General features: G+C 38.8%; 1 protein-coding gene and 2 pseudogenes across 2 annotated transcripts; all 3 read left to right on the top strand.

The window, feature by feature from the left end:
* The first annotated feature begins 43,544 nt into the window (after nucleotides 1-43,544).
* Nucleotides 43,545-232,039, top strand: GLRA2 (glycine receptor alpha 2). 2 transcript variants are annotated; one of them, XM_065915649.1, is made up of 9 exons: nucleotides 43,545-43,612; nucleotides 45,763-45,896; nucleotides 85,058-85,125; nucleotides 93,420-93,643; nucleotides 112,856-112,938; nucleotides 115,775-115,912; nucleotides 117,723-117,937; nucleotides 197,774-197,923; nucleotides 231,761-232,039. In XM_065915649.1, the coding sequence occupies exons 1-9, from the start codon at nucleotides 43,545-43,547 to the stop codon at nucleotides 232,037-232,039; spliced, it is 1,359 nt and encodes a 452-aa protein (XP_065771721.1). The 2 variants fall into 2 exon arrangements, with proteins under 2 accessions (XP_065771721.1, XP_065771722.1); XM_065915650.1 differs by lacking the exon at nucleotides 85,058-85,125 and adding an exon at nucleotides 85,221-85,288.
* Nucleotides 232,040-248,028: 15,989 nt separating this feature from the next.
* LOC136153960 (developmental pluripotency-associated protein 4-like) lies at nucleotides 248,029-255,400 on the top strand (annotated as a pseudogene).
* A 306-nt stretch (nucleotides 255,401-255,706) lies between these two features.
* On the top strand, nucleotides 255,707-257,114 carry LOC136153961 (poly(A) polymerase alpha pseudogene; annotated as a pseudogene).
* The last annotated feature ends 31,244 nt before the right edge of the window (nucleotides 257,115-288,358 follow it).

Raw genomic sequence — 288,358 nt, forward strand, 5'->3', positions numbered from 1 at the left:
AGTCGTGAGCCTGCTCTTAGCTGTCACACTGCTCTGTGAGGGGCCGCCAGTCCTCTTTAAGTAGGTGTCTCTCTCAGCTCATAGGTAATCGTCATTCCATCAACACTAGAGGCAGTACAGTAGGAGGCATCAAGTTACCTTCTATCCTTGATCAGGATACTTGGAACATTCCTATACATCCTGGAAGTTACATCTCAAAGCCATGACTGTTTGCATGCTCTGTACTCCTGAATCTCTGAAGATAAAACCATTTTAAAAACCATTTTAATAGCTAAAATCTACTTCTAAAGAAGACTTATTTTTATCTGATTTCTCTACTAATATAGTTTGATTACCTCAAAGCAACAAGTACCCCTAAATTCATCACAGATGCTCAGGGTAGTAACAAGAATTATCACAAAATAATATCCCATTTACCAATCGAAGTAATTCTAATTTCAGAATCAATAGAAATCTGCTCCTTTCTGTTTTATAAGTCCAGGTTTGTTTTCCCCCCATCATTTTTTTGTATTTATTCATTCATTTGTTTGTTTAATAGTATTTGTTGTCTAAGTCATTGCTTTCAAATCTGTGCACTGTGGACACTCAGGAATGTGAAAGGACCTTTAATCCCTCTTCTCACCAAGTATTGACTGCATAATGAATAAAAATAAATGTTCCGATATATTGACTACTACTTTCAAAGGTTTTCAGACCTTGTTACTGATCAAATAAGAAGCATTTAAGATTGTTTTTGAAATGATAGCCACTTCTTTTCCTAGTACAAGCATTTGCTCAATAAACTAATACTAGAAACAGGTAAAATTATATGATGACTTGGAAATTTTCCTGATGGTATAAAGGGTTCCTCAAATTCATAAGAATTAGCAAACTCTGATCAAAGACATGCAAATCTGGCTCCTCCCCCATCTTGAATTAACTGTCTGCAAATGGGCTTTCCCAATCCTTGATCAACAGAAGCCATTTCTGATCCCTGACGAAGTTACAATATTGTTGGAGCAGAATCTGAGACAAATGTCTGTAATGTTAAAGGAAAATGAGCAAAAGCCTCTTACAAGCAAAGAAAAAACCCCTTTGCTGATATAAAGTGATTGTTTCCGTCCTCTTTCTGAAAAATCCTTTAACACCACAACTTCTTTCCAAATAGAAGGGAAGAATAGCACCTAGAGGGAACACGATGAGAAATAAAGGGACCCCAGAACCTGACCATTGAGTCTGTCCCCCAAGCATGACCTTGTCCTGTTTTGGACTTCCCTAGGTATCCCTGGATGGAGGCAGTGCCCAGCTAATGTGTTAGCCAGCACCCTCACTTTTCAGATAATCTGCCTCTTTCTCAGGCTACTCATCTGCCTGAGATTCAAGGTGTAGGAAGATGAGTAGTCAGTTATGATTCCTTCAGAGGCAGCAATGTGCCAAACAGCTCTGCGGTTCTGGTTAAACAGTCACTATCTTCAGTAAGCTGCAGTTGAAGTCCAGGGGGGCAGAGTAAGCACTAAAACCGCTGCTGAACCTGAGCTCCAGTCCCAAGCTCAAGCGAGAAGATGCCATGATTAATTCACCTCTATTGGATTTTTTCATAGGGACATTAATTGGAAAAATAGCTACAAGAATTATATGATATGTATCTTTTGCTTGAAGTTCAAATAGCAGTAACAGATAATTCTCCAAAAAATAAATCCCTTCTGGATAATAACTTAGCTTGTGTCCATCCTTTACCCCTGGGATTTCACTTCATCAGCTTGAAAATGGCTGTTTTTTGTGTTAACTGGAAGGGGGAGGGTGAATCTTCATGGCTGGATGAAACAGAAACAATGAAAGTGTCCCTGATGCTGACTCAGTACTAACAGCTTCCTGTGGAAGAAAACATAACTTGATAAGGGGTGGGGAGATTGCAGAGGAGTCGAGGAAGAATACAGAGGGAAAGAAGAAAACTTCTCTGCCTTCTATTGCCTACATGGGTTTGGTGGACATTTTATAAGGCTAGCTTATCATACTTCCAAATTGGTAGCATACTTCCAAACTGGTATAACGATGGCTGGCTTCAGCATGAAGCACACATTTCACACATAATAAGCACCCAATAAATATTTATTAACAGCATCTGACCAATTCGAGACCAATTTAGAAGACTGCTTCTGTCTCTTTTTTTTTTTTTTTTGCCAGCTTCCCATGCCATCTCTACTTGATTTCAGCTCTCAGAATTCTTTTAACAAGGCTCAAGATTGAGAAGATAGTTTGAATTACTCTAAAACTTGCTCACTTTGCCCTGGTCTTATGCTCAGAAAATAATTTCTTTCCTGAGGGAAGTACACCACCAATAGCTTTGCTTGTTTTTCCTGCTTTCTGAATATTATTTTTTAAAATATGAATTATAAGGAAAATAAGAAACTGTCTCTCTTTTAAAATTACTTTATGGTGGGCATTTACTCTAAAACAGCTCAAAAATAAGTGTGTTTTTTTTACCTACATTGCACAATAATATTTTGCCACCTATAATTGTAAAAGGAGTGCCACACACTCTCCTGTCAACTGACAGTTTTGCTAACTGCTATTACTGAAATCATTTTAGTTCCTTTTTTTTTAGGTTTAGGGAAGTTTGGTCTTAAAAGAGTAATAAACCAACACTCAGAAATTTGAAAATGTTGGGAGAGGCATCTCATTTCCTCTTACCAATTTTTAAACTCAGCTTTGTGATAAGTATAAGCGAATAAGCAGTGATTCTTGAACTTTAGAATGCATAAAAGTACCATGGAAAGCTTGTTCAAATCCAGAATCCTGTGCCCACCATCAGAGATCTTATTCAGCAGCGGTTGCCTGGACACTGGGGTTTCTAACAGGCTCCCAGATGATGCTGACACTGCTGGTCTGCAGACCACACTTTGAGTAGCATTATCCTCATGGCCTGGATGAGTACATACAGCCGTTTGAAACACTCGACATCCTGCTAGAGGATTATGTGTGGGTTCAAGTAATCCTGCCTAATAAACTAGAATGGATATCAATATTTGGACATCTTAAGTCTTAAACTTTGGCTATACCAGAGACAGTATGTTTTGAGACCAGCCCCAGGTTGACAAATGTGTTGTCACCATCATGACCCGTGCCTACCAATTCTGTTGTTAAGGCAGCCTAACTAAGAAGCAGGGGAAAGTCTGCTTCCCCACCTTGAGAACTACTGAGTCAAACCAAACATGAGATCATTACAATAGAACTGTGGAAAAGGAAGAAAGCACCGAAGCAGATCCAGTTACTTTCTATGATAGCAGTTTAAAACACCATAAGCCAAGAGGAATGGGTGAACTTGCTTCTCTGGGAAGCAAAATGGGGGTGACAATCAGAAAAGTGTGGGGTACATTTAAAATTAACTCACACCAGTTCTTTTGTCCACTTGAATTTTATAGGAATTTATCATATAGAACGGCAGGCTCTCAACAAACTGGCAGACATGATTCAAAGGATAATAGGTGTCCTTGAGTGTCGTTGAGATGTATTTATATCATCTGGAGTCCTCGTGCTGTTAATGGTCCATTTATTTGCTGTGCTGGCTGTGAGACCAACAAAAGCACATTCTCCGAGGCATATAATAAATTAAATTCAAAAGATATTGAGGACTTCTGATCTGGTTGAAGTGAAGGAAGCACAATTCACCCTATCCTCCCATGAATTACAACTAAAAATACATAAAGTAACTCTCTGAGAATTGCAAGTAAACACACAGAAGTATGGTCAACAACATTAATCATTAAGGAAATGTAACCGAAAACCACAATAAGCAATCATTACACAAGTATCAGAATGGCTTATAAAATAACCTGACAATACCAAGTGCCAATGAGGATGCAGAGCAACACGAACTCGAATATATTCCTTATGGGAATTCAAAATGGGGCAGTCATTCCAGAAAACAAATTTGCTGTTTCTTATAAAGGCCAACAAAATACCAAATAAACCATTCCTAAGTGATTATCTTAGAGAAATGAAAGTTACATTCACACACAAACCTGTATGTGAATGTTTATAGAAGCCTTAAAAAGAAAAAAAATGTCTTTCAACAGATGGATGAACTAACAAATTGTGATCCAAATAATGGAATGCTACACTGTAATAATCCTAAAGGAAATCAGTCCTGAATATTCATTGGAAGGACTGATGCTGAAGCTGAAGCTCCAACACTTTGGCCACCTGATGCGAAGAACTGACTCATTGGAAAAGACCCTGATGCTGGGAAAGATTGAAGGCAGGAGAAGGGGACGAGAGAGGATAAGATGGTTGGATGGCATCACCGACTTGATGGACGTGAGTTTGAGCAAGCTCTGGGAGTTGGTGATGGACAGGGAAGCCTGGCGTGCTACAGTCTATGGGGTCACAAGGAGTCAGACATGACTGAGCAACTGAATTGAACTGACTCAGTAATAAAAAGGACTGAATTCAGACTTTACAGCGAAGGACAAGGAAGCCTGGCATGCCTCAGTTCATGGGGTCACAAACAGTCAGACATGACTGAGTGACTGAACAACGATATAAACAACACAAATGAATCTCAAATACATTGCACTGAATAAGCCAGTCTAAAAGGGGTTACATACTGCATATTTCCATTTATTAAAAAAAACCCCCAAAAAACAAAACTTTTTTAGAGTGATCAGTGCTTTGTCAGGGGAAAGTGTAGGTTAAGGGTTGACTATAAAGGAGCAGCATGATGGAATCTGGGGAGATTTTTTGCTGTTTAATCCTGATTTTAGTGGTTATAAGACTCTATTCATTTGTCAAGACTCACAGAACTTCATGCCAAAACAAAAGTGAATTTCACTGTATGTAAATTTAAAAATAAAAAACAATTGTACTAACGTTGAACATATGCATATTCCAGGACCCAGCCGTTCTACTTTTTGGTTTATAGCCAACATTTGTTCACCCAAAGACATGCATGAAAGTGTTGTAATACTATTCACAATAGTTCAAATCTTAAAAAATGATACAAACAAATTTATTTACAAAAGAGAAATAGACTCACAAACATAGCAAACTTATGGTTAACAGAGGGAAAAGAGAGGGGAGGAGAGATAAACTAGGAGTTTGGGATTAACATATACCCACTGATAATATACAAAATAGATAAACAATAAGGACCTACTCTATAGCACAGGGAACTATACTCAAAATCTTGTAATAACCTATGATGGAAAAGAATCTGAAAAAGTATAGATTTCTATGTATATATAAGTGAATCACTTTGTTGTATACCTGAAACTAACACAACATTGTAAACCAACTATATTTCAAATTAATTAATTAAAAATAGCCAACAATGTAATGAATAAATAAAATGTGGTATGTTAATCTAATGGGAATTAATGAATTGCAACTACACATAATAATGTGGTCTACTCTCACAAAAATAACACTGAATTTTAAGAAGGCAAATATTAAAGTGTGCATACTAGATGATTTCATTTATATGAAATTGAAAAGCAGGCAAACACTAAGGTGTCAGAAGTTGTGGTAACGTTTACCCTTGGAGGCTCATTACTGAAAGGGGAAATGAGTCCTAATGGGGTGATGGTAATGCCCTACTTTCTTTCTTTTTGTTTTTGGTAATGCTTTATTCTTTATCTGGGTGCTGTTGATATGGGTCTGTTCAGTTTGTAAAAATTCATCAAGCTGTGACCTTTTGATTAGTATACTTTATGTATGTTATACTTCAATATAATGGGAATATACATAGGGTGGGATGTATGGAGACAATAACATGTAAACATATACATTACCATATGTAAAGTAGAGAGCCAATGGGAATTTGCCATATGACTCAAGGGGCTCCAACCTGGGCTTAGTTACAACCTAGAGAGCTGGGATGGGGAGGGAGATGGGAGGGATGTTCAAGTGGGAGGGGACATAGGTAAACCTGTGGCTGATTCAATGCTGATATTTGGTAGAAACCAACACAATACTATAAAGCAATTATCCTTCAATTAAAATAAATTAAAAAAAAAGAATATCCTCTGTGGCACCTGGCCTTTAATCAGTCCTCTGTATGATTTCTCTTTTCATCTCCCACACTAGGTGCAGGGACTTGGTTTCCTGTGTCACTTCAGCTGGCTGCAATTTTAGCGGTGATTTCAGGACAAGTGATTAAATGAATGCCTTTCAGAGTCCTTGCTGGTGGATCAGATGTAGTCAAGGCAATCATGTGTCGCTGTACAATGCGTTCCCTAATGCCCAGAGAGAAGGCACAAATGGCCCAGGGGGAGGGCTTTCAGTGTGATGGTTTTTCTCCAGAACTGTGAGTTTTGAAGTTTTTCTCTTGTAACAGGTAAACATCACTTAAAAATATTCTCTATAAGACAATCAAAACTTGTCCCCTTAAGAAAGGATCAAGACATGCTTCCTTTTTAAAAAATAGATGGTTTCTTTGCCTTATTTCATAACCATGCTTTTTGCACTTGTGATTAACAAATGATCTCAGCATGGAGCGGAGGAACAGACACAGTGGTCGGAGTCTCTAAAATTGTAGAAAATTATAATGCAGACTGGTGGATATTACAGGCTAGTGGACATGTTTTATTTTTTAACGTGGTTTTAAACCTCCTCCAAAGGAATACATCTACAAGCGGATTTTGTTAGGTGATGTAGGGTCCAACTCTAGCCTCTGGAAAAGCTGCCATGATTGGTACAAGAGCTAGAAAAAAGGCAGAGAGAGAATTAATAACAAGCTTATTGAGCATTGAATACTTACAAAATTCCTGACATGTGTGTTGTGTACCTATATAGATATCTGATCATATATGTCTGTTTCCAAGTCTGTATCTGTTATCCTTACACACATATACACATATAATGATATATATGTACACATTTATTACATATATCCTTATTTAATCTTGTCAACAACCTTTGAGTACATTATGATCTGTTTTAAACATGATAATCTGAGAGTGAGATGAAGTAATTTGCCTTAGGTATGCACAGAAAACAACAGAGAGAAGATTTGAAGCCAGTTCGTCTTGGTGCCTGGTGATACGTCAGGGGCTTTATGACCCATGTGGGCCTGGGAAATGAAACAATCCATTTTACAAAGGAGCACTTGAGCTGGGGTTTTCAGGATAATTTTGTTTCAGATCATTTAAGAGGACTATGAAAAAAGTTAAAAGGCTGAAGATTGTGAGCCTTGATGTTTGCAACTGTGAAGACGTCAGTATGTTTGGGGGGAGAAGAAATACATCAATATGAGCAAAATGCAAGGTCTGCCTGTGGTAATGGTGACGGGAAAAAGGAGATGCCCAGATTGCAGGGGGAGGAGAGCAGACTTGAACCCCAGCTAAGGCATATTGGCTCAGATGACCCCAAATTCCACCCTGGCATTGAGAGAGGTGACTGAAACCCAAATGAAGCCATTTTATATTCTATTTGTGGTGCTATATACCTTTATCCTGAGTTTCTACTCTTTGAAGTGACAGACTGCTCTAAAATTAGCCAAATTAAATGTGAGTAAATCCCATATATGTGTATTGACCACAGACATCATAACTCAGGTAGTTTTTGAATACTTGGATTCATTTTCCCCTCAATAGTCAATGTATTTTTCACTACTCTCCATCCTTGAGATGTGTCCAGACAGTCATCTCACCTAGAAGGCAAGCATAGAGGCTGATAATACTGTATTTGTCTTAGAATCTTGGAAATCAGTGATTGAACTGATTCTGCTTCCCAACATTATCTGCGTGTCAGCACCAAATTATTATAAATCCAACATATTTCCCAAGTGCATTTAGTTTGAAGGATTCAAACTGTTTTCTGGATTCTTTATTAATCCTTACAATATGTATAGGAGGTACCTGCTCTCAAATGTCAGGCCCATTTTACAGATGGAGGATTTGAGCAGCTTAACCAAAGATGTGTCAGCTGCATCCTCAAAGGAGTGTGGATCTAGCCTGGCCATAACCCTGGACCCATTCATTCCTGGCTGTTGCTCTCTTTATTATTGAACATGGCTTCTCTGGGTTTCACTCTGGTGCTGGTCTTTGGATGGTTACTAGGCAACTTGAGCTGTCACAGCCTGGCTGGTTCGAAATACCAGAGCATCAAAGTCCTATAAAAATGAGGCAAAATCTTCTCATTGTACACACATTAAATTTAGTTTAGTACAATGTCATTCCAGTGAGGATAGGCCGGGAAAAACGAAAAGCTTTGAGGGGCAACCAAACAGTGTGCATCTGATGGATTGGATTAATTTTAGGCTGATAATTATTACAGGTGTCAGCACACAGAAGAGATGAAAAGAAAGTATAGCTGCTTGCTGTAGAGAACATCGAGCGTAAGGCACTCAAATAAATACTTATACCACGTGGAAAGATGATGGAAAGGGGATGGTAAGGGGTCAAGATGGAAGACAGAAATCATCCAATAACCCAGGTGACTTGATCTTGCCTGCTCTGAGCTTGCCTGGTGATTTCAAAACAGGGTAGCAAAAAGACGAGTGAGAGAAGGAAAACAAGCTCTGTGCAGTCGTGTAGATCCACATAGGCCTGGTTATGGGAAGTGGGTTTTGTCTTTGGGGAGAGAGGAGGGTGTGAGATGTGGTCCTGGGCCTTGGAAACAACAGCAGAGCCACAGGCCGGCAGCACAGTCCTTACACATAGGCAGGGAGGGGCCGACTGAAACTCCAGCTTCCCATCGGCTCTACAGAGGTTGCTGGCAGTGTTTTCACTCCATTCTGTTTAAAGAGGGGGCATTTTTACGAGATCTCACAAGTAAAAAGTTCAAATTTTCTAAATTTTTAAAAGTGTGTCTACTCAAGTCTTATTATAAAACTTTACTAATCAAGACAATGTGGTAAGAGTGGAAACAATGAAAAAAAAACTATCAACAAAAAAACATATAGATTCAAGAAATATACTGACATGTATAGATGACTGATTTGCAACAGGGGTGCACAGAAAAAGGATAATCTTTTTCAACAAAAGTTGCTGAAATAATTGGAAATCTGTACGCAAATACGTGAACTTTGAACCAGGCTTCACACCATCCCCCTAAATTCACACAAAATACAGCATAGAGCTAAATGAAAAGTCTAAAACTATGAAAGTGCTAGAGGAAAATATACAAGAAAAGTCCATGTGAGCATTGGTTCAACAAAGATTTCAGAGATATGACACCAAAAAAATTACAAAATAAAAATTAGATACATTTGATTTCACCAAAATTAAAAACTTCTGCTCTTATTGTATGTTAACTATACTTCAATAAAGCTGTTTAAAATAATTTTAAAAATTTTGTGGGACAATCAATCCCTGAGATGTAATTCACGCCTGCCCCTTGTGCTCCTTTCCCCGGCCCTACTCAAGCTCACAGATAGGCAGAAGAACTCTGTCAAAATGTGTCCCTTAAAACCCCTCTGATTCCATGTGATTCTGCCCAAGGAGGCACTCTGACTATGCAATATCATCCTGGTATCCTGATGACAGACTGCAGAAGGGATTACAGACAAAGTAACTGCTGTCACAATTACAACTCATAAACAATAGCCAGTAGCTTATGCTCACTCAAGAAAGAGATGCTGGTATTTTTCATTTCTTCAGAGTTCTAGCTAATGCAATAAGCCTTAAAAAGTAAAGAAGCTATGTAAATATTGGAAGAGTCATATTACCCTGATTTGCAAATGATATGATCATTTCCTAGAAAAACATCAGGCACAATTAAAAGTTAATTATTGGATAGCAGGTAAAATAATTTAGTAAGGTACTGGTTACCAGGACAAATATTTTAAAAATCAATTCATTTACTAGTAGAAACCAGATAGGAATGAAAATGGGAAAAAAATCCCATATACATCCCATTAACAATAGAGACAAAAGCTACAAAATATACAGGGAAAAATTTAAAAAAGAAATGCAAGATTTATTTGAGAGAGAGTTATAAATTTCATTGAGCAACATAAAACAAGACTTGAATATAGAGATATACCATGCTCCTGGATAGAAAGTCATAATATAAAAAAAAATGTTAATCCTTTTCAAATAAATATATCAATTTCATATAATTTCAATCAGAAACAAAACAGGCTTTCTTTTTAAATCTAAAATAATTTAAGAATGTATGGGGCTTCCCAGGTGGCACTAGTGGTAAAGAACCTGCTTGCCAATGCAGGATTCAATATCCACAAGAAACAAGGGTTCGATCCCTGGGTTGAGAAGATCCCCTGGAGGAGGACATGGCAACCCACTGCAGTATTCTTGCCTGGAGGATCCCATGGGTGGAGGAGCCTGGCGTACTGCAGACTGTGGGGTCACAAAGAGTCGAACATGCAACAAGAATGTATTTAAATAAAATAAAGTATGCAATTTGCCAAGAATGTTTTTGAGAAGGTAGTAAATAAGGAGAGATGTATCCTCCATACTATTAAAAATTACTGTAACCCAGAATCTTCTTCTCAGGGTTTGCTTCTGGGGAACCCAACACGACACAGTTATGAACAGCCTGTCCCTCAACCATATTTTAATGGGGATGCCAGAATTCACTTTCAACACTGGCTTGTATACAGGTAAGAGAGCATGAAAGGAAAGTGAGTTTAAGCTTTTTAAAGCTCTATGTCATTGGCCAACTGGGTCTCAGATGGGCTATGGACCTAGGAAGCAGTCCTTATGATCCCTTTCCCATTGTCTCTTACCTGGGCTCTGCTTTTTAAACATTTGCCTTTGTGACCTGGTCCTCTTTCTTGGCTGGATCACTTGGCTTGCTTCTCATCCAGCACAGCTCCTCCCCATTTTGTTTGTAATTCTGAGTTGGCACCCCTCCTGGTGCTTTCTTCTAGCTTGGCCACCTTTATGTCCCACTTGGTTCTGGCCCAAGATCCAGCACTTTTTCTCCATTGCCCCATTTCTACAGGCAGTTCCAAAATTCTAGATTTAGTCATGGACTCATTCGCAATCTTACTCCTCCTTCTCTGGACAAAACTGCCCTCATTGGATTCTGACAAATGGCTAGACTCTGAGTGATTTGGAGTCTGGGGCCATGTCTTATTTAGCTGTCAGGCACTGATACTGCTAGTATCACTACATTTGTATTACCTTGTTAGTACCACGGTCTAAGAGGCTTCAACAACAGAAATTTATTTCCTCATGTTTCTGAAATGTAGAGGTCCAAGATCAGGCTCTCAGCAGGTATGGTTTCTTCTGAGGGCTTCCCTCCTGGGTTATAGATGGCCATCTTCTCCCTGTGTCTTCAATAGTCTTTTCTCTGTACATGTCAGTGTCCCCATCTTCTCTTCTTATAGGGACACCAGTCATATCGGACTATGGCTAACCCAAATGATCTCATTTAACCTTAATTTCCTCTTTAAAGATGCTATCTTCAAGTAGTTCCATTCATAGTTTCTTCAGTGATGCTTACTGTCTAGCCAGTAGAGAGTGATAGGGTGGTAAAAGAGGAGTTCAGTGAATGACTTGCTGACTTAAGCAGTTGACAAGAATGTTCTGAAAAGATGGTTACTTCTTGGAAGGAAAGTTATGACCAACCTAGACAGCATATTAAAAAGCAGAGACATTACTTTGCCAACAAAGGTCCTAGGTCTAGTCAAGGCTATGGTTTTTCCAGTGGTCATGTATAGATGTGAGAGATGGACTGTGAAGAAAGTTGAGCACTGAAGAATTGATGCTTTTGAACTGTGCTGTTGGAGAAGACTCTTGAGAGCCCCTTGGACTGCAAGGAGATCCAACCAGTCCATCCTAAAGGAAATCAGTCCTGGGTGTTCATTGGAAGGACTGATGTTGAAGCTGAAACTCCAATACTTTGGCCACCTGATGCAAAGAGCTGACTCACTTGAAAAGACCCTGATGATGGGAATGATTGAGGGCAGGAGGAGAAGGGGACAACAGAGGATGAGATGGTTGGATGGCATCACCGACTCGATGGACATGGGTTTGGGTGGACTCCGGGAGTTAATGATGGACAGGGAGGCCTGGCGTGCTGCGGTTCATGGGGTCGCAAAGAGTCGGACACGACTGAGCAACTGAACTGATGCTGATGACGCTGGAAAGGAAAGGATTCCAAGCATGTGCCTCCTGAAGGAGCTTCTCCATCACTCCATTTGCTGAATGATTAGCATCTCTTTCCAGAGGATACCACAATCAGGGTACGACACTACTGAAGTCCAAGCTATCTAGCATGTCAGCGTGTCCTTGTGTATCACGTGCCTCCCAGGAAATACTTGCAACTGACTTACCTGGAACTAGCATTCTCCCTCTTACTCAATTCCTGGATGCAACCCTCTCCTTCTCTTGTGTGGCTGTGACTCACCTACTTTCAGTATTATCTGCAGTGCCAACAGCCAGCATTCTGCAAGGTGGCAGCATGGGGGCAATGGACCCATCTCTGATCTGGGCTTTGTTCTACTCCATTCTGCCACTGGACTTTAAAACAGGGATTCTGGACACTGGCTGTGTGTGAAAACCACCTGGGAGGAGGCTTTTTAAAAAACCATCAGTGTGATTCAATATCCACAAATCAATCAACACCCTACACCACATTAACAAAATGAAGAAAAAAATCACTGGATCATCTCAATAGATGCAGAAAAGGCATTTGACAAAATTCAACATCAATTTATGATTAAAACTGACCAAAAAGTGAGTATAAAGGGAACATACTTCAACGTAATATAGGCCATATATGACAAACCCACAGGTAACTTAATACTCGATTGTGAAAAGCTGAAAGCTTTTCCTCTAAGATCAGAAACAAGACAAAAATATCCACTACCGCCACTTTTATTCAACATAGTACTGGAGGACCTAGCCATAGCAATTAGACCAAGCAGAAAGAGAGAAAAGAAAAGGCATCCAAATAAGAAAGGAAGAAGTAAAATTGCCACTATTTGCAGATGACATTATACTATATACCAAAACTCCTAAAGACTCCACCAAAAAGCTATTAGAACTAATAAATGAATTCAGTAAATTTGCAGGATACAAAATCAATATATAGAAACCTGTTGCATATCTATACACTAATAGCAAACCATCAGAAATTAAGAAAGCAATATCATTTATGACTGTATCAAAAATAATAAAATAATTAATAACTAGGAATACGATATTTGCAAATGATATGTCTGATAAGGAGTCAATATCCAAAATATATAGAGAACTCATACAATTCAAAGTCAAAACCCCAAAAAACTCAATTAAACATGGGCAGAGGACCTGAATAAACATTTATCCAAGGAAGACATACAGAGAGCTAACAGACATATGAAAAGATTCTCAACATCACTAACTCATCAAGGAAATACAAATCAAAACCACAAAGAGATATCACCTCACACCTGTCAGAATGGCTATTATCAAAAGATAAGAAATAACAAGAGATGGAGAGGGTGTGAAGAAAAGGGAACCCTCATGTACTGTTTCTGGGAGCATAAACTGGTACAGCTATTAATACTAGGGAATCATAATGCTATAGAAAACAGTATGATAGTTCCTCAAAAAAATTAAAAATAGAACTACCACACAATCTGGCAGTTCCACTTCTGGGTATTTATCTGAAGAAAATGAAAACTAACTATAATTCAAAAAGATACATGCACCCCTATATTCATAGCAGCACTGTTCACAATAGCCTAGACATGGCAACAACCGAAATATCCATCGACAGATGAATAGATAAAGGAGATGTGGTCCATATATACAATGGACTACTACTTGACTATAAATGATAATGAAATAATGTCATTTGCAGCAACATGGATGGACCTAGAGGGTATTATACTAAGTGAAATAACTCGGATATACAAAGACAGATACTATATGATTTCACTTACGTGTGGAATCTAAAAAACAAATAAAATAGGAACAGACTCATAGATACAGAGAATAAACTGGTGGTTGTCAGAGGTGAAGGGGTCAAGGGCTGGGCAAATTAGGTGAAGAGGATTTATTTTTTTTCCCATTTATTTTTATTAGTTGGAGGCTAATTACTTTACAATATTGTAGTGGTTTTTGCCATACGTTGACATGAGTCAGCCATGGATTTATATGTGTTCCCCTTCCTGATCCCCCCTCCCGCCTCCCTCGGTGAAGAGGATTTAGAGGTTTAAACTTTCAGTTACAAAATAAGTCACAAGGATGCAATTTATAGCAAAAGTAATACAATCAATAATACTATAATAACTTTGTATGGTGACAGATGATTACTAGACTTATTCTGATAAATTCATACTGTATTTAAATGTTAAGAAACGTTGTACACCTGAAACTAATATAATATCATGTGTCGACTATACTTGAACCAAATTTTAAAAAATAACAATAAAAAGTCATCAATGTCAGGCTACATCCCTGATCAATCAGGTTGGCTTTAGCGGTGGGGCACAGACACCCCTATTTTCTAAATCTCTCAGCGAGATTTTATGTGCAGCAGAGTGGAGAATCATCACTTTTATCTGAGTCTCACTTTCCTCATCTGTAGAAAAAGATGTTGGAATCTGATGACTCCCAACACAGTGTGCTATGAACTACAACCGTAAATTCTATTTCAAAATTACCAGGGCACATCCCCCTCCAATATTTCTTCCACTGATATAGCTACTAAGACTTTCTTCCCTATGGCATGATTACAACATCGCTGATAGCTCTCTCATTATTTAAGGTTTGGTAGAAAGTAAACTGATTTTCCCCTCCAAAGAAACTAAATGTGAAGGGGCAAAAATATAACTCAGTGTTTACTGAATGGGAAGAAAACTGCTATGATCTCTCACATGCTAGCTGAACTTGAACACTCTGTGGTGTGAAGTTCAATGCCATTTCATGTCTCTAATCACATCCCTTGAGCACAGAGGTCTGAGTAGCATCACTGCAGCTGGAGAGAGCAGGAAATACACAGAATTGAGCCAAATCAGTTTTTTTGTTTTGGAAAAAGAACATGTCTGGGACTCAAAAAAATAGTTCAGATCAGAATCTACCAAGTAAGCCTAGAATAGATACGAGTAGGCAGATGAGCAGAGCAGAGGCCACAAGTTCTCCCCGCAGGCCAAACGCTGAGTGAAGTAACAGGAGCACTTTGGTGGAGTTATCAAATAAGATGCTAAACTTCCATGCTCGAGTTACTTAACAAAATCCTCCTTGGATGATATGTAGCAGGTCTTCTTAAGGTAAAACTAAGTGGTGAGAATAATTTAGATATACTGATCAACAATGGTCTGAAGAGACTCTCTAGCTATTTGATAAACGGATTTAAAAAAAAATTATCCCCTGCTAATCTGATAGGTCCAAGCACTCAGGTCATGGACTGCATGGGGGATAAAATCTGTAGTTGACCTCTACCAGCCAAGATACAGTGTTTTCCAAAATTGTCAGTAGTGAGGAGAAAAGCTGATGGAATGAAGCTCTGACAAAAGTCTGAATGTGGGTCTAAGATCTTCCAGAATGTATGAGAAGCTTAACAGACTGATTAGGAAAAGAGCCAGCAGTTATTGCAATTGTCATGGACAGCAAATGGCACTCAGTGACATCTCCAATGATTCCATGTGATCAGACCCCAGGGGGGGAAACAATCAAGGCTAGATAGAGGGTTTTGTCCACGATAGACAGAAGCAAGCAGACAGAATGCATCTACCTGAGTAAGAATCAGAAAGTCTGGTGTCAGAAGACAGAATTGAGAAAGCTAGGCTCAAAGACTGGGCTCCAGAGGTTGGAGGACTCTGTGAGACTCTAAAGTGAGACAGAAACTTACTCAGGATTCTAGCAACAAAAACAGAGTGATGGTAAAGAAACATCTGGGCATCAGGGGCTTTCTGATAGAGTGACCAACTGTCCTGGTTTGTCTTGGACCTTCTGTTTTAGCACCAAGTCCTACACCCAGGGCAATCTCTCAGCCTGAGGGAAATGGGGACAGTAGAGTGCCCTACTGCTGCATAATACTGAGCCAAGACCAGTGGTTTTCTGAATAAAAGGAGGCCTCTTCTTCAGAAGATGTAAAACAACACAGCTGATTTCAAGGCAAATGTCATAGAAGGGTCAGGGAATCAAGAATGGTCCTTATAGCTACCATCCAGACCATGGGACCTTTTAAATGTCCTTTCATCTCTTTGGATTTCAGTTTCTTTATCAGCAAAATGATTCCTTGGCTTTCAATCATTTTTATTTTTCTCTTTTAAGAGCAGCAGAATCCTTTCTTCAAATGAAATCTTAGCCAGAAAGGAATATAACCAGGAGCTAATGCAAAGCCACTGGGTTGAAGTCAGGTTGGGGACCTATAACCCTGACCACTTCTGCTCTACACTCAACCTTACCCCCTTCTGCACCAGACAGTCCCTGAGACATCTGTGTGGAACCTATACTGCTCTGAAGAACAGACCTTTAAAACCACCAACTGGATGAGCATCAAGTTCTCTCTGGGTCAGAAAAGCCATGATGCCTTGGTCATCTGAAACATTATCACTGTTTTTCAGAACTGGATTAGCTGCCCCTTTTTTTCAGAGTCCTGGCCCCAATATCTCTCTGTTTCTTCAACACACACACTAGTCAGAACACAGTCAAGGAACCAGTTCAATTGGGCTTTGCTTATTCTCCAAGTCAAATAATGTACAGAAAAGATCATGTCTGGATTGCAGGAATATGGGCAACTGATTTCTTGTGGTGTGTCTGTGCGTGTGCATGTGTGAGAGTGCCTTTCTGTATTTTCTATAATTTGAATGTAATACTTATCTCTGGGGCTTGAACATGCTTTTGCCTGGGCTATTACATTTGACCTACTATCTCCCTCTGCTCAGAGACTTTTTCCTTGGCTCCTCCCCTTTGTCTTATATCCCTACTTTGACAGTGCACTTTCCTACTTTAGCTTGCAATGTGAGTTTCTATTATTAGCTTTCAGGGGACTGATCCATCCCTAAGACACCACACTTAGTTTCCGGTGGGTATCTCCAGGTGCTAATAACCTGGTGAAGTCCTCTTGTTTACCTGAAAATAGCTTAGTAGTCACTCCCAGCCATAGGGGGTGATCTACTCCCAGTTCTGTTCTATTTTACTGTAAAGAGGATGTCCTAATGAAGAGGAGACAAGTTCTTCAATTTGTTGACTGTAAATAGTACACTATTTGGTCTCCCTGAGGATAAAGACCCTCCAATTGAACCTCTAATGGTGCCAAAGGATGTGGTCTTCCCTCTGCCATGTAAAGTGTTATGGATAGATGTTGATGACCTTATTGCCTTAAAAGAACCAGGACCACTAAGTTATAGTGAGATCCAGATAGTATGTTAGAAGGTGGTGGAATAATCAGGTGACAGCTGTTAATAAGTTGTTGTTTTTTTTTTTTCTTTTACTGGGGTAGCTGCTTATGAGGAACATTCCATACCCTGGCAGCCAACTCAGTTTCAACCATTCTTATCTTCAGTTACCTAGTACCTGACTCATGCCTGACCTGGTTCTCCTGGTCTTTTGCTTCCAGTATTATAAGTAACAATAATTTATTATAAGTAATAATAATTTATTATTATAAATTTGCTTCCAATTTATGACCTTGGCCTATTGGATCCAATCCTTCTTGGTGTCATTATCTGTCAATAACCCTTGCATATTACAAACTATCCAACCTTGCTCCATGCTGATCCTTAAGGAAAGATGGTGGTGGACAGATGTGACTCGGGAAGAAATATATCACCAATGATTGATTTTGAGACTTTCAGCCTATAACCTAAAGTCTCTAAACCTCATTTTTCCATATGCAAAACAGAAAAGAAGAACTGTCTCATAGGATTGTTGTGAAGACTAAATTTTGGTATTTATAAAATATTTGGCATAATACCTACCCATTAAAAGGTGCTGCCTACTATATAGAACAGGGCTAATCAAACTGCAATTTATAGACCAGGGCTAGTTTTTTCATTGCTTGTCTGTGATGGAAAAAGGAGTACAAAAATTGAGAGTTAGCATTCAGAAACTTTTAGACTACAAAATTCCTTTTTAAAAATGATTCAACTTCCAAGTATACTTAGAGAAGCCCTGATATAAACGAGACCTCAGTTGAAGAAGTATCTGATGTACAGTTTCACATATGTCAGCTGGAGAGACATTCTTAAGAAATAGTATATGAGAGGGTGTGGAGAAAAGGGAACCCTCTTACACTGTTGGTGGGAATGCAAACTAGTACAGCCACTATGGAGAACAGTGTGGAGATTTCTTAAAAAACTGGAAATAGAACTGCCATACAACCCAGCAATACCACTTCTGGGCATACACACTGAGGAAACCAGACCTGAAAGAGACACATGCACCCCAATGTTCATCGCAGCACTGTTTATAATAGCCAGGACATGGAAGCAACCTAGATGCCCATCAGCAGATGAATGGATAAGGAAGCTGTGGTACATATACACCATGGAATATTACTCAGCCATTAAAAAAGAATTCATTTGAATCAGTTCTAATGAGATGGATGAAACTGGAGCCCATTATACAGAGTGAAGTAAGCCAGAAAGATAAAGAACATTACAGCATACTAACACATATATATGGAATTTAGAAAGATGGTAACGATGGCCCTATATGCAAAACAGAAAAAGAGACACAGAAGTACAGAACAGACTTTTGAACTCTGTGGGAGAAGGTGAGGGTGGGATGTTTCGAAAGAACAGCATGTATATTATCTATAGTGAAACAGATCACCAGCCCAGGTGGGATGCATGAGACGAGTGCTCGGGCCTGGTGCACTGGGAGGACCCAGAGGAGTCGGGTGGAGAGGGAGGTGGGAGGGGGGATCGGGATGGGGAATACGTGTAACTCTATGGCTGATTCATGTCAATGTATGACAAAACCCACTGAAATGTTGTGAAGTAATTAGCCTCCAACTAATAAAAAAAAAAAAAAAGAAAAGAAATAGTTTATGACCTCTCCCCTTTCTGCTGGCCAATTACCTTCATGGCATTGTTGATCCTTGAAAGTCCTCCCGTAACACCATCACATTTGCGAAGAACTTTTTCCCCTTTTCTGCTCATTTGTTGGTGTCTGTTTAAAAAAAAAAAAACACAAATGAACATTAACATTTGTTCAAAACATAACTCAGAAAATCTGTTTCAAAGCATGCAGGATGCATTCCAAGGCCGATTGGCATTTCTGATTTGTGTTACCCATGCCATTTCCCAAAGCTGTCAGGGGATAATTAAAAGTCAGAGGGGAAATTTAATTCTCTTCATATTAAGGTATAGTGGCTGTAGTAAAGAGAAAGCATTAACATTTTTAGGGCAGGAGGAGAGGAAAGCTTGATTAAATTTAAAGAAAACAATCAATTCTAGGCGTATGCTGTGGTCACTTTATCCATTAGCTTTAGGACAAGAGCAGCATTTGGAGCACAGTCTTTTTCAAGGCATTGGCGCCAGGCCATTCCTGAAGCACACAGTCATTATGGAGACATTTAATTAGTGCATTTTGCATGATTGCCTATGGACACAGGCGAGGCAATGTGCCATCTAGCCCTTTTTAGGGTCAATTGATGGCTGGAGAGGGGGCCAGCCTCCAAAGTCATGGTAAATTTGGTGAGGTTAGGGACTCCATATTACTTCCATTTTTTACAATATATTCCATGTCCAGAATAGAGCCTGGAACATAGTAGGCACTCAATAAAATACTTGTTGGATGAATACGTAACTCCAAGGTTGCCAAAGCTAGAATCCCTCCAGAAATCTGGTTCCACCCACCATGTCTGGTTCCAGTAAATGACTGAACCAGGATTCAAACATAGAGTTCAAAGCTCATTCTACTATAGCATGCCACATAGATGACATCAGAAACAATTGCCATGCCCTCCATAAATGGGGTGGCCCCACAATGCCCCCCTCCCCAGACTCCATGGGACTGAGTTACCCCTTACTCCTCTCAGTTTTCCCTAAAGAGGGGTATATAGTGGTGCCTCTTAAGCTTATTACCATGAGAATAGAATTGGACCCTTCTCCTATGGGCAAATAAGTCCTCCCTCTATCATCCTCTACAGAATGTGTTCTAGCCATGTCTTGAAGAACATAAGCTGACCCTCGGGAGTACAAAAGGAGACATTACTGCAATAGATTGAAGTATAAAGCCAAAGTGGAATCTGTTACTAAAAATCCATTCCAATCTCATCTTTATCCTCCCTGTTTCAACAGCCTCGTGTACTATATGACCCTTGAGCATCTTTCACTTGAATTTTTTTAAAATACAGTAAGAGAACTAACAACAGTGTTTAGTTTAAGTAAACATGAAAGCACTTTCCAAGTAAGTTGACCTCCTTTCTTTGATCAGCCAAAAAGAATGTTTAAGATGAGCTCTATGCTGTACCCTGAAGGTTAAAAATATCAGACTTTGTTATACTGAGACAGCAAAGGACTTGCAGACTCATAAACTCTGAGTCCTTTTGTTTGTCATCAATAATCTAATTTAGTGGCTTCATAAAGGGATGCTCAGGGCTCAAAGGGTTGTAAGAATTGGGTTCAGGAGAAAAATAGGGGTGAAAGCATTGGTTAAGATTGGAAGAAAATAGGAAAGGTTAGAAAGGAAGAGAAGCAAATCAAGAAATAATGAGCTAAAATTTCAAATCTTGCTCCTAACTAGTGCCTCTTCCTGGACTAAAAGCTATGAAAAGTATAAAAAATGAATTTCTCTGTCATCTTTACATGCAATATGTCTTACACTTAAGTAAATAGTTATATATTAATTTAAAATCAAGTGCAAAGTCATAATACAGCATAGAAAACATGTACTAAAGCTGATAAGGAAGAAGAGCAAGTATCTTGCAAAACAGAGTTCCCAGGAACTCTGTGGGGTATGTGTGTGTACGTGTGTGTACGTGTATGTGTGTGTACGTGTGTGTACGTGTATGTGTGTGTACGTGTGTGTGTCCTTTCTGTTGATGTACTTTAACTGATATAAGTGATACGTTTTTCTTCATCTGCAATTTTTATGTTATGATTTTGTTTTTTAGTCTTTCCTCTTTTGTTTACCCATATTTTTTGTTTTGTGCTATAAAAGTGTGGTTTGCAACTTTTCTGTCCATTTCTTTTTTTTTTTTATTTATTTTATTAGTTGGAGGCTAATTACTTCACAACATTTCAGTGGGTTTTGTCATACATTGACATGAATCAGCCATGGATTTACATGTGTTCCCCATCCTGATCCCCCCTCCCACCTCCCTCCCCATCCCATCCCTTTGGGTCTTCCCAGTGCACCAGCCCTGAGCACTTGTCTCATGCATCCCACCTGGGCTGGTGATCTGTTTCACCCTAGATAACATACATGTTTAGATGCCGTTCTCTCGAAACATCCCAGCCTCACCTTCTCCCACAGAGTCCAAAACTCTGTTCTGTACATCTGTGTCTCTTTTTCTGTTTTGCTTATAGGGTTATCGTTACCATCTTTCTAAATTCCATATACACCATGGAATATTACTCAGCCATTAAAAAGAATTCATTTGAATCAGTTCTAATGAGCTGGATGAAACTGGAGCCCATTATACAGAGTGAAGTAAGCCAGAAAGATAAAGACCAATACAGTATACTAACACATATATATGTCCATTTCTTATTGAGGTGTATTTAACATACAACTATATTAACTTCATGTGTCCAACATAATAATTCAATATTTATATACATTGTTACATGATCACCACAATATGTCTAGGTAACATCTGTTACCATACATAGTTACAACATTTTTTTCTTATCATGGGAATTTTTAAGATCTACCCTCTTAGCAACTTGCAATACAGTATTATTACGATGATAGCAAACATGTAATATACTATTGTTAACTACAGTCACCATGCTGTATAGTATATCCCCATGACTTATTTATTTTATAACTGGAAGCTTGTAGCTTTGATCTCCTTCACCCATTGCCTCCTCCGTCCACCTCTGGCAACCACCAATCTATTCTCTGTATTCATGAACTCATTTTTTTTAAATTCCACATATAAGTGAGATCATATGGTATTTGTCTTTCTCTGTCTGACATTAGTTTCACGTAGCATAATGCCTTCAAGGTCCATCCCTATTGCTGCAAATGGTAAGATTTCATTCTTCTTTATGCCTGAATAATATTCCATTGCATATTTTCTATCCATTTTCAATTGAGATATAATTCACACATCATAAAATTCACTCGATATACACAATGAAATGGTCTTAGCATATTTGCAAAGTTTTGTAACTATCACCACTATCCAACTCAAGAATATTTTTAGCACTCACCAAAGCCTCATATGCATTAACAATCACTCCCCATTTTCCTCTCTCCTAAGTTGCTGGGAAACACTCATCTATTTTCTATCTCTTTGAATTTGGCTTTGATAAAAAAAAAAAAGCCACTAGCAAATTTCTCCTCAGCTTGGAGGGAGCTGATGGAATAAATATTCCAACTCTCTTTCCTTCCCAACTCTGATCTCCTGCTGATGCCTATTGGCTGAAATCACCTGGAAACCAGGTGTCAATAAAATCTAATTTGTGTAGCCCATTCTCAACAGTCTCCAGAAGCTGGAGGGACACACAAGGAAAAGAGAGTGCCCAATGGCCCTATAGATTCTTGATGAGGAGATACTGGAAAGAGAATGGATTGCCAGACAGAACTGGAAAGTAGGTGTATGAAATCCTGGTGCAAAAAGCTATGACTCCATGGTGAAAGGACATGCCCCTGAGGATGATAGGTCTATTCAACACAATGGAATGAAGGGGTCTTAAGTCCACATTAAGATTACTTTCAATGTCCTTATATATTAGATAACAAAAGATTAATCATGGCAGCCTTTCATTTCAATTTTTAAGTGGCTTCTGGAGACCAAAGAAAATGATTTATCATCCATTATTCACGTTTTATTTTCATTTTTATCTGTATCAATGTGACTTTGTATACATGACACTGACAATTGCACTTACCCTTTCTTTATGGTAACCTATAAATAAACAGAAAAGCTTATTTTCTAAATTAATGATGGGAGCTTGTGCAACTAGATTTATCTAGTATTTACTTAAAAACTGACTTAGTTTTACAATATAATTTGGCCTTATCTTGAAAGCATTGGATTCCAAAACAAAAATAGTTTTCCTTAAAAGGAGAAAAATGGTTACTCAATTGTTTCCATCTCTTTAGTTGATTACATTTCTTGGTGTGCTGGTCAGGAAGCAAACACAACTCAGTATTTTCCACAGAGTCACTCTTATGATTACATTAAATTATCTCTAGCTCTCTTCACAAATTTTTCCCTGACAAGAAAACCTTTTCTTTGTGTCAATTTAATTCTCCCCTCATTCATATTTAGCAATTGATCCAAGTCATTTGGCAAGATTATTCAACATACTTTTATTATTAAAGTTAGGAGCTTTAAAGTTGAATTAGGTTTTCTTTCCAAAATCTCATATGATAATCTCCCATCTGAAAAATAACAGGATCTTGCTTTCTTCACCAACAAATAGTTTGAATACACTATCCATCATCAATGAAAAGCATCTTTTTTCCCTGTTTTCCTAAACTAATGTACAACGTTGAATACAAATTATAATCCTCTCCTTGTACTCAGTTGCTCAGTTGTCCGACTCTTTGCGACCCCATGGACTGTAGCCAACCGGGCTCCTCTGTCCATGGGATTCTCCAGACAAGAATACTGGAGTGGGTTGCCATTTCCTTCTCCAGGGGATTTTCCCCTGACACAGGGGTTGAACCGACATCTCCTATATCTCCTGCATTGGCAGGCAGATTCTTCACCACTGAGCCACCTGGGAAGACCACTATCTTCTCCTCAGAATTAAGTAAATTATTAAGTAAACTATTATATAAATGGCCTCATTTAACTGTGATAGTGGAAGCATTTATTCAAGAATAACAATAGCTTACATTGCTGGAGTCCTCAACGTTTATATGGCCCACTAACCCAGACAGGGGTGGTAGACAAGGAAGGTGATACATCTCCTATTTTACTGAATGGAAAATGGAGCACAGAGTAACTTGTCTAATGTTTTAGAGCTAGTAAGCAGCAACTAGAATTTGGATATCCATCTTCTCAATTCTCAATATCATGTGCCATAAAGGTACAAGCCTGGAGGGAAATAAGAAGGTTTATGACTGACCCACATGTTTTTTTGAAGGTTCTCTTAATGGAGATTCCATTCATTTATTTTTTCCTTGCCTGGACCATTTACCAGGATTTTCCATCATTTAAGTATCCTAGATCCATCCATGGCTACTATATGACTGTCCTAAAACATAGAGATAAACCATAGAGATAAACATAGACAATGGAGTTTATATTCTTGAGGGCAAGAATTACATCATCCTTTAACATTCTTATATGAAGTGAACTAATTCCAGCATCTTGGTCTCTGAGAACCTGGAGTTAAGTTGTGGAGCAGGGTAAGAGGAAGAAGAGAGGGAAAAGTGAAGGATGAGGATGAGGAGGAGGAGAAGAGAAACTTTTGATGAATATATTGAATATGTTAATCCTATTTAACCCTTTTCCCCCCTAGCATTTAATAACTTGTCAGGATGCCCCTCTGACTTTCTACTTCCTTTATTAACTCTGCTCATCTTGATCTTAATTTTTCTTTCTGTTCTATTCCAGTGGGGTGTCACAGTATAGCTTTAATCCAGATGATAGGGATATTATTTCTGGCTCTCTGTAGTAAGATTTTTTTTCACCTTAAAACTTACTTTTGTCTCAAATTAATACTTGTTCAGTCACTAAGTCATGTCTGATTCTCTGTGACCCCATGGACTGCAGCATGTCAGGCTATCATGTCCTTCACTATCTCCTGAAGTTTGCAAAAATTCATGTTCCTTGAGTCAGTGATACTATCAAACCATCCCATCTTCTGTCACCCCCTTGTCCTCCTGTCTTCAATCTTTCCCAGCATCAGGGTCTTTTTTATTGAGTCAATTCTTCACATCAGATGGCCAAAGAATTAGCGTTTTAGCATCAGTCCTTCCAATGAATGTTCAGGGTTGATATCCTTTAGGATTGCCTGGTTTGTTCTTCTTGCTGTCTAAGGGACTCTCAAGAGTCTTCTCTAGCACCACAATTTGAAAGCATCAATTCTTCAGGGCTCTTCAGCCTTCTTTATGGTCCACTCTCACATCCATACTGGAACAACAATAGCTTTCACTATACAGACCTTTGTTGGCCAAGTGATGTATGGCCTAGGGGTTTTTCCTACTTTCTTCAAGTTAGGTCTGAATTTTGCAATAAGGAGTTCATGATCTAAGCCACGGTCAGCTCCTGGTCTTGTTTTTGCTGACTGCATAGAGCATCTCCATCTTCAGCTGCAAAGAATATAATCTGATTTCAGTATGACCATCTGGTGATGTCCATGAGTAGAGTCATTTCGATGTTTGTTATGACCAGTGTGTTCTCTTGACAAAACTCTGTTAGCCATTGCCCTGCTTCATTTTGTACTCCAAGGCCAAATTTGCCTGTTACTCCAGGTTCCTCTTGACTTCCTACTTTTGCATTCCAATCCCCTGTGATGAAAAGATAGTCACTCAGTCCTGTCTGACTCTGCGATACAACACACTGTAGCCTGCCCAGTTCCTCTGTCCATGGAATTCTCCAGACAAGAGTACTGGAGTGGGTTGCCATTTCCTTCTTCAGAGGATCTTCCCTACCCAGGGATCGAACCCAGGTCTCCTGAATTGCAGGCAGATTCTTTACCAACTGAGTCACTGGAGAATCCCCTCTATGATGAAAAAGGACATCTTTTTTTGGTGTTAGTTCTAGAATGTCATGTAGGTCTTGATAAAACTGGTATTGATATTATTTATTCATATTTATCAAATTACTATATAGTAATTTCTATGTTCACTACTTTACTTGCATCTTATACCTTCCTTCTGCAGTCATTTTCTTTTTTATTAAAATAGTATTTACCTCTAAATTTTACTTCTCTTTTATCTTTTTTTTAAACACACACACACACACACACACACACACACGTTTGGCTGACTGGGTCTTCAGTAAGTTCAGTTTGTTGCTCAGTTGTGTCTGACTCCCTGTGACCCCATGGACTGTAGCACGCCAGGCTTCCCTGTCCATCACCAACTCCCGAAGCTTGCTCAAACTCGTGTCCACTGAGTCAGTGAAGCCATCCAACCATCTCATCCTCTGTTGTCCCCTTCTCCTCCTGCCTTCAATCCTTCCCAGAATCAGAGTCTTACCCACCGAGTCAGTTCTTTGCATCAGGTAGCCAAAGTATCGGAGTTTCAGCTTCAACATCAGTCCTTCCAATGAATATTCAGGACTGATTTCCTTTAGGATGGACTGATTGGATCTCCTTGTTGTCCAAGGGACTCTCAAGAGTCTTCTCCAATACTACAGTTCAAGAGCATCAATTCTTCAGTGCTAGCTTTCTTTATGGTCCAACTCTCATATCCATACATGACTACTGGAAAAACCATAGATTTGACTAGAGGAATGTTTGTTGGCAAAGTAAAGTCTCTGCTTTTTAATATGATGTCTAGATTGGTCAGAGCTATTCTTCCAAGGACCAAGCATCTTTTAATTTCATGGCTGCAGTCACCATCTGCAGTGATTTTGGAGCCCCCCAAAATAAAGTCTCACACTGTTTCCATTGTTTCACCATTTATCTGTCGTGAAGTTATGGGACTGGATGCCATGATCTTAGCTTTTTGAATGTTGGATTTTAAGCCAGCTTTTTCACTCTCCTCTTTCACTTTCATCAAGAGGCTTTTTAGTTCTTCACTTTCTGCCATAAAGGTTGCTGTCATCTGCATATATGAGGTTATTGATATTTCTCCCAGCAATCTTGATTCAGCTTGTGCTTCATTCAGCCCAGCATTTCACATGATGTACTCTGCATATAAGTTAAATAAGCAGGGTGACAATATACTCCGTTCCCAATTCAGGAACCTGTCTGTTGTTCCATGTCTGGTTCTAACTGTTGCTTCTTGACATGCATACAGATTTCTCAGGAGGCAGGTAAGGTGATCTGGTATTTCCATCTCTTTAAGACTTTTCCACAGTTTGCTGTGATCCACACAGTCAAATGCTTTGCGTAGTCAATAAAGCAGAAGAAGTTTTTCTGGAACTCTCGTACTTTTCCTATAATCCAACAGATGTTGGCAATTTGATCTCTGGTTCTTCTCCCTTTTCTAAATCCAGCTTAAACATTTGGAGGTTCACGGTTCACATACTGTTGAAGCCTGGCTTGGAGAATTTTGAGCATTACTTTGCTAGCATGTGAAATGAGTACAATTGTGTGGTAGTTTGAACTTTGGCATTGCCTTTCTTTAGGACTGGAATGAAAACTGACTTTTTCTAGTCCTATGGTTATTGCTGAGTTTTCCAAATTTGCTGGCATATTGAGTGCAGCACTTTAACAGCATCATCTTTTAGGATTTGAAAGAGCTCAACTGGAATTCCTCCACCTCCACTAGCTTTGTCTGTAGATACTACCTAAGACCCACTTGACTTCGCATTCCAGGATGTCTGGCTCTAGGTGAGCGATTAAGCATCGTAGTTATCTGGGTCATGAAGATCTTTTTTGTTTAATTCTTCTGTGCATCCTTAATATCTTCTGCTTCTATTAGGTCCATACCATTTATGTCCTTTCCTGTGGCCATCTTTGCATGAAATAGTCTCTTGGTATCTCTAACTTTCTTGAAGAGATCTCTAGTTTTTCCCACTTTATTTTTTTCCCTTTATTTCTTTATACTGATCAATGAGGAAGTCTTTCTTATCTTTCCTTGCTGCTCTTTGGAACTCAGCATTCAAATGGGTATATCTTTCCTTTGTTCCTTTGCCTTTAGCTTCTCTTCTTTTCTCAGATATCTGTGAGGCCTCCTCAGACAATCATTTTGTCTTTTTGCATTTCTTTTTCTTGGGAATGGTCTTGATTATTGCCTCCTATAAAATGTCTTGAAGCTCCATGTATAGCTCTTCAGGCACTCTGTCTATCAGATCCAATCCCTGGAATCTAACTTCCACTGTAGAATCGTAAGGGATTTGATATAGGTCATACCTGAAAGTTTTCCCTACTTTCTTCAACTTAAGTCTGAATTTTGCAATAAGGAATTCATGATCTGAAGCAGAGTGAGCTCCTGGTCTTGTTTGTGCTAACTGTATAGAGCTTCTCCATCTTTGGCTGCAAAGAATACAATCAATCTGATTTTGGTATTAACCATCTGGTAATGTCCATGTGTAGAGATTTCTCTTGTGTTGTTGGAAGAGGGTGTTTGCTATGACCAGTGCGTTCTGTTGGCAAAACTCTGTTAGCCTTTGCCCCACTTCATTTTGTACTCCAAGGCCAAATTTGCCTGTTACTCCAGGTATCTCTTGATTTCCCACACTTGCATTCCAGTCCCCTATGATGAAAAGGACATCTGTTTTGGGTGTTAGTTCTAGATGTTCTTGTAGGTCATCATAGAACCATTCAACTTCAGCTTCTTCAGTATTACTGGTTGGGGCATAGACTAGGATTACTGTGATATTGAATGGTTTGCTTTGGAAATGAACAGAGATCATTCTGTCATTTTTGAGACTGCACCCAAGTACTGCATTTTGGACTCTTCCATTGACTATGATAGCTATTCCATTTCTTCTAAGGGATTCTTGCCAACAGTAGTAGATATAATGGTCATCTGAAATAAATTCACTCATTCGAGTCCATTTTAGTTCACTGATTCCTAAAATGTTGATGTTCACTCTTGCCATCTGTTTGACCACTTCCAATTTGCCTTGATTCATGGACCTAACATTCCAGGTTCCTATGCAATATTGCTCTTTACAGCATCGGACTTTACTTCCATCACCAGTCACATCCACAACTGCACACTGTTTTCACTTCGGCTCTGTCTCTTCATTCTTTCTGGAGTTATTTCTCCACTCTTCTCCAGTAGCATATTGGGCACCTACTGACCTGGGGAGTTCATCTTTCAGTGTCATCTTTTTGCCTTTTCATACTGTTCATGGGGTTCTCAAGGCAAGAATACTGAAGTGGTTTGCCATTCCCTTCTCCAGTGGACCACGTTTTGTCAGATCTCTCCACCATGACCATCTTGGGCCACCGTACAGGGCATGGCTCATAGTTTCATTGAGTTAGACAAGGCTGTGGTCCATGTGATAAGTTAGATTAGTTTTCTGTGACTGTAGTTTTCATTCTGTCTGCCCTCTGTTGGATAAGAATAAGAAGCTTATGGAAGTTTCCTAATGCTGGCTCTTGAGGCATTCAGGAGATTTAGTTGTGACATGTGGAATCTAGTTTCCTGACCAGGGACCTTACCCAGGCCCCCTGAATTGGGAGCCTGGAGTCTTCGCCACTGGACCACCAGGAAAGTTCCAATTTCTCTTTTATTCCTTTCTTGACATTTCCATTGTCAGTAAATAGTCTAGGTTTCATTTGGAAATATATTTCTTTCACTTTTGTTTTAAAAAGAACTTTTTAAAAGAACTTTGCAGATATATAATTCTAGATTGATAGCTATATTCCCTCAGTATAATGAATAATTAGTTTCATTATCTTCTTGTCCTCTTATTGCCGAGAATTCAGCTGTCCATCTAATTGTGATCACTTACTGATTTTTAAAAAATTGATTCATGACTGATCTCAAGGTCTTTTCTTTGCCTTGAGTGTCTTTAGTTTCACTTTCAGTACAATTTATTTAGGTGTCATCATTTTCTTGTTTATTCTGCTTGAATTTCATTAGAATTTCTAATTCGGATGATTCCAGTTTTTCATCAATTCTGAAAAAATTTAGTCATTGCTTCTTCACAAATCACCACTCCTGAAATCTATTATTTGTTTGAAACTCTTACTTGTCATGTGATAGATCTACTCACTCCACCCTCTATCTTTCTTAACCTTTCTTTCATGTTTTCAAATTCTTTGTCTCTTTGTGCTATCTCTCCAGATAATACCTTCAGTCTTTCTTGCAGTTCAATAGTAATCTCATATTCATAAATTATTACAGTTTCAATTTCTAGGTATTGTATATAGTTCTTCTTGAGACACTTATTTCTCACTCAATCTTTGGTTCTGTATTGTTAAACATGATTAATACATTTATTCTAAGTTTGATACTTTTAATATCTGAAGTGTGTGAGTGTATTATTCATTGCTTCTCTTGGCTCTTACTTTTGGAGGCCTTGTTTCATCATATGTACTGTGATTTTTGTTTGCAAATCGTATCTTATAACTTTAGCTGAAAGAAAACTTTTTGTCTCTCCCAAGTGGACTAGCATCATTTCCATCATAAGTATTTGAAGCCATCAACTTAGAATAACTTTAAATAAGTTCTTGGTTTGAGGTGTTTGAAGTATATATGTAGTATCACAAGCCCATATGATGTCTTCCTGTGGCTACAAATTCTCAGATATGCTTTAGTTTCATTTAGAGTCAAGTTTTAGGTAGGCAAATACTTCTGCATTCTCTCTCCTTTTCTGTGGTTTATACAGAGGGTCTCCAAATAGACCACCCACCTTGTCTAGGATCTAGACTTTCTCCCTCATTCTCCCTCTCCCACCCCACCAAGCTGCCATTAAAACTGAAGTCATAAATCTTGGGAAATAAAGAGATACTCCAGCACAACTCCTGTGTTGAGCATTTAAATTTTAGTCTGGATTCATGCTCTCTTGTTTTGGGCCTCTGAGAATTTTTCTCAGTTCACGGCCATTCAACTTTGCTTTTAAAACATATTTTATCCACGAATTTTAGGTGTTTTATCTTAAGAGGTTTTTCTAGTCTATCTACTCTTCTTTGTTGTTTGAATTGGAAGACGACACAACACTCTCTGCAAACAATACTGACAATCCTTTGACATTGTTCCTATAGTTAATTTTCAAAGACAACTGCCCAGTGAACCATACCCCCTAGTATTCATACCCTAGAGAAGTCTCCTTCCATACTGAAACTGAATTGGCCATGTGTAACCAGTAAATATGCAACAGAAGTGACACAGCATGACTCCCAAACCTGGGTCATAAGAATCCTTGCAGCAGTATCTTCCTTATTCTTTCAGAAGGCTAACTGTTGAGATTCACCTTCTCAGAACTTATGGCACCATGGTGTTTGCAGCCCAAATCCTAGGGAAAGGCCATATACAGATACTCTGGTTGACTGTCCCAGCTGAGTTCTCATCCAGTACGTAATATGAAATATCAATACCAGTCATGCAAAGAAGCCATGTGGAAGTCTGACCTAACTGAGCCCTCGGACGACTAAAGCCTCAGCTTCCACACTATAGCTTGAGAGATCCTCGACAAGAATGTCCAGATGAAGCCATTCCACATACAGAAACTTGAGAGACAGTAATTCTAATAGCTATTTTTGATGTTTGCTTTTAAATCAAAGTTTATCGAATTGTACGTAATAGCATTCTACTTGGATATCTTTGTTGTCATTAAGTCACTAAGTCGTGTTTGACTCTTCTGTGACCCATGGACTGCAGCCCGCTAGGCTCCTCTGTCCATGGGATTTCCAGGAGTCTTTAATTGTACTTGTAGTCTGGGAAGAAATATGAATTGGCAATTGTTATTTTATATATTTTTCACATGGGCAGAAAAGCATGAATTGTTATAAAGTAAATATGTTACTTTCTGAGTTTTCTAAAGTACTTTATCTTTTTCTAATCATAAAAGTTAAATATGTTCATAATAGACAAATCAGAACCTATATTTAAAACAGAAACACAAAAAAAGTCAGTAGTTCCACTATCAAAAACCAGAGCTAATATTTTTGCACATTTATTATGATCTTATATTGAAGTTTGTTTCTTGTTAAAAATTATATTATTTCCTTTCCTTATTATAAATCTAACATTTTTTAAAAAATTTTATTTATTTTTAATTGAAGGATAATTGCTTTATGGCATTTTGTTGTTATCTGTCAAACCTCAACATGAATCAGCCATAGGTATACATATGTCCCCTCCCTTTTGAGCCTCCCTCCCTTCTCCCTCCCCATCCCACCCCTCTAGGTTGATACAGAGCCCCTGTTTGAGTTTCCTGAGACATGCAGCAAATTCCTGTTGGTTATCTATTTTACATATGGTATTGTAAGTTTCCATGTTACTCTCTATATACATCTCACCCTCTCCTCCCCTCTCCCCGTGTCCATATGCCTGTTCTCTATGTCTGTTTCTCCATTGCTACCCCTGCAAATAAATTATTTCTAGATTCTGTATATATGCGTTAGTATACGATATTTATCTTTCTCTTTCTGACTCACTTCACTCTGTGTAATAGGCTCTAGACTCATCCACCTCATTAGAACTGACTCAAATGTGTTCCTTTTATGGCTGAGTAATATTCCACTGTGTATATGTACCACAACTTCTTTATCCATTACTAATAGCTATTTTAAACCATAAAAGTTTGGGGGTACTTTATTATACAATCACACATTATCAGAACAACATTTAAGTCTTTTGGGATTAGGAGCCATTTTAGCTTTTGAAGTGCCTTTGCAAAATTAGGCTATGATGCACTATGCTAATATCATAGGACATTGTAATTTCCAAATCCTTAGAAGGACAGCATCCAATTCCTGTTTTCATATATGATCTACACCCATCAATTAACAACGAAATGTGCATGACAGTCACATAGACAATTAAAATAGACAACATTTGCTCTAGGTATTAATCACTTTAAGTGTGAATGACATTAGAAACTTAGAAGATAATAGAAAAACACATCTTCATAATCACAATATTGATATTTGTAAGCCAAAAATAACACAAATCATAAGGGGAATATTAATAAATTTATATTAGTAATACAATAACCCCTTCGCAGATCACAGCCTTGTCATGGCAAAAGGACTTGCATAACTCAATGAAGCTATGAGCCACACTATGCAGGGCCACAAAGGCTAACAGAGTTTTGTCAAGAGAACACACTTTTTTCCAACAACCCAAGAAACAACTCTACACAAGGACATCATCAGATGGTAAATACCGAAATAAGATTGTTTATATTCTTTGTAGCCAAAGATGGAGAAGCTCTATACAGTCTGCAAAAACAAGACCTGGAGCTGACTGCAGCTCAGATCAGCTCCTTATTGCAAATTTCAAGCTTACACTGAAGAAAGTATGGAAAACCAGTAGGCCATTCAGGTATGATCTAAATCAAATCCCTTATGATTATACAGTGGAGGAGATGAATGAATTCAAGGGGTTAGATCTGGTGAAAGAAATAATTGCTCAGTCATGTAAAACTCTTTGCAGCCCCGTGGACTGTAGCCTTCCAGGCTCCAATATCCATGCTATTTTTCAAGCAAGAATATTGAAGTGGGTTGCCATTTCCTTCTCCAGGGGATCTTCCTGACCCAGGGTTCAAACCTGGATCTCCCACATTTCAGGCAGACTCTCTACCATCTGAGCCACCATGGAAGTCTTAGATCTGGTAGACAGAGTGCTTAGAGATCTATGGATGAAGTTTATAGCACTGTAAAGGAGGTGGTGACCAAAACCATCCCCAAGAAAAAGAAATGCAAGAAGGCAAAGTGGTTATCTGAGGAGGCTTTACCAACAGCTGAGAAAAGAAGAGACGTGAAAGGCAAGGGAGAAAGGGAAAGATATACCCAACTGAATGTAGTGATCCAGAGAATAGCAAGGAGAGATAAGAAAGATTCGTTAAGTGAACAATGCAAAGAAATAGATGAAAACAACAAAATGAGAAAGACTAGAGATGTCTTCAAGAAAATTGGAGATATCAGGGAACATTTAATGCAAGGATGGGCATGATAATGGACAGAAAGAGCAAGGACCTAATAGAAGCAGAAGAGGTTAAGAATAGGTGGCAAGAATACACAGAAGAACTATACACAAAAAAAGATTTAATGACCTGGATAACCATGATGGTGTGGTCACTCACCTAGAGCCAGATATCCTGGAGTGTGACGTCAAGTGGCCCTTAAGAAGCATTACTATGAACAAAACTAGTGGAAGTGATGAAATTCCAGCTGAGCTATTTAATTTCATAAAAGATGATGACTGTTTAAGTGCTACACATAATATGTCAGCAAATTTGGAAAACTCAGCAGTGAGCCACAGGACTGGAAAACGTCAGTTTTCATTCCAGTCCCAAAGAATGTTCAAACTACCATACAATTGTGCTCATTTAACATGCTAGTGTAGTTATGCTCAAAATTCTTCAAGTGAGGTTTCAGCAGTTTGTGAACCAAGAACTTCCAGATGTACAAGTTAGGTTTACAAAAGGCAGAGGAACAAGAGATCAAATTGCCAATATTTGTTGGATCATAGAGAAAGGGAGAAAATTCCAGAAATACTTCTGATTCATTGGCTACACTAAAGCCTTTGACTATGTGGATCACAACAAACTGTGGAACATTCTTAAAGAGATGGGAGTACCAGACCACCTTACATGTCTTCTGAGAAACCTATATTCAGGTCAAGAAGCGACAGTTGGAACCAAACATGGAACAATGAACTGGTTCCAAATTGGGAAAGGAGTATGTCAAGGCTGTATATTGTCACCCTGCTTGTTTAACTTATATACAGGGTACATCATGCAAAATGCCAGGCTGGATGAATCAAAAGCTGGAATAAAGATTGCCAGGAGAAATATTAACAACCTCAGATATGCAGATGATAACACTCTAATAGCAGAAAGTGAAAAGGAACTAAAGGGCGTGTTAAAAAGCAGAGACATCACTTTGCCGACAAAGGTTCATCTAGTCAAAGCTATGGTTTTTCCAGTAGTCATGCATGGATGTGCATTCACTTCAGTTCAGTCACTCAGTCATGTACAACTCTTTGCAACCTCATGGACTGCAGCATACCAGGCCTCCCTCTCCATCGCCAGTTCCCGGAGTTTATCCAAACTCATGTCCATTGAGTCGGTGATGCCATCCAACCATCTTATCTTCTGTCATCCCCTTCTCCTCCTGCCTTCAGTCTTTCCCAGCATCAGGGTCTTTTCAAATGAATCAGCTCTTTGCATCAGGTGGCCAAAGGATTGGAGTTTCAGCTTCAACATCAGTCCTTTCAATGAACACCCAGGACTGATCGTGAGAGTTGGAGTATAAAGAAAGCTGAGCACTGAAGAATTGATGCTTTTGAACTGTGGTCTTGGAGAAGACTCTTGAGAGTCCCTTGGACTGCAATGAGATCAAGCCAGTCAATCCTAAAGGAAATCAATCCTGGATATCCATTGGAAGGACTGATGCTTAAGCTGAAGCTCCAATAGTTTGGCCGCCTGATGTGAAGAACTGACTCATTTGGAAAAGACGCTGGTGCTGGGAAAGATTGAAGGCCGGAGAAGGGGATGACAGAGGATGAGATGGTTGGATGGCATCACCCACCTGACATGAGTTTGAGCAAGCTCTGGGAGTTGGTGATGGACAGGGAAGCCTGGCGTGCTTCAGTCCATGGGGTCACAAGGAGTTGGACACTACTGAGTGACTGAAATGAACTGAACTGACAAGGGTGAAAGATGAGAGTGAAAAAGTTGGCTTGAAACTCAACATTCAAAAAACTAAGATCATGGCATCAGGTCCCATCACTTCACGGCAAATAGAAGGGGTAAAAAGTGGAAACAGTGACAGATTCTATTTTCTTGGGCTCCAAAATCACTGTAGATGGTGACTGCAGCCATGAAATTAAAAGCCACTTGCTCCTTGGAAGGGAAGCTATGACAAACCTAGACATCATATTAAAAAGCAGAGACATCACTTTGCCAACCAAGGTCTGTATAGTCAAAGCTATGGTTTTTCCCGTAGTCATGTACGTATGTGAGAGTTGGACCATAAAGAATATTGACAGGTGAAGAACTGATGCTTTCTAATTATAGTGCTGGTGAAGACTCTTGATAGTCCCTTGGACAGCAACGAGATCAATCCAGTCAATCCTAAAGGAAATCAACCCTGAATATCCACTGGAAGGACTGTTGCTGAAGCAGAAACTTTAATACTTTAGCTATCTGATGCAAAGAGCTGACTCATTGGAAAAGTTTCTGATGATGGTAAAGATTGAGGGCAGGAGGACATGGGGATGGGAGAGGATAAGATGGTTGGATAGCATCACCAACTCAATGGACACGAATTTGTGCAAATTCCAGGAGATAGTGAAGAACACAACAGCCTGGCTTGTTGCAGTCCATGGGGTCACAAAGAGTCAGACACAACTTGATCACTGAACAACAACAGTACAATAAACGTGAAAAGCCAGAAACTGGAAAAAGATATCTGTAACATATATTACTAGCAAAAGATTGCTGTAAAATAGATTTTACACATAAATAAGGAAAAAGAAACAACCTAATTGAATAGTCTTCAAAAGAAATAAACAGATTTTTCATAGATATAACACAAATGGTCAGTAAACATATTGAAAAGGTATTCAGGCTCATTAGTAATTAGATAAAGAAACATATAGAGACTAAAAGCACAATGAGATGCTATTTAACATTGGCAAAAATTAAGAAGTCTGACAACATCACATGTTGGTGAGTATATAAAAAATCTAGAAACTTTCTCCACTATGGTGAGAGTGTAAATTATTAGAACACTATAAGAAACACCGTTGTATCATCTAATAAAATGAAGCTGTGCATACCTTAGGATTCAGTAATTCTTCCTCTAAATATGCACATGTACAGGAGAAGTGTATAAGAATATTATGAAGCATTATTTATCATAGCAAAAAACCTGGAAACAGCCCAAAAACCCATCCATCAGCAGTAGAATGGATGAATAAATTGTGAAATGCTCAGAGAACGGAGCAATACAGCGTGAAAATGAATGACTTCTTGCTACATGCAATAACATAATATGAACCAAACAAGATCAGTCACAGAAAAATGCAATCTCATTCAATTTATGTATGCATCAAAACATGAGAAACAGTATGTGTGTATGTGTGTGTTAGATAATAAAGCAAAGCAAGAAAATGATGAGATCATAGATTAGCATTCAGGGGGCTTCAGAAGTTCTGGTTTTCTACGTCTTACACCATATGTGGTTACATAGAAATTTGCTTCATCATTATTATGCATATTCTATAAATATTTCACATACATGTTTTAATAAAAATGTAATGTTTCATAATATGCCATTTTCAAAAAGCAATTTAAAATATTAATTAGCCTGACCTATGAGTGAGAGCTCAGTCATATCCAACTCTTTGTGACTCCATGGAGTGAAGCCTGCCAAGCTCCTCTGTTCATGAGATTTCCCAGGCAAGAATACTGGAATGAGTTGCCATTTCCTCCTCCAGGGGATCTTCGTGATCCAGGGATCAAAACTGCATCTCCTGCATTGGCAGGTGGATTCTTTACCACTGCACCAGCTGGAAAGCCCTATTAATTAGCAGTGGAGTTGATTAGAAATAGAGCATGAAAAAGAGAAGTCTGAGAGCTTGAGATATCTCTATCAGTCCACTTGAGATAGGATCTACTCAACTTTTTAATATTTCAACCATATGGTAGAGATCCTATACCTCTAATATCTCTAATTTCCTGTTTATCCCTGTTTATCATGAAACTTTCCAGGCAGTGTGCACACAAGAAGCTTACACAACACTCAGTCCACATGGGTTACTTGGCAGCCTGATAGCAACATTTTCATTCTATGTAGTTTATATGTCAGGTTTATATGCTATATAGTTAGTATGTCACATCCTAACATATTTGGCACAAGATAAGAGTAACTTTGTGAACCAGCCAAGCTAATAACCAAAATTTAAACTGAAGAATCCATAGGTGAATGCCACATTTTGAAGCTCTTAGGTGTCAGCAAGCTGATCTCCCCAGACGATACCCTGACCTAGAGACCTGATTCCATAGTATTTATTTTTCTTACCTTCACATATAGATAAGTCGTCTCTAGAGGGCCAAAATAATGTCGTATTACTTTGCCTCATCTTCCGAGAAATACACTGTATTTTGTATATAATAAATGCTTGATTAATATTTGTTGACTGGTTGATTGACAGAACTGTTGATTACCTATATTCTTTCCTGTCAGTATCTATACTAAACTTTACAACAATAATATAAATGCCATCACTGAATATAATGAATGGAACTCCATTTCAACTATTAAGTGCTAGATTACTTGCAAATGTAAAACTATTGCTATTGTCCAACTTAAAATAATTCACTTTCAAAATCAGCTTCTTTTCAGTCTTCTGTGAACTTAGATGAGGCATTTTATATGGGCAGGGGCAAACATCATCAAGTCAATAATAAAAAGTTTAAACCTGAGAACTCTCCAAAAGAAAATTTCACCAAGAGTATAATAATAACTAAGGTGATGTCGAGGTGGTTTTTGCATCAGTTGCAGAACCAAACCTAGGAGGCTAAGACAAGTGATACTGCGGCAGTCAATCTCATTGTTATTCATTATTTTCATTTTGAGAATTGTACCAAAGAAGGAACCTTTCTCACACATTCAAGAGGGGCTATATTTGATTTATCCCCCAAATTATTGTTTGCCTCTTTCATGTTTATGAAAAGAAATGCTGCATTTTTCACATTAGCCCACAGAGAAGCAATCATTTGTATGAATCATCACTGGAAATAGAAATTGTTTCAAGTGTTGGACACATTTGTGGTCTGTAAACATCGAGCACTAATAAGCAGAAGAATTCCAATCATAAAATGATTTTTCTGACTTCTAAGTCATTTAATCCAGAAATGCTCTGGACAGACATCCAATTGTCTGCGTGGAACCAAGGAGAGCAGTGATTTCACATTTACACTTCACGGCCTTGAAGCTTGCCTCTCTGTATGCGGAGCATCTTTATTCATACCACAAGATTAAGAAGAGAGAAGTTAGCTGGATTTCTAAAAATTAAAAAGAATAAATGTAGGGTGACATCAGCTCTTTAGGCATCCTTGCTCTGTAGACAATGTTGGACATTAAAAAACAGCTTTAAAGTCATGAATACTAGTAGCAGTGGGAACTATGCTTCATTTTTTTACCTCTCTGATAAAATTCCAGCCCTCCTATCAATTTATTTAACCCAATGAAATGGGTTCTATAGTGTGCCTTTTATTTCCAATATAACCACTGCAAGGAGGAAAGGACATAAAGGGCCAGTGAGGGGCCATGCAAGCTGAAAGCCAGTTGTTGACTCTGCAGTGGCAGCTTAGAGATCTAGGATTTAAGAGACAGACTCTCTACCTGATCCCTGAGATATTATATATAGCACCCCCCCAAAAAAAAAATGGCAGGAGCTTCCCTGGTGGCTCAGTAGTAAAGAATCTGCCTGCCAATGCAGGAGACACAGGTCCTTCCCTGGTCCGGGAAGATCCCACATGTCATGGGGCATCTAAGCCTGTGGGCCACAACCAGAGAAGCCACTGCAATGAGAAGTCCATGCACCACAACGAGAGAGTAGTCCCCGCTCCCCGCAACTAGAGAAACACCTGCATAGCAACTAAGACGCAGCACAGCCAAAATAAAGCAAGAACATTTTTTTAAAATGGCAATCACTAATCATTGATCTCACACGCTATACATTTTAACAAGTATCATAATAACCACGCAGGCTCATGTCAAAAGATTTTCTCACTCAGAAATCCATTCTAACCTAGGGCCCTCTAGTGAGAAGGTCTGTTGGAGGCAGAAGAATTTCTCCTAAAATTCTGAAGGTGCATTTTATCAAAGTGAAATTGGCTTTATCATTTTCCGTGAGGAATCATCCTTAAGCAACCAAAGATTTGGTAAAACAACTTCTTGCCCGCTCTAATTTACCTCTATTCCCTGCTTCTCAGTTGGTATCAGTTATAAATTAATAATTCCTTTCTTAATCACTGCTTCATCTTTTCAATGGAAGACAGGATGCTCATATTTGAGAAGGACCATGTCTCTTCACGAAGACCCGTAAGAGTTCATGAGACAACCTGATGCAGGATATTGATCTATTAGACATCTTTCAACTCTTTTCCTAAGGTAATAGACTTTGCGACTCTTAATAATGGGTTTTTCATTTAACATTTGTGTGTATGAATTTAAAGGAGACCAAAATTCCACCAAGAAAGGGGCATTACTGCAATGGAATTATAAACATAGTTTTAATATAGTTGAGTATATAGTAGTTTCTCAGTGACTTGAAAAATATCAGTCATACATATGATAAGAAATAAGTCTGTTCCCTGGATAGGGAATATAGAAAGGATGACTTTGTTACTTAATAGTCATGTGGACTTGGGAGGGAGAATTAATCAATTTACATGAGCTTTACAGGGAAGCCCGGCATGCTGCAGTCCATGGGGTCACAGAGTCAGAGTCAGACACAACTGAGAGACTGAACAACAACAAATTCCTCACTGGAAAAAATAGTGACAAATCATTGCTTTGCCTACCACATGGTATTGGTATTTTGAAAACTACAAAGCACTATGTATGTTAGAAATTTATCAATGTCTGTAAATAATACTTATGTTCAAATGATACTGATGTTCATAAGAAATGTCTCTTTGTTTACATCTATTTAGAATTTTTAAACATGTAGTATCATATAGACCAAATGCTGGGTATTGATCTTTACGATGTTATAGGATGGGTCAGAATCTTCTCATTTTTCTGATGAGTACAAAATGAGGGTGCCACTTGCCTTAACCAGCTGTGATTTAGTGAATTAGAACCATAGGTGGATTTGACTTCGGGATTCCATTGCATTGCAAATATGACCTTTTTCAAACTCCAGAGACTTACTCTCCTTGAAAGTGGAATTGTCCAAGGGACAGAGTGAAAACATGAATTTTACCAGTCAATAGATGCTGAGAACTGAGATTAAGAACCCAAAACACACAGTCAGCTATGATTTTATAAGACTTTCAAGAGTATTCTATATTTTATGCAGCAATATTATCATCCATATTTTATATATTATGACAATTAAGCTCAGTGGAGTTAAATGACTTGCCTAAGGTCATGTAACTGATCAGTGTTAGAGGTGCTACCTGAATTAAGGACATCCGATTCATAGTCTCCTACTTGTATTTTCATTTCATGCTGTAGACTCCCGAGCCACTGAGCTGGCTTTTCTTTCAAATAATTATAGTTCTTCTCTAAAGTTCCCTTCACCTCTAAAATAATATATACGTTGATTTCATGCTGCTAGCCAGAGTCTCCCTCTGTCACAGATTTCCCTACTCACCCTACTCTTGGTTATTAACACTGAAAGAAATGACTGGCAAAGACTTTATTACTTGAAGCATCATTACAACCTCAAAAAATTTTTGGACCAATAATTTTCCTACACTTTTACGTATATAGTTTTGCTTTTGGAAAGAATCTTGAGCACAAAAAAATCTTGTATGATTTCTTCCATAGCACCAACTGAAGAAATATATTTCCAGGAATTGATTTAATTTTTTGGGTCAGGACTGCAGGGATAAAATCAGGTCTAGAGTTTCCATGTGGATGAATTTGGAAGCAAACAGATTCAAATTGCAGTCCAGGGATGTCTCACTTTACACTAGACTGTTTTTCTTTTAAATTGAATCACTTTTTCTGGGTTTTGTGAGTTAAGAGAACACTTCCAAAGAACTGATTTTGTATGTAAACAGAATGCTTGCGCACTGCTGCTTTTCATCTAAAGAAAGGTCCTATATTCTCACTGTCTTGGTGAGACAGAAATCTGCTAAAAGGGCATACATAACATTGCCACTCAAAGTGTAATCAATGGGGCCAGCACCATCAACATCAGCTAGGAACTTGTTAGAAATGCAGAATCTCAGGCACCACCTCAGACCTACCAGATCAGACCATCAAGTGATTTATGTTAAGATTAAAAGGTAAAAAGAACTGCATTTTTTCTCAGAATTTCCTTTTTAAACTCACAGAATTCCTTGTTACTCTGCTATGATATTTAAACTTATCCATGCACATATTAGTCATTTATGGAATAAAAATTAATCGTTTTATTTTGTTTTAAAATTAAGACCTGCAATGGAGTGCCAAGGAGATGAACAAAGTATATTTTGCAGACAAACAGTAGGTTACTCACCCAGCTCATGGCAGAACATGAATTTTTCATCTCCCCTTGCCAGAAGTTGATAATTACTTACATTGAACTATTTATCCTTCCTCTTTTTTATTAGTAATATTTGTAAGTTTAATTTGAAATAGCAAGTTTACCTGTCATGCTTTTTGTACAGGATTTATAAACTTGCACCATTTTCTGTCTCTTTAGCCAATTTAGGAGAAGCACATTTACACTTTATTACATGACTCATCCCTGGTGATTAACATCTGTAATGGGCAGAAGAAACTCAACCTGCAGTCTCACCCTTCCTTGCTCCAGCTCTTACTGGGAGCCCTACTCTAACCTTTAACCAGGACAGGAAAAGATTGCTACTGCCCCCTGCCGGCCCATTTTATTTTTTCTCCATTACAAATCCGTGACTTGAAGAGGATGCCCAAGGATTTTGAGCCGCTAAAGAAAGCTCAGCGAAGGGGCTTTCCCTAGTAAAGAAGTAGAGAGATTCTTTGGGAACAGGCAGCTAAAATCAAATGAAAACACTCAAGGGGCGAGGAAGGTATAAAGGGCTTCTAAATTAAATTATCGATCCTCAAGAATCATTTTCTGCATATGGGCTTTTCTCTATGCCAAGGAAATGTCCCCTCCTTTTCAGCACAGGATTCCTCTTTTGCCTTTAGGTTCCAGTGATAAGGAGTAGACTGCCCACTCCCCTACTGTAATTTCAGTACTATCGATTCTGTTCTCTGCTTCGCCCAATTTTCTTTTCCCACGCCTAGATCGTATTCCCTTCTTTTTTCAGCTTCAAACTCCCGTCCCGCCCACCCACCTACAGACTCGCATTTCTAGGAGCTCAGACCCTAGCCTCCTTCACCCTCTCCATCTGTCCTGACCTCTGCTCCTCTCTGGTCATCACCGCACCCCTTCAGCACCCCTTCGCTGAACAGCCAGTCACTCTTTGCCTTCAAATAGCAGGCAAGTCCGCTCTGGAATGCCTCTCCCCGACCCCCGCCCCAAGCGACTGAGAAAGGAAACATGCGCACTTCAGAGCTAGGAGCTGTCCGAGTGCTGAAATTTATCGGCTGGGTAAGATCACGTCTCCGTCTCTTTCTGTAGCCCTCATTCCAGCACAGGATCTCAGCAATTTTGCCCTCTTCTTCCAACCCACTCTAGCACGCAGAGTCCTTTCTTATTCCTCATTTACAACTTCTTTTAAAAAGAGAACATTTTCTAGAGAAAAGAGATTCGCTAAATAGAAAGGACATAAAACAAAAGCCACTGCAACCGACTTCCAGCATGGCATTGTCACCAGCCCCCTTTGCATGGTGATGTGATTAAGGTAGCAGCATTTTTATTATTCAAGAAAAGCAGCTGGGGATCCATCAGTTCTAAGGCTTTGTCTCTCCTGGGTTAACTGATGGTCCTCAGCCCCCGTTTGACCTGACCATGATGCCTAGTACTGGCACTTTTTGTTTTTCCTCAGCAAACTGTACAAACCCAAATCTCTTTTTGATTTTCAAGGAAACTAGATTCCTGCCAAATTTTGAGTCTGGACAATAAATAGATACTTTGCCCTAGCTTCTTTCTGGAATCATTTCGGGAATATTTTCCACAAGCATCACAGATACAGGAATGAACCGGCAGCTAGTGAACATTTTGACAACCTTGTTTGCATTTTTCTTAGAGACAAACCACTTCAGGTAGGTGAAACGACTTTGCATGCTGATATTTTCCACATGAAAACTGTTTGAAAGAGAACGTGTCATGTAATTTTTATATATTTTTCTATGTCCTGGACCATATTATGCTAATTTTATAAAGGAGAGTTAGAGTTCTTTTGTTCTTTTAAAAAGCTTAATTATGGTGGGAAGGTGGCAAATTTTCACAAAGGCAAGTTTTACGATGCATAATCCTACTTTATGCACTTGAATGCTTTTTCACAGCCAATGTGATATTAAGATACTCTGATGAGTTGCATGCTCTTTATATTTCTGTATAATGGAGATTTTTTTTTTGTTTTCAAATTCTTCTGTAAGTCATTTAAAGGGATTATTGAATGCAATGCTTTTCATATGGTGCAACTGATTGAATTAATTTGCTAGGAGCATGCTCATTTTATATAAAATATAAAAGAACCCAAATTCTTAGCCAACTTGGGACTTCTATTGTATTTCAATAACTAGATGCATACTATGAGAACTACAATTCAGGAAATTTCTTGAAACATCAAAAACATTTAAAAACTCATGCTATCACTGTAGTCTACTGTTCAACAAATTTAGAAATATTATTGCCTATCAGAACTAAATTAATATGACATCTTTGTATTTATTCATGCATGAGAAATGGACTATGCATAATTAAAATAAGCAAGAAATCATTATTTGCATGCTTTCATTTTCTACTTAATTTATAAATCATTTAATCAATTGATACCTCAAAATATCAGATTATTAGCAGTAAGTGAAATAGCCATCCTAATGGCTAAGAGGTTCTAAGACAAGATAGAAATAAGAAATGTTCGTACAACAAAGTATAGGACTCTTCATTTAATTTTCACCAAATTTTATGGTATTTTTTCACAGAACCAAGAGAAATGGAACATATAGCAATAATGCTATGAGTACTGGGAAAACCCTCTATGTTCCTTTCAGGTTCACACCTCCTACTATGATTAAGAAAAATCGTAGGCTGGGTTTTATTAGAATCATCATCATCATCATCTTCATCACCACCACCATCACCATTATAATCAAATAATACTTGATTAATCAGATGAATCTGCTTATGGGAATGTGAGTATTTCTAGGTGATTGTATCAATTTTAACTTTTACCAAATGTTTGTATCATCTTTGCACTTATATTTAATATTACTTCTTTGAAAAACTGTCAAGAATGTGATATTTTCTTAGTAATAAGAATTAACAAGATTATTTGTTAAACTATTGAAAATAAAGCTTGAAAATACATACTTTGTGGAAGAAATCAACATTCAGTTAACAACTATGTATTGTGAAAGAATTCATTTCATTACAAACCAAATATGCTCTTTTTATAAGCCTTTTAAGGAAAATAAAAATCTGAGAAGTTGTCCAATTACCATTTAGTGTCTTAACAATGCAAAAGACAAACTGATTTAGAAGTTCTTTTTCATGAATACTTTACTAGAAAGTCAACAACTTAAATGCTAGTATATAAATAACAATGATAAAATAAAATAGAAGTACAGACATGCTCATTGTTGACCTATTTTAGAATGAAGTTAAATTTACAAGTGAAGATTTTCTTTTAAACAACACATTGAAAATAGCTGAAAGTTGGAACAGAATCTAGCAGGTGAGAAAATAAGCAATGGGATAATTAGTTCATGGTTTACTGTGTTCTGCCCATCTTATTTTATACACACACACACACACACACACACACACACACATATGTAGAGGACTTACAATAAGGGTTGAAATGCTGGAAGAATATTTTGAAAATCATGGGGAAATGAGACAATCACATAAATTTTAGAAATTATCCTCATTTCCCTGATGACACTAGAAAGAGCTTTACATATCCATAAAACCTATAATCTACAGCTATGCATGCTGTGTCATCTTAAACATCTTATGGCAAACTTTGGTAACTTAGGAAATATGACTCAGGATTTATACCCTTCACCACTTAAAGTTACCTCAAGACCATATACAAGTTAGGAAGTTGACCAAAAAGTTTATAATTTTTTTCTTCTTATTAACATATCAAATATATTTATAAAACATGATGTCAAACATTGTGTGAACATTAGTTCTCAGGTGATAAGAATGGAATTGTTGCTAAAAGAGTTAATGATGTGTTTAGGGCGGCTTTCTGCAAAGACCATGACTCCAGGTCTGGAAAACAACCTTCACAGACCCTATCTCCTTCAGATTTCTTGGACAAATTAATGGGAAGGACATCAGGATATGATGCAAGAATCAGACCAAATTTTAAAGGTAGGTTCCACTTAAACTTATGTTACTTAAGCCTATGGGAAGTTCAGATGTTTGAATACATCGAAAAAAAGTTTTCGGGACTTTTTATTACAAAATGAAAACAAAAAGCACAGTATTTCATTTCATTTTCCCATTCTTTTCAACTAGTTGATTTAATAGCTTAAATTTTATGTATTGTTTGCACACAAACACATAAACTTGCAAAAACTTTCCTTATTTGTGTTATGCTCCACAAGGAAAACTAAAATCTGAGATTATTGCCACATTCCCTATGTTATCTTGAGTGGGAGTGTGACCAGAAACGAATATAAGAGCAAATGATAGACTTGATTTATATGAATGATTACACCAAGGTCTTTGGTTTGGGTTTTAAATGCCTACCCCTAAATTGAAGTTTAAAATTCAATATATAACATGCCATTATATATACTTTCAAGCCCTTATTTTTAAACCTTATGAGAAAAGGCTCTAATTGAATATATTACAAACTATTGGTTCCTCTTGTTTAAGCAGTCTCATTGTTTATTTGAAATTATTTATCAGAAATTAACAAAGAAGATCATAGAATTGTAAAGTGCATATGTCAAAGATGGTGGATACTTTCTTTGTTTGATTAGAAACAAACCAAAAACTTTGGTGTTTTTGTATGTTTAGCATTAAAAAATGTAATTAATAGTCTGCAAAAATTACTTTTGATCTATTTGATTAATTTTTATTCTGAATCAGAAAAATACCAAAATAAGAACCAGTTATTTATTGAATTGTTTTGATGTTTTAATTTTAAAACATATTTTAAATAAGTGCATTTTATTTTGTAATTTAATTTAAAATAATGCTGTGTGAAATATTTATAATATTTTATAAAAGGATAAACCTATGATCATCTAGGTATTATGTCATAATTCATGCATTGCTTTGGTTTTGCTTATTAACTATTTAATTGGATTGCTTTCCTTGAGGGTTGATTAATTTTTATTATTGGCAAATATGAGCATGAAAACTAAATTCTAAATTCCTTTCTTTTTTAAATGTTGCACCTCTGAATATACCCAGCGAAGGGCACATTACTTAAAGAAACATATCAGATTTTTGACAAAATAAATATTTTGATTTATAGATTAAATATAAAAGAGAGACAACAGAACTTAGTTCAAAGATCGATTTTCCTGAAAATTTTCATGTTCACCCCATTTCATATTAATTTTATGGTCACTGGAAGTCAATATTTGAAATAAAATCCTATGAGTAACTAGTTGAGAATCAGCTTTGTCAATGAGACTGCTCACTCATACATTTATTCATTGAGCCATCTAATAACTTTTTAATCTGAACTACATGCAAAAAACTAACTACTGCATGCTTTGAAAACTTGAGAGATGTAACAGGTTTGGATGCTACCACCAAAAATTTCAGTGGAGAGAGCAGATGTTACATAAATATATGTATAATAATATAATGCATAATACTAGATAGAAAGAGATAACTAGTTAATAGTTAAGTAACATTAGGAAGTACAGATAAAATACTACAGGATTCCAACAAAAGGAAAGATGATTTTCTATTAAGCTATTCATGGAAAGTTTCATAGAGAAGGACCAGAGATGAATTGTTTCAAGTTTATGAGAATCTTGTTTAATAGCAGCTATTAACATTATTTTCCAGAAATAATTTTTTAAAAGGGAAGAAAAGTGCAAAGAGTAATAAAACAAACACCCATGTTGTTAGTGCTACTTTCAGTTCAGTTCAGTTCAGTCGCTTAGTTGTGTCTGACTCTGCGACCCCATGGACTGCAGCACGCCAGGCCTCCCTGTCCATCACCAACTCTCGGAGCTTACCCAAACTCATGTCCAACGAGTCAGTGATGCCATCCAACCATCTCATCCTCTGTCGTCCCCTTCTCCTCCCACCTTCAATCTTTCCCAGCATCAGGATCTTTTCTAGTGAGTCAGTTCTTCGCATCTACTTTAAGTGACCACACAGTTTTTTTCTGGCTCTTTTGGGGACGTCACTCTTTGGAAAGGACATTTCTCATGATTCTAAAAGAAAAAATAAATGAGGAGAATATCAAGTATAGCAAAGCTTGGCCATATTTTTGAAATCTCTCCTAAAGACCTGGGTACGGGATGTTTTAAAGACTTATCAAAGGGAAACAGGTGAATATCACTTAGGACTCTTAACATGAATGAACTTTACTGACTTTTCTCTCCCTTTCCCTTTAACTCTCACTTCAATGAACCATGATACTCTTTCATAAATGTTACTTACATGGACCGTTTATATCAGAACAATTACAGAACAGCTCCCACAATTCTCTTTACTATGAGGATTTTGGTTTTTCCTGGGTGTAAAACATTCCTTACTTGATTCCAGACGTGATCTCCCCTCATTAGTGTTCCCATGGAACTTTATATGTCTAATATAGTTCTATTGCATATTTATGATTTATCAACCCATCCCCATACCACACCTTATTATATATATATATATATGTATATATGTATATGAAAAGAAACCATCATTTTCTCCAGAATGAGGAAATAAGAACCAAGAAAGAAGTGAAAATGTAGATCAATTTTTGAAAATTAGTGCTTACAATAAATTGTAGTAGAAGTTGAGGGTGGAGGGAACATTTTTAAGAAATGAAGTATAATTAACTCAAAGTATTTGTTAGTTTAGGTGTACAGCATAGTGATTCAGGTTTTTTTGCAGATTATATTCCATTATAGGCTACTATCAGATATAGGTTACTATCAGATATTGGCAAGAGGTGGGAACTTCTGAGGAACCCACCAGTGGTTCTAGTGGCTAGCAAAGATGATTTTAGCTGAGTTTAGGAGAAAGAAATAAAAGAGATAATAAGGAACTTGTAACAATAAGAAGACTAGGAAAACTATAGTACTTACTATAGCTGATTAGCAATGTATCAATGAGAAATTTTATATAGTAGATAGATATGAAAGGTGATTAGGAAATGTGATTGTATCTGGAATAGTGATAGACTCCCTGTAACTGCCAAAACCAAACTGACTATGATAACAATAAACATGGTGACAATGAAGACAATGATATTGAAAATAACAATAATGATGATTAACAAGAAGAAAAAAGGGCAAAATCTGACCACAAGAATACAAGCAAAAGCCAAATATGGGCTGTTGAGAAAAAGGAAATGGCTTTTCTAGAAGCTGTAAGAAATAATAGCACATTTCTCTGTTTTCTTTGATGCTGTGTACTGGCATGGGAAAAAAAGTGTGTATGCACAATTTTTCTTATTGGAAGAAATTTTTCCTGCATACTTTCAAGTCAGTAAAATATTTCATGTCTATTCCATATCCCTAATGGGCTCTGAAAGATGTCGTAATGGGCATATACACAAGGAAGGAAGATGGATGTATGCTAGAAAAGGGAGCCAGAAATGATTCAGACAGACTCTGTAATTGAGAGCCATTCTTAGAAACTATCAGAAAAAAAAAGCTTTTCTGATGTGCTGAAGCATAGTGTATAAACAAAGTCATGAGTCAGAGCTGCCAATTGCATTCCATCTATGAGATCCACAGAGACTTGGGTCAGGTGTCGTCAAAACATAAATTTTGAAAATCCTCACTTCAGATAAAAACACAAGCTATATCTACTCACAATTACCTGTGTTGAAACCATGGTAAATGTTGATTCTATGTCAACAGAGAAGACTCTTTCCCCACTTAGGTGATTTGTCTCATTCTCAGTTGATTTATCATGGTGTTATTCCATCATCCTATCAGATATTCCTTTGTCAGTATTATTGTATCTTGAAAATGCCACTTTAAACATTAAGCTTTTCAAGAAGCCAAATGAAATGCTCAAACCTGGGCAAAACGCATTAGTTCTGATTTTCTCTCTTTGAAACAAAGCCTTTATCTATTTTAACAAAATTTTCTTTGAAAAGAAAATTAACTTAAGAGTTATATCCTAAGTTTCATCCCAATGTGAATAAATGCATTTCACCAGAGCATTCATTTTGGGATAGGATCTGGAATAGATCATGCCAGGAGATAATTATTCTCTCCACTTTTTTGTGCATGCCATGCACACTGATTTTTTCCCCATATCTGGAGACCTAAATTTGAAAGTGTGATGTGTGACATTAAAACCTACATTTGCATGCAATATGGTTTCCTTTATTTTCCAAGGAGTTATCAGCTCAAAAGGTGTTTCAGATGCAAGTAAGAAACAGATTTACTTTCAAAAACCTCGAGGTCTTCAGGTTTCTCCCCTTGAAAACTCTCTTGTCTGTAGCCAACAGGAACTCAAGACCATGTGTTGTGCTTATCGTTCCTGTAGAGCATGACCTGAACACAAATGTCCAGCAGGGACCCTTGGAAAGAGTGCTTCTCTCAGCGGGCGGTAATGAAGCCCTAGCATAATCATTTCTTTGATCACCCTGGTAGATGCAGGCATCAGATATTACCATGGATTCTGAGAAAAAGAATAGAATGCTTACAAGTATCAGAAAGATTTTTCGCAGAAGTATTTGACTTGAATGCAGAAAGCAGTCGAAACCTTCAGACACCTAAAAGGGTACAGCCATTTTAGAATCACACAATAGGAGATAAAGGGGGGGAAATGGTTACTGAAAGGAAAGTATGGATGTATCAAAGAGAAATTTATATATGATAGTTTTACTCAGGTATGATGTAGATGAAGATTTTTGAATATCCAAAATCCACTAGCTGTGTCACAGTTTATTTTTAGCTTCATTTGTATATACTAGGCTGCTCTGATGGGCCTGCAAGGTGCTTGTCAGGAATTTGAGGTAACACCAAGAAGGAGGCATCTACAGTATTCTAACACACTCTGGCAATGTCTACTCCAGAGTATAAGTTCATTTATTGAAGTATGTCTTCCATTCCATGGTGACAGAGTAGTAGAGTGGGAGGGGTCTTGGACTTGGATCCAGAAAACCCAGGTACATGTCCGAGTTCAACCACTTTGGAGATGAGATGTCTCCATCTCTCTATGACTCAGGTATTATTCTGACTTTGCTCACCTCATTTGGGTTGTTCTGAATATCCAATGAAATCATAAATCTGAATGATTTGCTTCTAACTATTAAAATTATTACAAGTAATTTGAATTATTATTACCAGTCTTCCATTTCTCTATTACAACTGACACTGACTATGTATTCTCAAAAGTTACCCTTCATGGTGATTGGGTCCTTAAAAGTTGTTTGAATTTATTTTTAATGGGGAAAAAAAAGAGTCAAAGAGGTTCTAGCATTTTAGAGTCCTACCACAGTAACCAGGATGTAGATGTCATATGTCTTAGCTGGTTCTTTTTTTATTAGTCCAGTGGGAAGATTTTCAACCTGAGAGGGCTATTTCCCATTCCTTAATATGAAACAAAGAGGGAGCCATTTGTGTGAAGGAAATATCTTTATGAAATCTTTATTCAAATCTCATCCTTGATTATTTTCTTAGATTCATTTTTTAAATGAACCAAGTAAAAGACATAGAACCAATTTTGCTTGGTCTAGAAAGGACTCTGAATTTGATGCAAGATATGTGACTGTCATTTCTGATGTATTTTCTTGTCCAGTTACTGCGGTTGCAAGGGTCACTGCACAAACGTGCTGAATTGATTTCTAATTTTAGAATAAGTATTTTAAAAAGAACATTCAGTCTCTGCAACATGGCAGGTTAAGAGCACTGGAAATGGAAGCCCATAATTTAGTTTTTGAGAATGTATTGCTCCTTGGTTGATTCTGGGTGACTTCATATCCTTAATTTTCATTATTGAGAGAGTCTAAACATTTTATCCTGAGTTCTATAGTACTTTCTGTTACTCCCCATGCTGAAGAACAATTCAGTCCATTTTGTTGATAATCTGAGACCTTGTTTTAAGAAATAATGGCATATATATCAGGGTGTCTCAGTACTTAAAGAGAGGACATTATAATGTGTCTAGTTGGTATAATCAGGTTTAGAGAAAAATAGTTATTAGCTTGTTCTTGGTGGTGTTGGATATTTTTCTTGGTGTGTTGGATCAGACATGTTCAGTCTTAAAAATGAAAATTTAGTTGATTAAGCCTCATTATAAGGTCTTTGGAAGCGTTCTCTTTTCTCCTCAAAGTTAACACCTAAGAGGCTGTCTTGACTTTAGGAGGCAACATTTTCTCATTGACTTCTTTCTTGAGAGGACTACTCTGAACACTTGTGACTGATTGCAGATACTTTAAGCTATGTGAAGCTCACTAAAGGAGGGACATGAGTGAAAAGAATAGGTCTCTAACTGGTATTCTTAACTGTGAAGGACCTGTAAGAATAAAGTAACTAGATCTCCATTTTGGAGTTCTAGTCTGGCTAGCCAACCAAATGTGGTCAGGGGGCAAGTACAGGAGGAAATCTGGACACTCTCTCTGACTCATGTCCTGGCTTATGCACCCTCCACTCCTTTATGAAGCACAAGAGTACGCCCAATGGTGGCTCTGTTTCATTAACATATCCATCCAAGAGGGAAAAACAAAATCCTGGGTCAAGTCAAAATGTGGAAACCGAATAGGCAGTTACCATGAATGTGACTGAGTAAGTCCTGTTTTCTATTTTTTTTTTTTCTGTTGGGAGGTGGCTCGTACTTTCTTGAGGAAAAATAAGCTACACCTGCCCATGCATTGTCAAAGCAACAGAATAAATTTGCAGCAAGGGAGCACATATGTGAGCACAAAAAAATTACATGTAAAGGTTTTCCATCTTTATATTTCAATCTAAACACGCAATTCTTTTGTTTATTCCTTTAATAAATAAGCAGTGAGCAATACCTATGTGCCAGGAACAATGTTCCTTGCTAAGTATACAGTGGTAAACAGAAAGTTAAGCTTCTAAATGTCAGTTCTCACTTCAGTAAAAGCTGGAATATAATTTGTAAGTTTAATGCTGTACCATCCAGGATCCTTGCAGGAAAGAGATGGCATATTCCAACAGGGTGTGGGAGAGTTTGGAAAAAACCAATCCCTAAAGGGAGAATGTAGTACTCTGGGACTGTCAATAGTAGACCTGAAGAGGCGAGAAGGGGAGTAGCTGCCAGAACCTAGAGAAAGTGGCTCTAGAGAGAAGCCACACAGTGAGATCTATGGAGCAATGGAGTCACTACGCGCTGGCTTAGCAAGGAGGAAGCTAGTGAATAAATGTTCTGACCCCACTCTCCTCCTGCATTCCATTTTCTTGTGGACATTCTCATTGGCCAAATCCAACTAGAAGTCTGAGGGCAAGGGAGCTCAATGATGTAAACCCAGAAGGTCAGCTTCCCAGAGTATAGAGAAGAACAAAAAAGACAGAATCTTGAGGTGGGTGGGGAGTGGAAGATAATCAGCACAAAGTCAGCTTCTGAGCAAAGCCACCCTTCAACTTCGGGTGATCAAACAGACAGTTCCCAAACTGACAATAGGTTTAATAAGCCTTCCTTTGTCACTCTCGGGAAAGGAGGGAAATGAGAACGGGATACCACCTGGATATATTTTCCCGATAGATACATGATACCTCCAAAGGCGGAGAAGAGAGAGGAAGATAATGGAAGGTGATAGTTCTGTTTCCTAAACAGACAAGTTAAAGAGGTGCAAAGGGGTAGGGGCGAAGAGGGAAAAAGGGGGGAGACAGAAGTCTTCCTGTGGAATATACAAAAATAATTAATATTGTTTCCTTTCTCTCTGATTTAACATGTTTATATGTTTGCTAACATTGCTGTGTTTGCCCCTCAGTAATCCACCCCCCCGCCCCCGCCCCAGGCTTCCCACGCTGGAATGTGTTGTGGGCTTCGATTTGAAGCACAAGATTAAATGCCAAGTCTCTTGGGGCAGCATTTCTGAGACACAGCCTTTCCTGCCTGCTCTTCTGTCTGTACAGAGCTGAAGAAGTGTTAGAAGCCTAGGGGCAGGGAAGTGTGTGTTCTGAGGAAACGGTGGGTCTGAGGGACAGCTGCTTGTTTTCCACTGCTTGGTTGGTTTGATTACTGCACCTGAAATATAGCTACTTATCACGGCAATTCTAACTACTTTAGGAAAACCTCAGAACCACTTTACCACCTAATTTTTCTTTCACTTTTAAAACCCAAGTGTACATAGAAGATAATATAATCTATCTTCTTCTGATTTATTTACATTTAAATACTTCAAGATGTGGGTTTCTAAGAACAAATTCATGCCCGACAAGGCAGCTGAGATTTCTTTTATCAGCCTTTCTCTTAGAAATAGCATTCTTTGCACCCTTCCCCCTTAAATGTATTCAGAAAACAAAGAGTCTGTTTATTTAGCTTCAAACCTCCAAGTCTGAAAAGTGAAGGATACACACATTAGGTAAACCACACTGTAACAACCCCAGTAAGATGATATAATTCAGGATAATTTATATATATACTGGAGTTCTCACAATGGATTTCTCATATTCTACTTTTTCTTTTGAATTAATTGTGGTTTTAATACGTGAATGTTGTATAGAGTATGCCAAGTCAAATGATTTAGGATTTAAGGCTAAACCAAACTGGCACCCAATCAGATGTGTTTCTCAAACCACGCTTTTCAGAACACCTGCTTTAGAGCCATGTGAGTAATGTTAAAAAGGCACATAGCTGGTCCCACCTTTCCAACTCTACCTCTCTGGAATCAATGAATGAAAGGATGTTTAAACACTCACTTTAACAAATTCACTACTCCCTATAATTTAAGAACTACAGGTCCAGAATGAGAAATTTTTGTTCCCGTATCTGAAGAATAACTTCCCTAATGGCTCAGATGGTAAAGCATCTGCCTACAATGCAGGAGACCCGGGTTCAATCCCTGGGTCGGGAAGATCTCCTGGAGAAGGAAATGGCAACCCACTCCAGTATTCTTGCCTGGAAAATCCCACGGACGGAGGAACCTGGTAGGCTACAGTCCATGGGGTTGCAAAGAGTCAGACACGACTGAGCGACTTCAATTTCACTGAAGAATAATATCTTCCTTATAGTATTTTCCCCCAAGATACTGTGCTCCAGTATTGCCTTACCAAATAAAGGTGGGGGACATCCTACAAGAAGAAAAAATCTAAACTGAGACTCCTGAGGCATTGTTTTAACTACAGTTTTGCCAGCTGTGACCTAGAGCATGCCACCCAACCTCTCTGGGATTAATTCTTGTCATCTCAAAAATAAAAGACTTGGACCAAGATGTCTATTTCACTTCTAATTTGGATAGTCCCTAGTCTTTACAGTCTAAGTTAATATTTTTGAGTATGTCCCTTTCTAAATTATTGATTCACCCACAGAAGAGCTTGGATGCAACCAACCTTCCCAGAGAACTGGTCTCTGAGAAATTATTCTGCTCAGAATTCTTTACAGTTGCTTATATCTTATTTCAACTCCCAATATTTCAAGGATGATCATTATTCTCTGGAAAACTCTGGAAACTTCTGAGATGATTAGTGAAGGAATCAGCCATTCACAATTTTTTTCTTGCCCTTAAAAGGTTTGCATGTAGCAAATTCATGTACAGAGGCTGCTTCTAGGAAAAGTAGCTATCATGTTTCTTTAGTTTAGCATCTGGTCAAAGACATTTCTCAAAACACTAGTTCCGTGAAATGTTCTCAGATATAAGGTTTAAAATGTAAAATAAAAATGGAAATTCTGCAAAACATCCTCTAAGAGACTCCCAATATTCATTAGCATGTTAAAATGTTTTGAAAAAAAGCTACAGTACAAATATACAAATAAATATTTTTAAAACTTTCTTTTTAACACAAGGGCTTATCCTCCACTTCTTTGATCATAGATTCCTTAAATGAGTAACATTCTCAGGAACTAGTGTTTTACAGACTATACTTTGGAAAATGTGGTCTTGCTAAAAACTATGGGACCAACTAAAAATTTTTTTACCATGAAAATAGCTGCTGCTGATGGGAAAGCTACATATATATATATATATATATATATATATATATATATATATATATATAAAATACGTTTATCTGCTAGAAAGATAATATTCATAAGAGTGGGAAGGCCCCAGAATTCAGTAAACATGGCTTTTGTTTTGATACATGGTCAACATTAGCATTCAGATGCCACAAGAGAATTACTCTACAAGTTAGATTATTATTGCAGACTATTTATCTCCTGCTTCATTTACATGAATAAATAAGCAAACAGTGGCATTTTGGAAAAACAAACATTGAGAACAAAAGAAAAGACATTAGTCAGTACAGCAAAATACTTTGATCTGATAATCACCTTCTGTTTTAGTCTGTTTGATTCTTGAATGCTGAGTGACAAATATACACTTAAACAAGTGACCTTTAACCTTGAACTAAAGACATTTTTTTCAGCAGAACATGACAAAATTTCATGGCTACATGGAAAATTTCCTTTTGAATAGCCATTCTCTTTCAGGCAGTTTTCCAAGATGAATAAATCTTGTATGATTTCCATTCAAATGTTTTTTAAGAATTTTTTTCCCCATCACTTCTTTGAAATTAAAAAAAAATGAATGCATACTAAAAAAACTTCATTTGACAATTGAAATTATGCAGTATTTATCTCAGTGTGTGCAGATTTTAGGGTTAAGGTATTCGTAGTATTAAAATACATTCTAAGTTGGTCTGCTCAAAATTGATGCTTCATGTAGTTAGATATAAATTCCCAGGAAGAACTATTGAAAATTGTTTTCAAAGAAGATAGATGCAGAAAGAGAAATGTCTTTGAAATATCACTAAATGTCTTGAGAAAAGAGTTACCAATATATAAAACTTTTTAATTACTAATTCTTCCCTTATACTTTCTCTGAATTTGTCAAAGAAGCAAGTATAGCTTTTTTCTTCCTGTTTCTTATTTCAAGGTCTTAGTAAAATGTAGAAAACAAAGTAGGGGGCGGGGAAATACTAAACCTGTGCACGTGTGCTCAGTCCTGTCCAACTCTGTGTGACCCCATGGACTGTAGCCTGCCAGGCTCCTCTGTCCATGGGATTTTCCAGGCAAGAATACTGGAGTGCATTGCCAATTCCTTCTCCAGGGGATCTTCCCAACCCAGGGATAGAACTCGCATTTCCTGCATTGGCAGATGGATTCTTTACCATTAAGCCACCAGGGAAGCCCAATACTAAAGCTACCTTAGCCTGAATGGCTCCTGATCCACATCATTTACAATTGACTCTTGAACAATGTGGGGTTGGGGTGCCAAATCCCAGCAGTTGAAAGTCCATGTGTAACTTTACAGTGTTATTCAAGTTCCTCTGTTATTCAAGTTCCGCATGGGTGGATTCAACCAAAGAGCGAGAATTGTTTACCACCAGTAGGTTTTTTATTGAAAAAATATTGCATATAAGTGGATCCATATAGTTCAAACTCATCTTGTTTAAGGGTCAACTGTATCTCACACAGTAGATGAAGACACATTGATGATGGAACTGCTACACATTCTATAGCAAACAAGCCCCTTATTTGAAACATTGCTTCAAGGTATCCATGTAATGGCATTGGTGCTGATATTCCACTGTACAACCCACAGATAATGGAATAGCAATTTTTCAGCTTTTCTGGTCATTGAGGACTTCCCTCATAGCTCAGTTGGTAAAGAATCCGCCTGCAATGCAGGAGACCTGGGTTCGATCCCTGGGTTGGGAAGATCTCCTGGAGAAGGGAAAGGCTACCCACTCCAGTATTCTGGCCTGGAGAATTCCATGGACTATACAGTCCATGGGGTCACAAAGAGTCAGACACGACTGAGCGACTAGCAATTTTTCAGCTTTACTGGTCATTGAAGGTTGGTATATATTGGACCTAGAAGAAGAACTGAGTGAAGATGAACTATAAAGAAGTGATTTAGCACACACACAGTTTGCTTGCTCTGTCTTCAGATTTTGTATCATATAGCCTGAGTGCCTGACTCAGATTCATTGCTATCATTTGCTTCCAGTATCACTGGAGCTTCTCCATTTCTAGGAGGCAGATAGTGGCATTACACTGGGGGATGAGGAGATGGCTTTGCTGAATCCTTAGTTGTAGAAGTAATGGGATATGAAGATAAGGATAACATTTTCCCTAGTATTTTCTGAAATTTGATAGTAAAATGATGTATGTAGTGTCTTCTCAAAGTATAAAAACTTAAGAAGAGATCATCTCTGTTTGAAAAGAAATGTCACAGAGGCCCAATGCCACACCTTGTGGATAGAAAACCCTGGCACCACAATTTCTATTTTTTTAGGAAGATTTTTTTTAATAGATAAAATGCCACTCTGCTCGTTCTCTCTAAAATCTGAGGTCATAGTTTCTTAACAATAAGGTTGCTATACTATTCAGCATTTATTTTCCCTGGAATATCCCTATTTTATTTTCTTGAGTTAGTGACCTCTCTATGATCAGTGGCATACTTGACCTGACCCTTGGTAGACTAATCCTATATTATCAGATGTGTTTCTCTAGTTTGAAATAGGAGGAATTACCCACAGTCTGGGATATATATTCCTTTTATTTCCCCCAAGCACCTACATTTCCAATATTCACATTTGTTTATTGTGCACATATGCCTCATTTAAGCTCATCCTTTATTCAAATCTTCAGAGCAAATATTCCCACTTAAAACTCAGCAGGCAGCTTCCTGTTCCACAGATCTGATGCCAACCAAGTTTGTAACACAGAGGGTTTTCAGCAAAATGTATAAATCTCTGACTTGGGGCAAATATCCCAAAGCCCATAAAAAAAGAATTTCCTCAGCAAGAGAATACACTTAACTCAAGGGGAAAAATTCCACATTTCTACTTGTCAATAAGACTTTGCAAATGGCATAATCACATACACACACATAGACACACACACATACACATTTTTTATTTCCTGCCTATGGCAACTGGGCGTGCATGAGTCCCTGGGTGAAAAGTCTTCTATAGCACCCATTCACCTCAACTGAATTCATTTAAGAGATGTCAGGGTACAATTAACAGCAATATAGCTTGTGTGAAGGAATCTTTGAAGAACTCAGTGGAAGTGGATGAACATGTGAAGTGTCCATGATTGAGTTATGTGTCCTTTACCATGGGACCTTCCTCACTCTGCCATACATTGAAAGAGCATAACTATTACATAAGAATCTGAAACCAGATGCTAATAACATCTGCCACAATAAACTGCATATGTAAGGTCTCAAGGAAGCAGGTATCACCTCAGTGTCTAACTATCCACATACATGTCAGAATAAATTATCTGCTTCAGTGATGAAGCAAAGCAGTTGAGGGTATTAACAAAAAGTATCCATTAGTGACATCATGCAAAATGCCATATAAATCACAGAATAATACCTCTGGAAAAAGTCACAGACTTTTGAGGGAGATGTGGCAGGTGCAAATAGAGCAAAGAAATATAGAGTGAATAATAAATAGATTCTTAAGGAAAGCTAAGATCAGAAATAAACTCTTATGCTTTTTTTAGAAAATCCATAGTGCAGCTGCTCTGGGGTGCCTGATTGGCTATGTCTCTATCTGAATGCATAGGAAAAGCAAGCTAAGCTGTCATCCGAGGGAGTGAAGAGCTCAAAATACTAGTATCCTTGAATTTCTAGACCCTTCCATGACTCTTAAAACTCTCCTGGGACTTCCCATCACTTCCAGATAAAGTCTATACACCTGTACATGGCTTACTGGGATCTTCACGGTTAGACTTTTGCCTACATCTGTTTGAGGTTGGGTTTCTGGGAAGCAGATGCTGTGTGGAAGTGATTTATTAAGGATAACTGAGCAAGGGAGACATATAAGAGAGTGATGAAATCAGACAACAATGGGTGGTAAGAACCCAGTTAAGAGCATGATCTCAAGCCAAGCCCAATAGTGGGTGAGTGTGACCTGATCCTTCAAGGGAACTCTGAAGTGTAAGATATACCCCAGAGTTGTTCTGACTAGAGATAAGAGAGCTGACTATTCATATCCCCTCTGTTATTTATTGGGTAAAGATGGCTCTCAGGATGTGTATGGGTGGGTGGGGAGAGTAAATTCCCAGATAGAAGGTGGGTAAAGTAAGCTCCAGTAGCTCTGGAACAGTCCTCTGTGAAAAACCACATGTTCTGGTTGCTGCTGCTGCTGCTGCTAAGTCGTGTCAGTCATGTCCAACTCTGTGCGACCCCATAGACGGCAGCCCACCAGGCTCCCCCGTCCCTGGGATTCTCCAGGCAAGAACACTGGAGTGGGTTGCCGTTTCCTTCTCCAATGCATGAAAGTGAAAAGTGAAAGTGAAGTCGCTCAGTCATGTCCGACTCTTCACGAACCCGTGGACTGCAGCCTACCAGGCTCCTCGGTCCATGGGATTCTCCAGGCAAGACTACATGTTCTGGCCACTGGAAGCAAAAGCGTGACATTTTGTCACATGCAGCAATATGGATGGACTTGGAGGGTATTGTGCTGAGATGATAAGTCAAACAGAGAAAGACAAATACTGAAATACGGTATGATACGACTTCCATGTGGAATCCAAAAAAATACAACAAACTAAGGAATATACCAAAAAAAGAAGCAGACTCGCAGATCTAGAGAACAAACTCTTGGTTGCCAGTGGGAAGAAGGAACGGTGAAGGGGTAATATAGGGGTAGTGGATTAAGAGAAACAAACTATTATGTATAAAATAAACTACAAGGATATACTATACAACATGAGGAATATAGCCAACATTTTCAATAACTATAAATGGAGTATAACCTTTACAAATTGTGGACTCCTATATTGCACACCTGTGCATGCATGCACGCTCAGTTGCTCAGTCATGTCCGACTCTTTGTGACCCTATGGGCAGTAGCCTGCCCGGCTCCTCTGTTCATGGGATTCTCTGTGGGTTGCCTTGCCTTCCTCCAGGGGATCTTCCTGACCTGGGGATCAAATCTAGGTCTCTTATGTCTCCTGCATTGGCTAGTGGGTTCTTTAGCACTGGCGCTACCTGGGAAGCCCCGTACACCTGTAACTAATATTTTACATCAACTCTACTTCAATTTTCTAAAAAAAACGCATACTGAGGTGAGAGGCACAAGATGGTAAATAGGATCCAAGGACCTTGGAGGTAGTATCAATATCATCATCTTCAACGTCATCATTCTGCATCCCAAGCCATGCCTTCCCACTCTGTTCCAACCTCAATATCCTGTTTCCTGTTCCTCACACCTTTCATTGTTGTGTTTGGCACTTTCATTTCCCTTTACCATGCCTGCCTTTTCACCAGCCTAATCTTACTCATCCTGCAGACCAGCATCAGTACCGTTTCCTCTAGAAAGTTTCCTTTAAACTGCTAAGTCCAACCTCTCTTACGTGCACAGTCTACAATCTCTCTTGTGACTGGCTGCTTCCTTGTCCCTTCCCCTCCTAGACCAGGTCAAGCAGGCCATAGACCGGGCTTATCTCATTCTTCATTGTTTACCTCCAATACATGACAGTAGACAAGGAGCCAATGAACTAGTATCAGATGAATATAAGAATTCATAACACCAATTATTAATCCCAGAATCTGAAAAGGTGGGTGGGTGTGAGCAACTGAACTAAAATAATAAATTATTATCTAATATTCGTGATTCTTTCAAAATGCATGAAGTCTTTTCCCAGATATTCTCTCATTTCACTCCTTAGGCATTTCGCATAATGGAAAGCAGCTGTAATTTTGCTCATCATTCTTGCTATTTAGGGGGGAGAAAAAGTTATCTTATTGCCAGATAGGATTTAGATCAACACTAGCTCTCCAGGTACATAAAGCTTAATATGGAGAGGAATATAAGTCATCATTTAGGTAATGATGACAATGACACTCATTCTTGACCTGCAATACATTATTGAATGTCTTTTTAACACAGATATCCCCCCTTTCCTATATTACAGAATGATTCTAATTTATCTTCAAAGTTGCAGGGTTTTGTGTATTTCCTGTCTTTGTAGGAGCTTAACAAATGTTTAATCCTGAATGAATGGATTCATTCACATATAGATACAGATCAAGCATTTACTATGCACATGGCATTGTACTAGGTATCAAGTAAAGGAGAATTAAGAATTGTTAATGTACCAGCATTCTTATCCCCAGCCTTTCTATCCAACTCCTTCTACTTTACCACTATTCCAGGACCGACATCCCATGTATAAAAAGCTTTATTTTCTATAACCAATATTAAATACGGATGTATGGTGGCATTAAGGTGACCCAAATAGAATTCACTGGCCTGAGGCAACTCTCCTCTTCAGTGCTTGAAATGTTTAGTAAGTAAAATCAATATAACTAATGGTTAATTTTTGGATATACCTGAATTACCAGTAATTTACAACTGCTAAAGTAATGCTTGATGAGGGTGAAAGAGGAGAGTGAAAAAGCTGGCTTAAAACTTAGCATTAAAAAAACTAACAGAGTGGCATCCAGTCCCATCACTTCATGGCAAATAGAAGGGGAAAAAGTGAAAACAGTGACAGACTTTAATTTCTTGGGCTCCAAAATCACTGTGGACAGTGACTGGAGCCACAAAATTAAAAGACACTTGCTCCTTGGAAGCAAAGCCGTGACAAACCTAGGTAGCACATTAAAAAGAAGAGACATCTCTTTGCCAACAAAGGTCTGTACAGTCAAAGCTATAGTTTTTCCAGTAGTCATGTAGGGATGTGAGAGTTGGACCATAAAGAAGGCTGAGCGCTGAAGAATTGATGCTTTGGAACTGTGGTGCTGAAGACTCTTGAGAGTCCCTTGGACTGCAAGGAGATCAAATCAGTGGATCCTAAAGAAAATCAACCCTGTGTATTCATTGTAAGGACCGATGCTGAAGCTGAAGCTCCAATACTCTGACCACCTGATGCGAAGAGCCAACTTATTGGAAAAGACCCTGATGCTGGGAGGGATTGAGGGCAAGAAGACATGGGGGCAGCAGAGGATGAGATGGTTAGATAATATCACTGATTCAATGGAAATGAGTTTGAGCAAAGTCCAGGAGACAGTGGAGGACAGAGGAGTTTGGCATGCTGCATTCCATGGGGTCGCTAAGATTCAGAAACAACTTAGCGACTTAACAACAACAACAAAGCAATGCCAGATTTGCTGGCATCATGGTTATAGCATTTAACTCCTTCCAAACAGTGAGCTTGTGATTGATTCTTCTAAAGAATTCTCCTTTTGGGCCTCATTTGCCATTCTCACCAAAAATTGAAAAGTGGTTCTCAAGCTATGGGGTTGTTCCAGATTATGTATCAATGGACCAAAAATCTTTATAAAATCTGGGAAGCCCAATTAAGGTAGCTTCCACTAATGATAGCATTTATATTTCTCTGGAGCCCTTTACATGTAAGAGCTCAAGCTACAGAGGAGAAAAAGAAGTAGCTCTAGGCTTCATATAAAAGGTGATGTTTTAATTGGGTCTTGAGAGATGAGTAGGCATTCAAGGAATGGACAAGGGAACTTAAGGTAGGGAATTCTCATGTCTGAAAAGAATTTGGTGAGTTTTGGGGATAACAAAACATGACTATACCCAAAGAAAGTAAAAGGAGGGAAGTCATAAAAAATGAGGCTAGAGAATAAAGCTAGTTAGAGCTAGAGGGTCAAATTGATTATTAAGGCATTCAGATCTAATTGTAGGTAACAGGAAGGCACATTAAGATTTTTAAGTAGAGAAGGGGTATGGTTAGATGTAGGTTAGATTCTAAGAAGATAATTCAAGATGCCTTTAGAAGGATATACTAGAAAGATGGTGGATCAGGGCATCATGACAATCATTCACAAGAGAGAAATGATGAAAGTTCAGGCTTCAGCTGTGGGACTGGAAAGGAGAGGCTAAATTAACAGGATAAAGTGAAAGAGTCATGTCTGCCTCTTTGCGACCCCATGGACTGTAGCCCTCCAGGCTTCTCTGTCCATGGGATTTTCCAGGCAAGAGTACTAGAGTGGGTTGCCATTTCCTTCTCCAGGGGATCGTCCCAACCCAGGGATGGAACCCAGGTCTCCCACATTGTAGGCAGACACTTTACCATCTGAGCCACCAGGGAAGCTAATTAATAAGATAAATGAAAGTCAAAATACATTAGAAAGGATATAGAGGGTACAAGAGGAAGAGTAATGTTTGACTCAAGGTTCCAAGTTAGGCAGCTGAGCAGATGATGCTCTCATTTGCTCAAAGAGGAGATGTTAAAGGAGGAAGATGCTGAGGAAGATAACGAGTTCAGTTTTGAGCATGTTTTTCAGATGACCGCCACTAATTCATGTGTCTAATCTGCTGTTGAAAATGTTAATCTGGAACTAAAAACAGATGTTGGGGCTATCAATGCAGGAATGGAGTCATCAGATCATGATAGTATTAATTCAGATCACTCAGTGCAAGTGTGTAGAATGAAGAGAGGAGTAAGGATGAGACTTCCATGAACATGAACATTGATGGCATGGGGGCAAAAGAAGGACTGGACAAGAAATATTAACACATGGTCAGAACATCTGGAAGAGAATCAGGAAAAGATGTAGTCATTGATATCAAGGGAAGAGAAAGCGTTTGGGTAAGGAAATCAAACCTGCCAAGTGCAGCAGGAATGCTGAACAGAAAGAGGTAAGGAAATGGGCAACTGGATTTGGTCAGTGGGACATTTTTAACCTTAGTGAGGGTGATATCTCTAGAGCAGTGAGACCAAAGCCCAGATTGTAGCTGGTTAGAGAGTGAATGAGATCAGAGAAAGTGGGAGGAAGTGTGTGTGTGTGCAGATTTCTCATTTAAAAGACCAATGCCAGACAGAAAAGGGGAGATTAGATATTAATTCACAAAGTTTGAGGGAAGGGAGGTTTTTTGTTTTTGCTTTTAATATTAAAATGGCCTCTTTTCTTGGTGAAGCAGTGCTCTGTCATCTGGCACAGATGGGCCACCACCACCAGCTGGGCTGGCTGGTCCTGAGTATAGTCAGCATGAAGCTGACAAAGAGCACTAGGCCCTTGGTGCTGTGTCTTGATAGACTTCCTTACCATCAGGACAGACCACCCAGACATTCAGGAAACACTTGTAAAATTTAAATATATCATAAAATAGAGTCTTCTACTAAAATGTACTTCTCAGTAAGCTTATTGAATAGAAAGAATTTTTTAATGTACTTTAAATGTAAGGCTCAGAAGATGAAGACAGAAGGTAACAGATACAGTACTTAAACAGAAGATGAGGGGAAGTAAAGGGGCTCAGGGTCCAAGTTATCCATCATCTTCCTTCTTGACCAACACTTTATTCTTCACTACTTCCATCCATATACTTTGCACCATTTTAATTGTAGCAGCTCAGAAAGCATTAATGATGATAACATCACTTATTTATATTATTTGAGTCCTTACCATGTGTTAAGCATTCTTCTAAGTACTTTGCATATTAATTCACTTAATCCTCCCAATAACTTTACAGAGAAGTACATGCATGTTATTATTATCTCTGCTTTAGAGACAAAGAAACTAGTAAAAGAGAGCTGATGTGCTTGCTTATGATTATAGGGGTAATAAGGGTGCAGAGCTAAATTTCAATTCCAGGCCATCTGGCAGGAGTCCATCCAGTTACCAATGGTAAAGGCCTAGAAGATTTGTCTATTGTACACCAAGTTCATGAGCTAGCCTTATATCTGTTTCTTAATTACAGAGCTATGCTAGGAGCTCCGAGTCTGGAGGCCTGCAAGAGTCTTTGAGCATTTTGCTTCAGAATCTGTTTATTATTCAAATTTGCATCCTCAGATTCAAGCACATTATTAATCCTCCATAAATGTTTGATGAATAATTAAATGAATGAGAAAAGCTGATTTCTCTCCAATCACCCAACAGCTTTCTGCTTGGAATGTATTGGAACTAGCTTATAGATCTTTTGAGGGGGGATGGGGGAGGCAGTTAGTGGCTGAGCAAAGGAGATGGGATACAGCAACTGCTACCTTGATGGGTTACACATTCTGTGATTCTGTCTCTGACTAATGGCATTTTGTAATCATTTACATCTCCTTTCAGTACAAATGTGTGAGGCATTTAAATATATTCCAGGAAAATGCTGACTATGACATACCAAAAGCATGTCCTTCCATCTGGCATTTTTCTCTAGTCCTATAGTCTGCTTCCTAGTGCAGTTTACTATCTGGGCTCTAGGAATGTTTTCATTTAATAATCTCAGTCATTTGGGCGTAGTGGGAGAAAATGCTAAGTCTGAGACCAGAAGCTTGCAAGTTGATTCTGTTTATGATTACTTTCCAACATATATGAGGAGTCCAAGCCTGCCAAGGAAGAGAGGAGGGAATGTTCTGAGTGCTGCTTCCTTGCCAGGGTAGCAGTGTTAAAGAATTGAGACTGTTACCTGAAACAATGTAAGTGGTTGTTTCTTAAACAGAGAAAGTACTTAGTGCTTATGTACAAGGTCAAGTTTACTTTGTAGCAAGCTACAAATGAACCACAAAGTTTTGTGCCTAATTTACAGGGGCTTTGGGAACTTCCTGAAAGCAGTATCAGACAACCCCAGTCTTCTAGCAATGTGATGTCTTGTGGAGCAAATGAAATTGCACAGAGAAAACAAGTCTGAGCAGCATAAGCCAATTCTTGTCTATATAAACACGCAGCTCCATAGGGAATGACATCATGGAAACTAGGAGTTCTGAGGAAGTAGAGTTCATGGCTCAAGTATAAGGAAGAGGTAGGAAACAAGTGAGGACATGAAGTGTAGGCAGGTTTACAGAGACAACGGCATGCATTGTGGTATGCCAAGTAAATGTTAAGTATGTTACATGCATGATCTCATTTATTCCCAACAAAATTGCTAAGTACCACCGTTATCAATTCCTTTCTTCTAAATCTACAAACTGATGCTCAGAATCATTACAGCTGGCACAGCTGTGAGAGGCAGAGGAGCCAGTCAAATCCAGGCTATTTGGGGCTGGAGCCTTCACACTTATCCACCACACTCTTCCTTGTGGTGGTCTAGGCAGGCTACCACTGTCTGTGCTTGCCAATGGACACACATCTGCCTGGAAGGGAACATTTATAAAGAGGTATGTGTTGACTCAGGTTAAATCTCAGAAAGACGACCTAGAAGGGTGAATGGAGGGAAAGGAGGGAGGATGAAGGATGGGATGAATATATAATTATGACTGATTCATGTTGTTGTATAGCAACAGAAAGCAACAGAACATTGTCATTTTCCTCCAATTGAAAGTAAATTTATAAAAAAGAAAGAAGATTCTCTTAGAAAGATTCTTGCCTTTTAACTTGAGGGACATGCTCTCTTCCTTCCCTGAGAGTTTGAAAATGGGGCCATTTCTCATCAAGTGATTTTCTTTGCTACAACACTGCTCTATTGTGTTTGGTATAACACACCAAATTAGAACCTTTTTAGAAGCCTCAACAAATCTTGTCTCTAATGTGAAAGGATTATGAGTACAAACCCCATTCTGTCTGTATCCCCATTCAGGTTCCCATGTCTTCAAATTGTGAGCCTCTTGAGGTCCCAAGGTGATGATGTGGCCCATTGTCATGAGCCCACAAGAAATGTTGGCATCTTGTAGGAGAAAGGCATTTTCCACTTTAAGTATAAACACAGCTGTGATAAATGCAAGGAGACCACGAAGGTTCTTGACTCTCGGAGGGACAGCTCTACTCGGCTCAGTATCAGAAATTCTGTCGCACTGAGATGGAGGTGGAAATATATGATATTAAAATCCAGACATAGGAAATTTTCCCCACTACTTAAAAAAATCTCTAACAGTAAAATTTGAGGGTCTTTGAATTTCAAGGAAGATATGCAATAAAAAGATCAATAACACAGGTAAAACTTTCAATGGCTGATTGCACTTTCCATGAGATATGTACTTTTTATAAAATAGAGCCATATCTCTGTCATCCTCTGTATAAAGAAATTCATCAACATCCCTACAAAGAATCTCTATTCTCCTTTCCTTTTCTCCTTTTCCCGTGCACAATTCATTGCCTCCTCTGCTACATTTTCTTAACATGTTAGACATTATCATGTTACATCATAATTAGTCTAATTCATGTCTTTCTGCCATGACAGATTGTGAGTTTATTGAATTCAAGGATCATGTACATGTTGGTATGCCCAACACCAAAGAGACACCACCGTTGGCACCCAACCTATATCCCCAACCCCTTACCATACCACTGCACCGTCTGACTTCCAAACTCTACCACTTCAATTTCTTTGCTTGAGGGTCTTCTCTCACCTAAGCCACTTTGCCCACCCTTGTGACCAACCAGAAGTGAAGATAAATTAATGCCCCCGAGAATATTCCTGTCTAATGATTGATGGGTGTTGATACAGAATAGCTCAGAAAAGTGTGTCTGCCAGAGCTACTTATGGGATAAAGCTTCATGTGCCTTTGGGAGATAATGGATTCACTAAAGCACCTTTCCTTGGCTTTCTTCCCAACTCTGAATCTCTTCCCCACATCCCAGCTGGTGCATTATTTACCTTCTTTATAAACTACTTTCACCCAAATCCCTGATTCCAGGGTAACCCAAACTAAGCAAGCACCCAACATACAGAAAAAGCCCAACAAATATCATTTTAATTAAACTGAGTTACAAAGCTGGCTAGTGTAGCATGAGGTAAGAGATGGAAGCCTCTGCTACATAAATGCAAAGGGCCCATCAGTCAAATAGGAACACACAGAAACACAAGAAGCATCACGATTTCAGGGCTTCCCTCTGCAGTAGGGAAGTGCTGTCCTAGTTGTTAATAGAGAAGAGTGCATGTCAGGAACTCTGGTTTCTATTTTTAGATATCTTGCTGACATAGAAAACTTCTGTTTCCTCTCAGAACAATGGTGACCTTCATACCTCCGAGAAATGGCGCAGAATGCCTAATAAGGAAACAAGTTCCCATTTGTGGAAGCCACAGATGAACAGAGAAGGGCCAGGAGAGCTTAGGTACTATTCGTTGGCAGACACGGTGTTCTAAGATCTCTTTTGACTGTGGAACAGGAAGTGCTGGGTTGCCCGGCACTGTCATGGCCTTGAACAGGATTTTGGTCTTTAAGTTTCTACAGCCTGGCTCTGAGTCTAACAATTCCAAAGGGTGATAATGTTTCTAAAAATTCACATAAAAAGATGATTTTCAGGAAAAAAAAACGATAAAATCACAACTCTCATGCAGATATAAAATGAATACGTGCTAAAGATTTTAACTCATTAATCAATGAGGGAACCAGGCAGATGGCATAACCAGCTCAAAATAAATACCTAAGAAACAGACACATTTATAGATGAAGAATATTGGCCTGAATGTGCAAACAGAGGCAAAACCAGACGCTTTCACAGTGGAGGAGGGCAGTCACTTGAACTTCTTTGGGACAGCACATGGCAGGATTTGCATGTCTCTAAGCAAGCAATATTTCCCATTGTTATCAGTTATACAATTTAAAGAGTCGTGAAATAGCTCCCAGAGAATGAGAATCAGATGACAGGAAGGGGTATACTACAGACAGTCCACAGATTTTTCTTAAAGCACAATTTTCCCTATACTCATGATTCTAAGATTCAGTAATATACTGCATCTCCAAAAAGAATACCTCTCTTTTTTTGCTAGAGATTATTTCAAATCCAGGTATTTTTCTTAACACAGTGAGTAGGGGTGAGCATAATAAAATGTAAAGCAGAGAGATGGTGCTTGAGAAAAGTACATCTGATTGTTAAATAAAGGGGAAAATATCAAGGTTTAAGAGGAAGGCCCTTCCTTGGTAGGGGAAGGAGATGGTAAGAGGAAAGAAAAGGGTGGCATTTCACACATAGTATCAGATTCAGTCCTCCCAACAAACCTGTGATTTAGGCAAAGATTTTTTCTTTTATAGATGAGGACATTAGAGCCCAGAATGATTAAATATCCTACAGAGAGTTACACAAGCAGTAAAAAGCAGAGCCAGGTTTTAAATCCAGTTCCAGCTCTGAAGTTTATGATTTTTTCCCCATTGTTCCATGCTGTACTGGTGAGGGATGTCAGGAGGGAGGGCAACAGTCAAGAAGTTTCCCTACCCCAGCCTCACACATGGCAGCTGAGTAGGAGTTTCAAAGGGCCATGTTGTAATGCTGCTTGTTGGTGACTGTGATGTTTTTGTCATGATTTTCTTATTTTGTTGAGTGCTTTGGAAAGAGAGTAAACAAAATTCACTTTTGATTTCACAGGTTGAGATGAAATTATTGGTCTAAATGAAACACTTTTTGAATGAACTCCCCTTTGAAGTTGAAAGGATGGAGGCCAACGGATGGGGTTAAAATGCCTTGTGCTGAAAGTAGCTCTGAAATGGAATGGGAATGCAGATTTCTTGGCATGCCACTGGCATATACTTACACAAAAAGGCTTATATTCTGCTCAACAGCATTCACTGAGAGTTTATTGAATGCCTACTATGTGCTGAGTACTATACAAACGCCTTGAGAAACATTACAGTGAATCAGATTTGAATCATACTCTGTCTAGAGCACACTAGAAAGAATTAGACAAGCATGAAAAAAATTGACTATATTACAATATGGTAAGGGTTATGGGGCTCTGGAAATTCCAAGAAATGTGATATTCTGGTGTGGAGAATCATGGGAAAATTCACTGAGTAGGTATTGATTGAAGAACAAGAAGATTTGAACATGTGAACATATATGTATATATGTGTAAATTACACCCACCAATTTCATTATCATAACCTCAAACACAGCATAGTTCCTTCTTCAAAAATTAACTAATGCAAAACAAATCTATTTTCAATTTGTCAGGCCCTAACAAGTTGATGAACTTGCTATTCATTTTGCAAAGTAGTAGAGGATTCAATTAACGGAGAAAGTCCTCTTTAATTCTATTTTTGTTACTTCCTAAAATGAAAGGAAAAATCATTTGGGTTCATGAGAAATTCTCAGATCTCCTCATTTCAAAACTAATTCCAAATGGCATTTAAAATTGTCTTCTTCTAAGGCTAAATGGGCCTTTATTTATTATCTACCCTAATCCCAAGATAGCAAGAACCTTGTGTTTTCCAGCAATTCTCCATCTGATGACATTTTATTTATAGCATAAATAGAAATATATGTAGATTACACTTAAAAATTATTCCCAACATGAAGGTTTCCACTTAGTATCTGAGATCTTTAAAATAGAAAATGAACCTTGTCACCACAAGCAAAGCACCCTAAATCTCCCAGAACATAAACTGCTCACTTTAAGGTCACTATGATCCTGCAAAGAACAAAAAAGCAGCAGTTCACTTGTATTAGAAAGAGGCTTAACAAAAATGCCCTCTCTGTGATGCTTGGTTGAGCACACACTTTTTGTTTCATCTGACATTTCTTGCAGAATGACTCAAGGGCTTTTCAGCAAATTGTTTCTGACTTGTCCTTAATGCCCAACTTTCTTATATTTTGTCCCACAATTCACCATCTAAATGTAAAGGATAATTAGTACAAGACCAGCATATAATGGATACTCAATAAATGTTTGCTGATTGAGTGAGTGAATGAAGAGGTATAAGATGGAAATGCACAGAATTTAGTAAATGCCTGCAGAGAGGCACCACATTTAATTTCTTGATGAACACACACAACAAAGGAGTACAAGTTCCATAATACTGCCATGTGTTCATCCAAAGTATGTTTAAATATTTTTTAAATCCACATTCTTTGTTGAAACACATGAGAGAGATGACTTTCTCATCAGAAAGTCATATGACCAAAAATATAATATGTCCCTAGCATTTGTTGGGCTATGCAGAAGAATACTCTGAAGCTCCTTTCATTGTTATATAATGTAATCCTTGTTAAGTAGCCTTTCCACTAATCCTGCATTTTTACCTGACTTTTATAACTTAGTAGTTTTCAATCAGGAGTGATTTTGTCCCCCCTCCCGGGGAGGGGAGCACTTGGCAATATCTGGACATGTTTTCGGTTGTCACGGCAGGGGCTGTGGGAGGTGGGGTGCTGCTGGTATCTCATGACTAGAGACCCAAGATGCTGCTCAACATCCTACAATGCACAGGACAGACTCCCACAAATGCCAGTAGTCCTTAGGTTGAAAAACCCTATCTTAAATAAGGAAGCTAGCAGGAATGATCCCAAGTCTATAGTACTGTGTAGTTGTCCAGACGCAAAGAATGCTTATGCATAATTCCTGGAGGCAAGCTACAATTTCTTTAACAACTATTATGGGCTTTCCTTAAATCACTCCTAATTCTCATAATTAACATCAAAGTAAGCACCATTACTCCCATTTTACAGAAATAACAAACCCAGAGAGTTTCTATACTCTGTTTAAAGTTCACAGGTGATAATAAGCAAAGCTAGTGGCAAAAACAAGACAGACTGGTAGTTACCATACTTCATATATTGGCTCCTGTCTTATTCCTCCTTTTTTAATTGTGGAGAAATCCACAGTATGCAAAGATAGAAACTTGTCAGCATTCTCAAAGCCCTCTGACGTGGATCTGAGCTTTGTGCACATATGTCCATTCACTCATCCTTGTGTGAGAGCAGTTGACAACTGGTAGCCATTAGTGGGAAGGACTCACAGAATCTGCCATTTGGTTCTCTATATTCAAGTTACCTTAGTTGCTAATCAATTGCTTTGTCTGGCAGTTCTAGCCTTTTATCAACAAGGCTGGTCCAAAGCGAATGGTTTGCTAGACTATCTCATCAGGCTGTGGGAATCAGCACAGACCTGGATGTCAGCAACTGAGCTGAATGTAGTGGAACTGATAAAATCATTTTGACCATGTGTTGGGCAGAAGAATCAATAGTATATAATTTATTAGTCATGAATTTTCAAGAAGATTTTTAAAATGCAATGAGTTAGTTTGGGTGACCATTTCTAATTAATATCATGACATTAAAAGAAAAAAAATCTTTCTCCATTCTTTGAATTAGATTACCCCTCACAAAGGGAGTGCCACCATGAAAAGCCATTCCGTCCCTTTCCAACTCTCTTATCCTCCAAGACTCTCTCTTTCATGGGCATCAAAGTGCCATACAACACAGGAAGCTGTCATAAGAAACATTGCTTCCCTATTTTCAAACAAGTCTCTGACCATTAACTATACATCTTCTTGATTTCTCTATGTGCTTTATTTCCTCCCTTTTTCACTTGAGCTAATGGCGAGACTCTTTCTGCTAAATAAAAATCTTCTTATTCCAAAAGAAATTTAATTTCTACAGATATCAAACACATAGAGTTACTACTGCATTCCCATCCAGGGACCCCACACTAAGTCAACTGTGATACTTGAGGACACATTAAATTATTTAAAAGGAATAAAATGCAAAATCAAAATGTTATTCTTGTCTATTTGTGACAAGAGAGAAAAAATAACATTTTCATCTCAGAACAGAAAGAATGCTGACTTTCAAGTCTTTTGCCCTAAAATGATGTTGGAAAATAACATAACTGAGGCAAAACTGATGAATAGTGGCTAGTTGTTTTGGTGTTACAGAGATCCTCTACTCTTTCCTAGTACTTATTTTTTACCTATGCAGTGACCCTCATTTAAACTTTTTCAAGCTTTATTGAGATAAAATTGACATATAATACTGTGTAAATTTAGGGTATAAAAGGTGTTGAGCTATACACTTATATATTGTAAAATCATTACCATGTAGTATTCGCTAACACCTCTATCATATCACATAACTACAATTTCTTTTTTATAGTGAGAACATTTAAGATTTACTCACTTAGCACTTTCAAGTATATAATACAGTATTGTTAACTATAGCCACCACCACTAATCCTGTACCTTAGATCCCCAGAACTTTCTCATCTTATAACTGTGTCTATCCTTTGACCAACACCTCCCCATTTCCCCATCTCCAGCCTCTGGTAACCAACACTCTAATTTCTGTTTCTATGAAATTGGTTTTTTTAGAGTTTACAAATAAGTGACATCATACAACATGTGTCTCTGGTGATTATTTTTAAATAGAATCCATCACAAAGCTTTAAAAACAGTATTTATTGTTAATTTAGAAAGCTTTGTTCAATATGAATATATATAATCTTATTTTAATATAGTCACTATGAATAATAGATAAACCTTTCATTACCATGGTAGAAGTTATAAAAATTAGTTCCAGGTTTTAAATATGCAAGATACAGAGGGCTCTTTTCATTGATTCATTTTTATGAGCAAGTCTGAGTCACATTAAATATAATTGCTGAGTCAAATATTTGTTATCCACATGATCTGTCCTGGCCTCACTTTTCTTCCATACTGCCTCCTAGCTCTTGTGACAATGAAGTGGTCTGACTGGAAATTGATGGTTTTCATCTGGGACCACTACAGTGCAGCTGACCCAAAGAATACCATTTCCCATACATCCTTTCTGCTAAAGTGGATTTTATTCATACCACAAAGCATGATATAAAACTATTTACTCACATAAATAGTTCTACAAACAGTCCCTATGATCCTCCATGTTCATGGCCAGTCCTCACTTACGGGTATGGAAAGATTATGGAATTCTGGGACAATTTCTGTTGCTCCTAATCTCTGACTCTAAAAGTTCAGAGGAAGGCCCAGCAAACTTATTGTTCAGTTGCTAAGTCATGTCTAACTGGAAGGCCCAGCAAACTTATTGTTCAGTTGCTAAGTCATGTCTGACTCTTTGTGACTCCATGGACTGCAGCACTCCAGGCTTTCCTGTCCTTCACTATCTCCCAGAGTTTGCTCACACTCATGTCCATCGACTCAGTGATGCCATCTAACCATCTCATGTTCTCCCACCTCCTTCTCCTCTTGCCCTCAATCTTTGTCAGTATCAGGGTCTTTTCCAATGAGTTGGCTCTTCATGTGAGGTGGCTCAAGTGGTGGAGCAAACTTAGCCAAATCTAGTCCATCACCTGTTTTGTGAATAAAGTTTTTACAGTAACACAGCCACATTCATTTATTTGCATACTCTTTATGGCTACTTTCACTACAAAGACAGAACTGAGTAATTGTAACAGAGACCTTGTGGCCCACAAAGCCTAAAATATTTACCATCTGGCCCTTGACCAAAAAAAAAAAAAAAAAATGCTGCTGACCTGTCATCTAGCTCACTGAGTTTTTAAGAGAACTCATCTAGGAATTAATACATTTATCAAATCTGCTTACAACAGACTTTGTGACTTGCATCCCTGAATTACATTCTTAGACTACAGGACCATTACATAAATTGAGAGTCTTAGGCAAATACCTGGAAAAGGTTAAGCTGATCTTTACTGATTCTTTTTTTTGTTTGTTTGTTTACTGATTCTTTGTTCCTCTCCCATTACCTCCTCATCCCAGGCACTGACCCTGCAGCCCCCAGTAAAACATTCCCTCCTTGAAGGATCACAGGGTTTGATAATACCTCTATAATTGTCTTTAGTCTTATTATCATCTAATATACTTACTGTTCAATAAGAATTTGTTAATTGAATTCATAAATAAATTACTATATGTCAACATTTTCAGAACTATGTTTTGAAGAATGCATGTTATCTTTGAAATGTGCTCCATGAATGGGGATGGCTTAGAGAACAGACTTGGGGTTGCCAGAGGAAGAGGGGTGGAGGAGGGTTGGATTAGAAGTTTGGGATAAGCAGATGCAAACCATCATATAGAGAAGGGATAAACAACAAGATGCTACTATATACAGCACAGGGAACTATATTAAATATCTTGTGACAAGTCATAATGGAAAAACATATGAAAAACAGTATATATGTATAACTGAATCACTTTGCTGTATACCAAAAAGTGAAACAACATTGTAAATCAACTATACTTCAATTTTTTTAAAAAAAGAGGATGATCTATTTCAAAAACAACATAGTCTCCTATGTTCAAATAAAGTTGGGAAACAACAACACATACTTTGTTCTCCTTTAGAAGCACCATGATTCACATGAATGCATTAAAGTTTTGGGGAGGAAAAAGTTGACATCAACAAAACAGCAGAGTAGGCAGCTCCAAGCTCTTGTTCCCACACAGAAGCGTCAAAAAGTAAGTAAAAACTGTCAGAACTAATTTTGTTAGAATTCTGGAAAATAGTCATAAGTCTATAGCAACCAAGAAACTATGGAATCAGGAAAAAGCTAACTTGAAAATGGCAGGAAAGTTTTGTGGTGTCTTTACTTGTCCTTGGCCCATCCTCTCCCCAGCAGTGATTTTGTTTTTGAATCAGTGGCAACCTACATTTCCAGTGTGGAAGCCTGATCCCTCATTCTGGAGAGGGCAAAGTAAACAAGCAAATATTATTCACAAATTATTCTGTCTATCTATTCTAACCTGTCTGTGTGCTACCAGAAGGACATATGCAAAGAGCTTGTGTTAGTTTGCTAGGACTGTCATAACAAAATAACACAGGCTAGGTAACCTAAACAATAGAAATGGACTTTCTCACAATTTTTTAGGCTAGAAGTCCAAGATCTATGCGATAGCGGTATTGGTTTCTCCCAAGGATTCTCTCCCTGGCTTGCAGATTGCTACATCCTCACTGTGTCCTCATATGGCTTTTCCTCTATGCACACACATCTCTGATATCTCTTTTCTGCTCTTCTTTTAAGGACCTCATTCATGTCAGATTAGGGACTACCTTCATGACCTCATTTACCCTTAATTACCTCTTTAAAGACCTTCTCTCCAAATACACATACATTCTGGGGTACTGGGGGTTAGCACTTCAACATATAAATTTTGAAGAAGCACAATTCAGCCTATGACAGTACTCATCTTTGTTCCACCTAACCCAGTAGAACTCAGGATAGAAAAGCAGTAGGTATTGATCAAACACAGTGCAAGAAACACTAGAAACATTTAGATGCCTGGAGTAAAAGATTATAGTTGAAACATACAATAGACCATTTAAAGGCCTAAGAGCAAAAGCTGACAAGAGTTTCTTAGGGAAGTCAGGAAATTCAAAATCAGCCATGCATGTAGGAGAATTTAAAAAGCCACAGGCATTCTCAGGGCAAGATGAATACTCAGAAAGGATCTGAGCAGATCCAAAGAGTTCACCTTGGGCTGATCGCTAGATTCAGTTCAAGACTATCTAAGTATCAAAGGAGTGCCCCAAGAATACAGATAATAAATAAAAACTGGGAGAGGTATTTTTTGTTTGTTTATTTGTTTGATTTTTTTTAGCCCTTGGTGTTCAAGAAAATTTCCGTCAAAACTCTAAGTAGAGTACAAGCTGAGAAACAGACTATAATGGCCACACAAAAGTTAAGAAACATAGTCTTTGCAAAAATAGTGTTAGAAAGTCACCAAATGGATGGCTTATAATAGCTTTCAACAACAACAACAACAAAAGGATCCAGCAAACTCTGGCAAAGGGGGAGAATCTACTTTCCCCTTCTCCCCATGAGTTATCAATTATAAAAGTCAAATGTCTAGTTATCAACAAAAATCACAAAGCATACAAAAAAACAGGAAAAAATATGTCCCATTTGAAGGTAAAAAATAAATGGACAATAAACATCCGTGAGGAAGTTCAGACACTGAACTTACTAGATAAATTATGTAAAACAACTGTCTTAAATATGCTTAAAGATCTAAAGGAAAACAAGGACAAATAATAAAAGGAAATCAGGAGATTGGTGTATGAGTAAAATGAAAATATCAATAAAGAGCTACAAATTATAAGAAGGAGCCTAAGAGAAGTTCTGGAGCTGAAATGTGAAAAAAGAGAAATGGAAAATTCACCAAAGGAATTTAACAATATATTTGAACAGGGAGAAGAAAAACTCTGTGAATGTGATGATGGTCTAAGTGAATTATTGAGTTTGAGGCACATAAAAGAAAAAGAAGGAAGAAAACTAAACAGAATCTAAAGGACCAATGGGACACCAACAGACCAACACACACATTCTGAGAATGAGAGAGGGGTAGGAAAGATCTTTGAATATTTGAATAGAATATTTGAAGAAATAATGGCATCTCAAATTTGATGAAAGATAGAAATCTACAAATCCACAATCTTCAATGCACGTCAAGTAGGAAAACCCAAAGAGATTCACACTGAGAAACTTTACAATCAAACTACTGAAAGCCAAAGACAATGAGAGAATTTTTAAAACAGCAAGAAAAAACCAAATCATTACTCACATGGGATGTACAATAAAATCATTAGCCAATCATTCAGAAGAAGCCTGGGAAGCCAGACTGCAAGGGATGATATATTTAAAGTGCTGAAATGAAAAAAAAACTGTAGCTAAAAATTTATATCCAGGAAAATTATCTTTCACCAATGAAAGATAAATTAAGACATTCAGAGATAAACAAAAGCTGAGAGAGTTCATTAGAACTAGACTTGCCCTACAGGAAATGATAAATGGAGTCTTTCAGGTTGAAATGCAAGGATGCTGGACAGTAACTCGAAGCCGAATAAAGAAATAAAGTTCTATGCTATTGGATATATAATAAATAAAGATATTATTTGTGACACGAAAAACCTAAAAGGAGGAGGATGTAACTGTATAACAGTAGAGTTTTGTATGTTATAGAAGTTAAGTTGGTATCAATTCAAACTAGATTGTTATAAATTTAGGATGTTAAATGTAATCCCCACAGTAACCACAAAGAAAATATCTAAAAAGTATATCTCTTTGAAATAAAAGAAAATCAAAATGGTTTACTAAAAGAAAAAATCAACTAAATACAAAAGAGGATGGCAATAGACAAAAAGAAAAACAAAAAATGCTGTAAAATAAAGAGATCAAATACCAAACGGCAAAAGTCATTCCTTATATACGTAATTACTGTACATGTAAATGCACTAAACTCTTTCACACAAAAGATATAGATAGGAAGACTGTATAAAACAAACTATGATCCAATTATATGCTGTCTATAAGAGACTCACTTTAGATCCAAAGACATGAGTAGATTGATTGTGAAAGGATGGAAAAAGATATTCTATGCAAATAGTAACCAAAAGAGAGTGGCGTTGGCTATGCTGACATAAGTCAAAATCTCTTAAAAGAGACAAAGAATGACAATATACATTGATAAAAGAGTCAAATAATCAAGATGATATTACAGTCCTAGAAATACACGCACCAAACAACAGAATCCCAAAATAATGAAGTAAACCTTGATAAACTTGATAGAAAAAATAATATTTTTACAGTAATAGTTGGAACCTTTAATATAGCATTTCAGTAATAGATAGAACATCAATACAGAGATTGGTATGGATATATAGAATATGAACTACACTATAAACAAACTAGACCTCACAAACATATAAAGAATACACCACTCAACAACAGGAGACAAAATATTAATAAAATTTAAAAGATTAAAATTATAAAAAGTATCTTTTCCAAATATAGTCAAATGAAGGTAAAAATCAATCATAAAAGGAAAACCAGGGACTTCCCTGGTGGTCCAGTGGTTAAGACTCCATACTTTCACTGTAGGGGGTATGGGTTCAATAATGGTCAGGGTACTCAGATTCTGCATGCTGCATGGCACAGCCACAAGAATTTAAAACAAGTTTTAAAAACAAGAAAATCAGAAAATTCACTAATATTTGGAAAATAACACACTCTTATACAACCAACAGGTTATAGAAAAAATCACAAGGGAAATTAAAGAAGAATGAAAACAAAAATGCAACATACCAAAACTTATGGGATACACTGACAGCAGTGTTCAGAGGGAAATTTTTAAGCTAAATGCCTGCACTAAAAAAGAAGAAAGATCCCAAATCAATAACATAATATTACATCTTGAGGAACTAGAAAAAGAAGAGCAAACTAAACCCAAAGCTAGCAGAGGAAATAAATAATAAAGAGCAAAGTAGAGAAAAAAAATAGAAAAGCAATTAGAGAATCAACACAACTAAAATCTGGCTCTTTTAAAAGATCAACAAAAATTACAAACCTTTACCTAGACTGACGAAGAAAAAAAAGAAGATTCAAATGACTAAAATCAGAAATGCAAGTGGGGGCATTACTACTGACCTCACAGAAGTAAAAAGAATTATAAAAGAAGATTGTAAACAAATTAGGTAACCTAAATAAAAACTCAACATTCTGAAAACTAAGATCATGGCTCCTGGTCCCATCACTCCATGGCAAATAGACGGGAAAGCAATGGAAACACTGAGATACTTTATTTTTTTAGGCTCCAAAATCACTGCAGATGGTGACTGCAGCCATGAAATTAAAAGACACTTGCTCCTTGGAAGAAAAGTTATGATCAATGTAGACAGCATATTAAAAAGCATAGACATTACTTTGCCAACAAAGGTCCGTCTACTCAAGGCTACGGTTTTCCCAGCAGTCGTGTATGGATGTGAGAGTTGAACTATAGAAAGCTGAGTGCCAAAGAATTGATGCTTTTGAACTGTGGTGTTGGAGAAGACTCTTGAGAGTCCCTTGGATCACAGGGAGATCAAACCCATCTATCCTAAAGGAAATCAGTCCTGAATATTCATTGGAAGGACTGATGCTGAAGCTGAAACTCCAATACTTTGGCCACCTGATGCAAAGAGCTGACTCATTGGAAAAGACCCTGATGCTGGGAAAGAGTGAAGGCAGGAGGAGAAGAGGACGACAGAGGATGAGATGGCTGGATGGCATCACCGACTCAATGGACATGAGTTTGAGCAAGCTCCAGGGGTTGGTTTTGGACAGGGAAGCCTGGTGTGCTGTAGTCCATGGGGTTGCAAAGAGTCGGACACGACTGAACGACTGAACTGAACTGACTGAGATAAAAGGGACAAATGCCTAGAAATACATAATTTACCTAAACTGACTCAAGATGAAATAGAAAATCTTTGACCTATAACAAGCAAATAAATCTACTTAAAAATCAAAAACCTTCCAACAGAGTTTAGGACCAGATGGCTTCACTGGTGAATTATTACAACACATAAGGAAGAAATAACACCAATCCTTCTCAAACTCTTCCAAGAAATAAAAGAGAAAAGAATACTTCCTAACTCATTCTATAAGGCCAAAATTACTTTGACACCAAAGACAGATAAATACACCACAGGACAATAAAATTAAGGACAAATAACCTTTGTGGATATAGATGCAAAAATCTACAACAAAATAGTATCAAAATAAATTCAACAGCATAGTAAAAGGATTATACATCATAGCCAACTGAGATTTTTCCCATTAGAAGAAGTTTGTAAAGTTTCTTGATCTTTTAAGAGAGGCAACTTTTGGTTCTGTTGAGGGCAGGAGGGAGGAAGGAAGGAGAGAAAAGTGATATGAGTGATCAGATGTTTATATAATACTTCCCAGTCAAATTCTCATCAAATTCACTTTGGAGTATCTTTGCTGATAAACCAATTAGATGAGCTTAAGTAGTGTTAACTCTTTCTGCAGTTTATAGAACACATTCATTTGCTGGTGATCACATCTAAGAATGTGTTACTGTTAATTAGAACACCTTAGTAAATTATTGGGCTAAAACACAGATGGGAGGTTGTGTTGGCACATGTCAGGATAACTCTTTTTATTTTTTAACAGTGAAAAACAATGCCATCATTCAACACAAAGAATTTGCAGACATTGTTCCATATTCAGGTAACTTCTATCCTCCAGGTGATTTTATTGGCCTCAGGCATTTTATCCCTCTAGTTAAAAAAGGTGTCCCTAAAGTTAGGCAGTTTCTGCTTCTTCCAAACTCTGTGACCTTGGGAAAATTAATGAATTTCCTTTGTGCCTCAGTTTCCTCATCCATAAAATGGGAGGCATTCAGTTCAGTGGCTCAGTCGTGTCCGACCCTTTGTGACCCCACGGACTGCAGCACACCAGGCTTCCCTGTCCATCACCAGCTCCCGGAGCTTGCTCAAACTCATGTTCATTGAGTCGGTGATACCATCCAACCATCTCATCCTCTGTCGTCCCCTTCTCTTCCTGCCTTCAGTCTTTCCCAGCATCAGGGTCTTTTCCAATGAGTCAGTTCTTTGCATCAGGTGGCCAAAGTATGGGAGTTTCAGCTTCAACATCAGTCCTTCCAATGAATATTCAGGACTGATTTCCTTTAGGATAGACTGGTTGGATCTCCTTGCAGTCCAAGGGGCTCTCAAGAGTCTTCTCCAATGCCACAGTTCAAAAGCATCAATTCTTTAGTGCTAGCTTTCTCTATAGTCCAACTCTCACATCCATATATGACTACTGGAAAATCCATAGCTTTGACTAAACAGACCTTTGTCAGCAAAGTAATGTCTCTGCTTTTTAACATGATGCCTAGGTTGGTCATAACTTTTCTTCCAAGGAGCAAGAGTCTTTTAATTTCATGGCTGCAATCACCATCTGTGGTGATTTAGCCCAAGAAAATAAAGTCTCTCACTGTTTCCATTGTTTTTCCATCTATTTGCCATGGAGTGATGGGATTGGATGCCATGATCTTAGTTTTCTGAATGTTGAGTTTTAAGCCAGCTTTTTCACTCTCCCCTTTCACTTTCATCAAGAGGCTCTTTAGTTCCTCTTTGCTTTCTGCCATCAGGGTGGTGTCATCTGCATATTTGAGGTTATTGATATTTCTCCCTGCAATCTTGATTCCAGCTTGTGCTTCATCCAGCCCGGCATTTTGCTAGGAATGGGAGACATGGTAACATGTAATTATTGAAGAATGAAATAAGGCACTTATTGGCATACAGCAAATTTTTAATATATGTGAGCTCCTTATTAATACATGCATGTGAAAGTTACTTCTTTTTTCATTTCCAAGGTTTTATATTCAAATACAAATGATTCTTAAGGCAGTGGCCAAGATTGAAATGATCAGATGCAAAGGGTCAAACTATCCCAGGTGTACAAACCAATGAAAAATACCCTGTTTTGCAGGTCAGAGGATATTAGGCAATGAATCTAGTGCAGCAAAATGGTTGAAAATTTAGGATTTTGGAATCAGAATGATAAGACTTTGAGTCTCAGCTTCTCTAATTACTGTGGCATGACTTTAAGCAAGTTACTTAATTTCTCTAACTCTCAGTTTCCTCATCTGAAAATATTTATTGGAGCACTAAAACAATTCCTCTTGTGTGAGGATTAAAACAGATAACTTTTTTAATGTGCTCAGTACAGTGTGTCAATATGTGGTAGCTTAAAAAATATTTTGAATTCTAGCAGTATACTCACACTGCCATGTACTGGGAAGGATAAAAACAGATGCATGATGGTATGACCCAGCCTTCTAATTGGTTCCAAGCCAGTTGGGGAGGCCAGATAATCAGATAGTCTACAGTACATGAGAACCTACATTTGGATTGTCAAATTCCTCCTGTTAAGATGATGTTTCTCTCTTTCCTGTTTCTTTTCCCACATTATTCATTTTCTATCTTGTATATAACAATTCACGAAAGTTTTCCACCCTGAATTGGAGCATCTAAAAGGAAATATCTTGTTGTGAAGAGAGGAAAAAAAGTAAAGACACACAATTTCTCGTGACTTGACTCTTACTTGTTTACTTTATCTCTTACCAGCATAAAAATATATTTGTTATACAATAAAATTCTATGGCCAAGAAAGAGACTCTTTTTTTTTTTTGCTGTTTTTTTTTCAAGTAACCTAAATAGAAAAACAAAATAAAGCAGAGTAGGAAGTGACCATGGAAAAGAAGTCATCTTAGCAAATGATGAATAACAAGCGGATAAACTAAAAAGATGTGGAATATTTCAAAGATGTAGGCTGAAAAATGTTTTGATAATATGGTGATGTTTATGATCTGATTCCAAAAACACTTTAAAAAACACTATTTTCTCATTAAAAGCAGAGAAGTTAGTTATGTTAAAAAGAAAAACAGTTTACTACATCTCTTTTATCCATATCCCTTGTTCATTCTTTTACCAAAAGTTTCCTTGCCTGGAGATTTATATTAGCTGTTGAGCCCTTTTCTTTTTTTCATTTTGAGAACTCAACATGGACTTGAGAAGTAAAAACATGGCACTCAAGTGTTGCTGCTGCTGTGTTTTACTATCAGCCTATGAAGGAGGCTTCAAGCCAAACTCCTCCTCGTTCAGATCCTACCTGCTTGTTGCAAACAGAGCCAACTGGGGTGTAGCTTGAGCCAGGATACTGAGCCTTTGTTAAGTGAAAAGAAATAAATTTCCATAAGGAGAAAGCAACGAGCGCATAGATGGTTCATGGCAATATGAACTGATTCATATCTTAGAAAGCATTATGTGGAAACTACATGAGGGCAATAAATATATTGCACAGCATAACATGAAACTGGAGGTCATCAGAAGGTGATTAACGTATTGTCAGAGGGCAAAGAGTTTGTGGCTGTACCCTTTGAACATGCCTGATTTTACCTGATCTCTGAAGCTAAACAGGGGCAGGCTGGTTAGTACTTGCTTGGAGGAGAAACAAAGGGCAAGAGGAAAAGAGAATTATTCCCTGTGTCTCTGGAGGAAAAAGCATGCACTTTGTTCAAAGCACATCTAGGATTAATAAACCTCCATGGAATTTTCCAGGCAAGAATACTGGAGTGGGTAGTCACTCCCTTCTCCAGGGATCTTCCCAACCCAGGGATCAAACCCACGTCTCTTGTGTCTCCTGCATTGCAGGCAGATTCTTTACCGTCTGAGTCACCAGGGAAACGAAACCTTGCTTTATACTATATTTATTCATGTAACAATCTGGACATTAAGCGACACTGCTGGGTTTATTTCTTTAAGTGAGCTAATCTTCTTTGGTTTTGTACTTCTGTGCATCATTTCAGGCAGTCACAGGGTATAAAGAAGGAATGGGGTAAATTCAGAGGTATCATGAGAATCAAACTAGACCCATTGATTTAAAGGGTATTCCACAAAAGGAGGTGGATATTCCTGACCCATCCACCGTTCAAAATGTAGCTCCATTTGAACTTATGAGCCAGGCTATTTCATCGTCATGTGCACCCACTGTTGACATCTACAAGGTTGATGAGCCTAAGGTCAAAGAAAGCCACTCATCCAAAAGGCAATTTTGATCACAACTATTGACAATGAATTCCATTTAATAGTCTTCAGCTTATATTTTCCAAGTCCAAAACTCTTCAGGGTAAGTTATCATTGCTTAACTGTCATTATTTGAAAGGCTAGTGGGAATGTTATTACTGTGAACTTCTCTGGGTGAAACTTTCTCTTTTTTTTTTTTTTTTTTTGCAATCTCACCATCGTTTTAATTTTTTTTACATCTCTAGTCATTTGCACAGATGTTGATGGGGCTGTATTTTTGCTTCAATGTCTATTGCAACATTCTTATTGCGTTCTGCAGGTCCTCCAGTAAACGTTACTTGCAATATTTTTATCAACAGTTTTGGATCAGTCACAGAAACCACCATGGTAAGTGCTACAATGCCACTGGCAAGAGAAAAACATGACTTGATTATGCCATGAACACAACCTGTCAAATTTTCTATTTATTGTTCAACTTGCAGGACCTCCTGTAAATGTTACCTGCAACATATTTATCAACAGCTTTGGGTCAATAGCAGAAACTACAATGGTGAGTGGGACTGAGCATTGAAGCCATCGTGTGAAGGAATGGGATGTGTGATCAAAGAGCACTGTTGTACATTTGTGAGACATTTACTGAGTGCTAATTTCCAAATTCATTCACCTCTAGAAAGCAATTAGTTATACTCTTTCACCTTAGGAATTCATTAGTCAGATATTCATTTGTTTAAAATTCAATAATCTTTCATCCATCATGCCAGAGAAATTTTGGAAACACTTGATGTTTGGTTATATTTAGGTAGAATTATCAGTAATGAGCTGGTGCATAATTAAGGATATTTAAATATTTGCATCTCCAAAGTTTCAGAAATACAAATTTCAAAGTTTAGGAGATATTTTCATATAATGGGACACTTTAACATAATCATGCTTCAGACATGCTACATTTAAGATATATGCCAAGAAGCTGACTTTAAAATACACACACACACACACACACACACACACACACACACACACACACACCAATTTGATGGCAATAGAAAGTTGTTCCAACTCCACAGGAATTACATAACATGCATGGCTCCCCCACCCAAAATAAACATAAAACTAACAAAACCCCATCATATTCTAAGTGTAGACATGTCTCAAGTACATGAAAAAGATTTCAGCTACTTTAAAATTCACCAAGACTCCTTATCGGTGTCAAAGTGGTGTTGTTGCCTGTGACACAGCCTATTAGATCAGTAACCTTATAGTGCTAGGCTATTGTGTGGAGATTACATATTGAGTGAAATATTTTCTTAGCCTCCATATAATTTAAGTCCACTGACTAGTTCTAGTTTTCATGACTATGTAAAGTATGTTGTTGTATTAAGTCCCTTTAGTCATGTCTGCCTCTTTGCAACCCCATGGACTATAGCCTGCCAGGCTTTTCTGTCCATGGAATTTTCCAGGCAAGAATACTGGAGTGGGTTGCCATTTCCTCCTCTAGGGGATCTTCCCAACCCAGGAACTGAACTAGCGTCTCTTAGTTCTCCTGCATTGGCAGGTGGGTTCTTTACCACTAGCGCTACCTGTATATGTAAAGTACACAGCTGTATTATTGGATGAGATCAAAATAAAATACAGTTAGTTGAGCTTGACTAAGTACTATGGTGGCTGATGTCCTAGAAACACTCAAGAAATGAAATAATAAGCATAGTGCCATTGAGAAGTAAAAAACCGTGTTCCAATGTCTTTATGAATTCTCTTTTAGACTATTAGGATTGTGCTTAACAAATTACTGTACTTCTTGATATCCTTGATGTTAGAAAAGAATAATTTACCTCAACATTCATTTCCACTGGCAAACCAGACATACTACAACTCCACCAACCATTTTAATACTATTCTGACACAGCATTGTCCAGAAATGAAACTTTTGGGACTTTGACCATATGTAGTGCATTAAGAATTTTACTCAACTAAGATAGTTTTGATAGGACTATTAATTAGCTCATAAGAAAAGCTCAACATGGAAAGAAGACTCCAGCTTTGGACTTGGCATTCAGCGTCTGTCTCTCCCCTCTTGGTTTTATCTTGATAACAGAGGGGTAGACATTCCAGCTGCCCAAATCACTATCACCAGCTTTACACGATGGCATTCAATGACAATACTTGCACGACCTAATGCTGATTGCATTAATTAGACCCCTAAGTTGCTTTGATTAAATTTCCTCATTGCATCTTACCCTCAATCAAAAATGTAAATATAAACCTCTTCAATGTTCATTAATGCAAGATAAAGCTAAACATTTAAGGAGATGAAAATGATAACTATGGATATCCTTGTTTTCCTGTGTCTTTAAGAGCTACTGAAGGTATTTAATAAATGTGCTGCCTAGGTGCTTCTTGGTCACTTACTAAAGTGTCCTTTGCCTTGTTTCCTATGAGAAAACTTGGAAATCATTGCCCAAGCGTAATACCAATGGCCTGTCTATTCTGCTCTATGAGATGTATTAAATCGCATGATCAGAAGAATGATGCCTATATGCTTCTTTTATTTTACTTCTTAGCTTCTGATGTAATAATAAACTGAATTTGGCTTTTAAAAAGTATCTTTATTTTCTTCAATTATGGCTCTTGTGTGAAACTAAAAAAAATTTTTGAAACTCTACCACGCTTAAGTCAAAGAATAAATTCTCATGTCATGTAGGGTAGAGACTAGCAAACATTCTCAAAAACACCAGACAGTAAATACTTAAGACTTTGAGGACCAGACAATTTTTGTCACTACTACTTAATCCCACCCTTTCAGCATAAAAGCAGCCATAAACAATAGTAAGGAAATGGGTATGGCTATACTCCAGAAAAAAAAAACTTTACTTATAAACACAGATTGTGGCCAAATTTGGCCCACAGGCCATAGATTGTCAATTTTGGGATGTAAGGCATCATTATTTAAACAGACATTATGCAGGTGATCATAAGAATATGAGAATTGCTTCACCTTGAAAAGATCTTATCTTTCCAGATCTTTTAGGCTCTGCCTAGGTATCTACCTGATGCACCCAGAGAGTGTCATCACAGCCCAAGTTTCCCTTCCCAAAACCCTGAGACTCTACCACTCATGAATATACTCACAAAATATGGCTCAAAAAATGGTCAAAAAATTAAACAGAACCCAATTCTTCCTTGAATCCTTTAGTTGACAAGACATCAGACTATTAGCTTTTATGCACAGTAATGTATGTAGTTACTGAGGATGTTGATTAGTGCTATGAATGGAGGGAGAATAATAGTTTTGCTTTCCCTATGTTTTCTGGAATGATTTTTTTCCCCAAGAATTTATCAGAATTTTGAGTTTCTAAACATGTTGATTTCTCTCATATCCCACTCTTATCCCACAACTCTTGGCAGTATTATTGAAGAATTTAGTTTGGATGTTTGTTTCTAAATAAGAGGCAATAAGTATTTGTTTTAAGAACTCAGCATGACTTTCTCTTGGTGCTGTCCAGTGTATCCTACTATGCTTGATGAAATCCCAGTAAATTACTGTTGTTACTTACTCCCTGCAAAGAACAGGCTCACATAGGGACTCATATTGCCTCTTACTCTTTAGTATATTAGTGTTGAAGATGTGCGCTCACAGGACAATATATTTGTGTTATTCTAAGGAATATTTTTATGGATCATTATGGTCATACACATTATTTCAAAATATATACTTCTGTTCATTAAAAGTCACAGGGATCTGTTGATGGTCATTACTAGCTGACCCTGTGTTAAGACTATTCAGTGGGACAAAATTTTTTTTTTATGATTCCAAAAGACTCATTAGACCAGAAAGGGGTGTATGATGAGACAGGTTATAATTTAGTTTCGGAATGTCAGTTTACCATTTCCTTTTCTTTCTTTCCCCTTTTTCTTTAGCTAGTGATGGCAAGTTAATTTACAGGATGAGGGGTGTATTTGCAAGCCCTTCCTTCCTAACACAAAGGCATAGTTCAGGAATACTGATAGAGCCAGTAAAGGTCAAGAATATTTGCATGCCATCTGCATCCAGCTGTCCCCAAGGTTGGGCCATCAGAAAATGGAGAAGAGACAGTCTCCCCAAACCTTCCAAATAACGGCCTGGAAGGATGTGGGTGAACAAAATGTGACTTGAACCTGTGAGTGCTAGAACATTCCCCATGCCAAAGCAGCAGGAAATAGATCGCAGCAGCAGGGAGGGGGTAGAAAGAGCTGAAAGTGTACAAAATGTGTCTACTTAGAGAGTATCTCTAGAATATGATTCCAGCTCCCCAGAAACTTCCCCAAATTCCACATCCTCTGCTGGTTACTGCCACAGGGTTTTAAGAGTTGTTTTACCTCTAAACTGAAATCATGTTCCCAAAGCACTGGATAAGATTTATGTAGATAGTCCCTTAGGAGAATGTGTGGTTGCTCTAACTGCTGGAATGACGTTACAGGGTCCTTTTCATTCTACAGTCGCATAAGCAACTCATAAAGATATGCTAACTTACCTGGAATAGCAGGTACCTACATTCTTTATTTCTAAATTCTTAAGGGAGAACCAAGAATCAACCTAACATTTTGTTAATCTAAGATACAAGGTGACTTTGGTCTCTAAATTAAAAATGCAATGTTAAAACCTGAATTCATCATAAAGCAACTGTTCCTCCCATAATTTCAAATTCAAAGCTAACTTTCCATATTCAAAGCTAGCACAAACTCAAGATGATGAAAACATTACTGCAGTGTAGCTAGAAGTTAAAACCAAACTGCCCTATAGGTCTGTGAAAAATCCACAAAGCATATCTTTGAAAATTTTATGACATAATTAGACTGAAAAATATATACATATAAAATAAAAAGAGAGAAGAAGTGAAGTTTAATATGAATGCAGATGAGATAGAGTGGCAATCCCCAAGTACAAATGCTAGACTAAATATAACAAAATAATTCAATTTAAGGAAACAATCTCTGTGGCATGGGCATAGAATTAGAAGGTACCAAAAAAGTAAAATTTTAGAAATTCTAAATTTGATGTGAAGTAATAGTATGGAATATAAGTACCCGTATTACCTGTGTTAAGAATATATAAAGATTCTATGATTTACACATGGCTTTGAAAAATAAAAGATATATGTATGCATTTACATACATACAGACATGCACACACAAAAATAAATATATATAGATATACATACACATACTTTTTTAATTTAAATGTTTCCATTATCTAATCTAGTACCCAGGGAGTCAATCATAGAAAAACAAATTTTAATACAAGGAGATATATCATTTATTTGAAGTAGAATCTATCTCTGGAGAGACAAGGCAGTATAAAAGAAAATTCAGTCTGCACTTAAGCATGTTTCTCAATATTTACTTCTCCTTTAATATTTCATTGAACCTAGAAGCAAAAATAAAGACAAAGAAAGGCTACAGAGCAATATAACCATCTCCGGTGGTTTGGAATATCTTGAGAGAATAAACCTATTTGTAAATAAACAGAGGCAATGCATGGATAAATCATATGTCAAATTTGTACCCTACATTGAAAATGATAGTGGACACAGCCCTGGAAGATCTTTTCTTTGGCTATCTACTTCTCTATATCCTTGGGTGTTCTTTTCTATTCTTTAAAGTTTTAAGGGTTGCCATTTATTCTGGAATAATGTATTACCATCACGAACAAAATTAAGGAAAATTTTAATTCCTATACATTATAAAGAAAAAATACTTCCAAAAGATCTAATAAAAGTCTTATTTCATATAATTCCTGTCACTATGGCATAAAATATATTTTCTCCTCTAACTCTTCCACTTATCCTTGCTTATGGACAGGTTAATTAATTTATTTTAAATTAACTCTTAGACAGTTAGTGGGTCTATTGTGATAAGATAGATTCAGTGCTCTTTTTTAAAGTTCTGATATTGGAAGAAAATTCAAAATAGCAAAGTAGGAAACACTGGAGAAGAAAACTTGTGGGAAAGACTTTTTTAAAAGATGTACATTAGCTGTGGAAATTTATAGCGAGTTTTTTTTAAAGTCAATGTTTCATATTTTATATCACTAATGTAATATTCTCTGGAATCTCTCAAAATGCATATTTAAATCATTCTCAGGTTCAAAGGAGGATTACAGTGATGTTCTCCTGGTGATTTTGTTGCTGAACGCTCACTCTCTGACTTTTCATGGCCTCTCTCTTTCTGTTTCCTTCCGGGGTAGGGGTCTCTCCATGGCCTAAGAAATTTAACTCATTCATCTCTGTTATTTCCAGTTATCATTACTTCCTATACTTAGAATTTTTCTACCTCCAGAATTGACTAAGAGATGACATCCTCTTCTCTCCTACCTCCTACTGAACCAATCTCATAAACCCTCACAAAAAAAATTTTATTAAGGATAATTGGTTCACACCCTAAGGCAAATAAAAGGGGTAGTTGTCACATAGTGGAGACACTGCATTTTTTTTCCTTCAGGAAATCTTTAGAAAATATCACCGTTGGTCTATCTAGTACCTATTTATATGCAAATTGGATTATTTTATTTTCAACAGCCCCTGTTTTGTTTTCCACAAATCACGCATTTCCATTCTTTACTCACACAAAACTCCAAAGCTTCCAGTAACTCCTGTTGCCAATGAAACACTAAGTGGTCATCTCCTTCCAGTTACTATCCTCTGATTCCTTTGGATAATTTCAAAAATGCAAAATATGTGATGGGGAGAACTTTTAAGATTTTGCCATTCTCTTGGTTCACTCTTGAAGGGAGGGGATAGCCAATGAGCAAATAGAATGGAATGGAAGCTTCCCTGGGCCCACAACAGCACCCTCTCAGGTCTGGGAATTTGCTTTGCAGGCCTGGTATCAAGTAAAATGAAGTTGCTCAGTCGTGTCCGACTCTTTGCGACCCTATGGACTGTAGCCTGCCAAGTCCCTCTGTCCAATAATCCCCAATAAAAATTAGCTGATAAAATTTTCCAAGTCAAAAAGTCCTTATGTTGTACAATAGAGAAACATACAGTCATTATTAAAAATATATTTCAGCTTTTCCTAAGGAGCTAGGCTTTGATGACTGATTTCCAGAAGTTAGTAACTATTTGATTATTAGCATTCTTTAAACCCACATGGGGCACTCTTTCTAAGAACTGCCATTTCCAAAATACTCTACCAGCCTGATTGTCAAATGGCTGTATTATGGGGAAAAGTCATGGAAATTTGGAGAGTTTAGTGATTAAGGAGAAGGAACTGGATTGATGCTCTTTTATCCACCCTGATCTTTACAATCTAGTTTCGATTTTTCTTTTGGCTCTAAAGGGATTAACCAAAACAGACCATCCTGAGGTGGTCTCCATTTTTCTGATAGAAAAACCGACCATCCAAGTTTTGCCTATGCCTGAGTGGGTTCCCTGAATGTCGGACTTCTGAGGCTAAATTGGAAAAGTCCTTAGGCAAACTAGGACATGTTGGTCGCCGTTACAGAAAAGTAAGCAATGACCCAAGATCCAGATGCCAAAACAAAGATGTAGAGACAAAGCAAATGAAGATGGAAAAGGCAGAGTAAGATGGGATGCGTATATATCACCCTAAAAGCCCACAGGTGGCAGATGTGGACAACTGTTCGCTCTGAACCGTAGTCCCGCTTGACTAGGGAATACTGTTGAAGCCTCTATTGGGTGTGCTTTGTCAAGCGAAGCAACGATTTCCTTGAACCTAAAGGCCTTTAAGTAAAACTCCTCTGAAGAGAAGTTACTGCTTCACGCTGATTCATTAGCACAGAAGAAAATTTCCAGGCCAAGTGGGAATGACAGGGTGTATCTGAGTTTCCACGGGGAGGGACACTTTTCTCAAAAGGTGCTCAGATTAGGAAAACATGAAAGAGATTTCTGTTTTGATGAAGCATCAAGTCGACTACCGTATATACAACCCACTCAGAGAAATGATAAAATATTTAAGAGTTTCAAAAGTAAGTAGCTGTAAGGGAATTATCTTGTCAACATGAAACATCTTAATATTTATGTTGATGAATTTAAAAAATACTGGCCCAACATATCAGAGTTTTATAATAAGGTTTCCACTTACAAAATTACAGAGTGACTTTTCTTCTGCCCAAAGCATCTGAGAAGATTGAAAACAGAGATCATGTCATTTCTGATTTGTAAAATAAATCAGTTTTATTTGACAATCTGCCATCACAGACTGACTGCTATACTTACCACTATCTTTTTCTGCAGCAAAATTGGATGGTGGTTATTTGTTGTTTAGTCGCTAAGTCGTGTCTGACTTTGCAACCCCATGGACTGTAGCCCACCAGGTTTCTCTGTCTGTGGGATTTCCCAGGCAAGAATACTGGAGTGGGTTGCCATTTCCTTCTCCAGGGGATATTCCTGACCCAGGGATCAAACTCATATCTCCTGCATTGCAGGCAAATTCTTTCCACCCAGAATGATTAAATAAAAAGTCAACCAACTCAGCTTGTTCCATTAGTGTTTTGATTTGGTTGAATCTTCTTTCTTTCTCCCGTCTGTCCCCACTCCTAATAGAACTGAGTGGTTTATTTTGACCAAGATATACACAGTCGGGTTTATTCAGATACCAACATGGCACACATCAAATCAGGGAGAAGAGTGAGGGGAAAATATGTCAGAGTGGTTGATAGATAACTCTTATGCATGGCGTTTCTGTAGGACTACCGAGTGAATATTTTTCTGAGACAACAGTGGAACGATTCACGGTTGGCATATAGCGAGTACCCTGATGATTCTCTGGACCTGGACCCATCGATGCTGGACTCCATTTGGAAACCAGATTTGTTCTTTGCCAATGAGAAGGGGGCCAACTTCCATGATGTTACCACTGACAACAAATTACTTCGCATTTCAAAAAATGGCAAAGTACTCTACAGTATCAGGTAAGCTCCCTTCAGCTACCCTCTGCTCCCTTCTCCATTTTCCTCCTGGCCTAGAGCCACCTGATTCTGCAGGGCAAGATGGATATGAATATTATCCTTCGTGGTCTCTTGTTTATTGTTTTAAATTAAAGTCATTGAGCATGCCAGTGGTTCTCATTGTCTCAGAAGTGTAATCTTCCACAACCAAAATATATTTGGTAGGATGTTGGTTAGGTGGTGGTATCCTATAAATGTCTGCACAAATATGTTTTTTGATTGATTCAATAAAGGAAGTGCAGGCCATTTAGTTCAATTACTACTGAGTAAAACATACAAGTTTTTGTATGTTTCATTCAACATACATTTCATTTCAAATAATTATGCCATCCTATGGCATTTAACCACACACACACACAAAGATTCAATGGTTCAGTATGGTCACTGACGGCATACTTAGAGCTCAGTGAATGGAAAACTAGTTCTAATCTCAGCTCTACTTCTAACTAAACATCTGACCTTCATCTGTTAACTTTTCTTGGGCTTGAGCTTGGGACAGAAAATTCCTCAGATGCATTTTGACTTCTGTATTCAAATATAATCTTTTCCAGAATCTTTATCACCCTATGATCAAAATAATCTCTCTTTTGTGAACCCTAATAATAGTTTCTCTGTGAATCTATAAGGCTCTGACTTCTTCCTACCCCATATTTTGGCCACTTCTATATACAAATATAGCATAAGAACATAGATTTTTGGAACCAGATAAATCTAGAATTAAATCCATGCTTTGCCACTTGCTAAGTTACATAAGTTATACCTTCAGTTACCTTAATTGGAAAATGGGAAACACTGTATCTCTGAGTATTCTTGTGAGAATGAATTATATACAGCAAAGGTCAGCAAATATTTTCTATAAGGGGCAGATAGAAACTATTTTAGTTTTGCAGGTCAGACTGTTTCAACACTCTCACAGCTACTCAACTCTGCCATTATAGTACAAAACAGTCACAGGAAATACTCAAATAAATAGAAGTGGCTGTGTTTCAGTAAAACTTTATTTACAAAAACAGATGATAGACTAGATTTAGCCCTTTGGTCACAGATTGCCAACCGCTGATATAGAGTATATAAAAATACTTGCCACAGTTCCTGACACGCATGGTATGTTCTCAATAAATGACATGATGGCTCTTTGTATTTTAAAATTAACATTCTTTCTAAATAATAAGTCCTTTAAAGTCAAGATATTTGGATTTTCCATCTTTTATATCCCCTCCCAAATGGCCAAGACTGTGTATTGTATATGAGAGATATCAAATATATTGAATAAATATTGGCATTTTAAAGATCATTTATAGAACCCCCTTTCTCTCTAATCTTACTACCAAAAAACAAAGTGGACAGCAAGTATCTTTGCAAATGGTTTTCACAAGTTTGCAGACTTACCACTCACCACCACCAAAACTGTATTTCACAACTCTATATACAATTTGGTTCTGGACTGTACATTCCATTCTTAACCTAGCAATTTCACAGCTTGCTGATAGTGGATAGCTGCAATGTCTTTTGGAAGGAAAGAGGCTGCTCATTTGTAAAAACTGGCAAAGTCACTGCTTTCACAAAGAATCAGGGAGACTTCCCCTACTTTATTTTTAAGGAATTTATCTTTACTTTCATAATTTTTTTAAGGAAACAGAATATTCCACACAGTGATGCATTTGGGATAAGATGCAGTATTGGGCACGACCTAAGTTGATGTGACCTGATGAAACGGGACATACATAGAGCATGGTGCTGGGAAGGAGAGTTATAAAAAGCAGCAGAGAGTATCAGCTGCTCCAGCTAACCCTCTGGGCCTTGGGTGGCATTTGCTCTAGTAAATACCTGGCATCATGCACTGCTGAAATAAAACTAGCTTTCTTTTCCTTCTGTTCTATAAAGCCCTTGCATTCTAGAACCATGAAGAATATAATGTTCATCAGACTAGATCCAGAGGCAATTCTTCCATCTCTGCTTCCCAATAGGCTCTGAAATACCCCCAACAATTGTTTGGGGTTGGGTGGAGTTTGTCCTGTGACAGACTAGTTTCAGCTTTTCCTTCATGGTGGGTAGTCTATGAAATGAGGGGAAAGACCCTTGGTGTAAGAGAACTGGGCATACAATTTGAAGGAAACATGGCTCTTGGCAGATCTGAACTGCAGGAATCTAATTATTTGCCAGGAAGGGTTTTCAGTGAGCCAGACACCGTGCCGGGCCTAGAGATCCAGAGCTGAGTAACACGTGGTCTCTGCACTGGAAGGGCTCCAGCCTAACAAGGCAGGCACACATAAGATAATTTAAGTAGCAGGAATAAATAGGACCAAGGGAAAGAAAAGTGGCTCTAATTCTGCAAACGAACTCTGTGACTCAAATATTGTTAGAATTTGGGGGTTGGCACCTACACTCCTGTTTATTTGAGTCACTTGGCCCATCTTAACTAGAGGGTAAGGAGGAATTAGTGCTAATACATGCTCAGCTACAGGTCCAACTCAAGTTTAAAGATCAGTCTCTGATGTCTAAAAGGTGCTGGAAAGTCCTCACTGACATTCCATTAGGAAAGACTTTCTCTCAATTCTCAGGTTTACAATGCAAATGCCCGCAGGAGAGGGAACATGTTGTCCTTGATTCACACTAAACTATAAAGAACTGACACGAGATTTTCTTTCAGATAGTAGGTTTAATGTCTGTGAAGAATAGTGAAACGAGCATGTTGGATGCCTGAGAGGAAAAATCAGATAGTACAAAGAGAGTTAAGAAAGATACAAGGAAGGGATACAACAGAAGCACCAAAGATAAACTCAAGAATTGCCTCCACCTGACACATTCTAATAATTACTTCAACATTGGTCCACATTAAAAAAAAAAATAATGTCCTATGGTTATGCTTCGTATTTGAATTTTCCTGAAACCTAAAGCATATGGATAGAAGCGCTGCATCCAGGAAAAATTCTACACTTTCTTAATTTTGTAGGAACAGAGGTAGAATTAACTCTGCATGGAGACCAAAGCCCAAGGCTTTGATGGTCAAACAAAACACAAAGAGAACTATGCAGCCACTGACTTTATAACAAGCAAGATCACACTTCCCACAATGTAATATATCTATTAGTCAGAAGACAAAAGTTTAAAAAAGGGAGTGACAGTAGACCAGAAATCCATGTGTCCTGCAGATTCAAATACCTGGAGTACCTGAGTAAAATTTAAGCAATATATACAGTGATGCAGGACATAGTTTCTGTTGGCGAACAAGTGTCAAATTTGTTTCTGTCTACTTAACCTCTGATTTCTATTTTTTAATTATTCACTTCCCTGACATGTTTGATCTTACCCCGTTTTGAAGCTTTTCTGTTGACTTACCCCATTAAGTACTGACCATTCTTGACCAAAATGTAAACAAGGACACACATCTTCCTTTGTACAGTCCCTTCAGAGACACTCAAATTCTAAATTTATATTACTTAAAAAGGCCAAAATCCATAGTGAAATAAAGAAGTGAGCCTCGAGTATCATACATATTATTGCTCAAATAATATTTACTGAATCAAGTATAGTAAATTGTAGTAGAAGTTAGGATATCATAGCATATGGTGTGCAATATGAAAGAAAAAAGGAGAGGGTGAGCATTTTTAAAGAGAAGCGGCTGGTCTCAAATGTCCACAATGTCTTTGCTAATATCTGTTTTCTTCCCTTCCTTCTCATTGCTTCTAAGAATTTTCTGCTAGAATGCTGACTTTTATAGATGCATAGGATTTTTTTTATTTGAAGATATTACCTTGCAAAATATTCTTGTTTTACTGATAAGGAAGTGACTTCTTTCAAAAGTTAAATGAGTTAAAATGATGGAGCCCATAAATAGGAAAGCTCAGACAACAGTCAAAGCTCTGACATCTGTTTCAGAGCTATCATCTCCTACCTCACATTAATTCTTCATTTACTCCAATTCCAATTTAAAGACACAAACAAATATGATTCAAAAGACATGGTTTTGGAACAAATCTTTGGGGGACTCACTTTTCAAAGGACTATTAGAGGAAAGAGGCAAGATTTAAGATGTGAATGTAAAGTATCTTCCAATTTCACAAATGACCAAAAAGACTGTTTAAATTCAAGATGCCACAGTTTTGATTTTGTGTTTGTGCTCAGTCATGTCTGACTCTTTGCGACCCCATGGACTGTAGCCCGCCAGGCTCCTCTGTCCATGGGATCTTACAGGCACGAATACTAGAGTGGGCTGCCATTTTCCACTCCAGGGGATCTTCCCCACCCAGGATTGAGCCTGAGACTCTTGTGTATCCTGGATTGGCAGGTGGATTCTTTATCACTGAGCCACCTGGGAAGCCTTTCAAATAGGAAGCTCATTTGATAGTTTTATGTAGCATGTATAGTTTATATAGCATATCTACTTTCTGAAAAAATTTACTATCCCGGGATCCTGGAGAAGGAAATAGCAACCCACTCCAGTATTCTTACCTGGAGAATTCCACGGACAGAGGAGCCTGGCGGGCTACAGTCCATGGGGTTGCAAAGAGTCAGACACGACTTAGTAACTAAATGACAACACAAAACAGTTATTAAGTAAACTCCTTACCTTCAGGGAACTTGTGGAGTGCTCAGTCGTGTCCGACTCTTTGTGACCCCATGGACTGTAGCCCACCAGGCTCCTCCATCCATGGGATTCTCCAGGCAAGAGTACTGGAGTGGGGTGCCGTTTCCTTCTCCAGGGGATCTTCCGAACCCAGGGATTGAACTCGGGTCTCCCACATTGCAGGCAGACGCTTTACCCTCTGAGCCACCAGGGAAGCCCTATTCGATTTTTAAGGACCATCAAAGAAGCAGATTTTATATGTTACTCTAATATTGTGCATAAATTATTATTTTTTAATTTATTTATTATTTTTGTCTGTGCTGGGTCTTTCTTGCAGTGTATAGGCTTTTTCGAGCTGCTTACCATGGGCTCTAGAGCACATGGGCTCAGTAGTTTGGACGGTGGGCTTCTCTAGTTGTGGTGCGTGGACTTAAGTTGTCCTGTGGCATGTGGGATCTTAGTTCCCCAACCAGGGATCGAACTCATGCATCCTGTATCGGAAGGCAGATTCTTAACCACTGGATCACCAGGGAAACCTCCAGAAATTCTTCCTTATATAACTTAAATCATATTTGCTACAACTTAAATCAGTCTCTTTTTCCTATATTTGTTAACATGATAAACAAATGGCTACCATTTTTATAAGGATGGAGGGATTACATCACTGATTTTGCTTTCATAAATTTTCACCACACCAGAGTTAGTGGACATGTTTGGTCACCAATATTATGTTGCTGGTTTAATTTTACAGTGTGTAAAATCAGCACCAAGAGGTTCTTCATGTTGCAGTTTTCAGTTTGCTGCACAGTTTGAGGCCCCTACTCTGAACTTTATGATATTGAATGCTATCTTGGTACCTTCTGATACTATAGTCAACAAGGCTTTTAGAGTCAAATAGCCTTGAGCTAGGGTCTCTGGCCTCAGAACTAACTGTGTGACCTAGGGAAAATTTGTTCTCCCTCTGAACCTCTATTTCCTCAGCTTTGAAAAAGAGATGATTTGCTTAAGAGCTTTGGTAGAATACACTATATGCTATATGCATAGATAGTCAAAAATGGCATTGCCCTCCACTCTGGGGCCCTTGGTATTTTCTTGTAATTTCACGATTGTGCTTTCTGTCCCAGTCTGTAAGTCAAAGAGTAAACTGACCAGGATAGATCCCCACGATTTCTGGACATTACTGTTTGCCTTCACTGTCTTCTTCCTTGACTGATCAAGTAGCTGGGGGTCTTATGCTATCTGCCAACTGCAAGGAGTTCTCCAAACAATAAATAGTTCTGCGAGTGTTCCTCCACAACAGTACCCATGTCACCCTCCTCATCAACTTAATCTGACCTGAAACTTACTCCTTTATGGTGTTAGAGGTGATTTCCTTGTTAATTCCTTTTGATTCAAGTCATAAATCCAGGTGTTGAGGATTCAGTGTCCCACCATCCCAGTAGTATCTGAGTTGTCATGGAGAACTCTTGGGGACTGGCATGCCTTCTCTCTCTCTCTCTCTGATGACAGATTACAGGCAGCAATGAGAGTAGGTGAAGTGTAGATTTCTAGACAAGTATCCAACCGTGCTCCTCAAATAATCCTGTCTAATGACCTGTCTTTATCCACACACAAGAAAGGTCAGCTTTTCTAACATCGCCTCATATTCTTGACTCATCCTATGGCCTGATGCAAGAACTTCAAAGATTCTAACTTCAGTTATAGAATGATTGTTATCGCACAGGAAAAAAAGAACATCTTTATTTAGATGTCAGAGCTGAAAATGGAATGCACAGCGAACTAAGACCTGCCTAAATGTTGCCAATGGTGATACTTTGATTATCTTACTCTCAATTTTGATGAGACACATAAGCCCATATTTTCTATTAGAAGGCAGCTATGCAAAGCTGTGATTTCTTCTCTCTGTGCATATTTGGACCATGTTTATCTTTATATCCTATGATCCAGGCAAAATTACATTCTCATTTTCCAACTCTGTGTCCAAATCCTCATTAGTTTTGTGACTTGACTTAATGCAGTAATTAATGACTGTAACATAAGCGCCCACATTGGAATTAAGCAGTGAGGCTTCAGAGAAATGCTGGAAAATACCATGGAAACCACGATTCCCTTCTTCCTAGAGGCAAGCAAGGTTAGGAGGCTGGGAGGCACTGGTATGCATATACACTGGTGGCTTCAGCAGGAAACTGAGCTAAGTGGTGCAGAGGGTGCACTTTTGGAGAGAGGGCCTCAAAAAAGGTGCAGCTGAGGGTAGAAGCATTAAAGTCTAGAAAGTATGTTCTGTACCTGACAGATTCTCTTACAACACGAGAAATTTCACTCCTGATTGGGTTCAGAAATACACATACACTTAAGGGTGTAATACTGGTTCAAACACAACAGAGTGAGGATCTTACCTTTGTTTGAAGGAAAAGAGGAATTATGCAATGAAATACAAGGCAGGTGGCATGACCACGTGTCCTTGACTGTTTACCTGATTGGACTAGCAATAGCAACCGGTAGGTTATTCTTCTTTTGGAGGTAACTTTCCACTGCATTAATATTCATTAGAGTTTGCTCTGAAAGTGATGCTGCAAAGAACAGAATACCAAGAAGGTAGCTTAGGGCACAGGAGCACCACACTTCCTTCCATCATTTACTGTATCCTCTAGGCTCAAAGACTAGCCTCTCTAAGCCCATCAGTTTATCATTCTGAGTCTCACTTTCCTTACTATAAAATGAGATTGAACCAGGAGATTAGAGGAAGTCTGAGGCTCTGTCTTAAGTATATACTAATTTTCAAAATGATCTCTTCCTTCCCTAACTACAAGGTTCCTTTGGGATGAGGAAAAATGAGTGGGTTCTTCATATTCCTTAGGGCTTGGGAGACAGCAATAGGAGATTCTGAATTGTGAGGCCTATCTCAAACTACTTTTGGATCTTTGAACCTTCTTCTCCCAAACTGAATATCTAACTTCTGAGGAGAGGAACCTGACTTTGGAGTGGGGTAGGGAAGGTTAGACTACTTGCAGTTTAAGAGGCAGCCTTATATTCAACATATAGTTTGCACAGAGACTAATACTTAATACTAAACTCCCTACTGAGAAATTTCCCAATCGCAAATTAGATCATGCATACTCTCTGATTCAACCAGCAGGAGTATCCAAGAGATATTATTTTAGAATGTGTTCATGAATTATGGGTTTATATACTTTCAGACAATTATACAAAGATGGTTGACTGAGATAAATATCATCTGGATATGTAGACTGAAGGAAATCACCTAGTAGATTTGAACCAGTAGAGTTCAAGGGTTAGTATGCCATTATTCATCACCTGCATTTTCTTATGACAGGAAATCAAAGGAAATTCAGAGGTCCTGGTGAGCCTGCTCAACTTATGTTGATGTGGGCTTCTGCCTGGTCCATAGTGCTGCTTTTCAAAGGCTTCCTGGATGGCATTAATCCCAAAATAAACACACACAATATTACCACGATGCTCACGAGACACACAGATTGCTTTAGTGCATTCTCATAGTACATAACCCAAAGGAAGGACATTCCCATTTTAAAATGGGAAAATATTGTCCAGCCTCAGAAGTCAGCAGGCTCCTATGTTAGCTGCTTAAGAGTCAACTAAGGAACTGTACTCGGTTTCAAAGTGTTGTCTAATCAAGAATGGACTATCTTTCCATCTGACCAATACGTCAGTCTCTCTTCAACCTTAGCCGTGGAGAAACAGTGGCCAACAACTTTGCATCAGTTACTACAACTGAAGTTGTAACGCAGGAAAATGCTAGCCAAGTAACACAATTTTGCTCTCCGCTGTCAGCAGATAAAAGTTACTTTGGTTTTCTTAAAATCACATTGGCAGTTCTTCTTATTTTTTCCCAAAAGTAAAATAATGTCAAATAAAACAGTAAGAGAATTGCTATATAATGCTATTCCCTCTTTTTTCAACTCAGCATCACCATTAAATAGCTGTGAACTCAGACAATACAGTAACCATGGACAAGTTAGTTCTCATTATTTTAATGTGCAGATTAGTAACATTTTATTTTCATGAATATTTGGTGTATAAATAAATATTAGCTGTTAAATGACTGAAATTTAAAATGCAACTAAAATGTGGACAGAATTGGTGATTTGAATCTTTGATCATCTGAGCTCTTCTTTCTGATGGTGTTCATTGTAGCCCTCTCCTATTCAACACCTTGAAAACATTTTCGTTTAGCAAGCATCAGAGCATTTGGAAAAGTTTTAGCTGCAGATTTATCTGCTGCTCTCCAAGTTGAATCCAATCCATATTTGGACTTAATTAACATGGGCCCACCATATGTGTGCACATTTTCCGAAGGGACAAGGCACAGATGGGAGCAGATATTGTATTTTTGTCCTTCCCAGCTAGCATTGCTGAATGCATATGGGTATTTTCTGTGATGCCTTTATGTTTGGTAAACATAGACCTTACTAGTCAGCTACTGGTATTTTAGTCAGGGGAGAGGAGCAGAATAGCTGATGAACCAGCACTGTTGCCATTCACTCCCTGCAAAACCCAAGGTCAACATGGAGAAACAGGTCTTACACTTATTTGGAATTAACTAAAAGGATAGACTAATAGCAAAGCTTACTACCAACCTTGGGTTTAGTTTCAATCTTAGATAAAATTGAAGAAATTATTTCTCACCAGTGTCCTAGCCACATGGTTTTGAGCCCTGTTATCCATCTAGCTTCATCCCTCCATTTGATACTCTTAATATCAAAGTCTGCTCTTGGGGATATTGGTAAGGAACCTGAGAACCTCTCAACTCATATACACAAAGGAGGAAATGACTAACAGTACTTGAAACAATACTCTCGCCCTAGATTTTCATCTTAATAGTCAAGGAAGCCTTTAGCTAAATGTCTATTATTCCATTATGAAAGTGTTAGTAGCTCAGTCATGTCTGACTCTTTGGGACCCCATGGACTGTAGCCCACCAGGCTCCTCAGTCCATGGGATTCTCCAGGCAAGAATACTTGAGTGGGTTGCCATTCCCTTCTCCAGCAGAACTTCCCATCCCAGGGATAAGAGTTGGGAGGAGTTTGATCAGGACCATGCCCTGGAATCTTTCCAGAATCCTAATAATTTCCACACCATGACTTTTCAACCTCTACTTATATAAACAGTCTTACCAGGCAATGCCACATCTGCGCCTGCCTGGGGACCAGGGGAACGGCTTAGGGCTGGAATGAGCAAGACCGTCTCTACGCTTCACATGATGAGCAAGGTCAAAGTGGCCATTGCATTACAGAGCTTTCAGAAGATGATTAAAAACTTCATGCCTTGCCTGCCTAGCCAAACTTGGACCGATTTATTTTTGTTCTCTGTGGACAAGGATCCTTTTGTGGGTACCTTGAGTTTTAATTCAGAATCAAATAATTATTGTAAGTCATACTTCCCTGACAGACCCAAAGGACCCTCTCAGGGTTTATATCTGTAAGGTAGGTTATCCACTCTACCCAGTCAGTGTAATGAAAGGGAGTAATGAAAAGCCTTTTAGTTGACTGAGTTCAGCTATGTCTGATTTACATAACCTGGAACATTCTTTAAATGAGAATTTGAAAACAACTTTAAAAAGATGAGCAATATTGGAATAGACTATTGGAATAGACTCCATAAAAAGAATACATATATACACACATATATATTAATACATTAGTAATATAAACTATTATCCCTTCAAAGAAACTGTTATTTTAAGTGTCTGATAAGCATGATGCCCAATAAATGCTTGCCAAAAATTGCTGAATGGATATACTAGATTATACCGCAGATGGAGTTCTGTTTAACATGAATCCCTCCTGACTAAAGACATGGAGCTGGTCTCCCTCCATGCTCTGTCCTCATCCCTGACCAGTACCAGGGGTTTTTATAAATCTTTAGTTGGGGATCATCCAGTGAATGTTGCAGTCACCACCCCAACTTTCTTTAAAATTTCTCAGTGACTCTTGGGGATATTAGATTTTCTAGTCAGAGACCAGAGATAGCACTCTGATACACTGCTACTGCCCTGAGTAGAGTCCCACTACCTACTTTTGCACACTTGTGTGTGTTAACAAGCATCTGGTTTGGGTTCTTCTCTGCTGCACCTTCCACTCTTCTCAGCAGCTACCCCAGTTTTTTTCTAGCCATACCTACCATATTCTTGGTTGCCAATGAATTGACCTTGTGTATTCTGCCTTGCCCTTAGCAGCATGCCTCTCCCTGGTGACTGAGGTTCATGACTAATCTCTCTTACTGTCTCACTACCCCTGATCCAGTCACTTAGAAGTCTTCTTGAGCCCAATTGTCCAGACAAGGTTTCGAGTAGAAAGTCTTATTTTCCAAAGAGAGTGCTGATGCCACTGAAAAAACCACAGACCTCTTTCTAAATCCCTGCCTATTTCTCTTTCAAAATGTTCTCCTCTTAGTCCATCATATGGACAGTAACTGAAGTCCTCCTTGGGACATACTGAAGTAGAGCTTCTTAAAATGTGCTCCACAAGATCAGCCCAGCATTAACTGAGCTATTTCTCAGGAGGGCCTGGGAATCTGCATTCCTACCAAGCCCCTCAGATGATAACTACATCGACCAGAGTTTGAAACCCACTGTTCTAAAGAAGACTCTGATCAGACAACTAGCCTAATGGTATCTTTTAATCCAATGACCACTCTAACTCCTTCCCTCCATCTCCCCATATTTGTGGGTTATATAAATGATGCATGTCTAACTTGACTTCTAACTTGCTCCAGGCTAATTTCACTTAAGAAGGACACTCTTGTTTAATACATGATGCATCATGTCAAATCTCCCTGGCATTAGAATGTCACATGGTTCAGAAGTTTCCAAGTACCTGAGAGGAAAGAGTCAAGAGACCTACACGACCTATACTGTACAGTAAGGCTGTCCTTAACATTTTAGGAGCAAGAGTGAATAGTGTCCTAGGATGTGGTATGACAAAACCCTACGGGGGCAACAAATATATACCCAGACTGCCAGAAAGTTCTAATTTTAAGAAGCATTATTATTTAAACTTAAGGCTTTCATCTCATTCAAGAGTGGAAATTCACCTATAAGAGGAAATTTTTATGCTGGTCACCTTCACTTGCAGTTTAGAATCATAGAAATTTTGAGCAGGATGGAGTTGTGGGTAAGGAATGAGGCTCAGGAATCAGGTCAAACTGCTCTTTCTCTATAAGCCTGGTCCACCGCCCAGGCCCCTGGATCCACAGTCAATGATGTTTCTACTCTAGGAGGTGACCAGGGGAGGCTAGAGGAGTTTTTAAAAGGAAAAGTCATGGGAAGCCTGAATAACTGCAGAAAATATGAAGACAACCAAGGTGTCTACAACCTATTCTGCTAGCTTCACAGACAAAAGAGGATGATAAACTAGCAACAGATTCTTTTTCTAAGAAGGAACATTGTAGAGCAGAAAATAATAAACAAACTTTGACATCAATTAAAGTTGGGTTCAAATCTAACTTTGGTTGCTTACTGTTTTTGTGACTTTGGGGAAATGGCTTAACCTCTCTGAGCTCCAATGTGCTTATCTCAAAAACAGAGAGAATTCTCTCTGCCTCCTGGGATAGTACTCCATGACTGCAAAATAATGAGAGCACTTGACCTGAAGCAGGTGCTCACAGAATGATTATCAATACTATCGAAATCACTTGAAGTTTTATTTTTCCTTATTAAGCATCTTAATCCTAAAAGAACATAGGTTCTATCCCCTCTGCTATTTCCATGTACACTGAAGGTTTGCATATGCTACACAGAGTGTGCTAAGCATGGTCCCTGAGAGAGGAATGGCCGGAATATGCCTGAGACTCTTGCTTTTCCTAAAACACAAAAGCCTCCCTTTACCCTTTCTTTCCAAACAAGACAGACTACTATATCAGAATTAACTCTCTTTGAATGTTGGAAATCTTTTCTTTAGGCAAGAAGATCTCTCATGACAATTTGCAATTCCATCTGAAAATTCGTTTTCTCTTCAAATGGCTTTTTCTTCCCTCAAGAATCTTTTACTGGGAAGGCTCTTCCACTTACATGGAATTCTTTATGAATGAGCAGTTGCTTTACAAGTCAAGGAACCTTCTGTCCACCATGAAATTATAAACTGATTAACATGCATGCTTCTAGCAAAATGAGAACAGTCCTGGCCATGGACCCAGCTACCTGATCAAGGCTACAGGACAGGTGGACATGGCTTTCTGGCTTTCTTTCCATTTGGTTTGCCTTATTTCTAGTTCCCACTAGAAATGCTAGCAACTTACAGAGAGGGCCCAGGCAAGCTTTCTGGCTTCCTTTGCCAGTCTTGGAATTTGGCAACACCCCATGGGCTCTGGAGTGTTCTTATACATATAATTACAATTACACATATGTACAATTATAACAATTATGTATAATTATGATTTTACACTGTATAATTACGATTATACAGTGGAAGTGACAAATAGATTCAAGGGATTAGATCTGATAGATAGAGTGCCTGAAGAACTATGAACAGAGGTTTGTGACATTATACAGGAGGCAGTGATCAAAACCATAACCAAGAAAAAGAAATGCAAACAGGCTAAAGGGCTGTCTGAGGAGGCCTTACAAATAGCTGAGAAAAAAAGAGAAGTGAAAGGCAAAGGAGAAAAGGAAACATATACCCATCTGAATGCTGAGTTCCAAAGAATAGCAGGAGAGATAAGAAAGCCTTCCTCAGCAATCAATGCAAAGAAATAGAGGAAAACAATAGAATGGGAAAGACTAGAGAGCTCTTCAAGGAAATTAGAGACACCAAGGGAATATTTCATGTGAAGATGGGCATAATAAAGGACAGAAATGGTATGGACCTAACAGAAGCAGAAGATATTAAGAAGAAGTGGCAAGAATACACAGAAGAACTATACAAAAAAGATCTTAAAGACCCAGATAACCATGATGGTGTGATCACTCACCTGGAGCCAGACATCATGGAGTGTGAAGTCAAGTGGGCCTTAGGAAGCATCACAATGAACAAAGCTAGTGGAGGTGATGGGATTCCAGCTGAGCTATTTCAAATCCTAAAAGATGATACTGCTAAAGTGCTGCACTCAATATGCCAGCAAATTTGGAAAACTCAGCAGTGGCCACAGGACTGGAACAGGTCAGTTTTCATTCTAGTCCCAAAGAAAGGCATGCCAAAGAATGTTCAAACCACCATACAATTGCACTCATCTCACACACCAGCAAAGTAATGATCAAAATTCTGCAAGCTAGGCTTCAACAGTAAGTGAACCAAAAACTCCCAGATGTTCAAGCTGGATTTAGAAAAGGCAGAGGAATCAGAGATCAAATTGCCAACATCTGTTGGATCATACAAAAAGCAAGAGAATTCCAGGGAAAAAAATCTACTTCTGCTTCATTGACTATGCTAAAGCCTTTGACTTTACAAAGTCAAAGTTTGTTGACTTCACAACAAACTGTGGAAAGTTCTTCAACAGATAGGAATACCAGACCACCTTACCTGCCTCCTGAGAGGCAGAAGGGGATAATAGAGGACGAGATGGTTGGATGGCATCACCAACTCAATGGATGAGTTCAGCAAACTCCAAGAGATGATGAAGGACAGGGAAGTCTGACTTGCTGCAGTCCATGGGGTGGCAAAGAGTCAGACATGACTGAGCACCTGAACGACATGGGCTCTGATGACCCTCCTTCTCATCTAAATCCTTTGTGTTTTCCCTTTTCTGCTGAATAAAAGCCTTACATTCTCCCACAGACCTTGAGGATGCTGATTCATTCATTTGTTCAACAAATGTTTACTGAATACCTACTATGTTAAAGGCATTATTTTAGATTATAAAAAGGGAAACTTGTAGCCTTTGTGGTTCTTGCATAAGGGAAGAACCTTGCGTAGGAGAGAAATAAGTAAATTTAAAAAATGCATTTGATTTAAAAAACTGTAATATTAACATGGTTTACAATGTCTGCATCTACCAGTCATTTAAACTTTAAGTAAGATATAAACCTAAGCTGGTATGATGAGCAAGGTGAACTAAATAGGAAAGTAGTAAGGAATGGAATGGGGGAAGCTGATTTCCTATGCTTTGTCTTATCCTTTTGCTTTCAAAACAGAAATGTTCACTCAGCCTTCTCACTCTGTATAAACAAGCAGGGTCTCTATAAGGGAACTTTATTCTTTCTCTTGGGCAAACAGGAGCAGGGGTGCTCTGAATGCTTGCATGTCTTCACAATAACAGAGGGGGATGTGTGATAATGCTTCAGTAAATGAGTTCTTTAAGAAAAATCAAATGGGTCGGGAAGATCCGCTGGAGAAGGGATAGGCTATCCACTCCAGTATTCTTGGGTTTCCCTGATGGCTCAGCTGGTAAAGAATCCGCCTGCAATGTGGGAGACCTGGGTTCGATTCCTGGGTTGGGAAGATCCCCTGGAGAAGGGAAAGGCTACCCATTACAGTAATCTAGCCTGGAGAATTCCATGGACTGTATACTCCATGAGGTCGCAAAGAGTCAGACATGACTGAGTGACTTTCACTTTCATGGAAAAAAAGATGGAGAGCCAGAGTAAAGGAGATAAAAGATTGGCCACATTTTGGTATATGTCATATGTGCCAGTCTTATTTGGTGCAATTTCTACATCTCTTGGGCTTCCCTTATAGCTCAGTTGGTAAATAATCTGCCTGCAATGCAGGAGACCCCAGTTCAATCCCTGGGTTGGGAAGACCCACTGGAGAAGGGATAGGCTACCCACTCCAGTATTCTTGGGCTTCCCTGTGGTTCAGCTGGTAAAGAATCTGCCTGCAATGCGGGAGACCTCGGTTCGATCCCTAAGTTGGGAAGATCCGCTGGAGAAGGGAAAGGTTACCTACTCCAGTATTCTGGCCTGGAGAATTCCATGGATGGTATAGTCCATGGTGTCGCAAATAGTTGGACATGACTGAGTGACTTTCACTTCACTCTGTATCTCTGTACAAAATAATATCAAGCTCACTTTTCTCCCAAACCCATGTTTTTAAATTTAAAGATAGCTTTTAAAAATCAATAGTGGTTACTTTGGAAGGTTCTTGACTGAGAAGAGAGCACAAGGGAGTGTTCTGGGGTGATGGGAATATTCTAAGTCTGGATCTTGGTGCTTGTTAAACAGTTGGGTATAGATGTAAAAAAGGTATCATGCTGTAACTTACGATTTGTATATTTTTACTGTGTTTAACATATACTTCAGTGAAAAAGAAAAAAAACTAAGTAAAATGCAAGTCTGTGTTTTAGGCCTGCAGATGTGTGGTAAACTAGACATCATAAATTATAGGCTCTGTGGTCCATGAAAGAACTTATTAGATCTTTCCAATCACTTCCCATTTGCTCAGATGGTGACATGATTTAGTAAAGTGGGGAGCTGTTAACTCGCCTCCTTGTTATTGACACCCATTGAGTTCCCATATAAAACCTATCTAGAAAGGGAAATAGAAAAACAAATAAGGAAGGAAGGAAATACACACACAGTTCTCAGCTGAGACTGAGACTCAGAAAATTTCATGCTCTTTGGGAATTTCTCTCAGTGCGGCTTTTCCATGGTGTTAATAGTTTTGACCCCAAGAACTCTGTAGGATTGTTATATCTGCCACAAAGCCAGAAATATCATGTCTGAAGCTTTTTTCCTTAAATAAATGTGAAAAGTTCATAAAAGAATCCAATTAAGCAAACCTATGATTAAGAATATTAAAATTGGGTTGCTTCCAACAGCAAACAAAATACCACTGATTTCCTTGTTGCATGTTTTAAAACTATTTATTTCTGCTATCAGTTTCTAATTTCTCAAAAGTAAACTTTTCAAAATCACAATGAAATTTCCAGGTTTTCTGGTTTTGATTCAATTAAACTATGCACATGCCCTCTGGTTATTTTTATATGATAGACATATTTTTGTTTGATGAAAATATTTCCTCTGTAAAAAATTTTAAGAAATAGATTCTTACTGTGTTAATGACAATTTTAAACCCACAGATCCTTTTGAAATTCCCCTCCCTTAATAAAGTGTCAATTTTTTAAAAATTTCTGATTACTAGAGATTTTCATTTTGATTCTTTTACTCTTCATTTACGTTGAAGAGTTCATAGCATTGATCTCAATAAAATAAAACCTCAAAAAAACAAAGTCTTTATGCTAGGAAGAAATTTAAATATATTTAACTATATTTATATTGATATATGTAAATGAACTCCACAACTGACAAAAATCATTTTTCCTGTCTAAAATGTTATTTTAACTTGGATATTTAGAACTCAAAACTATTGCTTTTCCTTTAGATATCTGGTATTTGTGTTCTGAGAATAGCTCACAGAAGGTAGGTAATTTATTTAGCAATGAAGGTGAAATACTGTATGTTTGTGGCAAAATTTTAACAATAATAATATATTACTATATATAATAATATATTACTATATATAATATACTAATGTATACTATATATATTATACTATATAGTATATAGTATAGTATATAGTATACTATATATATTATATGGTATATAATATATACTATAATATAATAATATATTACTATCATTACAGTAATAGCAAAACATTACTGAGTAAAATATAATTTAATAATTTTACCTTTCAGCTATTGTTTGAAGAAAGGCATGCTTAACACATAAAGTTGATCATCTTCAAATAGCCTATACTTGTCAATATAGATAACACAGAATGAATAAAGAGTTAAAAAAAATAGCATGAATCATCCCGCCAACCAAAAATAACTACTCTTAATATAGTGCTGTGTTCACTTCTAATATTGAAAACATTTTTACATGATTGGGAGTACACTGTACTGTTTTTGTTTCTTGCTTTTCCCTGTCATTGTTATATTTTAATGATTTTGAAGATTGTCAGCATGGATTCTTTGTCTAATCTCACTTCAAATCCCAAATCTTTTCTTTCTTTAAAATAACTGGGCCACTCTTTTTTATTATTATTATTTTGTTTTGCATTGAATAGGTATAATATAAAGCTGAGAAAGGAAAGAAAAGGGAACCAGGAAGGGAGAGCATGACAGAAAGGAAGAGTTTAGGTAACAGTGCAAGAATCAAAGGGGTCTATGGATAGAAGAGATATTTGAGAGAAAACGAACAGAAACTTGGAACAGTGAACTTCAGAATAACATGGATTCTAGCATTATAGCTAAGTGGCAATAAGCATCATTTGATTCTACCTCATCATTTGATAGTGAAGTGAAAGTCACTCAGCTGTGTCCAATTCTTTGTGACCTCGTGGCCTATACAATCCATGGAATTTTCTAGGCCAGAATATTGGAGTGGGTAGCCTTTCCCTTCTCCAGGGGATCTTCCCAACCCAGGGATCGAAGCCAGGCCTCCCGCATTGTAGGTGGATTCTTAAGGATGCATGTTTATCGAGTTTAATGTCTTGCTTTGGGGACAGAGACAGCTGGAGGCAGTTCTTGAAAGGGAACACAGATCTGCTGATTCTCAACCTTAATTTCCTTCTTTTAATCTCTGAGGTATAAAAAAACTGAAGAGCAAGAGGCGTGCAGCATTTCCTTGAGGGCTGAGAAAGGAAATAGTAGAAAAGAGATGGTGAATTAATCGATATCCTGATAAAAAGATTTGATCAGAGGTGGCTGGAGCTTAGAAAGTTAAGGAAAGGGAAACACAGTAGTCCCTCAAGGATGCAGAGAAGTGAAGACTATGTACAAGTTACGATCCTCAAATGGCTTTTTAGATCCAGAATTACTTGCTCCAGATTTGTGAAAACTCTAGAATGAATGCTACAATATACAATTGACCTGTCCATGTAGTTAACAAATGAAAAGATAGTGAAGCATTTGCCCATTTGATGCAAGGAGAGCCAATACTTGCCACAACCAATTATGCTTATTACATCATTTTTTGTCCTTGAAGCAAAGCCCACCTGTCCAACTTCAAAGCACGATAAATTTTACATCTTTTGGACATCAGTGTGCATAAGAGCCCACTTTCCTATTACAGTATTTCTCAATGCTCTTCTTTATTTATTTAATCACTTAAATTATGTATTTATTTATTTTTGTAACTTTAAATTTTAGTATTGTAATTGGGGTATAGCTGATTAACAATGTTGCGGTAGTTTCAGGTGAAGAGCAAAGGGACTCAGCCATACATATACATTTAGCCATTCTCTCCCAAACCCCCCGTCCTATCCAGGCTGGCACATAATATTGAGCAGAGTTCTGTGTGCTATATAATAGGTCTTTGTTGCTTATCCATTTTTAACACAGCAGTGTGTACATGACCTTCACAAAATCCCTAACTATCCCTTCCCCCCAGAAACCTCTTCTTGATTCTAGAATAAACTTCAGACCAGTGCTACTGGGGAGGTGACAGTCAGAGACTGGAAGATGGGAAATGGAGAGTAAGGGGTTACCGCAAAATTCTATAGCATTTAAAAAATTTACCAAAGGCTACTGCTCATTTGAAAATTAGAAAACATTGTCCTGAGTGAGAACTGAGAGTTCATCCTCTGTATCAGTGTCACTCTGCTTAATACCAAATATATTTTTGGTTTGCTTCTCAAGAATCAGATCTCACAAATTAAAAACTTGTTTTCAATTTTCTTTTCTTTGGTAAGGCTCACCTTGACCTTATCCTGTCCCATGGACTTGAAGAATTTTCCAATGGATGTCCAGACTTGTACAATGCAGCTGGAGAGTTGTAAGTCACTACGACTGAGATAACCACCTGCCTGTTTTAAGCAATGCCCTGGTTCTTTTCAGTATGTCGTTAAGGAGAAAAAAAAAAAAACCCATAAGAGTCCATCTATACCTATTTAACAATTCCCAAGGTCCTAAGGGAAGGACAAGTAAAAGTGTGTGTGCGTGTCTTATACCCAAGAGCACAAAGACCATTTTTCAAAGTAAAAAGCCAAATAACTTGCCCTTCATCAAAAAACAAGCCTGATTCAGTAAGCTTTTCTTTGAAATGAAAATGTCTCCTGGGAAAATTAAGATTATTAGTCATTTAACCTCTATAATGAATCACTCTCTAGTCAGAAAATTGTATTTCCTTCCATCTTGTGCTTGTATAGACCTTCACTCCAAAGGAATTTTAGCAGGAAGGGATCATTGATTTGAGGACAAGATACAGGGGCCTTAGTCAGAAGAGGATGTAAAAATGAGGGGCATTGAGATGACATGGAATAAAAGGATCTCCCTTAGATGGGCCACGGACATACAAAGACAAGGTGAAGGAGCTAGAGAAATGCCACTACTGTGTGCTCTTTATGTCCTGGCTCTGATGCCACTGAAATCTTTAACATGTGCCATAAGTTGCTGATGCCTCCAAGGTAATGGAATTTTCAGTCAGCAGACATGAGATTTTTCTCTGGTTTGCTCTGTCAGTTGCTCTGTTTGTAAAATGCAGAGAATAATAAGTGCTACTGACCTACAGGGATGTTAGGAGATTTAATGAGGCAGGGGCAAGAAAATACTTTTAACTTCTTGGTTTAGAAAAATAATAAATGCAAAAAGACACATCAACTATTATTTAAAAATAGGCGGTGACAGGGATTTCTTCTGATCATTTAAAATCATTGTAGATTTCCCTTGAAACTTCCTACAAAAATAAACAAAATAATGAAACATCTTTGTTTGAAGAGGTTGTCAGAGATAAAATGAGAATTTCTGATTTACAATAGGCTTTATGTATTCATTTTTTTCCCCATTGCCCCTTCTCTTCAGAAGATGGTTAAGAAAAACTTTTTCTTACGTAATGATTCCTTCTTTGTGTCTTCTCTACTGCTCCAAACTCTCCCCTGCCTCAACCTATTATTTAGTTTTTCTATAAAGCAGCAACCACAGCTATCATCCGAGGTTCCTCCAAGGCTTAGTCGTGTCCGACTCTTTGCAACCCCACGGACTATACAGTCCATGGAATTCTCCAGGGCAGAATACTGGAGTGGGTAGCCATTCCTTTCTCCAGGGGATCTTACCAACCCAGGGATCGTACTCAGGTCTCCCACATTGCAGGCAGATTCTTTACCAGCTGAGCTACTAAGGAAGCCCCCTTCAAGGCTTAAAAACTCCAATTAGTAAATATGCTTGGTGCTTTCAGGATCTAGAAGTAATGAAATCAAAGAAGCAGTGATGTGTTTACCACTAAGTTTGACTGTGAAGGGTGGGAAGTGTCCTTTACTTTTCTACCCTCATATTCTACCCTCCTTCCCCACATTTTTTCCTCTTCAATTTGACGGACCCCAAGCTGCAGCTTCCAAGTGACTGACAAGGACTATTGTAGCGGTCAGCAAGAAAAGGGTGCTTGGCAAGCCTCTAGTATTTGATGGAGATATCCAAGAAGTCCTCATACAGCACTGATGTAGAAGAGACAGGGTTGACCACTCTCTTTGTGGACCATCAATGCTTGTACAAAGCCCTCTTTGTGACTCCTTGCTTGTTTTTAATTTCTGGCTTTGAATGGAAAAGGTAGTCCAAAGAAAGAGGAAAGTAGATTCCAATTAATTTTGCAATTGATTTCTGGGTAGCTTTGGTGAGTCATTACCTTTCAGTAAACAAGAATAAGAATCTATAACCTTAATAAACATGCTGAGGTTACTGGCTAGCCAAAACCTCACATAATAACCCTTGTCTGCCTCACTCTCCTTTTAGAGTTCATATCACAAATAAAGGAAGAGGTGAGAGAACTCTTCATTTCCAGGGTGCAAAAAGATCCAGAAGTACTTGATATAACAACCTAGTTAGCAGGAGCTTGGAGACTAAGAGCTGACTTTGGTTTACTAAACTGATAATAATCTTACTTCGAATGGTTCAAAAGTCATGTAACAATATGACTATATAACAGAGAATCTGTTTTACTTCATATTCAGCATTATAATTAGTAGGCCCCTTTAGCAAGAAACTAGCACAAATGAATATGCTTAATTTGCATATTCTACAACTTTCTCTCAGGTTACCTACCTACAGCCCTTCCCACTTGCTAAAGTAATTGAGGATTGACCATAAGGACTTGAACATAAACTTTCTGAAAACAAAGGTAATAGACCCAAAGAGAGGAGCCAAGTTTGTAATGGAAATATTTTAAGCAGGGCTGTGATGAATCCATCCTCATTAAAAAAAAAAAATGCTTTTCATTTGAAATACTAAGCCTGGTGCCATGAATTACATTGTTTTATTGGATATCCACAGACATAGCTCTTTCAAGTAAAGACAATATTCAAAGCATTTGTTTATTTACTTGTTTGTTCTTCAGAAGATTTAGTGGATAAAGAAGGCAGAGGCAAAATGGACTTTATAGATTCTATTCTCTCATTATACAGAAAAAAATCATTCAGAAATAGCTTGTTGTCTTCAATTTCTTTGGCTCCAATGACATGTAGTTGTCATGATGATCACAGCTCTTTTATTTAAAAATGCTCTTGAATTGGCCAACCATGTCTGCTTTAGATGACCCCCTTGATTGTTTCTTTACCTGGCTAGACTTTCAAGCTTTCTTGGAAAGATGCATTCAATTTTTCACTATGATTCATTTGTTCCAGTTGGATACACAATGAATGACCTGATATTTGAGTGGTTAAGTGATGGTCCAGTTCAAGTTGCTGAAGGATTGACCCTGCCTCAGTTTATTTTGAAAGAAGAGAAGGAACTCGGCTACTGCACAAAGCACTACAACACTGGTAAGTTTCCTTTCAGCTGCTAAACTCAAATGGGCTCCATCTGCAGCTTGGCGTATATATCTTATCACCTTATTTTCTGCATATTGATCAAGAAAGTGGAGTTACAAAGAACTGTCCTGGGCTTAACTCAAAATTCCTTCAACACATAAGATGCCTATACCCCTTGGAATGGGTCAGAGAGCACGACAGTTAATTTTTCCAAAAGAGAGAGAGAAGGAAAGAGATTTGGGAATCTTGCGCTATTCTCTCGCTGACCATCTACTATCAAATGACTTTGAGGAAAGATGTATGAGACCTTGTAAGTGGTACAAGAAATGAATAAATTTTGGCCCACTCCCAGCATCCACTCTTGACATTGGCTCCTCAGATCAATTTGCACTTTTAGGACTTCCATGGGCCGGTGGTTAAGAATTCACTTGCAATGCAGGGGTCAAGGGTTCGGTCCCTGGTCAGGGAACTAAGATCCCACATGCTGTGGAGCAGCTAAGCCCGTGCGCCACAACTACTGAGCCTGTGTGCTCCGGAACCTGTCTGCCACAACAAGAGACCATGCACCACAACAAAAGATCCCACAACGAAGATCCTGCATGCCACAATGAAGACCTGAGGCGGCCAAATAAATCAATAAATCGATTTTAAATTTGTACTCTGCCTTAGTGGAAGAGAGAAATAAAAGGTCTTTGCAAACCCAGAAATACAGCTGTTGCACTCTCCAGTCCTAAACAGCATGCATGAAAATCAGTTGGTGGGATGTCAGCTCGCTCTAGAGTCATGCGCTATCACTAGTGCTGACAGACACACGGTGCAAGGCGAGAATCTGAGGTCATAGCAACAAGTGGGCATTGTTACCAGGAAGATTATGCCTGCCCGGTAAAGTCGCTGGCTTTTCCTGTGAATGTCCTGGTCTTTCATATCACACAAGCTGACCAAGGAGAAGCAATTGAGACATGATAATTTGTTCAGTGACTGCTCAAGGAGTCACTGCTGAGTAAATGGTCCATGAACATTTGTCTTAGAAGTCAACAATGCTTTCTATTAAATAACTAAAATCTGATTGTAAGGTCTTCTTCCTGAGCAAGAAGAAGTGGTAAGGGGCAGGAACATCTGTCTCTTAATAGTATGTTAAAAGTTGTAATGTCTTTACATGTACTCTATTTTAGAGGCAATGCAACACTGTAAACAGATTCTAGGTATATTCTAAATGTCCTCAAGTAATTACCCAGGAGATTATGAAAATTTTACAATGATCAGATTATATTCACAGCTTCTAAAAATGTCTATTTTTCTCTTGCTACTGCTAACATGAAGAGAGATATACAATTAACCAAATCCTTTAGGAGCCTCACATGAACTTCACTGCTTAGGAAGGCTAGGTTTCAACTATTTCATATTATATGTTATGTATTAAATGCTATATAGTGTGTGCTACACATATAGACTGTAGGTTACATGTTGTATGCTATATATTACATACTATAACTCCCACAAAACTGAATAGTTTCTTTCCACTGAACAGTCTAGAAAATTCTGAAGCTCTGTCTAAATAATCACACTGCAACAAGCTCAGATTTTAAAATTAAATATGCCACATGGTTTTGGGCCAGAAGACTCTTTAGATCGCTCATTCTCACACTGTCATTTTCATTACTGGTTGAGTTGGAAAACAGTTGAATTGGTTATGTAGGGTCAGTGTTTTGTGCAATCTTTCAAATCTATCTTTAATGTTCTTTTTTAATAAAAATAAAGTGGGGGGCTGGAACAGGAAAGATAATTTCAAATTGGCTTTTAAATCATCATTTCCTGTTTCCAGGAAAATTTACCTGCATCGAGGTTAAGTTTCACCTGGAACGCCAGATGGGATATTATTTGATCCAGATGTACATCCCCAGTTTGTTGATAGTCATTCTGTCCTGGGTCTCTTTTTGGATAAACATGGATGCGGCCCCTGCCAGAGTTGCACTGGGCATAACGACAGTCTTAACAATGACCACCCAGAGTTCAGGCTCCAGGGCATCTCTGCCAAAGGTAAGAGATCTCCTCACTTGACAACAAGTGACCTGAGAGGTTTGTCAAAGGTCTTACGGGCTGGAGAATTCTGTGAAGACAGAAATGTTTGCTTCTGTGCGGCACTGCTGGAGATGCAAATGCAGTAAGAGAATTGGAAAGCTGGGTTTGAGAGCGTTAGAGCTCTTAGAACAAGGGGGAATCTTTGTAATCAGATTAATTAGGGGAAAGGGGATTCAGGGTTGAGAGAGAAGTGGGATGAGTGGAGGCAGAAACATGGCTTCGGAATTCTCAGAAGCCCTTGAGTACTTTTGACCTCATGTTGTTTATGAGGCATGAAGCTCGCAGGAATTGGAGTAAGACTGATACAACTTATGTTGTATTGTCAAGTATTTATTGGGGAGGCTATTGTGATTCATATGCTCAGTGAAGTCATTTACTGTAATAAAAGATTGAATTTGTTCTTGTTTAGTCGCTGAATTGTGTCCGACTCTTCTGTGAACCCATGGACTGTAATTAAGCTACTGCAAATTTACACAGAAAAGCCATATGCAATGAGTGTACACAGGAAATGAACGTGCAGTATTAGGGTGTAGCAAATCAGATATCTGTTTGTTCGCTATGACTTAATTTACCTTAATGGCTAATAAAATTACTATTTTGAGTGACATAGTTACCTAGAGAATAACAGTGGAGTCACTGAGGATGGTAAAAATTCTGGCAACTGTGGCAGGTTCACAAAGAAGTATGGAGTGGATATTGGGGGCAAAAAGACATTTTGAAGTACCTTGAATAATAAATCATAATGGTTGCATAATCTATTTTTATGTAACAGTGGCTGTCTGCATTTGTCAATATTGCTCAGGAAAATAATGATAAACATCCTGCTTGTGAAATGCCTCAGCACCTCAGAATGTTCCTGTGTATATTTCCCCCTTTCACTGAGTACATTGAGTCATTAGCCTCAATTTTCCAGGACTGTGAGTTCAATTTAATATAACTCATACTGGTTTAGCACTTACTACAAAACCCAGTTCCAGAAAGTAACTGAGATGTAATCCTCTATTTTTGCTAGCTTGGGCTTATGTTTAGTTGTGCTGCAACTGACATGATAAGAAATGTTATATCATGTTCCACATTATCGCCTGTGTTGGAAGATAAGATGACATATGGAAGAGTTCTGTGGCTTTAATGGAGTTTGGTTGAATAGTGGGAAAATACTTATACTAATTTTTCAAGTTTCATGCCTCCAAAGATAAATATTAGATATTGTATGCTAATAGAGAAAGGAATAGATCTGTCTCTGATACTTTTTTACTTTATAGGGTAACAAATAGTACAAAACACCTATGTCATATTTCTACTGGAATACAGATGTCAGAAATGGTAACAGCTTTTTTTTTTCAGCTATATAATCACATATCAATACTGCCTAACAGAAATTTTAATCCACTCTGTGCCTCCTCCCAAACAGGTTCATTTGTTTATTTTCCATTATTTATTAGTTATTGCCATCACTGTATGCCATGCCATTTAACCTTAGGACACAGAAATATATTGTACAATTTAATAGATAGTTAAAGTATTGGTGGTACACTGCAAACAGATAATGTCAAAACATAAGATATTTAGCCTCCAAAAACTCATTGATACAAAAAGAATAGTTATTGATTTCAAAATGGGAGCTTGAGATTTTATAAATTTGTTATTCATTCTTATTAACCATTGTGATTTTACATCATGGTCAGAACTGTTGCTAAAAAGGAGATTAATCAAGATGGTAGAGTAGGAGGACATGGAAGTCACCTCTTGCCATAAATACATCAAAAATACATTTGCATGTGGAACAATACTCATTGAAAACTAACTGGAAACTAGCATAAAGACTTGTACAAGCAAGGCTGTAAGAAAGATACATATGGAATCGAGTAGGAAGGGGAGAAAAACAATCGAGTCAGGACCCGTGACCCTGGAAGGGCTCTCAGGGGAAAAGAGAGATTACATGAACAAACACCAGCTTTGGGGAGTGAGCACTGAAAACCACAGACTGGACGCCCCAGTCCTGGGGTCATACACAGTTGATGAGCCCTCTTGGCTGCTTGGAGGACACTGGGACTAACAGGAGGTCTGTGGGAAGCCTGGTCTCTGCTCCTGAGGAGTGCTGGTGCACTGGCTTGCCCCTGGGGCAGGGCAGAGAAGATGGTGAGAGGACTGCTCCAGAGGCAATCAAGTTTCCCACAACTGCCTTGGTGTTTGCTCCAGCAAAGCTTATTACACGTCAGAGTGTGGTATGGGATCTAGGGCTGCCACAGCTGGGGGAAAAGCTCGGCCATGGGATACAGAAATGACCTAGTCCTGGGGCAAAGTCTGGGTGAGGCATCAGTAACTATTTTTGGCACTTACTCAAGCATCACATCAGAAGCAGCCCAGAACTCTGAGGGCGGCTACTCCACCACAGCTAACCCCGATACACAAACAGTCCACACTGGCCCCTCCTGCCTTGCCCTGCAGCTCCACAAAAGGGCAGCCATGTCACAGACTGGGGGAAGTGGTCAGCAGTGAGGGACAAGTGGAACTTGGACCTGAGGCTGCATCTAAGCAGTTAGAGAGAAATAATCGCTGGCACCTGCACAGGCAGCACATTAGAAACAACTCAGACTTCTGTCTGTGGCAAAAATGAGCTGAGGGGGCCCACATGGACTTCCCTTCTTCAGCAATTACCACCTCTGGGGCAAAAGTCCCAGTGCTGGGAAAGGGGAAAGCAGACACCTAAAGGGAACAGAGCCAGCTCAGGTCCAACCCACAGGGCTTCTACTCCAGCTACTTGGACGGCAGTGATGGCCACTGAGTGGAAGGAAAGTCCCAACCCACACCCAACTACAGCTCTAGCCCCTCCGCCTCCAGCCTCATATCAACGTAATAGCTACCAACATATTAGCTACCAGCACAATGTGAGGAAAGACCTCGCTTATGTCCACGTCAAATCTGCTCTCTCTCCAAAGGCATTAGGCATACACAGTTTGCATAGGGATGTTTCCATATATGAACACCTCTTCCAGACTGGAATAGATAACTGTTTCATTTAAATTCATAGAGGCAAAGAAAGTTAAGGAAAATAATAAAGCAAAGGAACTACTCGTAATTGAAACAGTAAGAAAAAAAACCACTGAAAATACATAATTCAGGTCGGGCCAGTTCAGTTCAGTCGCTCAGTCATGTCCGAGTCTTTGTGACCCCATGGACTGCAGCACGCCAGACCTCCCTGTCCATCACCAACTCCCAGAGCTTACTCAAACTCATGTCCATTGAGTCTGTGATGCCATCCAACCATCTCATCCTCCATCGTCCCCTTCTCCTCCCACCTTCAATCTTTCCCAGCATCAGGGCCTTTTCAAATAAGTCAGTTCTTTTTTTATTTTTTTATTAAAAAATTTTTTTTCCATTTATTTTTATCAGTTGGAGGCTAATTACTTTATAATATTGTAGTGGTTTTTGCCATTGTTTCATGTCAAATGAGTCAGTTTTTCACATCAGGTGGCCAAAGTATTGGAGTTTCAGCTTCAGCATCAGTCCTTCCAATGTATATTCATCACTGACTTCCTTTCGGATAGACTGGTTGGATCTCCTTGCAGTCCAAGGGACTCTCAAGAGTCTTCTCCAACACCACAGTTCAAAAGCATCAATTCTTCGGCACTCAGTTTTCTTTATAGTCCAACTCTCACATCCATCCATGACTACTAGAAAAATCTTAGCCTTGACTAGATGGACCTTTGTTGACAAAGTAATGTCTCTGCTTTTTAATATGCTGTCTAGGTTGCTCATAACTTTTCTTCCAAGGACAAGCGTCTTTTAGTTTCATGGCTGCAGTCACCATCTGCAGTGATTTTGGAGCCCCCAAAAATAAAATTGTCACTGTTTCCACTGTGTTTCCCCATTTATTTGCTATGAAGTGATGGGACCAGATGCCATGATCTTAGTTTTCTGAATGCTGAGTTTTAAGCCAACTTTTTCACTCTCCTCTTTCACTTTCATCAAGAGGCTCTTTAGTTCTTCACTTTGTGCCATAGGGTTGTGTCATCTGCATAGCTGAGGTTATTAATATTTCTCCCAGCAATCTTGATTCTGGATTGTGCTTCATCCAGCCAAGCGTTTCTCATGATGCACTCTGCATATAAGTTAAATAAGCAGGGTGACAATATACAGCCTTGACATACTCCTTTCCTGATTTGGAACCAGTGTGTTCTTCCGTGTTCAGCTCTAACTGTTGCTTCCTGACCTGCATACAGATTTCTCAGGAGGTAGGTCAGGTGGTCTGGTATTCCCATCACTTTAAGAATTTTCCATAGTTTGTTGTGATCCACACAGTCAAAGGCTTTGGCATAGTCAATAAAGCAGAAGTAGATGTTTTTCTGGAACTCTCGTATTTTTTCCATAATCCAACAGATGTTGGAAATTTGATTTCTGGATCCTCTGCCTTTTCTAAAACCAGCTTGAACATCTGGAAGTTCACAGTTCACGTACTTTTGAAGCCTGGCTGGAGAATTTTAAGCATTATTTTACTAGCATGTGAGATGAGCTCAATTGTGTGGTAGTTTGAGCATTCTTTGGCATTGCCTTTCTTTGACATTGGAATGAAAACTGACCCTTTTCAGTCCTGTGGCCACTGCTGAGTTTTCCAAATTTGCTGGCATATTGAGTGCAGCACTTTCACAGCATCAGCTTTTAGGATTTGAAATAGCTCAAGTGAAATTCCATCACCTCCACTAGCTTTATTTGTAGTGATGCTTTCTAAGGCCCACTTGACTTTGCATTCCTGGATGTCCTGCTCTAGGTGAGTGATCATACCATCATGATTATCTGGATCATGAAGATCTTTTTTGTATCATTCTTCTGTATATTCTTGCCACCTCTTCTTAATATCTTCTGCTTCTGTTAGGTCCATACCATTTCTTTCCTTTATTGTGCCCATCTTTGCATGAAATGTTCCCTTGGTATCTCTAATTTTCTTGAAGAGATCTCTAGTCTTTCTCATTCTATTGTTTTCCTCTATTTCTTTGCACTGATCACTGAGGAAGGCTTTCTTATCTCTCCTTGCTATTCTTTGGAACTCTGCTTTCGAATGAGTATATCTTCCCTTTTCTCCTTTGCTTTTTGCTTCTCTTCTTTTCACAACTATTTGTAATGCCTCCTCAGACAGCCATCTTGCTTGTTTGCATTTCTTTTTCTTGGGGATGGTCTTGATCCCTGTCTCCTGTACAATGTCACGAACCTCCGTCCATAGTTTGTCAGACATTCTATCAGATCTAATCCCTTGAATCTATTTGTCACTTCCACTGTATAATCATAAGGGATTTGATTTAGGTCATAGCTGAATGCTCTAGTGGTTTTCCCTACTTTCTTCAATTTAAGTCTGAATTGGCAATAAGGAGTTCATGATCTGAGCCACAGTCAGTTCCCAGTCTTGTTTTTGCTGACTGTATAGAGAATGTTAACTGAATTAAGGAAAACAATAGATAAAACACAGTGAGAATGTTAATAAGGAACAAAGAATATAAAAAAAGACTCAATCAGAAATAAAGAATTCAATAACTGAAAATAAAACACTAGAAGGAATGAAAAGCAGACTGACACAGAAGAATGCATAAGTGATCTGGAAAACAACGTAATGGAAATCACAAAAAAGAAAACAAATTTTAAAAAATAACAACAGTTTATGGGATCTCTGGCTTAGCATTAATTGTACCAATATTCAAATTATAGGGGTCCCAGCAGAAGAAGAGAGAGAAGGAGACTGAACATGTATTTGAGAAAATTATGGCTAAAGACCTCCCAAACTGGTGAAAAAAGAAAAGAGATATCCAGGTACAGGAAGCAGAGAGAGTTCCAAATAGTAGAAAACCAGACAGATATAATTAAAGTGGCAAAACTTAAAGACAATTTTAAAGGCAGCAAGATAAAAACAGACTCATATACAAGAAAACTCCATAAGGCTATCACCTGGTTTTTCTGCAGAAATATTGCAGGTAAGAAGACAGTGGCATGACATATTCAAAGTGCTGAAAGGGAAAAACCTGCAACCTAGTATATGCTAGCAGCAGGACTGCTCTTTAGCATCAAAGGAGATATAAAACTACTCAGAAAAGCAAAAGCTAAAAGAGTTCATCAATACTAAACCTACTGTAAAAGAAATGTAGAAATATTAAAGGGTTTTCTCTTTGAGGGAGAAGGGAAAAAAGTAAGAATCTATAGAAAATTGAAGTTCCAAGAAGGAAAGGAAAGGAAAATATATAGTAAGGATTGAGGATCTACCACTTAACTAAGCCAGTACAAATATTAAAAGACAAAAATTTGCAAAAGCAACTGTAACTACAATAAAGAGTTAAAGGGATAAACATGAATATGTAAAGTATGACATTAAAAACACAAAATGTTGGGGAGAGGTGTAAAAAATGTAGATCTTTTAAAATGTGTTTGAACTAAAATGACTATCAGTTTAAAACAGGTAGATTTGGTTATAGGTCAACAGGTAAGAACCCCATGAAAACTACAAATAAAAAAACCTACAATAGATACACAAAAACTAAAAAGAAAGAAACATAAGCATATTATTACCAAAAAAAAATCATCAAACCACAAGTAAGGAAACAAAAAGAAATCACCAGAAATACTATAAAAACAACCAGAAAATAAGTAATAAAATGTCAATCAGTACATTCCTATCAATAATTACTCTACATGTTAAAGGACTAAATGTTTCAATCAAAAGACATAGAGTGGCTGATTGTATTTAAAAAAAAAAAAAACACAGAGACCCATCTTCATGCTGCCTAGAAAACTCACTTCAGAACTAAAGACACACACAAGACTGAAAGAGGGGGAGTGGAAAGAGACATTTCAGGTAAAAGGAAATGACAAGAAAGGAGGGGGTAGTAATACTCATATCACACAAAATAGACTTTAAAACAAAGGCTATAACAAAAGACATAGAAGGACATTATAAAATGATAAAGTGATCAATACAAGAAGAAGATATCATACACATTAACAAATATGTATCCAATTAAGGAACATTTATACATATATAGAAATACTAACAGAAATAATGGAGAAATGGACAACAATACAATAAGAGTAGGTAACTTAAATGCCCCACTTACAACAATGAACAGATCACCCAAAGACAAAGTCAATAAGGCAACAGTGGTCTTAAATGACATGCTAGATCAGTTAGATTTAATAGATATCTACAGGAAATTTCATGCCCAAACAGCAGAATACATATTGTTTTCAAGTGCACATGGACCGATTTCCAGGACAGATCACAAGCTAAGCCATAAAGTAAGTCTCAACAAATTGAAGAGGACAGAAATAGATGGAGAAATGTATCATTTTCATGGATCAGAAGAATCAATACTGTGAAAATGAGTATACTATCTAAAGCAATCTATAGATTCAATGCAATCCCTATCAAGCTACCAACGGTATTTTTCACAGAACTAGAACAAATAATCTCACAATTTGTATGGAAATACAAAAAACCTTGAATAGCCAAAGCAACCTTGAGAAAGAAGAAAGGAACTGGAGGAATCAACCTGCCTGACTTCAGACTATACTACAAAGCCACAGTCATCAAGACAGTATGGTACTGGCACAAAGACAGAAATATAGATCAATGGAACAGAATAGAAAGCCCAGAGACAAATCCACGAACCTATGGACACCTTATCTTTGACAAAGGAGGCAAGGATATACAATGGAAAAAAAGACAACCTCTTTAACAAGTGGTGCTGGGAAAACTGGTCAACCACTTGTAAAAGAATGAAACTAGAACACTTTCTAACACCATACACAAAAATAAACTCAAAGTGGATTAAAGATCTAAACAAAAGACCAGAAATTATAAAACTCCTAGAGGAGAACATAGGCAAAGCACTCTTTGACATAAATCACAGCAGGTCCTCTATGACCCACCTCCAAGAGTAATGGAAACAAAAGCAAAAATAAACAAATGGGACCCAATTAAACTTAAAAGCTTTTTCACAAAAAAAAAAAAAAAAAAAAAGCTTTTTCACAACTAAGGAAACTATAGGCAAGGTGAAAAGACAGCCTTCAGAATGGGAAAAAATAACAGCAAACGAAGCAATGGACAAAGAATTAATCTCAAAAATATACAAGCAGCTCCTGCAGCTCAATTCCAGAAAAATAAACGACCCAATCAAAAAATGGGCCAAAGAACTAAACAGACATTTCTCCAAAGAAGACATACAGATGGCTAACAAACACATGAAAGAACAGCATGTATATTATCTGTGGTGAAACAGACCACCAGCCCAGGTGGGAGGCATGAGTCAAGTGCTCGGGCCTGTTGGGCTGGGAAGATCCAGAGGAATCGGGTGGAGAGGAGGTGGGATGGGAGACCGGGATGGGGAATTCGTGTAACTCTATGGCTGATTCACATCAATGTATGACAAAACCCACTGAAAAATAAATTTAAAAAAAAAAGGCAAAAAAAAAAAAAAAAAAAAAGATAAAAAAAATAAATAAATAAAAAATAAAAAAAATAAAAAAAAAGAAAAGATGCTCAACATCCCTCATTATCAGAGAAATGCAAATCAAAACCACAATGAGGTACCATTTCATGCCAGTCAGAATGGCTGCTATCTAAAAGTCTACAAACAATAAACACTGGAGAGGGTGCAGAGAAAAGGAAACCCTCTTAGACTGTTTGTGGGAATGCAAACTAGTACAGCCACTATGGAGAACAGTGTGGATATTCCTTAAAAAACTGGAAATAGAACTGCCATACAACCCAGCAATCCTTTAGTTCTCATCATCAGAGAAATGCAAATCAAAACCACAATGAGGTACCATTACACGCCAGTCAGGATGGCTGCTATCCAAAAGTCTACAAGCAATAAATGCTGGAGAGGGTGTGGAGAAAAGGGAACCCTCTTGCACTGTTGGTGGGAATGCAAACTAGTACAGCCACTATGGAAAACAGTGTGGAGATTTCTTAAAAAACTGGAAATAGAACTGCCATATGGCCCAGCAATACCACTTCTAGGCATACACACTGAGGAATCCAGATCTGAAAGAGACACGTGCACCCCAATGTTCATTGCAGCACTGTTTACAATAGCCAGGACATGGAAGCAACCCAGATGCCCATCAGCAGATGAATGGATAAGGAAGCTGTGGTACATATACACCATGGAATATTACTCAGCCGTTAAAAAGAATTCATTTGAATCAGTTCTAATGAGATGGATGAAACTGGAGCCCATTATACAGAGTGAAGTAAGCCAGAAAGATAAAGATCATTACAGTATACTAACACATATATACGGAATTTAGATAGATGGTGGCGATAACCCTATATGCAAAACAGAAAAAGAGACACAGAAGTACAGAACAGACTTTTGAACTCTGTGGGAGAAGGTGAGGGTGGGAGGTTTTGAAAGAACAGCATGTATATTATCTATGGTGAAACGGACCACCAGCCCAGGTGGGATACATGAGTCAGGTGCTCGGGCCTGGTGCACTGGGAGGACCCTGAGGAGTCGGGTGGGGAGGGAGGTGGGAGGGGGGATCGGGATGGGGAATACGTGTAACTATATGGCTGATTCATGTCAATGTATGACAAAACCCACTGAAATGTTGTAAAGTGATTGGCCTCCAACTAATAAAATAATATTTAAAAAAAAAAAAAAAAAAAGAATGAGATTAAAACATTTCATCACATCATATGTAAAAATAAACTAAAAATGGATTAAAGTCCTAAATGTAAGACCAGAAAACATAAAACTCTAAAAAGACTCCAAGGCAGAACACTCTTTGACATAAAGCATAGTACTATTTTTTTGGATCTGTCTCCTAAGGCAAAAGAAATAAAAGCAAAAATATACAAATGGAATCCTGATTAAACTCAAAAACTTTTGCACAGCAACAGAAACCATAAACAAAACAAAAAGGCAACTTACTATATAGGAGAAAATATTTGCAAATGATATGATTAACAAGGGGTTAATATCTGAGGTAAATAAATAACTCATATTAACTCCATATAAAAAACTAATAAACAACCCAATCAAAAAGTAGACAAAATACCTACATAGACATTTTTCCAAAGAGGAAAAGCAGATGGCCACCAGGCACATGAAAAGTTTCTCAACAGCATTAATCATCAGGGAAATGCAAATCAAAACCACAATCAAAACCTCACACCTGTCAGAATGGCTAGCATCAAGAAGTCTACACATAACAAATATTGGTTGGTGAGGATGTGGGGAAAAGGGAACTCTCATACATAGTTGGTGGGAATGTAAATTTGTGCAGCCACTAGGGAAAACAATACAGGGATTCCTCAAAAAACTAAAAATAGAACTACCATGATCCAGCAATTTCACTCTTAGGTGTATATCCAGATCAAAAACACTAATTCGAAAAGATACATGCACCCCAATGTTCATAGCAGCACTATTTACAATAGGTAAGATATGGAAGTAACATATCTTCATCAATAGACAAATGGATAAAGAACATATTACTCAGTTGCATAAAAGAATGAAATTCTGCCATCTGCAGTAATGTGGATGGAGCTAGACAATATTATGTTTAGTGAAATAAGTTAGAGAAAAAAAGACAAACACTATGATATCACTTATGTTTGCAATCTTAAAAGTAAAACAAATGAAGGTATGTAGAAAAACAAACGGTCTTACAGATATAGAGAACAAACTAGTGGTTATCAGTCAGGAGAGGGAAGTGGGTGGGGGAAGACAGAGTTATGGGATTAAGAGATTTAAACTACTATGTATAAAATCAAAAAGCAACAAGAATATATCATACCTCACAGGGAACTCTAGTCATTATTTTGTAATAACTTACAATAGAGTATAATCTATAAAATACTGAATCACTATGCTGTACATATGAAACTAATATAATATTTAAATCTATTATATTTCAATTTTAAAAAACTACTGCTAAATAAGTGGTCACTGATTAGTAATCTTTGTATGAGAGGCAATCAGGAATTCAGATAAACCTAAAGAGAGTATAATAAAAAAAATTTATATTAAACTCTGAACTCATCATGGTTATCCTTTTGCTATCATAGGTTTATCTTTCTATGTGTATTTTTATTAGGCTATTATTAAACATGGTTGGCTCTCAACTGACTGTGGGAGATGTGATTCATATGGATGACAGTGAGAAAGGAAAATGGGATTAAAAATGAATCATGGAAAACAAAGAATTACTTACACACACACGCTCATTCTAATTTATACACATAGCAGGCCCTGAGCAAGTGCTTTACTCTCCTGATGGCACAGTTCCTTCCAGGCCTATGGCAATGCCCTAGACAAAATAGGTATGCACATTGTACTATCTTATCTATAACAAGTAAGACATGCTTGCTATAAATATAAGACAGAAAACACAGAAAATATCATAGACATTAATGAACCAGTGTATAACTATTAAGATTTAGATTTATGTCCTTCAAGTGTATTTTTCCATGTACATTTGTAGCCAAACCTCACACATGCACAAACAGAAAATTTAGATCAAAGTTGTATACATTTCTATATATTAATATGTGCCACTTCAAATCAATCATGACTAAATTTGCAGTAATTTAACAGCAAATTTGGTGTATTCAGTTCAGTTCAGTAGCTCAGTTGTGTCTGATTCTTTGCGACCCCATGAACTGCAGCACGTCAGGCCTCCCTGTCCATCACCAACTCCCAGAGCTTGCTCAAACTCATGTCCATCAACTCGGTGATGCCATCCAACCATTTCACCCCCTGTTGTCTCCTTCTCCTCCTGCCTTCAATCTTTCCCAGCATCAGGGTCTTTTCCAATGAGTCAGTTCTTTGAATCAGGTGGCCAAAGTATTGGAGTTTCAGCTTCAGCATCAGTCCTTCCAATGAATATTCAGGACTGATCTCCTTTAGGATGGACTGGTTTGATCTCCTTGCAGTCCAAGGGACTCTCAAGAGTCTTCTCCAACACCACACTTCAAAAGTATCAAACCTCCAATACTCAGTTTTCTTTATGGTCCAACTCTCACATCCATACATGACCACTGGAAAAACCATAGCTTTGACTATACCAACCTTTGTTGGCAAAAAATGTCTCTGTTTTATCGTACAATGTCTAGGTTTCTCATAGCTTTTCTTGCAAGGAAAAACGTCTTATAATTTCATAGTTGCAGTCACCATCTGCAGTGATTTTGGAGCTCAAGAAAATAAAGTCTGTCACTGTTTTCATTGTTTCCCCATCTATTTGCCATGAAGTGATGGGACTGGATGCCATGATCTTAGTTTTCTGAATGTTGAGTTTTAAGCCAACTTTTCACTCTCCTCTTTCACTTTCATCAAGAGGCTCTTTAGTTCCTCTTGCTTTAAGTCATAAGAGTGGTGTCATCTGCATATCTGAAGTTATTGATATTTCTCCTGGCAATTTTGATTCCAGCTTGTGCTTCATCCAGCCCAGTATTTTGCATGACATTCTCTGCATATAAGTTAAATAAGCAGGGTGACAATATACAGCCTTGACGTACTCCTTTTCCTATTGAAACCAGTCTGTTGTTCCATGTCCAGTTCGAACTGTTGCTTCCTGACCTGCATTCAGATTTCTCAGGAAGCAGGTAAGGTGGTCTGGTATTCCTGTCTCTTGAAGAATTTTCCACAGTTTGTTGTAATCCACACAGTCAAAGGCTTTAGCATAGTCAATGAAGCAGAAGTATATGCTTTTTTTTTTTTTTTTTTTTTTTTTGGAATTTTCTTGCTTTTTTTATGATCCAATGATGTTTCCAATTTGATTTCTGGTTCCTCTGCCTTTTCTAAATCCAGCTTGAACGTCTAGAAGTTCTTGGTTCGTACTGTTGAAACCTGGCTTAGAAAATTTTGAGCTTTGATTTTTTGGGGGCTAGCTCTGCTAGTGTGTGAGATGAGTGCAATTGTGTGGTAGTTTGAACATTCTTTGACTTTGCCTTTCTTTGGGATTGGAATGAAAACTAACCTCTTCCAGTCCTGTGACCACTGCTGAATTTTCCAAATTTGCTGGCATATTGAGTGCAGCACTTTCACAACATCATCTTTTAGGATTTGAAATAGCTCAGCTGGTACTCCATCACCTTCACTAGCTTTGTTCATAGTGATGCTTCCTAATGCCCACTTGCCTTTGCACTCTAGGATGTCTGGCTCTAGGTGAGTAATCACACCAACATGGTTATCTTGGTCATTAAGATCTTTTCTGTATAGTTCTTTTGTGGATTCTTGCCACCTCTTCTTAATACCTTCTGCTTCTGTTAGGTCCATACCATTTCTGTCCTTTATTGTGCCCATCTTTGCATGAAATTTCCCCTGCTATCTCTAATTTTCTTGAAGAGAATAATCACCATTTATTTTAACATCTGGAATATTTAAGAGTTTCTTTCTTTTTTTGCGTTTTGCGATGATTTTTTTTTTTTTTTTTTAATATTTAATCTTAAGCTGGCTCTTTCACTGTCCTCCTTCACCCTAATCCAGAGGCTCTATAGTTCCTCTTCACTTTCTGCCATTAGAGTGGTATCATCCACATATATGAGGTTGTTGATGTTTCTCCCAGCTATCTTGATTCCAGCTTGTAATTCATCCAGCCCGGCATTTCTCATGATGTGCTTAGCATATAGGTTAAACAAACATGGTGACAGCAGACAGCCCTGTCGTACTGTTATAAGGAAGTACTGGTGTTCATATTTTCATACAAAGTCCACACTACTAAGGATACAAGACAGGTTCTTCTAGTAACTCTTTTATTATCTGATCCCAGTGCAACTTGGAGTTTCAGCAGCTCAGCAGATATGACATATGGAGGAGATGCCAACCTCTTCCCTTAGTGTGATAGGGGTAAACAACCTTCTCCTCTCCTCCCACCTTTAGAAGAGTGGGGAAAATGCCATAGCACTGTCAACATCCACAAATTCCATTATTTCAATTAATTCTTTTCAAATGTCTAGTCTTCCATAATACGGGGTATCAGGCATAAAAGTCTCTAGATAGCAGTTCTTCTAGAAAGTCCTGTATCCTGAAAGCATATATGTAGATTCTCCCTTCACAGCGAGTCTTTCAAAGAAATTCTGAAACAATAAGAGTCTTCAACTCCAGTGCTATTATCCTTATAAAATAAATAAATATGTTTAATTTTAGAGTTTTAGCCCTGTGAGGGCAAGGACTCTGTTGATTTGTCCATGTTTACATATCTACCACTTAGTACAACACCTGGCTCATAGGAGGTGCTCAGTAAAGAGTTGGTTAGTGAATGAATAAACAGTGTTGAAAAGGCTTGCAGTCAAGAAGTATTCCAAGTATAATTTAATTAGTGGTTCATTCATCCATTTATTTATTCAGCTAAACATTTATCAAATATCTCTCCTGTGCTATTCATTGTGCTAGGGGCTGGGGAAACCAAAGATTAAAAACGAATAAAACAGCCCTAGCCCCTGCCTTCAGGGGCCTGTAATCTGATATGCCAAAGACAGATACGTGGAATGTTGGTTATTAAACAATGTGGAATACAGGACATCAGTGAAAATGCCTAACCTACTAAATGAAGAAGTATGAAACAGAGAGAGAAGAGGGAAGGAGGAGAGGGGAAGGGAGCCAGAGAAGAGGGAAGGTGCAGTCCTAGGAACATGACCTGAAGGAGGAATCCTTAACTGAATCTATGAAACCGACTAAATAGGTGAAGTAGGAGGAGGTAAAGGTCATTCCAGGCAATGAGGTCTTTACTATTCATAATATTTGGGCTACACTTATAAAACAAGCTTTTCGAGAAGACAATCTGGGCAGGTTTCCAACATGCTTCACGAATTTTAAACACATTTCAAGTAAGAAATTGTGTTTATTGAATCCAAGTTAATTTCCTGCCTTCCTGCCAACCAAAGCTTTTTGTAGTTTTTATTTAGTTTGGTGTTTAGAAGTTCAGTCTCCTCCCTCAAAAAAAGAAAAATGAAATAACGGCATGATATCTGTTCCATAGGTACTTTGCCATTTAAAACTATAAAATTGGTTTCTGAAATATACATTTTTTTTTACCAGCCTCCAAGAAGCTGTTCTGCTGGTTATGTTCTAACAGTTCAGAGCATAAAACCCCCAGTGGCAGACTAAAGGCTGGGTATATTGTTGTCTTTCTGACCCACAGGAAAATATCAGGATGAACTGAATACAAGGCTGTGAGACATCAGGCAGGCTTCGAGCGTGGCCAAATGGAGTTAAACAATTCTTCTCCTTTATGCTGTTTGTTATTACAGCTAAATGATTTGCAGTCACTCGTAAGCATGTCTTGAGTCTAATTTGTGGCTACAGCCAAGAGGCTGTAGAGCTGAGAGCAAGCACTGATAGGGGACAGTTGGGATGCAGTGTGCAGGTAACTCTGATAGGTCCATAACCATTTCCTTGGAGCAAAGTTCCAGAGGCATTATCCTTAGCCGTTATTAACTGAGATGCCCTATTTCCTATATAAGGAAATTTTGCCTTACTTTTCAGCCATCTGGTCAACTAAGACCAGCTGGGCCATTTCAAGAAGCTGCCAGACCCAGGCAGCTTGGAATTTAAAACAAGAGTCCTGTCATGTTTGGTCATGCTTTATTCCCCATGAGAATGTTTCTATCTAGAGATTGCAGCAAGAGAAACTATGAAAGCAGCAAGATTGATACCTACAAAAGTTTTGAGATAATGATTTTGGGGGGATGTCTGTTTTAACTCTTAAAAAATAAAGATGAATGCTCCTAATCCCCAGCTAATTGGAAGGAATTTCCTAGGTCACATTGGTATTTCTGAAAGAGGAAGGGAACAGTTCTGTTTTGAGAAATCAGGATTTTACCGAGCTCTTGGATAAAATATTGAAAAGTAACAAAGCCAAGCTTTGGCAAATTGATCTTTGGTCCTGCTCGCTTCAGCCAGATGTCTGCATACGTGGGAGACTTCATAAACTTTCCCTTCTGACATTTCCTGAGCCACAGCAAACTGAAGAGTTGATGTAGTGAGTGTGTGATAAAAATATGCAAAGAGATGACATGTGCAAATTCTCTTGGGAGAGAGCTGGAGCACTATTGGTACTTTATTTCAAGAATGTTGTTGGGAGCCTTTAAAGGGAGTTGACAGCAGGAGAAGCTATCCAGGCTGTGCCTCTTCTCACCTCCTGGTGAGGCTTATAAATATTTGGGGGACAGTATTTTGAGGTTCAAGATTATTTTGAATTCTCTTTCCATCTCACTAAAATGGGAACTCTATCTGGGTCATATAACCTAAGTGACTTCAGTTCTTACAAATGCCACACAGTGAGGAAAAACTGAACTATTACAGAGCATGTACTATATACTCAGGATATAGACAAGAAGAAACAGACTGATATATACATAAAACTGGAGATTATAATTCAGCAAAGTAAGGGCAATGAGATAGAATTTTAACAAATATGGTTATAATAATCCCCTCTCTGTATCCATACCCTTTGAGTAACAGCCCCCTCCCACACTGACTGTGAACCTTACCATGTGACTTGTCTTAGTCAAAGGAACAACGGCAGATGTGACATAAGCAGAGACTTGAAAAATGCTTGCACATTGTGGCTAGCTTTCTCTTACTGCTCGTGGGACCCTATGAATACCACCATATGAATAAAGCCAGGCTAGCCTGCTGAATGATAAGAGACGGACAATCCAGTTATTCAACTACCAAGATGGCAGCCAGCTAACCACCAAATTTCCTGCCCACTACTCCAGGCACACTAGCCTCTTTGATGTTTTTCAAATATGCTAAGTACATGCTGTCATCCCTGGGCCTTTGCAATGACTGTTCTCTGTGCCTGGAACACTCTGGCCCCAGATATTCACACGAGTAACTTCTCTACCTTTTCCAAGTCTTTATTCAAATCTTATCTTCTGACCTGTTTTAGCCATTATCACTTCACCCATGCCCTCATCAACACCTTGACCCAACTCTACTTTTCCATTTGTTCCTCCACTGTATTTTATCATTTTAGAACAACACAGATTTGTATCAAATTCTATTACATTGTCTATTGTATATTATCTGTTTCATTTAGCTTGCATATGAGCTCCATGAAAACAAAGATCTTTATCTGGCTTGCTCCCTATAATAGCACCTGTTTTGTTTGTGCTCAGTTGTGTCCTACTCTTTGTGACCCCATGGACTGTAGCCTGCCAGGCTCCTTTGTCCGTGGGATTTTCCAGACAAGAATACTGGAGTAGGTTGCCATTTCCTACTCCAGGAGATCTTCCCAACCCAGCGATCGAACCTGTGTCTCTTGTGTCTCCTGCATTGGCAGGCAGATAGATTCTTTACCACTAGCACCACCTGGGCAGGTGGATTCTTTACCAGCTAAGCCACAAGGGAAACCCAAGAATACTGGAATAGGTATCCTATCCCTTCTCCAGTGGATCTTCCCAACCCAGGAATCGAATCAGGGTCTCCTGCATTGCAGATTCTTTACCAACTGAGCTATCAGGGAAGCCACTATAATAGCACCTACCTTATAGTATATGCTTAATAAATGTATGTTGATTGACTTAATGAATATACACAATACATCTCTAAAGTCTAGTAACTGAGAAGAATTCATCTATCCTTTCTCTAGGAGATAGAACAAATAAAAGGGAAATCACATAACCAGGGGCCCATCTTTCCTTAACCAACTATTCTTCACCACTGAGAATCTTGGCTAACTACATTATGTCACACCAACATAATAATATTTTTATAAAGTTTTGCTTCTCTCTTGGATTGTATCAAGTAGTGGTGTATTCATTTTTCTTTGATAGCTGTTTCTTATAGAATAATGTAACCAAAGAAACACTAATAAAGCAGCAATGGTTTATGTGAGAGGGTACCCAGATGGGCTATTTTTATCTCTGTTTTCTTTGCTTCCTCAGTACTATCTCAACCGATTTGGAGGTTTCTCAATGTGTCAATGCAACGGTCCATCTCTGCTTCTAGCTCCTCCAATTTTCTGGATGCAAATATATTCTTTGAATTCTGATAAAGGCATCCAGGGATCTCCTCCCCTGAACTGTCTACAGTCACTCTGGGCTAGAGGTGCAGACCCCATACTCTTCCATAGGGGTCCAATCATCAGAAAACACCTCCTTTTCTTTACTGAACAAGAACCAAGTGGGTTTTTGTTTTCCTCTGATTTTAATGTGTCATTAAACAGTATCTGTGCACCTGAACCTAACATTGCTTTGGACTATATCATCATCTAGGTCTTAAGAAGCCATGAGCTCCAATCTGAAGTAAACTGCATGATACACCTAAAGCAAACCTAAGCCAGCCCTAATGAGAAACAGGGGATGATCTCAGTTTTTTTCTTTTTTCAAAATTGACTATGCCTTAATGAAACTCAAATATCCAAATATTGTCAAAACTACATATGAACTGATAAAATCTTAAACTTTTTTGTTGTTAACAGAAAAGGGGGCCCCGGCAATCTAGTTAGGGATAGGAAAACTGATGGCTAGGAGGTTAATTTACTTCTCATTTTTTAAGATCTCCTTGAATTAGATGCCACTTCTTCCATGAAGCCCTCACAGATCTTCATCAGATACAGATGGCCTCTCTCTCTTCCTTGCCTCCATGGAACTTCGTGTCTTACATGACATACTGCATTCAAACTTGGGGCTTAGTGATTAGAGCCCTACGTCCTTGTTCTAATGTTTTATAAACTCTTTGCAGAAAGAAACAAGTATCATTCAACTCTGCATGACCTTACATAGAAGAGGCCCTCAGTAGTTATTATTTTGTGGGAACTGTGTTCAATGATTCCTAATTTTCTGTGATCAGAGCAAGTGCAGGTCTGATAAGGAAATATCAGTAAAGCGAGTGTGTCAACCTCTGCTGCACATTTAAATCAGCAGAGATTTCAAAGTTATCCCAGACTCCACCACAGATAAATTAAATCAAACTATCTGGCACTTGGGCCTAGGCACCAGCATTTTTTAAAGCTGTCCAGGTGCTTTTAATGTGTAGCCAGGGATGAGAGCCATGGCTCTAAATTTGTTGTCTTGGGAAGTATATTCACCGTGTTTATCATTTGTCAGAACATAGACGCATTTAAACTTTACAACACTATGAGCAACATATCATTATTATCCTCACTTTGTAGATGATACTAAGGTGCAGAGGGGTAAAGTAAGTGGCTCAAGTTCCTATAGAGCTAGACCTTGAATCTGGGCAGTTGAGTCTGAGTTGGTGTAATTCATCACTATGCCATACCACCTTTCACAGTTATTGTGTTTCTTCAACATACTCTGCACCATGCTAAACCCTTTACATAGTTTATCCCACAGCAAATATATGAGATAAGCACTATTTCACGTCACCAATTTATAGGTAGGGAAAATGGAAACATCAAGAGGTTAAGCAATTTGCCCACAGTTATGCTGCTAGCAAGTGAAGACCTAATATTCAAACCACTGGTCGATTCAAATCCTCCCAGAGGAAGAACTAAGAATTTTAAGTGTCATCACATTGTCTGTACCAGGCTAATTACAGGTGGAAGCTTTAGAGTGTGAGGTAAATTCTTTTCTAGGCTCTGCAATCCCTGTCTTTTGGCTATGCAGACTGCATTCACAGTTTATTACAAGCAGTTGGCAACTTTGTTTATCATTTTGATGAAGAGACAATGTTTGCCTGATTGCCTTTTCTCTTTCATATTAAGAATAACTTACAATGATTCCTGAGGCTTCTGTTACATGTTCATCCTCAGCAGACTTTCTAACTGAACTCAGTTGCTGTCTATTGCTTGTGTTAGTTGTAGTCATTTGAACCTTCATTTTCATCAGTGTGATTGTGTTAAGAGCCCAACCTGGTAGAAACTATCATTTGTCATTTAATGTCAACTAAAAGGTTGAGCAAAAGTAGGTTGGATGACCATGAAAAATAAAATAGTTAAATAAATTGTGACCTACTCATACAGAGAAATACTAGATGGAAATAAAAATGTCAGAACTGCAGTCACACATAACAAAGATTAATCTCTCAAATCTAACATTAAGGAAAACTTAACAATCACAAAAAAATATTCATGGGCAAAATTCTTCTACAGTGCCCAAAATAGAATTTTGATGGGATTTGGGAAGTAGAGTTGGACTAGTGATTGAGAGGGACAATGAGGGACTGAGCGTCACAGGGGGTAAGAAATGTTCTATTTCTTGACCTGGGTGGCAATTAGATGGGCGTGTTCATTTTGTGGTGATTCACTGAACTGGACAGTTGTGATCCTGGTATCTTTTTTTTCCAATATGAATGGGACATTGTGTTTATAAAAAGACTAATAAAGGCTAGTTGGTAAAGCAAAGAAATATAGGTTCCCCAAGTGAGCTTAGAGGAACATTTTAGCACAAGCCCATTCTTTCTCTTCTTTTGATCCTGGTACTTTTAAATATTTTAATAAAGAAGTAAAAAAAAATACCAGATTGCACCAATAATGAATAAATAATAGAGGATACTCATACATTTTAGGCAGTTTCCTCCTCTCCCTTTTTCAGAATGAAAATAACAAAAGCTGATACTAATTGACTCTATGTTCCAGACTGCTACTAGGTGCTTTTCATTTGTGCATTATTTAATCTTCTCAACAATCCTATGAGCTAGATATTATTGATCCCATTTTCTAGATAAGTAAATTGATCCTCAAGGTCATACAACTAATAATACCAAAGCCAAATTCAAACTTAATGGCACACTCCTTTCTATTCTTGTCTTACTATGCTACTCTCATTCTCACTCTATAATAACTCATGTCCCTTCAGCCTTTAAGATGGATGTCCTTTATACCTCTTGTTGTTTATGTGCTTGAAATTTGACTGATGGTGCTCAAAAGATTCAGTAGCCTAGAGATTCCTTCCATATCCCTAAGTTGTGATTCACAGTTTGGAGTAATCACAGTGAATCTTCCACATAGTTCTGACTTCTCCCTGGAAGAGTTCCACCTTTTACTTTGCTTTCCACTGCTGTTTTCTACTCACTTTCTAAACAATCCTTTCTTATAAAAAGGGAAATTAGCACCTCTCTGTCACTGGAGAGAAAATGAAGATACAAGATATTAAATAGGAATTGGTATCTATTAATGCTTCTTGCCCCACGTAACCCTAAATAAAAGAGAAACTGCAAAGGGAATTAACATTATGTAACTGGTTCATGTAGAAAACCATTCCCCATAAACCATAACTTTTATTGTTGGTTCTAAATCATATGCATAGGTTACTCTTTGGGGGAGACTTCAGAGAAAGTATGCTCTTTAAAGATGGTAATAAGTGTTATAGAATTAGTTTTTACCCATTCATTTAGTCTATTTACTTATTCATGGTATATATTCTAAGATGCTTTTTTCCCCTATTTTCACAGTTCTGAGACTGTATTGTAGCCTAACTGAAGGCAAATCAGAGTTTAACTGGAGATGGTTTTCTTTCTTAGTGGTATGTAAAATAATAGTGCATTATATAGTCACTAGCATCTTAGATTTAATGAACTCCTATATTGAACTTCTTCTAGAGCCAGCCATTATGCTTGATACTGGGCATAGAGAAGCCAGTAAAATAGACATGCTCCCTGGCCTCATATCTCACTGGAGTGACAAATATTGAGCATGTAATTAGCTGAAGCTGCGTTATTAAGAAGGGGCTTCCTAGGTGGCTGAGTGGTGAAGAATATGCCTGCCAATGAAGGAGATATAAGAGATGTGGGTTTGATCCCTGGGTCTGGAAGATCCCCTGGAGGAGGAAATGGCAACCCACTCCAGTATGCCTGCCTGGAGAATTCCATGGACAGAGGAGCCTGGTGGGCTACAGTCCTTGGGGTCACAAAGAGTCGAATATGACTGAGCATGCATGCGTGCATATTAAAAAGTAATCCTGGGTGCCATGAGAGCATGCGACAAGGAAATGGGTGCTTTTCCGAGTCTCGGAGAATACTTTTCCCAAGGAGGTGAAGTCTGAGTGGGACTTGAAGGCTAAGTGAGAGGTGTCTAGATAAAGGTGACAGAGGATGATCTCAGGGAGGGAAAGAGCTGGTCTGCAGGTTTTGAGGTTGGAAAGAGCCAGTGAACTTCAGGGAGTTAGAAAGAAAACGTGGTAGAATGTAGAAAACTAAAACAAAGTGGCAAACGCAAAGCCACCCAGGTCAGTCAGAGCCTTGTAGGCACAAGTAAGATGTTTGAGTTTTCTTCCTGTAAGGCTGTGACATGATCTGTCTTTGTAAAAGGGCCATGATGATCACTGTGTAGAGTGAGATTTGAGAGGGGCCAGGGTGGACGCAGGGAGACGAGTTGGGGAATGACAGCAATAGCAACAGAGAGGCAGCTTGGATAGGAATACAGAGAGAGGATATATTTGAGATAAATTTTAGAGGTAAAATTCGACATAGTAAGAAACACATGACTATACGTAAGGAAATGGTGGAGACAGAAATGGAAACAAAGTCAACAACTGGAGGAAAACTCACCCTAAGGGAATTAAAAATGAGGGCCTAGAAGTTTGAGCCAAGGAAAACATCTCAGGATTGGAAGAAGCAGGTTTCTGAGTACAACCTGGGATTTGTAACTCAAACATGAGTTCCAGGGAAGGAAAGCTGTGAGAAACCATGGAAAGCCTCCTCCACAAAGTGGTGGGAACATAAGCAGCACTGACTTGCAGCTTACATATCAAAGCATACTGTCACTGGGTGCTGAAGTGTACTTCCCCATTCAGGGTTATCATCAGAGTACCGTGGATTGGCTACTGCTTGTCTGAACCAAAGAAGTAGGAGAGTCCACGGCCTACTGTTTGGCATCAACAAGAAACAGTAACTGCATCCCCACTTCTGTGATGACATCAACCTGTCAGGTTCATGACCATTAGTCCTTAGCAGAAAATCCTACCAGGGTTTCTTAACTGGAGTGCTCAGAATATATACATTTGATGTGATTATTGATATGGTGGTGGTGGTTTAGTCGCTAAGTCGAGTCCGACTCTTGCGATCCCATGGATTTTAGCCCACCAGGCTCCTCAGTCCATGGGATTCTCCAGGTGAGAATATTGGAGTGGGTTGCCATTTCCTTCTCCAGGGGATCTTCCCAACCCAGGGATCAAACCCAGGTCTCCTGCATTATAGGAGGACTCTTTACCAACTGAACTTCATTTTACTATTTGTCTTTTATTTGTCCCATATATTCTTTAACCTTTTCCCTCTTTCCTTCCCTTCTTTTGGACACAATACCTTAGAGGCTTGTTATGTGATATGTTTTGTTGGCCTATTGTCCATGTTCTTTTTGTATTATTTTTGTGGTTGTTTTAAAGTTTATGGTATAAATGTTTAACTCGTCAAAGTCTACCTTCAACTAATATTATATCCCTTCTTATATAGTACAAGAGCCCTACAAAGCAAACTTCCATTTCATCTTTCACAGCTTTTGCACTACTGTCATATTTTTATTTCAAAATATATTATAAGGCATTATTTTTGTCTACAGTCAATTATGTTTTACATGATTCTAATAACTTGAAAAATATCTTGTATATTCACCTTTAGAGTTACCATTTCCAGTGTGCTTCATTCCTTGGGTAGATACATAATTCCATCTGGTATCATTTTTCTTTTACCTATGGGACTGTTTTTTTAACATTTATTGTAGTGCAAATCTGCCAGTGATGAATACTTTCAGCTTTTGTATGTCTGAAAAGTCTTTTATTTCACATTTGTTTTGGAAAGATATTTTTACTGAATATAAAATACTATTTTCTAGTCAGTACTTTAAAGATGTTGCTCCATTGTCTCATTCTTTGCACTGTTTCTATTTAAAAATCTGCTGTAATCCTATTTTTTCCTGTATATATGTCCTTTGTCCTCTATCTTAACTATTTTCTTTCAATCCCTACTTTTGAACAATTTGATTATGATGTGCCTCAATGTTGTTTCCTTAATTTTTCTTGGGGTTTCTCAAGCTTCCCATATTTGTAGATTCACTGTTTTAACCAAATTTTGAAAACATTTATCCATTAGTTTTTCAAATAATTTTTCTATACCTCTCTCTGTCTTCTCTTCAGAGAATGAAATTACATGTATATTAGGTCACTTGATCTTGTTCCACAACTCACTGAACCTCTGTTCTTTTTGTAACCTTTTCTGTTTCATTTTAGTTTCTATTGGCATAGTTTTAAATTCATTAATTATTTCTTCTTCAAAGTATCATCTGCCATCAATCCAAATATACTATATTTTTTATCTCAGGCATTATATTTTGTCTCTAGAAGTTCATTTTGGGTCTTTTTTTTTTTTTTCACATCTTCCATGTCTCTTATTACCCTGTTCAGTCTTTTCTCCAACTTTTTGAATAGACAGAATACAATTACAATGATCTTTAATGTTCTTACCCTCTAATTCTAACATCTATGTCAATTCTGGTTTGGTTTTGATTGGTTTCTTTTTTTCCCAGTTAAGTGTCTCTTTGTGCTTCTTTGCATGCCTAGTAATTTTGTATTAGATGCCAGGCATTGTGGTTTTTACTTTGTTTTTACTTTGTTGGGTGCTACATTTTCCTCTTCCATAGGAATTACTGAGATGGTGAGACACAATTAAGTTACTTGGAGACAACTTGACCCTTTTGGTTTTGCATTTAAGATTTGTTAGGTAGGCTCAGAGCAGCAATTTAGTTAAGGCAAAGCCCTTCTGAATACACTGTCTAATGCCCCATTCATAATCAAATGTTCTAATCTGGCTTGTGGGAATAACAAGCACTTTTATCAGTCTTGTGAGAACTCCAAGTGCTTCTTCCTCTAGAGTTTGTTTCTGTGTGTGTGCATGTGGTTCTTTTCTTGGCCTCAGCTACTTTCCTCACATGTATGCACTTATCACTACTTTGCTGACTGGTCCAAAGAAACCCTCTTCACACTTCTGAAAAGGGCCAGACAGTAAACACTTTAGGTGTTGTGGGCAATAAGGTCTCTGTCACAACTACTCAACTCTGCAGATGCAGTACAAAGGCAGCAGTAGACAATGCATAAACAAATGAGTGTGGCTGTGATCCAATAAAACTCTTTTTCTAATGGGAAGAAGATGAGAAATACATCAAAAATATATGTATTAAAATGATAACCAAAGTAAGCCCTATGGAATGTCAAAGAAGGGAGATTTATGTCTTAATAGGTGGTTTGTAAAAACAATGAATGATTTAATAGAAGCAGCAATATTTGAATTGCTGTATTAAGATTAGATAGAACTACAGTAAGCAGAAGTGATAGTGGAAGATCTGAAATAACCATTATAGATGAGTAAGCACTGGAGATCTTGTAGAAGTAACTTGTCCTATTTATCTGGGATATTAATCATTCTCGGGAGTAAGGTAGGAAAGTAAGAGACTGTAAGGCCTTTGGATGTCCCCATTCCAGACAGAAAGAATGTCTTCCTCCTCTAGACTGGTCTGAAAGGTGCTTAGTCATGTCCAACTCTTTGCGACCCCATGGACTATACAGTGCATGGAATTCTCCAGGCCAGAATACTGGAGTGGGTAGCCTATCCCTTCTCCAGGCGATCTTCCCAACCCAGGGATCGAACCCAGGTCCCCCGCATTGCAGGTGAATTCTTTACCAGCTGAGCCACAAGGAAAACCCAAGAATACTGGAGTGGGTAGCCTATCCCTTCTCCAGGGGATCTTCCCAACCCAGGAATCGAACCAGGGTCTCCTGCACTGTGAGTGGATTCTTTACCAACTGAGCTATCAGGGAAGCCCAGACTGGTTTAGATCCTCTCTTTAGTTCATGATCTCATTCTGCCTTACAGCATGGTGGTTTGGGGACTTCTTTTTGTTTCTCTACTAGACAATCTTCACCTTTAAGGTGAGGATTATATATTGCTCATAATTGTGTGTTGCTCATCTTTGAAACACCACTGTTTCTAGCACAGGGATGGAACCCAGCAGCAGAGCAAAAGTATCTATGGGATTAATGAAAGAAACCATCCACTGCAGCCCAAACCATTTGGACTTACAAGAAACTGAGGCTCTGCAGAAAGAGTTTAAAAACTAGGTGGCTGACAAAGAGTGAAAATATTCACTCATTATCACGTAGCACCTTGATTTTTCAACAAGGGTTTTGGTAAGACAGTTTGCAATTGTGCATGGGTTAATTCCTTTAATTCCTCCATCATGTATATTTGACTATAATTAGTAGTCACTTGAAATACAGCTTCTAAGTTGCAATTCTCCACAGTCTATTTCAAGGGAAAAATCCATATAGATAAGTACTGGGGTTTTATTTTTTAATCAAAAGGTTAATTAAGTGAATTAATCTTTATGTTTGAATACATTTTTGCATGAAATTTGAAATAATTTAAATGGGTTAAAATCAAATCAGTGTGGTATTAAAATGAATAATAAAGCTAAGGGAATGAGTAAAAACCTTATGCATTCTATTAATTATGCAACAGCAGACAAAACTGCCTCTGGCAAGTTTAACCTGAAAAGACAGAAAAGCTGATAAAGATTCTCAAATCCTCTTGCAATGGCTAGTATTCCTATAGAAATCATTTTGCAAAATGTATAGCATTTCACAAAGACATAGCTTGTTAGCAGTTCTTTAAAGAAAAACATGAAGTGGTTAGCATTTAAATGGACCTTCTGAACTGCACTGAGAGTAAATAACTGCAGAATTATAAATTGACTTTGTCATGTAAACTGAGAAAATGAAGACAGACAGCAAAAATGGAATCTGACTACACACGGATGGCTGAGAGAAAAGAGGGCCCAGAGTCATTTATGGAAAATTTTCTAGGAGCAAATACCGACACCGTCCATCAGCAGGATCTGTTTATATAACACCTGCTTGTCTGTGAGAGTACGTAGGTTGTAGCTTATGAGTTGGAACCTTCTTTTGTTAGTAAATGTCACCGAATAAGCAAATAAGTTAAGAGAAATACGAGGGCTGCCATCTGTGTCATTATTCTGAAGGAAATAGAAGGATATATGTATAAGAAGGATATAATGTACACTTCGTACACTTCACAATATGAGAATGTAAGACAATTTCTGTTACTCTCTTTGGGGGCCTCTAGAGAAGTGTTAATATGTTATTATGTGGAATTAATTTGGTCATGCGAGACATGTATCTCATGTTCTCTACTCGAAACTCTAGGAAGGAGATTTGGGTACTGTACATGTCTCCTAGCCCCAAGTCATGGGGATAAATTATCACAGTTTTAATTGAGAGCAAAGAGATAGTCTCCCTCTTGCCCAAGTAGAATCACTGCTTTCCCTGGCCATTCCGAGGTGGGATAAAGAAGAAAAGAAAAAAAAAAAAACTGACAATAGAGGTATGTCAAAGGGACACAGGAGTCAACTGAATGAGTCCCCAGTGGCCAAAGCTAGAATATCATAAGCAACAAAATAAAGTAGTATTGATTATAACCCATATTATAAAAGAAATATCCAGGAGTCTGTGCATGCTTGTGCTCAGTCGTGTCCAACTCTTTGTGACCCCATGGACTGCAGCCCTCCAGGCTCCTCTGTCCATGGGATTCTCCAGGCAAGAATACTGGAGTGGGTTGCCATTCCCTTCTTCAGGGGTTCTTCCTGACCCAGGGATCAAACCCAGGTCTCCTACATTGGCAGGTGAATTCTTTACCACTGAGCCACTTGTGAAGCCCATTCAGGAGTCCATACTGATATAAATAAATGATTGGATAAAATAGTTGAGTGATAGTAGGCAAATCTCCCATGCAGAAGAATTCCAAATAAGTTATGTAGATATTCTACCTTCAAGGAGGTGCAACTTTTCTCTACTAATCTTAAGTGTAGGCTCTGTACAGTGACTTCTTTCTAAAGAGGACAATATGGAAAGAGGAATAAAGAGGAGAGGAGAAACCTGACAGCCAGATGATCAAGGTCAACATCAATAGTGAGAAGTCATATTGATAGTATGAACCTTTGATATGATGTGATGAGAAGGGAACTTGCCCTCTGTTGTCTTTCTTCCCAAAACCCGTAACCCTGGTCATATTTGGAGAAAAACATCAGATAGTTCCGAGGTAAGGGGCATTCTACAAAATGCCTAACCAGTACTCCTCAAAACTGTCAAGGTCATAAAAGCAAGAAAAGTCTAAGAAACTGTCAAAGCCAAAGAGAGCCTAAGATAAGAGATAAATACAACTTAGTACCCTGGATCGGATCCTTCAACAACAACAACAACAAATTAGGCAAAAACTAAGCTATCCATAGTGGTTTCTTAGGCACAATAAGTGCACCATACCAAAGTAAGATGCTACTACCGGAGAAAACTGGGTGTAGAGTATATAGAACATCTCTGTGTTATCTTGGCAACTTTCTATAAATCTAAATTTATTCTAAACTTCTTAAAGTTTATTCTTGATATGTGATACCTATTTTGCAACAACTGAAATATCCTATAAATCTAACAATTGATGTGCACCTTGGCATCCAAACTGGACTGGGGGATGAAAAGGACTAGGGGGAACCTCTTTGGCTGTCTCTAAATAAGAGACGTAATTTGTTTTCTTTCTCGCTTGTCTCTTATTTGCACAGGGTACAGAGCCTGGCTATAGAATGTGCTAGGATGTTCATTTTTATAATTTGAGGCACCTAAAGAAGGACTGTTCTTTCTTTTGGGTCCAGTCCCACGTTTCCAAAGGAAATGGTCATCTGCTGTAGGACAGGAATCTGCCTCTGTTTCCAGTAGCTGTGATAGGCAGGGTCAGGGAAAGGACTCTGATTACCCGAGCAGCTCTGGTTGTTTGTTCAATCCAGACAATCAATTATCATCAAAGAAATAGTTACATGTATGTACATGGTTGCTCAGAGACCCCCTGCGGATAGTAGGGAGCCATGGGCAGGTAGGACAAGGAGGAGGAGTTTCTCGCAGGGTGGAGAGCAGTGGGGATGGCAGGGCAACTCCCTCCAAATAAAGAATGGCCATAAGCATATAAGATTTGGTGGGGAAGCAGGCTTAATATAAAATGTAAATACTTAGCACCTCTGAAAATATGCAGGTCCAAAACCCCTATCCACACTTCTGAAACCCTCAAAGCTCTGCAAACCAAAAGGTTTTCCATAGCTCATTTGGCAGCAAACCTGTCCTGAACTGATGGGAGGCTAATTATAGGCTCTACGGATTCCATTTAGTGTGAATATTCATACCACTTGCCAAAGAAATATTAATGTGTTTGATTACAGGATTGTCCCTAAGCCCTACTAGAAGTAATATGTAATAAATTGTATATGTTACAGTATTACCTTAATAAAACCTGAAAACCTCTGAATTACAGTGCTTAATTGCTCCCATGAGCTTCATTTAAGGGATACACATATAATAGAACATATATTGAAGAACATAAATGTCAATTGCCATGTAGCTCTGAAAATAAGAGCTACAAAAATAAAAACCATAGAAGAAAACAAAGAAAAAAAAAACTTTAAACATTGAAAGAAAAGTACACAGTATCTATGCTGGTTTTGGAGGACAGGCTAACTTTGTTATCAAGAATAATTGTTAGTCTTCAAATCTGTTATTTTTTTAATCATCAAAACAAGTTTTGGACATAAATAGGGCAGATACTATTGACATTATTGCCTTTTCTGGATAAGAGAGTGGTACCTAGAGAAGATTTTACTATGGAAAGGATAGGGTCTCAGTTGCATACCTTCTAATCGCTAATCTAGCACCCTTAAATTCTAGCACTCACTCTGAGTCTCAGATGGAAAGGAGGTATTGAATTGGCATTTTCAGCATGTAGGTAAAAGCATACCAAAGCTACTTAATATGCAGTTTCTTTGATGCTTGAGGACTATGAAAAGAAAGGTTTGCCAAGGATCCTTGGGAAGGTTGGTGGTGAGGTAGTCTTCTGTAGTAGGATAAAATATCCAGGGTTCCTATTTCCTTGGATCTAAATCCCTTATGAGCCACAAGTGCCCTTGATCAACCTACCTCTTTAGGCTACTGTGGGCTCTCACATGACATTTTATAAATAAAGTGTCACATGGTGTATTCCATAAAAGATAGGTTTTTCTCCTTCAAACTCTTTTCTCCGGAAGTCACCCAAACTTCCCTTCCCAGGTGAATCTTAACGGGAATCATATCCTCCATGCTGAGAAATACAAGACTGTAGACCATACACTTCATGAAAGCAGAGACTCATTGTGTACCCAGAATAACACAGAGCTTGGTATGAAGCAGGTGCTCAACTTATATTTGTTGAATGAATACCTAGAGGAAGATTGGGAATTTCTCATTGGAGGAAATCTCACATCAGAGGCAAGGAAATCCTCAACAGTTAGTTAAATTAGGTGATTTAACACTTAGAATAAATTCCCTCCTGCACTGCAGTTATTTATGGTTTTCACTATTCAGTGACGATGTTTTTCTCTTTCCGTGTCAACGTGGGAACCCTGGACTTCCCAGGGGGCTCAGTGGATAAAGAATCCGCCTGCAGTGCAGGAGATGCGGGATCAATCCCTGGATCAGGAAGGTCCCCCGGAGGAGGGCATGGCAACCCACTCTAGTATTCTTGCCTAGAGAATCCCATGGACAGAGGAGCCTGGTGAGCTACAGTCCATGGGGTTGCAAAGAGTCGGAAGCAAATGAGCACATGGGAACCCCAGGACTGATTGCTAGTCAGCTCCTCAGTTCTGGGCCCTGTGCTCCTCTGCTTTCTACTCCTTAAATGCTCCCCATCAATAGCAATTCTGAGACTTGTGTGGCCTCTGAAAGATTCTAAACTCTTATAAAAGCCTTAAAAATCCACAAAAGGACTGAAATTTATCAAAACTTGAGAATTTAATCTTATTTAAATAAGCCTCCATTTGTTTGCTACATTTGCTCCTTTAATTTTTTATGGGAATGTTTTCATATAACTTTAAAAAACATATTATTTAAATATTTGTAGTAATTAAGAGAATTACTATAACAGATGCCAAAATAGCCATAGTAAACAAAAAGTTTTTGCATGGTATGTAGAACAAATATGGGCTTCCCAGGTGGCACAAGTGGTAAAGAATCCACCCACCCAGAACAAGATGCAAGAGACACGGGTTCAATCCTTGGGTCAGAAAGATCCCCTGGAGTAGGAAATGGCAACCCATTCCAGTATGCTTGGGTGGAAAATTCCACGGACAGAGGAGCCTGGTGGTCAACAGTCCATGGGGTCACAGAGTTGGACACAACTGAGTGCGTGCGCACACACACAGACACACACACAGAACAAGTATATCTTATATGTGAATTTCATACATTTGGTGATCCAATCAGTATTTTAATATTGAAATTCAATTTTAATTCCTAATTGGAAGAATATTTTACAATTCTTTTTCCATATCATCACAGTTTCTTCCTCTTTGCATGGCCATAGTAGAGTGACATCCAAGTCAGACCACAGCATGTGGGCATATATTTTAAATGGATATAAATTTTAAACGTTTGCTTCCTTTAACGATTTGAGCTTGTGGTTACAAATCTTTAAATCTAAAAAAAGAAAAGTAGCCCATTTCTTTATCAAGACATAGGCAAAATATAGCAGGCATTTTTAAGGAAGAAAAATGGCAATGCCTCAACAAATCTGCTTGAAGGATGCCTAGAATAAACTCATCATAAGAAAAATAATCGAGTATTGCACCACGAGGGAAGGAATATCATGCAAATGAAAAGGAAATGAAAAAGTGCTAAAACACCCTGTCTAACCACATGTAAAAAAATTTCCCAGGCACAAATCACTTTTCTGGAGTTGAAAAAATACATAAATTAAAACGCCCTGATATAAAGTGAATATAATGAATCTTAACATGTATATTCATTTCAGATCAAAATAGAGAATATTTCCAGTACTTCAGATAGTTTTAGTTCCCCTTCAGAGTCAATACCTTCCCTCAGAAGTAACTACTGTTCTGACTTATTTAACTCTTGATTAGTCTTGCCACTTCTTGAATTTGATATTAGTGGGATTTTACAGTATGTATTCTTTTATGACTGGCTTCTTTCGCAGAATGTAATGTTTGTGGAATGTTCCCATGTTCATGTAGCTATCATTTCTTCCTCTTTGTTGTCCATTTTCCTGTTGACGGCATCACTTCCAGGTTTTAGTTTATTAAGTGTTAAATCTTCTATGAACACTTGATTAATACTTTTGATGGGTATACACATTCATTCATTTTAAGACTATATCTATGAATGGAATTGCTGGGCCACAGGGTATGAATATGCTTGGCTCCAGTATATATTGACAGTTTTGCCAACTAGTTGAAATAATTTACATTTCCCCAGTAATGTATGAGAGTTCCAGTTGTTCCACATCTGTGTCAACACTCATGAATGTCAGTCTTTTTCATTTTGGCCATTCAGATGGTGTTTAGAGGTACTTCGTTGTAGTTTTAACCTGTGTGTATGCTCAGTTGCTCAGTCGTGTCCGACTCTTTGCAACTCCATGGACTGTAGCCCACCAGGCTCCTCTATGCATGAGATTTTTCAGGCAAGAATACTGGAGTGGGTTGCCATTTCCTCCTGTAGGGGATCTTCCCTACCCAGGGATCGAATCCACATCACCTGCATTGCAGGTGAATTCTTTTACTGCTGAGCCACCTGGGAAACCCAGTTTTAACTTGCCTGCCCCTAATGACTAACGATGAGGAGCACCTCTTCATATACTTAATGGCCATTTATCTTCTTTTGTGAAGTGCTTATGCCAAGTTTTTGTATGTTATGTTATTGCCTAACCATAATTTTTGAGTTTAACTCAATTATCTGAGTATACTATGCTGAGTTCTACATAATTTTAGTAAACCAATCTAATAAGGTTTTTCAGAGGTAAGACCTTTTACCTTTTAAGAGTTCTCTATGGTGGTTTTCAAAATCCAATTTCAAAATGACTATTTTTTAAATCGTAGAATTCTATATGATAGGGTTCTTATCCTATACATATTATTAGAAGTGAGAAAAAATCCTGCACAGTTTAGTCATTCAGAGCATAGACTCTGAAGCCAAATGCCTAGATGCAGGTCATATGATGTTGGTTGTACTTATATGCTTCTGACACCTCATCTATATAATGGGTATCATGACAGTACTTACCTCATAGTGGAGATGATTTGGGTTAACCTATATAAAGCTCTTAGAGTAAGTGCAGCATACAGCATTACTGATAACATTACTGGGGGTGGGGGGATCAGTTTATGCCCTCACTGTGTCTGTTCAATTAAAAGAAGGCTGAAATATCATCCAGTGAATTGAGGATGCACTCACATGTGGATCTGGACCACTCAAACAAAAACTGCGAAATTGGATGTGATTCTACAGAACTGGCTGTGTAAAACGACCACTGAAATGATCACTGAAGCCTGTTGAAAATGTTCTTTCTGGTCCATTTGGCTTTGAGGACCCAACATATGCCTAATGGCTTCATTGGTGTATGAGTTAGGAGGACCTAGGCCAAATTATACATATTCATGACTTGTAAATTGCTCAGTCTGGCTCTGAATAGGAAATAAAAGATTTAGGAGAAAAAGAACAGCTCCCCTTTCAGGCAGCCCAAGACACAGGAGCACTGTAATAAAATGAGAACTTGGGTTTCACAAGACTAAATTTCTAAAATCCATAATACACTCCTCTAAAGGTTATATATTCAAGGATATCCAAGTAACCAGAGAGCATAAGTCAAATGTGGCAGGGGAGAAACTGCCTCAGTAAGAGCACTTCCTCTCTGTCAGTAACATAAAGGGGGCCATGAGCTTTTCCTTTCATTAAGTCCATCTGTCTAGGCTAGGTGCCTGGCAGTTCTTCTGCTAATGAGACTCTGCTCTTCCTGATACTGGAAGAAATAAGTCTTCCTCTCTACTCCTTTGCATGTGCCAGCATGATGTCAGGAACAATTTTTCAGAAAAGAGACATTTCAACATACAACATACATACAGTGACCAAGCTCCTCAGTCACTTGATGCGATTCAGAGGACAGTGTTGACTGACTATTCTTCCTCTGCAAACTCATTAAATTCTGAGGGGAATCACACTGTTTATTATCAATGCCATCGGGATGTTAGCTTCCCATAAACAATCATGTAAGAATGTGCAATGATTTGCACTTGGTCATGATTTTTTCCTTTTGTACAATTCAAGTTATAACTACATGGATTTCTTGCTATCAGTATGCCCACTGAGCAGATAGTTATTTTTATCTTATTTTTTTAAAAAAAACTTAAGACTTCATGGATTTAATAAAATGATTCTTGAGAATTATTTGGTTCAAAGGAAAGATAGTCCTGGGACCCTGTATCACATATTCTTCGACCCAGTGTGGTAGTGAAAACTCTAAAAATGCCCTTCCCCATCAAGACTCCATGCCCCTTTCCCCCAGAAAATGTGCATGTGATGAGATATCACTGCTATGACTATCTTATGATGTCTGGCAAAGTTGACCCTAACATGGGTAGATAATCCAGGTGGGCCAGATCTAATCACGTGAGTCCTTAAAAGCAGAAACCTTTCTCTGACTGGTCGTGAAAAGTCTGAGTTTTGAAGCACACAGAAGATTCAACTCTGGTTTAAAGACAGAGTAGAGAAGGAGTGTGGGCAGCCTTAAGGAGCTGAGAGAGTCACCTGGCTGACAGAGATCAAGGGAATAGGTAACTCAGTCCACAACTACAAAGAACTGAATTCTGCCAATAATAGGAATGAGCTTGGAAGAGCTCTCCAAGTTCCAGATGAGGACACAGCTGACAGACACCTTGACTTCAGCCTTGTGAAACCCTAAGCAAACAACCTAGCTATGCTGAGCCTGACTTCCAACCTACAGAAATCAGTTAATAAACGGGTGTTATTTAAAAGCCACTGAATTTGTGGTGGCATGTTACAGAGACTTAAACAACTAATAGTTCTGGCTTCTTCTCTTTGCATTCTTTAAAAAGGCCAAGCAAGGATTGGGTAGAGAAAATTAAAAGGCCTGAGAAACATGCAAAGATTAACACAGGTTATTAGAGATCATGTGGTCATTTCAAGAAAAGGAGGCTCCAGTTGACACCATCTTTATAGTAATTATCACAATACAATTGGGGCAAGGAAAAGAATATTGAGTCTTCTAGTGGGAACATAAGAGAGTTCACCAAGTGCTGGGTTTGACAGTCATTTTTCCTCAAATTTGAATCATACCAGGAATGTCATCTTGCTTTTTGTGCTTCCCTTTCTTCTTCAACTTAGAAGGGCTCTTTCTCATTCCCCTAGCAACATGGCCAAGATCAGGAATGCCTTGACAGTTCCATCAATGAAATGGGAACATGCTGACATCATGCATCATCATCACAAAATCCATTATTAAAGCCTACAGAGCATAGATGTCACAATAAATAGATTAGGAGTATGCATCCTATGTGTGTTTAACATGGAGCAAAAGGAAGAAGCCACTAAGAGAAGAATACACTTCTCTACCCCCTACAACCTTCTAGTGGTTCTAAATTGTTTAAACTATTGTTTTGTCCTGAAATATTCTTACAAGTCTAATTAAATACTGATTTGAGGGAAAGGAACTAATAGAAGATAATTCAGTTCAGTATTGGCTTTTGGCTTTAAAGTTTGATAAAAGCAAATTTCTTGCCTGCTTGTTTATCCTATACCTTTCTAGTGCTAACCTCTAGGACTCATCACAGCATTTTAAAGGGTGTTGTAAACAGTGTTCATTGTTCAATCTCTGAAACATATTAATGCTTAAGCCTTCATCTTCATATGAAGAATTTTGATCAAGGTGCAAATAAAATGGCCTGAACAACTTTATTCTATGAGCATTAATGAGAAACATCGATTTTATATCACAGATATGACTTCTGTGATCAATAGTAATGGCATAGGCAGGTAAAGGTGAACAACAAATCCCATTCTTGCTTTGTCCATGGTTTGATTACCCAGCTTGGGTAGATAAAAGATAATTGCAAGGTGAAGGATGTATATTTTCCTTGATGTGAGTCATAGACTCTTTATACCTACAGATCAAAGTGTCTAATAAATATTCTTCCTTTTTTGCACTAGAGTAAAGGTGAACATTTAATTGATGCCTTCATTTTTCTCTTTTCTGTTCCTGATGGCTGTACATGCTCCATTTTCCTACTGGGTTTTATTTTCCAGTCTCTTCCTCTGGGACAAGAATTAAGTTATACTCTTAGGAATAGAAAACAGGAAAATATGGAGAAATAATCATAAACTCCATTTCTTCAGTTTTTCTTCTTTGAGCCCATAATTACACACTGTGCACAAATAAGTGTGCAAATGACAGAGTCATTTTTCAAAGAAAAATGCTTTGAACATAGATCTAAACAAAACATGGCTCTCAATTCATTATCTTGCCTCTTTGTAATTAATCTAAAGGAAAGACTAGAACAAGAACTCATCACAGCTTTTGGAACAGAGTCCACCTGGGGCCTGCCGAACTTGGTGTAATATTAGATAGCTGGTTTTCCCACAGTGTGAGATGATAGATGTGCTTTGAAAAATACTTAAAGGGCTTTTATTTGTTGGGTTAATTAAAACTGCCCATTTGCTTGCTTGTTCCCTTGCTTGTCTTCCTTGTACAATACCTCAGTTGATCCTCTGTGAGCTAAGAAGTATCACAATTCAAGTTTATGCAAAAATAGTTCTTCTACCACCTGACCTGACTTTATGAATATACCATGAAAGCCATCCCTCTGGAATAAATGGAGACATTTGAACAGTGCTCCAGAAGACCATGATTAAATAAATAGGAAGGGGAATTCTAGTCATCTATATGTACCAAACATGGTGTTAAAGTTATTTGTTTGATAATACATGTTATTTAATGCTTAACATCTATATGGTGAAGATTTTATTGTTACAGATGAAGAAATTCAGCCTACAAAGATTAACTATTTAGACTTAGATTGTGTGACCAAGAAAGAGCAGAAAGAAGATTTGAATCTAGACAGTTAAAGGTGAGAAGCCATGTGATTTATGGCTCTGTTTTAGGTTAACAGGCATATAGCACTTTTACTGACTGCTTACTTGGTACTGGAAACTTTAATGAATCTCTTGTGTGATTAACTCATTAAACCCTTTAATTGACTCACTTAATCCAACAGAGAGTGAGGTAGGGACTCTCAGAAGCCCATTTTACAGTTTTATAAACTAAGGCAAGAGAAGTTCAAGAACTTGTAATCAGTAGAAAGAGAGTATGGGAAAGCCGGAATTTGAATTCAGAAAATCTTGCACCAGAGACTATGTTTTAACCATGTCCTCTCCTTGTGTCACTAAATAACTAATAACTTGAACTTTCCCCATGAGAAGGAGTCAGGAAAGAAAACTTAATTTGGGGAACTTGTCTCAGTCTCAGATCAATCCAAAGGGCTTAGAAGAAGATAATTGGGATGTGCAGGTGGATATGTGACAGAGATGACCAAGGGTGATAACAGTCCAGAGGAGAAGGTTTAATGAGAGTGGGAAGGGTCCATTGGTCAAGGTAGGTGGGCACCCAAGTTGCAATAACCTCGCAGTTAGTTTTGCCTAGGGAGGCACAATCCTTTGCTGGTGCTGAAAATATGAAAGTGAAAGTGACAAAAAAAGAAAGTGAAAGTGAAATTCGCTCAGTTGTGTCTGACTCCTTGCGACCCTATGGACTGTAACTCACCAGGCTCCTCTGTCCATGAGATTCTCCAGGCAAGAATACTGGAGTGGGTAGCCATTCCCTTCTCCAGGGGATCTTCCCAACCCAGGAATTGAACCTGGATCTCCTGCATTGCAGGCAGATTCTTTACTGTCTGAGCCACCAGGGAAGCCCTGGTGAAGACAGTAATGGACTGTTTACTCTGGGCTGAAGCTTTCCTTTCCTGCCATCTGGATCCCTGGCCCTCATAAAAAACAATGACAGCCACATTTGGGCCAGGCTTCACCACTACAACAACCTGAGTAAAACAGGCAAAATAAGTCATCATTCTCCTTCACATTAGCTAGAGAAAGGCTGTCAGGAGGAAGCATACACAGATGTTGAGCATCATCCAGAGGGATCCAAAAATGTCTAATTAAACATAAAGCAAAACAGAGGGAGGAACAAGAGGGTGGTGTTCAGGGCCCACCGTGGCCACAGGGAGGCTGAGGAATTAAGGGCCATTTTGAGGAAATGCCATAAATACACTGGTCCTAAAACACTCCTCCCAAACACATCTGACTTCAACTGTGGGAGTTGAAAGATCCATGGAGTCAAGCTAAATGTTGATTTCAATAATAGCCATAATAGCTTACATTTGTGTGGCATGTTAAATTTACAAGTGACTTTCAATCCATTGTATTATTTAATTTCTAGAGCAGTCTTCAAAGGGAGGCAGGTCTAGATCTCCTTCACAAAGGAGACAACTAAGGGTCCAAGTCCCACTACCACTGTCTGACAAAACTAGAGTTGGATCCAGATCTCATGACTCTTGGTTTGAGGATATATGAGGTTGGACAGGGCAACTTGGAGGGAGGAACATCTGAGGAGCAAGGGGAACACATGAATCAAGGAGAGCCACAGCCAGGACACAGGTACCAAGAGAAAAATGGTCTAAAGCTAAGGACAAACACCATTTATTTTAATTAAGGTAAGAAAGATGGAGGTGCGTGGTTGTGTAAATGAAGGAGCAGTCACATTTAGATGGTCGTTTACCTGGTCAGGTCATGGGAAGGTACATTGAAGTATTGGCTTTTGAGATGAATAGGGTATTCTCAAGCAGAGATGGAGTGTAAAGAATTTTAAGGTGGAAAAGATGACTTGTATGAATGTGAAGAGGCAGAAATCAAGGGCATAAATGCAGAATAATAAATTGTCCAGTGTTACAGTTCCATTGGCTATGTGAAAGGGGAAAGCAGAAGACAAAGCTAGAAAGGATGGGGGGAATAATATCTGAGGCAGTTTTGAATATTAAGCCAAATAGTTTGATCTTAATTCATTAGGCTTTGGAGAACCAACAACAGTTTGTAAACACGGAGGTGACACAACGTCTGCTCACGAGTATCTTGTAAGATGTTGGTGAAGTATGGACACTAAAATGCTTTGTAAAAATGTGATTTAAGGAATAAATATTAATATTATATAATTGCATTCTTTCATTTATTCATTCATCCATTCATTTCACAAGTATTATTTGAAGGCCTATTATATATCAGGCATAGTCTAGGCACTTGGTATTCATAAATGAGTAAGACTTATCACTATGCACTGAAGCTCACAGTCTAGTGGGGAAAACAAACATTTATATAATTGTAATTAAGCGCTCTGAGGTAAATGTCCATATGGTTCTGTGAAAGTACAGAAGGAAGGTTTGATGAACTCTTCCTCGAAGAGTCACAAGGAAAGTGATACTTGAACTGAATCTTGAATATCCATAAATCTAAAAATGTAGGAACTAAAATTATTAAACTTTAACAAAGCACAGGAGAAAATCTGAGATATTGGATTAGACAAAGTTTCTCAGACAAATCACAAAAAGCACAAACCATAAAATTAAAAGTGCTAACATGGACCTTATTAAATTGAAATTGGCGTTTAAGAAAATGAGAAACGCAAGACACAGACTGGGAGAAAATATTAGCAAGACATATAACTAAAGAGAAAGCTTATATCCAAAATATAAAAAGGGCTGTACAAGTCAATAATAACAAGAGAAACAACCCAATAAAATGGTGGGCCAAAAAGTTTTAACAGACACTACAAAGAAGATATGCAAATAGTCAATACAAACAACAAAAGATTCTTGACATCATTAGTCATTAAGGTGATACAAAATCAAATCACAATGAGACACCATTATACATCTCTGGAATGCTTACAGTTAATGAGACTGGTTATACTAATGTTGGTGGGAATGTGGAACAACTGAAATCCTCATGTATTGCTGCCAGGAATGCAAAACGTGAAAGCCTATTTGACAATAATATGGCAGTGTATGATAAAGAGACACTTACCATATAACATAACAATCCCACTCCTAGGCATTTACACAAAAGAATAAGACATAAATCCACATAGAGACTTGCATGTAAGTATTTACAGTAGTATTATTCATGATATTCTAAAACTGAACACAGCCCAAATGTCCATCAATAGTTGAATGAATAAGCTCACTGTAGTATAACTATACCATGAACCTTAAGAGTATAAGGACTGATGGTCCTTATTTATCTGCAGAACTAAAACTAAATTAAGGCCATTAAGGAGAAAACATAGTACATAATGGCTTTATGCTTTGACAGTGTAGATATAGCATAGCTAGCAAAAATTTGAGGACTGTAAGTTCACTGCCTAATGATTTTAAAATATTTAAGCAACTTCAAATAAGTGTTTTTAATGCAAAGTGACTAACATAAATTTTAAAGCAAATAAAGTTCAAGATGCAATATGTCATCTTTCTCCCTAATATTTGAGTTCTCCAACCTGCCTCTTCTGACTCCAAACATATATTTCTGTTTAAGTCGTCTTCTCTATCAAGTCAGGGATACATGGATTTTGATCACCTACTCTTAAAAAAAGAAAAAAAAAAACAGAGCTAAAAAATGTTATCCAAAACATTTGGATAACTGGTGATTTCCAAAAGTTGATCTTTAAAATTCTTTACCACTGTATTAAATTAGTTAGTTGACAAATATGTAATGTAAAGGCTGTTCAATGCAAGAATTCTATTGTTTTTTAGCTGCTAAGTCATGTCCGACTCTTTGAAACTATATGCACTGTAGTCTGCGAGGCTACTCTTGTCTATGGGACTTCCTAGTTGAGAACGCTGGAGTGGGTTCCCATTTCCTTCCCCAGGGGATCTTCCCACATTTCCTGCATTGGCAGGCAAAGTTCTTTACTGCTGAGCCATCAGGGAAGCCCACAAAAATTCTACATAAGGCAAATAAAACATCAAGTTATAGACTCATATGAAACATCATCTGCCAACCCAAGGAATATTATACTGTACATATTAAAGCATAATAGGAATATTTCCGTTTCTAATTATCACAGGACTTCTGCACTAATCACCTTCAAGAACTAATCAAACATTGGCACAGGGAAAACAAAATCTAAACACACCATAATGACTATAGGGAAAATCTCTGATGAAATATTAATATATATAATAAATGGCAATTTTGAAACCTTTCTCAAACTGTGTTTTACTCATGTTTGTCTCCATTAAGCCTCTAAGTTAATTAAATAGGCAAACCAACTTGAGACAAGGAAATTGATTTTTTGCATAGGCCATTCTCAACAGAGTAGCGGACGTAAGAAAAAGGATCAATTTTTCTTCATGGTGTGCAAATTAAGCTCTGTTCAGGAAAAAAAAAATTAACAAAATCCCTGTTCCCTTGTTGCCTTCTGTTCTTTTGTTCTTTAGTGACATGTTAATCAAGTAAATATGGCAAGAAGGGAAAATACATCAGAATGTTCTTGTACCTTTGACCTTTGGGAAAACAATGAAGTCTCCTGGCTCATTAGAGAGTGCCTCCAACCACTCCTTTCAGCCTCCTCCCTAATGGAGCCTTAGCTTGAAACCTAAGGGTGGATCCCTGCTCTTTCCCACCCACCAAGGAATTCTAATAGCTGTCAATACAGTATGGGCCAGAAACAGAAAATGTGGCTTGTACATTGCATGTTTTTATTAGAATAGAGGCAACTCACTCCTTTGCCTTCTATTTCATTACAATCTCACCTTCAGCCCAATGCCCTCAAGTGCACAAGGGTCTCATTTTCATTTGCATCCTCAAAAGAAACCTCAGAAAGACCCACATTTCCTGTATTTGTAAGGCTACAGAAAATTTAACTATGACATCCCAAGCTTGGCAAGCACTTTGATATGCGATTTTATTGCTTTAGTAACTTCATAAATATCCACTTATACTCCAGAATAACTGCTATGCAGCTTAACTAAAAAATCAAAAGAATATATTTTGTGACTGTGGGTGTTGAGAAGTGTGCTCTTGGATGGAAGGTAGAAGGAAGGATTTTTTTCCTACATCCTTTTGATTATCTACATAATGATATTAGTAAAACTCTGTATTCCAGATGTTTTTCTGGAACTCTCTTGCTTTTTTGATGATCCAACGGATGTTGGCAATTTGATCTCTGGTTCCCTGCCTTTTCTAAATCCAGCTTGAACATCTGGAAGTTCATGGTTCACTTACTGTTGAAGCCTGGCTTGGAGAATTTTGAGCATTTCTTTGCTAGCATGTGAGATGAGTGCAATTGTGTGGTAGTTTGAGCATTCTTTGGCATTGCCTTTCTTTGGCATTGGAATGAAAATTGACCTTTTCCAGTCCTGTGGCCACTGCTGAGTTTTCCAAATTTGCTGGCATATTGAGTGCAGCACTTTCACAGCATCATATTTCAGGATTTGAAATAGCTCAACTGGAATTCCATCACCTCCACTAGCTTTGTTCGTAGTGATGCTTCCTAAGGCCCACTTGACGTTGCATTCCAGGATGTCTGGTTCTAGGTGAATGATCACACCATTGTGATCATCTGGGTCATGAAGATCTTTTTTGTATAGTTCTTCTGTGTATTCTTGCCATCTCTTCTTAATACCTTCTGCTTCTGTTAGGTTCATACCATTTCTGTCCTTTATTGAGTCCATCTTTGCATGAAAATTTCCCTTATTTTCTTGAAGAGATCTCTAGTCTTTCCCATTCTATTGTTTTCCTCTATTTCTTTGCATTGATCACTGAGGAAGACTTTCTTATCTCTCCATGCTATCCTTTGGAATTCTGCATTCAAATGGGTATATCGTTCTTTTTCTCCTTTGCCTTTCCCTTCTCTTCTTTTCATAGCTGTTTGTAAGGCCTCTTCAGACACCATTTTACCTTTTTGCATTTATTTTTGTTGAGGATGGTGTTGATCCCTGCCTCCTGTACAATATCACGAACATCTGTCCATAGTTCGTCAGGCACTCTGTCTGTCAGATCTAATCCCTTGAATCTATTTGTCACTTCCACTGTATAGTCATAAGGGATTTTATTTAGGTCACACCTGAATGATCAAGTGGTTTTCCCTACTTTCTTCAATTTAAGTCTGAATTTGGCAATAAGAAGTTCATGATCTGAGCCACAGGCTGCTCCTGGTCTTGTTTTTGCTGACTGTATAGAATTTCTCCATTTTTGGTTGCAAAGAATATAATCAATCTGATTTCAGTATTGATCATCTGGTGATGTCCATGTGTAGAGTCTTCTCTTGTGCTGTTGGAAGAGGGTGTTTGCTATGACCAGTGCGTTCTCTTGGCAAAACATAGTCAAAGCTATGGTTTTTCTGGTAGTCGTGTATGGATGTGAGAGTTGGACTATAAAGGAAGTTGAGCACCGAAGAACTGATGCTCTTGATGGTGTTGGAGAAGACTCTTGAAAGTCCCTTAGATTGCAAGGAGATCCAACCAGCCCATCCTAAAGGAAATCAGTCCTGAATATCCATTGGCAGGACTGATGCTGAAGCTGAAACTCCAATACTTTGGCCACCTGATGCGAAGAGCTTACTCATTTGAAAAGATCCTGATGCTGGGACAGATTGAAGGCAGGAGGAGAAGGGGATGACAGAGGATGCGATGGTTGGATGGTATCACTGACTCAATGGACATGAGTTTGAGTAAACTCTGGGAGTTGGTGATGGACAGGGAGGCCTGGCATGCTATAGTCCATGGGGTCGCAAAGAGTCAGACACGACTGAGCAACTGAACTGAACTGATTCCAGAAAATGTGTGTCAACAGTTCAACTATCATAGTGGAGTAGTCACTACAGAGCATGTCATCTCTGAGATGACTGCGTGCAAACTTTATTCTTCTCCTGTTGAATTTGAATAACACTTAGACCATAATCATTTGTGAAAGTGATATTGTTCATGAGGGAAGAATCTGCCTATAAATGAAGTTCAAGTAGTAGCTTTTAAGTTCAGTTGACCCTTGAACAACATGGGTTTGAACCACACAGGTCCACTTATACATGGCTTTTTTCTGATAGTAAATACTAAAGTACTACATGTAAAGTAATTAGCCTCCAACTAATAAAAATAAATTAAAAATAAATAAATAAACTGTCAACATTCCAGAAAAAATAAATAAATAAAGTACTACATGATATGCAGCTGGTTGAATGCACAGATGTGGAACCGAGGGTATGGAGGGCCGATTGTAAAGTGGTACTCAGATTTTTGACCGCATGGATGGTCAACGCCCCTAACTCTCAACACTGTTAAAGGGTCAACTGTAAGTCTTGACTACTGTTTATCCTACACTTTGTAATTCCAAAGCTTTGGATGGGGAGCAGTGTGCTTTTTTTAGATGTGAAGATCTGAGTGTTGACAGATTTCAAAGTAAAACTAGGCCTGATATCATATTATATAATATAATATAACATTCTATAATTTTAAATGTAAAATACATTACTATATCAACATATACATATATATCACACAATTATAGCTTAATTCCATGTTATTGTATTCAGATGTTCCACAGTAAAATCAGGTTTGTTGGAAAGTAATGCTCCAAAGAACCAGCCTAACTTAGAACACCTTTGCTTTGCATGCTTTCTCAAGGCTGTCATCTAGTCAGCGCTGAGCCTGACTGAGCAGAAATCAAACCAGGGATGTAAATGAAGGCAGAGAGTCATCCTGATGTCCTTGAGGTGGGAGAAGAACACTGCTTTGGTCTCCCTCTCCAAGCTCTCTCTCCACCCACAGTTAGCATGTGGGTGTTTCTCTCCCCTAATGCATTTGTTGGGGTCGCAAAGAGTTGGACACAACTGAGTGACTGAACTGAACTGAACTAATGCATTTATAGTCCCTGAAATCATCATCCATCTCTGGTGAGCTAAGCATGACAGATCCTGAGCATACTTGGGGATGAAAGGTATGGTACCTTAGATTTTTCAAGGTGTTCTGAGGTATAGTAGAGAAGAGCTGTTTGGATATATACCAATAAGACAGGTTTCATTTTGGAAATAGGAGATGCCAGATAAAAACAAACCAGGAGAGAGCAGAGCCAGGCTGGGTTGTACGGTACATCTGTGAGCAGGGAGGGTTGCCTGCCAGAGCTCTCTATTACTCTCACGGTGATGGGTACCCCTTCTTCCCCTCTACTCTGGCCAAGGACACCTGGGCCGAGCCTCACTTCATTTTCTCTTCAGCCATCCCTGATTTACTCCCTGTTGTAGATCTTTAAGGTCTTCCCAGGTGGCACTAGTGGTAAAGAACCCGCCTGCCAATGCAGGAGATGTAAGAGATGTGGGTTCCATCCCTGGATCTGGAAGATCCTCTGGAAGAGGAAATGGCAACCTACTCCAGTATTCTTGCCTGGAGAATCCCATGGACAGAGGAGCCTGGTGGGCTACAGTCCAAGGAGTCACACAGAGCCAGACACGACTGAAGCAGCTTAGCATGGCAGTACAGTCCATCTGGAAAGGTAATGACCAGACCAGAGACCCATGAGACATCTGTTATTTTGGTGAAAATAATCCAAACTGAGGGGTCCTATATAAACCCCTTCTGACTCTTCAATGGCCACTATTCCCTGAAGGAATTTGCAGTCAACTTCTGCAGCTGTACTTTTAAATTTGCTCTATTCTCAGAACCTGTCCAGAAGAAGGTTTCCATAGCTTGGTACTTATTTTCTGTTCTTAGGATATTTTTTTTTCATTAAAAACATTTTTTTAATTGAACTACAGTTGATTTACAATATTGTGCTAGTTTCAAGTGTACAGCAGTGACTCAGTTATACACACGTGTGTATATATGTATATATATATATTCTTTTCCATTATAGTTTATTACAAGATATTGAATATTTTTCCCTGTGCTATACAATAAATCCTAAAGTCCTTTAGAATATTTTCTTAATTGCTTCCCTCTACATGCTCCTAATACTTGTGAGCTGAGTTGCTTGTACTTGCACATTTTTATTTTTCAATTTTTCCCCAAATATAAGGGAACTTTGCTGTGAAATATGTAGTCTATGCCATGTATCCATCTATGTTATAGCATGCATGCATGCTTAGTCACTCAGTCATGTCTGACTCTTTGCAACCCCATGGACTTTAGCCCACCAGGCTCCTCTGTCCATGGGATTCTCTAGGAAAGAATACTGGAGTTAAAAAAAAAAAGAATACTGGAATGGGTTATCATGCCCTCCTCCAGGGGATCTTCCCAACCCAGGGGTTGAACCCAGGTCCCCTGCACTGCAGGCAGATTCTTTACCATCTGAGTCACCAGGGAAGCCCAAGTTATAGCATGGTTCTATGCAAATCTATTTCATAACAATATAAAGACATTATTTTCTAACATAAATCACTTCCTGTACTCAGAAACCTCCGTACTGTGGTCAAGGACCAGTAATATGGGCATCACCCAGAAGCTTGTTAGAAATGTAGGCTCTCAGACCCTGTCCCAGACTTACCTCACCCATGTGCAATTTAACAAGGCCCCTAGGTGATTCATGTGCACATTAGCAGTGGCTTTTGAGGCAGGGACAGTACATCAGTCACATGGAGAACTCTAAAAAATTACCAAAGTTGGGTCCCACTCCTATAGATTCTAATTTTAATTAGTTTGAGGAATAGCCCCAATATAAAGTTTAAATTTCACATTTAATTTAAAGGGCAGTCACAGATGAAAAACACTTCTCTAGCATAAACAACATTAGGTAAAATCTGTATGGTTAAAAGCCATACATGTTGTGTATTCAACGTTAGATTGGAAGATCCTTGAGGGTCAAATCCACCTCTTCTATTTTTTATGTGTCCTCCAAATTGCCTTCTGTACAGTGGTTAACATATGGTGGTTACTCACATGTTCGTGCTTGAGGAAGTATTACAGCAAAAGGTTAGAGTTCATGTCCTGGTTTTGCACGATATGACATCTTTGACCTTAGGCAGCCCCCTAAACTTGTTGGGAAGTCAATTTTTTATCAGTCAAATATGAATGATTTTATATCAGTTATTAGTCATTCATCCATTTGCCAAATATTTATGAGCATCTATTCTGTTCTAGGTGCTGTTCCAGGCACTGAGGATACATGCTTAAATAACAAAGACAAGAAAACCTGTTGTCCTCTTACAACTTACATTATAATGAGAGATATGAATAACAAACAAGCAAATAAAAAACAGAATGCAGAATACAGGCATAGATAGTTGTAAACACTAATAAAAATGAAGCATAGTAAAGTACTGGAGAGTAGTACATTGTTAGGTGAGAGTGGGAAAAGCTAACTCAGCTGGGTCATCAGAGCAGAACTCTGAGGAGGGGACACTTGAGCAGAGATCAGAATGACGGAAGAAGCCAGCTAAGCAAACACAGCCTGAGATCCTGTAAGAATAAAACCCCTGTGGCAGAAAAAACCTAGGAGAGATCAAGGGGGAGACAGAGGGCAAGGGTCATTGCAGCAGGATTCTTTGTAATTGTCTCTAGTCTATGACTTAAGGAATCAGGTAGACTTCTTTTTTTAAGTCTTGAAACTATCAAAGCTTTAAGTGCATTTATGAGGAACATAAACTACCTGAAGGCAAAACTAGCTCATACTTGGGACAGCAGAAAAGTAACAGAAAACCAGAACATCATCATCATTGGCTCAACCTCACTACTCAGTATAATATTCTACTTTGGAATCTGCAGGAGTCTGCTCCCCAAACCATCACTGCACTAGGCAGTGCCTTGAGTTCAGTGGATTTACTCCTGCTCTCTTGGGTGATGAAAGGTCCATTTAGGCACTCTCTTGCTTCTGTCTCTTCTTCTCTGATTTATAGAAGCTCTGTGAAGGGTTCAGAAAATCAGGATCAGGAGAAAGCCAACCCTCTGGGCCTGGAGTCCATGGCTCTGGTTCCAGATTTCATGAGTCTCTTGTTCCAGCCAAGATATGGAACATCATTATTCAAACTATGGTGCTGGAGAAGATTCCTGAGAGATCTCAACAAGGAGATCAAACCAGTCAATCTTAAGGGAAATCAACTCTGAATACTTGTTGGAAAGACTGACATTGAAGCTGAAACTCCAGTAATTTGGTCATCTGAGGTGAACAGCTGACTCATTAGAAAAGCTGCCTGATGCTGGGAAAGACTGAGGGCAGAAGGAGAAGAGGGCATCAGTGGATGAGATGGCTGGATGGCATTACTGATGTAATGGACATGAACTTAGGCAAATTCTGGGAGATTGTGATGGATGAGGAGGCCCAGTGTGCTGCAGTCCACGGGGTCACAAAGAGTCGGACACAACTGAGCAAATGAATAACAACAACAACAGCTTGCTTCTTTTTTTTTTTTATGTTTTCTTTTTTTTGGCAGTTGGTATTATTATTATTATTTTTATTTATTTATTTATTTATTTTCCAGTGGGTTTTGTCATACATTGATATGAATCAGCCATTAGTTACACGTATTCCCCATCCCGATCCCCCCTCCCACCTCCCTCTCCACCCGACTCCTCTGGGTCCTCCCAGTGCACCAGGCCCGAGCACTTGACTCATGCATCCCACCTGGGTTGGTGATCTGTTTCACCACAGATAATATACCTGCCGTTCTTTCGAAACATCCCACCCTCACCTTCTCCCACAGAGTTCAAAATTCTGTTCTGTACTTCTGTGTCTCTTTTTCTGTTTTGCATATAGGGTTATCGTTACCATCTTTCTAAATTCCATATATATGTGTTAGTATGCTGTAAAGTTCTTTATCTTTCTGGCTTACTTCACTCTGTATAATGGGCTCCAGTTTAATCCATCTCATTAGAACTGATTCAAATGAATTCTTTTTAATGGCTGAGTAATATTCCATGGTGTATATGTACCACAGCTTCCTTATCCATTCATCTGCTGATGGGCATCTAGGTTGCTTCCATGTCCTGGCTATTATAAACAGTGCTGCGATGAACATTGGGGTGCACGTGTCTCTTTCAGATCTGGATTCCTCAGTGTGTATTCCCAGAAGTGGTATTGTGGGGTCATATGGCAGTTCTATTTCCAGTTTTTTAAGAAATTTCCACATTGTTTTCCATAGTGGCTGTACTAGTTTGCATTCCCACCAACAGTGTAAGAGGGTTCCCTTTTCTCCACACCCTCTCCAGCATTTATTGCTTGTAGACTTTTGGATAGCAGCCATCCTGACTGGCGTGTAATGGTACCTCATTGTGGTTTTGATTTGCATTTCGCTGATAATGAGTGATGTTGAGCATCTTTTCATGTGTTTGTTAGCCATCTGTATGTCTTCTTTGGAGAAATGTCTGTTTAGTTCTTTGGCCCATTTTTTGATTGGGTCATTTATTTTTCTGGAATTGAGCTTCAGGAGTTGCTTGTATATTTTTGAGATTAATCCTTTGTCTGTTTCCTCATTTGCTATTATTTTCTCCCAATCTGAGGGCTGTCTTTTCACCTTACTTATAGTTTCCTTTGTTGTGCAAAAGCTTTTAAGTTTCATTAGGTCCCATTTGTTTATTTTTGCTTTTATTTCCAATATTCTGGGAGGTGGGTCATAGAAGATCTTGAACAGCTTGCTTCTTAAACTACTTACCCCCATCCCGATGCCATGGTTTTATTTCTACAGTTCAACTGCCAACATCCATCTAGGTTTCAGAGATTTGTGTCCCAATTATAGCAGTCTTAACTGCAAAATCCTGAAGTCAGAAATATAAGCTCCCAAAGAAACAGTGCTTGATGATGATGATTTCTGATGATGATAATGATTAATGTATCCATGATGGGTGTCGTCTTTTCCACATGCTATTTGTCTCTAGTATAGCAGGTTAAATATACATAATTACAACAACATTGACCAATATAAGATAAACCTGTTTCATTTCCCTTCTAAGCACCTCACATGTGTTATCAAATTAGATCCCCACAATCTTCTTATGCATTAGTTACTGTCATCTTCACTCCCAGGAATCTGAGTCACACAGAGATTGGACAACTTATACAAAGGCCAACAAGAAGTTACTGAACCAGGTCTGAAACTCCAGATTTTCTGATTCCAAAGCCTGAGCTCATAAACTTAGCTTATAAAATTCAACTTAAGAGTCTACTCTCTACATAGCTTTCCCTTCTCTCCCCCTCATCAGGTATAAATACTAGAAGTAAAACTACATAATTCCCATTTTTAAATTCTTATTCTGTGTCAGGCTCTGTGCTTCATCCTATACTTATGTAACTGTTATAAAGTGAGGCTGCCTCCTGGCCAGGCAATAAAATGATTGTACTTCAAGTCCTATGCTGTAAAATTAAATTGTAGTTCTAGTCTTCATTGCATACTCTAGAAACTCCAGAAAGAGAGTTACATTCATAATACAGAGCAATACTTCTTAGGATCCTTCTTTCCCTCCTTCACCATCCCCCACCCCCCCATGCACTCTCCAGCCTACAAAGCAGTGCACGAGCACTTCTTCCAATAAACTACTTCTTTCAAACTTCTAAAACTCTCCCCCTGAAATCCATCCCAGTATGGTTTCTGTTCTCCTTCCGCCTCCTTCCTCATCCTTTGCAATTCCAGTTTATTTTTTTTCTTTCTTGAGTAGCTTTGTATCCTTTTCAATATAAACAAGTCTACTATATTTTAGGCTTCTTTTGTCTGGGTTCTACACAGCCAATAGGATGAATGCAGAATCAACTGACCTCACCACAGAGGTAGAAGAGCAACTAAAACCTTCCTCTCACAAGAAAAAGAGAAGACACAATGGCCATCCACATGCTTATATTTTGCCCTTGTCATATACAGTCTCTCAACTTATTATCACTACTCGGAGAGGGGTTTAAATTTTTGCTATTTTAAGATTTTTAAACATGAAGTTTAGCTCATTTACATAACCAGATAGGTTAAATTAATGCAGAGTCAGAATCTGAATCCAGTCTGAGTAGATTAAAAATCCTTGAGTTGAGCCACTGGGTATGTGACCTATTCCCTTCAACCCCCCTGAAGTGCTCCAGTGTCCTCTAGAGCTGAGGTCAACAAGTGATGGCCCATGGGCCAAATTCAGCTTACCCTTTTTGTAAAGAAAGTTTTACTGGAAGGCAGTCACAGTCATTTATTTACATAGTGTTTATAGCTGCTTTTGCACTACAAAGGCAGAATTGAGTAGTTTTAACAGCGAATGTGGGCTTCCCTTGTAGCTCAGCTGGTAAAGAATCTGCCTGTAATGCAGGAGACCTGGGTTCTATCCCTGGGTTGGGAAGATCCCTGGAGGAGGACACGGCAACCCACTCCAGTATTCTTGCCTGGAGAATTTCCATGGACAGAGGAGCCTAGTGGGCTACAGTCCTTGGGGTTACAAAGAGTCAGACATGACTGAGCAACGAAGCACACACACAAACACACAACAGAGAATGCATGGCCCACAAACCTAAAATAATCACCATGTGGCCCTTTACAGATAAAGTCTGCTGACTCCTGCTCAAGTAGATGACCCTCACAGCATGTCTAGCAATTAACTGGAAATAGCAATTCATCACAAATAGTTTTTAAATAATTTGGTAATTTGATAAGTTTGTTAAATGTGGTAAACTGGCCGTTCGTGAATTTATTTGTTATGAATTGGGTTCTGGAAAACTATGTCAAGCAAATTCATTCAAGAAATATTTATGGAGTATCTACTATCTACTATGTGCCCAATTCTCTTGGGATTTGTGAATAAAAAAGACCCTCTGTACTCTTACAGGTTTCATTCCAGCAGGAGGAGACAGATAACAAACAATACATACAGTAAATAAGTAAACAATATGGTACTTCAGAGTAATATGTGCTTTGGGGAAAGGGGAGGAAAAGTCGATGGGAGATGGAGAAGACAAAGGGATGCAATTTTAAAAAGTGTGGTCAGAATTTATTTCATTGAGAAGATGATACTCCTCTGTGTGTGTGTGTGTGTGTGTGTGTGTGAGTCACTCAGTCGTGTCTGACTCTTTGAGACCCCATGGACTCATGCCAGGTTCCTCTGTCAATGGAATTCTCCAGGCAAGAATACTGGAGTGGGCTGCCATTTCTTAATGAGCAAGGACTAAATGGAGTGAAAAGAAAGGCACATCAATATCTAGGAAAGAGCATTCCAGGCAAACAGAACAGTCAGTGCAAAGACTCTAAGGCAGGAACAAGAAAGAAGACAGTGCTTCTGGAGTAGAAAGTAAAAGGGATAGTAGATGAGGTCAGAGTAATTATGGTCCATGGTCCATGTAGATTCTTGTTGACAACTGGAAGGATTCCAGTTTATATTCTAAGTGAAATACAGGCCACAGAAGGTTTGAATAGAGGACCAACAAGATGATTTATGTTCTAAAAAGGTTACTACAGCTGCTTTGTTGATTATAGACTCTGGAAGACCAAGGAAGGGAGTGGGGATACTAGTGAGAAGTCTGTTACAGTCATTCAAATGAGATGTTAAGACAGTGGACCCAGTGGCTGGCAGTGGGGAGATGAAAAATGGTCACATTCTGGTGGATGTATATTGAAGAAAAACCAACATCTTCCTGATAGGTTGGATATGGAATTTAAATGAAAGAAAGTAGTATAGCATCTAGAATGATGGAGTTACCAACCAACATGACCGTGAGAAAGATGGCAGGTAGAATGGGTTACTACATACGTTCACTAGACATAAAAGTAGAATTATTCAATTGGCATTGGATATACAAGTATGGAGTTAATACAAGGTTCTGTCTAGAGATGCAAAATTCATTGATTTTTATTGATCACTGTATTTTACTGATGTTCAAAAATGCTATAGGAATGAATGAATGAATAGATGAAAGGACAGATACTTTCATGAGACTGATTTATGCACTTTAAGAAAAGAGTATTTTCAATCTGTGCAAGAACGAAGACCTCAAATTGTCTCATTTACCTTTAATGACACTTAGGAAGACACATTCAAGTAGGTCATGATAAAGGATCAAATACAACCTTCAAACTTGGCAGTATACTGTCTTTCCCATAATTTTAGTTGTATTATGAGATAATACATTGGCAGTCTCAGTTCTTATTATTCCTGTCATAAGAGAATGGTTCATATCGATCAAAGAAGGGTTGTTGATTTATGGGCAAGCAAGATGATCAAAGAAATTGAATTCCAAAGAAAGAAGGCATAAAAATTAATTCATCTGGGAAAAACTTATAGCTGAAAGTTACTCCAAGAGAAAAAATACATTCTAGGAATATTTAGCTCTGCTAAAACTTAATTTTAAAATAGAAAAAGCTTATCAGTATCATCCAGTCTAAGGATTACATACATTTTCAGAGATTTTTAATAATTTTTGAGCTGAATAATATTAAACCTATGATTTATTAAAATTTACAACTCTGTCTAAATAAATGTAATAATGATATAAATAGTTCATCATTTTAAATTTCCATATCATATCTGAGATAGGAGGTAGGTGGAAAGAAATGAAGTGCCAGGACATCTGGGATTTATTACTTTCCTGGATACTCATTAGTTTGTCACTATAATTCTATTTGGTGACTTCAGACAAATAAGGGTGAATTATACATTATAAAATTGATCTCTTTAAATTAACAAAGCAGAACAAAACACACACTTGTGCATGTATACACAAACACACACACGTACACACAAAGACCTATTAAATAAAATTCATGATCAACAAGCCAACTTTACTTAAAGGGACAGATTTAACTTGATCTCAGAGTTCCAGAAAGCTCAGTTCAGATTTTTTCACATTAACTTCAAGTTATATATTACTGCACAGAAAGATGAACAACACAATTCACTTAAACTAACTCAGTTTCAAAACTGTATTTTAGGTGTGAATAATGATTTAAAATAGAGAAATTATATGGGTAAGAATGCCAGGGTTTAGATGTTTAATTTCACCTGGCTTAAAAAATATTTACTTAATTTTCTGAACAGGTAATACATTTGTATGAATGCCCATATAAGGTAATTTTAAAAAAAGTCTCCCTTGATCCCATCTTCCACAGGCACAGGTCCTAAGTTTGTAACCCTCTCAACAGGTCAACATTTCATCTATTTATGAGGAACACATTATAGTTGCAAATTTAACACATAAAAGGATTAAAACTTAAATAATATTGTACCATCCTACACAAGTACATGGAATGTCTTCTCAGTTCAAATAAACTTTTGCATTCTTACGTATTTCCTGTTCAGTTCAGTTCATTCGCTCAGTCATGTTCGACTCTTTGTGACCCCATGGACTGCAGCATGCCAGGCTTCCCTGTCCATCACCAACTCCCAGAGCTTATCATGTCTATCGAGTTGATGATGCTATCCAACCATCTGTCATCTCCTTCTCCTCCCGCTTCCAATCCTTCTCAGTATCAGGGTCTTTTCAAATGAGTCAGCTCTTTGCATCAGGTGGCCAAAGGATTGGAGTTTCAGCTTCAGCATCAGTCCTTCCAATGATTATTCAGGACTGATTTTCTTTAGGATGGACTGGTTGGATCTCCTTACAGTCCAAGAGACTCTCAAGAGTCTTCTCCAACACCATAGTTCAAAAGCATCAATTCTTAGGCACTCAGCTTTCTTTATAGTCCAACTCTCACATCCATACATGACTAATGGAAAAACCATAGCTTTGACTAGACAGATCTTTGTTGACAAAGTAACGTCTCTGTTTTTTAATATGCTGTCTAGGTTGCTCATAATTTTTCTTCCAAGGAGCAAGCGTCTTTTAATTTCCTGTTAAGCTTGCTGAAATACTTTATTATTTTTCTATTGTTAATATTTTATATGAATAAAAGTTTTTTATTTCTATATATTAATTTTATACTTTGCTATAATTGAGAGAATTATACTGAATTCTCTTAATTCTTATAGATTTGTCAGTTGATTCTCTTGTGTTTTCCAGGTAGACTGTTCTATAATTCACAAGTAGTTATATTACCACCACTTTTGCAATTTTTATACCTCTAGATAAGTTCTTTTGTTTAATTGCTTTAATGTTTACCTCTAGTACAATGTTACATGATAATATTAATGTTGGCATCCCTGTCTTGTTCCTAATACTACTTGTAATTCTACCAGTCTTTCCCCGTTAAACATAGTTCCAGCTTTTGCATATGTATTTTCTATAAATTAGTACTATTAAATATTTCATTAAGATTTTATGTTGAATTTTTCACAAATACCTGCTTATCATGTTATCAGTAAATGGTATTACAGTTTTTCATATTAGATGTCACAAGTCCAGATGGTCTCACAGAGGACTTCTAGTAAACCTTGAAAGAATAAATAATTCTACTCTTTTTGTCTATTACAGAACCTAGTACATGACAGAAAAACTTCTAAACCATAAAGCAAACGTAACAGTGATGTCAAAATTCCCCAAAAAAGATTAGACTCACACACACGCATGCATGCAGACACACACACACATGATAACTGCAGGCAAGTCTTACCTAAGAAAATGAGTGTGATAATTCTGGGTGGCAAACAATTTGATAAGGTATTAAAAATAGTAAGTCACCAAGTGGGATGTATTCAAGAATGTAATAATTTGCTATAAGCAAATCTATTACTAAAATACTTCATACTATCACATGGTTATCTATATGTTGAAAAAGCCCTTGAAGCACCTGAAGAAATGTCTCTATTTCTTCCAGGGAAATGGTCTACTTAGATTTTTTTTTTAATTTCTTCTGAGATCATTTTCAGTAAATTGCATTTTTCTACAACATTGTCCATTTCATCCAGGTTTTGAAATACACATGTTAAGTTGAACAAAGTAGTCTCTTATGAGTCTTAATTTTCTTTTTGTTTTATTTCCCATTATCGTGTCCTATTTTATATAGTTATGTTAGTCTAGTTATCAGTTTTTTGTTATTTTACATAAAAAGCTAGTTTTTCATTTATTTTTCAAATAATTTTTTTCTAAATCATTACTTCCTGCTTTTATCTTTATAATTCCTTCCTTCTACTTTCCTATATTCTATTATTTACTGTTAAAATATTAAATATAAACATTCAGAGTAAGCTCTAAATATGTCTTTCAAATTGTAATACATAGTTTATTACAATTTTCTAGATACTACACAATTTCAATTTATATTTCCTCTTTGATTCAAGGATTAAGAGAAATTCCTTTTCCCCCTAGAATGTAAGGATTTTTTATATTCTGAGCATTGTTATTCTTTATTTTGTTATTTCTAGTTTTGCCATATTATCATGAGAAAATGTTTGCTGGGCTATTTTCAATTTTTGCAATTTATTCAGATTGTCTATGTAGTCTAACACATGGTTGATTTTTGTGAGCATTCTGTGGATATTTGCAAATAAGTCATATTCTCTACAGAGTTAGAAAATATCAGTTAGATATTAATTCATTGATTACGGTATGAGGTCTTCCACTTGTACTTGCTTCAGATCTCAACTTACTGAACATTTCCTCTGAGACATGTTTTCAAACCAGGTACACCCTAAGCCTAGATAAGGTCTTTGTCTATCTGCTCATCTAGCACCTGTATTTCCTGCTATTTTAACAATTCTTGTGCTGAATTATCATTACTTATTTACTTGTCAACGAATTCAAGGTCCTTAAGAACAGAAAGCAAGTCTCATTCACTGTTGTATTCTCAGAACCTGATAGCTCTTGGCACACAGAGGGCCTCATAATCATTTGTTGAATGAATAGATGAATATTTCCCTAACTTTCTATTCATTAGGATTCCTCTTAGAGCTGGAAACTGAAGAAAAGGAGCGAGACACTGGGAAGAAAATACTGAGGATAGATTGGAGGTGTCTGGCAAGTAGGTAGTCTTCCAAACAAGTCCTGTCATTTTCCCATCCAGACATTGGCAGTCTACCATCTTGGTACTCAGATGTGATCCATAGCACATCATCCGCAAAAGTGAACTAGGAAAAATCGCAAAGTGGCCAGTGTCTATCATCAGCATTTTCCTTCTTTTTTAAAAAAATATTGTATTTTATACTGGAACATGGTGGTGGTGGTGGTTTAGTCGCTAAGTCGTGTCCGACTCTTGCAACCCCATGGACTGTAGCCTGCCAGGCTCCTCTGTCCATAGGATTCTCCAGGCAAGAATACTGGAGTCGGTTGCCATTTCCTTCTCCAATATAGTTGATTAATAATGTTGTGAAACTTTCAGGTACACAGCAGAGTGACTCAGTCATACATATACGTGCACTATTCTCCCCCAGATTTCCCTCCCATTCAGGCTGCCAAGAGTTCCATGTGCTATACAGTAGGTTCTTGTTGGTTATCCACTTTATTACCAGCATTTTATACATCCCTTATTCTGTACCCTGCCCCTGAAGTAGCCGCTACTCTCATATGACTGCTCTGGTTCCACATTCAGAAACTTCCTCAGTCATTTTGTCACTTCTCCAATGGAAATTCCAGGCAATTAGGTTGGTCTCAGTTGAATATTGGTTTTATTAAAGTAATCTGCTATGAGTTGTGACTGACTCTATAAACTTCATTTTTCATCCCCAAATGGGAGCTTGCTAATCTGCATCCTGTGGCTACTTATCTCTTGCAAATATCCCCTCCCCCACCACGCTTAATTATGCTTTCAAAATTCATGGACTCTGCAGAGTTTAAAGCAGGCAGACATATAAAATCTTGCCCGTTTCCTTCACTTTCCTCATCTGAAAAATGACGGAATTCGACTAATTGATTTAGAAAGTTGTCTCAGTTCTAAATTTCTATGATTAGTGTTCTGTCATCTACCCTTTACAAATTACTCTGAATAGATTCAATCACCACTAGAGAATTAATAAGGACAAGCAAGGTAAATATTTAATTCAACAGATCCTAAAATTAGAGGAGAGGTCGTATAGTCAGTCTTCGACCATCCACAACACTGATGCATGGCAAAAATCATCTTAACAGTGAATAAAATAGCCATTCCCTTCTCCAGGGGATTTTCTCAACCCAGGGATTGAACCCAGGTCTCCTGCATTGCAGGCAGATTCTTTACCATCTGAACCACCAGGGAAGCCCAAAAAATCTGTTATCAATTACCAAAAACAAATAAAAGAATGGGGAAGGGTCTAAGAGAATATCTGGTTCAAACTCTTTTCACAGGCATAAATTACTTGGCAATAGGTATTGTAAGAGGCATTCCAGTTAATCAAATATTCTGATTAATAGATCTAAGAATTAGGATATAAAATATTGAAAAATTACAATATTTACAAGAAAAATGTTTTAAGTGTTAAAATTAGAATAAATAGGTGACGTTACAGTAGAAATGAGATTAGAGCAAGATTAGACCTTTGTTCTTAACTGGTTTTTTAACATTAGGAAAATCTTTCAAGCTCTCTGAACTAAATATCTGCACAACTGTAGTCTGTGGAGACAGAATAGATTACGAAAGTGGAAATGTTAGTCACTCAGTCATATCTGACTCTTTGCAACCCCATGGACTGTAGCCCGCCAAGCTCCTCTTCTGTCCATGGAATTCTTCAGGCAAGAATACTGGAGTGGGTTGCCATTCCCTTCTCCAGGAGACCTTCCCATCCCAGGGATTGAACCTGGGTCTCCTACATTGCAGGCAGATTCTTTACCAGGCATCTAAGCCACCAAGAAAGAATGAAGTATATATTGAAATATTTTTGAAAGATCAATGTACCTTACACAACATGCATAATACTAATTATGTATGCTGACAATACACTTCAGAATGTTAGAGAAAGCTGGACAAAGTTGAAAATCCCATAGGCAGAGGAGCCTGGCAGACTCCATGGGGTCACAAAGAGTTGGACATGACTGAGCAACTAACACAAACATGCAAATTTATTGTTTTCATGATGTTACTTATAAACTAAATGCCTTCAATATTGCCATCATGAGTCATAATATTGGATACAACTCAACCAAAGTTTATATAAAAGATCAAATTCAATTATGAATTATAAAAACATTCACTAAATAGGATTTGACAGAACATATAGCATGCATCCTTTTTATCTAGAATTCCACAGTAATAATTTTTCTCAGTTCTCAGAATATTCAGTTTGGAATTTAAACATAGAACTGAGCCATTTCAGGGCAAAGGGTAACTTTAAAATAAGAATGTAGCAGAAAAATTAGCCCCTTGATGATAGCATTGATTTCAAGATACAGCAGTTGCTCGAAATCTCTTAAGTGCTTCCATCCAGAAAGAAGGCATGCAAGGCTGGCTCCCACATTTAACGTTAATGAAGATCCTAAATTGGATAAAACTATTAATTAATCTAACTAATTTGCAATACTCAAGGCATCAACTCTAATGACAGGACATGAGTTCAAGAGGTCAACTCCACCATGATGATGAGAGCTTACATGTTTGAGCATTTGCAAGGTACCAGGCCCAGTTCTAAGCACTACACATTTGTTATTTCATGTGTATCTCAATCCTTAGAGCAGATTCATGAGAGGGGCTCCATTATTGTCCTCATTTTTCAGCTGAGAAATCTGAGGCACAGAGAGATTAAGTATCTTGTCCAAACTGTACAACTAGGAAGAGGCAAGACCTGATTTGGACTCTCAAAGTCGAACACTGGTGCTAATGGATTTTACCATCACGTCTGGCAAATAGATGTAGAAACAGTGACAGACTTTATCTTTGGGGGCTCCAAAATCACTGCAGATGGTGACTGCAGCCATGAAATTAAAAGACACTTGCTCCTTGAAAGAAAAATTATGACCAACATAGACAGCATATTAGAAAGCAGAGACATTACTTTGCCAACAAAGGTCCGTCTAGTCAAAGCTATGGTTTTTCCAGTAGTCATGTATGGATATGAGAGTTGGACTATAAAGAAAGCTGAGCGCTGAAGAATTGATGCTTTTGAACTGTGGTGCTGGAGAAGACTCTTGAGAGTCCCTTGGACTGCAAGGAGATCCAACCAGTTCATCCTAAAGGAAATCAGTTCTGAATATTTATTGGAAGGACTGATGCTGAAGCTGAAACTCTAATACTTTGGTCACCTGATGCAAAGAACTGACTCATTTGAAAAGACCCTGATGCTGGGCAAGATTGAAGGTGGGAGGAGAAGGAGATGACAGAGGATGAGATGGTTGGATGGCATCACCAACTCAATGGACAACATCTATTTTCTTATCTTTCTCTACCTTTAGAAAGCAGGTTTCTGAAAGGAAAAAAACAAATATTAATTATATTTGTGTATGTCTCAGCATTTCATACATGGGGAACAGTTAATAATCATTTGTGGACTGACTGATAAAAATATGCAATTCATTTTGGGATTCTATATCTGTACTGGAAAACACAAAATTGAGAGAGAATGTAAGTGATTCCAAAAATAAAAACCCTATAGGCAAGTTCTGGATTATGAACTGTCCAGTTTTATTTTCTATGTCAACCAAAGTATACAGAAAATTTATTAATTTGGACTACCCTGGATAGTGGTTACATTGAACCATAATATATGATTAGATTGGGAGATCACTAAAAAAATGTTCTGTAAAGGACTAGATGGCTTTCTGGTCTGTAAGATTCCAACTGTAACTACTCAACACTTTACATAGAGAATAGAGAGCTACAGACAATGTATAGAAGAATGAGCATGCCTTCAAAAGAAGGCAGCAAGACTGATTTAACCCATGGGCAACAGTTAGTCAACCCTTGGACTCTAGGATAGGTAAATTAATTCTGTTTTGGGTGGCATTTTTTGGTAAATTTATTTTAATAACTACTTGATACATGTTTAAACATGGATTTTATTTGAATGAATACATTTAAAAATAATGCTGATGAAAGAAATTGAAGAAGACATAAACAATGAAAAGACATACCATGTTGATGGGTTTGAAGAATCAATATTGCCAAAATGACTATACTATCCAAGGCAATCTACAGATTCAGTGCAATTCCTATCAAATTACTCAAGGCATTTTCACAGACCTAGAACAAAAAAAAAAATCTCAAAATATATACAGAGACACAAAAGACCCTGAAGAGTCAAAGCAATATTGAAACAGTAAAATTGAGCTGGAAGAATCAGGTTCCCTGATCTCAGACTATACTACAAAGCTATAGTCACCAAAACAGTATGGTACTGGCACAAAAAAAGAAATACAGATCAATGGAACAGGCCAGAAAACCCAGAAACAAGTCCATGCACCTATGGTCAATTAATCTATGACAAAGGAGGCAAGACTACACAATGTTGGAAAGACAGTCTCTTCAATAAATGATGCTGGGAAAACAGGACAGCCATATGTAAAAAAATGAAATTAGATCATTCTTTAACTCCATACACAAAAATAAGCTCAAAATGGATTAAAGACCTAAATGTGAGACCAGACACTATAAAACTTCTAGAGGAAAACATAGGTAGAACACTCTGACATAAATCACAGCAACATCTTTTTTGATCCATCTCCCAGAATAATGGAAATAAAAACAAAAATGAACAAATGAGAACTATTTAAACTCAAAAGCTTTTGCACAGCAAAGGAAACAATAAACAAAATGAAAAGACAACTCACAGATTGGGAGAAAATATTTGCAAATGATGTGACCAATAAGGGATTAGTCTCCAAAATTTATAAAGTATATGACACTTAACAGCATCAAAACAAACAACTCACTCAAAAAATGAGCAGAAGACCTGAATAGATATTTCTCTGAAGAGGACATACAGATGGCCAATAGGCACATGAAAAGATGTTTGATATTGCTAGTTATTAGAGAAATACACATCAAAACTACAGTGAGATATCACCTCACACCGGTCAGAATGGCTATCATCAAAAAAATCCATAAACAACAAATACTGGAGAGGGTGTGGAGAGAAGGGAACCCTCCCACACTGTTGGCGGGAATGCAAATTGGTACAGTCACTATGGACAACAGTATGGAGGTTCCTTAATAAATTAAAAACAGAGGTAACATATGACCCTGCAATCCCATTCCTAGGCATATATCCAGAGAAAAACATGATCTGAAAGGATACATGCAACCCAATGTTCACTGCAGCACTGTTTATAGTAGCCAAGATATGGAAGCAATCTAAATGTCCATCAACAGAGGAATGGATAAAGAAGGTGTGATACATATATACAATAGAATATTACTCAGCCATTAAAAAGAATGAAATAATACCATTTGCAGCAACATGGATGGATCTAGAGAGTGTCATACTGAGTGAAGTAAGTCAGACAGAGAAGGAGAAATGTCGTATGGCATCCCTTACATGTGGAATCTAAAAAGAAATGATACAAATGACCTTACTTACAAAACAGAAAGAGAATCAAAGACTTAGAAAACGAACTTATGGTTGCTGGGGAAAGGGACAGTTAGGGACTTTGGGAAGGCCATGTACATACTGCTATGTATCCATTCTCCCCCCAACCACCCTCCCATTCAGGCTGGCATATAATATTGAGGAGAGTTGCATGTGCTATACAATAGGTCCTTGTTGGACCTATATCCACTTTAAATATAGCAGTATGTACATGGCCTTCCCAAAGTCCCTAACTGTCCCTTTGCTGTTCACATGAAACTACCACAACACTGTTAATCAGCTACACCCCATAACAAAATAAAATGTTAAAAAAAAATTCCCAAGGACTATTTTAGTTCAAAAGTAAATACATACACACACACACACAGACACACACACACACACACACACACACATATTATTGTTCTTGTTCTCTTATATCAAATATACTCACAGATATCTTACTGGGTTTCTTATTTAAATTTTTCCTTTTTAAAAAAATACAAAATAAACCATCAAATCTTACCAAATTCTAGTTTCATGAGGTCAAAAGTAAACAATTTACCTCTCTTCTCTCTTCCACCCTCTCCTAATGACACCATCTATGAGTTACCTATTGCCTAACAAATTTCCACCTGCCCCAACTTAGAAGCTTAACCAACAAAATTTCTTCTCAGTTTCTGTGGGTCAGGAGTCTAGGCACAACAGAGCTGAGATCTCTGTTTCAAAGTCTAAATCCATGGCTGATTCATGTCAATGTATGGCAAAAACCACTACAATATTGTAAAGTAATTAGCCTCCAACTAATACAAATAAATGAATAAATAAATAAATAAATAAATGCACATATTGCCAAAGTCTCTCAGGAGACTAAAATCAAGGTGTCAGCTAGGACTGCAGTCTCACATTAAGGCCCAACTAGAAAAGGATTCACTTTCAAGCTTACTCAAGTAGTTGTTGGCAAGATTCAGTTCCTCCTGGGCTGTTGGACTGAAGCCTCAATTCCTCACTGACTATTGACTGAATGCCACACTCAGTTCCTTGCCAGGCAGCCCTCTCCATGATGGCAAGCAGTGAGGAGAGCCAGAGAGAATGCCAGCAAGAAAGAAAGTGCAGGAAAGATGAAACTCGATCTTTTACAACCTCATCATGAAAGCAACTTCCTGTCATTTTTGCCATATTGTATGTCAGAAGCAAGTTGCTAGGTCCAGCCCACAGTCAACTGGAGGGGATTAGCCAAGAATATGAATACAAGGAGGCAAGAATCACTGGGGTCCATTTTAGAAGGCTGCCTACCACATGATAGTAAAACCAAGTTTTCATTGGTCTTTCAGTGTGATGCCATTAACAGTTTTAACCGATGTCCTGACAATCAGAGTGTATGGCTGTCAGCCCAAGTGAGGCCATCTTGGGCCCTTAGTTTCTTCTGTCCTTTCACTGATCATGCCCAGAACTATATTATGCAGTAAAGCTCTTCTCTGTCAAGGGAATTTTGTAATTAACTGCTGTTGTTCAGTCGCTAAGTTGTGTCCGACTCTTTGTGACCCCATGCACTGCAGCACACCAGGCTTCCCTGTCCTTCATTGTCTCCTGGAGTTTGCTCAGATTCATGTCCATTAAGATGGTGATGCTGTCTAAACATCTCATTCTCTGTTGTCCCCTTCTCCTTTTGCCTTCCATCTTTCCCAGCATCAGGGTCTTTTCCAATGAGTCAGGTCTTTGCATCAGGTGGTCAAAGTATTGGAGCTTCAGCATCAGTCCTTCCAATTAATATTCAGGGTTGATTTCCTTTAGGACTTAGCGGTTTGATCTCCTTGCAGTCCAAGGGACTCTCAAGAGTCTTCTCCAACAATTGTTTAATAATCATTAGAACCCAGATGGCCTTTATGGTCTGTTAGTCCCCAAACAATGATGAAAATCTTTGCTGACATATTCCTGGCACCCACCAGACTAGTTACCCTTTCATGAATTCTGACTTAGGATGGCATGTCCTATTTCCAAGCTCCTACCCCTATACTCTAGATTAACTATAAATCTGTACCAGTGGCCTTTTGGCCATGTGGAGTGCAGTTGCAGATGCTTCCAGTTCATTGTCTGCCTGATCCTGATCTCACCCTGTGAGTATGCTACCCTATAATAAACTGATTCATTAATAATATGGAGTTGCCTCCCTCATTTTTTTGTCTCAAGATGCCTTCTCAGTCCTATGGGAACTTTTCATTCCCTCCATCCTCCAACAAGGAGTAATAGCTCCTTCATAATAGATACAGCCCGTGGCTGATTCATGTCGATGTATGGCAAAAGCCACTACAATATTGTAAAGTAATTAGCCTCCAATTAAAATAAATAAATAAATTTTAAAAAATAAAAATAAAAAATAGCTACATCCTTTTGGGCTCAAAATATAACTGTGGTTCAATCTCCCTAACAAACTGCATACCTAGCATGGAACAGTTTCTATGATGTTTCTACAAATAAGCTACTCTCATTATTTCCCTGGCCCCAGGAGCATTGGTATATGCAGAATTGTGTAGTAATAGACTGGAAATTAGTTTTTGTTATAGCTACACAATTCTAATTTTGTCAATTTAAAACTAGCTGTGAAGAGCAAAAGGGGATGTAATGGTTGTTAAATTGCATAGGTAATATAGACCCAAAATTGCTTTGATATTTACTTCTCCAGATTGGTTTTTGAACTGTGTTGACATTCCTTTCTCATTGATGATGTGCAAACCAGCCAGGTATAGGGCTTTTGTCAATGGGAAAGGAATTTTCAGGAGGACCTGTGGTTTGTTTGCTAATCTGGTTCTAAACAGTGCATATATGACAGGCATCACTTTCGCATCAGGTTTCCTCAATTTAATTGTAGGTTTGCACCACTTGCTTCAGAAAACTACAGATCACATAACAAGTGTTGGATGTTACTTGCATAACAAGTGTTTGGGAGGCAGCCTCAGGAAGGGCTAGTGAGAGAACATGGAGAGTAAACGAGGAAACGAGAAAAGCCAATAAAGTCTATTACTGAATCACTTACCATGAACAGCAAGTGCAATTCAATCCTGCTGGGGATCCTTCAAAAATCATATAGAATTCTTATCAGATTTATCCCACCAAGTAACCAGAAATTCAGTCTTATCAACTCCTATCCCTCCATGGTTTAGAGCTTCTTTGTATGCAAGTTGAGAGTTATTAAAGTGCTCCCCCCAAAAAATCTCTTAGGCAAAAAAGCAGCAAGGTTCAAAAGCTTAAAGTAAGTTGCCGATGATTTACAGGAGATTCACTAAACTTGCAGATGAACTCGTAGCACATTTGCTCCACACAGGCTTATGCAGATAAATGTTTTTATCAATACAATTTCTTTCTGAGCAAGGAATTCACCATTTTAGGCAGGCACTGCCTAGAACACTGAGGTGCTCAATGAATACACGTTACTGGATGACATTGAATGTTGTAAGATGGCAGACCAGAGAGCCTGGAGGCTGGTTCTGGTACTCACGGCCCCTGTTACCTTGAGATTGAGACCCCATCCTGCTACTGATTTGGTTTCCTCTCTCATCACTTTCTCTTTCCCTTGAGTCATAGATTATCAGAAACCTGAGGGATGATCATCCAACACTTTTATATTTCCAAGAAGGAACTTGAGGCCCAGAAGGGTGAAATAATGTGGTCATGTTTGCAATGTCAGCCAGTGGCAAAGCCAAGACTCACATCCTTGGCATCTTCTCATTGTTCTCTCCATCAGAGCCCTGCTGCCTATTCTTAGCTTCTGTAATGCTACAGGACTGATTTCCACCAAAGGAGTAGGACTCATTTAAACTGTGTGAAGCAGATATATGCAGCTTACATATTAGAAACTGATGTGCTCAATAAGTCCAACCCAAATCTTTCCACATTCCCATTTTTTCTTTCTTTCTTTCTTTTTTTTTTTTTTTTAGCATTCTGTACACTTAACATATTGAAATATTAAAATGCCTCCTGATGGCATGGCCTTTTAAATTTCGTCAAAGAGCTTGCTTATCTGTGTCATTTTATTCAAGAGGCTGTAGGATTTCTTTTAAATTACAAACAGACTCCTGTAGGCTCATAGCTAATGTAAATAAGTCTAATTTTTAGTGGGTAGTTTGTAAAACTTCTCATTTTGTGGTGAGGAGAAAGACATGGAACTGACTTGCATCAAAATGCTGCTCAGGATATGGACACAGTTGAGACCAGCTCTTTGGTAATTTACAGTAACAAAAAGTGAGATCACCAGCCCAGCCAGAGACTCTTGTATCACATTAATTCCCAGCCTCTGACTGACCTGGAGTTCTTTTTCTCGTTTTCTTCTCCCCACATGTAAACTTGAACGTGATGAGGACCTGGACTATTTCCATGTCAGGTTCATTGTGGATGCTATGAGACAGTAGGTAGCCGATTTGATTCAGGAGCTTGAGGTTGGCATGTCCCAGGCACGAGTGTCCAGGGTCTCAAGTCAAGAAGGGAAGGTTTCTATCAAGGCGGCTCCTGTGGAGCCATCCTCACTGATCTGCTGCCTGCATCATGAGCTCACAATAAAGTACAGAACTGATGCTAAACCAGCTCATAGGCCAAGGGGTGTGTGCAAAGCGTCCTGGCTACCACCGACTGCCATTCAATTGATACTGCTATCTCAGTTGTGAAACACTCTGGTCCTCCACCAAAGGAATATCCGTCCTCATCCACAGGAAGTGGCATCCCAGTGCTCAGAGAATTCAGGTGCATTGTGGGGAAGTCCAGCACCTGGAGAAGACTCTTTGTACCCCAGAGTCATCACAGGATCCCAGATGTTCTTGGAGGTATCACTGCAGGTTGAAAAGGGCTTCTCAGACTGCCATGGTTCTGTAGTCCAGAATCATCCATTGCCCATCTATCTCCCCAACCCCAAGCATCTCAGAAATTTGCTTGCATCAGAAGTCTAGCATCATGTTTGCTCTAGGATGATACAGAGCCTGTGCATGTCCCACAATGGCCCACCCACTCACTCTGCTAAGGTTCAGGGTTTCAGAAATGGTTAGGGGTGAGAGATTTGGCCTGTGCTGCCTTCCTGATCCAGTCTCCACATCCTACTCCAGGGAGCACAGCCAACTTGGAAATCATAAATCAATGGGCCGAGTCTCGGGGGTGAGACTGTTCAGCTTCTCCAGATTTCCTCTCCTTTCCAGCCCCCTCTCTGGGGAGCACTGGATGGAGGGTAGGAGAAAACATTTGTCATCACTGCAAAACCTGCCCACCATTCCAAGGCCTTTCCCTCAGGTTTATTCCAAAGAAGGAGACTGGACAGTTTTTTTTTGTTTTTTTTTTTTTTTGTTTGTTTGTTTTTTTACCATACTTCTCCCCTCTGCTTCCTCGTTCACGAGTATGAAATTTGAACCTGGGGTGAGGTGGGTGGTGGAGTAAATAAAGATGTAGGAAAAGCACTCATGGCTGAGAAAGAAAATGGAAAACTGTGGTTCATCTTTCAACATTTCTTTTCATGGGAGCTCCATGGCTGCAGGTGTGACTGTGCTCTTTTGTAATCACCCAGCCTACTGCCTGGATTCTCTTACCTCTTTTACATCAGATGTTGTCCTCTGGTGAAATCACAGTCTAAAATTCTCCTGACTCACTCCTTGGGGACAGAGGTTTCCACAGGGATGGGGGAACCAGAAAACCCCTTAGGGTGGAGTCGAGCCACAGTTCATGTGAATGGCAGCTCATCCACTTGTGTGATCTTGGTAAAGTTAACGAGTAACTCAGTTTTCTTATCTTTGTCTCAGAGATAACTCATAGAGTTGTGTGCTTGCAAGCATTTCACTCACTGATGATGGTGGTGAAAGTTCGTTGTCTGGTTTTTGTAACAGCACATTTCAGCCCTCCTGACATGTATGAGTGCTCACTACAATGAGGTGTCATTTTACGTGAACTTAGCTTATGTGAATTTGAAATAGGGCAGTATAAAAATACCAATAAAGTCTTACTGCATACACAGAACATGAAATACAACAAATTTACATTTATACCTCCAGGGAAAACTGCCTTGAATTATGCAAGTTTTGAATTATGTAATGCCTTACAGAACACATCCCTGGCAAACCAATGTGACTGAGGGTTTACGATCTGCCAATTAAGCGTTAAGATTTACCTAAAGTATCTTATGCAATCTCTCAATGACACTGGAATCCTTGGGTCCCTAGTTTAATATGAGAAACTTGAGATTCCAAAATGTTCATTGGTCATTCAGCTAGGATTCAAATCCAAGGTGGCCTGGCTCCAAAGCTCTTCATTACCTTCCTTCTTTTCCCATCTTCATATTCTCCCCAATTTTCCTTCTCTCTCTAACACACACACACACACGCACACACACTGACTACACAGATATCTATTCAGTGGAGCATCATCTCATTATCCAGCAAAACCCTGTGGTTGTCTTTCCAAAACTGAGACCATCCAATTGGCTCTTTTCTTCACTGCAGTTATTCTTACACTGTTGGGCAATTTGCTCCCAACTCCTTCCTCATTTCTGCCCTTGCTTAAGAAGCAATGGATTGCACTTCTTTTGTCATTGGAGGTACACCCATAGGAAGTAGACTATGGAAGGAGTCACTATTCCTGTCTATCACCTGAGAATATGGTGAGATATGTGGCAGACACAAGCACAAGGAAGAAGATCTCCCCTAGTCCTGCTTCCTCCCCTTCTTCAGATGCCACTCTCTCCTCACCTTGGCTCCCTCACCCAGATGCCTACAGTTGCTGAGCCTTGGGGAGTGCCTTTTTCTAGGGTGTCAATTTGTTGTTGTTGTCGTTGTTTAGTCGCTAAGTCATGTCCAACTCTTTGTGACCTCATGGACTGTAGCCCGCCAGGCTCCTCTGTCCATGGGATTCTCCAGGCAAGAATACTGGAGTGGGTTGTCATTTCCTTCTCCAGGGGATCTTCCCAACCCAGAGACTGAACCGGCATCTCCTGCGTTGGCAGGCAGATTCTTCACTGCTGAGCCACCAGAGAAGCCAAGGGTGTCGCTATGATGGCTCTAATGCAGGTGGTCACCGAGGATTACTTGTGCATTCTGGGGCTGGCCGTTCTGCCCTTCTCCTACCTCTCCACTCACAAAATTCACATGAATAGTGTGCTTTGCTTTGAACAGTTTTCTGACTACCATAATGAAACTTACTCATCTTTGGAGATAATACCAGCTAACGAGACTTGTGTGCCACTCAACACCAAAATTATCTGGTCCCTGAATGATGTTCAAATCCTGTCCTGATGATCTAAGGAGTATTGTTGGTAACTAGTTGGATCCTGCAGGTACCAGGCTTGGAGGCACTGCCACCCAATGGCTGTTTCTACAAACAGCACTCTCATAAGAGTTTCCTTTATTCAGTACTCCACCCAGAACGCAGTGAGAGCTTAAAACATGGAGAGAAAATGGGGTGGGGGTGGTTACACTGGGACAGGCCAGGTAGTCGTGCTGCCACCATCTTTCTCTGCCAAGGAAATCTGATTTTCCTGGCATCAAACAGCAGATGTGAGCTCTTTAATTGGGCAATAAAAATGGCAACTTGACAGTAAAATTGTAAAGATAAAAATGTACAACACCATGAATCTTTGGTACTAGGATTAATTCGACTGTCTATATTTTTTCTGATGATATTTTTTACCGTGACTGAATGTAAGTAAGAGACAAAACAGAAAGTCAAAGCCGGAATTCTCATTTTCATCTTTGTTGATTGCTACCTGTATAAGGGTTAGACATGCATTTAATAAACTTATTTTTCTCCCCATAAAATAAGGATGGAGAGGGTGGTGGTATACTTCATAGCACTCAATAAAAGACAAATTGATTGAAGCTACCAAAATCTTTTGTTCCGTGTAATGGAAGCACAAGTTAGGCTAATGTGACCAATAGGTATCCATTTCAACAGCTGCATTAATCAGGGTTAATTAAAATTTTTCTCTCTAAATTGGATAAAAATAAACTGTACTGTACAGAGCAGAAAAGCTTCTATTCCAGTTTAGCAAGGGCTTGTATGCATACTTTGAGAATAATTAAACATTGACTCAAGCAGATGGGTGTGAGACATCATTCCACTTAAAGCAAGAAAAATATCTTAGTATTTTGAAATTGCCCTATAAATTCCATTTTGTATCTTTTCTACTAAAATAATATTTGGTTTACCACAATCACTTGTGATTTTTCTCTATTGTAGAGAACTTCCGTCCATTCTTGTTCATAACCCATCCTCCTTGACTGGCTACTGGAGGATTGTCACAGTTCTCTGGGGTCAGCCTAGGGGCTGGGAATGTGGATATATTTTAGTTGGCACACTGTCAAATAGGAGTGCCTTGCTCATGATGGATGGAGAAGACATACATGCTGTAAGCACATTTAGGCAATTTTTATACAACAACAAGCCACTCTTCTATGCTGGCAATATTCATTGGGTAGAAAATGGCCCAACTCATGAATAACTGGCTTCATGACACAAGAAACAGTATAGTCTTTGAATGTAGACAAAACAAATTATGGGACTAAAGTAACTACATTCGTGGCTTGATTCTCCATTTTGAATCTAATCTGAATATATAATTAATGAAAAGATTTCCTTAAGAAAAACTGCCAAGTTTTTAAAAAATACCTAGACAGTGTTGGAAAAAAAACACTAATAAAAACATCTCTAGGAAATGTCAACATGATGCCAAAGTAACTGAGCAATGAGCTAAACTGCACCAACTAACTAATCTGTTCAAATATCAGATAAATGCTTATTTCGTGTCACAAAAACCTAAACAACTTCACTGATTCTACTGTTTCATCAGATATGTTTGTAAAGTACTTGAATTGTAAATTCAACAGAGTAAGTATTCTTCTTTCCCTTAGTGAAAATAAATCTAGAGTAATCTCAATATCATCAGTTATTGGCTTTAAAAGATGTAAGATAATTTTTTCCCTTCAGTGGCTGTGAAAAATATTTGAATTTATATGCAGCTTGAATAACTTATCAACCAACAGAAACTATGAGGCACTTAATGCATAAAGACTTGTCCTTGGTGTTATAGATACAAAAGACATCCCTGAGTCTTTATCCTCCAGGCATCCTATACTTTAGTTGGATACATAACACATGCAAACATTTAGCAAACTCTCAGCTATCTGATCCTCACTATAAGTGTATTACAAATGCTAAAGATGAGTAAGGCTATTGTGGCCTAGATTAGGCAGAAAAAGCATGGACGTTGAGCTAAACAGAAAGAGAAAGCAGGAAAAGGGAGGAAGAACTTCCATGCTAGGAGAAGAGTGTAGACCAAATTTCTCAGACCTTAACACTACTAACATTTGAAACTGTATAATTCTTTGTCATGGGGGATTAAACCTGGGTCCCCTGCAGTAAAAGCACAGATTCCTAACCACTGGACCACCAGGGAATTGCCTGGGCCTTTTAGAATTAGTACAAGAATGCTGGTGAGTGATCAGGGCTGAGAGATGGGCTTGAGTGTGGGAAACACAAAACCCTGAAATCTCCATGGCTTAATAGAATAAAAATTTATGTCTATCTCACATTACATTACACTGTGAATTGAGTGGCCCTGCGTCTTTTAAAGCAGTGTGTATTATTTCTTCCCACATTCCACTGGGGATCCAGCTGAATTGGAAATTCTAGTTTACTGGTGTCCTAAGTTCAGTTCCTTTAGGATTGACTGGTTGGATCTCCTTGCTGTCCAAGGGACTCTCAAGAGTCTTCTCCAACACCACAGTTCAAAATCATCAATTCTTCAGCACTCAGCTTTCTTTATAGTCTAACTCCCACATTCATACATGGCTACTGGAAAAACCATAGCTTTGACTAGACGGACCTTTGTTGGCAAAGTAATGTCTCTGCTTTTTAAAATGCTGTCTAGGTTGGTCATAACTTTTCTTTCAAGGAGCAAGTGTCTTTTAATTTCATGACTGCACTCACCATCTGCAGTGATTTTGGAGCCCCCAAAAATAAAGTCTCTCACTGTTTCCACTGTTTCCCCATCTATTTGCCATGAAGTGATGGGATCAGATGACATGATCTTAGTTTTCTGAATGTTGAGTTTTAAGCCAACTTTTTCACTCTCCTCTTTCACTTTCATCAAGAGGCTCTTTAGGTTCTTCACTTTCTGCCATAAGGGTAGTGTCATCTGCATATCTGAGATTATTGATATTTCTCCCGGCAGTCTTGATTCCAACTTGTGCTTCATCCAGTCTGGCATTTTGCATGATGTACTCTGCATATAAGTTAAATAAGCAGGGTGACAATATATAGCCTTGATGTACTCCTTTCCCAATTTGGAACCAGTCTGTTGTTCCATGTCCAGTTCTAACTGTTGCTTCCTGACCTGCATACAGGTTTCTCAAGAAGCAGGTCAGGTGGTCTGGTATTCCCATCTCTTTAAGAATTTTCCACAGTTTGTTGTGAAGATTGAAGGTGGGTAGAGAAAGAGAAGACAGAGGATGAGATGGTTGGATGGCACCGCTGAGTTGATGGACATTAGTTTGGGTAAACTCTGTGAGTTGGTGATGGACAGAGAGGCCTGGCGTGCTGCAGTCCATGGGGTCGCAAAGAGTCAGACACGACTGAGGGACTGAATTGAACTGACCTACGTGAATGACATTTTCTGGAGCATGTGAACCATGTGAACAGGTTCCCCAGAGTCTCACCTGGGGAGTCCTGAGAAGAATAGATGTGAATCTTAGTTATTCTCATATCTTCTGCCCCATCTTCCATTCAGCACCTACTACAGTGCCTTTCACATAGTAGGCCCTCAATGTTTATGTTTCTGAATTAAATATACCTGAAAAACTAACAATTCAATGAATCATAATAGCATTTTGAGAATTGCATTAATATAAAAAGTATTTTGCAAGATTGTAGTAAAGTAGTTCAGGAATGGCTCATGTAAGCCCCCAAATCATAAAGATAATGTGACAGGAAAAAACGTGAGCTAAAATCATGTAAGAATTAGCAGCCAAAGAGAGAGAATCTGACATCAGAGCTGGATAAAAGTAACAAAAAGGCATTTCAGTCCTGAGAGAGCAGCACTGAAGGACATCCCATCATATGTAATAGATGTCTCACAGTACCTTCTAAGTGAATAATGCATTTAATACCAGCACTTCAATGCTGGAAAGATGATCATGATTTGGAGGAAACTTGGAGACCAGCCAAAATGATTAAGAGATGAGAAGGATTCCTTTATAGGTGGTTATAAAAGAAGCCATTTATGTGCCTGGTCTGCTGATGGCTAGAAGGGGGGTGGGGGGCTAGGTTCACAAATGACTGAATGCTGTAAACATCAGGAAGGGGGGGAATGATGGTGAATTCTCCTGGACTTTCTTCATGTGAACATCTAACAGGCATTGACAAATTCTTCTCATTATTAGGTCTTAAAACATTTAAAGGCCATCTGAATAATATATAACCGGGAATGCTATGATCGGAAATATTCTATTATTACAGGAGAATAGGACTGCTCCCGAACAGCAAATACAAAAAAAAAAAAAAAAAAAAAACAAAAAAAACATTTATTGCTTATTAAGGAAAGAAACATTCCAGGAATGCTTGGTGAACAGAGAGACTTAAACTGCACTAACAGTCCACTCTCAGAAATATTCAATATATGCAATTGTGGGTAATGTTATATAGTGAAGAATTCTTGAAATTACAGGACAAAAATGGAAAGACAGTGAGGTATTTCCTTCATTCCTTCCTTCTGTCATTCAAACATCCATTTATTCATTCATCCCACATCCAATGTTTACTCACTATTTGCCAGGTCCTGGACTGGTGATACACAGAGTAATACTATATAGGATCTTTCTTTAAAAAGTTTACAGTCTAGTGGGTCTAGTGTTGGAGTAGGGAAGCTGGTGGACTAAAAAGAAACAGACAGGTTCAACAGAGAGTTATAAGGGAGCAAAGAAAAGTGGTCCCCACCCAGATGAGACAAAAGTAGGAGGAATCTTACAGAGGCTTCGCAGAGAAGCTGGTATCCAAGCCAACTCATGAAGGGTTCTGAGTCAACAGTTAATCAGAAAGACTGAGAATAAGCATCCCAGGTGCTGTACCACTTTGTCACAACATATGTGGGACTGACAAGTAGTTCAGATTGATGCAGACAAATAGTGTAAGGCAATAATTGGAATATCCTAGGACTGTAGGTGATTTTTATTTTCCTTCTTGTTTTTCTGTCTCTTCCAAGATTTTTCTTTAACAAAATCACGCCCTATGTAGTCAAATAATTGCCAACATTTATATAGCACTTACTCTATGCCAAACACTACTCTAAGCACTCTGCATACATTAAGTGATTTTATCCACATAATTCTATGAAATAGCTACTATTATTTTCCTTTATACAGATGAGGAGGGGAGGCAAAGAGAGGTTAAACAACCTGGCAAAGTCAGAGTAAGGAAAAGAGTAGTGTTTCTTAACTTCAAGCATCTTATTCTAGAGTTTCTGCTTTTACATCTTCTATGTTCCTAACACTTTCTAAGTCAGAAGCCTATTTTCTTACAATTTACTCCCATAGTCCCAAGTCTAAAAGTTGACCTAGCAAATAAACGAAATACAGTCAAATATTAGGGGAAGGATATTCACAGCCCCCAAATTTATAGTAGCATAAAATAAAACCAAAAATCACCTAAATATCCTATCATACAGAACAATTAATGATGGTTTAGACAATTACACAAGTATTGAAAATTATGATTTAGAAGAAAGTTAAATGACATGGGAAATGCTTACTATAAAGATCAAAGAGAAATAAATGTAAGATACAAAGGGTATAATCCTAATAGTATGTTTGTGTATGTTCAGAAAGAAGAATCACCAGTCAGATTGAGTTCCAATTCCAATCTTAGCTCTGCCACCTTTTAGCTTTCTGATCTTCAGTAATAATTTAATCTCTCTGTAACCCAGTTTCCTCATCACAAAGTGGGGGTAATACAGTTGTTATACTGGTTAGAAAATTAATATATATAAAATGCTTAAAATTCCGACTGGCAAACATTCAGTGTCAGCTATCAAAACTTTGGAAACCCTATTGAAAATTGGAACTAGATAGTACACATTCACGGGCTTCCCTGGTGGCTCAGATGGTAAAAAATCTGCTTGCAATGCAGGAGACCCGGGTTTGATCCCTGGGTTGGGAAGATCCCCTGGAGGAGGACATAGCAACCCACTCCAGTATTCTTGCCTAAAGAATCCCCTGGACAGAGGAGCCTGGCTGGCTACAGTCCATGGGGTAGCCAAGAGTTGGACACAACTGAGCGATTAAGCCCGGCATAGCACACTACACATTCACACAGACAGCTGAATAAGAATCCTTTGTAGTTTGTTGTCCAATAGGTTACAACTTTATCTAGTTATTTTTCCCCTCATATTTTAAAAAATAATTGGAAGTTGAGTGACATGAGGGGAAATTTGCATTGCAAATAAAAAGTATTTGCTTTCAGATTCTGCTTTATCAAATTATAATGAAATACATGAAGTATTTCATATATGAAATATTCAACCAATCACCAAAGGGTTATGAAAATTTCCTTTCTAACCAGATACCTTCCCAAGGCCCAGAACACTGATGTTTTATTTTGGCTGAATATTCCTGAATTGTGATAGCTTAAAAACATTTAACTTCAACATAATAAAAGCTGTATATGACAAACTGACAGCTAATATCATACTCAATGGTGAAAAGCTGAAGACGTTTCCTCTAAGATCAGGAACAAGACAAGGATGCCCAGTCTCACTTTATTTAACACGGTATTAAAAGTCCTAGACATAGCAATTGGACAAGAAGAAATAAAAGGAATCCAAATTGAAAAAGAAGAGGTAAAACTGTCACTGTTTACACATGATACTATAAATAGAAAATCCTAAAGATGCCACCCAGTACTACTAGAGCTCATCAAGGAATTCAGTAAAGTTGCAGGATAAAAAAAATAACACAGAGAAATCTATTGCATTTCTATATACTCACAATGAATATTAAGAAAGAGAAATTAAGGAAACAATCCCATTTACCACCACATCAAAAAGAACAAAATACCTAGGAATAAACCTACCTAAGGAGGTAGAAGACCTGTACTTTGTAAACTATAAAACGTTGATAAAAGAAACTGAAGATGACATAAATAGATGGACAGATAGACCATGTTCTTGGATTGGAAGAATTAATATTGTTAAAATGATCATACCACCCAAAGCAAACTACAGACTTAATTAAATCCCTATCAAAATTTGGCATTATGCTAAATGAAATAAGTCCGACAGAGAAAGACAAATACTGCAGGATATCACTTACATATGGATCACTTACATGTGGAATATAAAAAATGAAACAAACTAGTGAATATAACACAAAAGAACCAGACTCACAGATAAACAGAACAAACAAGTGGTTTACCAGTGGGGAGAGGGAAGGAGAAAGGGGCAAGTTAGGGGTAGGTACAAATTAATAGGTATAAAATAAGCTAAAATGATATACTGTGCAACACAGGCAATATAGCCAGTATTTTTACAATAACTACAAATGGAGTTGTTGTTCAGTCACGTCCAATTCTTTGCCACCCCATGAACTGCAGCACCCCAGGCTTCTCTCTCCTTTATTATTTCATCGAGTTTGCTCAAACTCATATCCAATGAGTTGGTGATGCCATCCAACCATCTCATCCTCTGTCCTCCCCTTCTCCTCCTGCCTTCACTCTTTCCCAGCATCAGGGTCTTTTCCAGTGAGTCAGATCTTCGCATCAGGTGGCCATATACTGGACATTCAGCTTTAGCACCAGTTCTTACAATGAATATTCAGGGTTGACTTCCTTTAGGATTGACTGGTTTGATCTCTTGGCTGTCCAAGGGACTCTCAAGAGTCTTTTCCAGCACCGCAGCTCAAAAACATCAATTTTTCAGCACTCATCCTTTATGGTCCAACTCTCATATCCATACATGACTACTGGAAAAACCATAGCTTTGACTATCTGGATATTTGTCGACAAAGTGACATCTCTGCTTGCTAATATGCTATCTAGGTTTGTCATAGCTTTCCTTCCAAGGAGCAAGTGACTTAATTTCATGGCTGCAGTCACCATCTACAGTGATTTTGGAGCCCATAAAAATAAAATCTGCCACTGATACCATTTTCTCCCTTTCTATCTGCCATGAAGTGATAGAGCCGGATGCCATCATCTTAATTTTTTGCATGCTGAGTTTTAAGCCAGTTTTTTCACTTTCACCCTTATCAACAGGCTCTTTAGTTCCTTTTCAATTTTTGCCTTTAGAGTGGTATTATCTGCAGCATTTGAAGTTGTTGATATCTCTCACAGTAATCTTGATTTCAGCTTGTGATTCATCCAACCTGGCATTTCACATGATGTACTCTGCATAGAAGTTAAATAAACAAGATGACAATATATAGCCTTGACATACTCTTTCCCCAATTTTGAACCAATCCATTGTTCCATGTCTAGTTCTAGCTGTTGCTTCTTGACCTGCATACAGGTTTCTTAGGATACAGGTAAGGCAGTCTGATATTTCTATCTCTTTAAGAATTGTCAACAGTTTGTTGTGATCCACAGTTAAAGGTTTTAGCATAGACAATGAAGCACAAGTAGATGTTTTCCTGGAATTCTCTTACTTTCTCTATGATCCAACAGATGTTGGCAATTTGATCTTTAATTCCTCTGCAGTTTCTAAATCCAGCTTGTACATCTGGAATTTCTCAGTTCACGTAATGCTGAAGCCTAGCTTCACCGATTTTTGACCATTATCTTGCTGGAAGGTGAAATGAGTGCAACTGCATGGTAGTTTGATCATTCTTTGGCATTGCCCTTCTTAGGGATTGGAATGAAAACTGGCCTTTTCCGGTCCTGTGACCACCACTGAGTCTTCCAAATTTGCTGACGTATTGAGTGCAGCACTTTGACAGCATCATCTTTCAGGATTTGAAACAGCTCAGCTGGAATTCCATCACCTCCACTAGCTTTGTTCTCAGTGATGCTTCTTAAGGCCCACTTGACTTCACACTCCAGGATGTCTGGCTCGAGGTGAATGACCACACCATTGTGGTTATCTGGGTCTTTAAGTCCTTTTTTGTATAGTTCTTCTGTGTATTCTTACCACCTCTCTCTTAGTCTCTTCTGATTCTGTTAGGTCCTTGCCATTTCTGTCCTTTATTGTGCCCATCCTTGAATGAAATGTTTCCTTGATATTTCCAATTTTCTTGATGAGATCTCTAATCTTTCCCATTCTATTGCTTTCTTCTGTTTCTTTGCATCCTTCACTTACAAAGGTCTTCTTATCTCTCCTTGCTATTCTCTGGAACTCTGCATTCAATTGGGTATATCTTTCCCTTTCTCCTTTCCCTTTCACTTCTTTTCTCAGCTATTTGTAAGGCCGCCTCAAATTTGCCTTTTTTGCATTTCTTTTTCTTTGTGATTTTCACTGCCTGCTGTACAATGTTATGAACCTCTGTCCATAGTTCTTCAGGCACTCTGCCCACCAGATCTAATCTCATGAATCTATTCATTACATCCACTGTTTAATCATAAGGGATTTGCTTTAGGTCATACCTGAATAGCCTAGTGACTTTCCCTACTTTCTTCAATTTAAACCTGAATTTGGCAATAAGGAGTTCATGATCTGAGCCACAGTCAGCTTCAGCTCTTGTTTTTGCTGACTGCATAGATTTTCTCCATCTTCGGCTACAAAGAATATAACCAATCTGATTTCAGAATTGACCATCTGGTGATGTCCATGTGTATAGTGGTCTGTTGGGTTTTTGGCAAAGGGGGTTTGCTATGACCAGTATGTTCTCTTGAGAAAACTCTGTAGGCCTTTGCCCTGCTTCATTTTGTATTGCAAGGCCAAATTTGCCTGTTACTCCAGGTATCTCTTGACTTTCCGCTTTTGCATTCCATTCTCCTATGATGAAAAGGACATCTTTTTTTTGTTGTTCTTATTCTAGAAAGTCTTGTAGGTCTTCATAGAATCGTTCAACTTCAGCTTTTTCAGCATCAGTGGCTGAGGCGTAGACTTGCATTACTGTGATGTTGAATGGTTTGCCTTGGAAACAAACCAACAGATGGAGCACAACCTTTAAAAACTGTGAATAACTGTATTGTACACCTGTAACCTATATTATTGTACACTTCAATAAAAAAAGAAAAAAATGTGCTTCCACATCAGTTAGGATCAAAGGTTGAATGGAAATTACAAACTGGTTTTTCAAGGACCCAAGGCCACATATAGTTTATTTCTCATCCGAGTTTTAGAATTGTCTTAATGAGTTTTTAAATGTTAAGAAAAATATAAGGAAATGAGCAGCTTCAAGAGTAACCCTGACTCTGTTTTACCTTAAAGTTTTGTTTTTTTCTTCCTTGTTTTCATGAAGGTAATTCTTGTAGCTATGTTTGGGGATGGTCTCAGGGGCTACTTGAGCAGGTGGACTATACTGAGAAAGACAGAAGGACCTGGGGCGGGGGGTGGAGAGAGGGCTGTAATTCTCACTGCTCTGCTCAGAATCTGCAAAGTGGGATGGAAAATGCTTAAGTATTTTCTTAAGGAAAGTCTAGAAAATAATCCTTGCTGAAGAGAACTGAGGTTTGTCTGCTGCTCACACCATGAGGAACCTGGTTTCGCCACCAGTTTTCAAGGTGCTTCTCTCTCTCCCTTTCTCTCAGGTCTCCTACGTAAAAGCGATTGACATCTGGATGGCGGTGTGCCTTCTGTTTGTGTTTGCAGCCTTACTGGAATATGCAGCAGTGAACTTTGTCTCCAGGCAGCACAAGGAGTTTCTGAGGCTCCGGAGAAGACAGAAGAGGCAAAATAAGGTACCGTTGACTCTGAGTGCAGACAAAGTCAGGCAGAGTTCGAGGTGTTTAACCAGTCAATGTAATTTAGAAATTAGAACAACATATAGTGAGCAAGAAGCTGAAGTTAATTTTTGTCCTGATTCATTCTACTGTACTGAATTACTGCTCAGGTTGGTCCTTTAAAATTGGGGCAGAGTTGTCACATTTAGCAAAGAAAATTCATCAAGAGATGAATGGATAAAACAGACGTGGTATACATATACAATGGAATATTACTCATTCATAAAAAGAATGGAATAATGCCATTTGGAGCAATATGGATGGACCTAGATATTATCATACTAAGTGAAGTAAGTCAGACAGAGAAAGACAAATATCATATGTTAGCACTTATAGGTGGAATCTAAAAAATGATACCAATGAACTTATTTATAAAACAGAAATAGACTCACAGACACAGAAAACAAACATGGTTACCAAAGGGCAAAGGGAGAGGTGGGATAAATTAGGAAACTGGGAATAACATGTACACACTACTCACCATGGAGAACAGTGTGGAGATGTCCTTAAAAACTAGGAATAAAACCACCATATGACCCAGCAACCCCACTACTGGGCATATACTCTGAAAGTGAAAGTGAAGTCGCTCAGTTGTGTCTAACTCTTTGCAACCCCATGGACTGTAGCTCACCAGGCTCCTCTGTCCACGGGATTTTCCAGGCAAGAGTACTGGGGTGGGTTGCCATTTCCTTCTCTGGAGGATCTTCCTGACCCAGGGATCAAACCCGGGTCTCCTGCATTATATACCCTGAGAAAACCATAATTCAAAAAGACACAGGTACCCCAATGTTCACTGCAGCACTATTTACAATAGCTAGGACATGGAAGAAACTTAGATGTTCATCAACAGATGAATGGATAAAGAAGTTATGGTACATACATATAATGGAATATTACTCAGCCATAAAAAGGAACACATTTGAGTCAGTTCTAGTGATCTGGATGAACCTAGAGCCTGTTATACAGAGTGAGAAAAACAAATATCATATATTAACACATTATATATGGAATCTAGAAAATTGTACTGATGAATCTATTTGCAAGGCAGGAAGAGAGACACAGACATAGAGAACAGACCAGTGGACACAATGGGGGAAGGAGAGGGTGGGACAAATTGAGAGAGTAGCACTGAAACAAATACATTAGCATATGTAAATTAGATAGCTAGTGGGAAGTTACTTTAAAATATAGGGAACTCAAATTAGTACTCTGTGACAACCTAGAGGGGTGGGATCAGGTTGGGGGTGGGAGGGAGGCTCGCCAGGGAGGGGACATATATTTACTTATGACTGATTCACACTGTTGTATGGCAGAAACCAATACAACATTGTAAAGCAATTATCCTCCAATTAATAATTTAAAAAGAGGCCAAAAATCATATATATACTACTATATATAAAATAGGTAAATGACAAAGGACCTACTATATAGCCCAGGGAACTTTACTCAGTATCTTATAACTGATAATGGAAAAGAATCTGAACAAGATTGCATATATATACACACATATATATGACTTAATCCCTTTGCTGTACACCTAAAACTAACACAACAATGTAAATTAACTATACTTCAATTAAAAATATATATAGGGCACACAAACCTGAATTTCAGATAAATGATAAACAATATTTAGTACAAGTGCATCCCAGATGTTGCATGGAACAGACTTATATTACTAAATTATTCCTTGCTTATCTGAAATTAAAATCTAACTGAGAGCCTTGTGTTTTGCTACAGCCTAGAAACTGTAGTGGAGATATATACTCCATCTGACAAAATTACTTTAAAACCTTGTTGTTTTGAACATTAATAATTTGTGTGTCTTTGCGCACAAAACTACTTTGACTTTTTCATGAATTGCTTGGCTTTATGTAAATAAGGTCCAAATCATGTTGATTTCAACCTGATAAATCCAATTAGACTGATTTCATTGTCTCAACTTACATTTTAATGCAGAAACCCCAAATTTACATTACCTAGAAGTTTGAAGTTGGAAATACATGGCTCAAAATCTCCACTTCAGTGGTTCCCAAACTTGCCTGCACATGAGAATAGCCTGGAGATCTTTCAAAAATCCCAAACCTTGGTCATACCTCATACCCATTAATCTCAGTCTCAGAATGGGGCACAGGAGTATCTCTGAAGCTTCCCAGGTAATTCCAGGTACAGACGCATTTGGGAAGCAGTGGTCTGGTTTATAATTCAAATTCATATAGCACTCCAGAAGCCTTGCACTTGTTTCCAGTTTCAGATTCCAGGAGAGGAACATGCTCTTTGGTATGTAGAACATTAGTGCCTGTAACAATATCACTAGAGAACTGAAGTTCAAGTTTTACACACAGGAGATCAAAGACAGTTTTCAAAATCTCCTCCCCTTAAAAAAGGATAAATTGAACCCGCTGGTAAAGTATAGTTATACACTACTTTGTTGGAGCAAAACCAAAAATGCTTCATTGTCAGTTTTAATGCTTCCAAATACCTAGATGTAAAGCTGAACATTGTAAGGTATGCTATTTTTTACATTTTTATTTATGAATTTTTGGTTGTGCTAGGTCTTCCTTGCTGCTGAAGGGCTTTCTCTAGATGCACAGAGTGGGGGTTACTCTCTAGTTGCAGTACACGGGCTTTTCATTGCAGTAGCTTCTCTAGTGGCAGAGCATGGGCTTCGTTGCCCTGTGGCATGTGGACTCTTCCTGGACCAGGGATCAAACCTATGTCCCCTGCATTGGCAGGCATATTCTTTTTTATTTTATTTTATTAGTTGGAGGCCAATTACTTCACAACATTTCAGTGGGTTTTGTCATACATTGACATGAATCAGCCATTGAGTTACACATATTCCCCATCCCGATCCCCCCTCCCACCTCCCTCTCCACCCGACTCCTCTGGGTCTTCCCAGTGCACCAGGCCCGAGCACTTGTCTCATGCATCCCACCTGGGCTAGTGATCTGTTTCACCATAGATAATATACATGCTGTTCTTTTGAAACATCCCACCCTCACCTTCTCCCACGGAGTTCAAAAGTCTGTTCTGTACTTCTGTGTCTCTTTTTCTGTTTTGCATATAGGGTTATCGTTACCATCTTTCTAAATTCCGTATATATGTGTTAGTATGCTGTAATGTTCTTTATCTTTCTGGCTTACTTCACTCTGTATAATGGGCTCCAGTTTTGTCCATCTCATTAGAACTGATTCAAATGAATTCTTTTTAACGGCTGAGTAATATTCCATGGTGTATATGTACCACAGCTTCCTTATCCATTCATCTGCTGATGGGCATATAGGCTGCTTCCATGTCCTGGCTATTATAAACAGTGCTGCGATGAACATTGGGGTGCACGTGTCTCTTTCAGATCTGGTTTCCTCGGTGTGTATGCCCAGAAGTGGGATTGCTGGGTCATATGGCAGTTCTATTTCCAGTTTTTTAAGAAATCTCCACACTGTTCTCCACAGTGGCTGTACTAGTTTGCATTCCCACCAACAGTCTAAGAGGGTTCCCTTTTCTCCACACCCTCTCCAGCATTTATTGCTTGTAGACTTTTGGATAGCAGCTATCCTGACTGGCGTGTAATGGTATCTCATTGTGGTTTCGATTTGCATTTCTCTAATAATGAGTGATGTTGAGCATCTTTTCATGTGTTTGTTAGCCATCTGTATGTCTTCTTTGGAGAAATGTCTGTTTAGTTCTTTGGCCCATTTTTTGATTGGGTCATTTATTTTTCTGGAATTGAGCTGCAGGAGTTGCTTGTATATTTTTGAGATTAATCCTTTGTCTGTTTCTTCATTTGCTATTATTTTCTCCCAATCTGAGGGCTGTCTTTTCACCTTACTTATAGTTTCCTTTGTTGTGCAAAAGCTTTTAAGTTTCATTAGGTCCCATTTGTTTAGTTTTGCTTTTATTTCCAATATTCTGGGAGGTGGGTCATAGAGGATCCTGCTGAGATTTATGTCGGAGAGTGTTTTGCCTATGTTCCCCTCTAGGAGTTTTACAGTTTCTCGTCTTACATTTAGATCTTTAATCCATTTTGAGTTTATTTTTGTGTATGGTGTTAGGAAGTGTTCTAGTTTCATTCTTTTACAAGTGGTTGACCAGTTTTCCCAGCACCACTTGTTAAAGAGGTTGTCTTTTTTCCATTGTATATCCTTGCCTCCTTTGTCAAAGATAAGGTGTCCATAGGTTCGTGGATTTATCTCTGGGCTTTCTATTCTGTTCCATTGATCTATATTTCTGTCTTTGTGCCAGTACCATACTGTCTTGATGACTGTGGCTTTGTAGTAGAGTCTGAAGTCATGGAGGGTGATTCCTCCAGTTCCATTCTTCTTTCTCAAGATTACTTTGGCTATTCGTGGTTTTCTGTATTTCCATACAAATTGTGAAATTATTTGTTCTAGTTCTGTGAAAAATACCGTTGGTAGCTTGATAGGGATTGCATTGAATCTATAGATTGCTTTGGGTAGAATAGCCATTTTGACAATATTGATTCTTCCAATCCATGAACACGGTATGTTTCTCCATCTGTTTGTGTCCTCTTTGATTTCTTTCATCAGTGTTTTATAGTTTTCTATGTACAGGTCTTTTGTTTCTTTAGGTAGATATACTCCTAAGTATTTTATTCTTTTTGTTGCAATGGTGAATGGTATTGTTTCCTTAATTTCTCTTTCTGTTTTCTCATTGTTAGTGTAAAGGAGGAGCCAAGATGGCGGAGCAGTAGAACGGGGAGGCAGGCATATTCTTAACCACTGGCCCACCAAGGAAGTCCGAACATTGCAATTTAGATGTTGCTTACATTGAGGAGCTTATACGTGTAAAAACTGAGTCATTACATCATGTGCCAAAATGTTTCCTCACATACTCTGGGCTGGTACCATGTGTGTGCCCTCTTTCTCTCTTCCCCTCATCCCAGGAAACAACACACACAAGTGCATGCCCTTTGCTGCACATTGTTCAGTATCAAGCCTCTCTCAATTTTCACCTCCCTATTGGTGATAACCATTTCTTGAACCTCTCCCATAGGTGTCTAGTACAAAGTGGCAGAAGTTTGAGGTCACCTATGCCACTCAGGAAATATTACTAGAATGTAAAGTTATTACAGTTATACAAGCTGTATTCTCAGAATTCCCTGGTTTAGCTTAGTAATTACCCACTGACTATATGCTCTCCCAGACCAGAAATAGAAAAGGAGCTTCATTTTGCTCCCTGATTCTGAATAACTGGAATACTTTCATGGAATGCTGTGTGGAGGATTCTTAGGCTGTATCTGTATCTTATCATAAGTCACCCAGAATGCTTGTTAAGAGCAGAGAGAGTGTCACACCCCAAATCTTGTGAAACAGAGTCTGTAGGGAGGTCACTGAGAATTACTACTTTTCACAAGTGTCCCAGTGAGTCCTACAATAAGGTTGTTTGGGGGCAGTATTAGAGCAGTGGTAGAGAATGGGAAAGACAAAAGAGTGGGAAATGAGATTGGAGGAATGGTAATTTCAAGTTCATATAAGACTTTGTAGACCAGTATGAAAGAACAGATTTTATTCTGATTGGATTAGAGTCACTGGCTAGATTCAACATAGCAAATATCAGGATGTTGAGTGGGTAGTTCATGAGAAGCAGCAGCAGATTAGTCAGGAGGCTATTACAGAAATATGGGGACATGTTGCTGGCATAGACTGTGGTACTGGTCATAGAAGTGGTCAGAGTCAAGATTCATTCATTCATTCCAAAAATATTTGATTCATATTGTGTGCCAGGAGCTATATACATCATTAGAAGACATAATTGAACAGCACAGACAAATTGCAATTCCATGAAGAAACTTACATTCTAGTGGTTATCCTTTTGGGGTAAAACCAAGAGGTCATGCTGATGCATTTGATGTGGGGAGGTGAGGAAAAGAGAGGAATATGTCTCATATTCTTGGCTTCAACAACTTCGTGGGTAGTGTTTATGATGGGGACTATTGCAGACTTGGGGTGGAACTCAGGTCATTTTTATGCCATTAAATTTAGATGCCTGTAAGACATGCCGGTAGGGTTAGCAAGTAATTATACAGATAAACACACCTAAGGGAGAGAAGAAATCTGAAAAAGGATCTTTGAGAGTAACCAGCAAACAATGTTTTAAATCCACAAAACTGGGTAAGATCACCTCCTAAATGTAAATTCACAAAAAAGGTAACCATGTGAGGTGATGGATATGTTAATTAGTTTGACGGTGGTAATCATTTCACAGTGTACACTTATAGCAAAACCTCACACTGTACATCTTAAATACACTCAACTGTTATTTGTCAATTATAAAGTTTGGAGGGGGTAACTTAATTACAACACTGAGTAATAAAATCATTCCTCAAAGAAAAGGGAAAAAAAAAGCTCTGAGAATGGAACAATCCACCATTTAAAAAGCATGTCTAGAACAAAGGAAATGATGGGAGAGTTTAGACATCACTTCCATTTGCCTTTGCTGTGCTGGAGAGCCCAGAAGATAGCATGGAAGATAATGTGGGATAATGGGAGGAACCTTTTTTCAAAATGGAAGATAAAAGAACATGTTTAACAATAGGAATATTATAGCTAAAAGGGAAAAATCAACACTGCAGTGAAAGAACACCAGAATTTCAAGGGAAAAAAAAACACCTTGAGAAGAAAGGGTGACAATTCAGAGTCAAGGGTCAGGGTTAACCTTACATGGGGACAGATATTTCAGCCATTTTAATGATGACTTAAATTAGAGTCAGTTCATTCATGAGGATACCAAAACAGTTAAATAATTTGCCCATACTCATGAGTCACGAAGTAGCACAGCAAGATCTGAAATGTGATACTGTCTCCAGAGACCACATGCTTTCCCACTGTACTGACAAAAGGGCAGAATGACAGTGGGTGCTGATCCATTGGTAGTTTGATGATGGTACAGTGTAGGAACTCCTAATTGCTCCAATCATTTCCAAGGATTATCAGGGAAGTTATAAGCTGAAAATGGAATGGAAAGAAGGAATATAGAAAGTTTAAGGAGGAAAGAGATATGATATTAAATAGTAGTTTGGGAGAGTAAAAAACCAATGCTCTCAAGAGGGAAATGGGGTCAGGATGCTGAGGCAGATGTAGTGGGAGACTGCATCTGAGGTCTGTGGCTATGAATTTAAAGTTTAAGCTGAAATTTAAAACTTTAAAACAACAAGCAGGTGTGTGACCCTTTGTAGTCAAGGGTCTTACTACCATTGACAATTAAATTTGGGGGAAAAAGAAGAGGAGGAGGCACTTCCAATTATTTATCCCTTAGGAAATGACATCTTTCGAAGCCAGTGCTTTTCAAATTTTTTGAGTCTAAATTATGTTAACAAAAAATGGTAACAAGAACTCACAGTGATTGAGGGCTTACTATAACCCAGGCACTAATCTAGGTACTTTCTATACAGGAATTGATTTAATCCCCACAACTCTGAGTGCTGTGATCATATAGACGGCTTACTATAGAAAGTCCTAGTTCTGCCTATTTTTCTGATGCCCTGTGTAATTTGGCATTTGTCCTGAATTATTAGTTCTAAAATAAAACACCTATTAATAGTTGCATTAAAATAAACTGAGATGGGTTTGGTGGACCTTTACTCTGTATACATCTGCTTTCTGTCATGGTGTGACCTTCTGGGGTGGGGGCATACAGGTGCAGTACACAAGTTCTCACTTCAACAAGTGCTGAAATCTAAAAAAAAGAAAAATCACCATCTGTGGCTTCTGTTCTTGAACCTTTCCAAAAGCAATGTCAGAACTAAGACTCTTTCCAGGATAACTGGAACAGAAGTTGCTGATAAAATGAAGTGCACTCAGACAAAAGAGGCTGGGGATAAATAAATCTTTAATTCAGTCTGTCAGTGGTGAAATACTGCTGTCCTGCTGACAAGCATTTGGGGCACCAGTCTGGGCCCATGACACGACATGCAAAACCCATTAAGCCACTAGGCAACTACTTGGTGGGGTCAATGGGAAACATGGCAAAATCATAGGTTTGGTGAACATGAGACCATCATCATAGAGGCTGAGCAGTCTTGCTGTGGGCATCTGAATGCTCATGTTTGAATGGCTTTGTGATTTTTTGATCATTTAAATCTGTAATTGCCTTATTATTTGATAATTACTGCAAAATAAACAAAGCATCATCATTATAGAGCTGGATGGTCCGTGCCACTTTCCACTATCACAACTGTCCTCGTTGAGATAAAATGTGGTCATATCAATAATGAAGGCAGTATTCTTATCTCCATCCTACAGATGACAAGAGGAAACCACTGAGAGCTTAAGGAAAACAACCAAAGCCACACATGCAGGCAGCTTGCCTCCAGGGTCCCCGACCTCAGCTGCTGTTGTGCACAGATCATGTTTTACATCTTACATTCTGATCCAGTATCTCACTCACTCACACACTTAGACATCTCTAATGTACCCTAATATTTTCTATTATGTTTTTTTTAAGGCCGGTCCATCAGGGATGAGGTTGGAGTGAGGCAAGTGCAATTAGTCACATGAGTACAGGGTCAGATCTTGCTTTTATTTAAATCTGGTATTTTTTTCACCATGAATTTTTTGCCTTAATAAGGAATTTTTCAAATACTGCATTAAAATAATGCCCTGAAGTACTGGGGTTTTGGCACCCCTTACATTTTGCACCCGAGACCTTACTCACCTTGCTCTAGTTTCAGCCCAGCTGGTGATGAACTATTAAATTTTCATACTACTGGGTTGTAGCCTGAATATAAAGCAAAAACAAGCCACCATTTTTAAATGTTCAATGTCTCCAATGAAAAAAGGCATCTCTTTAGTTTCCCACTAGGAAACTGACCTCCCCAGCACAACACAGTTGATTCTTTAGACGGTGTAAGAATATCCAAGAGCAGATTACTTCCCAAAGTGACACTGGCATGATGATTTATTCAAGGAAGGTGTTTATGGAGGGAGCCCCTGAGACTACAATTACTTCTGTGGGAAGAATATCTGCTGCTTACTGAACAAGTTATGAAATAGGGCCACTGTCATGGAGGGACCAGATAATTTGCAATTAGGTGCATTTGCTTTTCCTTCTCTACATCTCAAAAAGCAGCCAATTTTATCAAAGCTGAGTTTCTCAGTAAAAATCAAGCCAAGATCTTCACTGACAGATCCTGCAAATCCCTATGATTGGGCCAAACTTGGTCTATTAGAAGTTGATGTCCAGGGTCTACGTAGTAAAATCCTATTTTTATGTTATATCCTCAGCTCCAGTAAGTTTTCACACCATGTGATAGTTTAACAACTGTCCCATAAGAACTTTAAAGCCTCAATTGTGCCTCACCCTGTGTTTTTATATCTGGCCATACCACTCCTGACTTTGGCATTGGGCCTGATTTCAGAGGTTTCCAGTTACCTATAGAGCCCTGACTTTTTTATTTTCAGTGACTAAACAGAAATTGAAGCTATTTGAGAACACGGTTATGGCTTCTAAGCCACTGAAGGCTGAGCTACCTTTTAAGGGAAAGTTGTAAACACACTGTTTAGATTTCAGTCTCCCCAGAAGAAAATAAGAGGTCTTAACCTAATTAGACAACAGGGTGAGAATGTGAGGCCCTGACCAAAATGTCTCACATGAAAGTAACTTGGGAAAGTACTCATTTTTTGCAGTTTTCTCTTTCCCTCCCTTCATTTATCTGTCCTTCAATTCTTAGCTAAATTGTTAATTTCTCAAAAGATAACTTATTAATTTGAAATATCTATACATATAACTGAGTCACTTTGCTGGACACCTGAAACTAATACAATATTTTAAGTCGACTATGCTTCAATTAAAAAAAAATAATTTCCTGATCCTATAGGGCTAAAAGGATGCATCCATATTACCTAATTTGTTCCTTTTATAAGGTGCCAGTTTCTACCCATTATTTGCATGTTTTACAGAATATAAAATTGAAATGTATTGTAGATGTTATTTAGGACACTGTACCTAGAAATACCTGAATCTTGCTCTCAACTAATCATCTTCCCATTGACCTATTAGAGGAGAATAAACCTACAAGCACAGTAACTTTTTTACTATTATCCAGGCTTTAACCTCAAATCCCAGTGCCATGCCTCAAGAGGAGAACAACTTAGAAGAAGCCCTGTCCCTCCACTCACTAGGTCCAGGAGCTCTGCACTATTTCCTCCCCAATGTTTCAAAGCCCTTAGATCTTCCTACCCCAGTGGGACACAAGCCCCACTGCTGAAGGTCATAAGACAAGGACCCAGAGCAGATGTACATCCAGGAGTGGCTTTTTAACAACCATGGGGTCCTGGAAGGTCCCCAGTCAGACCAATACTCCTCCTTAAGGACCAAAGTCTACTTCCTCTTTTCCTGGAGACGTCCCTTTAAACACTTATGGATGGTGAACTGGAAGGTCTTTTCAAAGTTTCTGGGCTAAACTGACCAAGTCCTTCCTATGATACGGCTTACAGCTCTTCAGCATACTGGTCACCCTTTCTGTAGTTTGCTAGTGACATCTTGAAGAATGAGTCACAGAATGTGACAGCCCAGGCATGATCGGGATGTAACACAGAAAACCAGTAATATCCCCTATGTTTATCTGCACTTTTCACAGAACATTAAATTATAGTAGTGTTTTTCAGTAGTCATATTCCACATTTGACTCATTTTGATGCTGCTAATGCTTGTTCATTTCCCAAGTCTTTTTTCCTATTAATACAAATAGCTGTCAAGTTATCTGTTCTTAATTATGTGCTTGATTTTTTCCAAACCTAAACAAAGGACTTTATATTTATTGTTACAAATTTTTACCTCATTGAATTTGGCCCATTTTTTAGATGGCATTAATCTTCTTGATAGTGATTTAGTCATTCGGAAAATTAGCTACCACATCTAGCTCTTTAACACTGACAAATAGGTGCCAATGCCCTTCAAGTAAAGGCCACCAGGAACAAGCCAGTAATTAAGTCAGGCTTAGTGTTCTTTGCAGCAAGGAAGACCGTGTGCTATAGAGAGAACTCTAAACTGGGCAATTTGGGAAGAAAGTCTAAGGAAGCAGAGGTCTGCTCTAGACTGGATGCTGTCAGAAAGCAGGGGAAATTCTAGGATTAGGTACCTCAATAAATCTTATTTATAGGAGGGCAGACTAGAGTTAGAATAAAATTTTATTTGGTAAAGAAGAAGGAATCACTCATTTTAACTGAAAGAAAGATGTTGAGTATTTTCTGAGTGTCACAGTGACCTTGTTCTCATCTATGCTTAGCGAACATTATGAAGTGACCTTGTTTTGTTTCACTACTCTGATCATAGTCTCAGAGTAACCCTGAGGATGGTATTCTGCAAGATGATTTGAACCACCAACATACAAACAGAAGCTCTGTAATTTACCAGTTATGTGACTTTAGCAGGTTACTTTTAAAAAGAGTCTCTGTGCCTCCGTCTTCCCATCTGTAAATAGAATTAAAATGTATTTATCTTATAGGACTGTGGTAAAAATGAGTTTCCATGGGTAAAGCTCCTACAACAGGCCCTGGCATGTGCTAAGTTCTATGTATAATGAGTGCTTGTTTGAGTATCCACTTTCTTCACCTCGAAGGTATGTGTATCCTTTATGAACAGGATCATAAAGGTTTTGCTCAATTCATGAGAGAACATATTCTATACATTGGGCTTCCCATGTGACACAGTGGTGAAGAATCTGCCTGCTAATGCAGGAGGCATGGGTTCGATCCCTGGGTCAGGAAGATCCACTGGAGTAGGAAATGGTAACCCAATCCAGTATTCTTGCCTGGAAAATTCCATGGACAAAGGAACCTGACAGGCTACAGTCCATGGAGTTGGAAAGAGTCAGACACAACTGAGCTACTGAGGACACACACACACACATTCTCCAGATTAAAATCAACTATCTTAGAATACAGCAATAGGCTGCCAACATGCACCCTCCCGTATTTTTACTCCTCTTATCTTTCTTTTGCAAAGGGAAATCAGATTGCACAGCAAGAGGTCACCCATGTACAGCTATGTTTATAATCATAGAATTGAAATATTGAATTTGTGCTTTTACTCTACAGTGTCTACACAAGAGAAGCAGAAAGATTAAGGGCAACCTGAATTCTTCCATTTTACCTCCCACTGCTAAGATGTAGTTTAGCCACAGTCAGTCAGCACAAGACCACTTTTCTCAAAGTCAGAGAGCCCATTAAGGTGCCGCCAACTCCATCCTCAAGTCTGCTTGCTTGTAAGCCTCATAAGCATCCTATTCTAATAAATCGCTTCTTATCTACAAAAAAAAGACCCTGCCAATTCAATTAGAATGTAAATGGACTTTAAAAGAAGGCTGCTGAAATGCAGACATCACTACCACCAAGCCTAACCTCCAAACAAATCTAAGCAAATGGGGAATCCATTGAACTATAATTAGAGTACAGTCAACCTTTGAGAATCTTGCTTTTTTTTTCTTTTTTTAATTTTTATTAGTTGGAGGCTAATATTGTAGTGGTTTTTGTCATACATTGACATGAATCAGCCATGGATTTACATGTATTCCCCATCCTGATTCCCCTTCCCACCTCCCTCTCCACCCGATTCCTCTGGGTCTTCCCAGTGCACCAGGTCCGAGTACTTGTCTCATGCATCCAACCTGGGCTGGTGATCTGTTTCAGCCTAGATAATATACATGTTTCGATGCTGTTCTCTCGAAACATCCCACCCTCGCCTTCTCCCACAGAGTCCAAAAGTCTGTTCTGTACATCTGTGTCTCTTTTTCTGTTTTGCATATAGGGTTATCATTACCATCTTTCTAAATTCCATATATATGTGTTAGTATACTGTAATGGTCTTTATCTTTCTGACTTACTTCACTCTGTATAATGGGCTCCAGTTTCATTCATCTCATTAGAACTGATTCAAATGAATTCTTTTTAATGCTGGAGTAATATTCCATGGTGTATATGTACCACAGCTTCCTTATCCATTCGTCTGCTGATGGGCATCTAGGCTGCTTCCATGTCCTGGCAATTATAAACAGTGCTGCGAGGAACATTGGGGTGCACGTGTCTCTTTCAGATCTGGTTTCCTCGGTGTGTATGCCCAGAAGTGGGATTGCTGGGTCATATGGCAGTTCTATTTTCAGTTTTTTAAGGAATCTCCACACTGGAGAATCTTGCTTTTTAAGGTCTCTCACCTTTCTCTTAGTCAGACAACTAGGCAACTGAACCGAACTGAACACCTTTCTCTGCCTCTCCAAAGGCCTGTTGTTGTTCAGTCACTCAGTCATGACCATCTCTTTGCGACCCCATTGACTGCAGCATGCCAGTCTTCACCATCCTTCCCTATCTTCCGGAGTTTGCTGAAACTCATGTTCGTTGAGTCAGTGACACTATCCAGCCATCTCATCCTCTGTCGCCCCATTCTCCTCCTGCCCTCAATCTTTCCCAGCATCAGGGTCTTATCCAATGAGTTGGCTCTTCACAGAAGGTGGCCAAAGTACTGGAGCTTCAGCTTCAGCATCAGTCCTTCCAATGAACATTCAGGCTTGATTTCCTTTAGGATGGACTGGTTGGATCTCCCTGCAGTTCAAGGGACTCTCAAGAGTCTTCTCCAGCACCACAGTTGGAAAGGATCATTTCTTCGGCGCTCAGCCTTCTTTATGGTCCAACTCTCATATCTGTACATGACTACTAGAAAACCATAGCTTTGACTATAAAGACCTTTGTCTGCAAATATGCTGTCTATGTTTGTCATAGCTTTTCTTCCAAGGAGCAAGCGTCTTTTAATTTCATGGCTGCAGTCACTGTCTGCAGTCATTTTGGAGCCCAAGAAAATAAAGTCTGTCACTATTTCCATTGTTTCCCCATCTATTTGCCATGAAGTGATGGGACCGGATACCATGATCTTCGTTTTTTGAATGCTGAGTTTTAAGCCAGCTTTTTCACTCTCCTCTTTCACCTTCATCAAGAGGCTATACAGTAGGACCTTGTTGTCTCTCTGATTTATATAATAATTTGCATCTGCTAATCCCAAACTCCCACTCTTGGAATCCCTGCAAGCCAGTGTAGAACAAGCCTCAGAGGGAAGAAGAAGTTGGGATATTTATCCCCTGCCCTCAACTGGTATTAATGGAGGGCTGTTTCTGGAGTAAGCACTCAGCATTGCCAGCTTGCCCTGCAAAACTTGAGCATACTTTTGGGGCCTAAGACACTCCCCTTTTCCTCACAACAAGGTAGAGCAGAGTTTGTAGGAGAAACCATGATTGTACAGTGAGAGCTGTAGGGATATGGATGAGGCATCCACAGTGTTACATACAGCCTCTATCATGATATCATGACAGCCTCTATCATATGTACATAGACTAATGAGCAGACACATTTTCTGTCTCTCCCTGGACTGTAAGCATCTCAAGGGCAAACTTTGAGAATGGCTGATGCTGAAGCTGAAACTCTAATACTTTGGCCACCTCATGTGAAAAGTTGACTCATAGGAAAAGACCCTGATGCTGGGAGGGATTGGGGGCAGGAGGAGAAGGGGACGACAGAAGATGAGATGGCTGTATGGCATCACCGACTCGATGGGCATGGGTTTGAGTAAACTCCGGGAGTTTGTGATGGACAGGGAGGCCTGGCGTGCTGCAGTTCATGGGGTTGCAAAGAGTCGGACACGACTGAGCGACTGAACTGAACTGAACTATAGAAGGTATGCAATACATCTAAACTGAGTCTATGAATGAATGAATCAATAAAATAGTCTCAAAGCAAAGGAGAAGAATAATTTTGAAGAGAAGAAAATCAGAGTCGGATATGACCCAGTAGGAAGGAAGGTAGTAAAGAAAATATAGATAATGGGAAACAGCCTGAGATAAAAGAATTGGAGGAAAACAGTAAAAAGACAGGGATTTAAGTTGCAAGGCTGCTTCTGCAAGTCACTTGTCTTTTTGCAAAAGGGAATTCCATATTGCATGCCCTAAAAGAATAGTCAATCATAATAACTAACAAAATGGAAAAAACTTGGAAGAAGGAACATCTGAAAAATATTTTAGGATTATATACCCCTGACAAGCACCAGTTCTTTACCTTGATGGTATAGGGAAATTAAAAAGTACCATGACATTTATTTTTCTTGCTGGCTTTCACAATTAAGTCCAAACTCCTAATCCACTCAGGTCTGCTAAAGCGTCATCTAAACCCCTTAACCTTTAAGACAAAAAATAAACATGCCACCTACCTCCCAGGCTAAGCATTTACAACCTCATCAAAATCCTGCTTGCTAAGGAAGCAGTTGTTACCTTAATTAATGATCTATGAAATCCTCTTTAAACACTTTGTGCAAATGTGTGGCAGAATATGGAAAAAATGCTAAATGACTGAAGAGAACATGCACTGTTTTACTCTCTTTGTCTTGAAAGAAGAAAACTTCCATTCAAGGACCAAAAAGAAAAAAAGGAGCCTTGCATTTTCAACCTAAAATATCTTTATAAAGTATTTTCTGTTTGTTAATCTTTCAATGGCTAGTTTCCCAACATGGACTCTGGGGTTAATGTCCTTGACATGACTACGCACACATTTACAGCAAAGGTGTGAGGCAAACATGGCATTACTACTGAAAGGTATTTCAGAAGTTCTCTGGAACCTCATTACCCAATGAATGGGTCTCTGGACTAGCAGCATCAGCATTACCTTGCACGCAATTGTTGGGAAAGTCTCAAGCTCTGACCTAATAAGTCACAATCTCTTGGGCTGGGGCCCAGGAATTGGTATGTTACCTAGGCCTCAAATGATGCTCGTGTGCATCAAAATTGGAGAAGTATTGATCCAGAGCAGGACAGTCAAGATCGAGTCCATACACCAGCAACTCCGGTGAGTTGTTGATTACAGTCTGCAACTGAGAAAGTGCATTTGTTATTGGTTATTCTCAATTCCTGCGCTAGTATAGGGAGTGAGGATTCCTATGTATTCTCCCAGTTTGAGTAACAAGCCCAGGGAAGAAATACTTTTTTGAAGTGATGTACTCCATGGAATTAAAAGATGCTTGCTCCTTGGAAGAAAAGCTATGACAAACCTAGATAGTGTACTAAAAAGCAAAGACATCATTTTGCTGACAAAGGTCCGTATAGTCAAAGCTACAGACTTTTTTTCCAGTAGTCATGTACAGATGTGAGAGTTGAACCATAAAGAAGACTGAGCACTGAAGACATGATGCTTTTGAACTGTGGTGCTGGAGAAGACTCTTGAGAGTCCCTTGGACAGCAAGGACATCAACCCAGTCAATCCTAAAGGAAATCAACCCTGAATATTCATTGGAAGGACTGATGCTGAAGCTGAAGCTCCAATACTTTGGCTACATGATGCAAAGGGCCAACTCACTGGAAAAGACTTTGATGCTGGGAAAGACCAAAGGCAAAAGGAGAAGAGGGCAGCAGAGGATGAGATGGTTAGATAGCATCACTGACTCAATGGACGTGAATCTGAGCAAATTCCAGGAAACAGTGGAGGACAGGGAGCCTGGTGTGCTGCAGTCCATGGGGTTGCAAAGAGTCAGACATGAGTTTAGGACTTAACAACAATAAAGATTATGCACAGGGCTTCCCTGATAGCTCAGTCGGTAAAGAATCTGCCTGCAATACAGGAGACCTCAGTTTGATTCCTGGGTTGGGAAGATCTGCTGGAGAATGGATAGGTTACCTACTCCAGTATTCTTGGGCTTCCCTTGTTGCTCAGCTGGTAAAGAATCTTCCTGCAATGTAGGAGACCTGGATTCAATCTCTGGGCTAGGAAGATCCCCTGGAGAAGGGAAAGGCTACCCACTCCAGTATTCTGGTCTGGAGAATTCCATGGACTGTATAGTCCATAGAGTCTCAAAGAGTTGGACATGACTGAGAGACTTTCACTTTTCACATGCAAACTACGGTGCCTTACACACAGCCAACACTCATCAAATATTTCCTTTCTCTTCGTTTGTCTGTCTTCTTTTTAAGCCCACAAGAAAAGGTCATCAGCAATCTTCTAAACAGCAGAGGCTATCATTCATTTTTCAATCTGAAGAGCCTGTCACATTGTCTAATACATACTAGGTTCTTGAGAAATGTTGAATGAATTGCTGGTTTCAACTCAGGGCTCCTTACTCAGTGGCCTGAAGGTAGGAAACCAGTCAGCAATAAGTCATTAGAAGTCATGTCATATCTTATGCAGGGCATTTTAAAGATCCAACATTATGTCTTCACAAGAATCCAGCCCACTGGCATCTACTTCTAGCCCCACACAAAAATCTATGGGGAAAGGAATAGACAGTTACCTGGAATAGTATAATTGAGTTCTTGATGTAAAAGTATCTCCACATGCTCCTCTGACTCTTGAAAACAATCCTGCATATTATTTTATTAATTTCACTGCCTACTGTTCAGTGCATAAGAGGCTCACAACTATATTATTCAATTCCAACCTAAAAAAGGGAAGCATTTAGGAGAGAATAGGGAAAAGGTGTGGCTACCGCTAGAGGTGGCAGGAGGAAGTGCCTCTGGGAGGGAGCTATCATTCTGGAGCTAAGGATGAAAAGTTAATTGTCATTCATCAGGCAGACAAGTGAAAGAGAAAAGGAAGGCCCAGAGAGGAAGAAAAATCTGGGTTATTGAGGGAACAGAGAGTTTTTAAAGCAAAGGGTATGTCATGAGAAACAATGGAAAACGAAACTCAAACAATCTGTTAGGGCCTAATCAGGGCCTAAAGGGCCTAGTAACTTGTGCCAACAGGATCTGGATGTTTATCCTGGAGGGAAACTATCCTGGAGGGAAACTATCAGTTCATGGATAACCAGAAAAGTAAATTCAGAAACTTTCATCACTGGATCTTATTTCTTGTAACAAAAAGTTGCTTCCTCTGAGAAGTTCTTGAAAACTTGGAAGCATTTACTGCTGCCTCATTGGTAAAATCAAACAAAAGCTGTATATAGGTAGCGTCTAGGGCTCAGCAGGAAGTGTCAGGGCCTCCCACCATGCCTGAACACAGCAGGCTGTCTCCCAGTCTCCCTGTGAAACCTCAGCACCTTTTCAATCATGACAGATGACAGCAGCTATGTATTTAAACAGAACATGTGACTCTTGGTCAGGACTCTTCTGTGGATCTGAAAGCCTCTCTTTTAAATTTTCCTGTGACGAGCATGTACCTATCATAGCACATGCCTATTATATAGCAGATACTCAGTAAAGATGTGATAAATGAATAATGATAGCAAAGAAACCAACCAAGACCATTAAACATACTACTTTTCAAACTGTGGGCTGTGAGTGACTTGTGGGTCATCAAATCAGTTCAGTGGCTTACCACCAGCTTCTTTGCAAAATAAAAATTAGAAAAAAATTAGAAAATGTCAGAGTGCATACTGTTTTGGAAAATTAAATGTCACTTTGCAAACCTTTTGTTTCTGTTAGATATATCAATGTGTTTGGGAAGTGTGTACATGTCCTGGCTGGTAATGGAAAATATGTGTTCTATCTTGGATCACAGCAAAGAAGTGAGTTCGGGGTACAGCAGGTTAGGTAAACAAGTTCATCTGAGCCTTCCTGGATTAAACCTTCTCAAATACCCTTAAGACTCAGTCACAAGTTCCAGTAGCACAGGGTCCTTATTTGGTTGCTATGACGACAGGGACAGACGGCTTACCTTGCACTCACTATTACGCCTCACCACAAAGCACTGAGCCCCTTGCCCTACGTACCAGTCCCCATCCACACCCCATCTGATGACTGTGGTGCCCAAGACCCTGTGGGCTCACCAGGAGGTAACCTGTGTCTGTAGCATGGAAGCTGTGTCATAAGGAGGCATACACTGGGTGAAAGAGATACATCTGCTCAGGATTTCCATCTGTTTTCTATGAAAATGTATCTTCTTATCACCACTCAAGTTTTCCTCTTTGACTCTGATTACAACTATTGTGTTGGCATCCTTGAAAAGGAAAAGGAGGCAGAGTCCCCATTACTTGCCATGCTACTTGCTATGCTACCTACCTTCACGTACATTCTCTTAATTAGAAACTTGATTGGTGGACAATTAGATCAACGGATTCCAGTATTATTTTCAAATTTTGCCCAATCTCTGTCTTCTGAGTTTACTGCAATAAATCTTCCCTCTGGGCCTACAGACAATTTTCTGCCTGAAATCTCAGATCTGGTAACCATAGTAATGAAAGAGAAGGAGGGAGGAAAAAAAAAAAAAAAGAAAGAGAAGGAGGGGACATCTTGGAAATGCAGCACAGACACTTAAAAAAAAAAAAACTCTGTTATTTTCCATTTCCTTTTCCTATTTTTTTTTTTCTGCAAGAGTTGCTTACAAGAAACTACAGTTGAAGTGCTAGTGAATAAATGGTTTCAGGGAAGGATGAAGAAAGCTGAGGCACAGATGATCTACAGAAGTAAACAATCATCCCGAAGAATGGAGCATAGATTGTGTTTCTGGTTCACTTCACTGCCTTGCATGTCCCTGGAAGAAGCAACAGGAAAGTGCCTCCTGATGGTTTATAGTCTTCATTTGCTACTAATTTTAACACAGAACCTATAGTCCATCCGTAGTCAACAGAGTAGACCTAGCGTATGAGGATCATTCAAATTCCAAAAAAAAAATATCATCAGCCACAGAAAGTAGGTTTACAGTTTTTTACCTGGAGAAAACGTGTTTGTTCTGCAACTGTGCAAAGCAATGAAGTGATGGCCCAGAGACGTCTCTTTTTTCAGGATACGCCTCACTGCCATTCTGTCAAACCTTCCTAAGGCTTCTCCAAGTCACACCTGGATGATTTCATCATGATGTTAACCTTCCTCTTCAAAGTTGGGAGGAAAGGATCAAGGGCAAGACCAAATATAGGTCCAATTCTGTGGATAGAGTTCTCAGTTTTTGAGTTTATTGAGCTCCCTGCAGAAATGAACAGTTTGCCAAACTTTGACAGCCAACAGCACTGACTGCTCTCCCACTGAGCAGCTTTCAGCAGAAACGGAGCAGTGGGAGGCAAGAGGAGAAAGAAAGAAATGGCTATTTGGAAGGCTGTTATTATAGGATGGAGCCTCTAGGCTGTCAAAACTGGCTATGATAAAGAGAGACCTCTACAAACGTGTTGTGTAGACCTCTAAAAATACATCCATTCTGTGCCTAGTTTACATAGAATGAGTTTACACATTATTATTTACATTTTTAAAAATTATTCCATATTATATATTTTATATATTTTGAGAAGGAAATGGCTACCCACTCCAATATTCTTGCCTGGAGAATCCCATGGACAGAGGGACTGGTGGGCTACAGTTCATGGGGTTGCAAAGAATTGGACACGACTGAACAACTAACATACACATATTACATATTATAATCTTCTTCAACATTATAACAGCAGCAAGCAACTTGCTGCTTAAGTGAAACCCTTGGAAATGATGACATAGAATAGTATGCAAGTCAAAGATTATCAAAAGAGAAAATATATAGGAACCAAACTGTTGTTGTGTGCTGATTATATTAGAGCAGAATTTCTCAAAATGGGATCAGAATGACCAGAAACTTCCAGGAGATAATGAGGGTCATAGCAGGGCACAGCTTACTAAGTAAATCTTTCCAGCACTTGGGTCAGCACCTTCAATATGGTTTGCCCTCCTGGACTTCCTGGCAATTTCTCTTGCTTTTTCGATGATCCAACTGATGTTGGCAATTTTATCTCTGGTTCCTCTGCCTTTTCTAAACCCAGCTTGAATATCTGGAAGTTCATGGTTCACATACCGTTGAAGCCTCGGTTGGAGAATTTTGAGCATTACTTTGGTAGCATGTGAGATAAGTGCAATTGTGCGGTAGTTTGAGCGTTCGTTGGCATTGCCTTTCTTTGACATTGGAATGAAAACTGACCTTCTCCAGTCCTGTGGCCACTGCTGAGTTTTCCAAATTTGCTGGCATACTGAGTGCAGCACTTTCACAGCATCAGCTTTTAGGATTTGAAATAGCTCAGCTGGAATTCCATCACCTCCATTAGCTTTGTTTGTAGTGATGCTTCCTAAGGTCCACGTGACTTTGCATTCCTGGATGTCCTACTCTAGGTGAGTGATCATACCATTGTGGTTATCTGGGTCATGAAAATCTTTTTTGTATAGTTCTTCTGTGTATTCTTGCCACTTCTTAATATCTTCTGCTTCTGTTAGGCCATACCATTTCTGTCCTTTATTGTGCCCATCTTTGCATGAAATGTTCCCTTGGTATCTCTAATTTTCTTGAAGAGATCTCTAGTCTTTCCTATTCTATTGTTTTCCTCTATTTCTTTGCATTGACTGCTGAGGAAGGCTTTCTTATCTCTCCTTGCTATTCTTTGGAACTCTGCATTCAAATGGGTATATCTTTCCTTTTCTCCTTTACGTTTAGCTTCTCTTTTCTCAGCTATTTGTAAGGCCTCCTCAGACAACCATTTTGCCTTTTTGCATTTCTTTTTCTCAGGGATGGTCTTGATCCCTGCCTCCTGTACAATGTCATGAACCTCCTGTTCATAGTTCTTTAGGCACTCTGTCTATTAGATCTAATCCCTTGAATCTATTTCTCACTTCCACTGTATAATTGTAAGGGATTTGATTTAGGTCATACCTGAATGGTCGAGTGGTTTTCCCTACTTTCTTCAATTTAAGTCTGAATTTGGCAATAAGGAGTTCATGATCTGAGCCACAGTCAGCTCACCTGGATAAATAGCACAGACAAGTGTCTCTGAGCTGCTCTCTAGTTGCACTAAAAAGCAGGGTCAGTGTACCAAATGAGAGTGCTTTTATATTCTATAACATATCTGAATATTCATGTATTCTTCCAGAAGCAGTGCATTCCAGGTTATTATTAAAGAAAAAACCTGCCATCTAACTGTCCTTTAATTACTCTAGCCTAACACCACCTCTTCTATAGTATCTTGTGGCCTGTACATTCCTTGACCAGGTAGCAGATATCACATTATACTGGAATCATTTGTCTGTATCATAGTTTCCCAGCCTCAGCACTATTGACATTTGAAGCTAGATAATTCATGCTTTGTCGTGAGATGCTGCCCCGTGTGTTGTAGGGTGTTTAACGGTGTTCTAGCCTTTACCCACTACATGCCAAAAGCACACTCTGCTCCACTGTGACAACCAAAAATGTCTCCAGACATTATGTAATGTCCCCTGGAGGGTGGGGGGCAAAATCACTCTTGGTTGAAAGCCACTGGTCCACATATTCTAGCCCTCTTACACCAATCCCACAGTGACTTCAAGGGCAGGGCTCTGTCTTTGTACCCTTATTTCTTTCCAATACTTGGTACATTATGATGCTCAATAAATCTTAATTGAAGAAAACTACAGTCACTTGCATCAAGATGCTTGGAAGCCTTGATTGCCTATATATCTATATCTGGTTGGGTTTAGTCAGGGAAACAGAGACACTATACATACTACTAGGATAAGGGGTTTACTGTAGAAATTACAATTTATATAAATATGACAGTAACTGGGGAAAGGAAGGTCTGGAAGGCTACAGTCAGAAGACAGAATTTTAAGCTGAACTTCTCATGAGGTAAGCAGGTATTCACAGGAAAATCTGAGAAGCTACCATATTTCGCCTCCAAAGCGGGATCATAAAATTGGAGCCCATAGAAAGGTGTGGAATGCCACTCTATCCAACAAATCAGCCTCATCTGACCCCCAAACACTCTCCAAAATAATGGCCTCTCCTTCCCTTCTACCTTCCAGATCTCCCAAATTCCTCTCACTGGCAAACCCTTACCTGGAACCAGTCAAAGAGGGAATTCTGGGAAATGTAGTTTTTTCCAGCTGTAGGCAGGCACTTCTCCAGGAGTGGACGTGCCAGGTAAACAACAGATAATCTCACACAGTAACCACTTTTTGACACCAAGTGTGTATGTTACATATACAGATCAAAGCATGACAACAGTCTGAAGAATCTGGCAGTCACAGTCATCCACATTAGAAAGCAAGTGAGTGTTTGATGTGATGGGTTGTTGTTTCTATTGTTATTGCTGTTAGTTTGGCAGTGGACTCACCCTCTGATCACCTGTCCCCTCCAGTCTGCGCTGTGTAGACACTCTCAACACTCACTTTGCTTACAACCTGAACAGATGGCAAACTATGTTAATAATTGAACAGCTCATACTCCAGATGGAAGACGTTCACCTTCATGCTTCTTAGACTTTAGTGTGTCTTCTGAGCATTCTGACCAGACCAGAATTGACAGAGACTACTAGAAAAGAATTTCCATATGCAAGGCATTGCTTCCCTCTCGAGGCATTGAAACATCACAACCATGTTATTGATTTCTAAACTACTTTCTAAGACTGCAGCTGACATTAAGTGAAAATATTTCTGCTTTATAGATTTTGAGTCAAAAGTCAATTATTTTTAAATAATTACTTTCAGTCTATTAAAAAAAAATAGAGTGCTGGAGGTGAGGTGTGGTCCAAAGTAGAGTGAAGTATATAGCTCACTTTAGAAAATTAGATTCAAAATATGCAATAAATGGACCTATATCTTCAGGATAGCCCATAAAATCTAACATATTTACACCTAACCCTTTATGGAAAATGTTTGCTGACACCTGGACTAGAGGGAGAGCAGCAAGAGCTGAGCCCTGAGAAGTAAACGGAACATTACAGAGTTGTATTTTACTGAAGTGAGAGCCACTGGAGGCTTGAGCTCATGAAGATCTGACCTGACTCACATTTTAACAGTATCCCTCTAGTTGCTGGATTAAGAATAGACATTCTTGTTGGGAGGGAGGGTCTAGAAGCCAGGGGATCAGATAGAAGATGATCACTGTGATTCTGGTGGAAATGATTCTGATGAACCACTGTAAGGTGGCTCAGACCTACATGGAGTGGAGGAGCTAGTAAGAGGTGCCTAGACTCTGGTCTGGAGATTGAGCTGGTTAGACTTCCCGGTACTAGATATGTCACATGCCCCACCCCACTGCCCTGCCGCCGCCAGGTGCAGGGGAGGCTAGATATAGTCGTGCACATGTATGACCAACTAAAGCAGAACTTCTTGAGTAGGCACAATGTTGCCCCCCAAGGGACATTTGGCAATGTCAAGAGACATTTTTCATTGTCACAACTGCAGCGGAAGTGTGTTAGTTGCTTCTAGCAGATAGAGACCAGGGATGCTGCTAAATATCCTCAAATATACAACACAGTTCTCTACCACAAAAATAATTACCTGGCTCCAAATGTCAACAATGCTATAGGTAAGGAACCTTGACCTCAAGAAAGACCCACTAATGGAAGAAGAAAGATGGGTTTTCACGGATAACTAGGAGTCTTAGCCCAGCTCAACTCCCAGTGCCCTAACTCCTGCAAAGCATCTGAAGGCTGTGGCAACAGCAATTTTGGAATCCCAGCTCATATCAAAGCTGAATCCTGTCTGTCCTCTCTTGCCAACATATCTTTCCCCAGTTATTGGAAGTGAGCTTTGTCCTGAATAAGAAACTCTGTTGCCTTTTTTTCTGTGTGTGTATATATACACACACACAGAAGCTTGTAAAAATAACATGTGTGATTGAGACAATGAAAGGGATTTTGTGTAATGACAGGCAAATGGTGCAGAGCACTACAGTGCAGGTATTAATTTGTTTAAAGAGATTTGTGAAGAAAAATGTTCTATTAATTAAAATTTCAAGACTTAAAACTTAAAGATGTTTGGTGATGACTGTAGATCTACAAGAATTTTACTCTCTTCATCAAACCCAAATGGATTGCATATGAGTTCAAATACCCTTAATATTATGCAAATATTCCTTAGTCTTTGCTATGTGTAATAACTGATAAGGTCTCATTTGTTTGGTAAAATACTTGCATGTATATAAAAATACTGGCTTTTCATTTACCTAGCTTTATTATTTTGATTTGTGAGTAGATGCATAAATGAAAAACTATTTCTTTGTACTCTGGCTTGTCTATTCCATTAATTTTCTTTGCAAAGAAGTACACACTTTTTGCTAAGATTGTTAATAAGATGGATCTAATTTTATATATTTTCACAGTATCTGGTCTACTCACTAACTTAACACTGGAACAAAAAAAAATGGACAGTGTTTCAAATATAGATCATAAATACCTCAGCTCTTGAGTGGCACTGTGGAGTTGAGGTTTGCCCTAATTTTCTATAAATTCAATATGCAAAAACAGACCATGCAATAAGTAAGCTAGAAAAGCATTTTTCATATCATGAAAGACTTTTCCAACATTCATCTAAGAAGCATTTATCTTATATATGTGCTTAGTCGTTCAGTCGTGTCCGACTCTCTGTGACTGCATGGACTATAGCCCACGAGGGCTTTGTCCTTGGGGATTCTCTAGGTAAGAATACTGGAGTGGGTTGCAATGTCCTCCTCCAGGGGATCTACCCAACTCAGGATTGAACCCAGGTCTCTCACATTGCAGGCAGATTCTTTACCAACTGAGCTACCAGGGAAGCCCAAGAATACTGGAGTGAATAGCTTATCCCTTCTCCAAGGGATTTTCCAGACCCAGGAATCGAACCGGGGTCTCCTGCATTGCAGGGAGATTCTTTACCAGCTGAGCTACCAACAGTATTCAACACAGGCAACTTGAGCCCAGTACTGTTCTAGGTACTGAGGCAATCAAGGTATGCAAAACTGGGTCCTTACACTTGAAGGTCACATAAAAGAGGCTGACATATAAGTAGCTAATTTTAACATATGGTGCAACAGGTTCCATTATGGGGTCAGCTTCAGTGCTACCGACCCATGGCCCAGGCACAGGGGTCAAGAAAAGGCATCCTGAATGAGATGAGTAGAGTCTGGAAGAACATGCAGGAGCTCACCAGGTAGAGGGAGGTGAGGACTATTCTATGCAAAAAAATAAAGCCAAAGACCATGAAACACCATGAGATAATCAAGTATAAGACAAGACATGGTGGGTCCTCGAAAGTCACAAAGGAGCTTGGGAGTGGTCATTAAGGAGATGAGAAACTGTTGAAAAGTATTAAGCCAGGAATGGAAGCAATGTGCATTCCTTCAATTTCACTAGAGCAGAAAGTAGGGCTGGCTTCAAAATCTGTGGGACCTGGTACAAAATGAAAATGTGGGGTGCTTGTTCAAAAACCATTACCAACTTCAAGATGGCTACAGCAAAGCATTAAACCAAATATAGGACCCTTCAAAGCACTGAGGTGTGTGTGACTGCACATATGCCTGCCCACAAGGCCAACTCTACCAGAAGGCATCAGGGCAGGGGAGGAAGACGGCATTAAGACCTTTGTTTGCATACTGTCCAGTCTGTAGTTGAGAAGAAAAGTCTTAAGCATTTCAACCACCTAGAGATTAGTCTCGAGGCAATATACTAGATAGCATTATAGTCCCATACTCAAACTCAGAAAATGGCCAAATGGCTAATCTCTTCATTTTAAAGAGGAAATAGGAGACCAAAAATGTTGAGAGACTGAGGGAATTCAATCCAAGCCTTTTAGATTCTATCCCAGTGTCTCCTCCTCCTCTACAATGTCAAGGCTAGTGAGTCTGCAGTGAAAGGGATAGGATGGAAGTTCTTTGGGCAAGAATGATCCAGAGGCTGCAGAAAGGACGGCAAGTGACCAAGAAATGGAAATCAGCTAGGAGACAATTGCTGTCCCCTCCCTTCCCCCAGGGAGCACATCCTTTCTGAGACCTTTGTCAGAATCAAGAGGATCTTTCCAAGCACAATTTTAGAATAACTCATGGGCCTAGCATTGTGCCAGGGAAGAAGGGTACAGAAATGACTCAGGCACACTCTCAAGAGCTTATCCTTTGGTGAATGAAGACAGCAGTGGGAAACAGCTATCACAATCCAGAGACTCTGTCTACCTATTTTTTAATATGATTGGGAAGCAAATATTTTAAATAATAATAAAAAAGAAAATTGGAAACAAATTCTAAACATCAATAGGTAGCTATAGAGTTTTCTTTCAGATTCAGGGGATTATAGATGATTTGCACATTGCCTTGTATATCTCTCAGTAATATCACCATCCATACCCTCACCAACTCTAAAGGCTTCAGGCTCACCTGAGCCCCAATAAACCTTTGTACATATCTCAAGAATCTCTCTCATATCATTCTCTTCAGTTCTCATGACCCCCCGAAAACCTAAGGTCTTATTCATTTTTTCCTTCTCTTTGTTCTTAATATAAGGCTCTAAACCAGTACCATAGCTTGCAAGGCCCCATATGATCCAGTTCTTGGTCATTTCTGAAACTTTGCCTCACCCCACTTTCTTTCTGCATTCCACAGGCCATCCTACCATCTCTCAACTACAGGAAACTTTCCGATCTCAGACATCTCCCAACTCTGCTGTCCCTTCTTTAACACTTCTCATTTTTTTTTCAAACCTCTAATGAAATATCACTTCCCCAGGGAAAAGCTTCTCTTATCTGCCAGATCAGACCAGGACCACTATTAATAAGCTCTCACAGCACCCTATAATTTTCCTTCAGAGCCCTATCATAGTTAGTAATTCTGTATTCATGTGATTCTTTCATAAATGTTTGTCTTCACCTCAAGGCTGGGAACTACCTGAAGGCAAGAGTCTCATCTGTTTTGCTCATCACTGGATTCCTGGCAAATGGCATAGTGCCTGGCATGTCCTCGGGACGTTTCTGACCATTCAGTCTAAAACATCCATTTCTCTGCCTTTCATCTCTCTTAGGTGTCTTACCTTGATTGTTTTATTTCAATGCATTCATCATTATCTGTGTGTATGTGTGTGTGTGTGTGTGTGTGTGTGTACACAAATATATGGGAGTGTCTTAACTGTGTATATGTATATATATGTATAAATATGTGTTTGTGTGTGTACACATGATTTCTCTACTTGTTACTTGTTTTCTCCAATAGCATGTAAACTCCAAAAATGAAGAGACTTCATCTCCTTGTTCACTGCTGTATCCTCACCACATACCTGGCACACAATAGGTACTCAAGGAATTATTTGTTGGAAATATGAATACATAAATGGCAAATGCTCAAGAAATGAACACCAGAAGTTCATTCTCCTTCAAAAATCAATATTAATAGGAGGAATGCAGAGAGTAGCATGGAAACATATCCACTACCATATATAAAATAGGTAGCCAGTGGACATTTGCTGTGTCACTCAGGGAATTCAAACCTAGACGGATAGGATGGGATGAGATGGGAGGTGGGAAGGAGGTTCAAGAGGGAGGTTACAGAAACCAATCCAATATTGTAAAGCAATTATCTTCAAATTAAAACTAATTTAAAAAGAAAAATCAATAATACTGATATCCTGCATTGAAAAAGAGATGATCCACTGATATGGCTTTCTTTTGGGAAACAATGCTATTCACTCTCTACCCCCAAATGACACTGCAACAGTTTTAATTCATTTCGCCACATCATTAAGCAACAAGGAATTATATTTGGCTTACTTTATTTTAGATCAGTTGTTCCACAAATTTCGATTGGATTCTTCATCTATAATCTTGAATGGAAGTCATTTGGGGCTTGATAGAGACAAATTCATAAAAACCAGAGACTTCCAGAGTGTTCAGAATGTTTGTTCAGAGTGTTCAGAGAGTTTGGCGATCTGACAAATCAGATTTGAATTTCAGTTTCCACATTTGTTAGCAATATAACTTCAGGAAGCCACATAATTTCTCTCAGTCTTAATTTCCTCTGAAACCTTGTGACTTGTAGGGACAGTTTGGTGATAGGATTGACTGTGGTTTTAAGTGCATGGTTTATAATTATAATCAGTATATGGTATCTATTATTCGCATCTACTCCCAAGTCCCCGTGATACAGAGAAGAAAACTGAGGCCATAAGAATTGGAAATTTCTCAAAGCCATCCCTCTTCTCCAAATCTAGGTGATAGAAATCAGCAGGTCTACAATTAAGTACCACTTAGAACTGGGCTTCCCTGATGGCTCAGCAGGTAAAGAATCCACCAGCAGTGCAGGAGACACAGGAGATGTGGGTTCAGTCCCAGATCTGGGACAATCCGCTGGAGAAGAAATGGCAATCCACTCCAGTATGCTTGCCTGGAGAATCCCATGGACTGAGAAGTCTGGAGGATTACAGTGCAAAGGGTCGCAAAGAGTTTGACATGACTGAGCAACAAAGCATGCATGCAAGGCTTCATTTGCTCAGGTGACTTTCTGGGGAAAAATCTGCTTGTGTTTGGACTCACACTGTTTCCTAAGTAGGGCTGAAGACTCCCTTATGTCCTTGCATTGACTGAAGCTCACTGCAACTTTCACTTCCAACTGGGCCATATCCTGGCCCAGAAGACTGAAGATTCAACCAGAGAATCTGGGTGAGAAATGGAATGGAGTTTTTCCCCACCTCAGTTTATAGGAGTACTTTTATTTCCTCCTTTTTAGGACATAAAAGACAAATTAGAAATGCTGGTCCCACTGAAATCTTTCACTGCATAAGTCCCATAATCTTTAATTATATTGAAATAAGTTGCTTATAACAAACAATTCAGTACCATGCAATTCTGCTGAGCTTTAGGTTCAATTTCACATCTAGACAAGAGTTATTCCAAACACAGGAATGGGTAAATCTTATAATAAGTAAAACCAATGGCTAAGATAAGTAAAATAAGGTGATAAGGCTCCAATGAATTGCATAGTGCCATGGCAGTGCTTTCTATGTAGACAGGATTTAAGGAGATTTTATCAAAGTGGGATACAGAAATTGCATGTACTGAAACTTTGACTGGATGATTCATTTTCTATGAAAGTGAATCGGTGAATAACAAAACAGAGTGAGCTAGAAGTATTCACTGCTCAAAGATACTGAAGATGGCAGGTCAGCAGCAATAATTAAGTAATTAGTTTTCTGGCTAATTAGAAGAAATGGAGAATATATGCCTGAAATTCTTTCCTCACTGAGAGGATCACACCAACTCTCCCAGTGAATACATTCAACTAAGCTGTACCTTCAGATTGTTCTTTATTTCAGCTTTAGTTTATCCATGACTCAAGCTCATCTCCGTTTTGCCTTCATATAGGAATCTTGCCATATTACCATAGCATTTTATTCTGAATCTGCTATAAAGGCATACCATAGCATTTTATTCTGAACCTGCTATAAAGGCAATTAGTCATTCATTATAACACAAAAATTCAAAGTGGTTGCAATTATGTTTTCTGAATTAAGCCCTTTGATGTGGGTAATTTAAGGTTCTATATTTAAAAAAGACTCAATGAGTCATAATGGTAAATAAGAATACCCTTAAACTAGCATTCATATCTCCTGCACATGAAAAATTAAATGGATAATTTCTACCTACGACAGATTTATTTTGTGGTGGATAATTTTAAAGAATTGATTTAATTAGTTGTAACTATGCTCAGAAGTATAATTTGAAATACCATTGAATGGAAAGGGAAAGTATTTTCAAGCAGAGAGAAAACTCTCTTAAAATTTCCTTTGTTCATTAGTCAATGAAAGTTTATTAAGCACCTACAGTTTTCACGGCAATGTACGACATGATAATAACCTAACCTGGCATTATTCTATTCTAGTCCTGCTAGTTAACTGAATGGGCTAACCTCTCCAGCTGTCCATTCACAGTATGCCAATAGACAACAGGAATTAAATGAATGAGTAAGTCTGAAAAAAAAAATGGATGTATTTAGGTTTCCTTTGGTTTCATGTGCTAAAAACCAGTTACCAGCTAACTACTCTTTTTTAATTTCTTCAGGGACCCAGGAATTTTACAAGAATCTTATCTCACTCAGGCAGTGAACTACACACTTAATCATGACTTTCTAAATGTTGATACAGAACAGCAATTTGTAAGATTCTACAGATATGGAAAGGAAAAACAGCACAGTAATTTTAGGCAGATAAGGGGAAATATATTTTGAGGGCTGATTTTCACTTTAAAAAGTTATCTTAGACTTAATAACATGACTAGGTTCAGCATTTTAGAGCTGGACATTAGAGCTGATCTAGGCCACTGGTTTCTAACCACTTGTATTGAAGACAAGGCGAGGGTGGGATGTTTAGAGAGAACAGCATCGAAACATGTATATTATCTAGGGTGAAACAGATCACCAGCCCAGGCTGAATGCATGAGACAAGTGCTCAGGGCTGGTGCACTGGGAAGACCCAGAGGAATCGGGTGGAGAGGGAGGTGGGAGAGGGGATCGGGATGGGCAATACATGTAAATCCATGGCTGATTCATGTCAATGTATGACAAAAACCACTACAATATTATAAAGTAATTAGCCTCCAGCTAATAAAAATAAATGAAAAAAAATATATATATATGGATTCTCAGTTCTCATTCCCAGAGATTGTGATTCACTTGACCAGGAAGAGGCTGGGAGGGGAAGCAGGTATAAACATAACTTGTAAAATTTCCCTAGCAGCCAAAGCTGAGACCCACAGACCTAGCCAAGCCTCAATATTTTGGCATGAGGTCTCCAAGCCTTGAAAGAATAAATACCCTGCCTAAGAAAAACATAGCTTATAACCCTTGGAGCCATGCTTAGAACCCAAACAGTCAAATTCCTAGTTTAGATCTATTTACTAAACCAATTGACACCATTTCTATTTCTCTCACACACTGGTTCAGATCTAATTACCTAATTATCTAATTAGTAGGTAGGAGCAATAAGACTGCTTATAACTCATAAATAACACATTCCCTCCTTCAAGAGACCTGTGTGTTTCTTTACTTGCTAACTAATAAGTCTTTCAATGACACTGTGATGATTAATATATCTGTTTATTCCACATTTTAAAATACTTATTTGAAACTTTTACACCTATAAAACATATAATTCCCATTTTAAGACAAAGAAAGCAGATTTACTATTTGATTCTGAGTCCAGCTGAGCACATAGCAGCGCTCGAATATCCAGTTGGGTTTTCTTAGCCACATTTCTTACATGAAAATGTCTTTATTGTGAAGTAATTGGCCTCCAACTAATAAAAGAAAAAAAAAAGAAAAAAAAAATAAAATGTCTTTAGATTGGCCACTTCCACTTGGTTCTAAAAGCTCCATGCAAGTAGGGCTCTTGTCCAACTTCATCAACTGTCTCCCAGCATCTAGCAAAATGCTTGCCGCAAACTCAACACTCAACAACTAACTGTTGAATGAAAAATTTTACTTATATTTGTTAAGAAATGAGACAGAGTATCCTGAACCAACTTGTGAAAGACAGTCTCAAATACATAAAAGTACTGGGAAGATGGTTTTATAAAGGAGTAGTTTTACAGTTATTTTATAAGAAGAGCTTTGGCCTGATTTTCCTCACCTAAATTTGTCTTTGTTGTACCATTTGGGTTACAGTTGGGCTCGCTCTCACCAATATTATGTTAACAGCCTTTCACTCAAATGATACAAATGAACTTACTTATAAAACAGAAATAGACTCACAGATTTCAAAAACAAATTTCAGTTACCAAAGGAGAAATGTGGAGGGGCAGGGATAAATTAGGAGCTTGGGATTAACATATACACACTACTATGTATAAAATAGATAACCAACAAGGACCTACTGTATAGTACAGGCAACTCTACTCAATATTCTGTAACAACCTATGTGGGTAAAAAGTCTGAAAAAGAATATATATACATATATGTATAACCGAGTCACTTTGCCCTACACCTAACACTAATACAACATTGTAAATCAACTAAACTCCAATAAATTTTTTTAAGAAGTCCTCATTCAGTAAACCTTTTATATGTGTGAAGGCACAAGTGACATGCAATAAACAGTGATGAAATAAAATACCGAATTTTACCGTCTTTTGGGAAAATGTAACCAAACTAATTAACATAATATTATTATCTGGAAAGATAAAGAGTGCGATATCTTTGGTGAGTCAAAAGGGTGGCACAGTATTGTAGAAAGCACTAATCTAGTTGCAGAAGATGGTTCAATTGATGACTACTTAGAATTAAATTTTCATTAGGCAGATCATTTCAATCCTACCTTTTCAACCTACACACACCAAAATTCCATACTTTTGTCTCTGTAAAGGGTATTTTTTCTTTACCCAGAGGTTATAACTTTGCAGTCTTTTATCTGATTCATGTAGAAATGAGGTACTGACATGAGCTAAAATGACATATGTTTAAATATGGTAGAGATGAATAGCCAAAGAAGCAATGTAAAAAATTGACAGAAAAATTAGCTATGGTAGAAATATTGGACACCAAACAATGAATATTTAATCTCTGCTATGTAACTGAGATGAACTGGAGGGTTGGAGGGGGGAAAGGTATACATTTAAGGAGTTAATCTTAAATCTAACACTAATATTAAAGCCAAGGTTAATGGAAAGAACTGGGCTGTGAATTGGCCACAACAGCTCAGGAACATGATGAGGATTCAGTAAATGCTTTGTTGAATGAATGAATGGGTAAATGAATGACTGAGTGAATGAGTGAATGAATGAGTTGTCCTCTTTAGAAATTTAGAGTACAGTACTGGGATTTGAAGACTTGGCTTTAAAAACAAATCTATCCAAAGCTGTGGATTAATAAACTAGATTTCAGGAAAGTCAGTGCTGAATATAATGTAGCTGTTTCTATTTTTCATTTAATTAAAATAACCACAGAGTCATTACTCTTACCCTTAATTTCTGAGCCTGCAATGTTAATGAACTATATCTGTTCCATGAATAACTGAGTTGAACTTGAAAGACAACTCCCCATTCCAAAAGCCTCCCACACTACCAGTTAACTGTGATTTATCCTTTTACTTCTGAAGAATTTTAAGCATCTTCCATCTGATTTGACTGACAACCAATCTGTACTTCCGCTGTCTTTATTCTCCCAGGAAGAAGATGTTACTCGTGAAAGTCGCTTTAATTTCAGTGGTTATGGAATGGGTCACTGCCTTCAAGTGAAAGACGGAACAGCTGTCAAGGCCACACCTGCCAACCAGCTCCCACAGCCCCCCAAAGATGCAGATGCCATCAAGAAGAAGTTTGTGGACCGGGCAAAAAGGATTGACACGATTTCTCGAGCTGCCTTCCCATTGGCCTTCCTCATTTTCAACATCTTTTACTGGATCACGTATAAGATCATTCGGCATGAAGATGTCCATAAGAAATAGATGTGCTCTTCAGATCCTGGGACCTTCTTGCCTAACTGCTGTGCTTGTAAATACACAGTGAAATTGTCTTTATATCACTTTGACAGAGGAGAAGACTGGGGGAGGGGGGAGGGAGGATCATGGGGGTGGGTTTCCTGGCACCTACATGAATAAAGATAAGATATCCGGGCAATGAAGGAAAATGTTTGCACAAAATTAAGGTTTTGCAGAATCACGTGAGCATAATTACATTCATAGTCTTTAGCATTGCTCTTTCAGATGATGCATTAATTAGACATGATATGCAAGGTCAAGTACTTGAGGGCTATTTGTTTTTTGGTTTGGTTTGGACTTATTCTGGTACTGAAAAGATAGTTTGAACACACGTGTGTGTGCACGTGCGCACACACACACACACAGAAAATGCTTACCATCTGACCATAGTGACTAGATGATAGTGAGTTGAGGACCAAACTTTTTCAGGAAAATGCTGCCTTGTTTTTAAAACAGCCTCCTGAGCTATGTTCTTTACAATGTCTGTAATTAGTGTTTCACCTGAGAAATCCTTTTGTGGTCATAAATAATTTCTACTTATTGAGAAAACAACAACAACAATACATACCAATCACAAAGAACAGGTTTCTACTTTATTGTCTGTGTAAGTGTGCATTTTAATATTCTTTTTCTTTCCGAGATGCAATTTGGGGATTTGAATTGTATATTGTGAAGTTGATTTGATCATATGCCCTCTTGAAAATAAATGCCCATTTTCTTTTAGATCCAAGTTAGCACACAATATTTTTTTTCCGCTTTGCCTATATTTATGTGCAATTAAGTGCTCAAGTGTGACTTAGCCATTGCAGCCTCTCAGCCACAGTATTTATGAAGATGATGTGTCCTAAACGATGTAGCTCATATTAGCTTGAACTTCCCATTTCTGCTTTCATTGTAGGTGTAACTATTAATCTTAATGTCAACTGACCCATGATTTCTACTGTCAATCCAAGTGAATATTGTTTGAAATATCTTTAACTAATTTAAAGAATTTTAAAGTTGTACTGTGATTTTCATAACCTGTTTCCTTTTTGGTACCAGAGCTATGTGGTTTGAATCCTGGCTACATGTTTTAAGTAAGAAAAAAAAAAAAAGACGTATTTTTGCTTACTCAGATAAAAGACAACCTGTAAAAAATATAATGAAAAATTAAATTTTACATGTGCTGTAAAAGGGGTTATTAAAAATATTTGTTCAATTTCAATAAAGCTAAGTGTGCCACAGAAGCTAAGTCTTTCCACTTTTGCATTACAATGTAACTAATTTAGATGAGAATGGTAACTTAGACTTTTGTTTCTGGTCTTCCTCATAAACTTGAAGTACTTACATAGCTATTATACTTTTGTTGTAATATAAAAATGTAGCTCATAGTATCTCCATGAAGAAAGAAAAAATACATCATTCTCATTGTAGAAACAAGGAAATGGAGACAAGGAAGTATTAGTAGTCACTGTAAGCAGAAGCTAATACTGGATATGAGATACAGAACACTTTCAAGAGCACTTAGGAATCATAAAATACCAAACTGAAAAGAAATTTAAAATATCAACCTGTTCACCTATCCATCCTGCTTTTGTTAGGAATAGAGTTCCATGATGAAAAATAATTCCGAGAGCCCCAGTGAAATAGAGGTAATTCATCTTGGCCCTTGTAGATTTTTCTTAACTAAAGGTATCCATCATAAAATTTTCAGGAAGATGTGGATTTCTAAGCTGATGTTTATGGCCTTTTAAACCTATTCAAATATTGAATCATTTCCATAGAAAGGAATATTGCAGAATGGCTAAAAGCATGAATTTTAGAGACAGAAAGACTAGCTCAGCCACCTATCAACAGTGTTACCTTGGATAAGTTACCTGATTTTTCTGAGTAGCTCCTACTTCAGAGACTTTTAAGAGGATAAACTGAGAAAAATGCAAGTAAAGCCATTAATTTGGGGTCTAGCAGAGAGTAAATTCTCAATAACTAACAGATAATAATAAAATTAGTATTATTATTATGAATTGTACTACACTGGGTAAGAAGCTATACAATTCCTAGCCTCGGCTAGATTAATGCCATGCTTTTTGCCTCTTTCCCAAAACACTATTTCTGTCTTATTGCTCACTCCTTCCCAAACAAATAAGGCAAAGTCTTTGACTGGTCTCAAATCTCTTGCTTCCACGGTAAAGTAGTAAAATTGAGGCTAAAATGCCTCCCAAAGATGGGCCTGACCACATAAGTGTACTAGGAAGAGCCCTGAGGCTACATATGGTGGGATGGGGAGGCACCTTGGAGGAAAATTCAAAGCTGAACAATCATGTCTAATTAAAGTGTATACTGACTGTATAATTTTCAGAGGGAGGGTGTAGTCCCCACATTAGAAAAAATGTTTAAATATTCACGTCTAAATGTATCTGCCAGCCACACAAGTAGATAAAGACATCCTAGATGGCAAGAAGTGTTCTTGACTTTTCTCTAATTATAGTCCACATTCAGTGGGAAGAACTTTTTTAAAAATTGAAGTATAGTTGATTTATAATGTTGTGTTAATCTCTGAAGTAGAACAAAGTGACTCGGTTATATATAAATATATATTCATTTTCATATTCTTTTTCATTATGGTTTATTACAAGATATTGAATACAGCTCCCTGTGTTATACATTAGAACCTTGCTGCTTATCCACCCTATATAAAACAGTTTGCATCTATCAACCTCAAACTCCCAGTTCTTCTCTCTCCCTTCTCCCCTCCCCCTTGGCAACCACAGATCTGTTACGTATATCTGTGAGTCTGTTTTTGTTTGGTCTATAGGTTCATTTGTGCTGTATTTTAGATTACACACATAAGTTACATCATATGGAATTTGTCTTTCATTAGAAATCACTCTTGAATTTGGGTTATATAAATAAAATCTCAAGGGAAAGATTTTAAGCACCACATATTCTGACAAAATACATAATTCCCTTATAATGGAAGAATTGAGGATATTTTTTCTTTCACAATAGTACTTAAAAGAAAATAGTTCAAAAGTAAAATCATGGCTCTGAGGAAAAGAATTTACCACCAGTTTTCACTAGATTGGAAGCTTCTGGAAGAAAATGGTTATGTTTCTAAGGGTTTTCTGCACTGCTTGCCAAAGCTGAAATGCTCGATGAGTATTATTACTATCGCTAAGGCAAAACTTGGTGAAGGAGGCTATGCTGCGCCTGTTGGACAAAGTTTACATAAGTTTTTTCCAATTAAGCAATGAAAAGGAACCGACTACTGCTACCACTTTTCAGATAATGGATTACTCGGGGATTTGACTTTTAAACATTTTTCAATTCCTACCACTTGGTTTTAAGAACAGATTGAGATGATTCAAGGCTTAAGACTCTTTGTGGCACTCTCAAACACCTTGGTCCAAAATAGATCCTACAAACCAGACTGGCTGTTGATTTTTAAAAATCCTTCCAAACAGTATTAGCACTAAGCTCCTCATCTATGGACAGAGAAGCCTGGCAGGGTACAGACCATGGTGTCGCAGAGTCGGACATAACTGAGCATACACACACATGCTGCATCCATGCCACTGGAAAAAAACTGTCAAATTCTGAAAGCAAATTTTCCAATAAAGATTAAATGAATATCATTTTACATTTTGCTTACTCCTTTAATATCAAATAAGTATGTTCTAACTAAAACACAGCATAAAATTCCATATCATATGATTTACCACTTTGGAAAAGGAAAAAATCCTCTTTGGAATATTTTTTAGGACTTTTGCATCTCCTAGTTTAAACCTGAAGCCAATTTCTTGAATGAATATAAGTCATATATCTGCCAAATGCTCTTTTTAAATTACTTTTAACTTCTGCTTTAAACTGTTTCTTATTTTCACCAGTTTGGGTTTGGCTTTTTTCTCTTTTTTGCAGTATAGATTGAATGATTCAAGTAATGTATGCTCTTCACAGATTACAAAGTAGAAAATAGCACCACAACTTCATATTCATTTAGTGCTTTCAACATATAAACATGATTTTATGTCTACAACAGCATTCAATTCTAATAATAATCCAAGGTAGCCAGATCACAAAGAATTGATAAATAAACAGAAGCCCATGAATCATATACCTCACTCAAGTCATCTAACATATTAGAGGTTGAACATCTGCCATATTTGTTTCCTAACTCCCCAGACTATTTCCTTTTACTATATCCATGGGCTTCTCTTGTGGCTCAACTGGTAAAGAATCCGCCTGCAATGTGGGAGACCTGGGTTCGATCCCTGGGTTGGGAAGATCCCCTGGAGACCACACTGTCTAAGAAAACAAAAGCCTGGAAAGTAAAAAGTCATTGTACTACTGACCCACACTCATGGATAACAAAATAAATTGGTAAAGGACAGCATACAACATTTCTGTTGAAAATGCCTAAGAGAGGTAGTACAAATGGTGCATATAGTATTAAGAACATGTTCAATGAGAGTATATGTCTTGTGTTACTAAATGACCCAAAACACACTGGAGTTGAAAAAAAGACAAATGGAATTTAGTTTAGAAGGTACTTATTCCTATTTTTGAAGGAGGGAAAATGACCTTCACACTGTCACACATGTCCTCACTGAAGAAAAGATGCAATATTACTACTTTGGTGAAAATGCATCTCAAAAATAATAAGCAATTCAGCTTCCTCCAAGGTGAGGGTAGTGTGTATTAGATGCTTTTAGACCATGAGCCAGAATTTAGAAAGTTCATTATTAATTTGGCATAAATGATTCATAAATAGGTGAATGTGTCTTCAAAGAGGAGAGCAAAGCTCTGGGTTGCTCTTTGTGAAGTGCGTGCTACACCAGCCTTTTCCCACTAAGATTGGTTGTGAAGTAGACAGCTCGGTCAGTCCTCACACACACTGAAGTCTCATCAGAAGTTCCTGGTCCTCAAAAATGATAGAATCAAGAGATAGGAGACTCTTCATATGCAAGGATTAGGACTAACCAAGGCTGTATCACCTTCCATGGATAATCATTTCTTAAGCTAGCCCTACTTTCTGAGGAGAAGGCTTCAGGAGCAGGGTAGTGAAAAAGGCAGAAGAGATAAAAGGAAGACAGTAGCAAGAAAACTCCTTTCCAGGCATAAATCAGATCATGCCACTCTACATTTAACCTCCAAGGGCGTCCCATCTTACTTAGAGAATAAGTCAGAACCTTCACTGTGGCCACATGATCTGACCTCCCCCCCAACCCTTTTCCACCCCTTCCCTCCAGGCATAGTGCCCAGTGTTTAAACAAGCCAACCACACTTCTACATCAGAGCCTTTGCTGGTGCTATTTCTTCTGCCTGGCACTCTTCCCTAGACCAGGAGTGGTCAAACTTTTTAAGACCAGATAGTAAAATGGTTAGGCTTTGTAGGCCATACTGTCTCTGCTAAAATTGATCAACCTGCTCTTATGGTGTGAAAACAAAGAGAATATGTAAACAAATGGAGGCTTCAAGAGTACATGAACTATGAACTCGCAGATGTTCAAGCTGGATTTAGAAAAGGCAGAGGAACCAGAGATCAAATTGCCAACATCCGTTGGATCATTGAAAAAGCAAGAGAGTTCCAGAAAAACATCTACTTCTGCTTTATTGACTACATCAAAGCCTTTGACTGTGTGGATCACAACAAACTGTGGAAAATTCTTAAAGAGATGGGAATGCCAGACCACCTGACCTGCCTTCTGAGAAATCTGCATGCAGGTTAAGAAGCAACAGTTAGAACTGGGCATGGAACAACAGACTGGTTCCAAATAGGAAAAGGAGTACGTCAAGGCTGTATATTGTCACTCTGCTTATTTAACTTATATGCAGAGTACATCATGAGAAACGCTGGGCTGGATGAATCACAAGCTGGAATAAAGATTGATGAGAGAAATATCAATAACCTCAGACATGCAGATGACACCACACGTATGGCAGAAAGCAAAGAAGAACTAAAGAGCCTCTTGATGAAAGTGAAAGAGGAGAGTGAAAAAGTTGGCTTAAAACTCAACATTCAGAAAACTAAGATCATAGCATCTGATCCCATCACTTTATGGCAAATAGACGGGGAAACAATGGAAACCGTGACAGGCTTTATTTTGGGGGGATCCGAAATCACTGAAGATGGTGACTGCAGCCATGAAATTAAAAGACACTTGCTCCTTGGAAGAAAAGTTATGAGCAACCTAGACAGCATATTAAAAAGCAGAGACATTACTTTACCAACAAAGGTCCATCTAGTCAAAGCTATGGTTTTCCTAGTATCCATGTACGGATGTAGGAGTGGGACTATAAAGAAATCTGAGTGTCGAAGAATTGATGCTTTTGAACTGTGGTGTTGGAGAAGACTCTTGAGAGTCCCTTGGACTGCAAGGAGATCCAACCAGTCAATCCTGAGGGAAATCAATCCTGAATTTTCATTGGAAGGACCGATGCTGAAGCTGAAGCTCCAATACTTTGGCCACCTGATGTTAAGAACTGACTCATTTGAAAAGACCCTGATGCTAGGAGGGATTGGGGGCAGGAGGAGAAGGGGATGACAGAGGATGAGATGGTTGGATGGCATCACCGACTCGATGAACATGAGTTTGAGTAAACTCTGGGAGTTGGTGATGGACAGGGAGGCCTGGCGTGCTGCAGTCCATGGGGTCATAAAGAGTCGGATGTGACTGAGCGACTGAACTGAACTGAACTGGACGGGACCAAGACACATAGCATTAGTGACATGCTTCATACCACACAGCATATAGGTATAACTTTGGGCTCAAAGCAAAATCCCCTGAATGCTATATCTTGGTTCCTTTCTAAATACTCCCACCAGCTTTTTCCATGTATCCCAAGTAGAAACAGAAATGGAATTTTTCTCCTTCAAATGATTCTACCTCTATGTAATTATTTGCCCATTCTTTTTGAAGGCAGGTGGCATGGTTATAAATGCATAGTTTGTGGATTGAGAACTGAGTTCAAATTCTCCCTTTGTCTCATTTTTGTCAGGATGACTTTGGGCAAAGCTTTAATGTCTCTAAGTCACAGTACTGAAGATATTGCAATATATATATATAACACAATAATATCTACTTATACAATTGTAGGTAAGAGCTAAATTGATTGGTACCTGAATAAACAGTAATTCTAATTTCCCTCTATATCTACTTTTAATGAATGTTTGTTTCACTTAGGACATCATTCAGAATCTATCACCTGTGAATGAAATCTATTCTTGTGTGGTCTACTGTAACTCACACAATTTTAAATTATCATCTAAACATCAAAAAGCCTGACTAAAAGTGAAAAGATCCTTTTTATAGATAGTCTGAAAAAACATCCTTGGTAAAAGGGGGAAATAGAATTCATATTGTTTCACTTTGACCTATTACAGAGAGGAGAATACTTTCCTGATTGTAGTGTTGAAAATGTTTTAGTTGGCATACCAGGTTCAGTGGGAGGAAGTTATTATGACTTTTGCTGTGTTTAACTAACATTTGTGCAGCACCAGGACAGTTTACAAATTGCTTTCACAAAAAATTCTGCCAGATCAATCTGTGATCACAGGCATGGTAGCCTTGGGCAAGTTTCTCTCATAGCCTCAGTTTATTCTCCCGTAAACTAGAGAAGAATGTTTTCCCATCAGAGATCCTAGCCTGATCTGTGCATGACAACCATCATCATCACTGCAATTATCATTCTAGGGAGAAAGAAACTGAAACGACACTATGTTTTAGCATGTGACACTAGGCAATGTCTGCAGAATGATGATGATGATATTTGCCTCACCTGCCCACATTTCAAGGATGCTGTGAGACTAAAATGAAACTGCAGATGTCAAAAGTATCTGAAAACTTATAGGGATGCAAAAAATAGGGCACAGGGAGGTAAAATAACTTGCCAAGAGCACAAAGTTTATAAATGAAATGTCACAGCCAAGATTCAAATTCATTCACTCTTTCTGCATAATCTGTGCTCTTAGTCATGTTATTTTGCATCTTCAATATAAAAATGATATTGATATACATTTATATATGATTATATATATAATTATCATGATGGGTATAGTATGGTTATTTTTGGCAGATTTTATCATGTCATTTAAAATTATTTATGTCCTTATCCATTTTCCCTACAGTCTCTGAGACTTTCAAGGGCACAATAATAGTTTCCCAGGGATGCTATAACAAATTATCACAAACTAGGTGGCTTAAAATAGAAATTTACTCTCTCACAATTCTAGAGGCCAGAAACATGAAATCCAGGTATGAACAGGGCCACATTTCTTCTGAAGATTCTAGGGAAGAATCCTTCCTTGCCTCATGGCTTCTGGTAACTGGCAATCCTTGGAATTCCTTGGCTCGTAGCTGCGTCACTCCAATTTCTGCCTGCATCTTCATACGGCTGTCTTCCCTCTGCATTTCTCTCTCTCTCCAAAACTCTGTCGGCTTATGAGAACACTGTACAGGGGCCACCTTAATCCAGTATGAGCTCATTTTTTTAAAAAATCAAAGTATAATCAACTTATAATATTATGTTACTTTTGAGTGTACAGCATAGTGATTCCATACTTTTATAGGTATACTTCATTAAAAGTTACTACAAAATAACAGCTAGAATTCCCTGTGCCGTACAGAGTATCTGCATTGCTGATCTATTTTATACATAGTAGTCTGTATCTCTTAATCCTATATCTCTATCTTACCCTTCCCCTCTTTCCTCTCCCCACTGGTAACCATTACTTTGTTTTCTGTATCTGTGAGTCTGTTTCTGTTTTCCTATGTACATATTCATTTATTTTTTAGATTCCACACATAAGTAATATCATATGGTATTTGATATTTCATCAAGCATAATATTCTCAGGTACACCCATGTTGCTACAAATGGCAGAATTTCATTCCTTTTTATGGGTGAGTAGTAATCTATTGTGTGTGTGTGTGTATGTGTGTACACATACCACATCTTCTTTAACCATTCATCTGTTGATGGACACTTAGGTTGCTTCCATATCTTGGCAACTGGAAATAATGCCACTAGGAACATTGAGGGGCATGCATCTTTTCAAAATAATGTTTTCATTTGTTTCAGATATATGGTAGTTCTGTTTTTAGTTTTTTTGAGCAACATTCATACTGCATTAATTTACATTCAGTGTACAAGGACTCCCTTTCTCCACATCCTCACCAACAGATGTTATTTTTGATGACAGCCATCCTCAAAGGTATGAGGCGATATCTCATTGTGGTTTTGATGTGCATTTCTCTAATAATTAGCAATGCTGAACACCTTTTCATGTGCCTGTTAACCATTTATATGCATTCTTTGAAAAATGCCCATTCAGGTCTTTGGCCCTTTTTTTTTTTTTTTTGATCGGGTTGTTTGTTTTTTTGATGTTGAGTTGTATGAGCTATTTATATATTTTGAATATTAACCTCCTATAGGTCATATCATTTGCAATATTTTCTCCCATTCCATAAGTTGTCTTTTTGTTTCATCAGTGGTGTCCTCTGCTGTGAAAAAGCCTTTAAGTTTAATTAGGTCCCAGTTGTTTATTTGATCTTGTTTTTACTTCTTTGGCCTTAGGAGATAGCTCCAAAAACTACTGCTACAACTTATGCCAAAGAGTATTCTGCCTATGTTCTATTCTAGGAGTTTTATCATTTCCAGTCTTATATTTAGGTCTTTAGTCCATTTTTAGTTTATTTTTGTTTATGGTATGAGAGAATGTTGGAATGGGTAGCTGTCTGGTTTTCCCAGCAGCACTAATGAAGAAATTGTCTCTTCTCCAGTATAGTAGATTACATGCCTGGGTTTATTTCTGGGTTCTCTATTCTATTCCATTAATCTATAAGTCTATTTTTGTGCCAGTACCATACTGCTTTGATTACTATAGCTTTGTAGTATAATCTGAAGTCAGGACAGATAATACCTCCAGCTTTCTTCTTTTTCCTCAAGATTACTTTGGCAAGTTAGAGTCTTTTGTGATTCCATATATTTTTAAAAATTATTTGTTCTAGTTCTCTGAAAAATGTCATGGGTATTTTGACAGGGAGTTCATTACATTTGTAGATTGCTTTGGGTATATGGCCATTTTAGCAATAATAGTTCTTCTAATCCAACAGTACAGGATGTCTTTCCATTTCTTTACATTATTTTCAATTTTCTTCATCAGTGTTTTATAGTTTTCAGAGTATAGGTCAGTATGATCTCATCTTAACTAATTACATCGACAACGATCCAATTTCAAATCAAGGACACAATCTGAGGTTCTGAGTGGACATGAATTTGGGGGAAACACTACTCAACCCAGTATATGCACCAACTGTGTTTAATTTTTTACCACCTTCTATGCATGTAGCAGTGTAAGGTACATATAGATTCAGCCAGACATAGCTTAGTGGTTGGGCATGCAGGTGCTAGAGTGAGACTGCCTGGGATCATATCTTAGTTGCGCCTTTACTAGCTGTGAGCCTTTGGGCAAAGGTTCCAAACTCTATGTGCATTGGAGTTCTAATGTGAAAACAGTACTTATTTCATGAGGTCTAATGCGATTTAAATTTGTCAATTCATGACAAGTGTTTAGAAAAATCATTAGCCCATAACAAGTGCTTAACAAATAGTATTAGCATTTATTTTTAGAGGAAAAAACACAGCATTTGCTAAATAAAATAATGAAATCAAGGAGTGTCAGAAAGCACTGAAAACAGCTTATGTTCAAGCTGTTGATATTATAAAATATTGTCACATTAGCCCTTTCTCTGTGCATGGTCTTTTTAGAGCATGAATGAACATTCAATTTAAAAAAGAAAAGGGCTATAGGAGCAAAGACAGTGAAAACAAAAGCTTGCTTTTCCTTCTCCCTCAAGGGGAAAAAAATTCAACAGAGCCATGAAGAAGCAGTAATATTTCTAAGAGACCAATGCTAGGAAAATGGAATTGCTTTTCTGAAAGAAAAGAGATTAATACCTGGAGGGTCTAAAATGTAATTATGGTATTGATCTCAAGAAAGCCTTGGCTGGATCTATGTTTTTTTCCCCTTTTTTGCTCTCCAGTGTCATGAAAATGGGCTCATATTTAAGAGTCTGCAGATTGCAAATATCAGAACATCACACATCAAGACAGGCTAAAAAAAAGTCTGTTAGTGAATTCTGGGAGATATCAAAGTGACATTCAATGTGCTCAATGCATGGTGCTCCTATTGGTTCCCTCTTACCAGGAATTTTCTTAATGGCTTTGGTGACTGGTTTAACAAGCTGTTAATGAAGTGGCAAGACAACACCAGGCTACATATCAACCTGAAGTTACTGTGTCCTGGCTCCATCCAGCCTGTGGGTTGACTGCAGGGGTAATAGAACTCTAAACCTCAGATTAAAAATGAATTAAGGTTAACTTAACAGTCCCACTTTCCTTTCTAGTCCCACTGACAATATGATCTTTTCTTGATTCCAGCTATATCTTCTCAGCTACTTTGCCTTCCAAAGTATTCAGAATCCGACAATGACATTCACCTTTCCCATTTAGTTGGAAAAACAAGCAATCCAATGTTTTGCTGGGAGCATTTGGTCACTTCTAAACACAATAAAAGCCTTGAAACTGATGACTGGGGACTCTGGATTTTTATGAAACAGTCTTAAGTAATTATGAATATTTTAGGGGTACTTTGGGGCACTTAGTGGGCAAGTTGGAGCTGTATTTGAGACCTTTTGGGGATCTGATTCTATGGTTATATTTTTACTACATCATTCAGTGTTCACTATTAGTGTTCCACATTCTCCTTCATAGAGAAACTATGCCAACTGCAGATAACTTAAAGTGGCTGGCTCTTATTCTGGAATGGGAATGAGAAATAAGTCTAGGAAAAAAAAAGAGGGGATGAAAAATATAACGTTGCATGCCTGGTTAAGGACCTTGGGATTTCTCTCGTAAGTAATGGTATGCCATTATAAGGTTTTAAGCAGGGGAGGAACAAGATTGATTTTGCATTTCAGAACATAATTCCGGCTGCAGAGTATAAAGGAGATTAGACAAAGATGAAAGAGAGGTGATCTCTAAAGTTTTTAAATTAAATATTCCTGTTGTAACTTGACAAGATTCATCTACTGCTGAACATAACCTAAGCAAAGGAAGAAAACTTCTGGCCTAGACAAAGACATAAACAAAATAGATCCTAGAAATGTGGATACAATTTTTTACTAGTTAAAATTTGTCTAAATTCACCATGTTATCAGCTAAAAATTCAGCAACATTTCACTTCTGGTTACAATCAAGATTTAAATATTGTACACAAAACAATACAGTATTATCACTCTGTGGTTATAGGATTTAGCATTGGATAGGACTGGGATCAAGTCTCAAATGTGTCATTCTCTGTCCCTTTTTGTCTCAGGTCCTTTGATGTGTTGCTTTTTCTCTTACAGTCTCAGATTCCCCATCTGTAATGGCAATAAAGATAGCAACACCTGATTTGCAACACCATTGTGAGATTCAAGTTTGTAAAGTGTTAGAACTATAGGATTTGTAGCAAGGGTCTTGTCTCCCAAACTCAGGGGCTTTCTTTACATGTGGAGAGAACTTCCTGGGGTATTTCTTCTGGCCTCTCTCAGCTCCTTCCTGGAAAAGTGACTGAATCTGATTGGGAAGTGTGGAAGTGTTTTCCTGCCCGCTCCTCTCTCCTTTCTCTTGGGGAATGGCTGATCTTCCAAAATTACATGTTGTACTCTGGTCTTGCCATATGCTTTCAACATAATGGAAATGTTTCCCATAAAGGAAATGTTTTCAACATTTCCCTTTAGGGAAAGCCCACGGTTCTTCAGCATGATGTATGACTCAACAGATAAGTCTGAATAATTCTACAGAGCAGAGCTTTAGAGCCTGCACACCCACAGATGGAGATCACATTTTCCAATATCAGCACTATCTGCAAAAAAAGTGACACAGGTATATACCACACAGAATGTGTCTTTGGTTAATGTTTTCTCAGGAAAATGTCTCGGTTTTTAACATCAAAATTTCACCTGAATACTTTACAGGGGAATAAGGGTTGTATTAAAAAATTACATTTATGCCTTAAAAATCAATACAACCTTTTTAACAAAAGAGTGTGTGAGAAACATTCTCAAGTTTCACTCCTAATACAATTGGCATTTAGAATAAATCAAGTTTGGATGAATCAGAAGCATGCAGAGACATTGTGATGTTCTCCAGAGTGTCAACAAAGGCTAGGATGTTATTGGCACTAAGAGGTGACTGTGACAAAGCAACTGCTTGTTAACAACCATATTAACTATTGGTGTCAAGGAAGCCATGTTTTAAGCATTTTACCTCATAATATGACAGTTTGCTCTTTACATATGGGCATTTTAATGTGCTTTAGTTGGTTGGGGGCATGGGTTGATTAGTAATACATAATATTTTTTCCCACTTAAAATAATTGGGAAAGGGATCCTTTAGAATTTGTGTGCAGAACATATAATTTAACTAACAGAAAACCAGTATTAAGCAAGAGATGTCTGCATTTGGCCTTCCCATCTGCCTTACCTATCTGTCTGACTTTTCTTTTTTTTTTTTTTTTTTGATTTTTTTTTTTTTTATTTTTTATTTTTTTAATTTTTTTATTTTTCAGTGGGTTTTGTTATACATTGATGTGAATCAGCCTGACTTTTCAATTAGTTCACAACTCAATGGAAAAAGCAGACAGCTCTTTGCTGGTCTCCACTAATAAATTAAATATGGCAAAAGGAACAGGATGTCACTTCTGGGATCAGGTTACAAAAGACTGTGATTTCTGTCTTGCTCTCTCTTCTCTTTATTACTTACTTGCTCTGAAGAAGCAAGCTCCATGTTGTGAACTGTCCCACGGGAAGGCTTATGTGGCAAGGAACTGAGGGAGGTCTCTGGTCAACACCCAGCAAGAAACTGAATCCCTTCAGACCCTATGAGGCCCATAAGAAACTGAAGGCTGCCAATAATCATATAAATGGTCTTGGGAACAAATCCTCCACTGTTTGAGCCTTGAGTTGATTGTAGTCCTGGCTGACACTTTGATTCCAGCTTCGTAAGAGACTCTGAGCCAGGGGATCCAGTTAAGCCCTGTACAGATTCCTCATCCATAGAAACTGGGCAAAAATATATGTTAGTTGTATTAAGTTGCTACATTCTAAGGACATTTATTGTGCAGCAATAGATAACTAATACATTCAGTAAATGAATGCTGAAGCAAGATTAAATGCATGACAAATTATTCCCCAAAGAGCTCAACTGATTTGAATCCTTAGGTACTTACTGCTAGGAAATCAACCAAGACTTTCTGAATCTGCTCTGGTGTTTATAGAAAACTAAACAGGGCATGAGCCCCAAAATTGGATGAATCCCATCAGTGTAAATCAAGCCTAAATTCAGAGAATTTCTTTCTGGAAAGGAACTTTGAGGTCATCAGCCAAATGCCCTCATTTTATAGAAATGGAAACTGAGGCTCAGAGGCACTATGTGACTTGCCCATGGCCACAAAGTCCTTGGAAGTGTCAGAGTAGATCCAGGACTTCTGGTCCCTTCTCCAGGGCTCTTCTGCAGCATCCCATGGCAGTGTTTAGAGGACAGGAATATGAGAAGGGCTGCAGAAACTCTGATTATAGAAAGTAAGGCTCAAGCGGGGCTAGGAAGAGTAGGTTGGATGAGGGAAGGCATTGCATGCAAGGGGTGTATGACAGAAAAATAGTGATGGGATGGCACCTCATGAGAATTAAAATCTTCATGGTTTGGTCAATTAACTTGAAGATCATGTGAAAGCTAAGGGTGGGAAGGCCTTGCAAAGAAATTGTACCCTTAAGGAAGAGAAGTCAGCAGAGGAAAAAGGACAAATCTTGGTGGACAGATAAACCAAGCAAGGAATATTCACATGAGACTTTATAGCAGGTAGCCAGAGTGAATCTGGAAGTAAGAAAAATGGGTAGGCAGTGGAGGTGGAATTGGATAAAAGGCAGTCAAAAAGCACAAACTTCAGTAATAAATAAATACTAAGAATGTGATAAGCAACTTGATAAATACAATTAACACTACTGTTACACATGAAAGTTCTTAAGGGTAAATTCTATGAGTTTTCATCACAAGAAAAAAATTTCTATTTCTTCAATTTTTTATGAGATGATGGGTGGTCACTAAACTTGTAATCATTTCATGATGTAAGTTCATAATGTTAAATCATTACACTGTACATCTTAAACCTATACAGTGCTGTATGTAAACCTCATGTCAATAAAACTGGGAGGAAAAAAGAAAAAAAAGGCCAGCAGAAAAAGTTAATGAGCATCAGAATTTGGGAAACTTGCTAGTTTCCCAGTCTTAAAGTAGAAGAAAAGAGGAAGGGCTTACATCTATAGATAGAGGGCTCAGATCTGTGCTTATAATGTTGCAAAATCCTTACCCAGATCTTGTGACAAGAGTATTGTCATTGTTGTGACCATATGAGCTGCCAGATAAGGTTATATTGTGATCCGTCTACAAAGCTGTACAACACAGCCCTGTGATAGTCTAATAAGGCTTTGTGAACTAACATGTAAAATTAACCCACAAGAAGTCAACAGTAAAGAAATTATTAGGAAACTGTTTTCTTTAAATTACTAATTCTTCAGACCCAGATTAAAGAATCTTAAATGTAATAATAGCTGATCATAATGAGGTTTGGTAGGTTCTGCCATAATTCTCTGACTCCTGACACAGACATAAGGGCATCAGAGAGGAGTCAAAAGGACAGTGGACTGCAGTCACTAGTCTGGTTTCTAGTTCAGCATGACTGAACCTCTCTGCACTTCATTTTCTTCAACTGCCCACTGGAGATAATAAAAGCTGCCTGTCCCATGTCACAAAGCTTCTGTGAGGGCTGAAGTTTGAAAAGCATAAAAGAGCTGTACAAATTCACGGCTATATATAAAAAAGGTTCCACTAAGTTTTCTATTGTTGTCACAAAAAGGCCTTTTTTTTCATTCTATAATGGCTTTCTTCACAAAGAACAAAGAGGTTCAAAGGCTAAATTACATTAAATTACATCACATTGTCACAGCACACGCAATAAATAATGGGGCTTAAGATGACTCACAAAGATAATCAGATCAGGGCCCTACAAGAGCACAACACTCACTTCCTATGATTCTAGCCAGTGAGAAAAGGCAGGGAATTTAGTCTTTAGGGTTTCAGCCACGAAAAAAGCACCAGAATCCAAATGATGGAAGTAGGAGGAAATGGTGAGATGAGCCTGGAGATGGCCCATGTGTATTAGTTGAGGTAACTTGTGTGTGTGTGTGAAGTCACTTTAGTTGTATCCAACTCTTTGCAACCCTATGGACTATAGTCCACCCATGGGGCTCCTCTGTCCACGGGATTTCCCAGGCAAGAATACTGGAGTGGGTTGCCATGACCTTCTCCAGGGGATCTTCCTGACCCAGGGATGAAACCTATGTCTCTTCTGTCTCCTACACTGGCAGGTGGGTTCTTTACCACTAGCGCCACCTGGGAAGCCCTAAGGTAACAATAGCTGCTGTAATAAGACAAGCCCCCAAATCTCAGAGGTTTAGCACAACAGAAGTTTATTGTTCTTCACTCCTGCTAAGTCCAAATGGGCATTCCTGATGCGCAGGTAGCTTTCATCTCTTTCAAGCTGTGATTTGGGACTCAGACTCCCTTGAAGGCTTCAGCATCACCATGGACATAAAGGCCCACACTGAATTGTCTGTCTGTCTGATATGCAGAAAAAGACAGGGAGAAGGAGGAATATCAGTTTTGAACCATTTATGCATGGAGATGACACACATCACTATCACATACATTTCTGTAGTGAGAATTTGTCATGTGGTTCCAATAGATACAAGCAAGATAAGAAACATAGATTCTGGTTTGCCAGCACCAACTCAATGCTACAACAAGGGAGCTCAAATTTTGGGAAAACCAGTAGCATCTCTGCCTCACCTGGGAACAGAGAGAACACAGATCTCTACCATTTTGCATTCTTTTCTTTTCCCAGCATTTCTAGATAATACACACATTAAAAGTTTTTATAGCTAGAAATGTTACCAATAAAATAAAGAGCATTGCTTGGAAAGACACTACCATTCATCATTAAATCGTATGAAAATAGTCTGGCATAGCTCTAAATCTGAGATCAGATGTAGGTAAGCTTATGGTAAGGTGTCATTTAAAAATAAAAACAACAACAAGCTTTGAAGTCAAGTCAGGCTGGATTCTAATCTCTGCTCTAATCCAAATAATATGGGATTCTGCACAGTTTACTTAACCCTTCTAAACCTCAGCATCTTCAGAAGCAGTGTAAGCTTCATGTAGGATGGCATGGAAGGTGCTTGGGCCATAAAAGTCATGTGCAAATAAATTAGAAAGTTCCAAGCAGGCAAAATTTATATGCTATGAGAAATCAGAATGATGGCTACCTTCAGAGGGAACTATTGACTAGGAATAGAGTGAGAACGGCTTGTGAGATGCAAGTAGTGTCCTCTTTTGAAATGGGGGTGGGTGCCTGGCAACAAAGTGCCAGTGTCACAAGGCGTGTGCAAAGTCATTAAGTTGTACTTACAACAATAAAAAGGTTTTTTACAAATAGCATCCTTCCCTTGAGAGACTCTCAAAGTGTTTAAATATTGCTCCTGAATGCCACCAGCCTTTGAAGAGGGGTGGGGTGCAAAAAGGATCAGGAGGAGAGAAATGTGAAAGCAAGCCATAAAGAGGGAGGTGAGATGGTTAGGATGCATAATAAGGATGCAGAGTACCAAGAACGAGAGATATCTACCACTTTTCTAAAAAATGCCATTTTGTGTTATGTATCCCAAATCCCGGACAATAACAAAAGGGTCCAAGCCACTGTTACACAGTGACATTGGTATTCTTATTTGGGGTAAGTTTTAATGCTGCTAAAAATACAAATCTTTCCTATGGGCACTCCACAACATGTCTTCCAGATTATAATGTGTCTTTCTGTTCCATATGCCATCCTGTCATTTCTGTCATTGTGATTCTTCTCTCCTGTGTCAGTTTGGGGAGCTAGGGTTATATGTATGTGTGTTTATTGAGAGGGAGGAGAAGGTGTTGATCCTGACTAATGCTAGTCCTTGCAATCTATATCACTTACCCCGATCACCAATGAGGCCCTCCAACATCATGATCATATAAAAGTCATTCTCTGCTAATATCACCCCAGATAGCCTAGCTTCTACAGTGGGAACCATGCAATAACTCAAGCCCATGCCCACTATACTTCTATATACATAATGAGACACCTATCTACAGCCATAAATACATGGTAGTTATTACATAGTAACAAAGGGTCACTGAGATTACAACACTTGAAGTCACTGATCAACACATTTGGCTTCATTTTATAAGTATTTTGTAAATGTTAGCATTAGTAGGACCCTTGAGAAATTACTTTCCCATGTAATCGATAAAGAAAACTGAGACGAAGAGAGTTGAATAACTTGCTTTAAAACTTAAAGATAACTGTGGCAGAAAGAAGACAAAATTCCAGATGTTCTGACCCCTCTCCCTCAGCCTCTTCACTACCTCTTAAATAGCTTCTGTTGACCTCCACATGTCTTGGGCATAAAATGAACAAGATTCTAGCATCCTCCATTTCCCATTTCAATCATAAGCCCCTAGATCTGATGTCTATATAAACACCTATCTTGGCTTTGGCTTACAACAAATGTATTGAGATAATGTTAGGGGTTTCTGAAGAAAGCTACATCAGTTAATATTTTATTTCTTCAATTGTTGAGTTTTTCCTTTCTCCTTTTTAAAAATATTTTGTAACGTAAAGATACAAGAATAGTATAAAAACCCTTATATAACTTTATCTAGGCTGATCAACTTTTAACATTTGCCCAACTGCTTTATAACTCTCTCTTCCTCCCACTTTCCTCATCCTCCTTCTAACCCTCTCTCTTCTTCTCTCCCTCCTTTCTCTCTGTCTCATACACATTATTATTACTTATTCTTTAAGAGAAAATATAATTATTGCTATTTTTCTCTGAGAGTAAGTTGCATAAATCATGTCACTTTACCTCATTACACTTCAGTGTTTACTTCCTAAGAGCAAAGATATTTTCTTACAGTCACAATATAATTGCCAACTTTAAGAAGATTGATACTGTCACAATTTTCTATTCTATTGCCCATATTCCAATTTTTTCGATTGTCCCTATCAATGTCTTTTAGAACATTTTCCCTACCCAGTCCTAGACCTAATCCAGTATGATGTGTTACATTTAATTTTCATGCATCTTTACTCTTCTCCAATCTGGAAAAGTTCTTTGGTTTTTCTTTTCTTCTATGATACTGACATTTTTGAAAAATGTAGGTCTTTTTGGTAACAGAACATTCTTTGACTTAGATTGTACAAGTTAGTTTCTGCTATATAATAAACCATCCCTAAACTTAAAAGCTTAAAACAAAAATTTATTAGAAGAAAAATCTATCATTTCTCACAACTCAGCAAGACAGCTAAACAATTCTTCTGGTTTGGGCCACCTTGGCTGGGGCTGGATGGCCTAGGATGCCCTCTTTCATGTGTCTGGAAGTTGGCTGAACACAGGCTGGGGTGACAAGGATGACTTAAGAAGTCATGAGGCCAGCCTGGAGTCAGTGAGGGAGAGAACGCCGCTAGATCGTGGATAGAAGTAGAAAAATTGTAGCCATTTTCACAGTGTATCATAGCAGGGGATAAAATTGTTGTTGTCATTTTTAAGGAAGAAAATTTGCTATTAATGGAAGTAATGACAAGACAAAAGCCTCCAAAACAGTGATACACATACAGCTAAATGTATGACTTGAAAGAATTTGAAATGAAGATGCAACACCAGTAAGGGAAAAGGATCTATAACACAAGCTGACTAGGAAAGGGTTTGTCACCTGGATTGTTTTTACTGGTCAAAGGGGTCACATTTTAAAGGCTGTAAATGAACTGGAATGCTCACCCGCTAAGCTTAAACGCACTCAACACAGATAACTGAATGACAGAGAGTTCTGTGTAGAGTGATAGGTCCCTATTACAAGAAAAACAACACAGAGAGAATGTTGATAAAGGGAAACTGATCCTCCCCTTCCCATATGCTCAGTGCTGCTAGGTAGCAGGGGAGGCCCTGGAATACCACGCTCTTTTTCTTTTTTAAATAACAAAATCTAGACTTAAGTGTGAAATTTCCAGACTTCTAAATATTGGTTTAAGTATTTGTAAGAGCACATTTTCAGGCTGAGTTAGGCCCAAAGGCCATATTTGAAAACTTGACTTTTCTAAACTAAAATTTAAAAAATCAACCTATAAGAACGGAGAGCATTTAAAAATTGAATACAAGAAATACTTATCCGATCCCCTTATAGAGATATAATACCTCTCTTAACCGGTGACTGTGTAAAACATACTTTGATTTGTGCTCAGTAACTAAAAGACGCAGCATTGTGTATATAGCAAGGCTAAACCTTTATGTTCCATAACTATTGTTTTTAGCATGATATATCCTATATAGAACAGTCCAGTTCAGTTCAGTCACTCAGTCGTGTCCAACTCTATGCGGCCCCATGAATCGCAGCATGTCAGGCCTCCCTGTCCATCACCAACTCCTGGAGATTACTCAAACTCATTTTCATTGAGTCGGTGATGCCATCCAGCCATCTCATCCTCTATCGTCCCCTTCTCCTCTTGCCCCCAATCCCTCCCAGCATCAGGGTCTTCTCCAATGATTCAACTCTTCGCATGAGGTGGCCAAAGTATTGGAGCTTCAGCTTCAGCATCGGTCCTTCCAATGAACACCCAGGACTGATATCCTTTAGGATGGACCGGTTGGATCTCCTTGCAGTCCAAGGGACTCTCAAGGGTCTTCTCCAACACCACAATTCAAAAGCATCCATTTTTCAGCATTCAGCTTTCTTCACAGTCCAACTGTCACATCCATACATGATCACTGGAAAAACCATAGCCTTGACAGATGGACCTTTGTTGGCAAAGTAATGTTTCTGCTTTTTAATATGCTATCTAGGTTGGTCATAACTTTCCTTCCAAGGAGTAAGCATCTTTTAATTTCATGGTTGCAATCACCATCTGCAGTGATTTTGGAGCCCCCAAAAATAAAGTAAGCCACTGTTTCCACTGTTTCCCCATCTATTTCCCATGAAGTGATGGGACCAGATGCCATGATCTTAGTTTTCTGAATGTTGGGCTTTAAGCCAACTTTTTCACTCTCCTCTTTCACTTTCATCAAGAGGCTTTTTAGTTCCTCTTCACTTTCTGCCATAACAGTGGTGTGATCTGCATATCTGAGGTTATTGATATTTCTTTCGGCAATCTTGATTCCAGCTTGTGCTTCCTCCAGCCCAGCGTTTCTCATGATGTACTCTGTATATAAGTTAAATAAGCAGGGTGACAATATACAGCCTTGACGTACTCCTTTTCCTATATAGATAGTACTCTGTAATACTGGCATAGGCAGTCATTCAAGACACAATGGAAAACTGACAAAGGATAAGACTATCACACAATTTCTGAAACCAAAAGCCTGAATTTCTTTCTTACCTAAGTAAGGGAGAGTTTTACTAGTCAGGTAGAGTCTCCGTGAGAAAAATAAACTGCTGATTTAGGGGATGGGTTTGTCCAGGTTACATTTGTCAAAGAGACAGGAGTGCTTAGCCTCAGAAATGTGAAGAATCAGCAGCTTTCCATCAGCTGACTGTCAAAGTGTGAGATTGTTGCCGATTGGCTGCTATTCAGAGAGTAATTAGTGATGAATAAAACTGATCCTATTCTGAGGTTTGATTGTTACCATGGCTAGAGAGTGACCTGTCATTCTCCAGTCCCCTTAGAGAGATGTAAGGGCTTTTGCGAATTAGCAGAATTGTGTAGAACAATGGAAGAAAGAAGATACCACAAGGGTTACACTGCCACAGCTGTACATGGGCATGTACACTACTTCACAAGGAGCTGAGTTTAGTACCACATAGGGTAGAGCTTCTCTGTGAAGTCATGGCTGCCCAAGTAAAAAGTCTGGGCTACATCTCATCTCAATCTAAGAAGAGCTCTATCAATGTATATGGGGAGATCTTGCTCCTCTGAAAGGTAACATTCCCAACATCACAAACTACAAAAACTGTAAGTCCACAAAATGATGTTCTATTAACAGCATAATCTAATTACCCCAATACTAGCACAAAAGGGGAGAATAAGAGAGAGCATGAGATACTGAAGAGAAACAAAAGGAGAAAGAAATAAGAAGCAAAGGTAAAGCTAGTCTTATGTCTTATTACAACTATGTTTGAAATCAGGAAATATATTAAACTTCAGCCAGCTGGACAGCACTCATTTTTTATATACTTCTGTGAAAGAGTTCATGAATCCCATGACTAATTTTTTAACCCTTATTGATAGCATGTCCCTAGCTTTAAATTAAATAAGATGTGGACTACCTCTTTAGAAATATGAAGCACAGGTTAAGGGGAAAAAAACCTTCCAGAACAACTCCACAGAGAAATCTGAAGAACATATGAGTTGCAGGCTTACATCAGTAGAAGCTGAAGAGGGACCGGGAACTTCTGCTGAAGCAGAGATAGCAAAAAAACTCAGCACAGGGGACCAAAAGAAAAAGAGATACAAAAAATAGCACAGCCTGCGGTCCAGGAGACACATCACAATGGTGTGACGGTGTGAAACCTCCGAGGACACCGACGCAGATCCCCATCCCCCCTCTTCCTTCTGTCCTGCCGCCTGTCAACCTGGTCCACAGTGACGTCATTCAAGCTTGGTGCCAGCAGCTAAAGCTGAGCACCAAAGGCCTGAAATTAGATGGATATAAACGACTCTGTGAATATGCTTACCCTCATCAAAAACTTTCCTGCCATGGCACAGGAGGCCAGGATCCTGTCACTATGGAAAAGGATAAAGATAGAAAAGGGGGAGCTACCACTGGAATGCTCTGAAGGGGCTGCTCCTCCTGCAGAGGGGCCACCTGCCCTTGAGGGAGCTCCTCCGCCTCTTGAGGGAGTTGTATCAACTTCTGCCCCCGACTCAGAAGCTGTGTTTGCTGCCTGGAGCAGGATGACAACCAGGGCCGTGAAGACGGAGCCAGTACGCTCACAAGAGACTTGTGAGGTCCGGTGGTGCGTGGTCCACGGGAGAAGTCTCCCAGCTAACACAGATGGCTAGGTTCATTTACAGTTTCATGCTGGGCAGGCCTGGGTGCCTGGAAAGCTAAGGAGGGTGTCTGCACTCTTCCTGATACCTTCTGGTGATTTTCCACTCCCACACCTGGAAGACAATATGCTGTGCCCTGAGTGTGTACACAGGAATAAAGTATTAACAAAAAGCCTGCAGTGAGATCATAATAGCAGAAAAGGATACAGCTATGATTATAATTAATGATAGAGAAGTGACTACAATCAACTCCACAGTGACTTTAGACTTTAGATAGTGGGGCCACTCCACTCTCTCCATGCGTCCGGCTTCCAGGGTGCACAGCCTGCTTACAAGGTCACGTGAAGAAAGCAAGCCTGTGAACTGATGGGAAACACAAGCCGAAGTGACTGTCTCTCCAAAGATGCCCAGCCCTAAGGGAGCAGAGGATAAAGGAGATGGGGACATTGAAAAATACTAAGTCACCGAATGGAATTAATTTGCTTGAAAATGCCTCAAGTAAATTTCTACATTGGACAAGACAGATCTCATGGGCAACAGTTGCAATTTGGTCATGTACACCTCAACCAGATATTCAACTTTATCATCACCAGGCATGGTACAAGCAGAAACGTGTTGTCACTGACAATATTCTTGCCCCAAAGAATCTATTCACAGGGAAGCAATCAGTCCTGCTGATGCCTCTTGTCTCAGCGTAATTAGGTGAGCTTACCTTCTTTTTGGTGTCAGTTACTTAGATGCACCCATCCATATGTAAACATTCACAACCTATGCACTTAAGATGTCTATATTTTATGTATATGTGAGTTATATATAATTTTTTAAGTGTTCCGGATTGAATAATACATTATAGTGCCTCTAGTAAAAAGGCAACTAGAAAATTTTAAAATTAAAACTTTTATTTTAAAATAAAAATACTCTAGGCCGGAGCAGGAGTGAGGCTGGACCAGGGCTGAGGCAGCGGACACCCCTCCTTCCCATCTCAGTGGATCCTGCCCAGAGTAGGGGGTGGCTGCAGGCGAGGAGGGCGGAGTACTGAGACAAAGCTGTTTGCAGTTACAAAGCAGGGATCTCAGCAAACACCCACCACAGAAGGACTGTGGCGTTTCTTCCCCCTCCCGCTTAGCAGCCCCCAAGGAGACTAACTGCCTACTTACACAGAAACTAGTGGAGACTCTGAAGCCCTTTGGGGTTTTTGAAGAGAAAGAGGAAATTCAGTGCAGGATTTTAATTTTGGGAAAATTAACCTGGTGAAAGACTGGATACGAGAAATCGGCGAAAGCAAGAATCTTCCGCAATCTGTAACTGAACATGCTGATGGGGAAATGTTTACATCTGGATCTTACAGATTAGGAGTGCATACAAAAAAATGCCAATATCGATGCATTGTGTGTTGCACCAAGACATGTTGACTGAAGTGACTTTTTCACCTCATTCTATGATAAGTTGAAGTTACAGGGATAAGTAAACGATTTAAGAGCTGTTGAAGAGGCATTTGTACCAGTTATCAAACTGTTTGATGGGATAGAGATTGATATTTTGTTTGCAAGAATAGCACTGCAGACTATTCCAGGAAACTTGGACTTAAAACATGACAATCTGCTTAAAAATTTACATGTGTATAAGAAGTCTTAATGATTGCAGGGTTTTGATTTTGTTGCAAATCAATGAAATGGTTTTATGAGATGTTTTACATCTAGTATCAAACACTGACAACTTCAGGTTAACTCTGAGGGCTATCAAACTGTGGGCCAAATGCCACAACATCTATTCTAATATATTAGGTTTCCTCGGTGGCATCTCCTGGCATATGCTCGTAGCAGGAACTTGCCAGCTTTGTCCAAATGCGATAGCATCAACTCTTGTACATAAATTTTTCTTGGTATTTTCTAAATGATATGTGTTTAGATTATATTAAAATAAAGTTGATTATAGACACTGAAAAATAAAATAAAAAAAAAGAAATATGAAGCACAGGTTAGATCTCTTGTGAGATTCCCTTCTCCTGACTTTTCATGTAAAGAGAGTCCTAAGGAGCCTTAGAAAATTGGGGGATCTCCAAAAAGGACCACAGGAAGTAGGTGAGCTGAGAAGACCTTGCTGGGTGTTCAGTAACAAATGATAATGCCACATATCCAATCAGTTTTGTATCTATCTGACCCTTTCAGTGGGAATTTTGTCTCCCCTTTCCACAAAATGTATAGATTTCATATGGCTTTTAAAACTATATACCAAGAGAATGTGTTATTTCTCATAAATACTCATTAATCCATTCATCCCACAAACTGAGCATTTACTAAGGGTATGCCGGACTGGATGAAGCACTAGCTGAAATCAAGATTGCCAGGAGAAATATCAATAATCTCAGATATGCAGATGACACCACCCTTAAGGCAGAAAGCAAAGAGGAACTAAAAAGCCTCTTGATGAAAGTAAAAGAAGAGAGTGAAAAAGCTGGCTTAAAACTCAACATTTAAAAAACAATGATCATGGCACCCGGTCCCATCACTTCATGGCAAACAGATGGGGAAACAATGGAAATAGTGACAGACTATTTTCTTGGGTTCCAAAATCACTGCAGATGGTGAGTGCAGCCATGAAATTAAAAGACACTTGCTCCTTGGAAGCAAAGTTATGAGCAACCTAGACAGCATATTAAAAAGTAGAGACATTACCTTGCTGACAAAGGTCCCATCTAGTCAAAGATATGGTTTTTCCAGTCATCATGTATGGATGTGAGAGTTGAACCATAAAGAAAGCTGAACACCAAAGAATTGATGCTTTTCGACTGTGGTGTTGGAGAAGACTCTTGAGAGTTCCTTGGACTGCAAGGAGATCCAACCAGTCAATCCTAGAGGAGGTCAGTCCTGAATGTTCATTGGAAGGACTGATGCTAAAGCTGAAGCTCCAACACTTTGGCCAACTCATGCGAAGAACTGACTCATTGGAAAAGACCCTGATGCTGGGAAAGATTGAAGGCAGGAGCAGAAGGGGGCGACAGAGGATGAGATGGGTGGATGGCATCACCGACTCAATGGACATGAGTTTGAGCAAGCTCTGGGTTGGTGATGGACATGGAGGGCTGGCGTGCTGCAGTCCATGGAGTTGCAAAGAGTTGAATACCACTGAGCAACTGAACTGAACTGATAGCCTTCAGAGCACAACAAAATTCATCCTTGTGCTCAAAGCGCCATAGCCTTAAAAGAAGAAAAAGACGCAGATAAATTTACACACCAGGTGAATACAGAGACAGGATCAGTGCCTGAAGGAGGCAGGTATTTGAAAAAGCATCATTCCTTGAGGACACTGAGAATTCACTAAGGTGATATTCGAATTGGATCTGGAAGGAAAAGAAAAGATTTGCCAGGAAGGAAGCTGTATGTCCAAGGACTCATTAGAGATTCACTTTGGTTAATTAATCTACAGGATGAAGGTTCTTGGTGGGAAACGGAAATTAAAAGTAGGTCTGGCCTTGGATTTGGCAATATACTCTCAGTCATGATAACAAAAACACAAATGACAAAAGAAAAATTAGATTAATTGGACTTCATCAAAATTGAGAACTTCTGTGCAGCAAATAGCACTATAAAGAAAGTGAAAAGACAGGACTTCCCTGGTGGTGCAGTGGTAAAGAATCTGCCTGCCAATGCAGGGAACATGGGTTTGATCTCTGGTCCAGAAATATTCCACATGCCACAGGGCAACTAGTCTGTGTGCTACAACTGAACCCATGTTCTAGAGCCCACAATGAGGTACCCTGCACCACAATGAAGAGTAGCCCCTGCTCATCACAACTAGAGAAAATCCATGCGCAGCAGCAAAGACCCAACACAGCCAAAAATTTTTTTAAAAATAAAGAAAGTGAAAGACAACTTACAGAATGGGAGAAAATATTTGCAAATCATGTATCTGATAAGGGTTTCATATCCAGAATATAGACAGAACTCTTAAAACAAAGCAACAAAAAAAGATAAATCTATGTGTAAATGGGCAAAGGGCTTGAAGAGACATTTCTTCAAAAAAGTTGTACAAAAAGCTAATAAGCACATGAAAAGATGCTCAATGGCATTAATCATTAAGGAAATGCAAGTCAAAACCAAAGTGAGATACCATTTCACATGTACTAGAATGGCTACAATAAAAAAAAAAAACAGAAAATAACAACTAGCAATATTAGATGTAGAGATGACAATGATGTAGATATATTAGAACCGTCATACCGATGCAGGAAATAGATGGGCTCCACGTTGCATGCATGCTCAGTCACTTCAGTCATGTCTGATCCTGTGAGACCCTGTGGACTGTGGCCCGCCAGGCTCCTCTCTCCAGGGGATTCCCCAAGGCAAGAATACTGGAGTGGGTTGCCATGCCCTCCTCCAGGGGATCCTCCGACCCAGGGATCGAACATACTGCGTCTCCTGCATCACAGGCGGATTCTTTACCACTGAGCCCCCTGGAAAGCCCTGTCTCTTCACTTTCTTTATGGTGCCATTTGCTGCTGGGCTCCAGGTTAGACATTTACAAGCAGCCTCCGGTTTGCATTTCCTGAGGCAAGAGATAGGTGGGCTCCAACTGAGGCATTTACAATCAGCCTCCAGTTTGCTCTCCAAAATGGAAGTAAGAACAGAAACAGGGTAAATAGCTAGTAGTTGTCTGTTGTAAACACCTTAAGGTAATAGTCACGGCAAGGACAAAGAGGGGCAAAATCCTGTTTGAGTAAATGATTAAGGGATCTCTGCTCCCCCATTCTTTTGGGGCAAGGGAGACATTACACGTGTGCAGAAAGGCTCTTTGTGGGTCAACAGTCAAGAGATAACTCGAGGCCATAATGAGTCTTGCTTATCTCAGAAGCCTTCACTTTGAGATCCATCTTGGCTGAGGGGTGCATGCATATCCCAGGGGAGGGTTCCAGGGTAGGTCAGGTGTGGTAAAAGAAACCAGATCATTGGCCTGAAGGAAGAGAAAACCTGGAAGAGCTGTCAAATATAAATGACTTAACCATCTCTTCACTGCACTCCTCCTCACTAAGGGGGACACCCACACCCTTTACTCTCCCAGTGAGCATCTCTGCCTTGTTTCTATCTCAACTAAGCTGTTTCTCTAGGTACTCTCCCACTTGTTGCTGTGCTAATCTCTAATAATAAACTTTGTACCTGCATTTACAGTTTCTGCCTCCATGCATTTTTCACTGGGGGCAAAGATCCAGGGAAAATTAGTTTCTAGCCTCTAGCCCTTGCTGATCTGGTGGCTAGGATTCCTGGGTCTCATCCAGGCTACCCAGGTTCAATTCCTGGGCAGGGAATTAAGATCTCACTCCATGCCACTGCTTGCTGCTGCCTCGCTGAGATCAATACCTCCCTGAGGGGAATGTAAAACAATGCAGCCCCTGCGGTAGTTACTCAAGAAGTTAAACACAGAGTTATGATACAACTCAGCAATTCTACTCCCAGATATTAATATAGACCCAAAAGAACTGAGAGCAGGTATTCAAAGAAAAACTTGAGCACAAGTATTTATAGCAACACTATTCATAATCCCCCAAATCTAGAAACAACTGAAATGTTCTTTCACGAATATATGGATAAACAAAATGTAGTATATCTATAAGGGGTTTCCCTGATAGCTCAGCTGGTAAAAAAAAAAATCTGCCTGCAATGCAGGAGACCCTGGTTTGATTCCTGGGCTAGGAAGTTCCCCTGAAGAAGGGATGGGTTACCCACTCCAGTATTCACAGGCTTCCCTGGTGGCTCAGGCAGTAAAGAACCCACCTGCAATGCAGGAGACCTGGGTTCAATCCCTGGGTTGGGAATATCCCCTGGATGAGGGCATAGCAACCCACTCCAGTATTCTTGCCTGGAGAATCCCCATGAACAGAGGAGCCTGGCGGGCTACAGTCCATAGGGTGGCAAAGAGTTGGACACGACTGAGTGACAAAGCCCAGCACAGCACAGTGTATCTGTACAATGAATACAATTAAGTAGACATAAAATATATGTACTGTTACAGAGGTAAACTTCAAAAGTTTTAAAGAGTAACATAGCAATTTAGTATTTGTGGAAGAGTCTAGATAATTGTAAATATTACAGAAGGGGAGAGTGGTGACAGGGAGGTCAGTTGCAGATGATTCCAGAGATGATAAGGGTCTGGATTAAAGCATGGCAGAAGAAGTAAAAAGGCTAAGCTTTTTATGATATAAGCTTTTGAAACAGAATGGGGAGCAGTTCATGATTGGGTGCAGGGTGAGAGGTCAGAGGAGTTGGGGACACAGTGCTGGTAGAAGATGGTATTGTTACCCAGGTTAAGTGATAGCACCAGGAACAGGTTTGAAGGGAGTCCTGGCACTTAAACCTTCACAGACTGGGGGAAGGTGTGTAGACAATGGATGAGCAGCATGATTATGACATCTGGGCAAAGACTGAACTTTTCGAGTTGCTAAGAAACAATTGCCTCCTTTGACGAGCCCCAAGGAAAGTAAATCTATTCTTGGTTCATGTATCTCTTCACTTTTCTGAATAGTGACCATAGGTTTTATAGAATGGGCAGTGACAGTCTCAGAAACTCTAAAAGTGAATCCTGATTGTGGTGTAGGTGAAAGGAAAGTGTCCAAAAGATATTATTTTCTTGACATAAGAAAAAAAAAATGAAGTAGGGTAGGGAACCTGGGCAAGGAAGTCATCTGGAGTCATTCTGTCCAAGTCATTCAAGAGAAGGTAAGTGCATGAAAAAAGGGGTAGAAGGTCAACAGTAGGTGTGGAAAGCAAAAATTGGTCTTGAAAGTGTTTTCTGAGATGGAGTGGATGGGATTTAGTGAATGGTGGAGAGAAAAACTATGACAGACTGGGGGAAATGAGTGGAGGGTGATGATGGGTGGATAGTGGATACATGGGGAATAGACAGGAAACAGGTTTCAGACAGCTATGATCCTTGCTGGTAAGGACAGGCATGTACTAAAAGAGTGAAGGAGGAGGAGCTCTAAAGCTGTGCATAGTGTAGACATAATGGCTAATCCTGGGTGGGGGTGAATAAATAGAGCACACTGGGGGAAGTCTAATCATAACATGAGGAAAGTACCATTTTAGATGGAACTGTCTCAGTGCATGGAGGAGACACATGTCTAGCCAGAGAGAATACAGGATGCCCTCTTTGCCCAAGCATAGGCCTGCATTTCCATTACTAACATATTGGAATCATGGTCACAGGCACTTGGACAGTGGCCCTCAGGCTTTTTCTGTGTTCTTTACAGTAGCATTTGCAGAACGTCTGCCTACTAGAGGAATGTGTGATACTCGACAAAAGCAAACCAGCAGCTCCACGAACCTCCCCATTCTTTCATGAAAAATGCCAGCTAAGTCTTCTGGCTGATCCAGGAAAAATCAATGACTAAATGCAAAGTCCTTTACCAGAAAACATCAACACCAGACTCAATAAACTCTTTCAAGATCAAACATTTTTGTGGTTCACAATTATTGAAATAGTCAATTTGTCTGCCCATACCAGACTTGCTTCTTTTCAATTCATTCTCTAAAACTTAGCCAGGAAGATATATTTTAAATTAATTTTGAGCTTTCACTGACTCTAAGCCTTTAAATTGTTCCTTGGAATAAAGTCGAATTCAAACCTGGCTTGCAGGGCAGGGAGCAATCTAGCACTGGGTTACCCTTCTGACATCTCTTTAGATTATCCTCTCCTCTGAATAGCTGTATTTCAGAGGGTAGTCTAAACCAAGTTTGGAAAGGTAGGCTGGTGTTATATTGCTTTGTACCCTGTAAGCCACATTAGAAGTCCCACTCCTTGACTTCAAAGTTCAATGCCTTTATCCTATGACCCAATCCCACTGCTAAGTATTTACTCAACATATGTTGTAGTTCACCAAAGCCCTGCACAAGGATGTTCATTGCAGCACTATGGGTGTAACAGCTCCAAATGGCAAACAACTCGTATCACCCAGATAAGCATGAATAAAAGTGGCCTCTTCTTTAAAGGGGAATAATCCACAGCCATGAGAAAGAAGTAACTACAGCCACATGCAACAACAGAAATGGACCTCACAAACAAAACTGGGGGGAAACTCGGGTACAGAAGAAAGACCACAGGCTATATTAGTCTAAGTATACAAAGTACAAAAACAATCAAAGCTAAACTATGGTATTATGAGTCAAGATCAGATTACCCTTGCAGAGAAAGAGGGCAGATTACTTTCTGGAATGGGATGGGGAGGGGGGTGGGCAGAGCAAGGGGGGTTGCTCCTCAAAGGCAGGGCGTACTGTTTGCAGAGCTGAGTGATAGTTGCATGGGTGGTCACTTTGTGAAACTTTGTCAAGCCACACACAGGATTTGTGTACTTTTTCTGTCATATCACAATAGTGTATACTTTTGAAAAATTCTCTGCCTTCATATTTCGTATCTCTTCTTCCAGCCTAAAGAACTTGCTCTTCCAACTTTTAAAACGCCTTCCTCCAGAAGCCCTTTCCTGAATTCCTCTTATTTTAACTAACCCTGCGTGTGTTCAAAGTCCCTCTGTTGTTCACTTCTCTTAACAACTCTCCACATTTAATTACAATTACTTGTTGAATCAAGTTTTTGCAAATTAGCTTTCTATCTCTTTTCAGGCACATTGTGAAAGTGCACACTGTTTAATAGAGGGCATGTAAAGGGAGTAAGATATAATAATACTCTCCCGAAGGTAGACTGTCAGCCCTAACGCAGCACAAAAGACAGAAAGGATGAACTAGTGCTCTACTGCTTTGTAACAAATTACCACACATTTAGCAGCTTAAAACAACACACATTTATTCTCTCAGAGATTTTGTGCATCACAAGTCCAATTTAGCCATGTCCTCTGCTCTGGGGTCTCATGATCAAGGCATAAATCAACGTGTCACCAGGGATGTATTTCTCCCAGTAGACCCAGGATCTGCTCCCAAGCTCACACAGCTCTTGGGTGAATTTAGTCCCTTGCCACTGTAGGACTGAGATCTCCACTTTCTTTCTTTCTTTTTTTTTTTTTTTCATTTATTTTTATTAGTTGGAGGCTAATTACTTTACAGTATTGTAGTGGTTTTTGCCATACACTGACATGAATCAGCCATGGGTGTACATGTGTTCCCCATCCTGATCCCCCCTCCCACCTCCCTCTCCATACCATCCCTCTGGGTCTTCCCAGTGCACCAGCCCTGAGCACTTGTCTCATGCATCCAACCTGGGCTGGTGAGAGATCTCCACTTTCTTGCTGACTGTCATCCAAGGGCCACTTTCTCTCTACTCCTAAAGCCCACCCACCTTCCCTGTCACAGACTGTCTAGCCGACATCTCAACAGGGCAGCTTCCTCAAGGCCAGCAAGGGAGAGTCTCTCATTTTAGCAGGCTAAGAGGGACTCAGGCAATGCAAAAGAATTTTGCAAATAAAATCTCATCTCCTTGACCATATAACATAACCTAATCAAGGTGGTGACATCTCATTACCTCTGTCATATTCTTTTGGCTAGAAGAAAGTTCTAGCTTCTGCCCACATCCCAGGGGAGGGTATGATACAAAGGCATAACTCACTAGGGGTTACTTTAGAATGCGGTCTACCCAGTAGGGTAATATTTGGAGACTGAGACCATCTTACTAGCCACGAAACTGCACAATGTAGATGAGGGAACCAGCCTCCAAGAGGGTACCTATGATCAGATCCTTCTATAAACCTCTCCCATGCTGCAATGTTACCAAAATGCCAGTCCTTGTGCCCAACGCCCAGACAGACCAAACAATACCAAAACATCAGAATTCAGAGCACAGAAAGGTTTGCTACAGGGCCCTGGAAAGTGATGGGTGGCTCATGCCTTATAAACTCCAACTCCCCAAAAGCTTTCAGCAGAGCCCTTTTCTAGGAAAGGGGAGGGAGGGGCAAACGTCTTGGTGTCAAATCCTTTGTTCTTGAGGTCAGGTGACAAAGTTCCTGCAAACCTCCACCAAACAAGTATTATTCTCTGCTCTGACAAGAAAGGGCAAGGTCCCAAGGCTCAACATTCACCCTCAGAGCTCCAGGTCCTGGTTGAGAGAAGGGGGTCCCTGCGCCGGCTGGTCACCCTGCCCCAAAGTGTTCACCCAGCACCCAGGCTGGGTCCTCCCAACCAGTGCCAGGCCTGGCTGAGGAGACAGATCTCAGCTGGTGGCGCCCTCAGGGCCGGGTCCCCAGATCTCGCCTAGCCATCCTCGCTGAGGGAGCCAGGCGCCCAGGGCCCAGCCGGCCCCCAGGCTCCTCAGGTAGCCAAAATTGGGGGGCAGTCAGGACCCACAGTCTGTGACCCATGCAGATGGCTGCTGCCATTAGGCCGCAGAGACGGGAGTGGGGGAGAAGGTCAGCACCACCTCAAGGCCTGGGCCCGGCCAGTGGGCGGCCTTGGCCAGGGCTCTGGAGCCCTCCAGACACAGCCCCCAGCCTGTCCCCTGGGCCGCCGGTCCCCCCAGCTCTCCCACCAGCTGGAGCACAGGTGAGCTAACGGCCCGCTCAGACGGCTGGGATCTGCCTCTGGCCTCAGTCTCCACCTGCAGACCACGACTCCCCGGACCGTTGGCCCACCAACGGTCATTCGTGACAGCTGCTCACTTAGGGGCGGGGCCAGGGCGGTGCCGACCAATGGCTGAGCAGGACCGCTACTGCTTGCTCAGTGACAGGTGCTGGCTTGGGGTAGGAGCCCGCTGTGGCACTGACCAATGGCTGAACAACCATAAGGGTCTCGTGGTAACTACTGCCTCGTGATGCTGTATGGGCTGCCCAGCGCACAGCAATGGCCACTTGCTGAGGGCTGTGCACTTCAGCACTCTATTATAGTATCTGCTGCTAGGTTGCTTCATTTGTGTCCGGCTCTTTGTGACCCCAAGGACTGTAGCCCACCAGGTTCCTCTGTCCATGGAATTCTCCAGGCAAGAATACTGGAGTGAGTTGCCATTTCCTCCTCCAGGGGATCTTCCTGACCCAGGGATCGAACCCATGTCTCCTGTGGCTTCTGCATTGCAAGCAGATTCTTAACCCTTGAGCCACCAGGGAAGCCCCAATTAAAGTATCAGAATTGGTCTATGTCACCAACAGAAATTGACAGAAATGATGACATGTGACTTTTGAGGCTAGATCAAAACAGACAATGTATTTTCCACCTCTCTGACACTCATTCTCAGGAACGCTGGCCACCATGCCATTGTTGTTGTTGTTTAGTCAGTAAGTCCTGTCCGACTGGGACCTCAGTGCGTGGGAGTCTCCAGGCAAGCATACTGGAGTGGGTAGCCATTCCCTTCTCCAGGGGATTTTCCCCGACCCAAGGATCGAACCTGGGTCTCCTGCATTGAAAGCAGATTCTTTGCCATCTGAGCCACCAGGGAACCCCTGGTTGCCATGCTATGAAGACACTAAAAGAAAGAGCCTTGGAGAGAGACATGCAAAGAAAGTGAGACCTACTGCCAATAAGGCTGTCAGATGCAAAAAAGACTGCCAGAAATGTGAATTTCTGATAAACAATGAATAGTAGTTTGAGTATGTTCTAAATATTACTTGTAACACACTTATACTACAAAATTATTTGTGGTTTATCTGAAATTCAAATGTAACTGTTTTGTTTTTATGTTTGTTTTCCACAATCTGCTAACTCAACCTGCCAACAGCCATATAAGTGAAACGAATTCCTCTGTCCAGCTTCAATCAAATCTTCATCTCACTGCAGCCATAGCTGACATCTTGATTGCAACCTTGGGAAAGACTGTGAGCCAGAATCTCCTGCCTAAGCTGCTCCTGAATTCCTGACCCACAGAAACTGAGATCATACATGCTTGCTATTTTAAACCACTAAGGGTAGGGAGTTCTTTGTTACACAGTAAATAATGACTAATATAATAGATAACTGTCTACCCATTATCTTGGCCAGTCAGCCTGTTTCTCTGAGACAAAAACCAAGAACAGTTCCATCATATAAGAAGCAAACACCTTCTCTAGTCGAAAAGTAAGAAGACAGCTCAGAAATGACAGCTGAGCTCGTCATTTATTAAGGAAATGCCTCAGTATCTATTTGATTGAATTAAATCTGTCAAACAGGACATCTTGGTTAGAGTAGTCAGAAGGCATTTTTTATTGTTCCTGCTTACAGAAGTTGGCAATGGCAGCTTCAACATAACAAAGCCTGACAGCTTGATTCAACCCCAAAATGCTGATGACAGGCAAGCAATGTCTGTTGTAAATATGAGGTCCTGCTAGTCCTCAAGCAAAGATGGGAATGGCAAATGCACATTAGACAACTGAGAGAGCCACCGGGATCCAATCAGCCACTGGAGGGATGGAAAGATGTTTAAAAATGATAAACATATTAGTAAACACATAGCTGGAGAGAAAGGAGGAAATGGGGAACCGAAGGATTTTAATAGCCATGCTTCTCATCTGGGATGATTTTGCCCTCCAGTGAAAACCTGGCAATTTCTGGAGACAATTTTAGTTGTCAAAATGGGGGCCAGAGGTGGTGGAAGCTACCAGCATCTAGTGAGAAGAGCCCTGGGACTCTTTTAACCATCCTACAGTGGATAGGACAGTCCACTCCCACATCAAAGAATTATCTGACCCCAAATGTCATCAATGCCAAGGCTGACATATCCTGCCCAAGAGAAATAGAAATGAACAACTTGTTATATTGACAAGTCAGATTGCTATAATTCTCTGGTACTCAGAAAACTCTACTTTGTTTGGTTGGGACTGACATGCACATAGCGCTACACTTAAACTAAAATGCCTTTCCATGGAAAAAAAAAGAAACTTTCTTTTTTGAAAACATTTTGTTCAATGATCTATTCTATATACTTTCATTTATTCAGTCTATAATCATTCATATACTCATACATTTATTTGTTCATTCAATAAATTTTTGAGGTGCTTTGAGGAAAACTAACATAAGACAATTCACTTAACCATTAAATAAATTAGTCAGCACCTATATGTAATGTGGTAAATGAATCAAATTTGTGTCTTTCCCTCAAAAAACATCAAATTTTGAGTTAATACTAAATGAAAACAGAAGAGAAAACAGGAAAAATAAAGCAAAATCCTGCTGACTTAACAATCAAAACTTTATGTAATCCCAATAAGGGGTAATTTTATTTGGGCAAATATTTAAAGAGCAGTTGTCACAAGTCTATAAGCTCGGCAAAGACAGCATCATTGGGCTTCTGTGTGATGCTAGCTGGTCAAGACTGTTTTCATTGACTCACTTTCAATTTTCTTTAACCTTATACAGCATATAGCAATTTACAAAGAGGTTATTTTTAAAAGATGTTTTAAAAAACAGCAGCTGAGTGAAACCCACTTCAATGATGATTGAAGAGCTAGCTCTAGGACATACACATGCCTTGCACAAAACTTCAGCTCAGAAGAAAGTCTGAACAAACATTTCAAGTTAGGAAAGGCGAGGGTCATGAGTGCTCTGAATATACTTCTTATGAAAGGTGAAGTATCATAACAGTGCTATTCGAATCAGAAAATGAGAGGCCTTGGGAGTCTTGGAAGAGGTTTCAAAGGCAAGAAAGGTGCAGTCATAAAGCAGTCGGGCTGACATGAAGGGTGTGGGAAGGAATAGGAGAAAGACATACCTGTGGAAAGGCCATGACCACAATTTAGAGGATACTGAACACTCAATAAGAGCCTCACATCTAAACAAAGGCATGGAGGGAGGGAGGGAAAATCTATCTTACATTGCTCAATATTACTCAACACAAGCTATCTTTATATCACCTCACACCTACTAGAAGGATTATTACCAAAAAGGTGACAAGTGTTGGCAAGGGTGTGAAGAAAAGGGAACCCTCCTACACTGTTGGTGGGAATGTAAATTTGTACAGTCACTATGGAGAACAGTATGGAGGTCGCTCTAAAACCTAAAAATAAAACCACTATATGATCCAGCAACTGCAGTATTTATCCAAAGAAAATGAAATCTGTATCTTCAGATATCTGAACTGCCATGTTCAGTGCAGCACCATTCACAATAGCCAAGATACGGAAACAACTAAACTGCTCATTAACCAATGAATGAACAAAGAAAAATGTGTTATAAAAACACAATGCATTAATAATATTATCTAGCCATAAAAAAATGATGCTGTGAAAGTTATGCCAGCAAATTTGGAAAACTCAGCAGTGGCCACAGGACTGGAAAAGATCACTTTTCATTCCAATCCCAAAGAAACGCAATGCCAAAGAATGTTCAAACTACCGCACAATTGCACTCATCTCACACACTAGCAAAGTAATGCTCAAAATTTTCCAAGCCAGGCATCAACAGTACGTGAACCGAGAACTTCCAGACGTTCAAGTTGGATTTAGAAGAGGCAGAAGAACCAGAGATCAAATTGCCAACATCCACCGGGTCACAGAAAAACCAAGAGAGTTCCAGAATAAAATCTACTTCTGTTTTATTGACTATGCCAAAGCCTTTGACTGTGTGGATCACAACAAACTGCAAAGTTCTTCAAAAGATAGAAATACCAGACCATCTGACCTGCCTCCTGAGAAATCTGTATGCAGGTCAAGAAGCAAGTTAGAACCAAACATGGAATACCAGGCTAGTCCCAAATTGAGAAAGAAGTATGTCAAGGCTGTATATTATCACCCTCCTTATTTAACTTATCTGCAGAATACATCATGTGAAATGACAGGCTGGATGAAGCACTAGCTGAAATCAAGATTGCAGGGAAAAATAACAGTAACCTTAGATATGCAGATGACACCACCCTTATGGCAGGAAGCAAAGAAGAACTAAAGAGCCTCTTGATGAAAGTGAAAGAGGAGAGTGAAAAAGTTGGCTTAAAACTCAGCATTCAGAAAACTAAGATCATGGCATCTGGTCCCATCACTTCATGGCAAATAGATGGGGAAACAGTGGAAACAGTGAGAGACTTTATTTTTGGGGGCTCCAAAATCACTGCAGATGGTGACTGCAGCCATGAAATCAAAAGACGTTTGCTCCTTGGAAGAGAAACTATGACCAACATAGCATATTAAAAAGCAGAGACATTACTTTACCAACAAAGGTCCGTCTAGTCAAAGCTATGCTTTTTCCCGTGGTCATGTATGGATGTGAGAGTTGGACCATAAAGAAAGCTGAGCGTCAAAGAATTGAAGCTTTTGAACTGTGGTGTTAGAGAAGACTCTTGAGAGTCCCTTGGACTGAAAGGAGATCAAACCAGTCAATCCCAGAGGAGATCAGTCCTGAATGTTCATTGGAAGGACTGATGCTAAAGCTGAAGCTCCAACACTATGGCCCCTGATGCATAGAACTGACTCATTGGAAAGACCCTGATGGTGGGAAAGATTGAAGGTAGGAGGAGAAGGGGGCGACAGAGGATGAGATGGTTGGATGGCATCACCAATTCAATGGACATGAGTCTGAGTAATCTCCAGGAATTGGTGATGGACAGGGAGGCCTGGCGTACTGCAGTCCATGGGGTCGCAGAGAGTGGGACATGACTGATCGACTGAACTGAACTGAGCCATAAAAAAGAAGGAAATTCTATTATTTGTGACAACATGGATGAACCAATGGAGCACATTATGCTAAGTGAAATAAACCAGATGCAGAAAGAAAAATACTGTATATTCCCTGGTGACAAAGTGGCAAGGAACCTGCCTGCCAATGAAGGAGACACAGAAGACAGGGGTTCAATCCCTGGGTCAGGAAGATCCCCGGAGAAGGAAATGGAAACCCACTCCAGTATTCTTGCCTGGGAAATCTCATGGACAAAGGAGCCTGGTGGGCTGCAGTCCATGTCGTCCCAAAAGAATCAGACATGACTCAGCAACTAAACAACAAGTAACCAAATTAAAACAGTTACTCGTAAGAAAACATCAAAGTAGAGCTGTGGGTAGTGATGGTCTTTAGCAACAGATGGGGGTGTTTATTTGTAGGCATGCCACTGTGAACCTAATAAGGATTTGGAGCAAAATGGGGCTTGCTAACACAAGGGCTGAAGACCTGCCATCTGGACCAGAATGGGTAGGTTTTTGGGCAGTCATGGGGATGAAGCTAGGGGAAGAGGCTGGAATAAGTAGAAAGAGGAAGAAAGGCAGGAGTCATCCTTGGTACTCATGTGAGGTTCATCTGGGTAGTTAGAAGATGCTTACAGGGGAGTGGTCAGAGACACTGGCCCTGTCTACTGCTCTCTGCAGATATTTCTGCCTTCCCACAGGTAAGAATAGGTTGTTTCAGAAAACTTGCCAGGCATTCCTGGGTCTAAAAGCAGGTTTACCAAAATAAAAACAATCATTATAATGCTGAAATATTTAAAGGTTTACAAACCCAAATCCCCAAAATTCAAAAGCCACTCTTAAATGAAGGTCTGGTATAGTGTAAATTAGTTGGCTTTTCCCAGGGGGTCTACCTATTAGGGTACCTGCTGGGATCAGTTTCTCAGCAGTTACCTATCATCACTGTGGGAAAGCTTGAAAACAGCAAATTATTTTTCTAGGATGAGAAAGTAATGACTTTGTACCTGTTCAAATTCCTGAGATTACAATTTGCAACACTCAATATTTTTTTCAATTCTATCTGCTCCTAATAGAGATATAAATATTCAATGGTGAAAACTGAATTAAGGGGATAATTACTGGATTAGGGTAAAGTTGCAATTATAGTAATTTGACGATTTCAATTACTCTGGTGTTCTCTTTGACAAGTAGGACTGAAACAAGTTGAAATTGGAATCCATAGGTCATATAAAGATAAGATTACTAGACAACATTTGGTATGGAAATATTCACTCCTAGATATGCCTCATTAGAATCACAGTCAGAAAACACTGTTAATCTTTCCTTTTAAATAATAAATTGGCACATGCTGTCTGACCCAATAACATTCATTCTATTCTTCTTGTCCCCAATAAAATGTTATCAAGGAAACAATCAATCATTATCCAATATCACAGTCTGTCAATGGCTGCTTCTCAAATACTGGGTGGAGCAAGGCAGTCTCCACTCAAATCCTTGCTCCTTCAGAGACTTGAGATATGATATATGTGAGCTCTCTGGTCTCGGAGATCCAGATGTTGCTCAAAGCATGGCTCCTCAAATTCTTGAATTTGAAATATGTGAGTTTCTTCACCTTTACTTTCTCCAATGTCAAAAATCAAGCAAAGTGAAACAACAGCAACCAAAACACCAAAATGATGCATGAAAAATTGCATTATTTAAAGAGAAAAAATAGGAAAATATTTCCAGAATTTAAAAAGTCCTGCTGTTATTCAACCTGCATGGTTTCCAAAATTTAAATCAACTCTGCACAGTTTCTAGGAATTTCTTTCATCCAGAGGTTCTCAACCACAAGTGATTTTGCTCCCTAGGGGACATCTGGCAATCTCTGGTGACATTCTGGGTTGTCATAACTTGAGGGAGGTCTACTCAGATGTACTGGGTAGATGTCGAGGATGCTGATAAATATCTCAGAGTGCATGGCACAGCCCCTGCCCCCCACATTACAAAGAATTATCCAGTCCAAAATGTCAGGAGAGGTTGGGAAGTTCTGCTTAACTCAATTACAAATGATGCATCCTTGGGGATGGTGTTTAACTGGACTAAATAGAGAAGCTCTTCATTCATTCCATGTATTTCAGAAGAGAGACTAATTCAAGATTATGGCTGAGAGAGTATGAGTTGCCAGACACTGGCAAAGTGGGACAACTTCAGATGTGACATGTGTGGAAGACCTCTTCTGTGCTAGCTTCCTAGATATATTTTTTAATGACTCTATTTATTATATTTGGCTGTACTTGGTCTTCATTGCTGTCTGAAGGCTTTTCTCGAGTTGCAGAAGGTAGGTGCTAATCTCTAGTTGCACAGACTTCTCATTGCAGTGGCTTCTTTTGTTGCAAAGCACGGGATCTGGGAACAAGGGATTCAGTAGTTGCAGCAAGTGGGCTCAGTAGTTGCGGCTCCCGGGCTCTAGAGCACAGGCTCAATAGTTGTGGCACACGGGCTTATCTGCCCTCCACATGTGGGATCTTCCCAGACCAGGGATCGAACACATGTCTCCTGCATTGACAGGCGGATTCTTTACCACTGAGCCACCAGGGAAGCCCTCCTAGGTATCTTTTTTAATCTGCAGAGTAATCCTCTGAGGTATACAGAACTATGCTCATTTAAAGAAGCCTAATCTAAGAAACTAAGAGAAGTTTAAACATGACCAAAGTTTCTTGGCTGGGTGGGTAGCCAAGATTGACTTGCAGGGCTTCCTTCCCATAGTATTAGGAAGTAGAAGGTGGTACCTGCAAGACAGCAGCACATGCTGGAGGAGATGATGTGACAGCAACTGAGATCCCTCCTACCACTTCTGCGCACCCTTCCCTGGCTTCAGCACGATTCTGCTCCTAAGAGATGTACCTGTGACTTTGTTTAGAAGACATCCTTAGGTGCCAAGAGTCACTTGACCTGCCAACATGGAAAGCCCACAGTGCCTGGGATTCTACTTGGCCCTGAGCAGCCCTCAGCCAGTAACTCAGGCCCCTCAAAGTACAGAAGTCTAGCTCCTGCTCTCAAGGCAAGGCAAAGGCTAAGAAGTAACGCCCACCCAGAGCTCCCCCATGGGATGAGGCTGGAGTACCCTCTATGGGAACTCACCTACAATCCCACTCTTCCCCAACCTGCATGCCCCATCCCCTCACCCTTTTCTCCTGAGAGCACATCCTTAAGAAATCACTTACACACAAATCCTTGTCTCCAAGTCTGCTGCTAGGGGCACCTAATGCATAAGAAGAGATAGTGTGGAGGCCAGGGAGGTTGGGGATGCTTCTCAAAGTAAAAGGGCATTGAACTGGAGGATCATGGGAGATAAGCTCAGCAAGATAGGTGGCATCCAGGACCAACCAAGGAATCTGCATGCAGCCTGTGAGCAATGGAAAACTATCCTCAATATTTTTTTTTTAGTAATAAGTGTGCGCATTCTCCATGAAATGGAATCCACTACATTAATAAACCTTAGTTGATACTAAAAGTAAGTTATTGGATATTTTCCAAGTGTATTAGTAAGTAATGGGGAACTTGCAAGTACAGCAAAATGTAACAAAGGAAAATAAAAAATTCTTACAAAGTGAAACACTTCTCTCTATAACAAGTTAAGTTTCTAACATGAAAGGAAAACTATTGATACTTGGTCTCTCAGAAAAGTATGGTCATTTTTTGTTTGCTTTACTACTGACTATTCCCTACCTGCCTACTATGTGCCAAGCATTCAATAAGATTAGTTAAGAAGTAAATCTTAAGGTTAAACACTGAAACCATTTTCTGGGTTTTTTAAGTCTATGTGCTATACATATAACAAGAAGAGAGACATTACAACATTAAATTTCAGTCTGAGGCTTAAAAAGTAAGTTATTAATGATAATTGGATAGAAATACATCTAAACTTTTTAAATGCCTGAAATATTCTGAAATAATTGATTTTGATATTACATAGAAGGTTAGATTTTAGTGTATACTTGATAGTGTTACAATTCAATTTTAGTAGAGCATGTATTGCCCAGATTCATTGGTCAGCAAGCTTTTACCGTAAAGAGTTAGATAAGAATTATTTGAGGTTTTGTAGGTCAGATGGTTTTTGTTACAATTACTCAACATGGCTCTGCAGTGCAAAAGTAGCTGTAGATAATACAAAACTTAATGAGTGCAACTGTGTTCCAATAAAACTTTACACTGAAATGTGATTTTCATGTAATTCTCATATGTCACAAAGTATTTTGATGTTTTTAAACCACTTAAAAACACGAAAAACATTCACAGCTCACAAGTGGGCTACAGAAAAACAGGCAGTGGGGTGGGTTTGGTTCAACAAACTAGGGTCCTAGTTTTGGGTGTCCCCAAAGTAGGGCTAAGGCAAAGGTTTGGGAGTGCAGGTAGTTTATTTGGGAGGTGATCCCAGGAAGTGGGAGTGAAGGAGTATGAAGAGAAAGACTGGAAAAGAGAAACAGCCAACAAAGGATGTGGAATCATATCCGTTACTGAGGGCAGCTGGACTCAATGGCACCGGGGACTCTCTCAGAAACCAGTAAAATGTGCTCAGACATTCCCCTCTGAAGAATGGGAGGCTCTGGATGGCAGTGCCAAGCTGAAAGCATGGAGAACAAAAACCTCATATGCCTAAACTTTTGCCTTGAGGCACAGATTAAAATCAAAGACTTTCTGTAACATGCTTTAAAACATTCTCTCTTAGAGCAATAAAAATAAAATACCCAAAAATCTAACTCTGACTTTGAGTCTGATCACATTCAAGGTTGCCTGCTGAATCACAGTAGCAGTTGGATTCATAGCCCTGCCATGTCTTTAATGTGAGTGAAGACAGTGCTCTGGAAAGAGTGCAATTTTAGCAATTCAAATGGAAATATCTAGAACACTTTGATGAATACTCTGAATCCCCAATTCCCCAGGAAGTGCTTCCCACTGGGCCTCGTGAGTCTGCAGAGCAGTTCTCCTACCCTTGCTTAGAGGAACTCTTACTACCTTGCCTGAGTGTGTGCCTTCATAGAACAAATTAATATTTTGTAGCCCACCAGTCATTGTCACTCAGTCAGTAACCATAATCAGAGTTCAGCATGCCCTGGGAGAGAGGCTGAGGATGGCATCAAACTTAAGAGAAGGTTTCTATAATGGAAGACCTTTAGGAATTTGTTAAGTTATAGCAATGAAAATCAGAGGGATATTTTTGGGAACAGATCTTGAGGATTTTGAACCCAAAGGAAAGAATGTATAAAAGAAGAATAAAAAAGAATGTAATGCACAATAAAAAACAATATATATTTCAGGATGGGAATGCTGGGAGGAGTTATTGACTAGTATTGACTAGTATTCTGGAGTAGTCAGACACTTGCCTGTTCACTGTTCAGCTGTTTGCAGCAGCTTCAAATGCCCATGGATGCAGATGTGCTACGTTAGCAATACATGCATGGGTCAGTATGAGTTTCCTATTGCTGCTGTAAGAAACTACTACAAACTCGGTGGCTTTTAAAAACAAAAATCTATTCCCTTACAACTGTGGAGGTCAGAAATCTGAAATGAGTCACCTTGGGCTAAGATCAAAGTGTCCCCTGGAGCCTTCAGACGAGTGCTCCCAAATCAATACCCTCTCCTGGATCCAACCTTTTGCTCTCTCCTCCTGAATCCAGCACTCTCAAGCTCCAATACCATAGTTCTCTTCTGGATCCTAACACCATATGTTGGCTGGCTCCTGTAGCAACTTTGGGACACAGTCCCCTTTCTCCCTTGGAAGGTCAGTGCTTCTGGCAGGGCTGTGCTGTGACATCACCCCAATTTCGCTCCTAACTGGCTGCAGGATAAAAAAGCATTCTATCCCTGTTTGCCACTGAAAGTTTTAACAATCCCACCTTCCAAGTTGTTTTAGAGTGAGCTTCTTCAGATCATTTCTGGCACCAGATCTCTTAGGTTGTAGGAGTGCTCTTGGCAACACACGTAAAGGTATGAGGAAAGCAGGTTTGGGCACAAACAGAAGTTAACTGCAATGTTTTCACAACCTTGGTCTCAGGCGAGCATATCTGAAGCAATCTGAAACTGAGACGGTCCCTTAAAGGGTCCTGCCTCAAATGGCTGCTATCCAAAAGTCTACAAGCAATAAATGCTGGAGAGGGTGTGGAGAAAAGGGAACCCTCTTACACTGTTGGTGGGAATGCAAACTAGTACAGCCACTATGGAGAACAGTGTGGAGATTCCTTAAAAAACTGGAAATAGAACTGCCATATGACCCAGCAATCCCACTTCCGGGCATACACACCGAGGAAACCAGATCTGAAAGAGACACGTGCACCCCAGTGTTCATCGCAGCACTGTTTACAATAGCCAGGACATGGAAGCAACCTAGATGCCCATCAGCAGACGAATGGATAAGGAAGCTGTGGTACATATACACCATGGAATATTACTCAGCCATTAAAAAGAAAACATTTGAATCAGTTCTAATGAGATGGATGAAACTGGAGCCCATTATACAGAGCGAAGTAAGCCAGAAAGAAAAACACCAATACAGTATACTAACACATATAAATGGAATTTAGAAAGATGGTAATGATAACTCTATATGCAGGACAGAAAAAGAGACACAGACGTATAGAACAGACTTTTGGACTCTGTGGGAGAAGGCGAGGGTGGGATGATCTGAGAGAACAGCATCAAAACATGTATATTATCTAGTGTGAAAGAGATCGCCAGCCCAGGTTGGATGCATGAGATAAGTGCTCAGGGCTGGTGCACTGGGAAGACCCAGAGGGATGGGATGGGGAGGGAGGTGGGAGAGGGGATCAGGATGGGGAACACATGTAAATCCATGGCTGATTCATGTCAATGTATGGCAAAAACCACTACAATACTGTAAAGTAATCAGCCTCCAACTAATAAAAATAAATAGAAAAAAAAAAGGGTCCTGCCTCGAGGCAAGGGGGCCAGGGATTCCCATTGCATCAGCTAATCAACGGCTGTGGCTGTCCCTGAGAAAGGGCCATGACCCTTGTGATGTGGCTCTCTTCAGAGAAGGGCAATCCCCAAAAAGGGACTTTGGCATCCAGCAGATGAGGGGATAGGTGCTTCAGTCCCCAAAGAAACCTGGGTGATAGATAGCATCTACTAACAGGAAATGGTAAACAAATGAACAACAACAAAAAAAAAACAAATCAAAAGTTTTTCAAAACATTGCCCTGGCAGCTTTGATATGTTGAGAGGACTTTTCCTGGCCCGAAAGTGGAAGTTGTGGGGTCTTGGACCTTACATCTAACAGTGGTGGGGTCTGGCCCTTCTCCTTTGTCATTGCTTGCCAAGAATGGAACCTGACAAATCAAAGGACCTCCCCCAAAGGAAAGGAACTATTTTAAACTCCCATTTGTGCTAATGCCTGTTTCATCTAGTCTCTCTCAGGCCCTTGTGGCAAGGGAAGGGAGCTGAGGAAAAGTGTACCTTGAAAGAGCCTTATCATGTCCCTGATAAGAAAGTGAGAACAAGGAGCTCCATAATTAGTAGGCAGCCAGCAGACTTGGGTAAAATTGTCCAAGAAGCAGCCACATAATCTATTATCGGGCCTCTACTGGCATCAAGTTCACCTGAGAACACCATGAGTTTAGCCTTGCCCTGGTTGCCAACTCCTTAGTGCCAAGTTCTCCACGTTTGTGACACCAGAAGGCCTTGTCACGAATCCAATGATAATATATTTCATAGATAATGGATCTAGAGCCCAGTGAGTTGAATGATGAGAAAGGTCAGCATGCAAAATGCTTCACTGAAGAAAATGGGTCGAAGGCAAAATGGGGGTTATGATTCTGAAGAGAGGTAACTTATATATGGCCTTGGTCACTATATGGTGAATTTCTTGGGAGAACATGCCTCCCTGGGCTGGGAGCTCCATTAGGGGGAGTCAGAGAATTAAACGCAAGGATGTGAGAGGAAGGAACACCTCCATTTCCTTCAGCATTTAAAGTACTCTCTCATCGGTGCCCTCTGACACTCCCTCAGTTCTTGCTTTCTTCATGAAAAGTCATTCAAAACATATATGAAACAGGACTTCCCTGGTGGTACAGTGGATAGGAATCGTCCTGCCAGTTCAGGGGACTGGGGTTCAATCCCTGGTCCAGGAAGATTCCAAATGCCACGGAGCAACTAAGCCCTCTAGCCAAAACTACTGAGCCCATATGCCACAACTACTGAGGCTTGTGCACCTAGAGCCTGTGTTCCACAACAAGAGAAACCACTGCAGTGAGAAGCCCATGCACTGCAATGGAGAGGAGCCCCTGCTCACCATAACTAGATAAAGCCCGCATACAGCAACAAAGACTTGGTGCAACCAGAAATAAATAAATAAAGCTTATATGATGCACACTCCTGTTCACAGCAACATTATTCAGAACAGCTAAAATGTGGACTCAATTCATGTATCCATTGACAGAGCAATGGATATACACATTATGGAATATTATTCAGCCTGTAAAAGGAAGGAATTCTGCAATCTGCAGGAACATGGATGAACCTGGAGAACACTATGCTAAGTGTAATAAGCCAGTCACAGAAACATAAATATTGTAAGATTCCGTTTATACAAGGTACATAAAGTAGTCAAAGCAATAAGAATAGGAAGTATAATAGTGATTGCCCGGAGCTGGGGGGAGGGAAGAATATGGGGTTATTGCTTAATGGGTATAGTTTCACCTTTTACAAGATGTTAAGAATTACAGGGGTGGGTGGCAGTGATGGTTGCACAACAACGTGAATGCATTCAATACCACAGATCTGTGCACTTAAAAATGATTAAGATGGTAAATTTTACGTTGTATGTATTTTACTATAATATTCAAAAATAAAGCATATATGAAGTCGAGAACAGAGAAAAAGCAAAGACAAATCGATAAATTAAAAATAAAAGAAAGCTAATTTGTTCATTTTAAAGCTTTTTTAAAATAAATCCACTCAAAATAAGTAACAGGAAGGATAAATACATGAAATAGATGAGACTTTAAATGAGGAAGTCAAGAATAAGACAGGAGAAAATAAAAAGACAAAACAAAAATAGTAATAAGTAAAAACCCAATATAAAGAAAATGGAAAATTACTATGAATAACAAGCTGAGATCCAGTGAGAAAAGCAACAAAAACAGAAACTGAAGGCGGTATGGTTAAAATAAACCTTAAATTTTTTTGGTTAAAAGGCGAGGTTAGGAATTAGTAGAAAAAAGGGGGAAATCTGGCTGGATTGTGTCAGAGGTGAAGTTCCAGGTGAAGTCCCAGGGCTGGAGTTGCATTTGGCTGAAATAGCAGGAGTATGACCCACAGACTGAGATCCCAGGAGGCTGGTATCAGGCAAGGTCCATGCCAGGTATTTTATTTTATTTTATTTTTTTTCAAGATGTGGGAAGCAATCCCTTTTTTTTTTTTCCAGTGGGTTTTGTCATACATTGATATGAATCAGTCATAGAGTTACACATATTCCCCATCCCGATCCCCCCTCCCACCTCCCTCTCCACCCGACTCCTCTGGGTCCTCCCAGTGCACCAGGCCCGAGCACTTGACTCATGCATCCCACCTGAGCTGGTGATCTGTTTCACCATAGATAATATACATGCTGTTCTTTCGAAACATCCCACACTCACCTTCTCCCACAGAGTTCAAAAGTCTGTTCTGTTCTTCTGTGTCTCTTTTTCTGTTTTGCATATAGGGTTATCATTACCATCTTTCTAAATTCCATATATATGTGTTAGTATGCTGTAATGCTCTTTATCTTTCTGGCTTACTTCACTCTGCATGATGGGCTCCAGTTTCATCCATCTCATTAGAACTGATTCAAATGAATTCTTTTTAATGGCTGAGTAATATTCCATGGTGTATATGTACCACAGCTTCCTTATCCATTCATCTGCTGACGGGCATCTAGGTTGCTTCCATGTCCTGGCTATTATAAACAGTGCTGCGATGAACATTGGGGTGCATGTGTCTCTTTCAGATCTGGTTTCCTCGGTGTGTATGCCCAGGAGTGGGATTGCTGGGTCATATGCATGCCAGGTATTTTAATAGAAAAGATTTAATCTAGAGAACTGACTAAACTGTTGTCAGAGAAACCATAAGAGAAAGGTAGGAAACTAAAGCAGCAACCTGTCCCTATAGAAGAGGTTAGAGTTATTGGAATTTAAAGGTTTGGAGTCCCACGGAATTGGAACCCAGACCTGGGGGCATGGATGGAAGGGGCGGGCACTGTCCAGCTGGTCCTGATGAGCTCTGAGGGGTCCAAGCGGGCCTCCTACTAGGAGTGTGGCAAGTACTGAAACCAACTGCCACTGTAGAGTGAAGAACCACTGCTGTGGTGACTGACTGACAGGAACAAAAGTGGACAGGAAAAAACAGGTGCCTTCTCCTCCCAACTTTGACGTCTCCCTCTAGTGCCCCCTACTGGCAGAACCTGGCAAAGGTTTGCAAAGTCTCATCCCCAGCAACAAAACAGCGCGGTCCAGTCTGGTTGTCACTGGAAACAAGCAGCTATTTAAGTTTCAGTTTAAATCATGAAAATTAAGTGAAATTAAAAATTCAGTTCCTCAGTTGCACTAGCTGCATTTAGAGTCTTCAAGAGTCACGTGTGGCTAGTGGCTATCATGTTGTAGGAGATGGCGAGGCCCTAAATCACCTGACAAGGAATGCAGTTCATCTAGATTAGTTTCACTTCCTATGCTGTATCTTCAGACCCAGAGGAACCATTCATACTGTAGCAAAGGCACTCTTTCTTCAAAAAAAAATAATGGTCTTATGTCATTTAAAAAGGACTTTTCTTCAATATGATGATGGTGGTGGCGGGGCAGTGGCAATATTTTCTTAAGCATTTACATTTAAGAGCCAGGTCCTGTGCAAAGTATTTTGGTTTCAGGATTTCATTTAATAACACAGCACTAACAGCTGAGTACTTTTATGATACAGACACAGAGGAATGTAGGGTAAGAAACTTGTCAAAGCCACACAGTTGACAGCCAAACTCTTGACTTAATATCTGGAATATGTTTTTTCAGGCTATAAAATCATCACAAGGAGATTTTATTTGCTTGCTATTGTTTGGTAGAACGTTATTTTCCCAGAAAAAAATTAATTGGGCCAAGAAAACCAACAATTAATAGTGGTGTTTAATAACATAAGGAATTATGACAATGAAAGTAATTTTACTTTAATAAAATTCACTCCTAGCAGACTTACAACAACCCAGTGAGGAGAAATAAAGGCTCTTTCTGGTTTTTTGTTGAGTCATCACACTCCATCAGATTCAGTGTTTAGAAATATCTTGGATTGAATCATACACCTTTCAATTGGGTTTCCCTAGTAGCTCAGATGGTAAAGAATCTGCCTGCAATGCAGGAAACCCATGTTTGATCCCTGGTTCTGCAAGATCTCCTGGAAAAGGGAATGATTTGTTTGCAAGATTTTTGCTTAATTTATGAATATAGATTAAACCTCCTTGTGTCCTCATTTTCTATTGCATTAACAACACAGTTATCTAAGTTATGTTAATCAGAGGCCACATGATCAAAACATGATTGGGTCAGTCATTAGCTTTGTGATATTAAATAGCTATGAAGTTTCTCTAAGCCTCAGTTTCCTTATCTCACACAGATATTGTGAGGATTAAATTAGATCATAGATATATGTAAACAATGTTGAACGTTCTTGGACATGTATGATAGTGCTATTATTAATGGATGTTAGGTGGTCCTGTAACAGAAGGCAAAAAAGAAAAAATTATTTCTTGTCTTTCAAGCATGTCTACAGGTATTTGTTCACTCAACAAACGTTTGTCAAATGCCTACTATGTGCCATACACTATCCCAGGTTCTTCGGACATATCAATGAACATATCAGACAAAAATCTGTGCCATTATGGGACTAACATTATATATAGACACCATCCATTTTATAAACGACAGTACCCCATTTGTCACAAATATAAATAGGAATCCTCCCTGTCTTTACAAATTTTATATTCCATTACGTTAAAAAGCATGTAAAACACCCTCTAAAAGGAACATTTATGAACATATGAAGTATTCCTGGCAACAGGAATTAAACATGTAGTGGGATATGAGAGTTGGACTATAAAGAAAGCTGAGTGCCGAAGAATTGATACTTTTGAACTGTGGTGTTGCAGAAGACTCTTGAGAGCCCCTTGTACTGCAAAGAGATCAAACTAGTCAATCCTAAAGGAAATCAGCCATGAATATTCATTTTGTGGACTGATGCTGATGCTGAAGCTCCAATACTTTGGCCACCTGATGCGAAGAACTGACTCACTGGAAAAGACCCTGATGCTGGGAAAGATTGAAGGCAGGAGGAGAAGGGGACGATAGAGGATGAGATGGTTAGATGGCATCACCGACTCAATGGACATGAGTTTGAGCAAGCTCCAGGAGTTGATGATGGACAGGGAGGCCTGGTGTGCTGCAGTCCATGGGGTCACAAAGAGTCGGACATGACAGAGCAACTAACTAGGGAAAAGATGCTAATTTAGGTATCAGAGAATCTAGGTTCTAGTCCTCTCTCTGCTTCTAGCTTCTTGTATTATCAATTATACTCTGTGAATTTCAGTTTTTCTCACCTGCCAAAATGGGAATATGTATTATCAGCAATAAAGTTATTTCTACACATCTACTATAGTCATACTAGCAAGATGCCACATTTATGAAGAGCAGAAAAATATAGTTTTTCATAGTTAATAATAATCAGAGGCACTGTTGTTGTTGTTTTTAAGTCGCTAAGTCGTGTCTGACTGTTTGCAACTACATGTACTGTAGCTCACCAGGCTCCTGTTTCATGGGATTTCCCAGGCAAGAATAGTGGAGTGGGTTGCCATTTCCTTCTCCAGGGGATCTTCCCGACCCAGGGATCAAACCTGCATCTCCTGCATTGCAGGCAGATTCTTTACCACTGAGCCATCTGAGAAGCTCAAATCAGAGGCACTACTATCATGCATAACTTGAGATGTAACCTTTTAGGGGATTGCTTAGTTTTTCTACTGAAGATTGAAAAAGCAGCTGTTTGGATAGTCCCCAAAGCAGAGTTTGAGACAAAGAGATCATGTCAGCAGAGTGTTGGGGATTTGTTTGAGGGAATCCCAAGAAGTTATAGAAAGAGAAAAGAACAGTGAGACAGGGGAGAAAGTCAACGTCTGGGTGTGTTAATAAAGTTACTATTGTAGCAATTGGGACCCAGTCGTAAAAGGACTTTTGAGAAAAGATGGAATACCTGTCAGAATAAAACATCAAAATGAGAGGAGTCTGGTGCATTTTTTCACTGGGTCCTGTTCCTGACTGATTGAGGACTGCCCCAAGGGTGTCACCTTCTGAGCCCAGCAGCTTCCACAGCTTTAGCTCTGATAAAGCCATGAGACAGAAGGCAAGGTGTATTTAAGGTGTGATGCTGCTATGGGTTGAACTGTGTTCCCCCACAAACTCTGCATGTTGGAATTCTAACTCCCAGCACCTCAGAAGGTGACATTATTTGAAGACAGATTCTTCACAAAGATAATCAAATTAAAATGAGGTTATTAGGTACACCTGAATACAGCATGACTGGCATCCTTAGAAAAAGGAGGAAATTTGGACACAGATAGGGCTTCCCCAGTGGCTCAGTGGTAAAGAATCTGCCTGCCCATGCAGGAGATGTAGGTTTGATCCCTGGATCAGGAAGATCCCCTGGAGGAGGGAATAGTAATCCACTCCAGGATTCTTGCCTGGAGAATTCCATGGACAGAGGAGCCTGGTGGGCTACAGTCCATGGGGTCACAAAGAGTTGGACGTGACTTAGAACAACAATAAGCACACAAGGAGAATATCACGTGAAGATGGAAGCTCTGCTGCCACAAGCCAAGGAGCTGCCAGATCCTGGGAAAGCAGCCAGGAACAGACCTTCCCTAGCACCTCTGGAGGGAGCGTGGCCTGTCAACACCATGATCTGGAATTTCTAGTCTCCAAAACTGTGAGCCAATTCATTTCTGTTGTGTAAGGCACTCGGCTCACGAGATTTTGTTACTGCAGCCTTAGCAAGCTAATATAGGTGCTGCTGTGACACATCTGCACGTGCAAGGAACGGTGTGACACAGAAATGGCTGAAGTTAGAAGCAGGCGAGGGAAGTGACACGGGTGCTAAAAACATCTTATAAAGAGTTCCTAGAAGGTGGATGTGCTGGAGCTGAGAGATAACCCTGTTGCTTTTCAGCTCCCCTTCAAGAAAGGGTGAGAAAACTACAACTTGCAATGGCTAAAACTATAACCCAGACTGTCAAAAGATATGTTCTGTGTGTTCATTATACTTAAAGCAGTGATAAACCCTCCTATAATCCTCTCAGTTGTTAATACAACTTTTGTTCCTAAGGCAGCTATTGAGATTCCATGTCCTCTTTTATATGAATGAATTACATTTGTTAACACATTCAAAGGGACAAAGGGACATTTTAATAGCCTGGTTTCTAGAGCAGCCTCCATTCCTTGTAGGGTAAGAATGACAAAAACAAAAAATGGATGACAACCATGTTACACCTAAAAATCTTACATTTATATTCATATTTTTTATTGGGAAAGGTTTAAAAATTGTAAAGCATCCACTCAAATGTGTCATAGAACTGCGAGGAAATTGGGAGCATGGAGTTTTGCCTAAAATTTGAGTCTCTTTAACTGGGTCAGGAATATCCTGCTAAAACTCCTGTTCTCAGACACTGTCATTTTGTACTTTCCTTCCAAAAGCATCAATCTCAAAAGAAATATGTGCACAAATTAGTGAGAAGAGTTTTTCATGACACTGAATGTTTGATCTGAAGAAAAAGCAAGGCTCTCCATGGAAGTCATCATGCCCTACTTTGGTTAGAACCTGACTCTCCCTCCCCACCTGGCTGACCTGTCCTTCCTGAAAGTAAGCCATTTTCTGGGATGAATATATACACTGAACCCTGCTGGCCAACAGAGATCAAGGGCTGGGTTTCAATATCAATGCCTCATTTAAAAAAATCAGACCTATTGCCTCATTGTAAAAGGAGTTCTAACTTGTCAAGAGTTTAAAACACAAAAAGTAAGTTGGAAGTAATTTGGACACTTCGTCATAAATAACATTTCCATTTGGAATACTGTAAATTAAAAAAAGGAAATGTGCCATTTAGGATCTATGTTGTTGGATAAGGAAATTAAACTTTAGATTTTTCTTACATGAATTCATTTTTCTTTTCTGGTCACGCGCTGCTCGCCATGTGGGATCTTAGTTCCCCAACCAACCAGGGATCGAAATCACATCCCCTACATTAGGAGCATGAAGTGTTAACCAGTGAACCACCAGGAAAGTCTCTCTAACATGAATTCTCATTCCTTCTTTTTTTCAGCTTTATTGAGATATAATTGATATATAACACTGTGTAAGTCTATGGTGTATCATGTGATGATTTAACATGTATATATTACAAAATGTTTACCACAATAAGGCAAGTCAACACATTCTTCACCTCACGTAATTACCATTTTGTTGTTGTTCTTACAGTGAGAACATTAAAGCTCTACTTTTGCGACTTTCAAGTATAAAATACAATATTTTTAACTATAGTTACAGTGCAGTATATTAGATTCCCATAACTGATTTATTTTATAAATGGAAGTTTGAACGCTTTGACCAACGTCTCTCAATTTCTTCTGCCCCTCAGGCCCTGATAACTTCCATTCCACACTGTTTCCATGAGTTCAATGCTTGTAGATTCCATATATATAAGTGAGATTGTACAGTATTTCTCTTTCTGTTTCCCTTATTTCTCTTAGCATAATGCCCTTAAGATCTATCCATGTTATCACAAATGGCAAGATTTTCTTTTTTATGACTGATATTCCATTGTATACATATACACTACATTTTGTTTATTCATTCATCTGTCAATAGACACTTAGGTTGTTTTGAAAGTAAGGTATTAAACTCTTATTATTTATCATTGCTTATTACTCCCTTCAGATATTACTATTTGCTCAATATATTTAGGTGCTCTGCTATTGGGTTGATATATATTTACAATTGTTACATTCTCTTGCTGAATTGATCCCTTTATCATTATATAATGACCTCATCTCCTATTATAGTATTTGACTTAAAGTCTGTTTCACTTGATGTAAACATAGAGACTCTGTCCAATTTTAGCTTCTATTTTCATGGAATAACTTCTTCCATCCTCTCACTTTCAGCTTATCTGTGTCCTTGAAGATGAGTCTTTTGTAAGCAGCATATAGTTTGGTCTTTTTTTTATTCATTCAACTTCTCTGCATCTTTTAATTGGAAAATTTAATCCACTTAAATTTTATTATTGATAGGTAAGGACTTACTATTGCCATCTTTTCAATTTATAAGCTTTCATTTTAGCTTGAAGAACTCCTTTCAGCATTAATATAGGGGGCTGTAGTGATAAGTCTTTATATTACCTTCATTTCTTTATTTTAAATTAATTTATTCATATTTAGTTGTGCTGGGTCATTGCTTTATGTGGGCTACTCTCTAGTTTCAGTACATGGCTTCTCTTGGGTGGAGCACAAGCTCTAGGGCACATGGGCTTCAACAGTTGCAGCATATTGGCTCATTAATTGTGGTTTCTGGGCTCTAGAGAACAGGTTCAGTAGTTGTGGTTCAATTTGGTTCAGTTTAGTCACTCAGTCGTGTCCAACTCTTTGCAACTCAATGGACTGCAGCATGCCAGGATTCCCTGTCCTTCACCAACTCCCAGAGCTCACTTAAACTCATGTCCATTGAGTCGGTGATGCCATCCAACCATGTCATCCTCTGTCATCCCTTCTCCTCCTGCCCTCAACCTTTCCCAGCATCGAGGTATTTTCCAATGAATCAGCTCTTTGCAGCAGGTGGCCAAAGTATTGGAACTTCAGCTTCAGCAGCAGTTCATCCAATGAATATTCAGGACTGATTTCCTTTACGATGGACCGGTTGGATCTCCTTGCAGTCCAAGGGACTCTCAAGAGTCTTCTCCAACACCACAGTTCAAAAGCATCAATTCTTCAGTGCTCAATTTTCTTTACAGTCCAACTCTCACATTGATAAATGACTACTGGAAAAACCAAAGCTTTGACTAGACGGACCTTTGTTGGCAAAGTAATGTCTCTGCTTTTTAATATGCTGTCTAGGTTGGTCATAGCTTTTCTTCCAAGGAGCAAGTGTCTTTTATTTTCATGGCTGCAGTCACCATCTGCAGTGATTTTGGAGCCCCCAAAAATGAACTCTCTCAATGTACCAATTGTTTCCCCATCTACTGCCATGAAGTGATGGGACCAGATGCCATGATCTTAGTTTTCTGAATGCTGAATTTAAGCCAACTTTTTTACCCTCCTCTTTCGCTTTCATCAAGAGGCTCTTTAGTTCTTCACTTGCTTCACCATGAGCGTGGTGTCATCTGCATATCTGAGGTTATTGATATTTCCCCCAGCAATCTTAATTCCAGCTTGTGCTTCATCCAGCCCGGCATTTCTCATGATGTACTCTGCATATAAGTTAAATAAGCAGGGTAACAATATACAGCCTTGGCATACTCCTTTCCCAATTTAGAACCAGTCTGTTGTTCCATGTCCAGTTCTAACTGTTGCTTCTTGACCTGCATACAGATT

This window comes from Muntiacus reevesi, chromosome X, assembly GCF_963930625.1.
Source record: "Muntiacus reevesi chromosome X, mMunRee1.1, whole genome shotgun sequence".
Classification (NCBI taxonomy): Eukaryota; Metazoa; Chordata; class Mammalia; order Artiodactyla; family Cervidae; genus Muntiacus; species Muntiacus reevesi.

Coding starts and splice junctions, on each gene's coding strand:
- GLRA2 (XM_065915649.1), top strand. CDS start 43,545: ATGAACCGGCAGCTAGTGAACATTTTGACAACCTTGTTTGCATTTTTC. Junction 45,897..85,057: donor AATCAGACCAAATTTTAAAG/GTAGGTTCCACT, acceptor TGCGTTCTGCAG/GTCCTCCAGTAAACGTTACT. Junction 117,938..197,773: donor CCAGGGCATCTCTGCCAAAG/GTAAGAGATCTC, acceptor CCTTTCTCTCAG/GTCTCCTACGTAAAAGCGAT.